Source organism: Neovison vison, chromosome 12 (assembly GCF_020171115.1).
Source record: "Neovison vison isolate M4711 chromosome 12, ASM_NN_V1, whole genome shotgun sequence".
Classification (NCBI taxonomy): Eukaryota; Metazoa; Chordata; class Mammalia; order Carnivora; family Mustelidae; genus Neogale; species Neogale vison.
The window spans coordinates 135,748,322-135,992,114 of NC_058102.1; the positions used below are offsets into that span (position 1 = coordinate 135,748,322).

General features: G+C 38.1%; 1 protein-coding gene across 2 annotated transcripts; it reads right to left on the minus strand.

Moving 5' to 3' along the window:
* Positions 1–57,422: 57,422 nt before the first annotated feature.
* ODAD2 (outer dynein arm docking complex subunit 2) lies at positions 57,423–241,054 on the minus strand. Of its 2 annotated transcripts, XM_044227950.1 has the most exons (20): positions 241,011–241,054; positions 237,085–237,347; positions 230,803–230,960; positions 228,254–228,446; positions 227,290–227,396; positions 226,965–227,101; positions 224,531–224,647; positions 211,662–211,864; positions 210,213–210,311; positions 207,151–207,298; positions 190,141–190,287; positions 189,532–189,741; positions 185,894–186,136; positions 185,235–185,345; positions 183,085–183,239; positions 181,302–181,544; positions 147,468–147,582; positions 113,200–113,388; positions 109,440–109,661; positions 57,423–57,914 (listed from the first exon to the last, which is right to left on the minus strand). In XM_044227950.1, exons 2-20 carry the CDS (start codon positions 237,306–237,308, stop codon positions 57,801–57,803), a joined length of 3,135 nt encoding a protein of 1,044 aa, XP_044083885.1. In that variant the 5' UTR covers positions 237,309–237,347; positions 241,011–241,054; the 3' UTR covers positions 57,423–57,800. The 2 variants fall into 2 exon arrangements, with proteins under 2 accessions (XP_044083885.1, XP_044083884.1); XM_044227949.1 differs by lacking the exons at positions 57,423–57,914; positions 109,440–109,661 and adding an exon at positions 112,835–112,870.
* Positions 241,055–243,793: the final 2,739 nt, after the last annotated feature.

The following is a 243,793-nucleotide window of genomic DNA, read 5'->3' on the forward strand; positions in this document are numbered from 1 at the left end:
CCAGATTTGAATGCAGTCAGACAGGGGCCAGAGCCTGTTTGCTGAATCACCTAACTATAACTAGCTGCCTCTTTGCTGGTACATGGGGAGGAGAGAGAGAAAGCACTTTCAGTACTTGACTGCATAATTGTAGGCACAACTAAACACGTGGTTGCACACTTGGCTCCAGCAGGAAATTGGATGCCAATGTGTTTGCTTTTCTTTCTGTGTGTGACTTTCTTCCTAGGTGGGGAGCAGGTGGGATCTCAATGTCACCTAGGCTGTGATGACTTTGCATGGCTCTGACATCATGGTAAAAGGCTATACTTCCTATTCGTCTTCATGTGTGGGTTCACACTCAAAAGCTGTAAGTGCTGACTCTTCTGTTGGTTCTCTAAATCTGGAGAACATCCTTCCTACCAGGCAGGAAAGTGATTCAGCAATGAAAAATAAAATGCTTTGGAATAGCCCCAGCAATTTGGAAAAGTTGCTTTGTTACAGAAGTAGACACAGCACAATTATAAGTAGTGTATCTCAAATGGGGTCAAAACCAGTAGCTTTGACTGCAAAGCCTACAGAGATGATAGTGGCTCCAACAACGTCATGAGCTTCTTGTTGTTTTGTCTCTGTTTTGTTTTGTTTTGTCTTGTTTTCATTTGTGACAGTTTTTAGGCCTGCCTCTAACGTTTGTGTAGTCCAAGGCAAGAGTACAAATGAACGCCTACACACCATATGTCTAAATATTTAGAAGTTACAAATCAAGCTAAACCACTGTTAAATAAAATACATCACATCCCTCTGCCTTGACAACTATACTATCATAAGGAAAAATCGGAAACTATGTAAAGTTATGATTTTTGTTGGGAAAATACCAAAGACAAGTTGGTATAATTGTTACTGCACTTGACTGGATGTTTTGTTGTTGAACTGGCAATGTTGGATGAGTAATAAAATGAAAGAGACATAATTTGTAATTTGTTGTGTATTTATTTAATCAAATTTATTTTTCAAGTCTTCATTTCAATCAAAATCACTGTGTTATTGTAATCAATATTCTCTCAAAATTTGTGCCCTGAAAGAATTCAAATAAAATGTAATTTTATGAAAAGTGTCCAAAATATATCGAATATATGAAACATAGGAATATATTTTCATCAAGAATGTACATTAAAACAAATATAGACAATTTTAAGTTTATTTTAATATATATCATTATGAAGTGCTATTTTTATTCTAAACTACCTTGTATGTAACATCCAAATAGAAAAGAAAAATTCATAATTAATATAGGATTTTAAATAAAGCTGAAATTTTATTTAACATTTTGAAAAATTAAGAACATTTTATATAAATAAATTATTTGTTAATGCTAGTGTTCAAGGCATAGCTGGCTATCATTGTAAAGCACTGGTATCCGATTTTGTGAATGGTTTGTGTAGATCTACACACTTACCAATCTTTGAGTGATATGAATTGTTTAATATTGCAAAATGTCCTTTCACTGCCAGGTTGCAATCATTGAAGAGATTGGCTAAACATTGAATACCTATGGAAGCATGTATTGGAGAAGCAAGAAAATGATGGCCAGCCTTCCTGGAAAACAAGTATGGCGTGAGGTAAGTCTAGATTGCACTCGTGGGATTTGCTGCGGTGATCAATTTGTCTTTTTTCCTTGCTCTTGGAAGCAATGCTCACCTCCAGTATTCTTAGCAGGATAACCCAAACCTTTACCATTTTTGGATGGGATCACTTTTTCTTTGAGGACACACAGCAAAGAGGGTGTAGAAGCATTTCTATGGGCCCCAAAGGGTGTTGGTCACGATGGCAGATTTTTGGGTTTCAAGTTACACTTTTCAGTTTTTACATATTTGTTTAGTTACGTACTTACTTATTTATTGATCTTATTCTACTTTATTAAACTTGGGCCCTCTGATGAATTCAAAAGAAATCACACTTACCAAAACCTTTCCATCAGTGTATCCTCCGATGATCCTACAATGATTAACCCATAGTGCAACACCTGAAATGACATTTTTAGGATCGTAAATGGATGCCAGCGAAACACATTTTTTAACGGGCAATTATTACCGAGCTATCCTTTCAGACATAATGTCATCCCCGAGGATCGGAGGATTATACACTTGAGCGAAGTCAGCTTTGCAAAGTATTCCCCTTAAGAGGAACGAGGAGACAGCTGATTATGGGCACTGCATCTGGCTATCACTTACTTGCCTTATTCATAGGCAATCATGAGCTCCACAAAATGCTTTTTATTTCCTTCAACACCATGTTTTTCAACATGTAGACTATGAACTGCCTTCAGGAAGGGTACTGGTTAAAAATGCACATTCCAGATCCCAACTATACATGATGAAAGTCAGGTTTTCTGGGCTTAGGCTCAATGGTGATACTGACAACGGTGTTTCTCAAACCATGCTTTGAGAAAAAAAATTGATCTAAGACAACGGCACTCAGCTTTTTAAATTATATACACTGATTAGTAAAAATAATGTGGGCTGGTATCTCTAATATATAATCATTTATTTGTAAATGTGTATGTGCACTATTGTGCTATTATATCATGTAAACTGTAAAACACACACAGAAACTTTTTTAAAAGGCAAAGTAAACAATATTTTAAAATAACTGTTTTATCTCTCATTGATACAAAAATATTTTTTTGTTTCTAGCAACATATAATTGTTAGTGAAAAATATATATTAATGTGATCACCAGGCTATTTTTAGTGAAACGAATATAATTTGAATTGCTTCATACTTTAAAAAATCTTGGCTTGGGGCACTTGGGTGGCTCAGTTGAGCATTTGCCTTCCACTCAGGTCATGATCCCAGGGTCCTGGGATTGAGCCCCGCATCGGGCTCCCTGCTCAAAAGGAGCCTGTTTCTTCCTCTCCCACTCCTTTTGCTTGTGTTCCCTCTCTCACTGTGTCTCCCTCTGTCAAATAAATAAATAAAATCTTAAAAAAAAAACTAAAAACTAAAAAATCTTGGTTTGATAATAATTTAAAGGTTGGGACTCAAGTTTGGGTTAATCGGAGCCTTGTTTTTCATGTCATCTCTAAAAAAGATACTTCAAGACAAGACAGGTTCACACAGGACAGGTTGATTTCTGGCTATATTTACCATTTGTCTTCAGACCATCCACAAATTACAGAAGGTGTTTGCTTAAAATTATGCTTACAGGTCTTCCCTGATATCAACCAGTTCTTGTAAATTAATCACAACACGTTACATTTTAATTTTAAAAAACTTTTAATAATTCACTGAAACTCTGAGAGATTTTAAAATAGATATGAAAATTCTGTTTCCAACTTTTTGAAGTATGATAGGAGTTTCAGTAGGCAATACAAGTCGCTTTTAGGAACAAAAATCACACACTGATGGGTACATTTCTAAATCACGAGTGTCTTTTGGAAAGCAGTTACTTTCTCAATTATTGTTAAATGTCATCTTTACCTGAAGGGGGCAGATGAAGAGTGTTTTATGTTTTTAAATAACAGTAGGGTAGATTCCCACTGAAAGTCACATCCTAAGAAAATAAACAAATGACCATGGCTTAAAGCTAAAGTTTTGGAAGTGTAAAGGAAATCGTGAAAATCACGAGCCTGCCAAGAAGTGGGCGGAGGCTAGATATTGGAAGGCCTGTATTTTATGCCCACTGCTTTCATTTGTATTCCCTAAAAATGAAGCAGTCATAAATGCTAATTGTGGACGTGGCCAATTTCCTGTGGGAGGGGCAGGGAGGCCTCTGGGATGAACCTCAGCCTTGAGTAACTAGGGGCGTAGTGGAACCCTTCACTGAGAAAAAGAATAGTAACAAGAGTTGAGAATTATGGAAATTTGGGTGTCAGGTACTGTGCAGGGTGAACTACTTTCTTACTACACAATGTTATGGGCACAGTCCTAGTAATCGGGCTTTTATGGATGAGGAATCTGCATTCAAGGTCATATAGCTACTAAATAATGGAGCCAAGAATCTGGCAAGTTTAGGGACTTTGTTTGCAGACCTGAGGAGTTGAAATGCAGGTCTGGCCCCGGACCTACGATTATGACTCAACTCTGGCTTCCCAGTAAGATGGAAGAGATACTAGAGGGGGTCTGGGGACTCATACCACACACCCAGGAAGCAGACCTCCCTCCCGCCACAGGTGCCATCTGCAATCTTAAGTCTGCAAACAGAGCAGAGGCTACAATATCTGAAATCATCTGCTGATCCCGTGGAACACTGATTTCCTGACGTCTTCAGCCTTCTTGGCAGGAATTCTCTCTCTCTGGTTGTTTTGGATATCATCAACTTCGAATGTGTTTCTTTAATTTCTGTGATGTATAGAGATGTAGTAGTAGTGGCTATAGAGCACTTTCTAATATTATAAGTATTAGTTTGTGTTTTCTTGGAGCATTTCTTCTGAATGAGTTGACATACACGCATCCATTCTATTCCAGGGGTTGTGCTAGATTCTTGAGTTTCAGTGGTTTCAAAAACCAGCCCTTACTCTCAGTCTAGGGAGAAAGAGGTGAGTGGGTAGGTAATTGAAATTGTTTATAGGGCTAAAACAGCTCAGACCTGAGAAGACAGAAGTTACCAGGTAGAGGGGTAGGGACTGCTGATGAGGCTCTATTCATGGGTGTATCATAGTACTTGAAAACAGATACCATGTGTTTCCTCTTTCATTTCTCACGTCTGTCCTTCTCCATTCCCTTCTTCACAAATTTCCTTTCATTACCTTTCTGTTTTTTTGTGTTTTTTTTTTTTAAGATTTTATTTATTTATTTGAGAGAGAGAGAGCATGAGAGGAGAGAGGTCAGCAGGAGAAGCAGATTCCCTGCCGAGCAGGGAGCCTGATGTGGGACTCAATCCCGGGACTCCAGGATCATGACCTGAGCCGAAGGCAGTCGCTTAACCAACTGAGCCACCCAGGCGCCCTGCCTTTCTGTTTTTTTCTTAATTCTTTCCTTCCTTTAAAACAGAATCACTGTCTTATGTTTAGAAGAGGTATTATTAGCAATAAACAAAAGGAGGATGCCATTATTATCTCTAATAATCCTTACCAGGGATTAAAAGTGTTGCAGTAATCACTGCTAGGTACTAGAACGGTCTAAAACTCTAAGGACTTTGAATCATGACAATCCCACTCACTGTGTAATTCTTACAGTTTTTTTTTAATAAAGAAATGTCTTTTTTTTTTCATTGCTCAAATGTCCCTTCAAAAAAAAAAAAAAAAGAAATGTCTTATTGTTCCAAATACTGTATAAGCACCTTGAGAAAGCTAGAAAATGAGATAAGCAAAAATTAAGAGAAGAAAAGCTCTATATTCCTACTAGTGGAGATTATCTTTACTATCCTTTTGATTTGCTTTCAGATACTTTATACTTATGGATGTATTTTTGTTAAAATGAGATAATACTTTGCAAGTTGTTTTGTATCTTGGGTTTCTAATGGTCTTTCCCTTTATGAGTCAAAATTTTAATCTTATGTAATAGCCTATCCCCAATCAGATTTCTCAGTTATCCTCATAATACCCTTTAGAACTAATGAGTCCTACGTATTGAATCTAGTTTTTATGGTTCTCAGATTTCTTTTACTCTAGCATCATCCTTAATTTTTTTCCCATTATACACTGACTTGTTGAATAGACCAGACCAAGGATCTTAACAGAATGATTCATCTTAATTTTGTTTGGTTTTTTTTTTTTTTTTTTTGTCTGGCTGCCTTCTGGTGCTATCACTGAACTTCCTCCATTCACACTATTTTCTTATGCTGAAAGTTAGGTCTAAACTTTGGCTGGACTCTTGTTAAGCATTTTGGCTAGGAGATGCCATAGGTGACGGTTTGTAGTTCATTGTGTCACATCAAGAGATTTGATGGCTCTGCCATTCATGGGGCTAAATTTGCACACTGGATTCGGGTGATGAAAATCCGTACACTTATGTTTTTCTCCTGTGACTAGAAAGAAATCTTTGTGGTATTACTTTGGCGCTCTGCGAAAGTCAGATTCCCCATAAATCATGCACTTAATGCTTTTAACACTACTTGACAGTCCTTGCCTGGGTCAATAATTTCATTAAGGATCAACAATGATTAAAATCTAATTCAGTCCTTCCTTTTCTCTTAGTCGATGACATTCTTCTATGAGATAAAGCTTTTCCTCATGAAGTGGGGTTGTTTTGGATACTCTGTAATAGAGTCTAACTGGAGTGGCGGAATAAATATTTAATATTCCCTCTTAGATACATGTATTCAAAGGAAAAAGCTTACTTAGTAACTGCCTCAAATGATGGCATCTGATTGCTGGGGCCAGGGGAAGAGGGCTTTTTCTTATTTAAGTATCATTCTCGATTCATGGATTTTCATTGATTCAATCAATGTTTCTATGCCCTCGAAACTTTTTTTGGTCTAAACATTTTAAGTTGAGTAATTCAGCATCAGTTGCTTTACACTGCCATGCTATTGAAGAAACAGATACAGCCAATTCTACCATTTTATGAATATTTTAAAAAAATGAGATTGACAAGATGGTGAAAATCCCTTTCATTACACATGACGAGCCACCTGGCTCAGAGTATGCCCTCCACCCATTGCAGTGTGTGAATTTCTGTCTGTCAGCCTTGCAAGATGAAATGAATTCACTTTTGGAAAAATGGATTTACCAAGGCCAAAAGGGAAGCACCATTTCAATAACTGTTCACTTGTACCAGAGTCAAGATAAGATGTCTCTATTTGGGGGATCTTTCTTTCTTTCTTTCTTTTTTTCAATACTGATATTGATCGTCAGATTTTTTTTCTTATCCTTTAAAAAAATAAGTTGATAAACAGCTAACTACCAGCTTAATGGCACAGTTCATTCCATAGCCCGTACCTTGAAAAGAGACATGTACTTACTTGCTTGTTATTCTGTATTCTAAAGTGAAGTTAAATCTAGAAGAACATGAAAATAATGTGTATGAGCAGGCACAGGTGAGTGTGCACCCAAGAGCGCGCGCACACACACACACACACACACACACACAGAAAGATGTATTATTAAATTATAGAGTTACCCATAGTCTTGACTTCAGCACTGAAAAGTCTCTCCAGTCCCAGGAAAACGGGAGGGTTGGTCACCGCAGTTGCTGTGTAGAGATCACATGGGATTCAGCAAAAGGTGAACCTAATGAATCTTCCTGTTCTTGACATTTAATAAGGCTTTTAATTCAGGCAGGAAAAGAACTTATTACATACATTAGAATATGAATTCAAAGAAGTATCAGAAATGCACTCAAAGTCTTTAAAACTGCCAGTATGAAAGGGATCAAGAATCTTATACTTATTTCTTCTTCAGAAGGAGTAATATAGCTGCCAGTATTTCTGAGTACTTCAGCCAAAGCTTAGAAAATGGAATTGTGGAAGGTACAGGGGCTTGAGTTGATTTTCACTATGGAATTTTATTTATGCAGAGACTATTCAATGGATGTTAAGTTGAAAAAGACCTTGAGGGGCGCCTGGGTGGCTCAGTGGGTTAAGCTGCTGCCTTCGGCTCAGGTCATGATCTCGGGGTCCTGGGATGGAGTCCCACATCGGGCTCTCTGCTCAGCAGGGAGTCTGCTTCCCTCTCTCTCTCTGCCTGCCTCTCCATCTACTTGTGATTTCTGTCGAAAAAATAAATAAAATCTTTAAAAAAAAAAAAGAAAAAGACCTTGAGGAGTCATAGAATCTATCTTTCCCCTTCTAGTCAAGGCCACAATTAGATCAAGATGAGATTCTACCCAATATATTTTTAAATACCATTAAAGAAAGAGGTATTCCATTATTAATTTTATGCCTTACCTGAAACTCTCATCCTTCATATGCAACTAATTTTTTTTTCCCCCCTGGTTGGTGCTGGAGATTGCGAACAGCCAGAAACCATTCTTTGACAGAGGTTAGATTATTTTTCAATTTCCTTTAGGTATTCTAATTCTAGAAGCTTTTAACTTTTCTTCAGAGTTTGCACTTTTAAACCTTGGGTTACATCTGTACTCTCCTCCAAATCCCCAAAGCATACATTTGGGTGTGTTAACCATCATAAAAAAAGACATGAGTTTTTATATTCTTTCACTTATAGTACCATGAAACTGAAATATTTGTAGTGAGAATAGTATAATATAATAGCCTATGTATCAGGCTCTTAATAAGTTGATGTTTCAGGAACATCAGTTCTTGAAACCACCGGTTTTATTTATCACAGTTTAATAGACTCTGTAGGATCTCCAAGTAGCTTTACCAATATGGCATCTTATCATTAAGGATTTATGACTAAAATCTCGTTCTTCATCCTCAAGACCTGAAATAATAAGCCTTTTATCTTTCCTACTAAAAAGAAGTGCTTTGAGATCACAAAAGGGAAAGAATCTGATGCTATGAGACATATATGCTAATTTTATTCTTTTTCTGGCTTCCTGATATTTGACTTTGGTTATTGTGTTTAGTGGGTAGTTTAGGAATACAGAAGTATTTCTTTTCTTTCTTTCTTTTTTTTTTTAATACAGAAGTATTTCACTTAGGTTGTTGGGTTTTTCTGAGATTGAAAGAGCTAACAAAGTTAAAGGATATTTGCTACTGAATATCAGTACAGAATAATTAAAAAGCAGTATTTCAATCTTGAGCATGCATACAAAGTCACTTGTGTGATCTTATTAAAAATCAGCTTACGATGCAGTGTGGCCCAAGATTCTGCATTCCTAACCAGCTCCTAGGTGGTGCCAGTTGTCCAAGGATCATACTCTTGCTTGCTTAAATTGAAGTATAGTTGATACATAATGTTACCTTACTTTCAGGTGTACAGCATAGTGATTCTGCAACTTGATATGTTACCCCTCCTCACCATAAGAGTAGCTACCATCTGTCACCATACAGCACTATTACAATACCACTGACTATATTCTTTATGCTGTAACTCTCATCCCTGTGATTTATTCATTCTGTAACTGGAAGCCTAGACCTCCCACTCCCCTTCATCCATTTTGCCCATCTCTCGCTGCCCTCCCTTCTGGCAACTACCAGCTTGTTTTCCATACTTACAGGTCTACTTTTGCCCTTTTGTTTGTTTGCTTTTTTTTTTTTTTTTAAAGGACCATACATTGAAAAGCAAGGTTGTAAAGAGTTTAGCTAGAGCTTACTTCCGAGTTTTTTTTCTTAACCTAGAAAGACAAATAGTACCCAATGAGATACTCCCTTTGTAGGGAGTGTTGGGGAGATGGATAGAGATGGGAAAACTATTTTAATGGTATTACTGGTATAGAGAAGCATTTGTAAAAACTAAGAAAGCTATTTCTGTAGCACAGTGACTAAACTGTGATATAAATACGAATACTATATATAATGGAGGCTTATCCTGTAACTGGTGATTATTTTAGTTATGAACTTTTAATTCTCACTATATAACTAGATTTAGACTTGTTTTATTTCCTTTTGATGTAATTAATTTTTCTCTATTTCATATCATGAATAAATGAAATTACTTTCTACAAGAAAGTTCATATACAGAAATGTGGTATTGCAAATACCAGAAACCAAGTACATTTTTATATTTTGTAATTAAAATTAACATTTAGATCGGGGCGCCTGGGTGGCTCAGTCGGTTGAGCACCCGACTCTTGATTTTGGCTCAGGTCATGATCTTTGGGTTGTGGCTGAGCCCCTTGTTGGTCTCCACCCTGAGCATGGAGTCTGCTTGGATTCTCTCTCTCCCTCCAGCCAGCCCCCCTTCCCCCATTCCTACCCTATGTGCCTGAGCTCAGTCTCTTTCTCAAAAAAAAAGGGGGGGGTTGACATTTAGATCGTTTGCACCAACCCCTGATGACCTCATTTCATGTAGTGCTGATTTCAATTCATGGCCGTTTAGTATTTCAGTAAAAATCATTTATTGAGCAGCTCCTTATTTACTTCCTGTGCTTTTTGAATTCTTGCTTGATCTGTTAGGATTGATTGTGATTAACAGAAAAAAAAAAACCAAGTGGTTTAAACTAGATAATACTTTACTTCTTTCTTATATATTCAAGCGTCTGCCTGACATTCCCAGATGTCAAGGATCTAATCACTTTCTGTCTTGTTACTCCTCTAAGGGACGTCTTTCTGTCCTGAGTTACTACCTCATCCAAGATGGCTGCTGGAGTTTTCAGCACTGTGACCACATTCCAGCGGGCAGAAAGGGAGAAAAGGAGACAGAAATGCATGCTTCTTCTGCCCCCAAACTACTTTTTGTAGGCCTTACATCACATTTAATCACATGACCACACTTAGCTGCAAGCAGGGCTGGGAAGCGCAGTCTTCATTCCAAGTGCCCATGGTGCCCATCTATAAAATTTAGGATATTATTACTGTGGAAGAAGGATTGGCAAACTAGGACCTGCCAGCCAAATCTGGCCACTGCCTATTTTTGTAAATAAAGTTTTATTAGGCCATAACCATACCCATTCATTTACATAACGTCTGTTGTTGCTTTTACACCACAACGGCAGAGCTGAGTAGTTGTGAAAGAGAGCATATGGGCCACAAAACCAAAAATATTTTCTGTCTGGTCACTTGCAAAAAATGTTTGTTGATCCCTGCTATGAAAAAAACAAAAAAAAGAAGGATAACCTGCAGCTTCTGTTACCTTTTTTAGGACCCTTATTCAATATTTAGCTCATTTATTTATTTAAGATTTTATCTGAGAGAAGGACAGAGAGAGAGCAAGAGCGGAGGGGGAGAGGCAGAGGAGGAGGTGAAGAGGTGAGGGGGAAGGGGAGAGGCAAGGGGGCGAAGCAGAGGGGGAAAGGCAGAGGGAGATGCAGGGGGTGCGGGGGGGGGTGATGAAAGGGAGGGAGAGGTAGAGGAAGAGAGACAGAGGTGGAAAGGCAGAGGGAGAAGCAGACTCCCTGCAGAGCTAGGAGCCCTACATGGGCCTTGAACCAGGACTTAGAGATCACGACGTGAGCCAAAGTCAGATGCTTAACCATCTGAGCCACCCAGGTGCCCCAATTTTTAGCTCATTTATAAAAACCAGTAGTGCCTAAAAAATGCGAAGAAAATAGGGTTTGAGTAAGAATTGTACATATCCTAGTACAGAACATTGGGGAGACCATTTGAGTAAGTTTCTAAAAATGTCCCCACATGGTACGGTCTTTTTCTTTATTTCATCAAGACAAGATTTATAACTGTTCCACATTTGGGTCTTGTATCAGTCAGGACCTAATTGATGTAAACCAATCGACTCTAGCTGGTTTAATCAGGAAGGAATTAAATGACACAGAAAATCATTAAGAGCTTAAGAGTGGGCAGGTGAGGGGCTCAGTAAGTAAATTCTGGGTTGAGTTTTAAGAAAACAGCTCTCTAAGTTCCCTGCAAAGCAGGACCACCAAAAGAGCTTCCATCTCGTCCCTGTTCAGGAAGCTACTAGCTCCAGACCACCACCAGCCCTGTGTTGTAGTCAGGAATTGCCGTAATTAAAAAGCCACCATGCCTCTAGCTCCAGAACTGTGATTCACTCAACAGCATCTGTGTCCTTCACTGTGCCTCAGGACACAGTAGACCCATGGAACTTGTGTGTGGATGCTTGGAACATCTGCTGAGAAAGGCATGATAAACTTCAACTGTCTCTGGGAGGAGGTCTATAGAAGACATGGCACCACTGCCGAGGCAAGGCCTCCATCTTACTTCCAAATGCCCAATCCCACGCAGAGTGCCTGTGATTTGTCAAATCTAGATCACATTCAGAATCCAAGCTGCAAGCTACGTCTGGAGAACGTGGGTCTTACGTGTCTAGTCTCGGTAGCCTGAGAAGGCCAACTAGGAAAAGGATGGAATGAATGGCGGGCACCAAAGCTCTATACCCTGTTCTGGAACTACTGTTCTAGAATGGAAGCTCAGCATCTATAGGGGATGATGTCCTTGTTTATTGATTCTGACAAGTCAGTATATCAGTCTGTCCACTGTCTTCCTGAACTTGGTCAAACCATAAAAATTTTCTGTTCTCAGCATACCAGAATGAGGCAATCTTAGATTTGAAATAAGCATTTTTATTTTTTGGATCGGTGTCTGCATGTATTTTTTTTTAGCCAGAAAACGTTTTCTTCCAGTAAAATATCCCCTGGAAACATTATGCATGAGTAAATAGATAAACTGCTTCTCTCATCAAAGCAGTGGTAGGGCCAGAAAGAGTTTGCGCTCCTTGTCTATTTCAGGCGCTTGCTTCAGTCTTCCAGATTCCCTCGAAGTTAGGTTGCCAACCACGTGACGGCATTCCTGCCGAGGATACATGTCACTTAGCTGGCCCTAAAAGCCCCGTGGACCCTCATTTCTTTCTTTCCATTGAGGCAGCAGTGGAGTCCAAAGATAGATACAGTAGCATCACGCCGTGATGATGGCTGGACCACAGACTTACCAGATGGAAGAGAAGGCCTGCAGTGGTGTTTGTGGGGAGAGAAATAAACCTTTGTGGCATGCTGCCACTGAGATCACAGGCCGTCATAGCATAGCCTGTCTCTCTTGACCGAGATGGGCCTGAAGTCCTGCTGCCACCACCTCTCATTCCTTCAATGCCAGCCTCTATGCCTCTCCTTTTCTCTCCACTTTCTACCCACCTCCCCAGGCAACTCCACATAGCGATTTCTGGGGGTACAGTTTATAAACTGTTACTCTGGGCTTTTCCAGTATCCTCTCCTCTGGTTTTGGAGTGTAAATAACTGTATAAAAAATGAGTATATTGCTTTACAGGTAAATGGGAGTCGGGAAGGCAGGTGTTGATCTCTCATTGCCCTTCACTGAGAACAACCCTGAGTTTATGTTTTACACGTACAACTTGTACTACTCAGAAAGAGGGTGAAAATCACCGTTTTCAGGTTTTGAAATTATTATATATGGAATCCAGCCTTTTCTGGAAATGGCATTGTTTGTCCAAGTGATACAATTTGGTATCACTTGAATCTGACTTTTCAATAGAAATGATGTTAAAATAGGCACAATGGACCTGATTGAAAGCCCAGTTTCTGATGGGGCACCTGGGTGGCTCAGTCATTAGGCGTCTGTGTTCAGCTCGGTCATGATCTCAGGGTCCTGAGATGGAGCCCCAGGTCTGGCTCTCTGCTCAATGGGGAGCCTGCTTCTCCCTCTCCCACTCCCCCTGCTCATGTTCCCTTTCTCTCTGTCAAATAAATAAAATAAAATAAAATAAAGCCCAATTCCTGAAATAAAAATTACTACAGACACTGTATTTAACCAGCCTGGAAATAGTATATTTGATTAGCAATAGAAATAAAATTATATTATTTAAATAAATGGGAGCTGTATTAACCAATCTCAGAACATTTCATTTAATAAAGAGCATTATGATAGTACACTGTAACTAGTTAATCAGCCCATGAAAAGCAATCTCAACAAACAGTTCTCAAAATTCAGAGGGTTTTCTCTGAAAGATTGACAGGTTTTTGGGGGAAGAGACCTATGGCATGCTTCATCCAGGAATTTAATGACTTTCTTTTTTCCTCATCAAACTTTTCCCTGTAATAATCTTAGGCATCAGAGATCAAGCAGTTGACCTTACAGATACATTGAGGGTCAGACTGTTTCTGTCAGCTTCTCTCTGGGACCTTTGGTGTCCATGCATGTCTAGAAAGTCAGGAAGAAAAATGCGAGTGGACTGAATATGGATCCCTCTGTTTTTACAGAGCGAGGTTCTAGGCCCTGTAGTCCTCAGCTCAGATGCTTCCTCTTCTGGGAGATCTTCCCTGACCGCCGTATCTGAAGTAGCAATTACCTTCCTCTCCCATTACTTTCCAGGCCTTGCTTTACCTTATTTTCCTCATACCACTTATCACTATTTGAATTATGTTGCTTATTGTCCTTTGTCTTCACTAGCATATAAGCTCTGTGAAGGGAGAGGTGCCTGGGTGGCTCGGTCGGCTGAGCTTCCACTTTTTTTTTTTTTTTTTTTGGCAAAGGGTTACCATTTATTATAGCAGATGTGAAGAGTAAACTACAGAGTTGGTTATTCCTTCAAAGAGTTGGATCAACTATCCAATAAGGCTAATTTCAACATTGATTCATGGTTTTCTAGTATGATTTCTTTTTCTTTTTTATTAACATATAATGTATTATTTGCCCTAGGGGTACAGGTCTATGAATCATCAGGCTTATGCATTTCACAACACTCACCACGGCACATACCCTCCCCAATGTCCATCACCCAGCCACCCCACTCCGCCCCCCCCAACCTCCCAGCAACCCTCGGTTTGTTTCCTGAGATTAAGAGTCTCTTATGGTTTGTCTCCTTCCCAATCCCATCTTGTTTTATTTTCCTCCTCCATCCGCATGACTCCCCCACCCTGTCTCTGAAATTCTTCATATCAGAGAGATCATATGAGAATTATCTTTCTCTGATTAACTTATTTCGCTCAGCATAATACCCTCTAGTTCCATCCACATTATTGCAAATGGCGAGATTTCATTTCGCTTGGTGGCTGCATAGTATTCCATTGTATGAACTTCCACTCTTGGTTTCAGCCCCTGCAACGGGCTCCACACTCAGCACAGAATTTGCTTGAGATTCTCTCCCTCTCCCTCCCCATCAGCCCCTCCTCTTGCTTGCTTGTGCACTCTCTCTCTCTTTCAAATAAATACATTAAAAAAAAAGTCCCCCAAAGGGAGAGCTTTTGTTTAATACCACTGTAACTCCAACAAATACATTGCCTGGTACATTACATAGTAAGTGTTCAATATTTTTTCGGTTTCTCTGCCAGACACAAGAGGGCAATTTTCTCTGATATTTGCTGTGAGAACCTGGTAGGGCTCTTGGAGGTAAAGCTCATAAAAGTGCCTCCCACCTTTCCAAGGCCAGATCCTACTCTGGAGATTTAATTCTCAAACTTGTCAACCCAGAACCTCCAGGGATTTGTCAATTACAACTTAGGTTTCCTACCCTATTGCTAGGTTCCCAGGAAGTTTTTCTTGGTGGGATTCACCTGTCTCTATAATTTCAGGGACAGAGGTTTGCCCTATGACCTCAGTTCTTGGATGGATCCCAGAATTTTTGTTGATTTCAGCTCATTTAGCTTTTTGGGGGGGTGGATAGGAGAGATGATTCCCAAGCTCCTTATGAGCTTGACTTGGAACTGGAAACTATTCAATGTTTTTAATAAATAAGTGAATAAACGCTGTAAGAATTTATAGCTATCAGCAGGCTCACTACAATTGTTTACTCTAGTTTTGTAAAACTGAACTTTATTTTAATCAATTACAACATAATTGTACGGGAATTCATACCAGTGAATGGCACTCCTCTGATGATTGAACTTTTTTACGACATGGGATTGTTTGCATACAGAATGGTATATAAAAGTTACAGTACAAAAAAGAAAGTTACAGTACATTAACCAATAATTCCTTAACCTGAAAGCAACGTATTCTAAATGTATTGATTATGGTATAGGCCAAGCTTCAATAACAGATTCTATAAATCATTGGTTCAACCATAATAGAAGTATATTTCTCTCTCACACAGACTGGAAGGAGGTGGTGGCCTGGGTTTTGGGGGCAAAAGATCAGGTACAGACCCAGACTGAGTTTAAAGAGAAGATGTAATCTGGATGCTGGCTGTTTAGTTAGGAAGGATTGCGTATGATCCAAATATAAAGTGTGTATATGTGTGTATATGTGGGGTTCAGATGAATCAACTTAAGCATAACATTTCATTTGAAGAAATATATCTCCAGCAGCCCAACATAAATAAAATGACATTTTAATATTTTATGTGCATTTCTCAAGAACTGTTAAGGAGATCTGTGCCATAGCCCACAACAATACTTTTAAAAATATCATCTCTCCTCCATGCTTCTTTCGTACTCCGTATTTGTTCCAGAGTCTCCTTACAATCCCCCATTTCCCCTGACACCCACCTTTTATGGCTTTTTCTGTCTTCTTCCTCCTGCCTCCACCTCAAGCTCTTTCTTATTTAGTTCAATTCAATTTAGAATTGCACTTCTTTTTATGGTTTCATTTCTGCTTTGCTCATTACCTGGATTCTCCACAAGAAAGAACTCAGGGCTGACCCAGAAAGCAAATATCCTTTCCCTTTTCTTCATGCAGCTCTGGCCCAATTGCTCTCCCTGTCTTCTAGTTCTGCATTACAAAAACACCAAGACCGAGACTGGCAAAGAAAGACCTGCTTAAGGTGGTGGGGGAACAGTAGAATCTGCAGAGACAGGAATGGGGAGGCAATGAATACTTACACGTTAAAACGTCTTGTTTCCATCACACATATATCATTAAGAGCTCAAGTGAGGATAATGTGGACTGCTATAACTCTGAAACAGATGGAAAATCTCTCAGTTTAAAAATATTCACAAAGCTGGATTTATGCAGATGTTCCACCTGAAGGCAGAGCTGAACAAATTAAGGCTCACAGCGGACTACGAAAGTCTAATCTATAAAGTGAAAAGGGAAGGGAAGGAAACTGAAAATTACTGAGCACTTACTCAGTATTGTGTTAAGCTCTTTAAACAATGTCGAGTCATTTAAAACCCCCCGTAACCCTTCAGATCAGTGTTCTCGGCTTGGGGATCTGCAGGCCATATTCTCAGTAGTATGTGAGTGCTGAGATTGAAAAATGCTTGTGTTTTTCTACCAAAAATAACATGAAAATGTTTAACACGATATCCTGACATTAAGCTTTTTTGATTGTTTTGTAAGTGCCTGACATTAAGCTTTTTGATTGCTGGGGGATTCATTTCAAATATATCCATCTCGAATAAACATATTGCCAGCTGTATGACACAGCTACTAGCTAAACAACTAAGGTAAGGAGTGATGTTGCCCCCACCTGCGAAGGTCCCTTTTCAGAAAGCCCTGAAACTGACTGCTTGAGTCACCCTGCTTTTTCATTCCTACTCCTCAGTCACGTCCTTATGTTCTAAATTCACCAATAAAGAGCAAACCCCAGACACTAGGGACCCACACTCGAACACCAATAAAGTCAAATCCCCAGGTCCACATTCCCTCCCTCTCTACCTATGACCTCACTATGTGTGGCCTTGGATATGCTGTGTACTCTCCAGGAACCCCAAAGTCCCCTTACGTTTGTTACTTAGGTGCGTCTTTCAATTGTAAAAACACAATGGCTGGTACAGCCGCAAACGTTGGCTCTGGCCAGGGAAAACGTCTCCGGGAGCTTACAGTAAGTAGTATGGGCCCAGGTAATTGGCCTTGGGCATTTCCAACCCAACTCATTATTAGCGATTGGCTGAAGCTGGCAGAAACACAGGAGCATGTTCTAGATCATCAGAAGGATCATCTTATAACCAAATAATTATAACCAGAGTGTCACACCGTATCTCATTGCTACCCTAATTGAGGTAGTCTAATGAGAAAGGCACAAAGTCAGACTTGCTATGTAAATGACATGTGTCTACCAAGTAGAGGCCAAAAGACCTCATACTGTATGACATGAGTGATGACTTTGCAAAACTTCAAATTCAGAATGGGTCTAAGAGATTTGAATCATCATTTGGCATATGGATGTAAAGTCATATTCTAAAGAACATGTATCAGAGCAGTATTAACATTTGAGCTGTGATTTGGTATAAACAAGAAAATGTTATCACAGTTCATGCTGCTTCCTTGAGTTTTGTTGTTTTTATGAGTATTTGAGCAAATTTACAAATATGTGTTGATTTATATCAGTGTGGTAAATTGATTTATTCTTCCCAATTTTTCACTCTTTTACTATTCTACCATCATATAGCCAAGATTGTGTCCTGTGACTCTGAAGCACTTCTTGCTAGAAAAGGCAAAATGTCATAGGAGGCTGGAAAAAAGGCGGCCTGTTTATGTGGCAGCAAAACATTTGGTGAGACGGTTGCTTTCAATAGCACAAAGGCAAAAAAAAAAAAAAAGTACCCAGCAAACCTGTGGCATTGAACAGGCTACAGTTTGCAGCATAAGAAAATATATAACAGGAAAGTTATGAGCTCAGGAAAATTGGCCAGTTTATAGACAAAATTGAGAGAGTGTAGGAACCTAGAAATTCCAGAAGCTGTAGGGTTGATAAAGAAAATTGTTTCTCATTTCCTTTCAGTGAAAGATAATATTGAAAAATACCTTGTGTTTGAAAGATCTACTAAAATAGCCTCATGGAAATGACAGAATCCAGGCACAACCTTGTTAAGACAAACCTTAAGGCCATGTCTGGCAGTAGATACTTTCACCTGTACAAAATGACTTTGAGAAAAATGGTTATGAACCCAAAGTACTTGTAATTGAGTCTAGAGAGAGAGACAAGCCTCACAAAAATTACTGTGTGGATTTTGGCACATGGATTGGCTGTCATTAACTGTATCAAAAATCCAACAGGTTTTTAGAGCTGTGTTTGCAAACATACCACTGTGCTGGATTAAGAGACTGACTTTGAGACGGATGAAAGACTCTGGGCTGCCAACTTTCTACAGGTAGCAAGTAGATGAGAGAGCTGCTCATATTCTGTGATATGATTTTAGATGTGGCCCAGAAGGGTGGAAAAGAAAGGTCATGCTTGAGGCAGAGCATGGCCATGGAGAACAATGGACGGGGCATTTTTCCCAGGGAGCAGAGCCAGGACCTAATAAAGGACTTTACCTACCCTAGTGGAGAAAGTGGCTAATACCTTCCTGCTTCAGAGTGTCAAAGGACCAGCTGACCCCTATATGCCTCCCAATCTTCCTCTTTTCAAATAGGACCAAACTTGGGACCATCCACTAATAAGGCTGATACCAACATCAACGTGTGCTGCCTGAAAAAAAGAGCATCCTGCAGAATTAGACGAGGGATGAGAGGCCACTGGGGAATAAGAATGCAGATTACAAAAGATTCTACAAAAGTAGAATCTTCTAGTGTTCGGAAGAGATTTTCTTGTTGAAGTTTTCCTTACTAGACCGTAAATTGAGTAGCTTCAGACCTTAGTCACATCATGGAGGGGTGACACCACTCCCACCATCCCAGAGATTTATGTTTTTACGTGGCTCATTATTAACAAGCCTTTTTATACATGGAAGAAATGTGAAAGCTCCTTGGGGGTTTGAACAAACTGGCCCATCGCAGAGACCCACAGCAGCTCCAGTGTCCCCCTATCTGTCTAGACTGCTACGTGGGTGCTGTCACACAGGCAAGCAGATCCCAAGAATGTGTTGTTTATGAGGATTACTTCCTCAAGGAGTGCTGTGGAGATACTAAAGCGGTATAAAGAAGAAAAGGAAAAACTAATAAGGAAAGGAGATTAAATCTTCTACCTCCAGCCACCAATAGTCAATTTTCTCACTTTAGAAAACTTCATTTCTGAAAGCCCTCAAAACATGCCGACTTCTGAATTCATTGGCCATCTCTTGGCAAAAGAACTCACCTCCTTCATATGATATGCTGGGACACAGTTGCTTCGGGAGCAGTTTGGAATCAGAGAAGGATGGTTATTCCATAAATGCAGGGTCTCTTTCAGGAAATAACACAGAGTGGTTCAGGTTCAACAGGGGACACTTCTTAGAAAGGTCTCTCTTACAAACTCATGGTCCTGGGAAGGTCACTCTGGTCTGGAGGTTCTCAGCACGTGCTGAGAATCCTGTGTCCAGGATTCTTTGTCATTGATGGCCTTGGGGACAAAGAGAGCAGCTGTTTAGCAAGGTCAAACTCTGGTCTGTAACACTGTGAGGAAAATAATACTTCAGACAAATTAAATTTGCATCAAAAAAAATCACAGATTTTTTATCAAACGTAGGCTTGCACGGTTATCTTTATTGCCTCTTTCCATGATCATAGGTAAGACCAGTTTATTTCCACCTTTTCCTTTTCTACACTCCCCCCAGCTCCTTTTTTTTTGGGGGGGGGTTGCTAATCCAATTCTTTGTGTTATGGGGTGGACATGGAAAAGGAAAGTGGTTACAATTTTGGAAGGAGTGAGGGTATGGATCTTACTCTCGATGCAGTTTTTGTAGTAGTTTTTCTTAAAAAATCACGTTGAGCTAAGATGTTCAAGACAAATTGATGTGAGCAAGATGGCTATAAACACTGATTTTGCCAATTTTTAAAAATATTTGAATTTATCAGTTATATGAAATATCAAAATACTCTCAAAGGCCTGACATGTCTAATTTTTAAATTGAATTAGACTTTTTGTTCTCTCTAATCCTAAAGTTAAATGTGAATTGATTATAGTGACTGTTAGATATCTGACAAGATGTGACAAATTACTAATAAATAAATCTGAAATTAGATATAGTTATGTCTTATATAGACTACTGTACAGATCCTTAATCTTTAGTAATTCTTTTTATTTTAAAATTCTTTTTAAATCAGGAAAATGAATCTGTTTTAATAAATTTATTTTTCAAAAAATAAAACTTTCTAAATAAAACATAGGCAGTAATTTATTTGTCATTGGCCATAGATACAATTTTCTAGATGAAACAAAAGCAAAAATAAACTAATGGGACTACATCAAAATAAAAACTTTGGCACAGTGAAGGAAACCATCAACAAAACAAGGCAATACTGAATACGAGAAGAAACTCGCAAATGATATGTCCAATAAAGGGTTAATATACAAAAAATACAAAGAAGTTATACAGTTTATCACCAAAAAACCCACAAATAATCTCATTAAAATGGGCAAAATACCTGAATAGACACTTTTCCAAGGAAGTCATACAAATTGCCAAAAGACACATGACAAGAAACTCTAAATCACTAATCATCAGGGAAATGCAAATCAAAATTACAAAGAGATTTCACCTTAAAACTCGTCAGAATGGCAAAAATCAAAAAGACAAATAGTAAGTGTTGGCAAAGATATGGAGACAAAGGAACCCTCTTACACTGTTGGTAGGAATGCAACTTGGGCAGTCACTGTGGAAAACAGTGTGGAGGTTCCTCAAAAAATTAAGAAGGGAAGTACCGTATGATCTAGTAATTCCACTACTGGGTTTTTCCCAAAGAAAATGAAAGCATTCATTTGAAAAGGTATACGTATCCCTATGTTTATTGAAGCATTATCTATAATAGCCAAGATATGGATATAACCTACATGTATATCCATAGATGAATGGATAAAGAAGATATATATATATGGAATATTACTCAACCACAAAAAATGAATCTTGCCATTTGCAACAACATGGAAGGACCTAGAGGGTATTACGCTAAGTGCAATAAGTCAGACAGAGAAAAACAAATACCATATGACTTCACTCATATGTAGAATTTAAGAAATAAATGAATAAAGAAAGAAAACAGAATTAAAAAAAAAAAAACCCAGACTCTTAAATATAAAGAACAAATTGGAGGTTGCCAGAGTGGAAGTGGGTGAGGGAAAGGAGATTAAGAATATAGACATATCGTGATGGGCACTGAGAAATGTATAAAACTGGTGAATCAATATATTGTATACCTGAAACCAATATGATATTATATGTTAATATACTTCAATAAAATTTTTAAATAAAACTTTTTAATTGAAATATTTTAAATTATTTAATGATACATTAAAAATATCCAGTATCTCTCATGACAGTTTAAATCTTTGATGTATGTTCTCCCAGACATTACACACACCTCCAAATATAAATGGACTTTTTTTAAAGACTTGGTTTATTTGAGATATATATATTTATATGTGTGTTTGTGTATATATATATATATATATATATAGAGAGAGAGAGAGAGAGAGAGAGAGAAAGAGAGTGCACATGCATGTTCCTGAACAGGGGGAGAGGCAGAACGAGAGGGAGAAGCAGACTCTCCACAGAGCTTCTGGATTCAGGGTTTGATCCCAGGACTCTGGGATCAAAACCTGAGCCAAAAACAGATGCACCCCCATAACTGACTGAGTCATCCAGGCACCCCCATAAATGGACTTTTAACAAGTTATCTCCCCCTACTTTTCCTTGACATTGTTTCCAAAACAGTTTATGAAATTCAATTCATTATTCTAAAAATTATATAGTATTATATATACTAGAATTTATTTAACCATTCCTCTGTCAGTTGGGCTCTTGCAGAAAGCAGTATCAAAAAAGTTGTGGACATATTTCAAAACCATCACAATTACCATCAGAGAAGAGTGAATAAAGGTGGCAGTTCTTTAAGGAGGGAAGAAATGAGGGTGACATATGGGGAGACAAATTATTTTTTCTACCTTCCACTCTTGCTTTGCTTTGTTCTTAAAAATGATGTACACTTGAATTTCATCAAATATCATTTCAATTATAGAAACAAATGTAACTTTTTTCTCCTTCAATGAGTTGAATTACATTCCTAGGTTTTTCTAATTCTGACACACATTGTTATTAGTAGGATACATCTTTACTATCATTCTAGATTATTATTTTTTTATACATTGCTTATTTGATTTTATACCTGTGTTCAGAGGTGAGATGGATTTCTTCCTTATTCTTCTATTGTCTTGCCTAGCTCTGATATTAAAGGTGCTAACCTCATAAAATGATTTGGGTAGCCTTTCCTCTTTTTCTGTTTTCCGAAAAGTAAGCTATGTCTAGCTGTCTCTCTTGCTCTTCTTTTTGCTCTCTTTGCTCAGCCCTTTCTGGGCCAGGATGTCTCTTCATCTGAAAATTTGTGTTTCTTAAGTGTGTGGTGTGTTCTACCCCTGCTTCCCCGCCCCCAACCAATAGTCATATTTAGCCTCTGGCTCTGCAAGGAGCCCACAGTTACATGTCCCTCTGCTTTATTTAGGGAATGGTTTTCCAGGCTTTATTCTGCTGAAAATGCTGCATTTTCTGTGGAGCACTAGCCTAGTACATCCTCAAAGTTTTAAGTAGGCATTCGTCTACCAATGCATGATGCTTTTTGGCTCCTGGGTTTACTGCCTCTACCCTAGGTGGCTGAGAGGGTTCTTGATGGAAAGATAGTGATGTGATTCTCTGGCAGTCTTCTTCCATATGTGCTTGGACTTAAGGGCCACTCGCTTGGTGCTGGTTTCTTCATAAATTCGACCTCATTTACTTTTGTACTATAAAACCTCATCACAATATCGGCTTTACTGGTGATATCAGTCCTTGGTTTCCAGCACTTAATGGATTTATTTTATTTATTTTTTTTTATTATTATGTTCAATTAGCCAACATATAGTACATCATTAGTTTTTGATATAGTGTTCAAGGATTCATTAGTTGCATATAACACCCAGTGCTCATCAGAGCGCGTGGGATTTATTTCTTTAACTCTTTGTCTCTTTGGAAATTTCAATGAGACTTTGGGAGGAAGAGTTATAAAACTTCCTTCAGTCTGTTCAGCCTACCATTTTAGTCTGTTGCTACTATGCATTGTGTGCATAGAACTTGACCCCTGCACAAGCACATCCACAACTACGGAATTCAGAAACTATTACCTTTTAAGATATACATTATAAAAATATCAGATTCATACTATAGAAACCCTGGAAAATGCAAAAACATGAAAAGAAGGGAAAAAGAGCCATTGCCCAAACACCTTGAAACAATTAGCTTTATCAGACCTGGGTATTTTCTTGTAATTCTATTAAGTATTTGTAATCATGTATATATTTTTGTATCATTTTTGGGTTTTTTGTTTGTTTGTTTGTTTGTGTGTTTGTTTGTTTTTTGAGAGAGAGAGAGAGGAAGACAGAGCATGGGGTGGGGGGCAGTGCAGGAGCAGAGGGAAAGGGACAAGCAGGCTCCCCAATGAGTGCAGAGCCCAACTTGAGGCTCGCTCCCACGACCCTGACATCATGATCTGAGCCGAAATCAAGAGTCAGAGGCTTAACAGACTGACCCACCCAGGTGACCCTGTATATCATTTTTATTTAGCATTATACCAGAATTCTTTTTGTGTGTTATTGCTTGCTTTGTAATAATGGTAGTGTCATTTTCTAAGTCATAATTTTCATGATTCTAAAATCTAATTTTTTTAGTCTGATATGAACTTCAGTGTTGTTTATAGCATACCATTTTTCTGTTTTTATGGGGTTTTCTAGTAGTCCTTGGGTTGGGCTTGCTTTATTTGGCGAGGGGAGTTGTGCTTTCCATAAACAACGATTGCTCACCTTTTATCTTTGCACGATCTTTTCCACTATGTTCTTTGCTGCAGTGTGATTATTTATCCTTGCTATGTTATCTTTTTACTGTAGGCAGCTCTACCAAGGTGTTCTCTCTCATCTGGATGTGAGTGAATCATCTTTTTTTTAAGATTTTATTTATTTATTTGACAGGTAGAGATTACAAGTAGGCAGAGAGGCAGGCAGAGAGAGAGGAGGAAGCAGGCTCCCTGCTGAGCGGAGAGCCCGATGCGGGGCTTGATCCCAGGACCCTGGGATCATGAACTGAGCCGAAGGCAGAGGCTTTAACCCACTGAGCCACCCAGGCGCCCCAATGAGTGAATCATCTTGATTTCCTTCTCATTTATCTGAAACTTCAGAATTCGAGGGCAGGGTACTGGTGTTCCAAATGCTTTTGGAAGCCTGGTTCTCATCTTTAGTGAATGAGTCCTGATCTTTCTTCTATAATTTCAAGCCCTGTGATGGGATTCATTATATCTAGGCATGGCATTTCTTACTCCCTTAGGTAATTTCTTTAAGCTTCACATTGTTCCCTCAATTCAAGCTGTAACACTTTATCAAAGAGTCGCTTGTTTCACTTCCCTCAGTTCTTCCCAGCAGTAATTTACATTCTTCTCTGGCTTCTTTTTTTAAATAATAGTTTTTTTTTTTTTTTAAAGATAAAATTTACATATATGAAATTATTTGCTTGAAAGCTTACAATTCGGTGTTTTTGGTATATTCACGGTGCTGTGGAACCATCAGCACTATCTAATTTTAGCACATTTTCATTACCCCAAAAAAGAAACCCCCTACCCATTAGCAGTCCTTCCTCATTGCTGTCTTCCTCCCCAGTCCCCTTAGTTTCCTGGGAAGTGCCAGTCTACTTTCTATGGATTTGCCTATTCCGGACATTGACTATACATGGCATCATAGTGTATGTGACCTCTTGTCTTTTAGTACGGTATTTTCAAGGTTCATCAATGTAGTATATGAGAGAGAGAGAGTTGAGAAGGAGCAGAAGGAAAGGGGGAGACAGAGGCTTGAGTCAGGGCTACCCTCAATGTGGAGCCCACCTGGGGTTTGATCTCATGACCCCGAGATCCTGACCTGAGCCAAAATCAAGAGTTGGACACTTAACTGTCTGAGCCACCCATCCGGGTGCTCCTATCCATATACTTTTTAAAAAATCATGATAACAATACTTACTATGAGAGCTACAGCCTTAACAAAATTCTAGGTGTACAATAGGCTTTGTTGTCGATAGGCATGACGCTGTACAGCAGATCTCTAGAACTCATTCTTCTTCCACAATTGAAAATTTATACACATTGATTAGCAACTTCCCATTTCCCCCTCCCCCAGCCCCTGGCACCCACCATTCTATTCCTCATTTCTATGAATTCCATTATGGTAGATTCTTCATAGAAAGGGGGTCATGCAACATTTGTCCTTCTGGGACTGGCTTATTGAACTTAGCATAATGTCCTTAAGGTTCATCCATTTTATCACGTATTACAGGATTCTTCTCTTTGCTAAGGCAGAATAATACTTCATTGTATTTATATGCCACATTTTCTGTATTCAAGTTGTTTCTTTATTCTGTTGTATGGGTAGGCCACATTTTGCATGATCAGTTAATAAACATTTGGATTATTTCTACTTTTTGGCTATTACGTCTCAGGGGTTTTAAGAGGGGGAACATCTCACAGATTTTGATGCAGGCAGTCTTGGTTTGGGGTATGGGAGGGAAGGGTTGTGGGACTTTCCTTAGACCTCCGTGCCCCGTGTCTCACTCAAACAATGGATTTGCCTTCTTTCTCCTTTGATTTCTTTCTTTCTTTCCCTCCCTCACTCCCTTCCTTCTTCCTCCTTCCTTCCTTCCATTCCTCCCTTTTCCTCTCTTCTTTTTTTTTTTTTTTAAGAGAGCACTAGAGAGAGAGAGAGAGAGAAAACACAAAGTGGGGGTAGGGGCTGAGGGAGAGGGAGAGAGAGACTCTTAAGCAGGCTCCATGCCCTGCACAGAGCCTGATGTGGGGCTCGATCTCACAACCCTGAGATCATGACCTGAGCTGAAATCAAGAATCAGAGCTTAACCAACTGAGCCACCTAGGTGCCACTCTCCTTTGCTTTCTGTTCCAGAAAGTCTTTGTTTATCACTGGGCTATTTGTCTGTGCCTCACAAGGGACTGCTCTGCAGACCCCTCTATGCTTCTAGTCAAAAAGAACAGGAATGGTGAGTCACCATTTTTGTTATGGGCGAGACACAGGCTTGGGCAAAAGTGTTCTCCCTTCTACAAGAATCTGCTGCTTTTCTTCTTCCATACTGCTTCCCTCTGTCCCAAATAAGCCTCTCCCCAAACTGCGTAGGAGTCACAGGAATATTTAGGATTTCATGTACTCACCTTCTTCCTCCCTCTCACTTCCCACTGTTCTAGAATGGAAAGTTAGGAGCTCATCCAAATGACATAATTTACTGGTCTCTTTCTTGCCCTGACTGCCACTTTTCAAGCATTATTATATGAAGTTGGCTTTCTCTCTGAGCATTGCTTTTTTCCTTCTATTTGTAGCCTATTTTTGCTCATTTTATTAGTTTTAAGGGGAGGGACATTTTGTGATTTGGCTTTGTTTTTTCAGAAACTCTTCAGGTGATTCTCCAAAAACTGTTACAAACTATTTCCTTAATTGCTATTTAATAGTCCATGGAGTGAATGGAACATGATTTGTTCCAAAATTCCCTTATATTTGGACATTAAGTTTGTTTCCCTTTTTGGCTATTATAAATAATGCTCAGAAGAGAAATTTTTGCATAAATCTTTTTGTTTTGAGATCATTTCCTTAAGTTAAACTGCCAGATAGTAGTTATCTGACCAAAGAATACGTTGTTTTTTAAGGTCCTTGAAACATCTATGCCAAATTTTGTCCCCAGAAGATTATTCTCACTTTCGCTCCCAGCAGCATGGATTAAGTATGCCTCTCGGATTAGATTTTTGCTCTTACTTAAGCAAAACAAACAACAAAACACATAACTAACTTCTTCTTGTTAGAATTTATAGCACTGTGAGTTAGAAACAGCATAAAATTAATTGCAATGGCCTTGAAAGGCCTAAAGGTGTGACAAAGCTATTGTTACTTTATTTTGTATATCTGTGTACTTTTTGATGATTACTGTTTACATTTCACTGAAAAGAATAGAAAGATACATGTTGGATCAGTGTGATCTAGCAAGTTTGGGTATACTTCAGTAGATTTTTCAGAATCTTTTCAGCTCGGTCTCTTTTGTTCTCAACAGTTTTATCGAGGTAGACATACATACTGAAACATAGAGTATACTGCATTTTTTAAAGTGCACAATTTGCTAAATTTGACGTATGTATTTACCCATAAAACCATCAGCACAATGAAGATAAAGAATATTTCCATTACTTCTAAGCATCTTGTTGGCCTTTGTATTCTTTCCAGATCCTTCCGGCACTCCCACCCCCATCTGGTTTTTTTGTCACTGAAGATTATTTTGAATTCTGTAGAGTTATGAAATTAAATCATAAATCACATACTTTTTTTTTGTTTGGCTCTTTCAGTCAGTGTAACTATTTTGAAAGTCATCTATATTGTTGTGTTTCCAGTTTGAGGTCATTACCAGAGGGTTGCTATGAACATTCATGAACAAGACTTTGCATGGACACAGGCTTTCTCTTCTTTAGGGTAAATACCTAGAAGTGAAAAGTCAAATGCTTAACTTCCAAAAAAATGGCCAAACTGTTATCTCAAGTGTCTGTACCATGTCCCATCCTACCATCAGGGTATGAGAGCTCCATTTCCTACACACCATCACCAGCACTTGGTATGGTCAGGTTTTTTGAGTTCAGACATTGTGATTCTAATGGATATGTAGTGGCATCCCACTGTGGTTTTAACTTGCATTTCTAACAGTGCTACTTTGGTGTTCTAAGAATGCACAGTGATATAGTAGAATTGTTGTGTCCCTTTATATAGTTTTGTGATGCTGGATAAATTATTTAATCTCTCTGTGCCTTGGTTAACTCATCAAAAAAAAATAAAGATGAAAACGACACTATACACTTCAATAAAATTGTTATTAAAATTCATGGACATCGTGAATGTAAAATGCTTTGTAAACTACGTAAGTAATAGTTATTATCATGATGATGGTTAAATTGCTGCATGATTTTGGGCAAATCACTTCAACTTATTTGAGGATTACTTTCCAGTTCTGTAAATTGAGGCTAAATAAGCTGCCCTCTAAATTTCCTTCAAGTACAAAAATGTTTTTGTCTAAAATATATACTGGTGTTCCAATACCATATATGTATATACACATACATATATATTTAAAACACATTTATAGAAAAGTACACCTTAATGTGGGAAAATGATAGCTAAACATTAAAAAACCATACACACTTTATAATTTCTTATTATCTTAGCTATGCCAAATTTTAAAATTTTAGCACAGATTTCTATTTTTCAGTGTCTTATGTGGAGGTGGTTACTACTAATTCCCTCCTTTGTTTCTGTGATTGCTCTGATCCAAAGAGAAAGAGGTTTAAGCATTTATATGTAAGTTCATCTTCTGTATTCTAAATCTTCAAAATAATATGATCATTTCACCAAATATCATTCAGTCAGTTAAGGCATTTTTGTAAAGTTTAAAAAACTCTGCTTATTCAGATCAAGAGCCAGGCCAAATTTGGGGATCATAAAAGGTCTAAGAACCACTTCTGTTTGGATTTGTATATAAATGAAATCATTTAAAGGAACACCTAATTGGAATTGAGAAAATCAAGGGAACTGTGGTTTGAAGGTGTTGGAAGATTCCAGACTCCCTGTTTTAATAATGTTTTGCCAAACATCTGTTTTATTGCTTAAAATCAGGTAAACAAATAATAAGAAATTTGATAGGAAAGCATCTCAAAATTGATTTTCAAGTTATTAAGAGATTTAAGGTTATGGCTTGTTGTACCTAATTAATGTATTTCTTAGCAGTTGACTCAAACATAGTTATTCCCTGATAATTTCAGTGACTTCATTGATATATTTTGATGCAGTTTAAGTGCTTGGTTTGAAATACACTCAGAGTGACTTTTTTTTTTCAAGTTTTCTTAAATACATTATAATTTGTCCATATTCCATAGAGTCTAATAGCCATCTCTTAGTTTGGAGAGAAACAGTAGCAAGCAGGAGTCAGTTCCTTTCTTCATATTCTCTGGTATTTAGCAGATTGCAAGCTGACAAGGTTACACAACTGGTCTCCCATTTCTACTTAAAAATTCTGTTTTTCCAATATTTTATTGCATCATTTCACCATCTTTCTTTAGTTCCAGTACTCAGTTTCAGGGCTTGATCTCATTGGAATCTGTTATTTCCAACAGTTGTGGAATTACAGTGATGGCCCTAGTTCTGTCCCCCTGCCTATCTTCACACCCTTGGCCATCCCACTGCAAGTGAGTGGAGTGACTGCTCCCATGCCTCAGTGTCCCGGGCTCAGCCAGCTGACTTGCTTTGGCTAATGGGATGTCAGCTGACCTGACACAAGCCAAGTGTTGAAAAGGGTGTCTGTGGCTTGTTCTTTGACACCTTGGACATCACCATGAAAATATCTTTGAGTTATCCTGCTGGAGGATATGAGAAATGTGGGCAGAGCCAGAGTCACCCTGGTCATGTCCAGTCATCTGGATCAGGCACTGGACAGCTGACCCCCAGTTTTCTGAACTGGGCCAGCGAAGATCAGCACAACTGCTAAGCCCGTCCTCAAGTCACCCACAGATGCATGAGCAGTGAACACAACATTCTCTGTCAGTGACAGTCGGTGACTGTTTGTTGTGCAAGTTATTGCCACAATAGATAAGGACACACTAAGTAAGTCCTGTTTCTGAGCAACTTCCCTTCATGTACACAACTTTTTTTTTTTTTAAACTAAACAGACTATAAAGTTAGAATGGTCTAGAACAAAAAGATACGGACATCATTAGCCAAATTTTGCAAGTATGACAGGAATCTCCTGTGCTGTTGATAGTGAATAAGAAAAAGTTTGATACTTAAATTGTTTGACAAGATGGATTGAATAATACCACTGGAACTTTTTTTTAGGGTAAAAAGGTTAAAAGCCAGAGACAGGGGGTGGTGCTTTTCTGACTTGAATCAATTCAGGTAGGCGTCTTTAAGAAACGTGGAGTTTCATTGTTAGTTTGCAGTGCAGTTCGACGATACAGTTACAAGGCAGTGGTTCTCAGCCCTGGCTGCATCAGAAGCGTGGGGTAGAGAGAGTTCCAAACATGCCCATGCTCAGGCTGATCCCAGACCAACTGCATTGCCATTTCTGGGAATGAGGCCCAGGTTTATATGTTGTTTAACAGCTCTCTGGGTTTTCTAACGTGTAGCCCAGGCTGGCAGATATTAGCCTAAGAGGAATGATTACATTATATGGGAGATAATGTTAAACATCTCAGTCTGACCTCAAAAAGTGGGCTCCTTAAAAAAAGGTAGTGCTCGGCCAATCCTATGGTGACGAGGTGCAGAGCAAAATGGGTGTAAAACATGAAACATATGGACACTGACTGGAAGGCCTCTGCTTCCAGCATAGGAGCAAGCTCACTATCTTGTGAACATTGTTGGCATGTAAGGTTTTTAAAAAAAAATTCCAGGTAGTTACCATACAGTGTAATACTAGAGTCAGGTAGAGAATATAGTGATTCCACAATTCCACACATCACCTGGTGCGCATCTCAAGTGCCCTCCTTAATGCCCATTACCTGTTTCACTCACCCCCCCATCCCCAATCCATCAGTGTGTTCTCTGTAGTGAAGAGTCTGTTTCTTGCTTGACCTCTCTCTCTCTCTCTCATTTTTTCCACCAAGGAGTGAAATCATATGGCGTATGTCTTTCTCTGACTGACTTATTTCACTTAGCATAATACTCTCTAGCTCCACTAATATCACTAAGAAAGGGAAAGGTTTCATTATTTTTTAAGGCTGAGTAATATTCCATTTTGGGGGATGTTCAGTTTTATAACTTCTTTATATATTTTGGATACTAAACCTTTGTCAGATAGGTCATTTGCAAATATTTTCTCCCATTCTCTAGGCTGCCTTTTAGTTTGGTTGATTATTTCCTTCAGTGTGTAGAAGATTTTTATTTTGATGATGTCCCAATAGTTTATTTTTGCTTTTGTTTCTCTTGCCTCAGGAGACATAACTAGAAATAAGTTGTTATGGCCGCTGTGAAAGATGTTACCACCTGTGTTCTCCACTAGGATTTTTGATGATTTCCTATCTCATGCTTAGGTCTTTAATCCATTTTGAATTTATTTTTGTGTGTGGCGTAAGAAGGTTCATTCTTCTGCATATTGCTGTCCAGTTTTCCCAACACTGTTTGTTGAAAAGACTTTTTCCCACTGGATATTTTTTTCCTGCTTTGTCAAGGATTAACTGACCATAGAGTTGTGGGTTCATTTCTGAGTTTTCTGTTTTGTTCCATTGACCGATGTGTCTGTTTTTGTGCCAGTCACATTCTGGCTTGATCACTACGGCTTTGTAATATAACTTGAGGCTTGGAATTGTCAAGCTTTGCTTTTCTTTTTCAAGGTTTTGTTTTGTTTTGTTTTTGTATTCAAGGGTCCTTTAGGGTTCCATACACATTTTAGGACTGTTTATTCTAGCTCCGTGAAAAATGCTGTTGGTATTTGATAGAGATTACTTTAAATGTATAGATTGCTATGGCTAGGATATTTGTTCTTCCAACCCATGAATGTGGAATGTCTTTCAATTTCTTTGCATTATCTTAAATTTCTTTCATCAGTGTTTTATAGTTTTCAGGGTAAAGGTCTTTCTCTCACCTCTGTTAGGTTTATTCCTAGGTATCTTATGGTTTTTGGTGCAACTATGAATGGGATCGATTCCTTAATGTCTTTTTCTGCTGTCAGCATGTGTTTTGATTGAACAATTTCTGCCTGTCTTATTCAGTAGAGCACACAGTTCAAGAATCTCTTAACTTTCCAAAGCCTTTCATTAACAATTGCTCCTTGAGCCCTTAGTCTACTTCCCCTAAGAAGTTACTAACCAGAGCTGGAAAAGGAAAGTATAGTGTCTCTAGAAATGAAGAACTTCAACAAAGATTTTAGGCTTGGAAAATGGCAATTCTGGTTTCTGCCCCCATAGCAGGTTGAGCTGCTGTTTGAATAATTTTAATGGTGGCATTGCTTGCTAGAATAAGAATAAATTCAGATAGGCCTGGACTCAATATCTGGTTTTATCACTTAGTAATTTTAGTTTCATCATTTAAAAAATGGGGATGGTAATGGTCACTTGCTCAAGAAGTTTTTGGGTGCATTAAATAACATGATGCAGAAAAGTGTCCCTTACAGTTCTTGGCACATGGCAGTACTCAATAAACATTGCCTATAATAATGATAATAATGATAATAGTTGTTTTAATTACTATTATAAGGTAGTTAATTCTATTTTATACTGTTGGGCAGCTCTGTATGATATTTAAGCCATTATATATTTTCTCAGAACTTCCAATGACTACAGTCATATTCTGAAATATTGGGGGTTAGGACTTCAACCTATGAATTTGGGGGCAGGGGCACAATTAAGCCTATAACAAAAAGCTTCAGAATCTTGTCCCACAGTTTGAATCCAGAGCACAGTGACCAAGGCCAGAACATGGCACGAGCTGGCTCACTATGACAGGGTGTGTTGGAGGGTCTTTCCATTAAGACCCAGGGCTGCCCTGACCTGACTTCTGTCCTTCATGAGACCCTATCCTTTGCTTTCTCTTCTTTTCTATGAGCAACTCCCATTTCATTGTGATACATTCCTTTTTCTTCCCTTGAAGCCAGCCAGAGTCAGTTTCTATTGTTTGCAATACAAAAAAACAAAAACCAAAAGCCAAAAAACCCTCTAACTGACACATATCTCTATGTCTATTCCCCAAGTGTGGACTCTAGACAATTTGTGCTGAAAGCCAGCATCATCCTTTTTGAAGTCTTTGCTACCAGAACCAATGAATACCCAATTTGAGTTGGACTGAAAGAAAACTCCCTAATTGTATATGTGTGCCTGCAGATAGTTTGCTATACAAGTAAATTAAATTACTTACATGCTTAATAGTAATCTGTTTAAAGAATATGTGCTGTGACAACCTCTTCGACCTCAGCCACAGCAACTTCTTCCTAGAAACATCCCCAAAGACAAGTGAAGCAAGGGAAAAAAAATGAACTATTGGGACTTCATCAAGATCAAAAGCTTTTGCACAACAAAGGAAATAGTCAACACAACCAAAAGACAACTGACAGAATGAGAGAAGATATTTACCAATGACCTATCAGATAAAGGGCTAATATTCAAAATCTGTAAAGAACTTATCAAGGTCAATACCCAAAGAACAAATAACCCAATCAGGGAATGGGCAGAAGACTTGAACGGACTTCCTGCAAAGAAGACATCCAGATGGCCAACAGACACATGACAAAGTGCTCAACATCACTTGGCATCAGGGAAATACAAATCAAAACCACAGTGAGATACCACCTCACACTAGTCAGAATGGCTAAAATTAAGAAGTCAGGAAATGAAGGTCTTGGCAAGGATGCGGAGAAAGGGGAACCTTGCTACGCAGTTGGAGGGAATGCAAGCTGGTGCAGCCACTCTGGAAAACAGTATGGAGGTTCCTCAAAAAGTTGAAATAGAGCTAACCTAGGGCCCAGGATATTTACCACAAAGATAAAAATGTCGTGATCTGAAGGGGCCCATGTACCCCAATGTTTATAGCAACAATATCCACAATAGTCAAACTATGGAAAGAACCTAGATGTCCATAACAGATGAATGGATAAAGACGTTTTGGCACTTATATACAATGGAATATTAAGCAGCCATCAAAAAAAACCACAAAATCTTGCCACTTGCAACAATGTGGATGGAACTAGAGGGTATTATGCTAAGCAAAATAATAATTAGAGAAAGATAATTATCATATTATCTCACTGATATGAGAAATTTGAGAAACAAGACAGGATCATAGGGGAAAGGAGGGAAAAATGAAATAAGATGAAACCAGAGAAGGAGACAAACTATAAGAGACTCTTAATCTCAGGAAACAAACTGAGGGTTGCTGGAGTGGAAGGGGGTGGGAGGAATGGGATGGCTGTGTGATGGACATTGGAGAGGGTATGCTATGGTGAGCTCTGTGAATTGTGTTAAGACTGCTGAATCACAGACCTGTACCCCTGAAACAAATAATATATTATACATTAATTTAAAAAATTAAAAGGAAAAAAGGAATATGTGCCATGAAAGGATTAGGAGAAAGTATTCATTTTTTTTGAAGAAATTCCATTTATCATTGAAAACCCTTAATTTTTTTTTTTTTTTAAGTTTAGTTAACAATTGTGAAAGCTCCCATCATGAAGACCAGGAAAAAAGTTGGGTTATGGAAAAGTTGAGTTAATCTGATGGAGTTCAATTTCTGTAAGTAAGAAAAGTGGTTCATGAGAATAAAAGATTTCAACTGAAAGTCAAATCCATAATGCTTGATTCACCAGGTAGTGACTCTTGACAGAGATTACAATTTATACTCAATGTCCATCCCCTCTCCCCTTTATATGGTATTGGATTATTTTAGCTGTACACATGGCCACCCAGGATAAAGGCAACATTTTCTGGCCTATCTTGCCGCCAAGTGTGGCCATAGACTACAAGCAATTGGGTATGATACATGTAGAGTGATATGGGCAGCTTTTAAGGTTTGTACCCTGCCCTTCCCTTTTATTCCTTGCCATTGCTAATTATGGATCTAGTGAGCTCTCTTAGATTGTGTAGACAGGGGCAACACTCCAGAATAGCACTATGCCAAAAGAGAAGGAACATAGCCAATCGCTAATTTTATGGGACAGACCCTTGGTATCCTTGTGTGATGGAGAAAAATAAGCTTCTCTTTTGTTCTAAACTCTGTATTTGATTTAACCTACAGCAGTACCTATGTCCTATCTGACATAGTGGCCATGAAAATGTTTTCTATTCTTGATTAAGTATGGGGGTAATAGTGGAAAATTGAAATATAACCAGATTAGAACCGCTGTTAATGAGTTGTGCTCAGTGTGCTCAGTGAACAATGAATGTGTATGATACTCAGTTTTGTCACACATTGAAAGTGAGAGGAAGGCCGTCAACTTCAGTAAAAAATATTATATATTTCAAGTTTTCTTTAAAAATGCCAATAAAGAATGTTTCCATGATTTTAAGAGGTTTGCCAAAGTAGCTTATATTGCAGTCGAGTGAGTTTTGTTAATGGCTGGATCCTATTGCTTCAGAGCCAAAAACAACTTAATTTTTTAATGTTCAAGAGAAGAAAAGAGAATTTCTTAAGAAAATCAAACTCTGGTGCAAACAGCTCTATCATGGTGTATATAACTCTTTTCAAACATCAAATACTCAATTTTTTTCCATCTTCAGAGGAAAAAAAATAATGACATCATATTGGGCGCATTATAAAACCACATACATATGCTGTAACAGAAGTGGGAATGCTTTCCAGAGTCAAATGGAACCAAAGAATGGAAACCATTTGCCTCTAACTTCCAACTCGAAGCATACAACTGTCCAGCTCTTGAGTGTGGTATGTTCCTTGATTTAGTCTTTGACAGAATGCTGAAAGTTGTCCTCAATTGGAAGTTTCTCCATATTTTCAATCCAAATACCCAGGACTATTTGTCAGAGCCATAAAATACTTTCTGCCAGTTCTGATGACCTATAAATCGTGAGTTAGAATTTTCTTATCTGGTATAATAAAGAATGAAAAATAAAACCATTTGAACTTGGAACCTAATCTAACACTTTAGCTATCCATTTTTGAGGTTGATGAAGATTTTTGGTGAAAAGATGGCAAATGTTAAAATCTTTCCAACAATTACATATTTTCTCTTTAATAGTCTCATGAATGCTTAAAAAAAATTACCTAAAATGGATGGTCCCTATGTCTATCCAGTGTCCAATAAGAAGAACTTGTGTTCTAAAAGCTAAAGAAAAATGACTTCTTTTCTCCAGAGCCTACATTTCCAGATTCCTTAGGGTTAAGATTCTTAACTGGGGTCCATGAATGAATTTATGAGTCTATGAGTTCACTCGCTGAAATGAAGTTCAAAATTTTGGAGGATTCAGATCCGTAGTTTTCATCAGGTGCACACAAGCATCCCAACCCCAAAATAGATTAAGAGCCTATAAGGTATTGGATAATAGATGCTAAATAAGAGTTTAACACAACCTGGCTCTATACTACTAAAAGATTAAAACAGCTTAATTCTTTTGGAATGACAAAAGCGGAGTATCTGTTGCAACAGCCCATGTTTTCAAAACCTTGTTATTTTTTGCCTCAGTCGTACAAAGTCGTGCTTGCTCTCTGTGATACTGAAGCCAGAGCCTTGCAGCGGCTGCTTAATGGAGAGTAAAACACAAGACTGGAATAAGAGTTTGATGTTTACTGCATCAGTTTCGAAGTCCAGCTGTAAATATACTATAGTTGAGAAACGGAGCAATATAATCTTTTCAGGTTTGAAAAAACAGTCATGCAAAGCCAAAGGCTTTGAACTGTTTGCTTGTTTAAGAAGAAATCTATTTCAAGATTTGATTACCACTAACTCAGACAACTTTTTCATCACTAAGTCCTTTCAATTCCATATCATGTGTTTCAAATTTTGTCTGCATAACTTATTTTTGTTCTACTTCTCTGTCAAAAACAATGTGGAAATTCCAGGTTATATAATTGAGGACTTGGAGAGGCAATATACATCTAGCCAACCAAAATAAAATGAAAGCTATTATCATGAAACATGCTTAAGGAAGTCTATCCTTTGTTCGGGTAAGAGTGCCAACACTGGTGATCTTAGACTGAAGTTAAAGGAAACTAAAATGGGTTTTCCTTAATGCAGCCATGTGCAAAATCACTCTTTACCATACAGATGTTCCGTAAAAATATTTGTGCATTTTTAGATTCCCATGAGAACAAGTCCATTTTAAGTAAAATAGTAATGTATTATTTTTATAATATACCTGGAAGCTGAAATCATTCTATTCATCTTCCTTATTTGGGTTTATTATCATACCCATTTGACAAGTCAAGTGAAACCGTCTTTGCACACTCTCTCTGTGTAGAATGCACATACAGAAGTGCTGATTTCTTTCTCCCTCCTTCCTGGTATCAGCTTGATCATGTAATTCTTTTGAGTTACTGTTAGAAGGGAAAATGTTGCATGGCTTTGAACTAATGTCTCTCCTGTCTATAGTGTTTTAAATTCATGTTCAGGGGTTCTAGGAAGAGGAGGTTACCAATGTGCAGAGTCCACAAAGAGATAAGACAATTTCAATTTCTTTGTGAAGGGGACAAGAGAGGAGTAGGACACTCTTTTGATAGCCGCTGGATAGAATTAGGAAAACATTTTTCTGTGGGGTGGCAGTGCAGAAAGGCTGGCCATTACTGGATTGGCCATTGTATAAAATTGCCACAAAAATGCTTAATAAAGAGAAAATGAACAGCATATGGACTCCGGTTGAGGCTTCATGAAAACACTCAGGGAAGAAAAGAACAAAGGGAAGTCTTTCCAATGTATATGGAAGAAGTAAGATGTTTTTCTAAATTTTTCTATCACTGTCAGCATTTTGGATGGAAATATGCTGTAGGAAAAAGATTAGCTCCAGTTTGCTCAGAAAGAATTTTCCCTGAAAATAATCCTGTGTGTTTTTAATATGCCGGGTTACATTGCCAATCAGTTCTATTTGGTAATTTTCAATATGATTTCTTTTTAACCCATGAACTATTTAGAAGTGGGTTTTAAAATTTCTGGGTTTATCGATGTCTTGGCTCTCTTTAGCTATTGATTGCATCTGTAATTTGAGTGCATTGTTTTTTGTTGAGTTGTGCTTTGTGGTCAAGGGTTGATACATTTTTGAAAATGTTCAATGTGTGCTTGAAATTTATATGTATATACCATATTTATTTGCAGGACTACATACATATGCAATGTATATACACATGTATGTATCAGTTATGCCAAGCTTAATAATTCCATTGTCAGATTTTCTGGATTTCTACTTAATTTTTATCTACTCAATCTGTCTCTGAGAAAGGCGTGTTAACCCTTTTCCGCTAGATCTATATGACTTTCCACTATGATCCATTCATCTCATTGCCTGCTTCGCCTTGTTTTTCTGCTTGTTTTTTTGCTGCATATATATTGAGGTTATGTTTTCAGGTGGATACTGAATCAGAATAATTGTGTCTTCCTGGTAAATTTATCACTCTGTAGCTCTTGATCCTTAATAATGCTGTTTTGTGCATAAATCTCTTCAGTCCGTATGAGCTTTTCTTTGGTTCATATTTATCTGGTGTCGTGATCATCACCGGTTGCTCAGCCAGCATCTCTTTACTGGGGGCGTCCATCTTGTTCAGGTACACCTCTTTCTCACACAGCTGAGTGTCTCGGGTGAAGGTCTGACTGGCTTAAGGGTGAGTCCATTGTGTTTTCCAGTTGATTGATTATTGGGCATGAGATCCAACGCTGGCCAAAATGAAGCGTGTGGGTAGGCAGGGAGCCTTTGGGAAAGTGTCTTTCTTCTGAACAAGAGCCATGGTCTCTTATTTCCACCTGGATGTAGCTGTTTCTGGTATGACACCCAGAAATGCTGCGATCATATAGTTACAAGCCTATAAACCAACACGGGGATGTCAGACCTGAGAGGCAGAAAGCACCCAGGTCCTTCTTGCAGTCATTTGCCTAATTTCTTTTTGTATATCCTTTTAATTTTTTCAAAAGATTTTATTTATTGGGGCACCTGGGTGGCTCAGTGGGTTACAGCCTCTGTTTTCAGCTCAGGTCACGATCTCAGGGTCCTGGAATCAAGCCCCGCATCGGGCTTTCTGTTCAGCAGGGAGCCTGCTTTCCTCTCTCTGCCTACTTGTGATCTCTGTCTGTCAAATAAATAAATAAAATCTAAAAAGATTATTTGACAGAGAGAGAGAAAGAGAGAGCACAAGCAAGGGGAATGGGAGAGGGAGAAGCAGGCTTCCTGCTGAGCAGGGAGCCCAGTGCAGGGCTCGATTCCAGGACTCTAGGATCATGACCTGAGCCAAAGACAGATGCTTAACTGACTGAGCCTCCCAGGTGCTCTTATCCTTTTAATTTTTATGTGTAACTTTCTATGTTGTTTTCAATTTCTTTGCAATTTCTTTTGCTTTTTAATCTTTTGTCGTATGTATTAGGTTTTATTTACTTTTTTCTTGATAATTTTTGAAAACTACAATTAGTTTTTCATTCTGCAAGCAGGGGTCTTTAAAAATAAGGAAAATTCTTGTGTTCAACACTAGTTTTGTAAAAGCAAAAATTGATACATTTAAATGGTAGAAAGAATGAAATAAATCATTATGTATACACATAATAAGATGTTTATAAGTAATTGAAGTGGTAATATTGATATTCACCTGAAAAAAATGTTACATTCCTGGTATGTAAATGCCATATATATATAGATAGATATATATATCTCATTCCATATATATATATATATATATATATATATATATATATGGCATTCCTAGTTTCCACAACTAGTTCAGGCTTTCTTCTATTTTTATATTCCTTTGGTTCTATCATTTGCCTGAGTGGTGGTGTAAGAATTAGCATTTCTACATTTACTATAAGTTTTTTTTTCTTTAGTGTTGTGTTTCATTCATTCCTTCCTTCAATAAATATTAGTGACTACTTACTAAATGTCAGGTTTTTGAGTCTAATTGTAAGGTTAAATATTTAAGCTTAACTGTAAGATTATATAATCTATATACTAAAAACAAAAGAGGCTGGAAAACAGGGGCTCCTGGATGACTCAGTTGTTAAGCAACTGCCTTCAGCTGGGGTTATGATCCCAGGGTCCTGGGATCGAGCCCCACGTAAGGCTCCCTGCTCCACACGAAGCCTGCTTCTCTTTCTCCCACTCCCCCTGCTTGTGTTCCTGCTCTCGCGCTCTCTCTCTCTGCCAAATAAATAAATAAAATCTTTTTAAAAAAGAGGCTGGAAGATAGAAGAGTTAGAAAATAAAAGCCCTATAGGGTAGCTTTGCCCATAAATGACTAGGAGAGAGAATCTCTCATTCATATATTTGCTATGTTTCAACCGAATAAGTAGGGTAGAAAAAGAGAATTCAAGGAAAATAAAAGAGTAGTAAATCTGAAGTTTTTTTTCAAGATTTCTTTGAGAGAGAGAGAGAGAGAAACAATAGTGAGTGGGGGAAGGGCAGAGGGAGAGAATCCGGAGCAGAATCCCTGCTGAGCCCAGAAGTCCAACGCAGGGCTCAATCTCATGACCCATAAGATCATGACCTTAGTTGCGATCACCAGCCCAATGCTTGACTGACTGAGCCACCCAAGTGTTCCAGTCTGAAATTATTTTTAAGGTGTGAATCTTACTCTATAACTTACCAGGAAAATCCTGCCATGTCAATACCTCAGAAAACCAATAGCCCTATTTATTATCTATGCCTCAGTTTCCTCTGTAAAATGGGCTAAAAAAATAATACTGATCCTTCTAGGTCTAGACTATGGACGGAGTAAAGACTTGAGTAAACATAGGTAAAATGGGGTAATAATGACTGTACTATTGTATATTATAATGACATTGTGTATTACTAAATGATATTAATAAATTATATTATACAATGATATTACATTAATATGCCAGGCACTGTTGTACTTACTTCTCATATGTCAGCTCCTTAATCCTCATGTTATCCTACAACTTCAGTGTGATCATTCTTATTTGCCGATGATCTTTAGAGGCGTACTCTAAACATTTTCCTTTTTTTTTTTTTTAAAGATTTTATTTATTTATTTGACAGACAGAGATCACAAGTAGACAGAGAGGCATAGAGAGAAGGGGGAAGCAGGGTCCCTGCTGAGCTGAGAGCCCGACATGGGGCTCAATCCCAGGACCCTGGGATCATGACCTGAGCCAAAGGCAGAGGCTTTAACCCACTGAGCCACCCAGGCGCCCCTAAAAATTTTCCTTAAGAAATAAATTTTTTTCCCTAGTAATCTCAAAGATATCAAGACTAGTAATTATAGGAAAAAACTGAAGTTATGTTTTTTATAGAACCAAAGTTACTGTTAATATAAGAAAAAATGCACCACACATTTATTCTCACCAATTACATTTCACTGAAATGAAAATAGAATTTAGTGAGATAATAACTGCCTACAAGACAACTATTTGCATTGAAATGTTTTCAGTTTTATTTTTAACTGAGCTGGAAGCACAAGAACATTTGACCCTCCCAAAGACCCATTGTGAGGTGGGTGTTCACACACCTCCACGTTTAGTGGTACAATAACTGAGAAGAGTAGAAGACTGTGTAATACCTATTATACTTTCTAATATACGGAACTGTTGCTCTTCTTTAAGGCAGAAGTGGGAAAGATCCAGGCTGAAGTTTACCCCCTGTGTTCTCTAACTTGCCATGGTTGTTACATTATAGCCTTGTTTCTTACTATTTATCTACTTAGTCACCCAAACTAGAACAGCCCAGTAAAGGACAATCTATCCTGGCTACCCTCCTGTCACCTGCACTACCCGAGGGCAGGTCTTACTGGCTCCTTCCACTGCACTCTTCCCCACTACGTGGGGTTGGTGCAATGGAGCCTCCATGTTGTAGTCTCCATAGGACCCGAGGAAATCAGCATAAAACCATCTCCTTACATAGCTCCTCAGGGACGGATACAGCTGGGTCTAAGGCAATCTCTGTTGTCATTACCTGAGCCAGTTCCATCAGCGGGAAGCCCAGACAGTCTACTCAGTGGGTGAGGAAGTGAAACTCTTCTGAATGGAGTGGTATGAGGATATGACCTTCAGAACGGCTGCAGCTGTTTTGTAGCCATGAGGGAAACCTGATGACAATAAAGCCAACATACAGGAGAGGGACAGCCAACATAATTTCAGACAATAAAATTCAAACCCAGATGAAAGTTTACGTGAAGATCATTCTACCTTTAGACTTTTGGTTACATGGCCCAATAAATTCCCTTTATTTTAAATGCCATTTTGAGTTAGGGTTTCTGCTCCACAACTTAATGCACCTTAGTCAGTGCTGACTGTGGTGCCAGGCAACAGGCTTGCAGAGAAATATATGAAATCCAGAACTGGTTATTTAGCCACATGGTAACATAGTCAATAATAACTTGGTTTTTATTATTGCAGCTGATTAACTGCTTCCTGATGTCTTTTGTGTCTACCCTACATTGTATTATCTTTCTCACTTTTGATGTGGTCCCCTACCCATTTGTGCTCCTTCTTTTTGTTCATCCTTGGTGATCTGGCTGGACATCTTTCCTTGGTTCTCTAAATTGCCTTTCAGAACTTTGTACAGTTCTGCTTCGCCAATTTGGCAAGCTGTTCGCTGTCCTGCACTTCCCATATAGTTTGTTCACCTGCCAAAAGTGTTTGTTTAAAGACCATCCAGCTCTTCTGGACTCCTTTCTTCTCATCTTTCTTCTCATCAGGTCTTTTTTTTTTTTTTTTCTCTCATCTGTGCCCTACACTTGTTGAAATTTGCTTTCCCAGAACTGATTATTTTTCCCTCATCAGCTTCTTTCCTTTTCCTTAGGAAAGAAATTTTTTTTTTATTACTTTCACAGAGGTTTCAATTCTCTTAGGTCTTTATTAACCCTGCCATTATTGAAAATTGAATTAAAAAGGATTTGCCTTATGATTCATTTTTTAACAAGTATTTATCTCTAGTGTATTTTAAATCTATTTTGCAATTTGTGGTTGATCCATTTTCTACAGCAAATATCAGGGAAGTTAGAAACCTGTCTGATCACCATACTGGGATATTAGGATTCCTGTCCTCATATCTTGTGACGGATAAAATAGAGCAGTTGTAAATAAATGTTTATATTGTTTGCTTATCTTAAATTCACTCTAGCAACACATTTTGAAAAATAAAAATTAATTACCATAATCCCAAGAGCCAAAGCAATGACTTCTATTTTATATACATCTTCCTCCTACCCCCCACCCATACACACACACTCACACACTGACATTATTTCTCTGTGTTCCTGGGGAGGGGGGGAAACCCAGCTGTTTAAGCAGAATTCTCCTGAGGGGAGAGAAATATCGTTTTACTAAAAACAATTTAAGGATCACATTGATTGTAGAAAGATAGTCCTTAGGATTTGTACTGATGGGTTCAGACTGAGGCACAGAGAATTAAATGGCTCTATATAAGAGAAACAAGGAATTATAAATTATCTGCTAAAATAGCTGTAATTAATCCCTACTCCATCCCTTGCCCACCATATGCTTACCTCTTTGCAATGTGACTTTGTTGCTCACTCTGTGAAGTGAAGACTTGCTTTGCAGCAGAAGAGATGGTGTACTAGTTATTCTAGGGTTCAAGGAGCCTTGTGTACGTGTGCTTGTGCTCTTAGAACTCAGCCCAACCTCCATGTGCACAAACACTAGCTAGCTTACTGGAGGATGAGAGACTGCATGACAGATTCAAATCAGCCCATTTGTCCCACTGAGGCCCTACACATGAGAGAGCCCAACTACTAAAAAGCAGAGCTAACCTCCTTTTGACAGTAGAGGCATGAGGGTACCCAGCCGAGTCCAGCCCAAATTGCTGACCAGGAGAATCACTAGCTAAATAAATGATTGTTCAGAATGGTTTGTTAAACAACAAAAGCTAATCGATATGGAAATACCTAAATCTCTGAGGATAGCATCATGCGAGGAGGTTCTGGGAATGGGGAGAAGCTATGAGAAAGGAAAATCGGTGGGGAGGAAGAAAGAGCCCAACAGGGCAGGCGATGTCAGTGAGAAGTTGACAGTGAGAATGTCTGGGAAGCAGAGCTGAGGTTGGTATTACAGAGTAAGCTTTCTTTAGTCCTGCCTTAACCCCAGAATCTTCCGCAAATGACTCCTACTCATGTTTGTCTTGGATGAGTAGTATTTTTCAGAATCAAAGAAAACGGGTTGTATTTCATATCTGTGATCACAAGCGTATGAAGGGAGGAAGGAAAGGGGTGTAGTTGTCAGAAGCGAGACTTGGGTGAGCTGAACATCCAGAGGAACCAAGCAGTGACGAGAATCATGCAGTAATTTGGAAAGATATGTCGCACCCAAGAATTCTTGGAAATATTGAATGGGTTTTGTCTTTGTTTTTGTTTTTGCTCTATGTCAGATCAAGTCAATTTCATCTAATTAGTGCATAGGATCATCCCCACGAACCAGAGAACTTTCAGCCACCAAGAGCCATGAGGTTATACATAGTTTGTGTCTACCATACATAATGTTGCATCATTTGTTTCAAAAGTGTCAAGTAGCTGCCAAAAAATTGTATGGCACACTAATGCAGCTCTGGCATGGATATAAAGTCATTTTCATTGGTTCATTGCTAATTTTTCTTTTAATACATCTGGAATCAAAAGAGAAATCTGCTCATCAACCAGGTGACAACAAAAAATCTGCTCATCAACCAAAAGCCAGGTGACAACAAAACAAGTGTGAAGTTAAAACTGAATTCCTGGATGTATTTGAGGTAAAGGGAACAATGCAGGCAAGAGGCAGAGGCAGGACAGTCCCGCATATTGGGGGAAGAAAAGCAGTTTAGTTTGGCTGACTACAGTGGCCAGTTGTTTGAAATACCATATGATGTGTTTTTCCTCCCTATTATTTCCAGAGTTGGGTTTTTTTTTTTTTAATTTGTTTGTTTGGTCAGTTGGTTGTTTTGAAAACCCTGAAGCCTTCCCTCCATTAAATGAAGAAGCTGAAGATAATTTTTTACAGGGAAAGGGATACTGAACATTATCCAGAACAAAGTCTTTGCTTAGCTTTGGGTTTCAGACTAGATTTTCAAAATAAAGTCTGTAGATAAATAATAGTCTCAAAAAAAATTAGACTTTCAAATACTCTGCAGTGCTAGAAAGTCAAAAGAGTAGTGGCTTTTGTGCAGTGACTGAGACGAGGTCTGAAAGGGGCTTCTGAGGTGCTGGTGATGCCCATTCATTGATCTGTGTGGTCTTGATCTTATATGAATGTGTTTGCTATGAGAACATTCATTGAGCTATGCAGTTTTATTTGTATAAATAAATAACCGAATGAATAATCAAGAGAAAAAAAAATAGACTTTCAAGCAGTAGAAGCATGTCTTCTCAAACTTCTTGGAGCAGAGTTTTTATCTAAAGAAAAAATGTTTGGAGAGGTGGCCTCAGAAAAAGATGAAGAATATCATTAGAAAAAGGGCCCGCCCTACTATGGAGAATAAAGCCCCTCTACTTTGGGAGGAGATGCTTGAAAATGCAAGGAAGAGAAGGAGAAGAGGTTGTCTGTGAACTCTTGGCCCACTTGGGATTTTGAAGGAAACAAAAAATATTAGAGATAGCCTGTCTTAGAGAATTTCCAGTGTCAGCAAAGCACATTAGGAAGATGCCCCAGCACATCTGTCTGTGGGGGGCGGGGGGATGTTAGGGCAGCCTCGCAAGAATCCCTTCCCAGCTCTGTGGTGCTGGTAAAGTCTCCAGCACATCCCAGGCCTCTGGGAAGGTCTAGCAGTGGAGTAACAGGGATGCCACAAGAGACCAGGCGTCCTCAAGAGAAGCTCTGAGATCCAGGCATTAGCACAGTTGTCAGCACAGCACCCCAAATCCCAGCCACATGTCAGCGGCCACCAAAACAAGATGCACAGTGACTGTGATGGCCCCAGCTCCCTGCAGTGTGCAGGGAGGCAGTCTGGTGATGAGACAAATAGAGCAACATACATTACCTCAAGGCTCCTGACCTGCTGCCTCCCAGAAGTCCCCTGCCTACAAGGTACCAATGAGGGAGGGAGAAAGTCAGGGAGCACAAGGGGGCAAAGCCTGAAAGATGGAGCAGCTATTCTAAATCAGGAGAGGCTGGACCCTTTCAACTGGCAGAGTTAAGTTTTTCAACCATCAGTAGAAAAATATGTAAAAATCAAAGGAAGTTACATAAATTTTTGCACATCTGAATCAACATATGTGAATTTTTTTTGGACCAGAGTACATATAGAATATATTTGAAAGAGAATAGTGGGAGAGAAGACTGGGGAGATGAGTTGAAATTAGAATACTAAAGTATTCTTTAAGGGAAGGGAAGGGAAATCAAAGACATTTATGTCAGTTTCCCTAATATCTGAGCAGAAGGACCAGGACTACCTTGGATAATCTAAGAATATTTATTTAGAAGGTTATTATTAAGAAAGTTTTTTTTCCCGGAGGACATTATGCTAAGTGAAATAAGCCAGGCATAGAAGGACACAGTGACGTTTTTCCATGACTATTCTAAAACAGTCAAACTCACCGAAGCAGAAGAACCAATAGTAGTTGCCAGGTGATGGGGCTGGGAGGAAATGGGGAGATAGTCAGTGGTATAAAATTTCAGTTATACTACATGAATAAAATCTAGAAACTGCTATACAAGTCACTTATAGTTAACAATAGTGTAATACATAATTCAAATTTGTTAAGAGGGTAGGTCTCATGTTAAGAGTTCTAATCACACACACACACCCAAACATGACACAAGGAAACTTTGGAAGGTGTCGGGTATGTTTTATTACCTTGACCGTGGTGCCGGTATCATGAGCGTTTGCATATGTCCAAACTCATCAAATTGTACACATTTGCATATTAATTAAAACTCAAGTTGTTTTTTAAAAAAAAGAATAAAGTGAGGGCTTTCCAATGTTCATAGGGGATTTCTCATTCCTTCTTTGGAACATCAGTCCTCTGCCTAAAGGGCATAAAGAGAAATATTCTTCTTCAGGAAATTATTCACAGTATTTTCCAAAAATGAAAATCTCACACAGCTACAGTCCAGGGCAAGCCTGTTTGAGCTCCGTTGGGCCCACAAGCAGAATCTGCCCAGCTCTGAGAAGATGGACCGCAAATCTTGGCAGGACCACATCTGTCTTGCACATTTGTCTAATGCATTCATTGGCAGAGAAGAAAAGAGTCTCCTTTACACCTTCAAGTTTATTGTTTTAGCTCATAATTAGTTCAGATTAAGAGAACAACCCAAATAAATTGACCTCAGAGATTACATTGGCTTGTCTTCTGTTTTAAATCAGCGTTCACTGCTTCAACAAGACGGTAAAACTGAGATGATCCCTTTATGTTTTGCACCGTGCAAGTGAAGGTTGTAAACAGCCACCAAAGCTTTAAAAAGCGACCCATTTCCTTCAAGGGAAAACCTGAGGCTAGCTGTGAAATCCTCCTGATGTGTGCGCGACAGGCCAGCAAAACAAGGTTTGGCTGGTGCTGCCGTTGCCCTGCAGCAGAGGGGCATAAAGCGGGAGGGAAGCGGGAGCAGATGCAGATAGCGGATTTTGCAAGCAGTCAGGAAACCGGTCTCACCGTCTTTACAGGCCTATTTGTTTCTAAATTTGGATTGCGTCCACAATGCAAATTGCACCAATTCTCATGGCAGCACCCACTGAAGAAAGCGTTCTGAGAGCTCCAGCATTACGTTTTCAGAGACCTTCAGCCTCTTTTTCTCTCTACAAGTGCACTATTGTACACGGTGGTTGCAGAAAAGACACATTTGCCTTTTAGCACAATCTAAACATCACACAGTGGAACTTATGAGAGTTATGTTCATATTTTTAAGGCCATTTTGATACTATTAGTGGCACAGTTGCAAGGCCTTACTATTTTTCCAAAAGTATGACTATACCTTCTTAAATGCCTAATTTGCACTCACTGAATCACACACTGGGAGAACTTGGCTCATTCAGAATTTAAAATATACTAAACCTACTGAAGCAGCTTGAGGGGATTCTTTGTCTATGAGTCAGTGACCGTGAAGCTGTTGGAATGTTTAGGGAACAGAGGTCCTTCTAGAGAGAGGCCTGAGTGTACCTCAAGTCCACTGACTCTGCTGGTAAGGATGCCGCAAGTCACCATTTCTCACTATAGATTTGAAGAGTTAGGTCTTCCAAATCACTGTATCCAATTCAGCAATTCCACTCTTGTGTCTAAACCCAAAAGGACCCAAAGCAAGGACTTGAACAGATATTTGTACACCTATGTTCAGAGCAGTAGCCAAACGATGGGGACCACCCAAATGCCCATCAGTGGGTGAATATTGCATTGTATACTCCTACAATGGAATAGTATCCATCCATGAAATGGAAGGAAATTCTGACACGTGCCACAACATGGATTAAACTTAAAAGACAGGCTGAGTGTGATAAACCAAACACAGTAGACCAAATACTGCCTGGTTCCACTTCTGTGACGTTCGTAGAGCTGTCAGATTCATAGAGACAGAGAGTAGAATGGCGATTCTCAGGGGCTGGGGGAGGGAGGAGGAGGAGTTACTGTGTAATGGGGGTAGCATTTCAGTTTGGGTTTCTGGAGATGGATAATGGTGATGGTCACACAACAGTGTGAATGAACTTAATGCCAGGGGACTGTACGTTGAAAATGGCTACACTGGTACATTTTATGTCATGTATATTTTATCACAATAAAAAAAAACACTTAAAAATAACTGTACCTGTGACATCTGTGTGGTTCAGTGGGTTTAGCATCTGCCTTCGGTCAGGTCCTGATGCCAGGGTCCTGGGATCGAGTCCCACATCGGGCTCCCTGATCAGTAGAGAGTCTTCTCCCTCTCCCTCTGCCCCTCTGTTCCCCCTGCAAGCTCTCTCTCAAAGAAAATCTTCTAAAAAGATAATGTACCCCAAAGATAATGCTGACTATAGCCTTCTAGATGAATTGCACTGAAATTCATACAAACTAGAATTTTAAAAGTCATCATGCCAGTAGAAAGTGCATGACTCTGAGAAATCTGTCAAGAGGGAAAGAAGCATTCAGACAAGACAACCAATGATCTGACATAAACCAAAGAAATAATGAAAACTCATATAAATGAACACCAGTATTGATGAAAGAAACCCTTTAGCCTAACCAAGTGAATAGGCTAAGACTTATCCAACATGGTACTCCCTTGACTGTATAGGACTAGTGAGCCCTTGAATTGTAGCTGGTCTGAATTGAACTGTGCTGCAAGTGTAAAATACACATCGACTTCAAAGATTTAGTGAAAAAGAAAAGGTGATGTATCTCAATTTTTATATTGATTAAATGTTTAAAGGAGAATATTTTGGATGCATTGGGTTAAACAGATTAAAATTAATTTCACCTGTTTTAACATTTTTAAATACGGCTACTGGAAATTTTATTTTATTCATGTATTTATGTTTTCATTACTTTTATTTAAAAGTTTACTTATTTGTCTATTTAAGTAAATAAATTCTACACCTTATGTGGGACACAAACTCATCACCCCAATATCAAGAGTCACATGCTCTTCCTACTGAGCCAGCCAGGCATCTGTCTTTGTTACTTTCTAATTGAGCTATAATTAACATACATTCATTAGTCTCGGAGGTACAACATAATGATCCAGTATTTGTATATATTGTGAAATGACCACCTCAATAAGTCTAGTTAACATCTGTCACCATACATGGTTACAGAAGAGTTTTTCTTGTTGTGAAAACTTTTACAATCTTCTCTCTTGGCAGCATTCAAATATACAATACAGTATTTTTTTTCATAAATACTTTTTTTATTTTTTTATTTTTTAAATTATATTTATTTTTTAAAATTTTTTTCAGTGTTCCAGAAATATAGTACTTTTAACTATAGTCACTATGTTGTACATCACATCCTCATGACTCATTTTTATAACCGAAAGTTTGTGCTTTCTGAATCTCTTCATCCATTTCACCCACACCCATTCTCCGCTTCTGGAAATCGCCAGTCTGTTTTCTATCTATGAGCTTGGGCTTTTGTTTTGTTGTTTAGAGTCCCCATAGAAGTGAGAGCATATGGTATTTGTCTTTCTCCATCTGTCTTGCTTTACTTAGCATAATGCCCTCAAGGTCCATCCATATTGCCACAAATGGCAAGATTTCACTGGTTTTTATTTTTTATGGCTGAATAGTATTCTATTACACACACACACACACACACACACACACCCCATTTTCTTTATCCATTCATCCATCAATGGACAACTTAGCTTGGTTCCATATCTCAGCTATTATAAATAATGCTGAAATGAACATGGGGGTGTGTTTATATTTTTGAATTAGTGTTTTTGCTTTCTTCAGATAAATACTCAGAAGTGGGATTGCTGATTCTAATTTTTTGAGAAAACCCCATATACTTTCCCAGTTTTTATTTCCACCAAAGAGCACGGGAGGGTTCCCTTCACATTCTCACCAATATGTGTTATCTTTTTGAAACTATCTATTCTGATAGGTGTGAGCTGATATCTCATTGTGGTTTTGACTTGCATTTGCCTGATGGTTAGTGACGTTGAGCAGAAAAGTTTAAAATACAGGGTGGCTTGTCTTTTATTTCTGTGGAACAGCACTGCTGTAGAAGTATACCAGGACTCTTCCTAGTATAACAGAATAGAGATAGAGTTCATTTCATGATCGTGGATTCATTCTCTAATGTATAAGAGACTGTTATTTGTAACTTTTAAGATTTTGTCAGTTCTGCCAATGTTTTCTTAACATTTTTTCTCATATTTGTTCCTTTCTATTCCTTTTTTTTCTTGTTTTTCTTAAATTCAAATTCAGTTAATTAACATATAATGTACTATTAGTTTCAGAGGTAGAGATCAGTGATTCATCAATCTTGTATAATACCCAACACTAATTCCATCACATGCCCTCCTTAATGTCCATCACCCATGTACACCATCCTCCTACCCGCCTTCCCCTCCAGCAGCCCTCAGTTTACTTTCTATATTTAAGAGTCTCTTATGGTTTGTCTCCCTCTCTGATTTTGTCTTGTTTTATTTTTTCCTGTCTATTCCTATTCCCCAGTCTTGGTCCTCTGCAGCTTTAAACTGGATCTTATATAACAAATGTTTATTGGTTTGATTTCCTATCCTATAATCTATCTGCTATACCCCTACCAGATTAATTTTTAGGAAATCCTTGTGTAGCTATTTTTTTCTCTGCTCAAAACCCAGTGACTACAATCTGGGGAGTTTACAGATTCTGGATTTCCCAAAGATTCTGCATCAGTCGGTTGGGGTGGGACCCAGACTTTGCATTGTAACAGGTACCCCAGACTGTTGTAAGCAGGGGGTCTGAGGAACAATGGCCTGTAGGATTAAGCTCAGATTCCTCAAAGCAAGTTTCAAGACTCTTTTTACCTTCATAAAAGGTACTCTTTTTACTCTTTTTACCTTTTTACCTCAATCTGTCTGAGGGAGAATGGAAAGAATCTATACCTAGAAAAACCACTGGAAGAAAATAGGCTTCTGTTCTGAGTAGCTTTGATACTTGCCTAATTAAGGCAAGTGATTTGGCCCTGAAGACGTCTCCAGCACTGCTATCCTATGACCTGACACTTGCCGTTATGATAATCTACCTCTCCAGCATAATTTTTCCAGGTTTCTATATGAATTTGAAGAAGTCAGCCTCTTCAGTACTGCATTTTGTAGTACTGCTATCATAATATAAATCTACACAGACCAAGATATTTTGACATGTGCCCTTTTGCACAAATTATTTTCTTTGGTTTTCTAGTGATTCATTCTAGGCATCTTTAGACAATTTTGCGATTGTCAGGATTTAATCAAATACGCTCCCATTCTAATAGATAAAGATTATGATGTTGCAGATTTGTAAACCATATCCCATTCACAGAATCATTTTGGTTCTTCTGTGTGTTTGCTGTTACAGACTGTCTCATAAAAATTCACATGTTGAAGCCCTTAACCTTTAATCTCAAAATATGGACATAGCCTTTTAAGGAGGTAATTGAGGTTGAATGAGGTTAGGGGGCAAGGCCCAAACCTACTGGACTAGGGTCCTTGTAAGAAGAGAAAGAGGCACCAGAGCCTGGTCTCTCTCTGCATGCACACAGAGGAAAGGCCATATGAGGACATAGCAAGAAGGCATCTGTGTGCAAGCCAGAAAGAAAGGCCTCATCAGAAACCAACCTGCTGGCAGCCTGATCTTGCACTTCTAGCCCCTAGAACTGTGAGAAAATAAATGTCTGGTGTTTAAGCCACTGTGGTATTCTGTTATGGCAGCCTTAGCAGACTGATACCATAGCCAATATTTAAAGTTTGGGAGGGTGCCTGTAAAAATCTGAATTTCTCTTGAGAAGTTGTAAGATTTAGCAACAACTGGCTAGAGATGAGCAGTAATTCGTCTGAGAGAACTTTCTAGTTCTCTAGTTTCCACCAGTCCCTTTGTCTCCTCGATGTGTAGGCTGAAGGTCAGTTGCCAGTTGTGTTTCTCTTACTTATTATTGTTTTAATTGTACTTCCAGTGTAGTTAGCACACAGTGTTATGTTAGTTTCAGGTGTACAATATAGTGATTCAACACTTCTACACATCACCTGGTGCCCATCACGACAGGTGCCTTCCTTAATCCCCATCACCTATGTCCCCATCCCCCCAACCCACTTCATGTCTATATTTCAAAAACAACATATCTAGCTCTTTCTACTCATTTATGTTACTTGTCTAGCTCTTGTGAACACGTTGGTTTATAATTCCTAATGTAATATACCTACTGAGGAAGGTCAGTTTTCTTTCCAGTAGTGAAAAGGGATTTGTGTTTAACTATGCACATATCTGAACTCCATTTTTTGATCTATAGTCACTCTCTGTGAGCAAGCCAACCAGCTATAGATTAAGCCTGTATGAACCATATGACATACACTAATATACCTTTCAATCGTTAAAAATAAATTGGGGCATAAATCTAAACTAATGACAAATCTTAACTCTGAACATCATGAGCCAATTATGTAATTTGCAAAGGATGTCTTTTTATCAACTAATCAGGGTGGCATGAACTGAAGAAAGAAAATCTCCCTTTGGTCTTGACAGATGCAAATAAAGAATAAATTATTTTTACTTGAAAATTTGAAAATAATGGAGTTATAAGGATTCCATCTGTTACACGATTTCAAGTCAGCCATGACAGTTGTGCATGGAAAACATATTGCAATGCTAACTTTGTATCTTGCATTTATAGAAATTAAAGCATAAAACTTTTTTAAGAGGCAGAAAATGTAATAACCATTTGTTAGAGAAATGGGAACGGAAGCTGAAGACGTAGAGATCTGAATGCAGAGAAAAAAGGAAAACAATCGCTAGAGGGCAAGGAAATTAATCGAACAATTAGAGCATAAAAGAAGAGCACACAAAAGGGGAAAGGAGAAGTCTTTCATAGTCTACTATGACTATACTGGTGGGCATAATTTTGTTGGGAGTGTATTTCTATTAGGTTTATACAGGAGAAATATATTAGTAAATTACAGTATTGTTTGTCTTTGGTATCTATAATGGAGTAAACAAAATAATGTTTTATGAAGCAATCTATCAATGACCTCTTGAGTTATTTCAGTTATCTGCTTCCTACATGCTTGGGAAATAGGATTCGTCTGCTTAATTTACAAAAACCAAGTAAGAAAATGTTCAAAATTTACTATGGGCCACCCCAGTATGTTTCAATTATACCATACTGTTAATTAGCTGTAGTTGAAAGCTATTGCAAATATGCATTTTGCAGAGGAAAAATATTTTGATAGTGGTTTAGATGTTGAAGCTATAATTCTTATTTCATTAAAAAAAAATAAAAACAACCCTGCTCATTTATTTTATCTATGGGTTGTGTATCCCATTTGTTAACTGAGGATTTCTTTTTTAAAATTAGTATTAGGAAGAACGCCTGCCTTAGAAATATCCAAATAATAAAAAAGTAAAATTTACTGGGAGTGTTTTTAATGAAAAAAAGTAATTCATGTTCATTGTGAACAGATTAGAAAACAGATGAGCAGAGAGAAAACAAAAACTATTCTTATTGCACCATTCAGATATAATCATTTGTTTAATCACAGTTTGGTATATTGAAATTGCATCTTCTTTCATTGTGACTAGCTACATGTGTATAATTTTCTAAAAATGTGCCCCCACTGTGTATATACTGCTTCAGAACCTGCTATCCAATTTAACAATATTTTACGAAAGGCCTTCTATGTCATTAGCTAGTATTCTACAACATAGTTTCATTATGTGGTTGGACCATAATTGAATTAACCAAAATTTCCCCTAACATTTGTACCATTATAAACAATGATGTGATAAGTAGTCCTGTAGCGTAACTGGGCACCATCCAAAAGGCCCACAAAATTATAAAGCTTTTGGTGTGCATTGTCAAATTGCTCTTGCAGAATGATTGTACTTATTTAGATAGACCCTAGAATGATATGAGAGCCTCTATTTTGCCAATTCTTCTGTATTTTAAATAAGATCATAAGTGGGAAGTACATAATACAGTGCCTGCATGTAATAGCATTATGTACAATTGGGTTCTTTTTCTACTCCAGTCTCCTTAAGAGACAGAATTCTACCTTCTACATTTGGGTACATGAGAAAGTATTCTTTGGGTGGGCATTTAGTGCATTTGAGTCACTGAGATTCTTAAATTAGTGGGTTTCCCTATTGTTTTTGCTGAATTGTAGGTATAAACATAGCCTATTCCATTCCCAAGTCTTCCATGGAATGAAATTAAACATCTTGAATTATTTGGACTGTGAAATTACCTTTTAAACCTAACCCCATTAGGTCAAAGAAAAAAAAGATTTACTCAACGATCTCGGTTGTCTGTTTATCAACAACTGAGATTTTCATTTTCCTACATGGAAAAATAATGGAGTGTTTTGGATCATAGTCTCTTAATTCCATGTAAAGGCTTAGAGAGGCATAATGATAATACCAAAGTCTATCAAAATAACAGGATTTGCAATGCCATCCCCTAAGGAAACCAACATTCTGTTAACTGTCAGAACCTAGGAAAGTCTTAAAAAGAAATGAGCATAAGGAATAACACAGAGAACATTGGGTGAAGGAGAGGAGAAATGAGTTAGGGGAAGTCGGAGGGGGAGATGAACCATGAGAAACAAACTGTGGGTTTTGGAGGGAAGGGAGGTGGGGGTTTGAGAGAGCCTGGTGTAGGTATTAAGGAGGTCACATATTGCATGGAGCACTGGGTGTGGTGCATAAACAATGAATCTTGGGACAATGAAAAACTATTAAAAAAAAAAGAAACAAGTTATTTTTAGTGCAAGTCATCTTGATAGTAGCAAAAGAACATCCACTATGAATAGCAAAATAGTCATGGCAAGGAATTCTAAAAGGAAGCCCTGCAAACCAAAGACAGTGGAAGATCAAAGAATATCTACTTAAAATTCCTTCCTCCTTAAACCCCTTTCAAACTGAAAACCCGGCTATCACCCAAGAGTATATTGGATTCCTAGGATGTCCTGGGGAAGAATAAAACCTAAAAAAGAACTGTTGCTGAAAACTTATAAGGAATTAAGTTTGCCAGCTTTAAATAGCAGAAAATAAGTTATAACACACAAAATCTTACGAAAAACCAATTAAAAAAAAAAAAGAAAGAAAAGACAAGTTCTATCACAGCATGTAGTAACAAAGAGATGGTGTGTCTCTTCCCATGCTTGTTCTCGGGTAGCTCTGGGTGTTTTCACTATCTTTTCTTTTCTTTCTTTTTTTTTTCCAGATTCAGTTAGCCAACATATAGAACATCATTAGTTTCAGATGTAGGGTTCAATAATTCATCAGTTGCGTGTAACACCCAGTGCTGATCATATCACGTGCCCTCTTTAATACTTTTACTGTCTTTGACATTTTTCTAGTGAGATCAGAGTTTTCTGTGTTGTTGTTTCTGACACACACACACACCACACACACACACACACACACACACACACACAAACAGAGCCAAAAATTGCCCTTAACCTCAGGTTCTCCTTTGTGGTACCTAAAAATACTACCTTTCTGGTAGTATTTTTCTGGAGTTTAAAATTTAGAATTTAAAAAATTCTTAGGAACATACAAGATTATTTTCATGTTAATTTCCTTAATCTGTTTCCAAATACCTAGTTTCCTTTCAAATGACACGTTGCTTTCCTTTTATGCATTTATTAATCATAAAAAACCATAAACCCCAGCTTCTTTCTGTGAAGCATATTATAAAGGAACAGTCATTCACTTGCAATTCTTTCTATGCTGCTGTTTTCTACCTGCTACTTCCTGTGGATCCTAGGACCCCATAATTCCAAGAAGATCTTGAAATCTTAAGACAGTGATAAAAGCTTCCTTTAATAAAAATATAACAATAATGTTTGTTCATTTTCTATGGCTGTCATAATTTGTGATTTCTGAGATGTACCTTTAATGTTCATGAACCATGGCAAAACAGTTACTTTAACATTAGAAATATGTTGAAAGTTAAAGGATTTACACTATTATTTAGAAATATGTTGAAAGTTAAAGGATTTACACTATTATTTAAACTCAGTTCTTTTTGTTTTGTTTTGTTTTTTAAACTCCGTTCTTAATTAGAATTAATTACCTTGTTCCTATCATCTTCTATAACCTCTTCTGAAAAGCAGAGAAGATGAACTGGTGTTTTACAAAACCTTAAAATGCTCAGAAACGTCTAATCTTTTTATCAGAGAATCTATCAGTACTATAATTTTCATCCTGTACAGGCTTTTCATTTCATACAAATTATTTACATTTAATTCAATTAAGTTTATGATCCTCTGCAAATTATGACAAACATAGACAGTACTTAGTAATTTTTTAATAAAACCGCGTAGCCTTGCTCTTCAAAGAATTAACCGAAATTGTCAGTTTATGGAACTGATGCATGCAAAGCTATTTTCCTGGCTAGTACTGGATACTTGGGACAGTCAGTTCCCAAACATTTTAGCACACCGAGGTTACATAGGCGATTCTTTTAAGTGGCCTCTAATGTTTCCATAACCTGATAAAATGCTATTAATCTTTTGTGGCCACTTAAAAAAAAAAGGTACTTGGTGTGCTAAAAGCAAGTTCAAAAATTCAGAGCAATTTTATGTGAAGTAATATTATCCTTAGAGCAGCATAAATTAATTCTTCAATAAAAGTGTTGGTCAGTCCTGTGAGGGAAATAAAACATAATTGTTTACTCTTTGTCAGTCTAAAAGTAAAAATCCCACTCGTTGCTTATGTTTTTGTGATTTGCATTTTCTGGTACAGTGACAGTCACACATTATCTTCTCTAATGTTTGATAGGATGACCTCAGGATGATCTCTCTAGGTCCCGCTGCTTGACTCTAAATTCTATTTAATAACAGTTCGTGAAATCAGCACGTCTCCTTAGCGCTCTCCCGTGGGTTGCAAGTGATCAAACAGACAAAACTGTAATGACAGAGCAGTCAGATAGGTTTAACAGAAGGGGAATTCTTAAGACATTCTCGAATGACTGTTGAACTGCACACTGGGAAAGCCATATCTTTTATTAAAATCATCACAAATACAAAAGTATCCCCCCAAATCAGTATATGTATTGTATACATATGTTCTCAAATTCTTGGAAAATTATCACAAATTTATTGGTTTTACATTTCTTTATATGGCATATCCCTAAAATATTAAACAGCACACAAATACCTATGCAATTTGTGGGTGAATAGCACCCTTTGACTTTTTAGTTCCTGTGTTTTCATCCAGACGTTTATCTGTTTGTAAAAAGCCTTTGCTAGTCAATGCTTCCTGGTCTAGACTCCCTGGCCGTGGGACTGCCTGGTTCTCTGTCACGTAAAATTTGGTAGCTGTTAACATCTCTTCACATTTCAAGTGTATCTTGCCTTTTCTGTAGCAAGAGCCAGTCTGCGTATGTTGGATATACAACCGGCAGCGGCTTCCTGGAGGTCCTGGTCTGGCGACCCAACCATATCCAGCAGAAGCTGTGACATGTAAAAGAGGATAAAAAGGGAAACAAGTATAAATTAATTAAATTAACCTCAAGGCATAAATTTAGGCTTCGAAAACAATTTTCAATATTAAATGTCTTTTAAAAGTTACCAAAAGAGAAAAAGTACAAGAAATTCCATTTAGGCAAATGCAAATATAAATGTACTTAACCAGGTGCAGGGATTTCTCTTGAAACACTTACCTTTTTATTTTTTTGGAGCCGAGCTAGACCTGTTTCTCCCTCTTTTTTTTTTTTTTTTTAAGATTTTATTTATTTATTTGACAGAGATCACAAGTAGGCAGAGAGAGAGGCAGGCAGAGAGAGAGAGAGGGAAGCAGGCTCCCCGCACTGCGGGAAGAGAGTCCGATGCAGGGCTTGATCCCAGGACCCTGGGATTATGACCGGAGCCAAAGGCAGAGGCTTAACCCACTGAGCCACCCAGGTGCCCCAGCACTTTTTTTTTTTTGGCGGGGGGGAGGGGGGTCACCTAACTGCTCTGGATCCTGCTTTGAAATTTCTCTTGCATTCATTCTTTCTGGCTTTTCTGCCTCCAGGCCAAGCCAACAGCATACCATGCCTAGACTATTAGGGTTCGCCCTTAGATTTAATTTCTCTGTATTTCAACCCACTTGATCATGTCACAACCTAATTATGTCAGTCCCCTAAATGCACTGACTCCCAGTGCTAAATAACTACAGCCCAGTCTGTTAACTTGTCCTTTAAAGGATATTTGTGCTCTGGCCTCAGTTTACCTTTCTAGCCATGCATCTTTCTCTTGCTGTATCTTGTACTCCAAGATCACATTTCTTTTGCCTTTGTTGATGCCATCCCTCTTCCTAAAAGTCTCTATCAGCCTCTTGTCTGACTTTCTAAATTTTATCCATCTTTCACAACCTAGTTAACTTTTCGACAAAGCCTCAATTGATTTCCCTCAAATAAGATTACTATTTCTCCCTCATCAGAACTCTCCCAGCAGTTTACTCAAATGCCTGTTACTATCCTTGTATCTTCCCTTTTTTTTTTTTTTAATTTTTGTTCTTTCTTTATTTAAGTAATCTCTACACCCAACGAGGGACTCAAACTCATGACTCTGAGATCAAGAGTTGCATACTCTGCCACCTGAGCCAGCCGGGGCACCCCTATATCTTCCCTTTTAAACAGATATTTGGATTAATGATTTCTGTCCTTTTGATTGTAAACTCTGAAATGTATAATACCATACTGTGCCTGATACACAGTGGATGCTAAATGTCATAAAAATGAATTAGAACTTTAAAAAATCTACCACTTATGATTCTGATGAGTAGTTCTGACAAAGGATTTGAAAATTTGAGTTGTATATTTTCTACACAGTACCATTTGGGTACAAATGTTGATAGTGAAAGAAAAGAAGGATGACTTGACAAGCAAAGAGATACTGTAAAGAGAAATGTTGTGAAACCTCTCAAATATGGTGGGATTAGGGGTTGGACTTTCATTCTGTGGGAAAGAAAAAGAAGTTATTTAAGCATTTTAATCAGGAGAGTAGCATGGTCATGTTTGTATTTTAGAAAGATAACTTTCACAGCACCATGCAGAGTATGGAATGTAGAGAAAAGAACTGAAGGATCCTGCAGTCCTTCAGGTCAGAGGTGATGAGGACTGTATACAGGAGGACCCAGGCATAGTGCAGCCAGAACGAATTTGAAGGACATTTGGGGGTTAAACCATTCAACAAATGGCCCAAGGATACCTGGTTATCCAAATAGAAGAAAATAAAGATGGCAATCTCCCATCATACACTTACATCATGTCCAGGTGGATTAATGGTTGAAACAAGGAAGGAAAAATATAAAACATTTGGAAGGTTGTAGATAAGAAATCCCTGATAAAATTGAGTTACTGAAGGATGTCTGGTTTCTCAGGTCCTCGACCTCCTCATTGTCCATGATCTTCACCACCCATCAGCACCCCACTTCCAGGGTCACAGCCTGGTCCTTATTTTTCATCACTCTACCATTCCCATCTCCAAACTCTCTGACCACTGTTTCTTCTGTGATTTAGCCATTGAATAGCTCCTACTTGTCTTCTTCATGATCTCCAGTCCACTGGCCTGTATATTTTTTTCTCTAAGCATCTCCTTTCTTCTCTTCCTCAAGAACCAGTTTAGATTCCACCGACCATCTTTTCACTGGCATTCTCTTACCAGTGTCTTAAACCTCCTCATGACATCCATCTGGCAAAACTGTAACTGTAACTGTGCATAAATCCAGCTCTGTCTTCCTCCCATTCCCCCACCAATAACTGAGCCCTCCTGGAGGCAGGCAGATGAATACAATATAAATCCAACCTCTACTGGATTTTCATCACCGCTCGACAATTTAAATATATCTCTCTCTAAATACGTCACTTTCTTACCCTTGTCAAGGCCTATTTCAAGTCTTCTTCATTCTTCTCCAATCTCCAACTCTTCCTTAAAGCTCCCATTCTCAACAGATAATGTGGAAGGGTTCCTTCATAAACTTGATAGAAGTCATCAGATAGGAATTACTCCAACCAAATCTGCAACACTACCTGCATCTTACCACACTTTTTTCTTCTTTCTTCCAGTCATAATGGATCTCTCTCTCCTACTACCCGAGGTTCACCACACCACTTGTGTTCTCTATCCAGTCTCCTTCTCTTTAGGACATTTTACAACCATGTACTGGTTCCTTCTTACTTTATCTATAACCTCTCTCTTCTACTGATTCCTTCCTGTCATCACTTAAACCATGTCTTTGTATCTTAACCTCCCCACTCCCCTGTTCCCACCATCACTGTGATTCCTTTTCCTTTCTTCATAGCAGGATTTCTTTATTTTTTAAAAATTGTTATTGAGAGAGAAAGAGGGGGGGAAGGGCAGTGGGAGGAGGAGACAGAATCTTAAGCAGGCTGCATGCTCAGTGTGGAGTCCCATGCCGACCTCCATCTCACCATCCTGAGAGAGTGACCTGAGCAAAAATCAAAAGTGGATGCTTAACCAATTGAGCCACCTAACCAGACTTCTTTAAAGTGTTTTCTGGACTCTCTCTCCAGTCATAAGTTCTATTCAGCTCACTCCAGGTTGGCTTTTGACTTCATCTCTTCACTGAAACAGCCCTCTCGAGATCATCAAAAACTTTCATCTTGCCAAGAACAGTAGACATTTTTTACTCATCTTATTTGACTCCTTAACAATGTTTGATATAACTGATCATTTTCTCCTTTTTGAAATGGTCTATGCCATTGGTTTCTTATATCACACTGTCCTTATACCCATTTGTCCTCATCTTTTGACTCTTCAGGGATGGTTCTTTCTCCTCCTCCCCTCCATAAATTGTTAAGCTCCTTAGAACAAATTCCTCTTCTGTCTTCATTCTGATTTCTCTCCCTAAAGGGTTTCTTTCACTACCTGCCTTCAAGTATCATTTATATGGAGCCATCTTCTCAATTTATGTCTTCACCTTAGAACCTTCTTCTGGAGAGCACACCTCATATCCAGTGCTTCTTAGACATCTCCACTAGACAGCCTCAGAACTGTCTTGAATTTAATATGTTACAGGTGAAATTTCTTTTTTTTTTTTCTATCTAAACCTGGGATCCCCCCCCCAATATTCTCCTGTATCAGTGAAGATATCACCACTTAGTTCCTCAAGCCAGAAATATCCTCACCTCACACTCACTCCCACCTCATCTCCCCCTGCATTCCATCCAACAATTACCATATCTTTGCAATTCAATTGTCTACACTTACTCATTGTCACCACCCCTATAAAGCCTACAGCAGTCTCCCCACTGTCCTTGCACCCTCTCTTGCCTGGTCCCCAATCAATCATTCGTACTGCATCCAGAGTAGTATCCTAAATTGTGAAGTTCACCAACAAGGGGTGAAATTCTAAAGAAGCAAAGGGAATAAGACATGATCAGTTTTCTGAGATTCAAGAAAGGAAATACTCTTTTCTGAGTAAGGGAATGAGGGCTATTTGGGGGAGCTCCTGCCTTGGGAGTTTTGCATTGTTAAAGTAATTTAAAAAGGAGGCCATTAGACAAGGTGGCTCTAAAGCTTTGATGGTTGATGTAAGCAAACCAAAATCTAACCCAGAGTCAACACACTTAAATCTAAGAAAATGAAACCTGAGGCCAACGAATTACAAATAGTCAACGAGCCTCTCCTATATACAGCGACTGCTTACCTTACCTGCCAATCAAATAATTTCCTTGCTTTCCTTCTGTATGTTCTTTATTAAAAACCTTCCCCTAGCTCCTGGAGGTGGAGCACTCCTCACCACTTTCAGTTTGGTACTGCCTGGTTTGAAGCATGCCTCAGTTTACCTTTTAATAGCATTACTGAGTGTTTTGCTCAGTAACCAAAGTATAAGATGGAGGAAATAGGTTGTAGGATTGTCGTTATTTGAATAGCTTTGTAGTCTGAGCTGGGCTAGAAGGGAAGTACAAACAGAAGGCTACTGATAATCTGGGAGATCGTCTGGAAAAATTAGAAAAGGAGATCTCCGTGAAGTGAGAAAACAATGTTAGCAGAATTGAAGCTCAAGAAGAAGTTGAAAAACAGGGCATTAAAGTCCACAAATGGATTATCTGGAGTTTAAGATACAGATTTTATCTACAGATAAAGTTGTCTTGGTTATTGACAAGGTCCAGGATGTGACCATGGGAACATAGTCAATATAAGATTCCTAGGCAATTTTATGCACACAAACATGCAGACACATACAACCCTATGAACACATTTATTTAACTTATATTCTCATTCTCTCTCTTTTTGCAGAAAGAGCAAAAGTGGAAAAATAATGAGAAGGAAGAACAGAGTGGCCAGCTCTCCTTGCTCTCTCCTTGGTTAGTGTAACACGTGGCTTAGATGTCTCGGTATTGTAACTCACCCTTAAGTCTCTTTTCTAGCTTGCAACTTTTAACTCTTGATCTATAATTCCATATTTTTATCAACTTATTTGCTTATGCCTCATTGTACTGTCCTAGCTGCTAAAGCAGGTACGAAGCTTAGACTATTTCTTCTAAATATATACTTAACATGGACTTCCACCCACCACTCTTTTTTCACACGTACACATTTTAGTTGTCTACCTCCCTCCTTATAACCTTCTGTCACTCTTGAGTATTGAGTATGAGCTATCAATGTGGAGATTTTGCTCCTTTGCATCATTACAAAATCGATAAAAAAGAGCAGTCCTACTCTTGATGCCAAGGGAGCCTGATATTAATACTTCTCCATTCTCAGATGGACCTCTTTTTTTTCTTTCAATTCTGCTTTCCAAGCTTTAAATTGGTTCTTTAATCAAAACAAAACATTCCAATTTTTTGAGTAAATTACATAATCCCTTGAGGATCTTAAAAGAAATTATTAATAATTTCCCTTTACATAATGTATTTTCTTCTCCCTTCCCTCAAGTATATGATGATCCAAAAGAATTCATCAGTTCCCTCATTGATTCTATTGTTTTATAAATAGAGCATTAAACTCTTCCAACAGCCTGAGTCACTTTAATAGACAATATTTACCACTATATTAATTTTTTATTACAGACATGTCATTATAATGAGTAATGTGTGGTTACCTGTATGCTTTTCTGGGCCCTGGATGAGGGAAGGCCTGAGGCTACATTAAAAGCTTGATTTCCACAAGCAATTGGGATGAATTGGTTTTCTATTGTCTGTGTTCTCTGTATATGTTGTTCAGCAAGTTGGAGGAACATAGATTGCCAGTTCCAACAACCCCAGCTAATGTCTATCCCACAAGTCCAACCTGCCTTGCTTTGGCCCTGGTCCTTGGTCTCTCCTCCAGTAGATTCTGTTGTTGGTATTTTTTAAATCTAGCAAGAGGTGAAATAGAATTCTAGCTGTGAACCCAGGCTATCTGAGCAGGGAACTAGACCCTTGCCTTATGCCGTTCAGCTGCTTTCTAGTAAAGGCAAACAGTAGTCAAGGAGCTGGGTTTTGAGGTCATAGCTCCTTGGATTTGTATCCTGACACCTCCACTCACTGGTTGGGTTACTGAACCTCTAAACCCGATCTTCTTCTAAGTTTAAGAGGATTACCTGCCTCTGAGGCTTCTTACGAAGATGAGTGAGATTATAATAGAGACCGTGAAAAAATGTGTGAACACCTGTATTCATTGCTTCTTCCTGTCTTTACATCCTTTGAGCTTCCCCTGCTCTCCGCTTCCCATTTTGTCTGACTGTTCCCAGAGCCTTGTTTGGATCTGACCATGCAGGGTGAGAGAGGAAAAACTGCAGAAGCACAGGCGGGGAGAATTCACACAGAAAGGTGGAGGATTCCTTGTGGAAGAGAAAGAAACAACACGTAGGGAAGGAAAGGAGGAAGGTGGAGAGAGGGAAGAGCTTCCACCCTGTTTTGAATAAAGTTTGGAAAAGTTGGAATGGGGGGGGCTTATTTTAGGAGCAAGTTTAGGGTGAGACAGATGTACTGAGTATAAAAAAAGATAAGAGGATTTTAAAAGAAGTTTAACAGTGCACGATTGTGCTGTTTTCAAGAAAGAGTGCAACTAGGATTAAAATTGCTTTCAACTGCTCTTTGGTTGCCAGGCTTTTGTGTCTGACTGCATTTCCATGTCAGGACTAGACCACGAGGCCGCTTGGCTTCATATGGGTTATGCAGTTGAATCACAAAAACCCATGCTCCATACAAAGTGAGAGCTCCATAAATGGTATTCATTATCATGGTGATTATTTCACCAGTTCTAAAGTCTGGTTCTGGCTTCTATTCCCTGGAGCCTAGCCCTGGTTAGTTTGGGAGGAATGAGGAAGCAGGAATTTGGGCCCTAAGGTCAGGCTAGCCCTGTCAGCATTTACTGCAGTCCCCATCTCCGGTAGACCCTGATGGGCACCAGTGGCCCAGGCCTCACTTGTCATCAGCCATTGCCACCACGCCTCACATGGTTGCCTTGGAAAGCAGCCCTTTGGCCTGATACCTGCCCAAACCAGACCTGCATTTTGCCCAGTATCCCTCAGATCTTGTTTTTGCTCTGTGGTTCCCCCTCCTCTGGCTTTCCAAGTCAGTTGCCTTTATCCCCAAACCGTTGATGCCAGTTATATAATTTCATATTACATAAACTAATGAACTGTGAGTGTGAAATGTACTAGTCATAACGTTTGGCAGGCTGTTGGCATCTCGGTGTTTCACAGCGAGCCTGTAGCATGTTGGCTATGCCGGGAGTCAGCAAGATAAAAGTTGCAGAGGACAGGATCTCTTTTTCATTCACATGCTTTACATTAGAACAGAATGTTAAATCCATGCAGGACCCTTTTTATGACTCTACTCTGTAAATGACTTTTTCTAGGACCTGAGAAACTTCTACCCCTGAACACAAGAAGAGGACTACCAAACTTTGGGGAATTAATTTAGCCTCCAGTTTCTTACATGAACCACAAGGTTTCATTCTGTATCATGTGTAGTGGTTAGTAAATGTTTAATCTAAAAGCTCAACTAGTAGAACCCAGCAGTCCAGTATCTTAAAGGCCTAAAGTAGAGGCAAGGGTGAAATTAAAAATAAATAAAAGGAGAAAAGGATGTCTTAGAACAGTACTTGTGGTAGGCCGTGAGAGTTGCTTCCCTTAATGTACCTGGAGTGACTCTCTGGCATCAGGCCTGTGAGTTACCTAACACACTCATACCATGTGAAATGATTTTCTTAGCTACCAAGCCCACTAGGTGCCAAGCACTGTGATTTATTCATCACTAGTTAATTTATCCTGCTCTACCCATTTTCCTTAGCCAGGAACATTCTCAATCAAGGGTATAGTGTTGGAAGTGTAGAATATTCTGTGTGCTCAGGGTATGAATGGCTTGATATTTGAGAAGCGCTCCTGAGACTCTCTTTTGGTGATGTTGCTTTCTGAATTTATTGGTTTTCCTGCTTTTTATTTATAGCTGTCAGTGAATGTTACTCATTGCTTTGTTAATACACCCAGAGGCTGTGTTGATAATGCTGCTTTACAAATTGAAAAAGGATGTGCTACTTGGCCAAACCACTATCTGAACAATGTGTACTATATATGTGTCTTGGTTTTGAATCGGACTCAGGATTATATGCTTTTGTTTTTCTTAAGAGCATAGTAAGCAAACCAAGGCACTCAGAGGAGTGTTTTAAAATGAATAGAAACATTCACATAATAGACACTTGGTGCAAAATTCTGCATTTGAGGGGCAGCTAACAAAGTAAAGAGCAGCATGTGTTTTCCAATCACTAACACACGGGGCAAGGTGAGGGCAGTTTTTAATACTTGGCGATAATTACAGAAAAGGCACTTTTCTTGGGAAGGTGACATGCAAATTGGGTAGAAATGATCTGTAGACATTTTCCAACTATAAAAACATTTTTCATATTACAAGGGGGAAAAACACCTCAGGTTTACCTTTTTGAAGTGTTTGTTCCTTTCAAAAGCTTTCCTCTTTAATCTTTCCCTCCCCCAAACATACCCAAAGACCTTAAATTTATTGGGAGTTTCATACATACACTGAAGGAGAACTAGCCCCCTTGCTTTCCAAGTTAATTGCATAGAGCACTTTAAAACATCATTCAAACACATTACTTTTTATAATGTTGGCGTGAACGAGGACAAGGGGAGGGGCACAAAGCGTGGTTTGTGGATCAGGCTAACACGAATACTTCCTCCAGAGACAAAGGCTTTGATCTCGAGGCGCATGCCCTGACGATGCAGCTGTGACCTACGTTTCACATCCCTGGGAAGGTGAGATAAAGGTAGCATGGGGATTGCTGTCTGCATTCAATTTTTACTTTTACATCTAACAGTTCATGATTTTATATAATATTTCAGTTGTATGAAAAATATGTACCCATTTGAGTGATAACAGATTTTCTTGTGGTTTGACTCAACATTGTTTGGGTGAACACAGACTGGAAATATGAATTTTAATTAGAGCCGGATGAGTTCGGAAATACCTGCATGCAGACCAAGCTTAGCAGGTTTTCCAGAAAGATCTTGAGTTCCCAGAGCTCATTTGAACTGTCGACTGTTTTGCTGTTTTCCAGTTCACGAGGCACTGTGGTGTGGTTGTAGCACTGACGTGCAGCCCGGCAACAATTCGCACCGAGGCTGCCCTGCACAGTGGCTTCCCCGCTCTCCAGGTTGGCTGAGGCTCCACCGTGGTTTCTCTCACAGCCCGCCTTTGAGCCCTGGTAATTCATTTCATATGACAGCTCACCAGAGCCGTGGGCCTCAAAACACATTTTACATTTGCTGGTTGGGGCAAAACCTTTGATTCTGTTTGGTCGGTGAAGTGAATCAAGGGGCTTGCCTTTTAGTGGTGTCTGTCTGCCTCCCGTTGACAGGGACGTGTGCCCTATTTACACCATCTGAGGTTCATGTCCGCAAAGCTTGAAAGCACGGCCTACTGGTTTGATCTGGTGGTGCCTTCTGTGCAGATGTACGTTTACACTTGAGTGGGTTTGCCCTCGGGTTTTTCTTCCACGCTGTTTTTCCATGAGCCTTCCAGTAAAGAGCTCTTGTGCCCGGACGTACGCACGCACGCGCCCACGTACGCACCCACGCACGCACCCACGCACGCGCATGCGCAGGTACGAGTGCCGGACCTACAGTACTGGGAAGTAGTAAGGGGATGTATAATAAAGAGAACGCTAACCACCGTCTAAAGAATGCTAGAAATTCTAGAAATGGATAATGCCTTGATGACTGGCAGCGTCAGGACATTGCGGGACCCTGCGCTCTTCGTTGGAGGAAAAGGAAACGGTAAATCTTCACGCGCCCTCCGTGGAAGTTCGTGGTGTCCTTTGGAATGGCTTCAAGTTGCCCTTCGATTTTTTTCCCCTATCAATTATAAAGAATATTTGTGTATATGGGAGTTTCGTGGCTAAGAATGCTATAGAAATGGTAGGCTAGGAGTGAATAAAAAGATTTGTGAGGATAGGGTTGTTTAGGATTGCATTTTGCTATTGGGTAGTTCAAAGTGATAATTCTCTGGAAGTAAAAAAAACAAATCGTATGTTCTTATGGATTATGGAGTGTAGTGACTGTGAGTGCATGCTTTGAGTTCATAGTCTGGGTCTGAATCCTGGCTTCTTCTAACCGTGTATGACGTGTGGTGACTCTGTCCCTGATCCTCAGTTTTATCAGTAAATTTAGGATTGCCCATAGTACCTTTCTTAACAGGATAGATGTGGGGATTAAATAAAATAGTAAATGTAAAATGATTGTTCCACATGCTTATGCACGATGATCGTTGTAGTTACCACCGTTGGTTTTATCTGGTATTGGAGGTTGTTGTAGGGTAGGGAGAATAAAATAAAATTATTATTATTATTTTTCTGTCAGCTCACTTTGTCAGCTTGAGTTCCAATCAGATTGACTCAAATAAGCAATGTTGGTCTAGTTATATTGAGAATATTTTAAGAGAGGCTTGTCACATCCTGTGAAGTGAAAAAAACATAAGGGAAGAAAGTGCCACTAACACAACTCTGTATTCATGGTCATAGATTGATCAGTTCCTCAAATTACAGTTCCCTCCTGCTTCAGTCTCTAGTCCAGAAGGACATCAGCCCTGATGGGTAAATAAAGGCATGAAGTAGATATTAATAAAGTTGAGATAAAAGCATTAGATATGGAATATGTTTGCAAAGGGGAAGATGTTGGATGAATAGGGAAGTGGTTAGAATTCTAAATATTCACAAAAAGGTAAGGCTAAACTATATTATTTACTAATTTATATTATAGAGAACCAGAGTTCACTCACACCTACTTTGCTATTAGACTAATTGAATAAAACTACTCTACTTCCCTCTTGGAAAAGATTATCCTATAAACTCATTTATGAGTCTGATCAGAATGCGGATGCTTTTTTGGTCAGGTTTTCTGCTAGTTCCTGTTGGGCTGGAAAATGTTGAAGTTAGAAAATTCAGTCTAAGCAAAGGAACATGGAGAAGACCATACAGAAATGAAATACACTGATAATATTTTAAATGACTAATATTAATCTCTTCCCCTGCCTGACTTTTCCAAGACCTGATAAGAAAAATATTTGCACCCAGGTTGTGCCTGCTCTCAGAGGAAGACAGTAAGTTGGGAAAAGATGGAGTATATGATAAGGGCCAAGGGGAATGTAATGGGGAAGCCACCTATGATAATCCCATGTTTATTATTATCTATAATATTGTATATAAAGGAGGTAAAATTATATCTGTAAGAATCTCAGATCAAGGGTTGGCTCACAATAACTGCTGTTTGTTCGCCATTATTATTCCAATAGAACACATACTACAAGCACCGTCCACTTGTCTTGATGCCCATAGCAAGTGGCACGTGACAAAACGTGTCCAGCACTGTATTGGCTGGCATGATGTCCTCTCATGAAGAGGTCAGGTTGTTGCTACCCGTGGAGGCTGAGAGTCATGTGGGTGGCACCTCTATAAGGAATGGCAAGAGGCCCACAGGGGAAGGTCAGCAGGGCAGTCTCTCTGAGTCCCTATGAAATTCTGCTTCATTGGTAGGTTCTAAGAGTCCCTTCTGGATAAATGAGAGACAGGGCTCACAGCAGTTGGGACCCCTGGCAGGTTGTAATATGGACAGCTTACTATAGGTCCCACGGAAACATAGTAGAAGGAATAGACACTGTATTTTCTGCCTTGGGTTTCACTGTGGCTTTCTTCTGGTTATTGTAGTAGGTCAAAGAACTTTTGTGTGGTAAAATGATCTAGGAAATAAAGCAGTCAGGAACTTCCTCAATATGTGGTCAAAATAAAATCAAGTATGAGTTAGAATAACTCAACATTCTCTTTGAAGATTTAGTGATATTGGCATAGTCACAACCCCCGTAGCTTCATGAAATATGTGCAAAAAAGGTAAACTTAAGATTCACATTTCTTTTCTCTTACTGGATTAAGAGTTAGTCTAAATACAGAATTCTAGGTTAGAAGTAATATTTGAAGAATTAAGGAGAGGTTTTTTTTTTAATTTTTAATTTTTTAAAAAATTTAATTTTATTTATTTATATTTTTTATTTTTTAAATTTTATTTATTTATTTGACAGAGAGAGATCACAAGTAGGCAGAAAGGCAGGCAGAGAGAGAGAGGAGGAAGCAGGCTCCCTGCTGAGCAGAGACCCCCCGACGCGGGACTCAATCCCAGGACCTTGAGATCATGACCCGAGCCGAAGGCAGCGGCTTAACCCACTGAGCCACCCAGGCGCCCCTAATTTTTTATTTTTTATAAACATATATTTTTATCCCCAGGGGTACAGGTCTGTGAATTGCCAGGTTTACACACTTCACAGCACTCACCATAGCACATACCCTCCCCAATGTTCATAACCCTAGCCCACTTCTTCTCCCAACCCTCCTCCCCCCAACAACCCTGTTTGTTTTGTGAGATTAAGAGTCACTTATGGTTTGTCTCCCTCCCAATCCCATCTTGTTTCATTTATTCTTCTCCTACCCCCTTAAGCCCCCATGTTGCATCACCACTTCCTCATATCCGGGAGATCATATGATAGTTGTCTTTCTCTGCTTGACTTACTTCGCTAAGCATGATACCCTCTAGTTCCATCCGAGTTGTCGCAAATGGCAAGATTTCATTTCTTTTGATGGCTGCATAGTATTCCATTGTGTATATATACCACATCTTCTTGATCCATTCATCTGTTGATGGACATCTAGGTTCTTTCCATAGTTTGGCTATTGTGGACATTGCTGCTATAAACATTCGGGTTCACGTGCCCCTTCAGATCACTACGTTTGTGTCTTTAGGGTAAATACCCAGTAGTGCGATTGCTGGGTCATAGGGTAGTCCTATTTTCAACATTTTGAGGAACCTCCATGCTGTTTTCCAGAGTGGTTGCACCAGCTTGCATTCCCACCAACAGTGTAGGAGGGTTCCCCTTTCTCCGCATCCTCACCAGCATCTGTCATTTCCTGACTTGTTGATTTTAGCCATTCTGACTGGTGTGAGGTGATATCTCATTGTGGTTCTGATTTGTATTTCCCTGATGCCGAGTGATATGGAGCACTTTTTCATGTGTCTGTTGGCCATCTGGATGTCTTCTTTGCAGAAATGTCTGTTCATGTCTTCTGCCCATTTCTTGATTGGATTATTTGTTCTTTGGGTGTCGAGTTTGCTAAGTTCTTTATAGATTTTGGACACTAGTCCTTTATCTGATATGTCGTTTGCAAATATCTTCTCCCATTCTGTCAGTTGTCTTTTGGTTTTGTTCATTGTTTCCTTTGCTGTGCAAAATCTATTGATCTTGATAAAATCCCAATAGTTCATTTTTGCCCTTGCTTCCCTTGCCTTTAAATACAAACAACTATAAGAACATACTACGAGCAACTCTATGCCAACAAATTTGACAATCTGGAAGAATTAGAAGAGTTTTGAAGGAATTGCTCCATTTTCTTCTTGCTTCCAGTGTTACTGTTGAGGAGGCCAAAGTATTCCCGAGTTTTGGCTTCTCTTGCTCACTTTATCTTCTTTTTCTCTCTCTCTTTGGAAGATTATAGAATCTTTTTATGATTATTATACTTAATGTCCTAAAATTTTACAGTGCTATATCTTGTGATAGGTCTGCTTTTATCCATTGTATACAGGACACCTGATGCATGGTTTCAGTCTGGTAATTCATGCACTTCAATTCTGGGAAATTCTCTCAAATTATTTCATTTCCTCGTCTCCATTTTCTCAGTTACTCTTTGTGGAACTAATATTCTGAAGTTAGATCTCTTACACTGGTTCTCTCATTTTTATCTTTCCTTTCCTATTTTAATCTCTTTACCTTTTTTCTCAACCTTCTGAAAAATTTCTTTTTTGTCTTTTTAATTTTTATTTAAATTCTACTTAGTTAACATGCAGTGCAATATTGGTTTCTGGAGTAGAATTCAGCAATTCATCACTTACATACAACACCCAGTGCTCATCATAACAAGTACCCTCCTTAATCCCCATCACCCATCTAACCCATTCCCCACCCGCTTCTCTCCATCAATCCTCAGTTTGTTCTCTATGGTTGAGTTTATTATAGTTTGTTTCCTTCTCTCTTTTCCCATATATTCATATATTCATCTGTTTTGTTTCTTAAATTCACATATGAGTGAAGTCATATGGTATTTGTCTTTCTCTGACTGACTTATTTCACTTAGTATAACATACTAGCTCTATCCACATCATTACAGATGGCAAGATTTCATTCTTTTTGATGGCTGAGTAATATTCCATTGTATATATATACCATCTCTTCTTTATCCATTCATCAGTTGATGGACATTTGGGCTCTTCCATAGTTTGACTATTGTTGAAAATGTTGTTATAAACATTGGGGTGCACACACCCCTTTGAATCTGTATTTTTTATATCCTTCAGTCAAATACCTAGTAGTGCAATTGCTGGGTCATAGGGTAGTTCTATTTTTAACTTCTTGAGGAACATCCATACTATTTTCCAGAGTGGCTGCACCAGTTCATATTCCCACCAACAGTGTAAGAGGGTTCCCCTTTCTTCAACCTTGTTGTTCCCTTGTTGTTAATTGTTAATTAAAATGAGGAGGCATCTCATCATGGTTTTGATTTGTATTTCCCTGATGATGAGTGATGTTGAGCATCTTTTCATGTGTGTGTTAGCCTTCTGAATGTCTTTGGAAAATGTCTATTTATATCTTCTGCCTATTTCTTAACTGGATTATTTGTTTTTTTGGGTGTTGAGTTTGGTAAGTTCTTTATAGATTTTGGATAATAACCCTTTATCCAATATGTCATTTGCAAATATCTTCTCCCATTCTGTAGGCTGCCTTTTAGTTTTGTTGATTGTTTCCTTCACTGTGCAGAAGCTTCTTATCTTGATGAAGTCCCAAGAGTTCATTTTTTCTTTTGTTTCCCTTGTCTCTGGTGACATGTCTAGTAAGAACTTGCTATGGCCAGTGGCAGAGAGGTTGCTGCCTGTGTTCTCCTCTAGGATTTTGATGGTTTCGGGTTTCACATTTGGGTCTTCTTTCCATTTTGAATCTATTTTTGTGTGTGGTGTAAGAAAGTGGTTCAGTTTAATTCTTCTGTATGTTGCTTCTGAGTTTCCCAACACCACGTGTTGAAGAAACTGTCTTTTTTCCATTGCATATTCTTTCCTGCTTTATTGAAAATTAGTTGACCATAGAGTTGTGGGTCCATTTCTGGGTTTTCTATTCTGTTCCATTGATCTATGTGTTTGTTTTTGTGCCAGTACCATACTGTCTTGATGACTACAGCTTTGTAATATAGCTTAAAGTCCAGAATTGTGATGCATCCAGCTTTGCTTTGCTTTTTCAGGATTGCTTTGGGTATTCAGGGTCTTTTGTAGTTCCCTTAAAATTTTAAGATGGTTTGTTTTAGCTCTGTGAAAAATGCTGATGGTACTCTGAAAGGGATTGCATTAGATGTGTAGATTGCTTTTAACAATGTTTGTTCTTCCAATCCATGAGCATGGAATGTTTTTCCATTTCTTTGGTCTTCTTCAAATTCTTTCATTCATTTCATCATTCTTTCAAGTGTTCTATAGTTTTCAGAGTACAGATCTTTTACCTCTTTGGTTCGGTTCATTCCTGGTTAACTTACGGCTTTTGGTATAATTATCAATGGGATCAATTCCTTGATTTCTTTTTCTGCTGCTTCATTACTGGTGTATAGAAATGCAACAGATTTCTGTATGTTGATTTTTATATCCTGGGACTTTGCTGAATTAATATATTAGTTCTAGCAATTTTTTGATGGGGTCTTTCAGGGTTTTTACATAGAGAATCATGTCATCTGCAAAGTGAAGTTTGACTTCTTTCTTGCCAAGTTGGATGCCTTTTATTTCTTTTTGTTGTCTGATTGCTGAGGCTAAGACTGCCAGCACTATGTTAAATAGTAATGATGAGAGTGGTTATCTGTCTTGTTCCTCAGTGTAGGGGAAAAGCTCTCAGTTTTTCCCCACTGAAGATAATATTAGTTGTAGGTCTTTCCTATATGGCTTTTATGATGTTAAGGTATGTTCCATTCATAACTAATTTGTTGAGGGTTTTTATCAAAATTGGATGTTGTATTTTGTTAAATACTTTTTTCCATCTATTGAGAGGATCATATGGTTCTTATCCTTTCTTTTATTAATGTGATGTATCAGGTTGATTGATTTGTGAATATTGAACCAACCCTGCAGCCCAGGAATAAATCCCACTTGATTGTGGTGAATAATTCTTTTAATGTGCTGTTGGATTTGATTTGCTAGTATCTTGCTGAGAATTTCTGCATCCATGTTCATCAGGGATATTGACCTGTAATTCTTTTTAATGGGGTTTTATCTGGATTTGGAATCAAGGTAACTCTAGCTTCATAGAATGTGTTCCATTTCTGTTTTTTGGGAACAATTTGAGAAGAACAGGTATTAGCTCTCCTTTAAAAGTCTGGTAGAATTTGCCTATGGAGCCATCTGGTCCTGGACTTCTGTTGGTTGGGAAATTTTTGATTACTGATTCAGTTTCTTTACTGGCTATGGATCTGTTCAAATTTTCTATTTCTTTCTCTTTCAGTTTTTGTAGTTTGTATATTCCTAGGAATTTATCATTTCTTCCAGTTTTCCCAGTTTATTTGCATATAATTTTGCATAATATTCTCTTATAATTGTATTTCTGTGGTGTTGTGATCTCTCCTCTTTCATTCATTATTTTATTTATTTGGGTCCTTTCTCTCTTCTTATTAATTCTTTCAAAGAACCAGCTCTTAGTTCCATTAATCTGTTCTACTGGTTTTTAAAAAAAAATTTCTATATTGTTTATTTCTGCTCTAGTCTTTATTACTTTCCTTCTTCTCCTGGCTTTAGGCTTAGTTTGCTGTTCCTTTTCTAGCTCCTTAAGGTATAAGGTTAGGATGTGTATTTGAGACTGTTCTTGTTTCTTGAGGTAGGTGTGTATTGTAATATACTTCCCTCTTAGGATTACCTTTGCTATACCCCAAAGGTTTTGGACTGTCATGTTTTCATTTTCATTTGCTTCCATGTACTGTTTTATTTCTTCTCTAATTTCATTGTTAACTCATTCATTCTTTAGTAGGATGTTCTTTGCTTCATATATTTATGGTCTTTCCAAATTTTTTCTTGTGGTTGACTTCAAGTTTCATAGTATTGTGGTCTGAAAATATGGGTGGTATGTTCTCAATCTTTTGTACTTGCTGAGGGCTGACTTGTGACCCAGTATGTGATAAATTCTGGAGAATGTTCCATGTGTGCCTGAAAATAATGTGTATTCATTCTGCTGCTTTAGGATGAAGTGTTCTGAATATATCTATTAAGTCTATCTGGTCCAGTGTGTCATTCAAAGCCATTGTTTCCTTGTTTATTTTGTGCTTAGATGATTTGTCCATTGCTTTTAGTGGAGTGTTAAAGTGCCCTACTATTATTGTATTATTATCAGTGAGTTTGTTATTAATTGACTTATATGTTTGGGTACTCTCATGTTGGGAGCATAATATTTTAAGATTTATTTATTTTAGAGAGAAAGCGAGAACAAGGGATTAAGGGGAGGAGCAGAGGGAGAGAATTCTCAAGCAGACTCCCTATTGCGCATGGAGTTTGATGCAGGACTTGATCCCATGACCCATGAAATCACAACCTAAGCCAAAACCAAGAGTTGGAGGCCTAACTAACTGTGCCACTCAGGCGCCCATATAATTGTTATATCTTCTTAAGGGATTGATGTCTCTTTAGAAATTTCTTTATCTTCCAGCTCTTCTATTCAATTTGTGCTCCCTGAATGTTCTTTTTCTTATAGAACCCTGTTTGGTTTCATAGATGCAATAATGAACATTATTGTTCATTTTTGAACATAGAAGTAAACATCGTTTATGTTCACTTCTATGTTCACTTCTTTTCCTTCTCTCTGCTACACTCTGTTTCTTCTGAGGACTGATTTGTTTCTATTTTTTTCAGTTTCTGTCTTCTTTGTTCAAAACTTCCTTCATATATGACTTACTTGTTGGATGATGGAAAGTTTGAGCACATAGACAGGGCTTGTGGACTGTATATTTTACTGCAGGGTAATCTGTGTGGTCTCAGGGCTGCTCAGAGTTGTGCTCTCCATGAAGACAACAAATTAAAGGGGACCAAAATGTAGATCTCACTTGCTCACCAATTCATGAATGCTTTTCAGGAGCTACATCTTCCTAGAAGAAGGGTGGCTTTTTCTTCCCACAAAAGTGGGAAATGTTATCTCCTTTTTAAGTCTAACACCAGAAAAGCTACATCTGTCCAGAAAGAACATCATTTTCTAATTCACACACAAAAGTTTCCCACAGGCCATCAAAGACCCTGGAAAGGCTGGCTGGAGTTCTCCCCAGGTCAATATCTTGAAATCTTTTGTGTTGAGCTAGTCAACTTCTCCAAGGAAGAGCTTTTCAAACATAGATTAAGGGACTGGTTTATAGGAGTTTGGGACTGAGTAAAGCCGATAGTCCATTCAGCTTTCAGTGGTCACTTAATCTCCCATCTTCAGTAGAATATCTTTAACTCACAGTGGCTGTTGTCCTGCAGTCCAGAGACCATGTTTTATCTTCTCTGGGCATCTGCTGAGTTGGGAAGAGCAGTGACTCATGTGGAATTGGGAAGGGGCCCTTTTACTCAGTCTTCCTCATTATAGCCTCCTTCCTGAACCCTACCAACCAATTCCAGAGGCACTTAGGGCTACCAGGTCCTAATATTTTGAGACTTCCACGTTGCACACTGGGTTTGTTCTCAGTTTCTCCCACTATTGGCTTTGCATTCCGATTCTTGAAGTCTGCTAGGCATTTGTCACTCTTCCACTGAATTTCAATTTATAAAATTTTGTTATTTTCTCCTCTCCATTTCTCCCTGTCTTTGTTGGTCCTTTTTTTTTTTTTTTCTTTTTAAGTCCCTTGAGCGTAATGTTAGATTTCAGAAGGAAGTAAAATTAGATTCAGGAGTTTAATCTGCTACTGTACTTGGGACCATCTTTAGGTTTTCTCCAGACTCTAGGAAAAATGCCCTGGCTACCAACTCTGGACAAAATGCCTGCATTTAACATGGGTTATCTCCCATGAGAAGAGTCTGAAAGTCTATGTGGTTGTCTATGTTCTATTGGTAGATCAGGATCAGGTTTGTTTATTTAAAAATAGATTTTATTTATTTATTTGACAGGCAGAGATCTCAAGTTGGGGGAGAGGCAGGCAGAGAGAGAGAGGAGGAAGCACGCTCCCCGCTGAGCAGAGAGCCCAATGCAGGGCTCAATCCCAGGACCCTAAGATCATGACCAAAGGCAGAGGCTTTAACCCACTGAGCCACCCAGGCACCCCTGTTAAACAGTTTTGTGAAAGAATATTTAGAAATAAATTTTCTGGAGGGAGGTTGTGTGTACACATATACATACATATATGAGTCTCCAGCTCAGACCATTCAGCTGCCTGCTTGATATATGCATTTGGGTATATACTAGGTTTCATATGAACAGAGCTCAACTCTTGATCCTTTCTTCCAAAACTTGTTTTCCCATGGCCTCCCCACCTCAGTCCATGTCAGCTCATCTCTACAGTTGGTTGGGCCAGAAACCTTTGAGTATCCCTGATTTCTCTCTTTCTCTTACTGCCTTTGTCCAATCCATAAACAGATCTGACCTCTTCTCTTTACCTCCACTGCTATGACCTGAGCCACCATTGTCTGCTTGGATTTAAGGATGAGGCCAAGTTTTTGATATGCAAGAAAACCTGGACCTGACTTTGAAAGGTCCAACTTAGAGATATCTAAATCACTCAGATTCTCAATTTGGGAGAATCTTTCTTTTTTAAGAAGAAAAGGCAGAGAAGAGAAGAGACAATAAAGAGATCCTGGGATAATGAATGCCTAGTTCAGAAATGGCCACAGGACTTTTTATGAACTACCAAATGTAATTCTTGAATTGGAAGTTGTTGGCATTGCTGCAATATATATTCCCTTCAATTGCTACAAATTTTTTTTTTAGTTAAGTAATTTTTTTTGTTTTGCATACAATGACCTTATAAGAATGTACTTGTTTTGTTTGTTGTTTTCATCAAGGTAGAAGTTAGTGGGGAGGACAAGATAAAAGGGTGGAATTCCAAGTCTATGCCAGCTCTTTATAATGTAGGAACAAAATGCTTACAAGAGTGAAACAATCTATAATCTGCATCAAATCATCAGATGCTGGGTGATACATAGAATTCCCTCTAAATTAGACATTGTCCAGGGTATGGAAAGCAGAGGGACCTTTGTGCCAGTATTTCCTACATGGTCATGGGAATGGCAGTCTTAGCTAACATCTGAGCTACTGAATATGGTATTGTTTTGGTTTTTGTAACATGAATAAACTGTATCTAAAGATGATATCTCACCTCAAAATTTAAAAAATTAAGTGTGATCCAAACAATAATGTCACCTGTAGTCTCAGAAATTGACCTCCTCAGTTCTATTGACCTTTATTCCTACGCCGTATCAACTAGTCACCTATTCTTGTGGTCATACCTGGGCCTTCCTAATACCAGCGGCTGTTTCATCTCTGCCTCTGATTGCCCTCTAGCAGAAGCTCCAGGTTCTGGAAGAGACGGGCTGGGACTGAGAACACAGGAGACACTTGTATATGCAGTCTCCCTCCTGTTGTCTACCTTCTGTGATCCACCGTGTCAGCTGCTTTTCTGTCACTTGGTTTAGCTCTTTTTTCTCTACTGTTCTATCATGCCAATACTACAGATTGAAATCCCAGATCTCAACCAGGATTCTGGGTAATACACAAATGTTCATGATCTCTCATCTCAACTGGTTCTCCATTCTGGCAATCCATGTAGGTATCTTTCTCATCAGCTTGCTTTCTCTGCAGCAGCTATTTAAAACTTTTCTCTACTCTCCTCAAATTACCTAACTTACCACCTTCAGTTCCTTGCTCTCAGCCTGTGCCTTTGCCTCCTACTTGATGGGGAAAATAGAAATCACAAAAAGGGAAATTGCCCAACTCCCTGCCATCTCATGTACAGATTCCCACTGCAAGTGTATCCATCTTTTCCCCCTTGCCATCTGTCATATACAAGGTGTGTCTCTCCTCCAGGCTAAACTCATCTCCATGCCCTCAAGCTCTGTGTTCCCCCACCTCTCTTGTCCTTTGGAAGCTTACTCCACCATCATTCCCACTCTGATATTTTCATTGTCTCCCCTCTCTTCCTGCTCTTGCCAATTAACACATAAGCACACTCATGTCCCGCTGTCTCTGAACTTAAAACAAACCCAATTGCCTTTACTTCCCCTTTCAGCTATCATTCTTGCTCCCTTTTATTCTCCACCAAACTTCTCAGAGTGGCCTCTCTTGCTCTTTTCATTTCCTCACCTCTTTTTCAGAGATTATTAGGAATTGCTTTGCTCTGAATCCAGTAAACACTTTTTTTTTTTTACTATCTTTCTTCACTTTTCAGTTGATCATGTCCTTGCACTCAAAGTAATCTTTCTTCTTGACTTCCTTAAAATAGCACTTTCCTGATTTGTTTTGATTGTTTTCTCTTTAATACTCTAATTGCTTGTTTGGTTTTTTTTGTTTTTGTTTTGTTTTGTTTTGTTTCTTTTTTTGTGGAATCTTTCTCTGCCCATTGTGCTGTGACTTAGGATATCATATCAGCTCTCTCATTTTTTCTTTTCTGTATTTACTCTCCAAGGGAAATGTCACCTACTCTCATTATTTTATTATTTTAAAAACCATAACAAGTGGATTAGCAAGAAAGAAGTGAGACAAGCAAAGGAGAAGAAGAGCCAACAAAGAGAAAGGAGGAGGACCAGGAGACTGTGGAATCAAAGGAACTAAGGAAGGGTGGCACTTTATGAAGATGGTAGGCTCAATATTATAATGAGACTTGGGGAGAGCAAGTAATTTGAAAAGACTGCCTTGGATTTGGACACTTGGAAATCCTAGAGATTAGCGTAATCTCTGAATTTTTGAAGGTAAAAGCCAATGACAATCATCTGAAGAGTTGGGGACAGTGGGAGAAATGAGGATCTCCAGAGAATGATACTCCTCTGAAAGGTTGGGTTCCATAGTGGATGTGATCAGTTGATGGGGCATTATGAAATGAGTAAGTAGGCAAGAAGACATTAAGATTGAATATGCAGAAGTTGGAAGGAATAGTCAATGTCAGAATTTCCAGTTTTGGGAGATAAAATGAGATAATGAGTACAGTGGGTGAGAATAGCTAGGAGAAGAAACACTCAAAGACCAGAGAGATGTGTAGACTGAATGTAGCTACAGTTAAGTTGTAGGTGTAGGACAGAAGTCAAAGTATTTTCTGCCAATAACCTCAATTTTCTTTTTAATCTTGAAGACAAGATCATGTGAGTAATATCCCTATTTAATAGATAGGTCTGTAATTGACACAAGATCATTGAGTAATATCCCTATTTAATAGATAGGTCTGTAATTGATAATTTCACATAGAGATATTTTAAAACATTAAGGATATGCACTATTTATAAGAAGATATTTACCTTAATTACCTAAAGAAATCTTCATTAGAAAGATTTTGTTTTGGTTTACAACTTTGCTCTAGGAAATGCTAAGAATTTATAAAAATCTGACATCAAACTATAAAATTAAATCTTGCCAAGCTAGGAAAAAATTTAATTGCTTAAAATAAAAACAAGGCCAAGCATTATCTCAAAATGGATAAATTAAAATAGTTAATAATTTCCACAATATTCCTCAATACGAGAATTGGCCTGAATTATTACTGTTATATTGTTTGCATTTATATTTATCTCCAAAAACTGGCACATTAGTAGAAGGAATTCAAAACCAAAGACATGTTAATATATAAAATACTTGACTGGATATAGAATTCATCCCCTCTGGGAGCAAAAATGGAAAGATATCCAGAAGAGATGAAACTAAAGAAGCGAGAAGGGAGAAAAAAAAAAGGAAAAAGAAAAAAAACTAAAAACCTTTAGTGAAACCACTTTCCCAAATTTTATTTTGATTTCTTTTCAGCTTCAAGAGCAGCTTAATTTGGAAAAAATAAAGCAAAAGGCTGGAGAGAAGAGCCACAATTTTTCTTCTTCAATGTCAAAGAAATAGCTTTCCCTGCTCCTACTAAATTGGAACTAAGCTCTTAAGGATGAAAATAAAGGACTAATTTCTTGGGAAATAACCTTAAATGAAAGATTCTTTTGGCCCAATGGTTGCTTTTCTTAAACTCCAGTTGACTTAACCTCATTCTCAAGGCCCCTTCTGCTCTTCCTTTCATTGCACCCGCCTGGTATCAAGTGTGCCTTAAAAGTCTGTTTCGTCACTTGCTACACCCTTGGGAAGTGTTTTCCTTTTCTGATACAATTTGTGGGAAGGAATAAGTCAAATGTGATTGTGCTTTATTACTTAATTTCTCTTTTAAAATCTTGTTTCTAATGCTTAAAATTTTTAAAAATGCAAACTAAAAAATAGGACCATAAAATTTGCAAAGTAATGTTTCCACCAACTCTGACAAAAGCCTTCATAATCCTTTAAAAGTTTTTAATATATATCTAAATATTAATTTTAGTCTTCTCTTTTTAGCTAAAATTATATGAAATGATGCTTCTTAGTGTCATCTGTGTAAGAACTTCCAACTCCAGTGAAAGAAACAGAACTAATTTTATAACAAAATAAGCCTTCTTCCTCTCTGGCAAAGATTGTGTACAAAATCATGCCCATCTCACATGATTTTTTGCCAGGTTAGCTATTTAGAACTTTAGGGCTGGTCCTAAGCATAGTATGTAGGCCAGTGATTAAAATTTTTTTTCAGCAGCGGAAATCTTTTCTTCCCCTGCCCTCAAACAAAACCTTAGCTATCAAATGAAATTCACATATACATGAATATATGTATATAAAATAAAATGGAACATCTGAAGAGAGAGTAAAGCATGCGTTCCTAGAACTCTGCCTATTTCTTTTTCTTCATATAGACTCTCAAGGTACCTTCTTTGATTCTATGATACACACAAAAACCCCTCATCTTCACAATAGGAAGAGGGCCAATCTTTGGTCTCCATGGCTCTCTATTTCCTAGAATTTCTCTCTCACCACAAAACACCTCAGTTGAGGAGTAACCTCAACTGGTGACATAAGCCAGCTCACAGTGTGTTCATTCCACACAGATCTGCCCAATCTACACTTACTCTTCCAAACACTGCCCCAAACCACCACCTGCACCACAATCCCAAAAACTCAGTCCCTCCATTCCAATAGTCACGGCTAGACATTTGGGAGAACACAGTTCGAACACGTAGCTACTGAGTTTTACATGATGGATAGCCTTGCTTACTCTTCCCAGATTCATAAATTTGTGTTTACAAATTTTAGAGAAATAATTTTTAAGCCAAATACTTAGTTTACAGGACTTCAAATTATTTGCCAAAGCAATACATTTAGGCAGCACAAATAAAAGTGTTCCCTTTAGGAAAGTCTTCTGGGCCCTCCTGAAGTGGTACATGTAGAAAATGATTTATATGTTACACTGGCCTGTCTCAGTATCCTGAGAGAACTGGAATGGGTCACATCCTGAAGCCGGTTCCAGGACCTGCCCAGAGATCCTGATCAAATATTTTCATGAAGTCATTCCTTCAATCTTACTTTAAAATCTACTTGGACTGTGTTACTAAAGTAGCTCATTTGTATCAATACTTACTTTATGTTAACCTAGACTCTTAAATATATATCTTACACTTCTGGAAAGATTTTACTTTTAAATCAATTTTTTCTCTATTACATCTCTTTGGATGTGATAAGCAGGTTGAGCAGGTCTTTGTCAATCAGGCAGAGGTGTTGGTGATCACCTGTAATGTGATGTGAAAGACACTATAAGGAAGGCACAGTCTAGCCCTCGAGGAGTGTACAGGGTGAGGAGCAAGGTACGATGCAGCTTGTGGCCCAGGGGAGCAGCTCCTTCTCTGCCTTGTGGTGGAGGCCCCAGGAGACAGAGACAGATGACTGCCCAACTTTGTGGTGGTTGTTCCCAGTGACTCTGGATGGGTGTGGGGGAAGATCTCTGTCTTTACACACCAAAGCCCAGGCTGGACATAAGCGAGAGCTCAGGCAGGCTTTCTAAGATGATTATTACCTAGTCTCCACCAAAAATGACATTCCCTCACCCATTCCACCATTACAGACCCAGGGGAGGCTGGGAGGATGGGTATCACTTGAGAAGGATGGGGTTAATAATAGCAGCTAACATTTCAACAAAGATTAGTGTTTACCAGGTATGGGGTATTATTCAGAGTGCCTTCTATATGCCAATTCATTTAATGCTCTCAGCAAACCCAATGATAAATACTATCATTAATATTGTAGTGTTACAGATTAGGAAACTAATGCATAGAGAGATTAATTAAGTCACTTGCCCAAAGTTACCATGTTTGAGAAAGCCAGGATTTGAACACAAGCTCCAGATCCCGTGCTCTTACCTATCACACACTGCATCCTCTGGTATAAGTGCCCGTGGAGAGGAATGGGGAGGGAGCTGCTCTGGCCTGGTCCCTGAACTCCTGGTGCTAGCATTTCTGGAGGTACATCTAGTATTCCCTGGTCCTTGGGCCATTGTGCCCGCACCCGATCTTGAAATCTGTAGTCACAGTCAATTGCCTCCATCTATAATTCTTCCACTCAGTGGGGCCTCTTCGCTTGTGCAAACTTTCCCTGTGGGTCCCATGGGAGCTTGTGGCTTCCCTGTATGCTATGAGCGATCTGTGGGGACCAGGACCTACCTGTGACTGACTTTTTAGATGCCCATCTCCACCTGTGGTGGACCATTGCTCCTGCAACATACTGGGTTTGCAAGCAAACACACTCAGGGCTTCTCTTGAAGCCTGAACCCCTTACTTTCATCTGTGTATCCTCAGGGGCTAACTCAATCAACATTATTTTGAGGTTAAGATGCTCTGCATATTGTGGGAGGGGGATGGGGTAACTGGGTGATAGGCTTTAAGGAGGGCACATGAAGTAACAAGCACATTATGTGTTACATGCAACTGGTGAATCGCTAAATTCTACCTCGAACTAACAATACGCTGTGTGTTAATTAAATCGAATTTAAATTTAGAAAAAGATGCTCTGCATATCTCAACTCCAGCAACAAACGCAAACTGAAATTTCAGAATTGCTCTTCTGATCCTTTTATGCATTTCAACTCCTATTCCTTTTCAAAAGCACTTGAATTTTGGTGAAGAACTTTGCCACAGACATCCTAGAAACTTACAAGATTACTGGTCCACCTTCTGGGGCACTAGAGGAGCCCGAAGCTCCTTTGGTGAATTACCAGAATACGTGTAACTAGCAAAGCTAATTTTTCCTCCTTGAGCTTTATGTCTTCACACAGGGTTACAGGACTTACTTAATACATTCCAAGTGGGGACACTCATAATGCGAATCTTACTCTCTCCATGATCAAAAAAGCTCTCATGCATCTCTTTTCAGTCTATCAGTTTCCTCTGACATAAGCCATTACTGTGAAAATTATCTTAATGAGCACTAAAGTTATAATTGTAACTAACTAATAGTTTAAAAATTATTTCAGTAAAGTCAAGCGTATATGAAAAAAGTCTCATTGCAAAATGGTTTTCCTAACTTGGCAATGGCAGGTAAAATCTGTGATGAAATTTTTACCTCAGTGCAACAGACAAGCTTTCTCTCTTGCCCAGCAGTGCTTTTTGAAGTTTTTCATGTACCACAAAATACATAATAAGGGATAGTTAAATTCACTCTGAACCCCAGCTACATGACCATGACATATTTGGAGGTGACTTTGAGGTGCATTCCCAAATATGGTGCAACGCTTTCTAAATTTCCAGTCTGATTTCCTGCTGCCAGTTGCTTCTGCCAAATGCTTCTGACAGTGCGGCCAGTTTGTGGTGTCCCTAAAAATCATCAGCAATTTGAAAACATTAGCGCCCGGCAATAGTCATACTTTGCAATGATTGCCTGTATTTATCACCTTACTTTTCCAGGGTACGAATGGAAAAAAAAAATCACAGAGAAAAATTAAACTTCTCTAGCAGTGGGGAAAATACAGAGTTGAAAAATCATATGCCTGATAGGATCCCAGCCCCTTTCTGTATTGTTTAAAAAAAGAAAAAAGAAAAAAAACTGAGGCACTGGGCTGATGTGGCTACGGAGAAGAAAAATAGCATAAATATGTATCCCTCATCAAATGCTACTTAGTTTGTCTGCACATTGGCAGAGTATTTTGATATTAGGATATTATGGTTATGTGGTAGTACTAAAAATGGGCAGACGTTCATTGTTTCATTCAACAAATAGTCACTATGTTCCGGTTGGTGGCGGGAACTGGGCTGGAAGTGCATAAGTACATGAGACAGGCCTGGCATCTGCCTTCAGGAATTCTATAGTCTCCTGAACAAACAGTGATGTCCATACAGTAGAGAGGAGGCAGTCTTAGGGGAGCACAGATGGATGCAGGGGTACCTGCAGACTTCCCCGAGGAGCAAGAGTGAATCTGAAGCCAAAGGATGGATGTGAGCAACACAAAGCGTTGTATGGGCCTTGGGAGAGCATTCCAGACACAGGAAGAAGAGGGGCGCCACCTACTAAGGATCCGTGGTTTGTACAGAGCGCAGAGGTGCCAACAGAAGAGATGAGTAGCATTCAGCCCCCCCCCCCTTCCCTCAACTTGTGTATCGTGACACTGTCTCCCAGTGTCTGCCACCCAAGACCGTGTTTCTCTCCACACGAGTAGCATGCTTAGCCAGCCAGCTCCTAGGAGTATGTTAACTTGAGTCCGGGATAAACTATTTTCACATAGAGACGCCCAAACATAGTGGTTTAAACAACCTAGAAATTTCTTTCTGTTTATGCAGCACTGTAAGTGGCCCAGGATTAGTAACATGGCTCTGCCACCTTCAGTGGGTCGGCTAATCTCTGAGTCCAGAGCTGCCCCGTGGTCTCTGTCCTTCAGCCTTCAGGAATAGGGATGGGGCCTGAGGATATACATGCATCTCTTTATGTAGGGTGAGAAACACAAGTAGTGTGCATCACTTCTCACTTCTCCTTCATGACAACTTAGTCACACGGTCACACCAAGATTCAGGGGAGGCTGAGAGATGTATTCTGTGGCCGGAAGGCAGGTGGTGTGCTAAAGCTGGCTTCAAAGAGTGGAGGATGGCTGTTGGTGGGCGTGCAGCCGTCCATGCCACTACGGCAGTGGGGAAAGGGGGAGGGGCACAATGGCAGAGAGGCAGGCAGGAGTCCGATCCCATGAGGCCTTGTTCAGAGCAAAGGAGACCACATTAGTGTCTTTAAAAAGGGCTGCAGCAGATTTATGAGTACAGTATTTGTTCATAGAAAAGACTTTGCAAAAAAAGCCTTTATTGATCAGGGCAGACACATGCCAAGGTTTTCCACAGCTTCTCCCACTTAATTATCCCATGTCCTTGTTTACCAATAACCCAAATACACGTCCAAGGGACACATATCTGAGTCATATGGTCTCTGAAGAAATGGACTGTGAGCTTTTAACAGGTAGTTGTGTGTAGACAGGGACAGAAACCTGAAGTATCCTGTGCTACTCAGCTTTACACAGTCAGTGACAGTAGAACGTGCTCTAAGTTTACATATAGTCAGCAGCTCCCAGCAGAACACACAAGCCACGATGCAGAGGTGGCCACATCAGCACATTCGTATCTGCAGATACAAGTGTGGCCTCTGCACTGTGGTCAAGCCACAGGAGAGATGAACCACCTCGAGGGGGCACGGCCCTGCCTACAGCCTCTCTGGGGAGCATCAGATCCCACCACAGATACAGGGCCATCCCCATGGCATTCAGGCCAACACCCCAAATTCTGTCTACACTGGAAACATGGGGGCCAAAGACTTAGCTGCTGTCTGAGTTGGTTCAGGATACAGGAACTGGACTTGAATCCAGGAAGGAGCATGTTAGAAAGCCTCCTGTCCCATACCCACAGCCTCGACTTGGCAGAGTTCCACTCTTGTGAGGACAGCAGCATTCTGACATACCCACTGTGAGGGAGGGTCTCTCTCCCTCTATATAAATGTAAATGTGAATATAAATATATATATGTGTGTGTGTGTGTGTGTCTGTGTATATATGTATGTATGTGTATATTCTTGTCATTTTTATCCTCTTGGTTAACTATTTGAGTTACATATTATCATCCTTATAGAACCACAGAGCCTGGGGAAGCTGGGTGAGTTGGCAGCTTCACCCATAGCCAGGATTCAAACCCAGTTATGACTGCCACCAAACACATGCTCATTTCCCTGCCTCTTGTGTTGGTTATGTAATTAGTAGCTTTCTTCCTCAGTTTTAATCCATTTTCTAAATTGGATCAATGGGCTCATTTTGGGACATCTGTCTAAATTAATGTATTATATATGTCTATAGTCTAAAATGATTTTTTCAAAACCTCCCTAAATTAACATGCAAATCACTGGCTATATCCTATTAAAAGTACATTGGAAAATTCTGATGTTCTTCTTAAAAAAATGGCTTGTGGCAAGCTTTAGTGCCTATAGCCTGTCTGGACCCTTGTCTTAAAGCTTCATTATCAAATCATTCTATTTATGATAGGACATCATTTCTTTTAGGATTTCAATCAATGAGTATGAAAAATACAGGTAAGTCGTGGTGGTGGTGGTGATTTAATTATTAATGTTATCAACTGATTAATACATAATTTCTGGTTAATAATCAATCATTAATTGAATTGGCAGAGCTAAAAGTTCAAATGGAGCTAAAACACAGAGGACTGATTTAATAAAAGTCAAACCTAACCAGGAGAGTTAAGTGATCACAGCTAAGCCTCAAAAGTAGGAAATGGGTCTTCTCTCCCTTTAGCCAACAGTTTTTGAGATTCGTCTGTATTGTTGCATGTGCCCACGGCTTTTTCTTTCTCATTGCTGGGTAGTGTTCCATCGTATGAATGTACCTGTCTTTGTTCAGCCGTTCACCTGTGGAGGGACATGTGGATTTTCTCTGTATTTTGGTGATTAGGAAGAAAGTGGCTGTAAGTATTCACAGAGAGGTTTTTGTGGTACACATATGTTTTCATTTCTCTTGAATAGATACCTGGGAGCGGAGGGTTTGGGCCATATGGTAGGTGCATGTTTAATTTTGCAAGAAGCCAGCGAGCTGTTTTCCAAGGTGGCTGGATCATGTTATATCCTTAGTGTAGGAGCACTGTGTGGGTTCTGGTTCCTCCACATGCTTGTCAGCACTTAGTACTGTCAGGCTTTGGAATTTTCGCCATTCCGAAAGACATGTGCCAGTGTCTCAAGAGGTTTTGGTTTGCATTTCCCTGATGATTAGTGGTTTTGAGCATCTTTGCTCAAAACATTTTTGGTTTTGGTCTATCTTTGCTGAATTGTCTATTCAGACATTTTGCAAATTTTTCATTGAGTTGTGTATCTTGGTATTGAGTTGTAATAATTCTTTTTTTTTTTTTTAAAGATTTTATCTATTTGACAGAGATCACAAGTAGGCAGAGAGGCAGATGGAGAGCGAGCAGGGGAAGCAGGCTCCCCAATGAGCAAAGCCCGATGTGGGGCTCTATCCCCTGGGATCATGACCTGAGCCGAAGGCAGGGTTGTAATAACTCTTTATGTAACTTGAATACAAGTCCACTGACAGATATGTAAAAGCACATATACATGTATGTAAAATCAGAGACTTTGTGTTCTATTTTGGAAAAAGAGCTGGCTGAACCCAGTGTTACACAAGTCAGGATCTTGAGTACCCCACTTCCAGACCCAAACTCCTCCACTGTGAGGATTTCTGGGACTTGTACCAGCAAAACTGAGAGGACATTTTGGTGCAAGAAAAGTATATTCATCCAGATAGATATCCAGACCTACAATCATTGGTTGTCAGCATGCCCTTTCACCATAAAGGAAAGCAGCGTCTTTGCTGCCTCTCCTGGTCTCAGTAAGCACGCTGCATGTCCACCATGCGGCACCCCAGACCTGGCCCTGGATGATTGTGCAACACAACTTAGATGTGTTTCTACTTTTCTTTGGCAAAGATGTCAATTTTCAAAGAGATTTTCCTTTTTACTTCTCTCTATGCTAAATGGGGGTAAAAATGATTCAGTCAACAAGTAGTTGTACTGTCAAGTGATCATCTGAGAAAAAAAAAATACCTTTAGGAATTTATTTTCGCAGAAATTTGATCAGATTTCCCCCAAGTCACAAAAGTATCAACATTTGTAGTAGTCAGTGTGCATATTTTAAGTTACTTCTTACCATAAGCAGAGGTAAAAATACTAAGTCCCATGTCATAAAGAGACCGCCTCAGACTGCATGTCAGTTTTCATTGCCGTACATGGAAAATTAGGGGTGCTTTTCTGATTTTTTTCCTCCTTGGGGATTCAAACTTTAAACTTGGGCTATAAAGAATAATAGCTTCAACGTTAAAAATATTTTTCTTACTTTTACTTATGGGTAACTAAAGACCTAGAGAATGAAGTGCTTTTTCCCAAAAGCATATTGCAAACTAGGACATTATAAACAAGTCTTGACTTGTTAACCATAAGGATAAGCCATTATGTTTGATCACTCCTGAACCACAGACATAGCTGCTCTGATTTTGATCTGAGCTATAATTAATTTGATTTTTAAAATGTAACTTTTGTTTAGCACCTGTACTTTTAAATTTGTGTCCAAAGATATTTCAAAAAGACATCTTACACCATGGCAATGAGTTGGAAAATACAGAGAACACAGCTCCTAAGAACCTAAGAGTTTTGTATTTTTTCTTTGAATAACAAAAACTGATTGATCCAGAAGGAAGTGAAAAAAAGGGAGCCTCAGAAGGGAATGTTAATGCATGCATATTTCTGGTACATTAAAGACTCTGACGTGCTAATTCAAACACTGTTTACTTTTTGTAAATAACAGGATTGCTGTTTTCAAGTGAAAAACAGAAGATATTTTCTGAGTGCCAAAAACTACTCATTCATGCAGTCTGAAATACCATTATTATTATTATTAATTCTTACGTCTAGCATCTGTGAATAGCTTCTTATACGAGAAAACCATTTTGGGTCAGCCGAAGGCCAAAAATAATGAGCTGGCCTCCTGCCTCTGTGTATTGAGTCAAGTAGCTGCCAATGAATAAAACTGATTTTTTTGTTGTTGTTCCTGGGATAAATTTCAGAAAATGAAAACAAACAGTTGTTGGTGCTTTTCATATATTTCCAGTGGAAAGAATATATTTTTCACAGGTTTAAAGACTGACTCCACTATAAGTAACCAAACAATTACGAGAAGCCACCCGGTGTATTTCTGTGGTTTAGCAAAAGGGCCAAGTCGGAAGGAAAAGACATTCCCGGCATTTTCTGAAGCTAGATAAATACAGAGAAGAAATATAGATGAAAGATGGAACTGCTCTTTACAGTCCCTGCCAGATTCCTCGACTTTTTGGCATACTGATTGAATTTGGCAAATGTAACCAGTAACAATCTTTTCCATTAAAAAGAGTAGCATATACTTTATTTTATCATACTGTTTGTGCATTTTTGACCCTCCAGAACTGTCTCTCTTTTTTAGAGAGTGATTCCTTCTGCAGAGTTGGCTGCAACTTCGTTTATTTGAAACGGATCATTTATCACCAAAAAAAAAAAGCTGCAGGGCACAGCTACTGTTGAACAGCTCCAACCTACAGCTCGGCAGGAAAAGTGGCTTTTTCTGGGACCGAAAGATGCTTTACCATGTGCCAACAGCATCTCATGCCAACCTAATGCCTTGATATCCAAACCTGTGTAAATGTGAGGAATCCTGAACTGTACCATTTAGACAACATAAGCTGCCCAGTCCTGTCATTTTCTTGTATTTGTGATCAGAAAAGCTCTAATGTGGCCTGATGTTCCTAATTTTGGTAACATGATTATGTTAAGAAAAAGAGTACCTCTCTAGCCCCAAATCTACATTTCATGGACTCCAACACTTCTTAACCCTAAAAGTTTTTTTTTTTTTCTCATCTGGCAGTGATACGGTATTAAATTTATTCGGATAGGTAAGTAGCAATCTCTGAAAATCTGATGCCGGGGAGCAAGGACCAAGGCCATGGTTTCCAGCTTTGCACAATTCAGGGAAGAAAGGCTCCCACCTGGTAAGCCCCTTATTCAAACTCCGATGGAAATGACTTTGTCTTACCTTTCATTGGTTTCATCTACATTAAACAAAAATACAAGATTAAGGTGTCTACCTGTTGCTGTGAATTTCTGAATGCAATACAAAAGACATGTTTTGTTTTTTAAACAGCCAAAAATTCAAGCAGCCTTTTTATAGTTGGCAGTGATGTGTGTACATTATTGCTCTAATGTTATTTGCCATCTCATACACCCTTTCTTAATCAGTAAGTAGCAGCTAATTTAAAGCAAGGGAAAAGCATTAGCTGGTGAGAGTGCCAGGTAAACCCTGTGGTTTCAATTTAAAGTTTGGAACCAATAGTGACAGATATAAAAATGAGAATCTGTAATTTGCCAAGTTTAAAGTCCCAAAACCAACATGCGCATGCTTCACAGGTTTATACATCCATAAAATGAAGACTATTTTGCATAGATTCAAAATGCTGAGGGAGTGTTATTTCTTAAACTTAAGATGACAGTATAATAATAGACCTCATTTAATCACAAAGTATTTGACTAAATAAATAAATAAATAAATGCCAAAGTCACTGTTTAAATTTCAGAATGTGAAATCCATACCAGCAGTTGGCAATAGGTAGTTCTGAAATATTTTCAACAAAAATTATAAATAATTACCTTTCACTTTTTATATTTACATCTATTTATCTTACAAAGTTTGCTTTATGAACGGGTTCTTTAATAATAATAATAATAATAATAAAAAAATAGAGATAGCTAAAAGCAGTTAGCAAGAATTTATAATTTTAACAAATAAGGCACAACACTTTATGTGCTGCCGAAGCGAGCACAAGGTACAACACTTTAGAAATACTGGGCAGAATGACTTCTGTAGATCTTTAAAGGATTTGCAATAATAACCTCTCAACTAAAGTACATATAGCTCTAAAAAACACTCTCAAAAACAGCATGATAATAAAAGACAGTGAATGTCAACTGACCTAACAGTTTCTCATGTTAGTTGGTCCAGAAATCAAAATCCTGGCTTGTCACATTAGTGCACACCCTTTACCTTGTCTTCCCAGCCCATCAGGGATGCACCGGCCTATCCCTGTCCCTCACCCCCAGGGCAATCCTTGAAAGCCATTCTGTAAACAGCAGAATGTACTTTTCCTGAATGGGGCCAATCAGATTCCTTTCCCTGAAGTTTCTGAATTGAAAGTGGGAATAGTATGTGACCTCACTGGGGTGAAGCTGGGGGACACAGTGGAGAAAACCATGGAGAAGCAGGGAAAGACAACTGACAGAGAAAGAATAAATTGAAATGGAGACGGAGGACAGATGAAAAAAGAAGGAATGTGCTATAAAACCTGGAAACTCTGTCCTAGCACTTCTTCTGGGCTCTGCTGCCTGCTTTCTTCCCTTTTTGCCTCCTTCCTCCTTTCTCTCCCTCAATCCTCCCTTTCCTCCCTCCCTCCCTTCCTTCCTTCCTTTTCTCTCTCTTTCTTTTTTTAATCTCTCTCCCTTTTCCTTCCTTCCTTTTTCTTCCTTCCTCCCTCCCTCCCTTCCTTCCTCTTTCTTTTTCTATTTCTCTCTCCTTTTTCTTTCTTTTTTTTTCCTTTCCTTTCTTCCTCCCTCCCTCTCCCTCCCTTCCTCTCTCTCTGTCTGTCTCTCCCTTTTTCTTTCCTTCCCCAAGACAAAGCTAAGAGTCAGGTGCTCAGCTGACTGTGCCACCCAGGTGCTCCCATGGCTCTGCTGATTTCTTGCTCATGAGATCTGTCAAACATCTATGTATTCTCTTTGGTGCCCAAGCTTATTTGAGTTATGTTGCTTGCAATTTATTGTATTCTTATTGGTCCTGTACTCTATCTATGGACTTTGGACACATCACTTAGATTATTGAACTAAAACTTTCCAATCTTTAATATGGGTACAGTAATGCCTGTATCACAGGGTTATTGCAAAGACTAAACAAAATAAGAAATAAAGCACTTAGCCCAGCAGTGACCACTCAGCAGTCGGCTGCTATTTTAAAAAGAGATTATCCTGTAATTTACAGTTTAGAAAATACATACAGCTGTCTATAGTACATACTTGTTAGTCAAGGGAAAGCTCTGCAATCTCTTATTACTAAGCCTAATATTCTAATATTTGTTCATTATTCATTTAATGGGTGATTCAAAATATTTGGTGAAATTTAAAATGAAAAGGGCTTGCTGACAACTATTATCACTATGGTTATTTCCCTCTTCACAGTAGAAACCTTGGGGGGGGGGAAGATTTGTGAATAAATCCATACTTCTTCCTGTTCCCTTATTCTCTCATCTAATCTATAATGAAGTCCTATTTAGGCTGCCATGTTGTCCTGCACTGACAGCTCATCACCTTCCTAGGGAGCTTTTTGCTAACACAATTTCTGACCTGCTCCCTGTGCACCTCCAAGAGTGATCTTCAAAAACAAGCACTGTTATCATTAAAAATTTTTAATGGCTTCTCAGTACAGTAGAACAAAATCTCAATTCTTTATTGTGGTCTGGCACTGCCCCTGTAATCCAGGCCCCCACCTCGCCAGCTCTCCAGACAATTCTTTTTTTTTTTTTTAAGATTTTATTTATTTATTTGATAGAGAGAGATCACAAGTAGATGGAGAGGCAGGCAGAGAGAGAGAGAGCGCGAGAGATGGAAGCAGGCTCCCTGCTGAGCAGCCCAATGCGGGACTCGATCCCAGGACCCTGAGATCATGCCCTGAGCCGAAGGCAGCGGCTTAACCCACTGAGCCACCCAGGTGCCCTCTCCAGACAATTCTTGAGTCACTCTCCCATTCTGCCACTCAGCCTACACTAACTTGATCTTCTTGCAGGTCCTTGGAAACCCTAAGCACATTCCCACCTTACGACCGTAGCACATGCTTTCGGTAAATTCTTCTCCTGTCTTCATTCTTTGTATCTTAGTGTAGATGCACCTGCTCCAAGATGCTTTCTCTGACCTCCTGGTATAAAGGATGTTAGCCCTCTGTTATTTTTCATCCAACCTCATTTGTATCCTTCATAGCATTCAGTACACTTAGTAATTATTTTGTCCATTTATTTGTTTTTGGCCTGTCCCTTCTTATGGTGCTCCTCTTTCTTCCTGAATTCTGGGAGTGATGACTAGGTCAAGTCCTGTATGGAGAATCTATATGCTGTGTTTTTATTCTACCCCTTTGCAAAGGGATACCTTTGTGAAGAAGGAGTCATTTCCTGGATCAGCACTAATCATATGTGGTCATTCTTGGCTATATCTTCAAGAGGTCTTGTGCCCGTTAGCTGCATATTTTCCTCTGATTTCATTAAGTGAATAACCAGTATACGGCATATGGAAATGAAGTAGGGTGGAATCACCTCTTTTCGCAAAGAGTTATCAATATGCAAGCATTTGAAGGATTAATTTGTTAAAAGGGAAATTGAGAAGCATATAAAATTATCTTTAAATGGATTCTATAAAGCCATAGGCTATCTCCAGATAGATTAACTTAAAGTAAATTAAAAGATAATTTCCTGTGGCTAAGTCTTTAAATAAATTTAGATGGTAAACTGAAAGGGAAAGCCAAGTCAGTTAGTGATTAAAATTCTTAAAAAAAAAAAAAAGTTTTATTTATTTATTTGAGAGAGAAAGCAAGGGGAGGGGCAAACAAAAGGGGAAGAGAGAGAATCCCAAGTACGCTCCATGGTGAGGGACAAGCCCCGCAGGGCTCAGTCTCAGAAACCTGAGATCAGGACCGGAGCTGAAATCAAGAGTTGGATGCTTAATCAACTGAGCCACCCCTGCGCCAACTGATTAAAATTCTAAACAAAAAATATTTATCCAACTTGTATATTTGAACTCTCATCTGACATAAAATCAGTATGGTAAAAATAATCATTTAGTAATAATTATTAAAACCAATTATTGGTCAGTGCATAAGTCCTCCAAAAATCATGTCAAGAGTGCTCCTTGCAACACTATTTTAATAGACCTAATTTATTCTCGCTTTAATATATAGAAGATTATTTAGAAAGAGTCTTGTTCAAGTTATCCATTTTTAAGTTTCTCAGAATGTTGAAGATGTACTATATAATTTATAAACAATCTGCAATTACATGTAACATATTGTATATTCTCTAGAACAGATAAGAAACTAGTATCTAAAATAAATTATAAAACAGTATCTAGAATAAATTAGAAAGTGGTGTCATAGTTTAAATAATAAAAGGTTGAAGCTACTTATGGAATATTAAGTCTTAGCAGGAACAAACCTGCCTGCACACAAATCAGTGCACAGATATCCCAAAGGTTAGGAAAGATAGAGCTGAATCAATAATAATTTACAAGTCACTCCAGTAATCTGTGTAAATATACAAAATTTGAATACAATTATGGTGGATGTTGTGGTGGCCGCCCAGCATAACTGAATAGAAAAACAATTGGCTGATGAAGAATGTCCCTACGTACCATAATTACCGGGGAGATAACTATAAAACTTAGCATCTAAACTTAATAAACTAATTTTAAAAATAGGCTAAATATAGACTAATTCATCAGAATCCAGGATATTAGAAGAATGTCCCCTTGAAATATGAGGTAAGCAATGTAAGGACAGATAAAAAGTTGCTTTACACTCAAAGTAGAAGACATATGGATTTTCTTTTCTAACTGGTGGTTTGGGATTATACTATGAAATAAATAAGGGTTAGAAAAGTTATAGTGACCACATGTTCCAATCCCAAATCAAGAATTTTAGCAATTTATATAAAAGGTTTTATGAGGGTATAAAAATTAAATTACATTTATACATTTAACATACATTTAGGATCCATCTAAATAAACTTTATAGAAAATGTTAAAACCATATCAAATTTGAATCGTTAATAAAGGCAGTCACAGAAGGAATATTTTAGCAGTATTCAATTCCTTTTTCTAAGTTTAAGTGTATTCCTTATCCAGAGCTTCTCAAACTTTACTATGAATATGAACTATCTGGGAATCTTCTTAAAATGCAGATTCTGATCCAGTGGGTCTGGGGTGGAGTCTGAGATTCCGAAATTCTAACAAAGCACCTTGGTGCTCCTGTTGCTGTCTGTCTGGAACCACACTTTGAATACCAAGTCCTGAGCCCTTGGGCTGTTGGGAGAGACCAAGAACAAAAGGCCCCAGAGCAGTTGCCTCCAAGCCACAAGCAACTTTGTTCATTTTTTCCAGTGTGCCATACAAATATTCCATGTTTTCCTGCTGACGGAAAAGATTGGGAAGCAGCATTGCAGAGACAATCATGTAACATAGATTTTGATACACTTTCACAGGTAACAGTTGTATTGGGTCTGGCATACTGGGTCAGGTCTTCCTATTTTCAAAGTTTACAGCTTTGAGGATAGTATTATAAACAAGTTACCATGTCAATTGTCTTCTTTCAGGTATAGGAACTTATATTTTTTATAACATTAGCAGAAAGTTCTTGTTTTCTTTGATGAGGAGCAACGAAAGTGCTCTAGGGACATTGTCTTCACACTCGCAGGGGTGCCGCAAAGCACAATTCTACAACTTTTGCCTATCACAATTCCACATGGGCCCAAGCCACACTCTGCTGTTCAGCATGACATCATACACTGGAACATTCTACACACAGAGTTGTATTTGTTAGGTGGATTAGTTTTCAATGCAATGGCTTAATAATCCTCTGGTGTTCTTTCATCTTTTCCTTTGAGAAGGTTGATTTTTGTTTCCCTTATATTCAATATCATGGGCAAACTAATGTAAATGGCTGTCTTGCTACTGAAACTCCTGGGGATCAGTGGCTCTTAAACTTTTTTGTGCGACTCAGTTACCTTAGGAGCTTGGTTGAAATAATCTCTTGGTCTTAGTCATAGAGACTCTGAGCCAGTCAATTTAGGGTATGGCCCAGCCACGTTTATTTATCTTTTTTCAAGCTCTGTATTGCTTTTGACAGGTGAATTGTAGACCACACCCTTTGAGAAACATGGCTGCATCGGACCAGAGTACATGAGCATGGCCAAGGAGTAACTATTGGGAATGTTCCATAATAAAGAGTGTTGTGTAATGAGAGATGAAAGCTCTGACTCATAAGAAGTTACAAGGCCTTAGCTTAGCATGAGCTTTTTGTCCCAGGTATCCAGTTTGAACTTGGGTTTTTAATTTAATTTCTTTAGCTGGAGGTTTTTCTTTTCACTGTATAATAATTAATGGCATTTATAGTACCTAGAAGTCTGTCCCTTGGTGATGGGGGGTGTTTTTTGTCTAAAAATAAGATACATGAAAGCTGGGTAGTTACAAAGATCTTAGACTTTTAGAATAGAGCTCATGTAAGTGGTAGTTATAGAAAATTGACATAGATTAGTGTAAAAGGCTTAAATTAAGCCAAAGCTCTTGTATTCAGGTTTTCTACTTTCAATTTTCTTAATTCCAAAAATGCAAATATATACATATATGTGTATATACATACACATACAAACATATACAACATAAATTGCCATTAAGATTAACTAACATATCACTACCTTTGGAAAATATAGCTACTCTTCTTAAAGTCCATGTAATAATAGAAATAATTGTTCTGAAAAAAAATCACAAAATCATCTGGTTTTAACTTCATATACTATAACTCTTACTAGTAATGTTTAACGGGCATAAATCAAGAATACACAGAAGCTACAAACACAGCAAGCAAGGCTAGAAAATCCTGAAAACTAAGGAGAGAAAGAGAGCATTTGGGCTGCAGAAGGACCGCAGCATTCCACCATAAAACAAGTACGATCTCTGCCAAGTCCTCTTCCCCTTTGTGCTTTCCCAGACAGCTGCTCTGTCTCCTCCAGCAGTTTCTCAACCAGGCTCAGTCTTCCAAACACAGCCTTACACACCAGCACCCACACCCACGTGCCATCAAGGCCCTCCTGCTTTACCGTGCAGTGGGCGTTAAGAGAACAGACTATGGAACCAGATTTCTTGGGTTCTTTCCTTATGAGGGGTGATTCAGGGCAAATCACTTAATCTCTATGTAACTCAGTTTCTTTATCTGCAAAATGGAGATGATTCCCATCACACTGGAAAATGGAAAAGACTAAATAAAAGGATATGTGTGAATGTAGCTTTTGGAATGGTGGCTAGGCACCGAGGAAGCTGAATAAAATGAAAATAGTATTACTTTCATTATTATCTCTTTTGCTGTACTTACATGCAGCTCTGTTTTTCATCTTTTCTCGCCTTTAGCTTTCAAGAAGGGGAGGGAAATGTATTTTGCTGGAAAACACCAAATTTTAATGTGTCAAGTGCTAGATAGTTTCTGTAAATATTCTTGAGATTTTTCCTATTTGCTGGGATGTGGCAGTGGTGACATAGCCAAAGCATGAGATGGATTCATTATAGTGAAACAGAGACAAGTATTCTATTAGCCCAGACCGTCCTAGACACATCTGATTTTTCCAAAGACTCCTTGGATATTTGAGAAGACTGAATCACCTCAAGGGCAAAAGCATTGCCTAGAGCTCTCCAAGGAAAACTTAAAAAGAAAAAAAGTGGCTTTAAAGAATCATTCTTGTATCAGATTTTTAGATGCACTACACTTATAAGATGCAAAGAATTAAGATTAAAATTCTTAATTCCTCCTGAAAAGATTCTTATCTTGTAAGCCTTTCTGTCAAAGCCAAGTGCTAAATAAATATAAAAAAGATGGCTCCTACTGTGTTCCATAAACAACTATTAAAGGGCAGCACGGCACTAGTACAGTAATTTTCAGTTCTTTCTAAAGCAGCAAAAAGCTGTTTTGAAACAAGATCCCATGCATAATTTAAATATATAAAATGGAAAAACTAGCTGGTCTAAGTAAAGTAAGTGACTGCCCCCCACACCAAGCATTGGCTTCTCCCTTGCCTTGAGTACTGGGCCCTGATGTCTCCCAGGGGAACCCTAACAGTCCACAAGACATGGTTTGAAATTTGCTCATCTAGTGGAAACAGCCCTAAACTAGACATAGAATCATTTATGATGTTATACCATGTGTTGATTGTGTGGTTTTTGGTACCTCACTGATCTCTGGGACTTACATTCCTTGTCTGCAAAATGTGTGTTTAAAATGGATAACTCACCTCTATCAGCTCTCACTTTCCATGAATTTATTGTATAAAGAAAGTATGAAAAGAAAGTTAAGAATTTTCTTCATGCCAAGATAGGGTAACAGGGAATGGATTTATCTTCCCATCTAAAACAACTTAAAAATGCTAAAATCTATAAAGCAATGGGTTTTAAGACATTGGACATCAGGCAACTGTGATCCCCAAGAGAAGGAAAACTCCAGAGGTGAGTCTTATGATTGTCCCAGCCTACTGCCTGGAGCAAGTTGTAGCACAGAGAGAGGAAAGCCCAATGAAGTGCAGCAGCTCCCTGAGCTGGGAGGCCAATCTTGGGGATCTGTGATGACTGGAGTCTTCAAACAAGATTACTGGAGGGGAGAGATCTCTCTGAGCACCAAACTCTGGAGATTTGTTGTCAGTACCCCTGAAACTTCATTGTGGATCTGATGAGCACTTGTGTGTGTGGAAACCATGGACCCAAGGACAGATCATCTGGAACAATCTCCGAAGCTCATACAGGTCCACTAATGCCTAATCTCACCACCCAGTCTGAAGGGCTTCCTAATTCATGGGTTTCAGGCAGAGTAACTGTGAGTCTCTTACCTCAGTAGTGGGTAAGAATTAGCTGTACTCTAGTGTTGCTAACAAAACATGGAACTGAAAGGAGCAAACTGTTTGTGAGTAACATAATGGCATCCTAGGAAAAATCTCAAGAATATTTACAGAAACTATCTAGCACTTGACACATTAAAATTTGGTGTTTTCCAAGAAACAGACTCTTAACTATAGAGAACACACTGATGGTTAGCAGAAAGGAGATGGGAGGGTGGAGAGATGGGGGAGACAGGTGATGGGGATGGAGGAAGACACTTGCCCCGATGAGCACCAGGTGTATGGAAGTGTTGAATCACTGCATTGTACACCTGAAACTAATACAACACTGTATGTTAACTACACTGGAATGAAAATAAAAAATAAAAAATCTTCCTCCGCCCCAAGGTCAGTGTCTGACATGACTCATGATGAGAAAAATCAACCAACTGAAAGCAAACCAGAAACGACACTAGTTACTAGAACTGGATTTCATGAGCTACAGGAAAGACTCAGCATGTTACAGAGAGACATGAAAGGTATAGAAAGACCCAAGTTTAATTTTGAGAGACGCAATTCTGCTGAGACATAAAATAAAGGTAAATTGAACATGGAAAAAAATAAGATTTTCTGAACTTAAAGGCATAGGAATAAAAACATTCCAAATTGAAACACAGAGAGGAAAGAAAGATTGAAAAAATGAAGAGAGCCATAAGGAGCTGTAGGAAAACATGAAGTAGCCAAATATAGGTGAAAACAGAGTTTCTAAAGGACAGTAGAAAGAGAAGACAGAGCAAATGGTTTTCTATTTGAAAAAAAAATGGCTCCACATTTTCCAAATTTGCTAAAAACTATAGCTTATCTAAGAAGTTCAATAAGCCCAAGCATAAGAAATATAAAGAAAATAATATGAAGACACATCATAATCAAATTGCTCAAAATCAGGGAAAGTGATAAAATTTCAAAAGCAGTAGTACAAAAAAATGACATACATGTTAACAAGCAGAAGAATGACAGCAGATTTCTTCTCAGAAACAACAGAAGTGTGAATACAATGAAGCAACATGTTTTACTGAAGGAAAAAATGTCATAAAATTCTCTCTACCAAAAATATTTTTCAAACACAAAGCCTTTTCTAGACATACGAAAGATGAAAGAATTTGTCAATAGAGCTATACTACAAGAAATTTTAAAAGTTCTTTGGGCAGAAAGAAAATGAGACCAGATGGAAATCTGCATCTACAGAAGGGAATAAATAGCACTTTTTCCTACTTATTTAAAGCTCTTTAATTGATAATTGATTATTTACAGCCAAAAACAAGAACAATATGGAATTTATAATACATTTGAGTCAAATACTTGACAAAAGCCAGGAAGACAAAAATGGAAGCCTAGTGCTGTATGATTCTTAAACTGGATGTTTCTGTGTGTAATAGAACTTGAAGATACACTGTGCTGAATTTTATATAGATATATACAATATACTGTAAACTCTAAAGTAAGCACTAAAGGAACAACAAAGAATCATAACTAACAAAAACTAAACAATAAATAATAAAAACAAAAAGGATAAAATAGAATGTTAAAAAATTTTAATTAAGCCAAGGTGACAAAAAGAATAGATGGGAAAAAGAGGGAACAAATAAAATCACATTTAAAGCCAATCATGTCAGTAGCACATTAAATGTAAATAGTGTAGATACCCCATAACCTCCTCCCAAAAGGCAGAATTTGTGATTTGGATTAAAAAAAAAAAAAAAAAGCAAGTCCCTACTAAGTGCTGCCGATAGTTAATAAATAAAAATACGCAAATGAGGTAAAAGTTTAGGAAGAGCTATAGGATTTAGTATGCAATTTTAACCAAAAGAAAGGAGAAAATTTGGCAGATTTCAAAGCAAAGAATATGACAAGGGATGAAGGTGATTTCATACATATAAAGGTGTTGTGAAGAGGACATACTATTCCTAAATACTTATGCACTTAACAAAAGAGTTTCAAAATCCATGAAGATAAACTGATGAGATGGAACGGTGAGAAAAGTGGGTAAATCCACAGTAACTGGGGTATTTCTGTAGTATAGTGGTTAACACATTTGCCTCACAAAATAATAGAACAAGTAGTTACAAAATCAACAAAGATGTAAAATATTACTGAACAATATAAACCAACTTGGCCTTATTAAGCTTTATAGAACACTTTATTCAACTACATCAGAAACTCATTTTTTTCCCCAAGTGCATGTAGAACATCAATGAGTTAAACCATATTCTGGGTCACAGAACAAATGTCACATTAAAAAAGTAGTCAAGGATGGGGCACCTGGGTGGCTCAGTGGGTTAAGCCTCTGCCTTTGGCTCAGGTCATGATCTCAGGGTCTTGGGATCGAGCCCTGCATCAGGCTCTCTGCTCAGTGGGGAGCTTGCTTCCCCCTCTCTCTCTGCCTGCATGTGATCTCTCTCTGTCAAATAAATAAAACCTTTTAAAAAAGAAAAATATTTTAAAAAGTAGTCAAGGAGGGGGCCTGGGTGGCTTAGTTAGTTGTGCATCTGCCTTTGGCTCAGGTCATGATCCCCAGGTCCTGGGGTTGAGCCCCACATCAGGCTCCTTGCCCAGTAGGGAGTCTGCTTCTCCCTCTGCGCCTCAAGTCATTTGTTCTCTTGTGCTCTCTCCCTCGCAAATAAATAAATAAAATTAAAAAGAAATAGTCAAGTATATAATGTATGCTCTCTGACTACTGTGGAAGTAAATTAAAAATCAGTAACATAAAAGCCAACGAAAAATCCTCAAATACTTAAAAGCCAAATATAACACTTCTAAATAATGCACTTCTAAAGTATTTTTAACCAAATGAAAATAAAAATGTAACTTACCAAAATTTCTGAGATGTAGCTAAAACAGTATTAGAAGGAAATTTATACAACTAAGAATCATTTTTAGAAAAGATTAAGGTATCAAATCATGTTAGTTTCCACTTTAAGAAAGTAGACATAGAAGAGCAAATGAAACCCCAAAGTAATCAAAAGAAAGGAAATAAGAAAGATCACAGTAGAAATCAGTGAAATAGAAAAAGAGAAAAATAAGGAAACAAAATCTAGTTCTTTAAGAAGATCGATAACATGGATAGATATCTAGCCACACTGATCAGGAGGAAACGAGAAGACAAAACTTACCAATAACAAGAGTGAAAAAAATGTCATAACTACAGATTATAAATATATATTAAGAGAATAAGGGAATGTTATGAACAACTTTATGCCAATACATTTGACAATATAACTTAGATGAAATGAACTAACTCCTTGAAAGACACTACCAAAGCTCAGTCAAGAAGATAAAAACCTGAACAGCCCTATCTTGAGTAAAGAAATTGAATTTGAAGTTTAAAACCTCCTGAAAACAAAAACTTTAGGTTCAGGGGGCTTCACTGTGAATTTTACCAAACATTTAAGGGAGAAATAATACTGACACTATAAAGTTCTCCCAGAAAACTGAAGAGGAAGGAACACTTTCCAACTCATTTACTAAAGCATTACTGTGATAGCAAAACAAGAGACATTACAAGAAAAAAAAATACTACAAATCAACATCCTTCAGGAACACAGGTGTAAAACTCCAAGCAACATTTTGGTACATTAGGGTCAACAATGTATAGAAAGGATAACACATTGTAATAAAGTGGGCTCATCCTAAGAATGCTGGGTTGGTTTCATTTAAAAACCAAATCAGTGTGATTCTCCATAATAACAAATTCTAGAAGAAAAATCATAATATAATCTCAATAGAGAGTGTAAAAAGCATTCAATAGAATGCAGTATCCATTCCTGATTTAAAAAAAAAAAAATCTAATCAAAGTAGTAGAAGGGAACTTACCCAGCCTGATAAAAGTCACCTAACAGGGGTGCCTGGGTGGCTCAGCTGCTTAAATGTCCCACTCTTGATTTCAGCCCAGGTCTTAATCTCAGGGTGTTGTGAGTTCATACCCCATGCTGGGAGCCTAAAGTATGGAGCTTAAAAACAAAAAGTTACCTAACAAAAACCTATAGCTAACAGTGAACTGATTGGTAAAAGACCAAATGTATTACCTACAAGATAAGGAATAAGACTGGGACATCTGCTCTTAATTGCTTTTTTCTCAGTATTGCATAGGAGTTTTTGGCCCATGCAATCAAGCAAGAAGAGTAAATAAAAGACATCCAGGTTAGAAAGGAAGGAAGACAAGTCTTACTTCATAGATTACACGATTGTTTATGTAAGACACTGGCAATCAACAATCTATTTTTGTATGGCTCAAAAAATGAATAATGGTTTTTACATTTTTGTACAGTTGTAAATAATAACAACAACAATAGAAGAAGAATCTGCAACAGAGACTTTATGTGGTTCATGAAGCCTAAAATATTTATTATCTGGCCCTTTAGAGAAAATGTTTGCTGACCCTGGCCTATGTAGGAAATCTGCTGGAATCTCCAAAAGTCTACTAGATCAAATAAATGAATTTAGCAAGGTTGTAGGATATAAGATTAATACACAAAATCAATTAAGTTTCTATATATCAGTGAACAATCAGGAAATGGAAATTTTAAAATTAAATCTAGAGTAGCATCAAAAATATTTACATAGGAGTAAATGATAAAAGATGTACAAAAAAAAAACCCTATGTGACAAAAATCACATAATATTGCTGAAAAATTAACACATAAAAATAATGAATATTCCTTCTTTGTGATTCAGATGACAATAATATTAAGATGGCAATTTTCTCCCGTGATGTGATTTAATGCTCATCCCAATCAAAATCTCAGAAAGTATTTCTTGTAGAAATTAACAAATTGATTTAAAAATTCATATGGAAATGTAAAAAACTAGAAGAGCCAAAATAACTTTTTAAAAATATTTACTTATTCATGAGAAACAGAGAGAGAGAGAGAGAGAAAGGCAGAAGCAGAGGGAGAAACAGGCTCCCTGCAGAGCAGAAAGCCCAGAGACTAGATCCCAGGACCCTGGGATCATGACCTGAGCTGAAGACAGATGCATAACCAACTAAGCCACCCAGGCACCCCCAAAATAACTTTAAAGAAAAAGATAGGAACCCTGATACCACCTATCTTTATGGCTTATTATAAAGCTACAGTAATTAAGATAACGTGGTATTGGTGTAAATACAGACAAATGGAACAATGGAACAAAACAGATATATTCAACTATTTTTTTTTCAAGATTGCAAAAGAAATTCAGCAGGGAAAGGGCATTATTTCAACAAAGGATACTCATATGTTCCCCAAATGAACTGTAATTCATTCCTAGGATCATAAACAAAAATTAATTCAAAATGGTTCATAGGCTTAAATGTAAAACCAAAAGTTACAGAACTTCCAGAAGAAAACAAAGATCCTTGTGACCATGTGTTACGCAAATCTTTCTTAGACATAAACACCAAAAGCATGGTCCATTTAAAAAAAAACCCACAATATTAATTGGACTTTATCTACTTTGGAGATGAAATCATTATCCTGATCTGATCATGGCTTTGTGGGTATGCATATATATGGCACGATTTATCACATCAACACTCTAGATATGTGCATGTGTATGTCAATTATAAAACTATTACATATTTTAAGTTAGAAACGAAATAAGGAAAACATTTGATGTGTATATAATATTAGAGTTAAAAATCTATCTCACTGGAATCCTTAAAAATCTTTCTCACTTTGAAGGATAAATGCAAAAAAACAAAAAAGTCAATCAGAAACATGTTTATATATGACTCTATATTTGGTATCAGAGTATAGTTACTGATACCTAATAGTGCTAAGTAATTTAATGGCATATCACCAAGAGACTATCTCCAGCACTACAGGGAATATCTGGAATGCAAGAAAAGTACACAAGACCATAAAGATGCAGAAAGAGTATTAATTAACAAAATACTATAGTTTGATCAAACAGCAAGCATGTGGACTGCAGATAGACCCTGAAGGTTCTTCGGTGATCTCAGCCTCTGAAGTCCACTTACTTGGCTCAAAAGTGTTAGTGATATTTTTCTTTTTGGTGCCAGGCTTCAAAGAGTATGGGGTGTGTATACTCCTTGGGTTCATCTTCCCCACTCTCCCGAATGCCATTTCTTTTTTTTTTTCAATTTATTTATTTTCAGAAAAACAGTATTCATTATTTTTGCACCACACCCAGTGCTCCATGCAATCCATGCCCTCTTATAATACCCACCACCTGGTACCCCAACCTCCCACCCCCCCGCCACTTCAAACCCCTCAGATTGTTTTTCAGAGTCCATAGTCTCTCGTGGTTCACCTCCCTATCCAATTTACCCCAACTCCCTTCTCCTCTCTAACACCCCTTGTCCTCCATGCTATTTGTTATGCTCCACAAATAAGTGAAACCATATGATAATTGATGTGCTCAGTCTGGGAGGCTGCCAAGACAGTCTTTGCCATTCCACCCAATGTGAACTGTTCCTCTCTCTCTCCGTTGGACCCACTTCTGGTTGTATTTTCTGCAATCTCTTCAATTTCCTGCCTTCCAGAAAGTTATAGGCCCTAATGTAGTTTTCACCTGCCTGGTATAGACATTTGCAAAACAAATCCATTGTCACCATGGGGAAGGGAACGTAATGCCTTTCATAGGTGCTCATCATCTTTCTATCTGATCACTTTTTCTGTCTTAGGAAAGGGCTTGTCTTGCTCAGTTTTTCCTGCAACTTCCTTCCCTCCTTATATTACTTTCTTATGTTATGGCTTTGTTATAATTAGCAATAACTTTGGTATATCTCCTAGAGTCATCGTGCTTTCAACAGAGTTGCAAACAGATCTGCATCCATGTTCACAAGTCTGATCTGTGTAAAATCATAAAGAGGAAAAAGATTGCATTATTCCTCTCATGTCACATTTACTAGGGCAGGGGATTTATTAGTTCATATAGAAGAGAGCCCTACCTGGAAAGGCTCTAACACCAGGATTATTTTTCAACATAACTGAATCAGGAAATCCTTGTTGACTGCTTAGCAGCATTTAAACACAAACCCTTTGGAAACTCCTTCTTCCTCTGGATTCTAGAACCCCTGGGTAACCTGTTAACTTCCTAAAGTTACTCTGACAGCTCTTCCTCCTAGCCTACATGCTCTGCAAATGCAAAGGCAGACATTTCCTAGGCTTCTCTAAACTTTCTGCCAAAAAACAACTTGTCCACCCTTGTTCACGATTTATTAGCTCTCACTGAAACTTCCCAATCTTCCCTTCTCCTGCCTCTAGACTTGTGATGTCCAATAAGAAAGCCACTAGCCACTGGTGAGAACGTGAAATGTGGCCAGTCCAAATGGAGATGTACCATCTGTATAAAACGCAAATACTAGATAGATAGATAGATAATAGTTTATACAATATATATACACTGATAATAGTATATATAATAGTATTGATTATATATGTAACAGTATTGATTATATATCTAATAGTATTGATTATATGTATGTATATATAATATTCATTATATGTATAATATATATAATAGTATTGATTAAATGTTGAAGTAAAAATATTTTGGATATATAGGGTTAAATAAAATATATCACAGAAATTAATTTCACCTGTTTCTTTTTATCTTTTTTGAAATTCTAGCTCCTAGAAAACTTAATATTAGATATGTGGGTTACATTACATTTGCACTGGACAGCCCTTCTCTAGACCTAAAATTCAAACTGACCATTTAAATCGAACACAGTAGAAAGTGAAACCAATCTATTCCAGACCCTCACGCCTGCTTACTATTATTATGGAATAAACATCAACTGGCACAAGACAGGTTGTGTAACATCAGCTGCTGCTGTCAAGGAAATTGTATGATGAAGGAACTAACTCTAGAATGAATTACTTATGACCTGGGTGACAGGATGACTCTGGTAATTGTCAGTGTTGCTTGTGGGTAGCTGCAGCGGGCTTGTACGTAGGACTGGATATAACACTGTAAGCTTTCTACTAGGAAAGCACAGTAGCAATTAGGAATGAAAACAGGGATCTGCCAAAATAGTGGATAGTTTGTATGCATTTGGAGTCAGAAATGTTAGCAGTTACACGTTGTGACATACTCAGAACAGGTATTGTAACCACCCAAAGGTGCCAGATGTTCTCTTGCATGATCTTGGCTTCTGGAATCTTCTTCTTCACCCAGTCCCAAACCTGGAGTCATTTTTGATTCAACCCTTTCCTTACTCCCCATAGCCAAGCACTACACCAAACCCTGTTTAATCCACTGACACCCACTTGCCACATCCACATTTCTTTCCTCCTTAAAGAAACCCAGAGGGGGTGTCTGGATGGCTTAGTTGGTTAGTGTCTGACTCTTGATTTTGGCTCCAGTCATGATCTCAGGGTCCTAAGATCAAGCCCCATATCGGGGCTGGAGCCTGCTTAAGATTCTCTCCCTGCCTCTGCCTTCCTTCCTCTCCTGCTTGCATGCACTCTCTCCCTCTTAAAAAATAAATAAATAAATAAATAAATAAAGGAAAGGAAAGAAAAGAAAAAAAAAAAAGAAAAGAAGGAAAAAAGAAATGAAAAATCCAGAGAAAGGACACACAGGTCCATTTGCTGCCCCCACGATCCCAAGAGGGAGAGCTCAGGATTAGGCTTGTCTTTATATTATGACAGAGTCATTTACAAAAAACAACATCCTGTTCTTTATAGTTATTCTTCAGTAGAAATAGCAGGCAGTTAGAAGGCAAACAGGGGAGATGGAGAGGCCCTAAAGAGACCTTAAGATGTTGGGGGAAAGGGCCTAGGGCCGAACAAACCGTTTTCTTTCTTTGCTTTTCCTTTTCCTGTTCCCTCCCCCTGTCCATTTTTGTTGCCTTCTTTTTTTAGTACATATAAGATGTGTGGGTGGGTGAACAGAGTTTCATCACTTTACATAGTATCCTACAATTCCTAAGTGATTTTGGATTATCCATTGACTTGCCTTAGAAGAAATGATTCAGAATTACATGTGCAGCTGAGCTTTATGTCAATTAAACCATAAACCTTTTAAACTTTAAAACTTTGAGTAGCCTAGAAATTCTGTTCTTAAACTGGCAATTGTCTAAGCATATGTTATATATCAGACGCTGTATCAGGCTGCTTCATTTTTTTACAGTTTCATTTTTTTAAAGGCCCTACTGATGGAATGTTAGATTGGGCAAGTCCTGTTCAGGAACAGAATGCATAGATATATTAAATTCTTTGTGCTTCTAGAAGCTCTCCTACCTGTGTGTTGATTAAAGGCAAAGAAAATCCTGATGCACAATTTTTTTGAAAAAAAAAAAAGTGTCTTTGAATTGGTCCTTTGCTATTACAGTTAAGACCATCAAGTTGCCATCTAGCTGTTTCAGTCAGCTCCTTTGCTGTAGTTTGTGCCTTTGTTATTTAAGTCCTAAGTAAATAATAAATTAAATAGACTTGTGAATGCCCCTGATTATTCATGTACTGTACATTTTTTTCAATCAAATTCAAATTATGGAGCAATTATTCAACTAAGTGTGTCTTATACTCTTCAGTTTAGAAAAAAATCGATCTCCAACTTTCCTGCTGCATAAACCATGCTAACACATGGTTCAACAGCCGCCATGACCCAACAAAAAGGCAGTCTTGCCCCATCGGTGAAATCTTATTGCTACATAAGTTTCATTCCAACCACCATATACCTCATTTGGACTGAACCCCAAAGTCGATCAATCAACAGTACCTTTACTGCCCCATTCTCGTGCATGGTGATGCAGTTATCCGCATCTTCCGAGAGCTGGTACAAGGCTTGAGCTGTCGCTCGATGTACATTGGGGTCATTTGATTTCAGGTAACGCACTAATGGAGCCACTGCTTTGTACTCGCCGAAGGCCACTCTGTTTCTCCCCCACATACAGCAGCGTGAAATAGCTTCTGCTAGATGGCGCCTCAATTTATCATTATTCTGCACAAAGGAAATGGATAGTGGTACATGCATTGCAATGAACGTGTGAGGTCATGTTTCTGTGCGAGATGTTTATTACCCAATAAAAGGCCAAGGAGTCAAGGGAGAGCAGCTAGAGGCTATTCAGGTGGTGTCTTGAAAGAAATGAGTATTTTGGCGGTTCCTAATTGGGCCAAGGTTCAATCCCGAGTTTTCTTTTTATGACTTCAAATATTTTTTATTTCTTTTTATTGACTACTGAATGTAGTCAATACACTCAAACATGATAAATTGTCAAGCATTTGTTATTTGCTCAAGGCTTGATTTCCTTTGGAGAAGGTGCTGTAGGGAAAAAAATAGGTAAAAAATATTGGACATTCTTAAGGGAGCATTTCATCTGACTGGGATACGTGGATTAATTCTACACCTTCACCCGAGGAATACTTCAACATCAGTAATACACCTTGGTTCCCAACAGGGAGAAGGCAGTGCAGCAAACAATGACATGTTTGAGTCTCCCATTTCCCTTTCTGTAGCCTTTGTCCAGACTATATCCTTTCTTTTTGTATGTAATTAACTTCTATGGGTAGAATATAACTAAATACGATACAGTTTTCTATTTGTTAATTGTATTGTTCTCTTGATTGAGGCAACAACTTGATGTCCTTAACTGAATCTGGCAGTTATTCTTAGGAACTCAGTGTCAGACTGGCCCTAAAAAGTCTTCTAAACCAAGCATCCTTCCAGTGACTTAATTTCTGCTCTATGATTTTCCTGCCAAGAGGTAGCCCAAGCTATGCTCAAATACTTCTGGTCATGGTGAAGTCATTATCTCTCAACGCTACTTATTCTATCTGGCACAGCTTTGGATAAATAATACACTGGTTACCCAAGTCTCCCAGCCCAAGAATGCCTTCAGTCCAAGCTTGCTAAGCCTGGGGAGGAGTTTTTAACTTCTATAGTTGGCATGAACAGTTATCTTAAGGATAATGATAACGATGGTGGTGATGGAAGAGGATAGTTAACACTTCTATAGTAACATTTATATTTGCCACCACTTTACGACTTGCCAGTAACAAATAAACAGCCTCTGTTTTCTAAGGATCTTGCATATTAAATTGTAACGTTAGAATACACTTTCACATTGATTGGTGTCAGAGAAATTAAATGAGGTGACCAAAATCTCATACCTCGTAGGTCATGGATATTAAGCTTGAATCCAGGTCTCTGGACGCTAAGCTTATTGTTTTTGTTTTTGTTTTTTTTTTCCAATTTATTTATTTTCAGAAAAACAGTATTCATTATTTTTGCACCACACCCAGTGCTCCATGCAAGCCGTGCCCTCTATAATACCCACCACCTGGTACCCCAACCTCCCACCCCCCCGCCACTTCAAACCCTTCAGACTGTTTTTCAGAGTCCATAGTCTCTCATGGTTCACCTCCCCTTCCAATTTACCCAAATTCCCTACTCCTCTCTAACGCCCCTTGTCCTCCATGCTATTTGTTATGCTCCACAAATAAGTGAAACCATATGATAATTGACTCTCTCTGCTTGACTTATTTCACTCAGCATAATCTCTTCCAGTCCCGTCCATGTTGCTACAAAAGTTGGGTATTCATCCTTTCTGATGGAGGCATAATACTCCATAGTGTATATGGACCACATCTTCCTTATGCATTCATCCGTTGAAGGGCATCTTGGTTCTTTCCATAGTTTGGCGACTGTGGCCATTGCTGCTATAAACATTGGGGTACAGATGGCCCTTCTTTTCATGACATCTGTATCTTTGGGGTAAATACCCAGGAGTGCAATTGCAGGGTCGTAGGGAAGCTCTATTTTTAATTTCTTGAGGAATCTCCACACTGTTCTCCAAAGAGGCTGCACCAACTTGCATTCCCACCAACAGTGTAAGAGGGTTCCCCTTTCTCCACATCCTCTCCAACACATGTTGTTTCCTGTTTTGTTAATTTTGGCCATTCTAACTGGTGTAAGGTGATATCTCAATGTGGTTTTAATTTGAATCTCCCTGAGGGCTAATGATGATGAGCATTTTTTCATGTGTCTGATAGCCATTTGTATTTCTTGATTGGAGAAGTGTCTGTTCATATCTTCTGCCCATTTTTTGATGTGTTTGTCTGTTTCGTGTGGGTTGAGTTTGAGGAGTTCATTATAGATCCTGGATATCAACCTTTTGTCTGTACTGTCATTTGCAAATATCTTCTCCCATTCCGTGGGTTGCCTCTTTGTTTTTTTGACTGTTTCCTTTGCTGTGCAGAAGCTTTTGATTTTGATGAAGTCCCAGAAGTTTATTTTCACTTTTGTTTCCTTTGCCTTTGGAGACGTATCTTGAAAGAAGTTGCTGTGGCTGATATCAAAGAGATTACTGCCTATGTTCTCCTCTAAGATTCTGATGGATTCCTGTCTCACGTTGAGGTCTTTTATCCATTTTGAGTTGATCTTTGTGTACGGTGTAAGAGAATGGTCGAGTTTCATTCTTCTACATATAGCTGTCCAGTTTTCCCAGCACCATTTATTGAAGAGACTGTCTTTTTTCCACTGTATATTTTTTCCTGTATTGTCAAAGATTAATTGACCATAGAGTTGAGGGTCCATATCAGGGCTCTCTACTCTGTTCCACTGGTCTATGTGTCTGTTTTTATGCCAGTACCATGCTGTCTTGGTGATCACAGCTTTGTAATAAAGCTTGAAATCAGGTAACGTGATGCCGCCAGCTTTATTTTTGTTTTTCAACATTTCCTTAGCGATTCGGGGTCTCTTCTGATTCCATACAAATTTTAGGATTATTTGCTCTAGCTCTTTGAAGAATGCCCGTGGAATTTTGATCGGAATGGCATTAAAAGTGTAGATTGCTCTAGGCAGTATAGACATTTTAACAATGTTTATTCTTCCGATCCCAGAGCATGGAATGGTCTTCCATCTTTTTGTGTCTTCTTCAATTTCTTTCATGAGTGTTCTATAGTTCCTCAAGTACAGATCCTTTACCTCTTTAGTTAGGTTTATTCCAAGGTATCTTATGGTTCTTGGTGCTATAGTAAATGGAATCGATTCTCTAATTTCCCTTTCTGTATTTTCATTGTTAGTGTATAAGAAAGCCACTGATTTCTGCACATTGACTTTGTATCCTGCCACGTTGCTGAATTGCTGTATGAGTTCTAGTAGTTTGGGGGTGGAGTCTTTTGGGTTTTCCATATAAAGAATCATGTCATCTGCGAAGAGAGAGAGTTGGACTTCTTCATTACCAATTTGGATACCTTTTATTTCTCTCTGTTGTCTGATTGCTGTTGCTAGGACTTCTAATACTATGTTGAACAAGAGTGGTGAAAGTGGGCATCCTTGTCTTGTTCCTGATCTCAATGGGAAGGCTGCAAGCTTTTTCCCATTGAGGATGATATTTGCTGTGGGTCTTTCATAGATAGATTTGATGAGGTTCAGGAATGTTCCCTCTATCCCTATACTTTGAAAGCTATTGTTTTTACCACTACACCATGATATCTTATGATAAAACACATTTAAAATGAAAGGGTGTGTTACTTACTGTATTTGCTAGTTTGGACAATAAAGGGACAACTCCGTGATCTGTAATTACAGCTAAATTTTCTTGATCTTTTGCTATATTGGTAATAGCAGCACATACACTTGCCAAGACTTCTTTATTATCTGATTTCAGTAAATTGACAACAAGTTCCAAACCACCAACAAAGGAACGAACCATTTCTCCAGCATCCTAGAGAAAATTAAAAACAAAAGATGTCATCAAAATAATTTTATGATCAGCGTTTTTTTTTTAAGCAAAAAGTAATAATAAGGCTGTGAGGTACACCCTTGGCATAAAAAAACAAATTTAGTTTATTTATTATATGTGATTTCTATGCATGTATGTAGGTATATGTATACATGCACAATTCAGTTTCAACAGATATTTATTGAACAACTATTATGTGAGAGTTACTGTGCTAACTGCTGAGGATATAGAAATTAGTAAAATACAGTTGTCTTATTATTTGTTGTAGTTCTGTTTTATAAAGTCATCACAAAAACTGAATTAGTAAATACTAAACCACTATTTCTAGGGGAAATGCAGCATTATGTTCCTGTGAGCCTCTGGTCACAAATTTGTCAACTGATCAATATATAAGCTTGTTTTTTGTGTGTTTTTGCTTAAAGATGTCTTGTCTCAAATAATGTTAATTCATTAACATTGAACTCATAGACACCATACTATAAGTCATGCCTAAAGGGGGTTTATCTAACACACGAACTTAGGAACACTATAGAGCACTTGGGTACTACATGCGGGTTCCATGTCAAATAGTGAAATCACCAACAAAACCCACAAAGATATTAAAAATTGGTTTTAAGTAGACTACAGAGTGGATGCTTATTAATAATATGAGAGCTAAAATGATAGAGTGTCATCTTTTTCAGCCCCAGCTGAGAACATGCATTTTGGATGACTCAAATTTTTCATCTCTGTGTTCATGTTCAAGAATGACCACAGAGGTGCTGTGAATATTGATTTGGGAATGACAAAGATTTTAGCAAGTAGGCAAAAATTCCCAAACCAAATACATGAAGAATATGGATTGATTGTGTATACTCTTTGGCGATTATGTTGCTTGCAGTCCAGTGGGCAGTGGGGGCATTAAGAAATACATATAATGGGGACACCTGGGAGGCCCAGTCTGTTAAGTGACAGACTTAGATTTGGCCCGGGTCATGATCTCAGGGTCATGAGATAGAGCCCTGCATTGTACTCCACACTCAGCCAGTAGTCTTCTCGAAGTTTCTCTCCCTATGCCCCTCCTCCCATTCTCTCTCTGAAATAAATAAATAAATCTTTAAAAAGAAAGAAATACATATAATGAACAGCACTAAGAGGAAAGATTCAAGGATGGCCCCCCAAGAGGATGTTTGTAAATGAAGTCTAAAAGGTGAGGAGTTACCAGTGTGAAGGGGGTTCAGGGTGGAGAAATCATCATGAAACAGACCTGAGAATGAGAGGAGGGAACTTTTTTTTTCTTTCTTAGCGCAGAGTAGCATAAATAAGAAAGGGAGAATAGGAGAAAATGAGACTTACTGAGATCTTGATGGGTCTTCACTGCATGCCTTGGTAGAAAGTATGGGGCACAAGAAAGCCACTGGAAAGGTTTAAGTGTGTGTGTAGTGGGGGGGGAGGGGATTTTATCAATTTTGTATCACCATAGATCTCTTAGAATTGGATTTGAGTTTGGGGCAAAGCCTGGTGCTTTGAGGCTGTTTCATGAAGTTCAAATAAGAGGTGGTAGAAGTTTGGAAGGAGGTTACGGTCTAGACCTGCAGGAAAGGGTGTGGATTTGTGTGTGCTGACTGGAGAAGATAAGGACCAGTGACTCAATGATGAGTCCCCTGTTTCTAGTTTGACTAATGGCGCTAATGTTGGAAAGAGAGGGTGTTGTTTTGTTTTCTTGGGGTGAGAAAGGATGGTACTTGATATCAGGGGCCCAAATTGGATGAATTGCTTGCAAAACCTTTATGCGGAGACAGCCAGAAGGAAGTCAGCTGGATATATGTGTTTGGAGCTCAGGAAAGGAAACCAGGATGGAGTCATAGATTTGGAAGTCGTCAGCATAAAGACTGTAACTGAAGTAATGCATGTGAGAGGTGGGGAGTGAGGGAAAAGCGGGCTCTCTGTGCCAGGGCTGCAAGTGTGGGCAGGAAAGGAATTTGTCAGAGGAACCTGAAAACAGATTGTTGCTCGGAAATGCTCACCTCCCCTAATGTATGATGGTGGCTGGTGATGTCCAATTATTTGGCTCCATACCTTTCTCAAGTAACAAAATTTAATATCTTTTGAATGCTAATTATATCTTGGGTACTTCTCATAAATTGTTAGATATTATTTCCATTTTATATTAAAAAAACTGAGGTTTCAAAGATGTTGAACCACATAGACTGTATCCCTCAAGGGGCCATGTTATAGTAAAACTTAGTGAACTTTATAATCATAAATCTTAACATCTCATCCCCATAACCTCCAAATTCTTCCACTGCTCTTCCCTGCCCTTAGGATAAAATCCAAACTCCACATGATGTTTGTGCCCCTGGCTTCCTTGTCTCACCTTCTATGCCTTGATCCCCCTTCTCTAACCACACACACAAGCCCTAAGACAGGGTCTCCCCACCCCCAACCCTGGAGTTAATAATCAGAATTCCAACACTCATTTTCTGAGAATATGGTTCATTAAGTCTGGGGTAGGGCCTATAATTTTTTTTTTTTAATTTAAAAAACCTCTCCTGTGATTCTAAACTTTAGCCAGTATTGGGAACATTGCTTATACATCAGTCCTTCAAGTTCATGTCCTCAAACATGCCACTTGCAGATCTCCATGTCTTTGCATATGGCTTTTTGGTCTATTCTCCCACTAGTTTGGGACTTTCCATGTGGTCTCAGCTACTGACTAAGGTACGATTCCCTTTAAGGAGCTTCCTTGAACTTCGAGTGTGGGTTGAGCTGTTCTATATTATAGTACTTCCTACTGTCTGCCATAGTGGCTTGTTTATTTGCCTTTGACCTAGAACATACATTCCAGGAGGGCAGGGACACTTTTCTGTCTTGTTTATTGTTGTATGCCCAGTTTCTTTGAAAGTTTCTATGCCAGTTTCTAGAAACGACACTGACTTAAGTTGTAAACTCACAGCTACAAAAGGAAGCTTTTGCCAAGGACATAACAAGCCAAACCAAACCAAAGTTCTGGTGTATGGTGAATGATAGACTCCAGGCAGGCTCATCCCAAATATAAGTAGAAAGCATCTTCTCCACAACACGCTTCCTCTCCTGATTGCTATGAGACATGTGTAAGCAATATTACTGGCCCTTGCTCTCAGTATCACATTTAAATACAATCTCTGCTAAGACAAACTTTTATATTCTGATGTATTAATAAAATTATTTTGAAAATATTTGCCATTTTCTCTAAAATTCTACAATAAAGCTTTTTATATAAAACAAAAGGAATGATACTTTCAATTGTCTTCTACACTGCCACCTTACTACACTTCTGTACACTAGGATGCAACCAAATCAAAAGATTGAAAGAGTTAATCTATTAACCTTCAGTCAAATAGCCCACATAATTTAGTCCAAACGGCCCTTTTGAAGCACTTAGTGCTTAGCTGCTTAGCAGTAGTTGTTGTAGTACTCTTTCCATGTTGTAGATGAGGAAAATCGTAGAGAAATAAATTAATATGTGACAAGTGAAATGAAAAATGGTGGAGAAGAATCTGAATCCATGTCTGTCTGACCCCAAAGCCACTCCACAATACTGCAATTATGTGAATCCCGACCACACACTCGGCCCAGGTGAAATAAAATTCATAATCCTAACCATATCCTTGGTCCAGATGCACATGGAAACTCAAAGGGAAAAAAATGGCTTTTAGAATTTCAGGTAACTTCAAAATGTAGCCCCTGAACTCCACTTTTCAGATGATGTTATTTGTGTCAGTAAGCTGTCAGTTAAGGAATTACAAAACAAATTCTTTTTCTCAAGAAAGACTGGAGAAATTTCTGGAAGACGATGGTGGCATATTCTTTGAATCTCCCTAAGAAAACAGAGAAATTAGTGGCAGCAAAATAAAAACACAGAAATGCTAGGGGAGAAGTTATCTTTATGGACCCTCAAGCACAAACAGATTGGGACAAACTACCAAAGCTACATGGTCTAAGAAATCAGCAGACTTCAGAGAGAAGGCAAAATGACTTGTGAAGGCTGTACAACCAGGGAGCTCAGTCTGCCATTAGGTCTCCCTGGAAAGTTCTGGAAAGCTCAGGAATAGCACAGTGGACTTACCAGGCTCTGATAAATGGGTAAGACCAAAATGCCCCCAGGTTTGACAGTGCTGGAGCATTCTATGGTCTGAGTTCTCTGCATTCGCAGTACTACCAACTGAAGGCTCCTTCTGGGTTGAAGCCCCATACCGAAGAGGAACTCCTGGGAGTTGCATCCAAACAGAACAAGGCAAGGACAATGGGATGAAGGAATGATAGAGTTCAGGTAAAAAGAGAGGAGAGGAGCAAAGGAGTCTGAGTCTACTCTCCATCCTTGGGAAAATAACAGAAGTGGGATCTTGAGAAGCATGAAATTAGAAATGAAACTCTGGCCCACATCTCCCTCCTAAAACAACATGAGAACTTTTTTCACTTAAAAATGAGCAAAACAAAAAGACCATGGTCAATTTCCATATAGAATTATTATAAGAAAAAGTATTAGCTGAAAGAAGATCACAGAAGCAATGGAAAGAAAATATCAATTAGAATTATCAAAGCTCATAAGTTAAGTGATTAATCAAGAAAAAAAAAACCAGTTTTTAAAGGCAGGTGAAACCCATCCACAAAGAATTAGAAATGGAAGAAAAATTCATTTTGAAAATGAAAAGCAAATTAGAAGAAGTACAAAAATGAGCATACATAATGGGTAATATCTTTAAATAAATAGGATATGTGAAGAATCTGAAATGATGGGGAGAAAGATAACAAAAAATTCAAAGACTAGGCAGAGAAAATAGCATGCATATAGTGAGTTCTTAAGAAGGAAACAAAGCAATATAATAGAGCAAAATTTTAAAGCTATGATTCAAAACTCTCTCTTGAAATAAATAAAACCTGAGAGTATATTTAAAATTCACCCTCTATACCTGGGGAAATAGGCCCAAGAATGTGCTAACATAGAGAAATATTCTAGTACAACTGCTGGACATTAATAAAAAAGAAAAAAACATTTGCTCATCTAGGCAAAAAGACCAAGTTGCTTGTCAGGGAAAGGATAAGATAATATCTTAAGCCTTTTCAGCAGCAGTGTTTTTATGCAGAGGGAAAGGGAGTAATGTATGTAAGCAACCTCTAGAGAAAATGTGAATCAATGTTCTAGTATCCAGCCCAAATGACCTCCAACTATTAAACTGTTATAAACATGGAAGACTCCAGGGGATGTGTTAACACAGGCCCTTCTGAGAAATCAACTCAAAATTGACTATCAGCTCTACTAAGAGATTAGAAAGACATCAACAAAAGGATGGCAGGTTTCCTAAAATGCCCTTCTGGCTTCATTTCCTTCTGGATGAGGTTCAAATCATTAGCATGATTGAAGTATTTTCCCAGTTTGGCTCAACCTCACCCTCTGGTCATGTTGCACATTGTACCCCCCCCCCCTTTGTAAAAGATTTTATTTATTTATTTGAAAGAGAGAGAATGAGAGAGAGAGAGAGAGCATGAGAAGAGGGAGGGTCAGAGGGAGAAGCAGGCTCCCTGCCAACCAGGGAGCCCGATGTGGGACTGGATCCTGGGACTCCAGGATCATGAGCTAAGCTGAAGGCAGTGGCTTAACCAACTGAGCCACCCAGACACCCCCATTGTATCATTTTATATAAACTATATTGCAGTCCCTAGGATTACTGGTATTCCCTAAAGTGCCATGTTTTTGTACATCTTTGACTACATCATTTTCTTTACCTGGGTGCTCTTCTAAACTCCTAGAAATTCCTACTCAGTCCTGAACTGACTCCTTTTAATAGTAGCTTAAATAACATTTCCTCCAAAAAATCCACTCCCCTCCCCTTCTCAGTATGGTTCACTCCCTCCCCTGCACATTCCTATAGATGTTTTTCTCTAAAATTCATTCCCTCATTCTCTCATATTTGCCAAGGCTTGATTTTGTTTGGGTGTCTAACTCTTACACAGAAGCACCTGCAAAAAGTGCTTCCATACCCTGGAGGTAAAACTCAACTGGCTTAAGCCTATCTCAGAAGTCTCATTCCCTCTACCATTGTTTGTTTAGTGGAGGGCTAGATACGGCCCAATGGTGGCCAGAGAGTTCTGAGATGATGTCTCCTAGAAACTTTCTAGAAGTTTTAAGGACTAATCACAGGACACACTGATAATGGCAGAGAAGAAAGAAGAAAATAGCCTGGGGTCTTTGATGACATTGTTGAGCTGTTGAATCAACCAGGCCCAAAATCTGCTTTGTCCATTTAAAACCAAAGGCAACCTGTAGCCACATTTTTCATTGTATTGTAATTGTTTTCTACTGGGTCCTTTCCCTATGAATTTGTAAGCTCTTCAAGAACAGAGCCTCCTGGTCTTGTTCTTTGACTCTCATTTGGAATATAGTCTGGTGTGTGTTACACAGTAGACTCCAATAAATGTTTGCTGAATTGTGAAAAAGTAAAAGTAATGAGGGGACTATGACTTTAAGACCCTTGGCCACAGTCCCAAGTGCTAAAAAAAAAAAAAAATTAATTATGTATTAATAATGTAACTATGTAAAAGAAATATAAATGGGTAAGGCCAATTCAACCCCATAGTCCAGTGACTTCCTGGTTGTCTCACTGCTTTATCAGTAGAGACAGTGAGTCACAGCACTGGGGACGTACTGGGAGAAGTAACAAAAGTGATCACATCTGCTTCTGCTCCAAGAACTTCCTAAGGTGCATGGTATGAGATAGAGGAAGCCAAAGTCGCAATGAGATCATGGGCATGGCTCACCGAGGTGTTGTAATGTTTACAATCTGGGACAGTGAAATGTTAGACTCAAACCCACGGGTCCTGTCAAAGTTTGTTTATTTGTTTGGAAGGTGAGACATCTCTCTTTCTCTCTCCCCTCTTTTAACTTTTTAGATTTAAAGATTCTAAACACATGACATCTTGCCTCACATAGTTTCTATGGAAAGGGAGACAGTATATTTGAGGATGGAAAAAGTAATTATTCTGCCAAAACTGTCTTTCACTAATGCTAAACGACTGGGCATATTCAACACATTTTCCACCTTCTCACATATCTTAAAAACTAGTCTTTGCCAATTCGCCACTGGTGCGATACTTGTTGTGCACAATTCAAATTTTCATCTTTAGTGCAAACCCCCCCAGATAGAATAATAATAGTAATAATAATGACAACAGTCCAGCGTTTTACAATTTACAAAGGCCTTCCATATAGGTATCTCTTCAGATCCTCACACCTCTGCCTTCGGGAGGCATGAAATCCCCATTTTACAGATGGGAAGGGTCAAGGTTTATGAATAATTAGTAACAAAACTAAAAATTAACCTTATGTTGCCCAATTTCTCATTTTCGCTCTATACTGTGTGCTTAGACTTGGAAGTGCCAAGAATTTGATTTACCGGATTAGACCTAGTTTATAAACAGAAGACTCTTCACAATTTAGAGGGCTAATATTTCCAAAGAGATGAAGCTATTTTGCCAATGACAGTTCATGAGACAAACAAAAACAGTAACTGAAAGAGAGAATATGAAGCACCTTTATACTGTTATTCAAGTAAAGCTGGAATGGGTGAATAAATAGGAAAATGTGTCACATTCAAATTAACCAAAATCAAGTCAAATACACAAAATAGGACCAAAAATGTAAAGTAACAAAATACTTTTGGTTAAAATTCAACTAATAGGAAAATATTAAGGCCTTATTTACAGGATGATGAATAAAACAGAAAATTGGATGTTTTGGCATAGAGCAATTAAACTAATGGGTATGAAATTCCTTCTTTTGCCTCCAGCGAAAAGAACTGGCAGTTTTCTGATGAGGTGAGATATACATAATGCAACTTTAAAGCACATACAAGGCAAGCGTAACATGACTTAAGAACAAAAATTTTTAACCAGAAGGGCTATAAAAACACTGTTTTGTGCCATACAGAGACCATACAATGCATAATACAGTATTTGAAAAAGATTTAAATTTAGCACATTGCATATAAAAAATTCCAAAAATGCTACATTCACATTGGAACAGCATGTCAGAGAAACCAAAACTGAACTGGCAAATCTTGTCCTAAAAATATATTCGTTCTATCAAATACTTTTAAAATTCTAAATACAACATATATACAGAAGAATAGACCGTTTGTCTAGCTCTATTACAGTAAGATCCTTGTTCTGTTTCTAGGAGTTAACAAGTCCCACAGCTTAAAACAAATTACTGATTTAGAACTATCTTACATTTTCAAATGTAGTTCTTCAAAAATCAGAGTTAGGATATCATTTATTACCTTTTTCATTCTGAACTGAAGGAAAAGTAAATTAATTTCAGGTAAAATAAATGAATCAATACTCAGAGTGTAGACTTACATAGGTGAAAATGCATTGTACTCCGAGGGTAGCTTTATCAAATAAAATCGCAAAAAAATAAAGAGAATAAATGTAATGGTTCTGATTTTCTTTACTTCTCTAGCCTAATTTAAGATAATTTTCTTAGGCATCATAGAGAACTGTGATTTTTTCCATTTTACTATGTCCTGTGTTGATACCGTTTTAGATACAATATTCTGTTAATGAGGAGGTCTACATAGTGAGAAATATTGTGTTCACAGAGGTTTAGAGAGTTAATTAAATGACATTCTTAACCAATGATGTCTTTTTTTTTTTTTTAAGATTTTATTTATTTATTTGACAGAACAGCGAGGGGAGGAGCACAAGCAGGGTGAGTGGAAGAGGGAGAAGAATGCTGCCCACCAAGCAGGGAGCCCGATGTGGGGCTCTATCCCAGGACCCTGGGATCATGACCTGAGGAAGAAAGCAGATGCTTAATGACAGAGCCACCCAGTTGCCCCACCAATGCTGTCTTTGAAAAAAGTGTATAAATAGTACAAGGAGCTGATCAAATGTAAGTCATTTTATTATGAAATAGCTATTACATAGATCTGCGTGTGCCTATATCTATGCATATATGTATATATATTGAATTTTTTTTTTTGATTTGTTGGTCTACTCTTTTCATTTCATGGGTATAGGTCTGTGATTCATCAGTCTTACACAATTCACAGCGCTCACTACAGCACATACCTTCCCAATCAATGTCCATGATCCAGCCACCCTATCCCTCTTGCCCACCTCCACTCCAGCAACCCTCATTTTGTTTCCTGATATTAAAAGTTTCCTATGATTTGTCTCAATCTCTGGTTTTGTCTTATTTCATTTTTCCCTCCCTTCCCCTATGATCCTCTGTCTTGTCTCTCCAATTCCTCATACAGTGAGGTTATACTCTAGTTGTCTTTTTCTGATTGACTTATTTCATTCAGTGTAAAACCCTCTAGTTCCATACACATCATTGCAAATGACAAAATTTCATTTTTTGATGATGGCATAATACTGATTGGCTATTGTGGACATTGCCTTTATAAACATTGGATGCATAAAGCCCTTCGGTTCACTACATTTGCAATTGCTGGGTCATAGGTAGTAATATTTTCGACTTTTTGAGGAATTTCCATACTGTTTTTCAGAGTGTCTGCACCACCTTGCATTCCCAACAACAGTGTAGGAGGGTTGCCATTTCTCCACAACCTGGAAAACAGCTGTCATTTCCACAATTGTTAATTTTAGATCTTCTGACTGGTGTGAGTTGGTATCTCATTGTGGTTTTGATTTGTATTTCCCTGATGCCGAGTGATGTTGAGCACTTTGTTACCTATTTGCCATTTGGATGACTTCTTTGCAGAAACGTCTGTTCATGTCTTCTGCCCATTTCCTGATTGGATTATTTTTTCTTTGAGTGTTGAGATTAATAAGTTCTTTATAGATTTTGGATATTAGCCCTTTATCTGATATGTCATTTGCAAATATCTTCTCCCATTCTGTCAATTGTCTTTTGGTTTTGTTGACTGTTTCCTTTGCTGTGCAAAATCTTTTAATCTTGATGAAGTCACAGTAGTTCGTTTTTGCCCTTGTTCCCCTTGCCTTTAGCGATATTTCTAGGAAGAAGTTACTGAGGCTGAGGTTGAAGAGTTTGCTTCCTATGTTGTCCTCAAGGATTCTGACAAATTCCTGTCTCACATTGAGGTCTTTCACCCATTTTGAGTCTATTTTTGTGTGTGGTGTAAGGAAATGATCCAGTTTCATTCTTCTGCATGAGGCTGTCCAATTTTTCCAACATCATTTGTTGAAGAGACTTTTTTTCTATTGCATATTCTTCCCTGCTTTGTTGAAGATTAGTTGACCGCAGAGTTGAGGGTCCATTTCCAGGCTCTCTATTCTGTTCCATTGATCTGCATATCCGTTTTTGTGCCAGTAACCATACTGTCTTGATGATTACAGCTTTGTAGTAGAGCTTGGAGTCCGGAACAGCGATGCCACAAGCTTTGGTTTTCTTTTTCAACATTCTTCTAGGCATTCAGGGTCTTTTCTGGTTCCAAACAAATTTTAGGATTATGTGTTCCATTCCTTTGAAAAAAGTTGATGGTGTTTTGATAGAGATTGCATTAAATGTATAGATTGCTCTATGTAGCATAAACATTTTCACAATATTGGTTCTTCCAATGGAATGTTTTTCCATTTCTTTGTATCTTCCTCAATTTCCTTCATGAGTATTCTACAGTTTTCTGAGTACAGATTCTTTGCCTCTTTGGTTAGGCTTATTGCTAGGTACCTTATCATTTGGGGTGCAATTTAAATGGGATCAACTCCTTAATTTCTCTTTCTTCTCTCTTGCTGTTGGTGTATAGAAATGCAACTGCTTTCTGTGCATTGATTTTATATCCTGACATTTTAATGAATTCCTGTATGAGTTCTAGCAGTTTTGGAATGGAGTCTTTTGGGTTTTCCGCAAAAAGTATCATATCATCTGCAAAGAGTGAGAGTTTGTCTTCTTTGCTGATTCAGATGCCTTTTATTTCTTTTTGTTGTCTGATTGCTGAGGCTAGGACTTCTAGTACTGTGTTGAATAGCAGTGGTGAGAGTGGCCATCCCTGCCTTAAGGGAAAAGCTATCAGTTTTTCTGCAGTGAGAATGATATTTGCTGTGGGTTTTTCATAGATGACTTTTAAGATATTGAGGTATGTACACTCTATCCCTACACTCTGAAGAGTTTTGATCAAGAAAGGATGCTGTACTTTGTCAGATGGTTTTTCTGCATCTATACAGAGTATCATATGGTTCTTGTTCTTTCTTTTATTAATATATTGTATCATATTGACTGATTTGTGGATATTGAACCAGTAAAGAATCCCACTTGGTCATGGTGAATAATTCTTTTAATATACTGTTGGATCCTATTGGCTAGTATTTTGGTGAAAATTTTTGCATCCATGTTCATCAGGGATATTGGTATAGAAGTCTTCTTTTTGATGGCATCTTTGTCTGGTTTGGGGATCAAGGTAATGCTGGCCTCATAAAATGAGTTTGGAAGTTTTGCATTTCTATTTTTTGAAACAGTTTCACAAGAATAGATATTAATTCTTCTTTAAATGTTTGGTAGAATTACCCTGGGAAGCCATCTGGCTCTGGGTTCTTGTTTGTTGGGAGATTTTTTGATGACTGCTTCGATCTCCTTACTAGTTATGGGTCTGTTCAGGTTTTCTGTTTCTTCCTGGTTCAGTTTTGGTAATTTATATATCTCTGGGAATGTATCTATTTCTTCCAGATTGTCAAATTTGCTGGTGTATAGATGTTCATAATATGTTCTTATAATTGTTTGTATTTCTTTGGTATTGGTTGTGATCTCTCCTCTTTCATTCATGATTTTATTAATTTGGGTCCTTTCTCTTTTCTTTTGGTAACTCTGGCCAAGACTTTATCAATCTTATTAAGTATTTCAAAGAAGCTGCTCCTGGTGTCTTTGATCTGTTCTACTGTTCTTTTGGTTTCTATTTCATTGGTTTCTGCTCTGATCTTTATTATTTCTCTTCTCCTGCTGGGTTTCGGCTTTCTTTGCTGTCCTTTCTCCAGCTCCTGTAGGTGTAGGGTTAGGTTGTATACTTGAGATCTTTTTTGTTTCTTGAGAAAGGCTTGTATTGCTATATACTTTCCTCTCAGGACCACCTTTGCTGCATCCCAAAGATTTTGAACAATTGTATCTTCATTTTCATATGTTTCCATGATTTTTAAAAATTCTTTAATTTCCTAGTTGACCTACTCATTCTTTAGTAGGATGCTTTTTAACCTCCATGTATTTGAGTTCTAATTTTCCTCTTGTGACTGAGTTCTAGTTTCAAGGTATTGTGGTCTGAAAACATAAGGGGATGATCGCAATCTTTTGGTGCCAGTTGAGATATGATTTGTGACCCAGGATGTGATTTGTTCTGGTGAATGTTCCATGTGCACTAGAGAAGAATGTGTATTCTGTTGCTTTGGGATGGAATGTTCTGAATATATCTGTGAAGTTCATCTGGTCCAGTGTGTCATTTAAAGCCTTTATTTCCTTGTTGATCTTTTGCTTAAATGATCTGTCCATGTCAGTAAAGGGTTTGTTAAAGTCCCCTACTATTAGTTTATTGTTGATGTGATTCTTTGATTTTGTTATTAATTGGTTTATATAGTTGACTGCTCCCATATTGGGGCATAGATATTTACAATTGTTAGATCTTCTTGTACAGACACTTTAAGTGTGTTATAGTGTCCTTCCACATCTCTTATTATAGTCTTTGGTTTAAAATCTAATTTGTCTGATATAGGGATTGCCACCCCAGATTTCCTTTGATGTCCATTAGCATGGTAAATTGTTTTCCACCCCCTTACTCTAAATCTGGAGGTGTCTTTGGGTCTAAAATGAGTTTCTTGTAGACAGCATATTGGTGGGTCTTGTTTTTTCAACCATTCTGATACCGTGTGTCTTTTGATTGGAATTTTGCTCATTTACACTCAGGGTAACTTTTGAAAGATATGAATTTAGTGCCATTGTATTGCCTATATAAGGTGACTGTTACTGTATCTTGTCTCTCTTCCTTTCCAGTCTGTGTTACTTTTAGGTTCTCTCTTTGCTTAGAGGACCCCTTTCAATATTTCTTGTGGGGTTGGTTTGGTGTTTGCAAGTTCTTTTAGTTTTTATTTGTCCTGGAAGTTTTGTTTTGTGTTGTTTTGTTTTGATCTCTCCTTCTATTTTTCATGGCAGCCTAGCTGGATATAGTATTCTTGGCTCCATATTTTTCTTGTGTAGTGTTCTGAATATATCATGCCAGTTATTTCTGGCCTGCCAGGTCTCTGTGGAGGTCTGCTGCCAGTCTAATGTTTCTACTGTTATAGGTTACAGATCTTTTGTCTCAGGCTGCTTTCAGGATTTTCTCCTTGTCTCTGAGATTTGTAAGTTTTACTATTAGATGTTGTGGTTGCCATATTTTTATTGATATTGAGGGGGATTCTCTGTGCCTCCTGGATTTTTATGCCTATTTCCTTCCCCAAATTAGGGAAGTTCTCTGGTATAATTTGCTTCAATATACCTTCTGCCCCCCCCCTTCTTTTTCTTCTGGGTTCCCAATTATTCCAATACTGCTTTGTCTTATGGTGTCACTTATGTCTCGAATTCTCCCCCTCATAATCTAGTAGTTGTTTATTTCTCTTTTTCTTAACTTCTTTATTCTCCATCATTTGGTCTTCTGTATCACAAATTCTGTCTTCTGTCTCATTTATCCTAACAGTCAGAGCCTCCATTTTTTATTGCACCTCATTAATAGCTTTTATCATTTTGACTTGGTTGTATTTTAGTTCTTTTATTACTCCAGAAAGGGATTCTTTAGTTTCTTCCTTGCTTTTTTTCACACCCAGCAATATCTTTATAATCATCATTCTGAACTCTAGTTCTGACATTTTATTAATATCCATATTAATTAGGTCCCTGGCAGTCAGTACTGCCTCTTGTTCTTTTTCTTTAGGTGGGTTCCTCCATTTTGTTATTTTGTCCAGAAAAGAATAGAAGAATTAGAGAACAAAATACTAAAAGGGTAACAATGACCCCAGAAAAAAATACACTACACAAATCAGAAAAGACCTGAAACTGGGGAGGGTGGTTGTGGGAGAAAGGAAAAAAAGAAAGGAAGAAAGATGATCAGGATGGCGAAGATAACAGAGCCACACACTAGAGTTTGGGTGTATTTTGGTCTTTTAGAAGAAACTGCCTCCCAAAAACTGAAAGAAAAACTTATATAAATATACAAAAATAAGGATAAATATGACAAAGGGATGGAATATGACTGTAATGATGAAAATTTAAAAGTATTTTAAAGAAGGAATTGGTAAATTGGTTGATAAAATAAAGAAAGAAAAAAGAAAGGGAGAATGTGATCTGGCAGGAGTCTAGAAAAAGTCATTCACTAGATTTAGGATATTTTGGTCTGTTAGAAAAAACTGTATTCCAAAATTTTGAGAGAAAGAAAGAAAGAAAGATAGATATGTGTGTGTGTGTGTGTGTGTGTGTATCTATATCTATCTATATATATATCTATATATATAAGGTTAAATACAATGGAGGGATAGAATATGACTGTAAAAATGAAAACTAAAAAAGATTTTAGGAAAGGAATTTATAAGATGTTGGCTAAAATAGGAAAGAAAAATTCAAGAAAAAATTAGAAAAATTAAAAATTAAAAATTATTTAAAAATTAATTTAATTAAAAAATTAAAAATTAAAAGAATTAATTTTGAAAGACTAAAGAATCATGGGGGAAACATGAATTTTGTGTGCTGTATTCCCATAGTACTGACGTTTTGCAGTTCTCATTCTCACACTTGGCCACTAGAGCAACATCCATCCATGAAGCAGACTTCTACAAGTTCCAATTTTGTGCTCCGCTGCTCTGTCACTTGCTGGTAGCTTGCTGACAGAGGCTCCCCCCACACCATGGTCTGTCTTCCCAAATGTCACCCCTGATTCACTTCTCCACATGTCCTATGTTCCAGAAAGTGGTTGCTTTTCTGTTCATAGAATTGCTGCTCTTCTTTTCTTTGATCTCCTGTTGAGTTTGTAGGTGTCCAGAATGGTTTGATAACTCTAGCTAAATTCCTGGGACTGACAAAATTTAGGTCTCTAGCTAAATTCCTGGGACTAGACAAAATTTAGGTCTCCTACTCCTCTGCCATCTTGCTCCTCCCCTTACTTAATTTTTAAATTTTAAATATATTGGGAACTTTTTCCCACTTGTACTCAATAACACACAGATTAAAATGAGTAAAGCAGTTTCAGGTCAAGATCCAGTCAGATGCCTCCAAAGAGCAAATTGTGTGGACCAGCCTAAGAACAACACTTGAGACCATAATATTGACAGAAAAAAAGTCTAACTATATGAAATACTGTACTCTAAAAGACCCAATAGTCTTCCATTTATGGAGAGCCTGTTTTCTAAAAGTTTACTTGTTGGGTCTATTACATCACATTTTTTCTGTAAATATATGGTTAATATCTCAGTTTGACAAATAACAATCCATTTAACTCATAATGAACCTAAAATATAACATACTAACTATAACCAATCCTCATTTTCACGCATGTTCTAATATTTGAAGCCAGATATCTTGTCTCCCTCATCTTCTGTGATGTGTATTTTTAACCAATTTTCATGTGAAATGATTTTCTTAGGTCTCCCCTCTCTGTTATCAAAGTTTCTCTTAAAACACACCCAGAGTTTAACACAATTCCAGATGTGGTCTGACTAGAGCAGAGCACATTGGAATTCTTATCTTTCATGAATTAGACACATTACTTCTGCTAGTGTGGCCAACCACATGCACTATTGCAGGAATTACATTACCCTATTTGTTCACATTAAGCTTTGAAGTCAGTCCAAATACCTATATCTTTTCTAAGTGAATTATTATGCAGCCAGTACTCCCACATCCTGCATTTATGGGATTTTCAACTTCCTTTTATTGCATAAATTGGATTGAACAATTTTCATATAAAATAGATAAGATTTTAGATGTAAATTTCACTTTGTAAAAGAAAATTTCTTTTTTTTATTTTTAAAGATTTTATTTATTTATTTGACAGAGAGAGAGCTCACAAGTAGGCAGAGAGGCAGGCAGAGAGAAAGGAGGAAGCAGGCTCCCTGCTGAGCAGAGAGCCCGATGCGGGGCTCGATCCCAGGACCCTGGGATCATGACCTGAGCCGAAGGCAGAGGCTTTTAACCCACTGAGCCACTAGGCGCCCCTATAAAAGAAAATTTCTATGTAAAACTTAGAGAAACTAAGCAAGCCACCTGGCTATTTTGAGGTAACTAGTTTATCTACTAGTTAAGCATTCTTACATTTTAAAAAATTCCTTAGGGAGATATAAAATATAGTTTTTGAGGCAGTAGTTCTCACACTGTGTTGTACATTAGGATTCCAAAGGAAATTTTTAACTTTCTCTAAGCTCAGGTTGGACCTCATACCAATTAAATCAAAATTATCGTGGTGGGGATCCAGCATCCATACATAGCTCTAGGTGGCCCCAATATATACCAAAGTTTGAAAACCACTGGTTTAAAAGTTTAAGTCATATGGTGAGAATACCTGGGGGCACATTCCAGTTTCATCATTATTAGCTATAAGACTTTGAGCAAGCTATGTAACTTTGCTAAGCTTCTCTTTTATCATCTCTGAAATGGAGCTAATATTATTTCTCTCTTGAGGGTTGTTAAAAGGATACATATAAAACATATAACAAGGTGCTTGGCATATTATAATGGCTATTCCTACTGTTATATTTTCTAATATTTTGATAGTTTGCATAACAAAATATCAAATTAAGGAATAACCACTTGGAATTTATTTGATTTCACAAGTCATTTACCCTTATGAATATATTCAATATACATAGCTCAGCAACACATTTAGTACATGTTCAGTCCTGTTTAAAACCCAAACAATGAGTTGGGTTTTACAGTACATTCTTGATTATTATTAGATAATAAATCTATGTTTATTTATATCATTAAAACCACTTTCATTCATGCATTCATTCATTTGGCAAATTAGGACCCTCAGAAATATTAAGATATTATTTTATGTTGTAGGATTCAAAATAAATAATTTAGTTTCACATTATAATCACGTGGAGTAATTTTTTAAAAGATTTATGTATTTATTTTAGAGACAGAGAGCAAAAGAAAGAGGGTGCACATGTGGGGTGGGGCATTGGGGAGAGGGAGAGGGAGAGAGAGAATCTCAAGCAGATTCCCTACTGAGGACAGAGCCCCGTCCTAGGATTTTGTGATCATGACCTGAGATGAACTCAAGAGTCAGACGCTTAACTGACTGACTTACCTAGGCGCCCCACCTGGAGAGGTTTCTTTTTTTTTTTAGCAGTATGAATGCCTAGACCTCAATTTCAATATATAGAATATATATAGAATGGGGATGGGGCTCTTACATAAGAATATATTTTTTAAAACTCTTGAAGGTAAGGTGTATCTAGAATAGAGAATAATTGATGTGCACAAATCAGATTGTGTTGTTATTACTTACAGGGTCAGAGCATTGGTGGTGATCTCAAGTGCCCACATTTAGTTTAAAACTAGAAGAGAGAGGACACTTCTGGAATCTTCTCTAACAAGAATTAGAACACAAGCAAAAATCAGCAAAGGTAATTTTTCAGAACTCTAGAATTTAACGAAAAGCTTATAACTCATCGTGTTTATGCAAGAAAAATGGCTGAATCTCAGTAAGAACAGTGAGTTTCTGGCATTTAAAAACTTTCCCTATTCTCACCTCTCTCACTCCAGGTTAGCAGTAGCCTTGAAACCATGCTTCTGGGAAAACCTTCAGCCTAGCAGCCATAGGAGGGTAAGAATGGGTTTGGAGCTCCTCCCCCAAACCCCCATTCCAACAGAATGGTTGCAATTTGCCTTGAAAGACAACTTCTAAGAAAAGCTCCTAAGGCTCGTCTTTACTTCAGGTCTCACTCACTAAGGAAAGTCTTATTCTCAGGGCATGTCATTAAAAAGATCAGTGACGATTGTTTAACATAAAAGTTGTTTGAGATGGTAATATTAGTTGGGACAAATAAGAGGTTGGCTAAAACATAGTTAAAAGGAAAATCTTAAAAATAGGATATCCACAGAGGATTTTGAAAAATTCCAACCTATTTGTAGGGATCTGAAATACCATAAATAAGTGCAGGGCTATGGGCATGGGCAGAAAAGAACTGAGATAGCCCTAAATGCTCACCCCCAGCTGACCTTGAGGCTCTACACAAGCAGAAATGAAGGGTAAAGCTGTAAATTATTGGAGTGTTTGATGTGTGCCATAAAACACACACAGAACAACTCACCAAAGGATGAGAAACCTAATGGTGCAGGGAATTTAAGAAAATCTCTGTCAACTCATTAGCTGACCAATGAGGTAACTGAGCAGAAATCTCAGTGGCCACAATGACAAGAGATTATAGAATTAGTCCAGGAAAATCACTAACAAACAAACAACAGCAAAAACAGCAACAAACAGCAAACATATACCTCTAAGCTGGGGACATCAGAGTTCAGAGATTCTATATTATATTATATTATTTAAAATACTAAGTTTCTTTCCCAAAGAAGTTATGAGACAACAAAGAAAGAGGAACATATACCACAAAATATAACCAAGGAAAGAAAACAGTCAATAAAATTGGACCCTAAGGAAGTCTGTACCAGCTTGGACTTAATAAATAAAGACTTTAAATAAGCTATTAAAAATACATTCCAGGAACCAAAGGAAAACATACCTAAACAATTGAAGTTTGAGACCATATCCTGGGAAGTAGGGAATATTAATAAAGAGATTGATGTAGTGAAAAGAAGGGCCATCTGTACCCCAATGTTTATAGCAGCAATGGCCACAGTCGCCAAACCATGGAAAGAACCAAGATGCCCTTCAACGGACGAATGGATAAGGAAGATGTGGTCCATATACACTATGGAGTATTATGCCTCCATCAGAAAGGATGAATACCCAACTTTTGTAGCAACATGGACGGGACAGGAAGAGATTATGCTGAGTGAAATAAGTTAAGCAGGGAGAGTCAATTATCATATGGTTTCACTTATTTTTTTGAGCATAACAAATAGCATAGAGGACATGGGGAGTTAGAGAGGAGAAGGGAGTTGGGGGAAATTGGAAGGGGAGGTGAATCATGAGAGACTGTGGACTCTGAAAAACAATCTGGGGGGTTTGAAGCGGCGGGGGGTGGGAGGTTGGGGGAACCAGGTGGTGGGTATTGGAGATGGCACATATTGCATGGAGCACTGGGTGTGGTGCAAAAATAATGAATACTGTTATGCTGAAAATAAAAAAATAAATAAAAATAAATAAAGAGATTGAAATTACATATAAAAAAAGAATTGTTAGAAATTCTGGAGTTGAAAAGTATAATAATTGAAATGGAAAATTCACTTCAGGGGACCAACAGCAGATTTGAGCATGCAGAAGACACTCAGTGAATTGCAGGTGGGCCAGATTATCCAATCTGAGGAAACAAAAGAAATGAATGAAGAAAAATGAACACATCCTCAGAGATCTGAGACACCAGCAAGCATACCATCCTACACATATGAAAGTTTTGGAAAAAGAGGAGAGAGAGAAAGGGCAGAAAGAATATTTGAAGAAATAATGACAAACACTTCTCAAATTCGATGTAAAACTTTAACCTATATATTTATGTATCTTAATGAATTTCAAGTAGGATAAACTCAGATATACATACCTAGATACATCATAATCAAATGATGAAGGAATATGAATATTTTATTTATTTTACTTGTCAGAGAGAGAGAGTGAGAGAATACAAGCAGGGGGAGTGGCTGGCAGAGGGAGAAGCAAGCTCCCTGCTGAGCAGGGAGCCCAAAGTGGGACTCAGTCCAAGGACCCTGGGATCATGCGTGACCTGAGCTGGAGGCAGATGCTTAACTGACTGAGCCACCCAGGTGTCCCACCCTTATATGATTTTTTTTTAAAAATCAACAAACCCAGACTAGAAGGAAACTATTTCAACATAATGAAAGCCACACAGAAAAAACTCATAGCTCATATCATAATCAATAATGAACGACTGAAAATTTTTCTTCCAAGATCAGGAGCAACACAAGTATGCCTGTTTTCACCACTTCTATTTGAAATAATACTGGAAGTCCCAGCCAATTGGACTACCTAAGTCCAATTAGAAAAGAAAAAGAAATTTTATTTTTAAAAAATATTTACTTGAGAGAGAGAGAGAGAGAGAGAGAGAGAACACAAGAGTGTGTGTTCAAATGGGGGAAGCAGAGGGAAAGGGAGAAAATCTCAAACTCCATGCTGAGCCCCACAAGGGGCTTGATCTCACAATCCTGAGATCGAGACCTGAGCCAAAACCAAGAGTTGGACTTTTAAGCAACTTGCCACACAGGCACCCCAAGAAAAAGAAATTTTAAAATCCAAATTGGAAAGGAAGAAAAAAATTATCTCTGTTCACAAAAGACATGATCCTCTATGTAGAAAGCCCTAAATTCTACAATAAACTAGTAGAATAATTGAATTCAGCAACATTCAACAAAATCAATATGTAAAAATCAGTTGTTTTTTTTAATCAGTTGTTTTTATATACTAATAATGAACAATATGAAATGGAAATTAAGAAAACAGTGCCAATTACAATAGCACCTAAAAGAATAAATACTCAGGAATGAACTTTTAGCCAAAGATTTGTACACTGAAAACTGTAAAACATTGCTAAAGAAATTAGATACAAATAAATGAAAAGATATCCATGTTCATATATTGGAAGATGTAATACTGTTTAGATGTCAATACCACCCACAGTGATCTATAGATTCAATGCAAGCGCTACCAAAAGCCCATTCTTTTGCATAAATAGATTCATCCTAAAATTTATATGGAATTTTAAGGGACCCTGAACTGCCAATACAATCTTGAAAAACAAAGACAAAGTTGGACTCCTCAGATGTCCTGATTTCAAAACTTACTACAAAGCTATGATAATTAAAGGAGTGAGGTACTGACATATAAACAGACCAAGAGAATAAAATAGAGACCCAGATACAAATCCTTGGGTATTTATTTTGTCAAATGGTTTTTGACAAGGTTGTCAAGACCACTCAATGGGGGAAAGAACAGTTTTTCAACAAATAGTATTGTGAAAATTGGATATCTACATGCAAAAAGAATAAAGCTGGACCTTAACCTTTTACCATATTAAAAAAAAAATTAACTCAGAATGGGTAAAGGACCTGATATAAGGACCTGTTAAAAGACCTGAACGATAAAAATTCTAGGAGAAAAGAATCGAAAGGACAGTGAAGCTAAAGTTATGAGCATGTTGAGTTCAGTTCTAGAAGCAGGATAATATAAGTACTCTGGGCACGGAACTCAAATCTATTTCACTTCTTAAAAATAGGGGTACACAAGGGCTTCCACATTCATGAAAGGAGGCAGGAAAACATTATACTAACTACTGCCTATGGCTACTTCTTTTTTAAAGATTTTATTTATTTGACAGAGAGAGATCACAGGTAGGCAGAGAGGAAAGCTGAGAGAGAGAGAGGAGGAAGCAGTCTCCCTGCAGAGCAGAGAGCCCGATGCGGGACTCGATCCCAGGACCCCGAAATCACGACCCAAGCTGAAGGCAGAGGCTTAACCCACTGTGCCACCCAGGTGCCCCTGTGGCTACTTCTTATATGATGATGTGTGTCTAGAGAAATGGAGGGATTTAAACTTGTGACTAGAAACTTGGGTCTCAGATGTCTGAGTCAGTGAATTTTGAGATGGTACAATATCTGATGGCAACAAAGTACAACGTGATCCTGGGAGTTTCTGGCTGAAGTGGACATAATGATATGATCAATTTAATGGATGAGATCATTAATTTAATTAATAATTTAATAATATTTAATAAAATAATTTAATGAATTAATTTAATTTCATAGTTAATAACTATACTTTCAAAATAAGATGGTTAAATGGTTTCACAAATAGCTAACTGTTGGCAGGATTTTGTACATGCCTGTTTAGAATAGGCTATACCTCAGCATTATCAACAATAGCCAAACTACAGAGAGAGACCAAATGTCCATTGACTGATGAATGGATAGAGGATGGAATATTATTCAGCCATCAAAGAGAATGAAATCTTGCCATTTACAATGATGTGGATAGAGCTAGAGTGTATTATGCTAAGTGAAATAAGTCAGTCAGAGAAAGACAAATACCATATGATCTCACTTATATGTGGAATTTAAGAAAGAAAATAGATGAACATAGGGGGATGGGGAGAAAAAAGAGAGAGGGAAACAAGCCCCAAGAGAGTCTTAATGATAGAGAACAAATTGACAGGGCTGGGGGATGGGCTAGATGGGTGATGGGCATAAGGAGGGCACTCTTGATGAGCACTGGGTGTGTATGTAAGTGATGAATCACTGAATTCTACTCCAGAAACCCATATTGCCCTGTATGTTAATTAAAATTTAAATTAAAAAAAAGGGGGGGCGCCTGGGTGGCTCAGTGGGTTAAAGCCTCTGCCTTCGGCTCAGGTCATGATCCCAGGGTCCTGGGATCGAGCCCCGCATTGGGCTCTCTGCTCAGCAGGGAGCCTGCTTCCTCCTCCCTCTCTCTCTGCCTGCCTCTCTGACTACTTGTGATCTCTATCTGTCAAATAAAAAATAAATAAAATCTTAAAAAAAAAAGAAAAAGGTTATAGCTTTGGTTGTAACTTTCCATTTGTTGTATTAATACCTCTGTCAGTTCCATCCCTTCCGGGACTAGCAACCTGCATTGCATCCCTTTTTGGAATAGGGTCTGAGAAGCACATGGAATGAGAGAGCAATAGTAGAGCAAGAGTAGAATCCAGGTGTAAGCAACAGATTTGACTTTAGATGGTGGTTCTTCCAGCTGTAGTCTGAAAATAAGCTGTTTAACACCCTCACTATTGTTTTGGTCCTTCATGTCCTCACTTGAAAATTTGGCATACAGAAAAGATATTTGTAATACGGTTCACTTTAATCTTTTAGGATTTTAAGAACTGGGGGCCAGATAAGTATATTTTGAATGATTTGGTGACTTAAAAATGATAGCAGACCCCAACGAGGCAGGCAGAACACAAACACAGATAACTTTTAAAGAGATTTTAAATTTAAAAAAACAAAACAAAACAAAACAAAACAGTGTAGCCTGTTTGGCACATTGTTGGACAGCTCTACGTTCTAGGGCCCAAACCTGATCAAATCAAAGCTCACAAACTGTGTTTATGGCAGTATTCTTAAGTATGAAACTATACGCCTACACATGCCTTCTCCAGCTTCTCTTTGGCTTCCTGATTGGGCATGGGTCATTGGACGGCTGAAGTTAAACAAAGAGTGATGTCAGATTTCTGTCCTGTTTGATCAGCTGTGTTCTGTCACACCTGGAGTTAGGAAGCTGGCCTCAACCACACTCACGACTCAACATTCCTGGTTAAAATTACCTAAGCATGTATTCCAATCTCACAGAAATTATCTTTTTCTCTTCTCTTTTGGGGAATCATTCTCAAATGGCTCTGATTAGCTGCTCTGCTTGGAGGAGATCCTTAGGCCACTGGTTTTGAAATTACTAGCAATTATTTTCCTCCAAGATCAAAATTCAGAAACAGACATTATTTTCTAAACAAGTAGCAAAATTAAGTTTAGGAAAGTTACAAAGTCAAATGATCTCATGGATATATTACTGATTTGAAGACAGATTGAGTTTTCTTCTTAATTCTACAACTGGCTTACTATACATGCAGGGTATTTATTCTAAAATGAGAATACCCGTTTTCTATTTAATTTGTAAGTGGTGGTTATAACATTTTAATATAATTTGCCTTAAAAAAAGGCAAACAAACAACATAAAATGCAATGATATTTTAAGAAAGAAAATGATTCTTACAAACGTCGGTAGAAGACAAGAAAGTAATTAGAAGTGATGTATCAATTATACATTCTTCATATGAGTTTCTATATTTTTCAATACCTTATTGTTCACAGAGCACAAATTTGAGCTGACTTTCTGCAGCAGAGTTTTGCTTCTTAAGAACAAAGAATTTAATGCATGGATTTTTGCCAGACTCAGCTGTTGCATTCTTTACATCACAAGTTCGTAATACTGAACACCTGTTCAACCAGTTTTTCCCCAAAAATGTGTTTGATCATTCAGCTTGAAAGGAACAGCTTTTCACTTCCATTTACAAATCTTTCACACTTTTCACAAAGTACTTAATTGTCTGCAACCATACTTGCGACTCATGAAATTTACATTACTGTAGAGGTCATTAGGCTCTCTATCCTTTGTAGCAAGCTTAATTGGAAAACAAAACAAAACAAAAAAAACAACAACCAGCAACAAACTTTCCCCAAGCCTGACACAAAAAACTCCCCTTAAAATGGTACATGGTTAAATAAAATGATTTAGAAAAATATGCAGTGAATTTTTTGTGGTTAGTTCACTTTAGTTCAGCCTTCTATTCCTCAGTTCTCGATAGATTGAAGAACACTAGGTAATTTTCTGGCACGAGATGCTTATTTTCTGTCTTAGTGTTTCAAGTTTTATATATGACCATAAAACTGATTCATATTTCACATTCTGATTTCCCAGTCATATAAAGAATGGGCAAATAATTATTAAGCTTACCAAACGTACCTTTTTCACCCAGCACATTTTCTTTACCATTGGGAAGCTATCAGAAACTATTTTATACTAACCTTCTGAAAAATGAAGAAAAATTTTATGCTTTCAAATTAAGACACTGGTCTAGTGGTGAAAGTGTCCAAACTCCTTACCATGAAGATCTCACATTCCATTTGCTTTATGTATCTAACAACCATAAGGCAGCAGCAATGCAAAATTACATTATGAATCTTTGTCTCAATGATCCCACAATTCGCTCTCATTCCCTGATCAGTAACTTTAAATATTCCTTTGTGAGAAAAGATGCAATACATTCACTAGAACTGATTTTCACGTCTCATTTTCTTAACAGATAGATCTGAAAATGTGTTCTAATACACTTGCTGTTAAAATATATAAAAATATGGGTAACATCTGTTTTGAACAGTTGACATTTCACCATATCCATTCCACATGGACTCAAACCTAGTGTGCTTAGGTTTCATGATGCCTGACAGACGTGGCAGGGACCCCGAAATAGCCATAATTTGTCTGAAGGCTTGGCTTGTGCTCTCTTCCCATTTGTGGTGCTCTTAGCCAAACTGACAATGGCTGATTTCTGCTGCATTTCTGTCAGTGCTGTTAATCCAGAAAGGAGGTTCTTTATATCAGAATGGTGCCAAATCCTAACATTTATAAAAGTTAATCAGCCTAAATGACTTGCAAAATATCTTCTGTGAAAAAAAATGTAGAAATCCTTTCTTAAAAATAAAAGGCAATCTTTCCTTGAAAGTTGAGTCATTAACTTACCGTAAAGGGGAGGGGTGGGGAGGAGGAGGGAAGAATGGACCAAAATATCTGGCAAGATCTCTTCTGGTTCCTTTATTTTACTGCAAGCTGGATGCCCAGCATATTAATAAAAATGTGTCCTGCCTCTATTCTCCTTCAGAACTTAACAATCTCATTAGACGACTGGGTGGCTCAGTGGGTTAGGCCGCTGCCTTCGGCTCAGGTCATGATCTCAGGGTCCTGGGATCGAGTCCCGCATCGGGCTCTCTGCTCAGCAGGGAGCCTGCTTCCTCCTCTCTCTCTCTCTCTCTCTCTGCCTGCCTCTCTGCCTACTTGTGATCTCTCTCTGTCAAATAAATAAATAAAATCTTAAAAAAAATTAAAATTAAAAAAAAAAGAAAACAACTTTAATTCACCTAAAAACAACTGCGTATCCAAACTGCTACTTGAAAATGCTAAATTGAATATAATTGAGTGGGATAAGTTTTGGATGGTGTTATAAAATAAGACACATGACACTCCAAGAGTTCCAAGTACACATAACCTCCCATACAGGCATTGACAAGTATCTTTATCCATATTATTTCAGCTAACCCCAAAGGCCGTTGATTATAAAATGTACAATTATTTTACATACCACTATGGAAAACAGTGCCCTTTAACTTATGACACGATGTCAATTATAAAACACTCCCTGACCTACTCGTTTGAATTTCTACCATTAGGTCAGAGGTAACTTTACTTTCTCCCTGTATGTGAAAGAACACTCTAGAAAGGCTCAATTGTTTAAACTTAATTGCTTAATGCTATGCATTCATGTTAAGATGATTTTAAAAAGGCATACAAAATGTTATGTGTACCTACATAGGGTTTGGTGAACAATGCTAAATAATATTGTTGACTTAATGAAGTTATTTGATATGCTGGAGATTAAGTGAAATCACTAACTTTTAATATTATATTAATTATATTACATTGATCTTAACTTTTAATTTTATTCTATTCATGTATTGTCACAAAATTCTTCCAAGCAAAAAACTCAAATGTAAGTGATTGAGAAGTATAAATCCAGTCCACTTGCTAATTATTAATAACTACAACATATTCTACTCGGGCATTATTTTTATTTTATAGTTTTCAGAGAACAGGTCTTCCACTTCTTTGATTGAGTTTATTCCTAAATATTTTATTATTTTTGGTACAATTGTGAATGGGTTTGTTTTCTGCTGCTTCATCACTGGTATATAGGAATACAACAGATTTCTGTACATTCATTTTATATACTGTGACTTTACTGAATTCATTTATCAGTTCTAGTAATTTTTTTTTGTGGAATCTTTAGGGTCTTCTATATAGTATCATATCATCTGCAAATAGAGTTTTGCTTCTTTCTTTTTTTTTTTCCCTTTTTTTTTTCCAATTTATTTATTTTCAGAAAAACAGTATTCATTATTTTTTCACCACACCCAGTGCTCCATGCAAGCTGTGCCCTCTATAATACCCACCACCTGGTACCCCAACCTCCCACCCCCCCGCCACTTCAAACCCCTCAGACTGTTTTTCAGAGTCCATAGTCTCTCATGATTCACCTCCCCTTCCAATTTACCCAAATTCCCTACTCCTCTCTAACGCCCCTTGTCCTCCATGCTATTTGTTATGCTCCACAAATAAGTGAAACCATATGATAATTGACTCTCTCTGCTTGACTTATTTCACTCAGCATAATCTCTTCCAGTCCCGTCCATGTTGCTACAAAAGTTGGGTATTCATCCTTTCTGATGGAGGCATAATACTCCATAGTGTATATGGACCACATCTTCCTTATCCATTCATCCGTTGAAGGGCATCTTGGTTCTTTCCATAGTTTGGCGACTGTGGCCATTGCTGCTATAAACATTGGGGTACAGATGGCCCTCCTTTTCACGACATCTGTATCTTTGGGGTAAATAGCCAGGAGTGCAATTGCAGGGTCGTAGGGAAGCTCTATTTTTAATTTCTTTTTTTTTTTTTTTAAAGATTTTATTTATTTATTTGTCAGAGAGAGAGGGAGAGAGAGCGAGCACAGGCAGACAGAGAAGCAGGCAGAGGCAGAGGGAGAAGCAGGCTCCCTGCCGAGCAAGGAGCCCGATGTGGGACTCGATCCCAGGACGCTGGGATCATGACCCGAGCCGAAGGCAGCTGCTTAACCAACTGAGCCACCCAGGCGTCCCGCTCTATTTTTAATTTCTTGAGGAATCTCCACACTGTTCTCCAAAGAGGCTGCACCAACTTGCATTCCCACCAACAGTGGAAGAGGGTTCCCCTTTCTCCACATCCTCTCCAACACATGTTGTTTCCTGTTTTGTTAATTTTGGCCATTCTAACTGGTGTAAGGTGATATCTCAATGTGGTTTTAATTTGAATCTCCCTGAGGGCTAATGATGATGAGCATTTTTTCATGTGTCTGATAGCCATTTGTATGTCTTAAAATTTGAATGCCTTTTATTTCTTTATATTGTCTAACTGCTGTGGCTAAGACTTCCAGTACCATGTTGAATAAAAGACATCCTTGTCTTGTTCCTGACCTTAGTGGAAGAGTGCTTAGTGTTTCACCAATAAGCATGATGTTGGCTGTGGGCTTTTAATTTAAGGCCTTTATTATGTTGAAATATGTTCCCTCTAGACCTGCTTTGCAGAGAACTTATATCATGAATGGATGTTGTACTTTGTTGAATGTGAAAAAACATCTTTTAAAATGATATGATTTTTATCCTTTCTCTTATTTATGTGACATATCACATTGATTATTTTGTGAATATTAGCGACCCTTGCATCCTAGGAATAAATCCCACTAGATCATGGTGTATGATTTTTAAAAATACATTGTTGGATTTGGTTTGTTAGTATTTTGTTGTATATTTTTGTATCTATTCTCATGAGAGATATCGGCCTGTTGTTCTTTTTGTGGTATCTTCTTTTTTGTGGGGCCATACTTTTTAACTATTTAATGGAAACCATGGATTAAACCCTGGGAAACTGTGATTTACCAGTGGATCAGAGGTAACTTAATTTTCTCTCTCTATGTGAAAAGAATATTTTAGAAAAGCTTAAGTTAAAATTTTTGTTTCACTAACCTCATTCTTCCTTAACACTGGAAATCTGATTGCATAAAACATTATGATATGGACATACAACAAAATACTATAGAGCCAAGGAAACTAGACAGGGATATGGAAAGACATATGCAGAGAATAAGAGAGATGTTCACAATTCATTGTTAAGGAAAAAATCCCTGTCTAACTCTTAATGATGGTTAGCCCCAAGTACTGAAATTACGGGTATTTTTTTCCCCTTGCTTTTAATTATAAAACATTTTTAAATTATGAGAATAAACTCATAAAGCTCCTTGTTTTTATTTACTTTTTAAATTTTACATAGTGAACATGTAACCATATGTAACCATGTAAATCTTGAGGTTTACAGCTCTTTGTAGGGGTTGCCCTAAAGAAAACAACCCTCCATTATTTGTGTATCTTAGATTTGGGCCTTCTAAAACAACAGCCACTAGCTACATGTGGCTATTTAAGTTCGTTAAAGTTAATTTGAATAATTTAATTAAGTTAAAGCTTAATATAATTAAAAATTCAGTTCCTTAGTCATACTAGTTACATTTCAAGTGCTCAGTAGCCACAGGGGGCTAATGGTTGCCATTCTGAAGAGCACATTTCCATCATCACAGAAAGTTCTATTAGATAGAGCTATCTTAAATCATAAATTGGGACATGTATACATAATGAGATGCTGTTTTTCAATATTATAAATGTGCATTCTTCCTTTTGCCTTTCTGAGAACATGACCTTTTCTATACTCTACCCCTGAGATATCCTTCTACCTTGGGAAGATGAGTTTTGTTCTATAAAGATGCAAGGAGAGAGACCAATATAATATTCATTTACCCTGATCCTAGAAAATAGGATTTTTCAAAAAGACAAAAGAGCCTTGCAAATCAGGCTATTTTCTTGAGGAAAGATGTTCTAAATTTCCTTCTGTCTCATTTCACAGGCCATACCTGATATATGAGACAAACAATCTTCAAAATTTTTGCTCACAGGGGTACCTGGGGGGCTCAGTTGGTTAAGCATCTGCCTCTGGCTGAGGTCCCAAGACCCTGGGATGGAACCCCATATCAGGCTCCCTGCTCAGTGGGGAGTCTGCTTCTCCCTCTCCCTCTGCCTGCTGCTACCTGCTTGTACTCTCTCTCACTCAAACTCTCTCTTGTAAATAAAGTCTTCAAAAAAAATTTTTTTTCTCACATATCCCAATGTACTTTTGAAAAGATATGTATCTCTCTATTGCAAATTGACATCTAAAAGTGTTCACCATAAATTCAGTCCTAGAAGATATATTTTCTGACATATAGGTCATCAAAATGTTTACTTTGAATATTTAGTTAATTCAATTTATGAATATGTCTTCTATATTACCTAATCAGAAATACCAGTCCTCATTGAAATAATCATCCAAATTATACTTACTGTCACCTAGGAAAAGTCTGACTTAAATTTTTAAAATTTAGATAAAGATATTAATCCAGATCTTTTTGACAAATTTCTAACTTTTAAATTCAGTGAGGACAGACAGACAGACTGGAGGTTGTTTATGTATATGTCACCTGAATGAAATAACACATTGCCCTTTTCAGTATTTATCGGAGTTCTCCTGGTTTGCTCTCAGTGGACTTACTCGTAGGAATTATGCATTCTAGAACTGTCCTTTTGGTTGGCACTCCACAAGTTTTTTTACACTACTCAGAGCAATGTACTTGTAAAATTAAGGAATATTTAGAGCTCTTCCTTCCTTCATCCCTCCCTCCTTCTCTTTCCTCCCTCCCTTCCTATATCTGCTACACAAATACCCTCTCCCTCTCTCTCATACCTTTCCCATATTAATCATTCCCTTAAACCTGAGGTATCTTCTGGACTTCATACAGTCTCCTTTTAACAGCTGGTAAGAACTTCTGGTAAGAACTACTAACCTTCTTTATATCTATTTCTGGTAAGAACTTCTAACTTTCTGGTAAGAACTACGAACTTCTGGTAAGAACTACTAACTTCTGGTAAGAACTTCTGGTAAGAACTACTAACTTCCTTTATATCTATTTCTGCCCTTAATTAATTTCTCACCCCACTGCCATCTGACTTAAATCCTTTCTTCTCAATTAAAATGTCTATGAACGATGACCCCGTTTCTCATATTTAATGTACTTGTTTCAATTTTCAAAGGTAGATGACCTCCGGGGCAAATCATATTTTTGAATATTACTCTCCCCCCCCCATTCTTGAATTTGTTTCCTTTCTTGGCTTTCTTGTCACCCTCCGTGATAGCTATCTCTCTTACCACTCTTTAGTCTTCTATGACTTCTCTTTGCCCTTCTCTCCTCACTCCCCACCCTCTGCCTGTCCTTTATTCTTCAGACTTCAGCTACTTCTGACATGCTGATAATTCTCACATAGCCATCTCTTGTCCTGAGTTCCTTCCAGATACCCAGGTTCGTATACTCAAATGACTGGATATCTCTACCTGGATGAAAACAAGTCCACCATCTTTGCCTGACATCATGTTCTACTCATGTTTTGTAAAGTTATTATTTCTTAGTTGTCAAAGTTAAAATACAACAAAAACAAAATTTCAAACTCTCTCTTGACCTCCTTCTCACAGCCAACAACCAATCACTCACCGATATCTGAATCTACTTTACAAGAGCATTTCTTTTTTTCTTTCCTTTTTATTTTTAGAGAAACAGAGTGGGGAAAGGGCAGAAGGGGAGAGAGAAAGAGAGAGAGAGAGAGAGAGAGAGAGAGAGAATATCTCCAGCAGGCTCCATGCCCAGTGTGGTTGATCTCCCAACCCGGAGATCATGACCTGAGCTGAAATCAAGAGCCAAAGCTTAACCAGTTGAACCACCCTGCCCCCCTGCAATTATTTCTTATACTGATTCTTCCTCTTTGCCCACACTGCTGCTGTGTTAGGTCAGATTCTAATTATTTACACCTGGCCACTGCACAAGCCTAATTAATCACCCGCTCATATCTTCTAACTAATTAATCTGCTCACATCATTTCTCGTTTTAAAATTGTTCAAATGTTTGTGTTACCTAAATGATAATGCATAGAGTAGAGGAGTGTAGTTCTTGGTAAAAGTAGTGAGCAAGCAGATATCATGTCCCTGTATGGAGACTTGGACCAGTGGAGGCCTTGGGGCCAAGGGCTAAACAACACATATTGGGTTGTGTTTAGTTTGAGTGTGGTTCAGTTTAAGTTGCTGGCATTGTCAGATATTCAGGATAGAAATCCTGGGCAGGGATAATGAAAATGACAGTATTGGAATGTCTCTTACAGAATGTATTATAACAGGTAGTAATAGGTAAATAGGCATATTTGTAGTTAAAATCCATAAGAATAAAGGACATAATTTACATATAATAACAGCATTGTGTAGAAATGTTCTCTATACACAAAATAGTATCTCACTGATGAAACAAAATTAAGTTCTGTATTTAAATTTAAATTTTCACGATGATTGAGAATGAACCAGTTTCTATAACATCCTTCTCGAGGAAAAGAAAAGAACTTTAGTATGTATTTACCCAATACTTTACACTAATACATTTTTGGACTCATCTGGCAGTTTAGATTCAGATTGTTATTGTGATAATACTATCTGCTTTATTTTGATTTTATGCCATTACTTTAAAATTCTTTCTTAAAAATTTTATAAAATTTGAGAGCCATATTAGCAACACAAATTTATATTTAACTATTAATTCCAGTGAGTTATTTGCTTCTTACTGTTTCTACAACAAATGTTATTCTCTTTTTTAAATCTTTTGTTTTGGTGGAAAATAGTCTAAATTTTTTTTTCCAGAAAAGTTTTATGGGGAATAAGCTTCCTGAGTCTTGACATTTCTGAAAGAAAAATGTCTTTATTCTGTCCTTACTCCACACTCATTTGAATGCTAGTTTTTATAGGATATAGAATTCCAGGATAAAAATACTTTCCTCTGAAGACAGTAAAGGATTTGTTCCATTTTCTTTTACAATTTATTGTGAATGATGTTAAATCTAATACCGGTATGATCATAGTTCTTATGTAACTTTTTCCTTTCCTTTAATTTTCTGGAAATGTCAAATTTGAATTTATATCAAGGTATAGATAACTTTCTTTGTTTTTCGTGCTTGACACTAAGTAGATCTTCTCAATCTGAAGACTAGGATCTTTCTTCAACTCTTTAATTTACAGAAACTTTCCACATTTTTTTTTAAAACTATTTTTCTTCCTTTCAATTGCTCTCTTTCCTTTCATGTATTTTCTTGTCCTGTTTTTTTTTTTTACTTTTACTTTGCATTCTCAGTTATTTACTAGACTTTATCTTTGAGATAATTAGTCAGACCTACTATTAGTCTCTTCTATTAAATTTATTGTATATTATTGATTCATTTATTGGTGTGGAGGTGTGAAGGGGGAGAGAGAGATGTGCATTTTATGATATTATTTGACCATAGAATCATCCTGTTGTCCATCTTCCTGTAGGTTGACATTTGAAGTGTTTTTATTTTTACATTATAAAATATTGTTATGTTATATTTTATATTTATTTTGCTATTATAAAAATATTGTTCTATTGACTAGTTTGTAATAGGTCTCCTCTATTATTAGTACACATAACAATTCACTTTTTACAAAAGATTATTTCAGTCACAAATACTTAGGATGATATTTAGAGTCATGTTAAATTGATTATAGGAGTAAAATCCTTTTAGATAAAAATATTCAACAGAGAAAAATATCTCTAGCAACAAGGATCTGAAAAGGCAATTTCTAAATCAACAGAAAAAAATTTTAAAGAAAATAGAAAGAGGTTGAAAAGAGATCTTTACAGAAAATAATAAAATTTACAAATGAAGAGCTAAAATTCTTCCAGTTCAATCTCTTTTTTGTCATGTAAAAATTTTATTTATGGATTTTATATCTAGTCTTTACTGATAAAGAAAAGTGGGATTCATGAAATTATTTTCCTTTTTCAAGGTAACAAAGAACTTAGTTATCTTTCACTGTCAAATTTCAGGCTATATAAATAAGATAGAAGCAATTTTATGCTTCTTAAAGTAGCAGGTAAATACAATTTTCTGATCAGCCAAGAGATAAGAACAGTCAACTTCTCTTCCTCTTGACCGGCATGCCTGTTTCAGTTGCACCAGCCAGGTACAACTTGTTAAGCACTGCCACCTGAGCCCAGTTTCATTTGGCATTTAAAAACTAACCAGGGGACGCCTGGGTGGCTCAGTGGGTTAGGTCGCTGCCTTCGGCTCAGGTCATGATCTCAGGGTCCTGGGATCGAGTCCCGCTCGATCGGGCTCTCTGCTCGGCGGGGAGCCTGCTTCCCTCTTTCTCTCTCTCTGCCTACCTCTCTGTCTACTTGTGATCTCTCTCTGTCAAATAAATAAATAAAATATTTTTAAAAAATAAAAAATAAATAAAAACTAACCAGGAAAAGGAATTGCTCAAAAATTATTTTGGCACAAACATTCAACACTCTTTTCTACCATGTAGGTCAGACCAAAAGTAAGTCAAAAGCAAGTAGTGACTTGTGGTGACATTATTCAATATAGTATTAGAGATTCTAGAAGGGATTGATTTATAGTCTGTTCTTACCTTAGCATTTTGGATGCAGGGACAGAGGGCCCAAGCTGCACTGGCCTTCACATCTGGGTGAGGATTTTTCAGCAGAGACCACAACAAACGAACTCCATCTAAGCGATCAATTATCCTGTTGTGAGACCAAAAAAGAAGTAAAAACTGTAATTAGTACGTAGAAATGAAAACTTAAATGGCCTATCTAGCCATACAATTCTAATTATTCTCCTTTTGACATTTTGACTTTAGACCTTCTTAAAAGATTTTATTTATTCATTTGAGACAGAAAGATACAGAGAGAAAGCATGAGTAGCAGACTCCTGGCTGGGCTGGGAGCCCAACACGGGGCTCCATCCCAGGACCTGGAGATCATGATCTGAGCCAAAGGCAGATGCTTAGCCATCTCAGTGTCACCTCAGTGCCCCTTAGATTTTCTTTAAAAACTTCAACAACAGCAGGTGAGCCTGGGTGTCTCTGTCAGTTAAGTGGCTGACTCTTGGTTTCAGCTCAGTTCCTGATCTCAGGGTCTGAGTTCAGGCCCCATGTTGGGTTCCATGCTGGGTGTGGAGCCAACTTAAAACAAAACAAAATAAAACAAAACAAAAAAACTCTAACAACAGCAGGAACAGAAAGTGCTACTGAACTGTCAGCTCTCTGATTTCAGTTTTAATTTCATGACACAGAAAGCAAGCTCCATGATAATTACGATTCACATAAACTTAAAATCAAGTCATGTAATTTTTTAATTAGCTGTACACAGACTGTTACCTAAATGTCAAAATACTGGTTTCTTTCATATAGTAACATCTATATACTTTCCAAAACAAATATTTATGCCTCTAAATGTGAAGTTACATTTTTTATTTGGTCTATGTTTAATTGACTTACCTTACTGTATGACATATTTTAAACTCTTCCAGTCCTAATCTAGCATTAGGAATTAAAATCATTACACCACAGTGCACCCTTTGTTAGGCATGGATAACACGTAACTTGTTTTCCATGTGCTCCCTTCTCAGCAAGACTAACATTGCAGACTGTGTTATAATTACTTAAACACACTGTAATCAAAATATCTTCATGACTAGCTGAAAAATGAATTATCATCAGAGTCATCTCTACACCATCTGTCTTCTGTTTATATATCAATCAGTCCAGGGAGCATAACCTTGCATTAAGGTCCATTGAGTACGCTTGCAGTTGAGAAGGTGGCCAAACAAAACTTAATATCCTTTACAAACATGGCTTTGTTCAGAAAGATATGTTAAACTGAAAGCAGATGAAAAATGATAAAGAGCATCAAAACTCCTTTGACGTTTAATCTCAGGTTGAGTTAAACACATGTAGTATTTAGCCACAGATAGAATAAATACTACTAGCTTAGAATGCCATTCAAATTCTTTCTTAAAAATTGACATAAAGACAACTACATTTCTTGATTATCTGAGATGAGTTTGCCAGGGGGGAAAATACGCTATTTCAAAGAGTCCAAGTATGAAATCAGCTTTGCATAACCTTATAAATTAGTTGGTAATGCAAATAACTTGTAGTAAGGTACAGATTGTCTCTTTAGAAAATGACTTTTAGTAAGAAAAAAACACATTGAGAAAGTATTTTAACTTGAAGTTTAACTAAATAACTTTCCAAATATGAAGATGTCAATATCAAGCTGAGAGAGAAAGTTTTATTTCTGAACTCATGGAAACTGTAAAGAATGATACTGAGCACTTCGTAATGAAGGATTTACTTTACAAAGGTCAACCACCTTACTGCTTTACATATAGTGCTGAAAGCATAATTGCTGATCCTTGGATCTCTGTATTTTTTCACATGCAATTTCTCAATGAACAATAGGTCTGTCCTCCCTTCTTGCAAATGTAGCAGTAAAATTTGCATTAGTAATATTTAACTGTACAGAGTTGGACATAACTTCACAGTACAGCAGAAGTCATTTGCATGGCACACCTTTCCAGATTTTTTTTGAAGGGATAATTCAGTGTGGATCTGCCTCCCCCCAGGCAAAATTTCACAATTAACTTTAAAAATTCACTGTTGATTGTAAAACTACATCTACTGTTCCCAGTCATCACCCCAAACCCTAGGCAACTAACTCATTGGATGCTTAGTTGTAACAGAGGAGGATTGTGACCCCATCAAAGATGCCTTAATAGACTCAGCACAGCACAGAGTAATAAACTCAGATGAGGGAAACATGATTGGAAGACATTTGCTTACACAGGAGCTAACAAAATCGGGGGTAGCAAACTACGGGATTTAACTCTGTCCCTTCCATCTCCTTCATTCTCTATATCAAGTTATTTACTGATGACTTCATAATAAGCCAAGTATTGAGACACCTGGGTGGCTCAGTTGGTTGAGTGGACAACTCTTGCTTTCGGCTCAGGTCATGATCTTAGGGAGATGAGATCAAGATCTACAGTGGGGCCACACTCAGCACAGAGGCTGCTTGAGATCCTCTCTCCCTCTGTCCTCCCCCTGCTCACATGTGTGTACTCTCTCTCAAATAAACAAACAAAATCTTTAAAGAAAAGAAAAGAAAACCAGATATTCTCCCCTTACTTCCCCCTTCCTCTTGCCAGCACCCTAGTTCTGGTCTTTATCACATCATGTCAGGATGGTGGTGGTAGAAGTATCCTTGGATTTGCGTCTTCAGTTTCTCTCAATTCTACCCATTCTATGATTTCCTGTGAAATCAATCTTCCTAAAGGACCTTTGGAGCTTCTGTAGTAGCTCTTTGAGAGCAGGTCCCCAGGTATATTATATTCTCTCCATCACACCATCTGGCACATTCAATCAATGCTTGCAGTCCCAGGAGAAAATTTCCAATGGCTTCCCATTACCTGTGTGGTATTAAAACCCTGATTCCTGTGGGGGCATCTGGGTGGCTCAGTGGGTTAAGCTTCTACCTTCAGCTCAGGTCATGATCTCAGAGTCCTGGGACTGAGCCCTGCATCAGGCTCTCTGTTTGGCAAGGAACCTTGTCCCCACCCCCACCTGCCTCTCTGCCTACTTGTGATCTCTGTCTGTCAAATAAATAAATAAAATCTTTAAAAAACAAACAAACAAAACAACAACAACAACGATTCCTGAACTCAGTATTTTAACATTTTCAATGAGCTGGTTTTTCCTCCTCATTTCCATTATTCAGGCGTTTGCTCATAAATGCTAAGCATACAGAAATACTGGATAATCCGAAGGGACACATGCACCTGAATGTTTATAGCAGCAATGTCCACAATAGCCAAACTATGGAAAGAACCTAGATGTCCATCAACAGAAGAATAGATAAAGAAGACGTGTTATGTATATATATACAGTGGAATGCTATGCAGCCATCAAAAAAAATGAAATCTTGCCATTTGCGACGACATGGATGGAACTAGAGGGTATTATGCTGAGCGAAGTAAGTCAATCAGAGAAAGACATTAATCATATGATCTCTCTGATATGAGGAAGTTGAGAGGCAACATGGAGGGTTTGAGGGGTAGGAAAAGAATAAATGAAACAAGATGGAATTGGGAGAGAGACAAATCATAAGAGACTCAATCTCACAAAACAAACTGCGGGTTTCCAGGGGTAGGGAAAGGGTGGTGGAGTTATGGACATTGGGGAGGATATGTGCTATGAAGTGTGTAAACCTGGCGATTCCTAGACCTGTACCCTGGGGCTAATAATAAAAATACTAATAAATAAATAAATAAATAAAAATATTTTTTAAATTAAAATTTAAAAAAAATTAAAAATTAAAAATTAAAAAATTTTAAAATAGCAGCTTAAAAAAAGAAAGGAAGGAAGGAAGAAATACCAGATACAGTCAATTCTTGTTACACAGGGCAGTTGTGTTCTATAAAGTCACTGCACACACGGAATTAGTAAATACTGAACCGTTGCCTCTTGGGAAAATAAAAAATTTTGTTCCCTAGAGCCTCTGTTCAAAACATTTTTGTCAACTGATCAATCTATAACCATCAGTCTATAACTATAATCAATCTATAGCCATGTGTGTTTCTGTTTAAAGCACCTTATTTACTATATTGTATTGACATGGAACCAACGCATGGCCAGCAGCACTGCAGTTCATTCTGAGCAAAGCTTCTCTAACACGTATTTGCTCCATAAAGCACATCACAACCTTCTTGCACTTGAGAACATTAGACCAGATCACTCTTCAGCACTTTGCTTAGGAATCATTTTAAATAGCAAAACCACCAACTCAAAACACAAACATGTGAAGCATATGGCACTTCACAGGCTGTAAAAAGACACTTGTTTGCAGTAGGAGAGCTGAAACAAGAGAGAGTCTAGTCTTGTTCACCGTCAGCTGGACAGGTGCATGAGAAGACTCAGATTTTTCCCTGCTCTGCACAGGTCTGTGAATAACAGCCAAAGTGCTCTATGTATCTATGTATTGATTTGGAGGCTACCGATAAATTTTTGCTGGGATATGAATTCACAAATACAGAATCTTCAAATACAGAGGATTTTAAGTATTTCAGGAAAGTACAGTCTAGTGAGAGATAAAGAAACCATTATATTCCATTATGATAAATGCTAAAATAGATGGGTGCACGGGGTTCCATCAGAACACAAAGGGGAGACACTACTCATGGACTACAGAAATTCTCTCAAAATATAAGCCTTTCCTTATGCTGTTGCCCTCTTGCTGTAATAGCCCATCTTGTAAGGTCTGTAACAAAACGTCTCCCATAGATCCTCTGCTTTCTCCCACCTTGAGCCTCTTTTGAGTTTTGTTGTCCCCCTTTCTGATATTCATGACACAGTGCTTTGCCTTGTAGTCATGTGTGTATGCTTACCTCCCCCTTAATTATTATTTTTTAAATTTTAAATTTTTAAAATTAAAAAAATTTTTGATTTAAATGTAATTGGCCAACATATAGAACATCATTAGTTTCAGATGTAGTGTTCAGTAATTCATCAGTTGTATATAACACCCAGAACTTATCACATCCTGTGCCCTCCTTAATGCCTGTCACCTCCCCCATTATTGTTATAATTATTGTGTCATTTCCTTGACTGCAGAACTCATGTACCACCTACTATACTTCCAGCATGCTACCACAGCCAGTGAATATTGGTTAAATGGACATGAAACAAGATAGACTTTGCTCCATGAATCAAAAATCTCTCCCACCACAAATACATTCATTTCTAACCTCATTTTTGCAAAGTACCTATTCAAGTTCTAAATCTAACCATTAGAGTAAGTCTTCACTTGAAGTTGTCTTTAGTTGAAAGTGCATTTTCATAGAATTTCTTTATAATTCTATTGCTTTTTCATATACAACAATGGGCTTATCAGTGGCATTAATTTACACCCACTTTCCATTGCAACAGGTTTATCTCCTTTTGTATAGTTTTAAAAATCTGATTGGCATCTTGCTCTGAATTCACTTCCAGTAGTAGGTAAGCTCTTCCCATTTTTTTATCAGTTGAATTTTACATTAATTCTTTGACATTATAAACAAAACTGAATTGTTTTCAAAACTTTCAATTTTATCATAGAAGTCAAACTGTGTGGCTGGCAGAATAATAGTTCTAGAAGGATGAATACATATTCATACTCTGGCTATTAAACAAACCCAAACAAACCAAAAATGATGTAGCTGCTTGTTATCTTTCTCAGTTTTGTTGTTGTTGTTGTTATAATAACATTTGCTAAGATTGTTAAGAAGTTTGGCTGGCTTGCCTGCTCCTTGAGGACATATATATGAAGAAAAGTGAAGAGTTTGTGCCCACACAATGGGCACAGCCACAGTAGAGTTTCTTTTTGGCAATGTCAATGCAACTATTTTGAAACTATAATTTTATATCATTTCTAAAAATTTCACAATTTTCATTGAGAAGTTCACTGATAAATATTATTATCTGACAGTGGTTCCCACTAAATGTGGTTAGCCTGGGAAAACATGATATTCTTACACCACATTAAAGGATGCAACTGAAATCTATACATTTTGAAGCCACGTTGGCAACTCAGTAAAAATGGAAACATAAAAAGGATGTCAGAATGAAATAATCATCTCCATGAAAAGCTATAATTAGAAAATAATTTTACTTTTTTATAATGATTCTCTAAGTTTTTATGATTACCTCTCTAGGTATTATGTTAAAGACTCTATGGGAGACCAAATCTGAAGGAAAGAAATAAGTGTGACAGGCTCTGGAAAGTTATGTCCCAGAATTTCTTGGCCCTCAAAGCACCGAATGATAATCTATCCTTTCATAGCTGTGTAAACAATATGATTAGAAAAGTCCCAGAAACATTTTCTCAGAAAAAAAAATCACTCTTACAGTAAATATTAAAAGTGTGCCTATCAGGTACCGGCTAATTTTTGAGGCACTGGGGATTTTCCCACCTTGAAAGCAAACAGAAAATCCCTGCTTTCTTGGAGCTAATATTCTTTTGGGAAAAGACATAGAATAAAAGTGAAATCTGCACATTATATGAAATGTTGAAAGGTGACTGGAGAAAAATGAACCAGAAAAGTGTGGTGGGATGGAGCTAGGAGGGTGCAAGGAGACTGTCCATGCAACAGTGCCATGTGGCAGTCACCCTGAAGGGGTGAGGAAAGCTAGCGTGGAGCTAAGAAGGGTGCTCCGGTCCTTGGGGGTAGTCCCTGGCATGAGGAACCATCTTTTTCAATCAACACTAAATGAAAGTTATGCAGTCATCATTGTATTCATCCAGTATTAGTATTGGATCCTAGAGAACATCTACTGTTGTAGATGAGAAAACGGAAGTAGAGTGCCTAACCAAGCCTGTATGATGTGTTGGTTATATGAGCAAATAAAACATAATTTATCTTTTCTTTCTTCTCTGAAAAAAAAAATGCATGATTTAGATGAGTTCATTAAAGGCAGCTGAGGTATGGTTTACCCAAAACAGAAAGCAAAATGCACCAATGCAAATATTAGTATTTATGGTCACCACAATGATGGGACACCCATTCCACTCACTATAACTTGTTTTATAATGTCTTTTTAATTCAATATATGTAACAGAAATCCTATGTCAATGAATATGACATAGAATATGGATTTATAATAATCATTTTTTAAAATAAACATATAATGTATTTTTATCCCCAGGGGTACAGGTCTGTGAATCTCCAGATTTACACATTTCACAGCACTCACCATAGCACATACCCTCCCCAATGTCCATATCCCCACCACCCTCTCCCATCCCCCCTACCCCGAGCAACCCTCAGTCTGTTTTTTGAGATTGAGTCTTTTATGGTTTGTCTCCCTCCTGATCCCATCTTCTTTCATTTTTTCTTTTATAATAATCATTTTTAATGACAAAATAGTATTGCTGTACTATAATATATTTGAACAATCCTTTATTAATTGAAATTAGGTTCCTTCTGGTTTTGCATAATAATGGAATAAAAATAACATTGCAAAGGCCATCCTTGCATCATTTTGCAATGCACTGATTATCTTCTGAGGACAAATACTGAGGAATGGAATTGCTCAGAAAAGATTCTATATATGTTAATTTTAATACAAAACAGACTGTTCTCCATAAAATTTATGGCAGTTTGATTCCACATCCACAGATAATAAGAAAACTAGTCACCAGCATCAGCAGCTAGCTATTAAGAGCAAAAACTTCAATTTTTTGTCAATTTTTTGTCTTAATTTCTCTTCTCCTTGTCATTATGGAAAATCCCAAACATACTTAAGTTTTTAATGGTAAAATAAACACCAATAGACACAACATCCAAAACCTAATAAGTCTGTATCATCTATCAGTAGGTGTGTATTCATTTTTTCTAAACCATTTGCAAGTAAGTTAGAACTAGAACAATTCACAACTCGAATTTTCATCTTTTAAAATAAGTACGACCTTTTATGCTATCATTGTACCACTGTTATGTTTGAGAAACTTAAAAAGTTCTGTAATTTAATCAAGTATCCAGTTCAGAGTCATTTCCAGTTGCTCCCAGAACATCCTTTAGAGCTTTATAAACAAATAAAACCTGGTTTCAAACAAGGATTGTGCCCTATATTTTTGATGTCTTCTTAGTCTCTCTTATTATAGAACATCTTTATGACATTGACTTTTTAAATACATCAAGTGCTACAGAGTTTGTTTGCCTTCTCAAGGTATCATTAAATTTTTCCTTCTATTCTCTGTGTTTTCTCTGAATAGGAAATTAGAACTAAATCTGACTTTGATTCAAATTACATATTTTGGGCACAATACATCACAGTTGATGCTATGTACCTCACATCACACAACACGTTCAGAGGTTCATAATATCAGTTGTCCCACTCAGTGATGCCAAGTTTGGTCATTTAATTACCCTGATAACCACTATGTATTTTCCTTATAAAGATATATCTTTCTATTTTCACTGAATAACAATCTGTGTGGTGACACTTTGTCATTCTAAGAAGATCCTGTCCCAATAACATTTTCCCTACTTTAAAGTTTTAGCATCTATTAATTATCCTTGCCTAAAATAAGTACTTTATTGGGAATTATAGTGATTTTTGAATTTTGTATACTCTATTAACTGGCATTCTTTTATAAAGAAGAGCTTCCTCTCATCAACTGGGGGCTTAGTTATCCTATAGAAAGGCAGAATAAATGTTTAATTCTTTCTTTCCCTTTAGTTACTAATTTATTCAGTAAGGAGTTACTATAATGGTCATTTCCAGTGGAAGCAAAGGAGACTTTTCTTTTCTCTCTTTCGTTCTTCTTCAGTATTTAAAATCCTATACAACTGAATCTATCAATTCTTTCTTTAATGATTTTGATCTTTTACTTATGCAGTCCACATCCCAAGATAATAAAACTGGAATATTTCTTTTGTTCTCTTATAACATTTTGTTTATATTTAAATCTGTTAATTACCTGAAATTTCTGTAAGAAGGAAGTAGGTGTCCAGCTTTTTTTTTTTCAATCACTCTGATAATATCCCAAAATTTAAAAAATTTAAGTATAGTGGATCTGTCTCCTCAGGCAAAGTAAACAAAACCAAAAATGAATATTAAGACATTAAAAAGCTTTTGTACAACAAAGGAAACTATCAACAAAAGAAAAAGGCAACCTACTAAATGGGAGAAAATGTGTCAGATAGGATTAATATAAAAAATATTTAAAGAAATTTAAATCAACACCAAAAAGCCACAAATAATCTGATAAAAAAAATAGGCACAGTACCTGAATAGGCATTTCTCCAAAGGAGACAGCCAGATGGCCAAGAGACACATGAGATGATGCTCAACATCACTCATCATCAGAGAGATGCAAACCAAAAACACAATGACATATAACCTCATACCAGTCAAAGTATCCTAAGTTTTCATATATATCTATGTAGATATATATTGAGTGTATCTACTGTGTTCCATTAATCTGTCCATACCTTCACAATTAGTTGTTTTCTTTTATTTTGGGGGGAGGAGAGGGACAGAAGGAGAAGGAGAAAAAGAATCTCAAGCAGACTCTATGCCCAGCATGGAGCTCCATGCAGGTTATTAAGACAACCCTGAGATTATGACCTGAGCCTAAATCAAGAGTCAGGTGCCTCTATTCATTTGTTTTTAGTAGTACAAATATGAGCTCTAATGACTGAAAAATAATCTACCAAATGGATACCCCTTCATTGTATAAAATAAGTTGTTTCCTGATTAAGAGGCACTTACATAATTTGTTTAAGATTATGTGTTTTTTTAAATGTTTATAATGAATTCAAAAGAAAGAAAAGTCTGCAACCAGAGACAGGAAAACTATTTTAAAAAAGACTAAGTGGAAATGCTAGACTTGAAAACTCCAGTGAGAAATGAAGAATTTATTAGATGAGCTTAAGAACAAACTGAAAATAGCAGAGAAAGGAATCTTTGAACTTTAAGGTATCCAAACTGAAAAATAAGGAGAAAAAGTAAAAAAAAAAAAAAAAAAAAATGAGTCCAATGTCTGTGGAATATTAAATGAAAAGATATCTGTACAATTAGAGTTTTAGGAAGAGAAGAGAGAGCAAGAATGAGACCAAAGAATCTTTGTGAATGACTGAGATCTAAAACTGATGGAAGACATGAGTCCACAGGTCTGAGAAGCTCAGTGAACACTAAACAGAAAAAATACAAAGAAAACCACACCTTCAGCATGTCAAAATCAAACTATTGAAATCCAAAGCTAAGAAGCGGATCTCAAAACCAGCTAAAGAGGGGTGCCTGGGTGGCTCAGTGGGTTAAAACCTCTCCCTTCGGCTTAGGTCATGATCTCAGGGTCCTGGGATCGAGCCCCACATCGGGCTCTCTGCTCAGCGGGGAACCTGCTTTCCCCTCTCTCTCTGCCTGCCTCTCTGCCTACTTGTGATCTCTGTCTGTCAATAAATAAAATAAAATAAATAAATAAAGTCTTTAAAAGAAAAAACAGCTAGGGGCGCCTAGGTGGCTCAGTGGGTTAAAGCCTCTGCCTTCGGCTCAGGTAATGATCCCAGGGTCCTGGGATCGAGCCCCGCATCGGGCTTTCTGCTCAGCAGGGAGCCTGCTTCCTCCTTTCTCTCTCTCTGCATGCCTCTCAGCCTTCTTGTAATCTCTGCCTGTCAAATAAATAAATAAAATCTTTAAATAAATAAATAAATAAATAAATAAAAGAAAAAACAGCTAAAGAAAAAAAGATATATCAGGTATAGGGAATTTAAACAAAAACAAAACCTGACTTCTCACGGAAACAATGAAAGCAAAAATACCAGAATAGCATTTATATTATGGTAGAAGAAAAACAGCTGTTCATCTAGACTTCTAAACTTAATAAAAATATCTTTCAAAAATAATGGTAAAGTCCCTTCCTGTGCCTCCGGAATAATTCAGCCCCCAAATCATTATGTGTGGGAGAACAATGGAAAAAGGTAAAAGTGTTTTAGTGGCTGCACATGAGGTGTTAGAGCCAAAGAAGATGAAGAGGGAATCTCTAAGGATAGGGTAAAACAGGCATAGGTTATCTGAGCAGCCTTTAGGTGTGCAACTCAATATGGGAAGATAGAACCCTAGCAGAAGGATAACTCCCCTGAGCATCAGCCTGTTGTGTAATGATGAGCCTGAACAGGGTGAGGATGGTAACAACACAGAGGAGCAGGCTGGCATGGGAATTGAGCAGGTTGAGAAGTGAAGACATACAAGGGGAAGGTGACCTGGCATGAGGTACTAGTGCCTGAATAGGATAAAGAGAATATGCAGGAGTCTGGGCCATCCAGCATGTTGAACTGGAGTTAAAGCAGGGTGAGGATAGCAACTGCAAAGGGGACAAGAGAGGGTTGAACATGAAGGGCTGGTTACATACAGGGAGGCAAGTCTAATAAGTACAGGTGAGAGTCAGTTTCTTACTGCCAATGGAGGGAATTACAAATACATAGAAAAAAACTAGAAATAAATGGATAACCATGGTGGACAATTTGAACATCTCTTTCTCAAGAGTTGATAGAACAGGAAAAAACTGTGTAGAGATACAGAAGACTGAACAACACACTTAACCAATCTGACCTAAGCAACATTTTAAAAACACTACACCAAAAAAACTGTAGAATACACATTTTTTTCTCCCATGCAAACAGAATATTTACAAAAATGGACCATGTGGCCAGGTCATAAAACTAAATGTGAAAAAGTTAAAATCTCAGAGAATGTAATCTCTGACATGGTTTTAAAATAGAAATCAATAGGGAATTTGGGTAAATTGGAAGGGGAGGTGAACCATGAGAGACTATGGACTCTGAAAAACAGTCTGAGGGGTTTGAAGTGGCGGGGGGGGGTGGGAGGTAGGGGTACCAGGTGGTGGGTATTATAGAGGGCACGGCTTGCATGGAGCACTGGGTGTGGTGAAAAAAATAATGAATAATGTTTTTCTGAAAATAAATAAATTGGGGAAAAAAAAAGAAATCAATAGTGATATAGCCTCTGGAAAATACCCAAATTTTTAGAAATTAAGCAACATTTGTAGGTAACCCCTGGGCCAAGAGAATTCAGAAAGAAATTCAGGAAATATTTTGAATCAAATAAAAAGAAAACATCTGTGCAATGTGCTAAAATAGTCTGAGAGGGAAATATATAGCTTTAAATACATTGGCAAAAGAATGGACCTATAGTATCAATTATCACAGCTTCTACATCAAGAGAGTAGAAAAAGCAGCAAAAACTTAAACCCAAGAAGAGTAAAATAAATAAAATAATAAAAATGAAATGAATAATACTAATAAAACACTAGAGCAATTAATCTTTACTTTTTATGTAAGGAGTGCATATTTTAGACTGTGTAGGCAACATATGATCTCTGTTGCATATTCTTGTTTTGTAAATATTTAAAAATGTAAAAACCATTTTTACCTCACATGTTGTTAAAAAAATGAACCATGAGCTGCTTCAGAGAGACTGACCAAAAAAGAAACACAGAGAGAGAATGCAAATTACTATTATTACAGACTTGTAAGTGATAAAATAATAGAAATAATAATACAAGGACGTTATAAATTAGTATGCCAATTAACTAAACTTAAATGAAAACAAATATATCATTGAAAAAAACAAATTATCAAAATTGACCCAAGAAGACATGGAAAACCTAAAAATACCATATGTATTGAAAACATATAATTTACCTTTAACACTCAAAACAAATAAATCACCATCAACAAAAATCCTTTCCACAAAGAACTCCCAAGTCTACATGGTTTTGCTGGTGAATTCTAGCAAACATTTAAGAAAGAAATAATCCTACACAAACTCTATTTGAAAATAGAAGGGAAAGATGATCTTTCAACTTGTTTTATAAGGCCAGCATAACCCATATACTAAAACTTGGAAAAAATATTACAAGAAGTTTATAAATCAAAATACCTTATCAACATAAACACAGAATACAAAACACCAACTAGTAAAATCCAAGGGGTAATACAACATGATCAGAGTGATTTTACCCAAAAAATGGAAGGTTGACCTTCAAAAATCAATTCATATAATTCACCTGTTAAAGAACAAAGAAAATTTATCTGATACTCTTAAAAGCTGCAGAAAAAGCATTTTACAAAATTCAAAACCCACTTATGGTTTAAAAAAACAAACAAACTTCAAAGTAAACTAGGAATAAACGGGACTTCCTCAATCTGATAAAGAGCATCTATGAAAACGTCTATGAAAACCAAATGGGGGCGCCTGGGTGCCTCAGTGGGTTGAGCCTCTGCCTTCGGCTCAGGTCATGATCCCAGGGTCCTGGGATCGAGCCTCGTGTCAGTCGGACTCTCTGCTCAGTGGGGACCCTGCTTTCCCTTCTCTCTCTGCCTGCCTCTGTGCCTGCTTGTGACCTCTCTCTGTCAAATGAATAAATAAAATCTTTAAAAAAAAAAAAAGAAAGAAAGAAAACCAAATGTATGCTACAAATAGCATACATAATGGTATGAAATTGAGTATTTTCTCCCCAAGATCAGGACAGCACACAGATGTCTAACCACTCACTTCACAGAGGTCCTGGCCTATGCAACAAAGATAAAGAAATAAAAGACATAAAGACTGGGGAGGGGAAGAGTAAACTGTCACTATTTGTAGATAACATAATTCTATATGTAAAATACTTACAAAATCTATAAAAATTGTTAGAAAGAATGAAGTTAGCAAGGTTGTAAGAATACCCAAAGATACACTTGAATATATACAAGTGTATCAAACAATCACTTACATTTCCATTGTTTATAACAAATAGCTGGAAAATGAATTAAAAAGAATTAGCAATCACAGAAGCATAAATAAGCAGAAACCTAGAAAAAGATGTCATGAAAAATATCTAAGACTTCTATCTTGATAGCTACAAAATATTGCTGAAATTAAAGAAGACCCAAGTAAATGGAGATGCATGCCATGTTAGTGGATTGGCAGTCTCAATGTTGCTAAGATTTCCATTCTTTCTAAATTGGTCTAGATAGTTTCCTAACAACATTTATTAAGTGTTACAAAAACCTATAATTTTGCATTTCTTTGTGTCTTCCTCAATTTCTTTCATGAGTACTTTATAGTTTTCTGAGTATAGATTCTTAGCCTCTTTGGTTAGGTTTATTCCTAGGTATCTTATGGTTTGGGGTGCAATTGTAAATGGGATTGACTCCTTAATTTCTCTTTCTTCTGTCTTGTTGTTGGTGTAGAGAAATGCAACTGATTTCTGTGCATTGATCTTATATCCTGACACTTTACTGAATTCCTGTATAAGTTCTAGCAGTTTGGGAGTGGAGTCTTTTGGGTTTTCCACATAGAGTATCATATCATCTGCGAAGAGTGATAATTTGACTTCTTCTTTGCCGATTTGGATGCCTTTAATTTCCTTTTGTTGTCTGATTGCTGAGGCTAGGACTTCTAGTACTATGTTGAATAGCAGTGGTGATAATGGACATCCCTGCTGTGTTCCTGACCTTAGTGGAAAAGCTTTCAGTTTTTCTCCATTGAGAATGATATTTGCAGAGTTCCATGCTCCTGGATTGGAAGAATAAATATTGTGAAAATGTCTATGCTACCTAAAGCAATCTACACATTTAATGCAATTCCTATCAAAGTACCATCCATCTTTTTCAAAGAAATGGAACAAATAATTTTAAAATTTATATGGAACCAGAAAAGACCTCGAATAGCCAAAGGGATATTGAAAAACAAAGCCAAAGTTGGTGGCATCACAATTCCAGACTTCAAGCTTTATTACAAAGCTGTCATCATCAAGACAGCATGGTACTGGCACAAAAACAGACACATAGACCAATGGAACAGAATAGAGAGCCCAGAAATAGACCCTCAACTCTATGGTCAACTAATCTTCGACAAAGCAGGAAAGAATGTCCAATGGAAAAAAGACAGCCTCTTCAATAAATGGTGTTGGGAAAATTGGACAGCCACGTGCAGAAAAATGAAATTGGACCATTTCCTTACACCACACACAAAAATAGATTCAAAATGGATTAAGGACCTCAATGTGAGAAAGGAATCCATCAAAATCCTTGAGGAGAACACAGGCAGCAACCTCTTCGACCTCAGCCGCAGCAACATCTTCCTAGGAACATCGCCAAAGGCAAGGGAAGCAAAGGCAAAAATGAACTTTTGGGATTTCATCAAAATCAAAAGCTTTTGCACAGCAAAGGAAACAGTTAACAAAACCAAAAGACAACTGACAGAATGGGAGAAGATATTTGCAAACGACATATCAGATAAAGGACTAGTGTCCAAAATCTATAAAGAACTTAACAAACTCAACACCCAAAGAACAAATAATCCAATCAAGAAATGGGCAGAGGACATGAACAGACGTTTCTGCAAAGAAGACATCCAGACGGCCAACAGACACATGAAAAAGTGCTCCATATCACTCGGCATCAGGGAAATACAAATCAAAACCACAATGAGATATCACCTCACACCAGTCAGAATGGCTAAAATCAACAAGTCAGGAAATGACAGATGCTGGCGAGGATGCGGAGAAAGGGGAACCCTCCTACACTGTTGGTGGGAATGCAAGCTGGTGCAACCACTCTGGAAAACAGCATGGAGGTTCCTTAAAATGTTGAAAATAGAACTGCCCTATGACCCAGCAATTGCACTACTGGGAATTTACCCTAAAGATACAAACGTAGTGATCCAAAGGGGCATGTGCACCCGAATGTTTATAGCAGCAATGTCCACAATAGCCAAACTATGGAAAGAACCTAGATGTCCATCAACAGATGAATGGATCAAGAAGACGTGGTATATATACACAATGGAATACTATGCAGCCATCAAAAGAAACAAAATCTTGCCATTTGCGACAACATGGATGGAACTAGAGCGTATCATGCTTAGCGAAATAAGTCAAGCGGAGAAAGACAAATATCATATGATCTCCCTGATATGAGGAAGTGGTGATGCAACATGGGGGCTTAAGTGGGTAGGAGAAGAATCCATGAAACAAGATGGGATAGGGAGGGAGACAAACCATAAGTGACTCTTAATCTCACGAAACAAACTGTGGGTTGCTGGGGGGAGGGGGGTTGGGAGAAGGGGGGTAGGGTTATGGACATTGGGGAGGGTATGTGCTTTTGGGTAAATTGGAAGGGGAGATGAACCATGAGAGACTATGGACTCTGAAAAACAATCTGAGGGGTTTGCAGTGCCGGGGGGGTGGGAGGTTGGGGTACCAGGTGGTGGGTATTATAGAGGGCACAGCTTGCATGGAGCACTGGGTGTGGTGAAAAAAAAATAATGAATACTGTTTTTCTGAAAATAAATAAATTGGAAAAAAAAACCTATAATTTTGAACAAAAAAAAATGTCAGACAAAACACACACATACTATAGGCTTCCATTTGTTTCCAAATAGAGACAGCACAAAACTATACTCTAAATGGAGGCATTCTCAAGAATAAAATTATGAAAACAAGGCAAGATAGGAATTGCCTTAAAAGGCAAGAGAAGGACGCTCTCCAGAGAGAAGAGAGGTCGCAGTGTGTACCCTGCAGTAAGGAAGAATAGCCGGGAGTTTTTAGGGTAATGACAAAATTCTACTTCTTGGCTTGGGTTGCAGTTACATGAGTCTTCCCTTTTGAATAATTTACAAATATGTACATCTGCTTCATGTGCTTTCCTTTATAAATATTACATTTCACAAAATAAATGTTTAAAAATGTGTTTTAATTTCCATACACGTATATATTCTCTCTCTCACAGGAAATGGTACTGCACAACTCATTTAATTCAGCTATAAACTAAGCACACATCACAGCTGGCTGGATGAAAGACATAATGTGGGTAAATAAAATCCACATCATCCTCAAATTAAAAGCCCCTAGCGCTTGTTTTAAAATCAGAAAATGAAGACCTAGAAGATGAAATTATTCACATAATTACTTTGTATTTGGCATTTTGGTATCACAGGTAAATCCACATGCTTTTAAAAGTATGTAGATGAGAAACAACAAAAAGAATGTGAAAGGAAGGAAAAATGTTCTTAGTGATACAAATAGATAAAACATATGCTATTTTATGTCTTACATAAACCCTAAAAGGTCACAAAGACTGGTTCTGTGGTAAAAGAAATATCTGGGCAGCCACAAAGAGATTAAGTCTCTTTTGTATACAAACAAGCATAGCTTTACTTTCCCCCTCTTTTAAAAAGAACAAATAAACCCAATGTAAAAATAAAAAAAACTATGTGAATGCAACATAATTATGTTGAAACCACAGAATACAGGAAATTTAGAGTTACAGATTCCATGGTAGGTTTTAATTCTATCCTTGTGTACATGTTTTATAAAAGAGTCTTTCATTACATGATCACATAACACTATACCATGTAACAATCAGTTCAGCAAATGTTTATTTTACAATGTGTGGAAGGAAAATATTTTATAGGATAAACTGTAGGCAATTAGTACATTATTGAAGTAGATTGTTATGCAAAATTTCTGAAAATCCTGGGCATTTACAAAATATTAATAGAAATACTTTTTTTTCTTATCTTCTAAAGAACATGAAATTCAACCTTTTTTTAGACAGGCACTTATATTTGAAAGCTGGCCTTCAGATTTTAAGGTTATTTTGAAGTAATGAAAAGCTTAGGGCATTAGGATTTTAGCATGTTTTGAATTACATATGCCAGGCATTTTACATAAAAGAACAGTAGAGACTGAAGTAAATCACAATAAATTCCTAGAGCAGCCCTTATTGTCACTACTGGAGTTTGCTAGGGCTTCTAACAATTCATATATCTGAAATTTGATTTTTTTCAAAAGGAAGGAAAGGCATTTATCCTGCTGCCTTTCCTGTATTAACTATATTTCAGTTTTTTATTTTTTTAACAAATTTATTTATTTATTAGACAGAGAGAGAAAGAGAGCATAAGCAGAGGGAGTGACAGAGGGAGAGGGAGAAGCATGCTTCCCGCTGAGCAGGGAGCCAGGGAGGAGGTGGGGCTCAATCCCAGGATCCTGGGATCATGACCTGAGCCAAAGGCAGATGCTTAATGACTGAGCCACCCAGGGCCCCTATATTTCAGTTTAACCAGATAGTTAGCAATCAACTCTGGAATAAACCTAATAAAAATATTATTTTATAAAGACTACCCCCCAAAATCTTAAGACCTCCAGAAAAAAAGGTCAAGTAACTTACAAAAACAAAAGAATTAGACTAGCATCAAACTTCAAAAAAAAAAAAGTTATGAAGCAGCACTTTTTTTTACTTCAATGAAAAAAGTGGTAATATAGATTTTATATCTAGCAAAGCTGTCTTTTGAGTATTTATAGGAAAATAGCTTCACTGGATATTCACATGTGCTTCTGCACAGCAAGGAAAAAATTAAGTGAGGAGGCAAGCTATGGAATGGGAGAAAGTATTTGCAAACCATAAATCTGATAAGGAGTTAAAATTCAGAATATATAAGGAGTTCATATAATTCAGTAGCAAACAAACACCTTGATTAAAAAATTGGCAAAGGAACGGAACAGATATCTCTTCAGAGAAGACCTACAAATGGACAACAGGTATAGGAAAACATGTTCAGCATCACTAATCATCAAGGAAATGCAGACCAAAGCCACAATGAACTATTGCCTCATTCCTTATAGAATGGTTATTCTGCAAAAGATAAGAGATAAAAAATTGTTGGCAAGGATATGAAGAAAAGGGAAACCCTTGCACAATGTTGGTGGGAATGTAGATTGGTACAGTAATTATGGAAAACTGTATAAAGGTTCCTCAGAAATGAAAAATAGAATTGTTGTATGATCCAATAATCCCACTTCTGGGTATATATGCAGAAGAAATAAATTCAATCTCAAGAGATACCTGCACTGTCGTGTTCGTTGCAGCATTATTCACAACAGCCAGGATATAGAAACAACCTAAGAGTCCCCTGACAGATGAACGGAAAGAAATTGTGAGTGTGTATACATACACACACACACACACACACACACACAAACATAATGGAATATTATTTGGCCTTAAAACAGAAAGAAATACTGTAGTTTGTGATGTGGAAATTTGGAAGACATTATGCTTAGTGAAATAAGCCTGACACAGAAGGACAAATATTGCATGATATCACTTGTATATGGAATCTAAATAAGTTGAAGTTAGATGTCCATTGATAGATGAATGGATAAAGAGATGTAGTATATATGTACAATGGAGCATTATTCAGCCATAAAAAGAATGAAATCTTGCTATCTGCAACAACGTGGATGGAGTTAGACAGTATAACGCTAAGCAAGATAAAAGACAAGTAGCATCTGATTTCAGTCATATGTGGAATTTTAAGATACAAATGAACAAAGGGGGGAAAAAGAGAGAGAGAGAGACAAACCAAGAAACAGACTCTTAGCTATGGAGAACAAACAGATGGTTACCAGAGGGGAGGTGGGGGGGGATGGGTGAATTAGGTGATGGGGATTAAAGAGTACACTCATTGTGATGGGCACTGAATAATGTATAGAACTGTTGAATCACTATATTGTAAACCTGAAACCAATATAACACCCAAGGTCAACTACACTGGAATTAAAATAAAAAACTTAAAAAAAAAAAAGTTGAACTTAGAGGAACAGAGTAGAATGGTGGTTACCAGGGGTTGGGTGGAGGAAATGGGTCAAATGTACAATGTTTCAGTTATAAAGTGGATAAGTTCTAGAGATATAGTGTATAACATGATAAATATACTATTAATAATGTATATTTGAAATTTTCTAAGAGAATATATCTTGAATGTTCTCACCACATACCCCAAAACACTAGTAACAGTGAGGTAATACACTAGTTAGCTTGATTGTGGAATTTTTACACAAGATATATTGTATCAAAACACCATGTTGTATATCTTAAATATACACAACTTAAAAAACTGTCAATTCTATCTCTAAAAACTTGAAAGAAGTGAAAATACTCAAACATTTAAGAACTTAGAGAATTCTGACTGCACCCATGAGCCCTTTATGAAGATTCTACTACGGGATGAGTTCTCAACTAAAATATGACTAAAACTTCAGCAAAAAACTGGTGTATGTTTGTGTGTGTGTGCACATATGTGTGTGTGTATATATATATATACACACATACATAAATGATTAAACAAGGGGGGCAAGGGGAAGGGCAGAATAATGTTCAAATGTTATATGTAATGATAAAGTAGAAATAATGCACTTAAAAACGGGATGAAAGGGTGTGCCTGGATGGCTTAGTCAGTTAAGCATCTGACTCTTGATCTCAGGGTTGTGAGTCTACTTTAAAAAAGGGGGATGGGGGGCACCTGGGTGGCTCAGTGGGTTAAAGCCTCTGCCTTTGGCTCAGGTCATGATCCCAGAGTCCTGGGATCAAATCCCCGCGTCGGGCTCTCTGCTCCAAAGGGAGCCTGCTTCCTCCCCTCTCTCACTCTGCCTGCCTCTCTGCCTACTTGTGATTTCTCTCTCTGTCAAATTAATTAATTAATTAATTTTAAAAAGGGAGGGATGGGAAGGAAAAGAGGGAAAGAGAAAAAACAGAATACGACCATTGACTACTATATAGATAATAGGTGGGAGTTAAAAAATAACCAATAAAAACTGAGAAACTTAATAGCAAATAACTATATAACAGAAAGTTAAAGGAGGGCAGTAGAAAAATGTATAGGTGGAAGACAATAACTAGAATAAAACAAAAATGAAAAGCTTAAGTAACAAAAATTAGAGAGCAAAGACCACAAATCTTATAAAGCAAAAGCAAATATAACAAAATATAAATGATTATAAAATATTATTACATTGTTGAGACAAACATATCAGTCATATCAGTAAGTGTGACTACATTTAACTCATTAAAAGGACAAGTATTCTGGGGCCCCTGGGTGGCTCAGTCCATTGAGTGTTGGACACTGGAGCACCTGGGTGGCTCAGTCCATTGAGTGTTGGACACTGGGGTACCTGGGTGGCTCAGTCCATTGAGTGTCCAACACGATGTCAGGGTTGTGAGACTAAGCCCCATGTCAGACTCCCCACTGGGCATGGAGCCTGCTAAACCCCATTTGCAGGCTCTCTCTCACTAAGAAACCAAACCAACCAACCAACCAAACAACAACAACAACAAAAACAAGTATTCTTAATTTGGCATGTGAAGCAAGGTCTATCCATATACTGTTTAAAAGGGAATATCTAAAAGAAAATGGGTCAAGAAAGACTAAAAACAAAGGGTTGACCAAGATATCCCAGGAAAATGCAAAAAGTAGACAGCAGGACTAAAGATCCTGATATCAGACAAAGTCAAAATCAAGCCCAAATTCATTGAGACCTTGGAATATTAAAAGCCAAAATTCACAACTATTAAAAACACCTGTGTACCCAGTAATATAGCACCTACCCTTAAGAAGTAAAAACTTTATGAGATGTGAGAAAATAAGATAGAAGCACACTATTGGCAAGAGGTTTTAAGACTCCATTTTTAATATAAGATCATATGCACAAAAAATGGCAAGTAGAGATAGAAGAGCTCAGTAACATAATAAAATAGATCTTTAGAATATACATCAAACTCTATTCTCTGTAAACAGGGAATATATTTTCATTACAAGTATCTACTTTGTGAAAATTTTACTTTGTATTAACTCATAAAACATAAGTAACCTTTGTAAAAAGTAGAAATTGGGTGAAAAAATCAACACATTCTGACCAAAACATGGTAGAAGTTTCTCCTGTTATCCAAAATTAGAGAGTTCCTATGAAACCATTCATTAGCCAAAAAGGTGTAGAGCAAAGAATTACTATTAATTTATATGAAAAAGTTTCTGAGTATTCTCAGATCCCAAAGTAACTTCTCTTAGGCTTTTGTGATTCCTTAGGACACATCTTGCTAACAGATGCCCAAAATTAATTGAGATGTGACAGAGATGTTCGTAAGACACAGTTCAAAGATAGGATGGCTTGATGCTGAGATGCTGAGTGTGGTTCCTAGGGAAGAACCTTGACGCTGCCATTCTTATTGCTTGTGTAAGGGCTCACCAGGAAACAAATGCTGAATGCTATTTTTGTTTTCTACCTTTTCCCATAAAAGCAAAAATCTTCAGATTCCTTTTGATTAGTGAAAACAGGTACTAATGTAGGTCTTTCATAAAAGTGAAGTGGCATCATGTTACCTTTCAAATAGTGGGTGATACCTATATAATGAGAAATAGCTAACCAAAACAAAAAATAAAAATGTTCTTCTTTGTGGAATTACAAAAAAAAAAAAAACCCACAAAAAACAAAACCAAAACAAAACTATTAATAAGTTTTGGGCTAAAATTAGGAAAATATAAACTGAAATAAAAGAATTTCTAAAAAAAAAAGATAATGAAACCACTTTATATCAGCAATACAAGGAATATTTAAAGCATATCAAAGAAAATTCATGCACAAATTACTTTTATTATTTAAATAAAGAATGAAAATAAATCCTATAACTTCCCAGCTCAAAACATTAGGAAAAAACTACAAAATAAACCAAAAGAAAGCAACAAGGAATTAATAAAGATAAGAGATAAAAGAAATTTATGAGGCATAGAATGGTACATCTAGTTAATAAACTATTTTAAAAAATAGAAACACTATACTAGACATCTAGATCAGGAAAATACTAGAAGGAAGATTATATATACAAAAGCAAAGAAATAAGTGGTGAATAACCATTGAAAAAAGTCAAAATTTAAAAATCATAAGGTATTACTTCATAGACCACTAACTCAAATAAATTTGATAGCACCATGAAATTCATCATTTTATAAGGAAATACAGATTGCCATAAATGACCATTAGAGTAGGGAACATAAATAGAATAGATTCTGTAGAAGAACTCGAGAAAGATAATAAGGAACTAAACACATACACGCGCACACACACACACACAGAGTAGGGTCATATAATTGCATAGTAGACTTCCATTGAACCTTTAAAACTTAGGTGGTCCCATTGCTTAATAAATTATTCCACAGTATTGAAATGAAAGAAAACTTCCTAACACAAAGGAAAAAAAAGAAAAAGAAAAAAAAAACACATACACACACACAAAAAACAAAAAACAAACCCAAAGACCAATATCAGTCATGTCTTAAAATATTAAGAAACAAAAGCATATATCATACAAAGAAAACAGAACACTATAACCAAATGAAACTTGTTTCTGGAATGCAAGTTTGGTTCAGTGTTTGGAAACCCATTTAACAGCATTTACCATATTAGTAGATAAAAGGGAAAAATCATAATGAAGCATATAGAGCATAATCTCCATAAGTGTTTAAATAGCCTTTGACAAAATTCAATACTTTTCTGATTTAAAAAAAAAACATGAGTACTGTGAATTGTGTAAGACTAGTGATTCACAGACCTATACCCCTGAAACAAATAATACGTTATCTGTTAATTTTAAAAAGTAATAAAATAAAAATTGATTTTAATTTAAACTTAATATGATAAAATATATATACTTTAGTCCTCAAGACATTATTTTACTTACTAGAAAAATACTGGAGGCATTGCCACTAAAATCAGGAATAAATAGGGCAAAGAAGACCACTATCTATATCACTATCCAACATTATGCTAGGAAATTAGTTAACAAGAGAAATAAATTTAAAGAATAAGAATTTATAAAGAAGAGGTAAAGTTTTCTCTGGAATGCTCTAGAGCAAAGGTCAGCAGATTTCTTGGTAAAGGGCTAGATAGTATTTTAGTTTGTGTGGGTCATTCGGTCTCTGTCACAACTACTCAACACTGCCATTGTAGCATAAAAGCAGCTGAAAACAGTAATAAATGAATGAGCATGACTGAGTTCTGGTAAAACTTTATTAAAAGATAGGATTTGGCCCAAGGGCTATATTGTGTCAACCACTGCACTTAGACAATTAACAATAAAATGAACTCAAATGAGAGAATTCTGTAAGGTAACAGCATATAGAATTAATATATAAACTTCAGTAGTGTTCATAGAGACAATAAATTGAGGGACAAAATGGCAGAATAAAAAACATGTATGCGATCAACAAAGACAATGACATACGTAGGAATGACCCACACAAAAATTAACAAAATCCACATGAAGGAAACTTTACTCTTCACAGTGAAAAGAACGAGAGTTCAACAAATGAAGAGTTCCTATAATTTCACTATGGCTATGGAGAATGACAAGGAAAGCTGGATGAAGGGTAAATGGGAAATCTCTGTACTCTGTATCCTCTGTTTTTGCAACTCGTCCTTAAGTCTGGTGCTACTACAAAATAAAAGTTAAAAAGAACTGTTTTTAAAAAGTGAAGTTCCTGACATGTAGAAAATAAATCATATATATATATATATATATGAGACTTTATTTATTTGACAGAGCGAGAGGGCACAGGCAGACAGAGCAGCAGAGGGAGAGGAAGAAGCAGGCTCCCCACTGAGCAGGGAGCCCGATACGGGGCTTGATCCCAGGACCCTGGGATCATGACCTGAGCCGAAGGCAGAGGCTTAACCAACTGAGCTACCCAGGCGCCCCTAAATCATATATATTTCTTAAGTTTTTAGCTTCCATATTTTTTAGTTTGGAATTTTATAGTATTTTAATAGAAAATTACTTTCCCCAAAACTCAAGTGTTTTTTGTAATGTTGGTGTCATTTCATATACCTGAAGGCCAGATTACCTCCAGAAGAATTCTATATATTTAAAATAGATATTAAAAGTCAAGAAGAGAAAATTCAGCACAAATAAATCTACTTTTTCATGAACTTAGTGTGTCAGAATACCAGTTGTTCCATTTTAGATCCTAGGGAAGGGCATAATCAATATGAAATTATTTATTTTTAAGATTTTTATCTTCTTAGTTGACACAGAGAGAGAGAGTGCACAAGTAGGGGGAATAGCAGAGGGAGAGGAACAAGCAGGCTCCCCAACCAAGCAAGGAGCCTGATGCGGGGCTCGATCCCAGGACCCTAGGATCATAACCTGAGTCTAAGGCAGACACACTTAAGCACTGAGCCACTTGGGCACTCCCAATATGAAATGATTTATATTGAGTTTCTAGAAGCAATGAATTGAAGTATTGAAAAAAGTCAATAGAGCTTTAGGAAATCATTGGTTTCTTAAAAACCAGTTTTGATTCAGTAGCTAAACTGTTATTATTAAGATCTTTCTGATTCTTATTAAAAATATATATAAGGGAGGAGAACTGGGTATGCATTCTATTGTACAAAGTTAATAAAACTGTGAGTACATGTTTATCCCGCTATGTGACCTGAGTCTTAGCCACAGCCACAGACAAATCACTAAAACATAAAACTGCTAGTCATTAAAACAAGTTCCTAACCTATGAATTATATAAGACTTAACGGGGGAGAGGTATTTGTTTGTCATTTCCTTACGCTTTAATGGAAAGCTCAAAGATGCAATAAATCCTGCAAATCTAATAAGAACAGCCATGTCTGAAATATGATGCCAAGAGCAATGCTGTTTGGATTCTTACCAAACTCAAAATACTGTTTTCTGAAACTGCCTTAGTGAATTTCTAAAAACATTTGTGGGAAAACCATATTTACAAGTACAAACAGATCCATCGGCAACCTTGTTGCAGAAGGAAGGACAATTTTGTCTTTCTCTTAGGAGGCCTTCTCAGAGAATTTGTCAATCTTGAACACTTTTTCTCTTTTAAACAGTTTCTTTGTTTTTTTCAATAACTGGTTTAATTTTCTTCACAACTCTGACTGATCCTTCTCAGTTTCTTTATAGGTACTTTGGTATGTTCCTTCTTCCTGAAAGACTGGATTCAATACTTCTGTTCACTCTGCTTTCCCTTCCTCACAATCTTTCATATACAGCCAGACTCCAGTTACCAAATATTATAACACTATGTCTGATCTGCATCTCTGTCCCGAGCTTTAGACACGAATATCCAACTGACTGGTTACCGTCACCATGTGAACGTGTCATGGGAACCTCCATGTCCTCCCAAACATACCTGAATTCACCATCCATCATTATGTAATAAATGTTGGTTGGGTGCTTATCTTGAGCCTAGGACTGCAGCCGGCACTATAATGATGAGCAAATTGATTTCATTTCTCTCCTAGTGAAGTTCATTCTTCCTTCACTTGCCCTGCACGCATATTCTCTATGTTGGTAAGTGATACCGTTATCCATCTAGTTGCCAAAGTCAGAAACCTTTATGCATATGATCTCAAAGTAACATACTGTACATCTTATACTTACACAATGTGACACATCAGATTTATTCAATTTAAAAAAAAAAAAAAGAGGGTGCCTGGGTGGCTCAGTGGGTTAAGCATCTGCCTTTGGCTCAGGTCAGGATCTCAGGGTCCTGGGATTTTGTTCCATATCGGGCTCCTGCTTCCTCCTCTCTCTGCCTGCCTTGCTGCCTACCTGTGATCTCTGTCTGTCAAATAAGTAAATAAAAATCTTAAAAAAAAAAAAAAAAGAAACCTAAATATCATCCTGCACTTCTTCTTTATAACTCATGTTCAGTCATTGCCCCAGTTTTACTCATTCTTTCCCTTTATTTCTCTTTAATCTGTTGCTTTCTTTATTCTCTATTCTATTATATTCCACTGGCTTAGTTTAAGCCACCTTCACCTCTGGCCTGCAATGATCCCTTAACATGTTCCTTTGTCTCAGGTTATACTTAAATCCCTTCATTAAACTTCAATCAACTTTAAAATAAAAAACATATGTATTAGCATGATACAAAAGCCTGAGTTATAACTGCCTATGTAAACATGTAAAATGTCAATGTCACACCCTCCAAGCTCCTAACTGCGGGTTGGAATTTAGAGTGAATTATTCACCATGTAGAGGTCACTCTTCTCAATTTATAGCCAATTAAATAACAGGATAAATTTGATGCAAAAAAACCCACAAAAACAAGCAACTCCTCTATAGATGAGTACAGACACTAGACAGTCTGACTTTAATTGTCTATTTACATATTATCATTTTAAACTGCTATTAATCAAAGCTACTGCTACATGACAAACACTGGCCAACATTTACCCAGCACTTACTATGCATCAGGTACTTTACACACACTGATTCCTATAATCATTACAACACCCCAATGAGACAGGTGTCCTTACCATTCCCAATTTTATCTATGCGGTAACCAAGGCACCAAGTAGTTTAATAATTTGCCAAAGGAAACATTTGGTAAGTGGTAAGACCGGCATCTCAGCAATGGCTCCAGAACCAATGTTCTTTTTTATTAAGATTTTTTTATTTGGGGGGAGGGAAGAGGGAGAGGTAGAGAAAGAATCTCAAGCAGACCCGGTGCTTAGCATGGGAGGTCTACTCAGGGCTCGATCTCGGGACCCTGAGATCATGACCTGAGCCGAAACCAAAGACTGGACGCTTCACTGACTGAGCCACCCAGGCTCCCCTGGAATCTGTCTTGTTAATCAGTATACTATACAGAACAAAAGGGGATTGTGCAGGGTATTAAACAAGAACTGAGATTTTGTAAAGATGATACATATTTGCCATATGGATTATATAGAAAAATATAAAGAAAAAAAAAGAAATGATCACAAATCCTGCCATTCAGAAATAATAATCATTGATAACTGATGTAAATGATTCTGGATCCTTCTTTATGTCTGAAGCTGGAGAACAGGATGGATGGGTAGATAAGAGAGGTAGAAAATGGATGGATAGATGATAAACAAATAGATAAAAGGATGTTGTATATAGTACCTCCTGATTCATTTATATGAAAGATGATAAAATTTGCACACTGATTTACCCAACTTGAATTTGTTTTTATTGTTGTCAGTTGTATTATTAAATTATTAGTAGTAATATCTATAAAATGTAGATGATTCCCCTAATGATAACTCCTCCATTGTTTCTTAGTCTAATATTTAATTAAATTTCAGTGGTTTCCACTGATACTGTTTATCCATATTTTGCTGTTCTGAAATACTGAGTAATTTCTTTTTTTTTTTTAAAGATTTTATTTATTCATTTGACAGACAGAGATCACAAGTAGGCAGAGAGGCAGGCAGAGAGAGAGAGGAAGAGAAGCAGGCCTCCTGCTGAGCAGAGAGCCCGATGCGGGGCTCGATCCCAGGACCCTGGGATCATGACCTGAGCCGAAAGCAGTGGCTTTCACCCACTGAGCCACCCAGGCGCCCCGACATTGAGTAATTTCTTGATTGACTTTCTGTAATTCGCAGTTTTTTCAAGAAGGGCTAGTATGGTACTCACTAATTCCTTGTGTGATTGAGAATGTGCTACTACCTTCATATTTGAAGAACAACTTGGATGTAACATTCTTGAGTAATATTTCTTCTATGTCAGAATGTTAATCTGAGGCATTTGATCCTCCCTTCAATGTCTTTTGACCTTTAAAGAAGTTGTGGAGAAGGGTGAAGACCTTCTGTCCTCATGGTTTGTTCTTTTGCCTAGATATACTCACTTTCCCTTTCCTTTTGAAACACAAGCAGATTTATCAGGATGCATTACTATTGGCCATTCTGTATCAATATTGCTGGGGTCTTTTTGGGTCTTCTGACCTACAGATTCACACAAAAATTTTTCTTCCATTGTTAGCTTTAATTAAGATCATCGTCCATTGGTTCCAAACTCTTCTTAAAGAATACCCATTATGTTTAAGTTGGGTCTCCTTGAGTTCTGTATTGATCAACTCCTTTATTGTAATTTTAATATATTCTTCATTTTATGTTTCCTATATGCCACATGCCTGTGCTTGCGATTGTTTATCATACTTCTTTTACATATATTCAGGCTTTAAGTTCAATAATTTTTTATTTCTCTTTTGAGCTCTGGCTACTAGCTTGTCACAACAATTTAAGTTATTTTATAAAGTCTTTTTGTAAAATTTGATGTGATTTCTTTTGGCTCTTTATTAAGAGGTAGTATACTGCCTTAATAGCCTTGTGATTGTGGGAAAATTATTTGCCTGAGTCTATCTGTTTCCTTTTATGATGGAATTACCTCAAAAACAATCCTACAAAAATCTGCAATTCTCTTTACCTTGTGAACAAATCTCTTCCATTCAGTTTTGAGCATTCAAACAGTCAATCTGGCTTACTCCAGACCTCTAAAAATGTATAGCTTCATTGTGTTGCAATCCGGCAATCATCATCTCTAGTATCCTTTTCACTCCAAAGGGTCTCCAGCAGTCTCCTTGGGCCAGAAGACTGTTGTAGACAGTATAAAATGACATGTCCACGTGACTTTTCCTTAGGCTCCACTTCTGGTGTTTTATAATGCAAAACTAGCTCTCTGATGGGAAATTCCTCACTTCTACCAAGGCCTATTCACTCCCTTAGTCTCTGCCATGAAGACAAAAGAAAAACGTTGGCTATGCATTTCATAGCCATGACACTTATTTGGGGGGAAATCTCAAGATACAAAGAGGCATGTGTTCGCTGTCAGCATATTACATGCAGATCAGTAATTTACCTACATTCTGAAAGTGTGTTTTCACACATAAGATTTGGAACTGTGGAGATTTCCTTGTTGTTGTTTTTTTCCCCATTTTTCTTCTTTTTTGTAGTTTTCATATTAAGCAGAAATCAAATGTTTTATAAAATTATTCAAACTACTACCATATATTTATAAATAAATGCTGATTTACTGCCATTTCATCATCTACTCTAGCATTCGAAAACTGTCTGTCTCCCCAAGTCAGTCAAAAGGTCCTTGAGGCCTACTGTTTATTACTGAGTTGTTCTTTCATTACATTTTGTTGCTTCAAAACCTACATTAAGATTCGGAATAAGAAAAGCACGTAGCTGTTTTCTCTGGATTTTTCTTGAATGGGGTCAAGTGAAAAATCAATAAATATAATAATTTATAGTTATATTAAAAAGGGTTTGAAAGCTTGTTGTGAGGGGCGCATGGGTGGCTCAGTGGGTTAAAGCCTCTGCCTTCGGCTCAGGTCATGATCTCCAGGTCCTGGGATCGAGCCCCGCATCAGGCTCTCTGCTCAGCAGGGAGCCTGCTTCCCTTCCTCTCTCTCTCAGCCTGCTTCTCTGCCTACTTGTGATCTCTGTCTGTCAAATAAATAAATAAAATCTTAAAAAAAAAAAAGAACGCTTGTTGTGAAAGTAATGTAATGATGAGATTTAGAAATAATTTTTGGGTTTCAACTAGATAACCTAGTAATGACTTATGTGGAAATCATTAAATCTGAGATATAGAAGAGAGGAAGGGGCTTTTTTTTTTTGCAAGAATGAATTCTAATCTATATATATGAAATGTGATATGTTTACTATTTATAATAGGAACAGAATAGAAAACCCAGAAATAAACCCACAGTTTTGTGTTCAGTTAGTCTTTGACAAAGGAGGAAAGAATATGCAATGGGAAAAACACAGTCTCTTCACCAAATGGTGTTGGGAGAACTGGATAGTTACATGCAAATGAATGAAACTGGACCACTTTCTTATACTATATACAAAAGTAAACTCAAAATGGATGAAAAAACCTAAATGTGAGACCTGAAGCCATAAAAATCCTTGAAGAGAGTGCAAGCAGTGATTTCTGACATCAGCCATAGCAACATTTCCTAGATATGTCTCCTGAGGCAAGGGAAATAAAAGCAAAAATAAACTATTGGGACCTCATCAAAATAAAATCTTTTGCACAGCAAAGGAAACAATAAAACTAAAAGGCACCCTACTGAAAGAGAAGATGTTTGCAAATGACATATCCAATAAACAGTAAAGATGATGTGGTTCATATATACACTGGAATATTACTCAGCCATCAGAAAGGATGAACACCCACCATTCACACCAACATGGATGGAATTGGAGGGGATTATGTTAAGTGAAATAAGTCAAGCAGAGAAAGACAATTATCATATGGTCTCACTCATATGTGAAACATAAGGAATAGCGTAGAGTACCACAAGGGAAGGAAGGAAAAACTGAATGGGAAGAAATCAAAGGGAGACAAACCATGAGAGACTCTAGACTCTGGGAACCAAAGTGAAGGTTCCAGAAGAGAGGGGAGTGGGAGGATGGGGTAACCTGGTGATGGGTATTAAGGAGAGCAGGTGTTGTGATGAGCACTGGGTGTTATACACAACTAATGAATTGTTGAGCACTACATCAAAAACTAATGATGTACTACATGCCTTCTAATTGAATACAATTTTATACACACACACACACACACACACCCCTACACACACACAGAAATGGGATGAAATGAAGAAAGGTTGTCAGACTCAGTCTATAGGACAGGCCAGTAGAGCTATCCAGCTGCCCAATAATGTGGTGTTATTTCTTACATAGCCAGGATTCCTGGGGGTCCAGGAATCAAGGGATGGAAACGAGAGTGGGACCTACTACTTACTAGTACCACTGGCGACCCACTAGCAAATGTTTTTTCTTCTTGTTCCTGTGACCTTACACTTTGCTGGTTTAGAGGTCTTGGTTCCAAAGCAGGGAATGCTTCCACCAGGAGACCCAACAACGATTCCAGTGAACTGCAAGTTAAACCTGCCTCCCAGCCATTTTGGCCTCCCCATGCCTCCAAACCAATAAGCAACAGAGAGAGTTACTGTGTTGGTTGGAGGGACTGATCCCAATTATCAAAGGGAAACTGGACTGCCACTGCACAATAGGGGTAAACAGGAGATCCCTTAAGGCGTCTCTTAAGTATTACCATGCCCTGTGATTACAGTTGATGGAAAACTACAACAACCCCATCTAGGCAGGACTACTTATGGCCCAGACCCTCAGGAATGAAGGTTTGGGTTACCCCACCACGTAAAGAACCACAATAAACTAAAGTGCTTGCTGAGAGCAAAGGGAATATTGAATGGGCAATGAAAGAAGGTAGTTGTAAATACCAGCTATGACTCCATGGCCAGTTACAGAATGAGTATTGTACTTGTCATGAATATTCCTTCCTTATTTTGTTATGAATATTTCTGTGTGTATCTTTTTCCCCTCCTTTATCCTTTTATCATGTAACACAAGATATATTAACTTTATGTCATAGTTTTTAAGGATGCTCAATTTTATATCAGAGTATTTAAGTAACAGGACATCAAGGAGAAGAGTAAACATCATCTAAGAAGCTTGCTTCCTCAACTGGGAAAAGGATTAGTGAGTTTTCAGTGGCACACTGGATAGTTATATAGTGTTAGGCAGGGATATGGCCTGGTTATTATCTCTCTATAGAGATTAAGCATGGTTTAAGGAGATGCATGAATGGGGACCAAGTTGACAAAGGGTGGATATGTGATGGTTAACGTTTATCTGTCAACTTCGACTGGTTTAAGGGCTGCCCAGACATTTGGTTACACTTTTGTTTGAGAGAAAGAAAGCACATACCAGCAGGGCAGGGAGGGCCAGAGGGAGAGGGAGAGAGAGAATCCTACTCCATGCTGAGGAGAGGTCTCGTGACCCTGAGATTAAGACCTAAGCCAAGATCAAGAATCGGATACTCAACTCTCAGAGCCACTCAGATACCTGTAGTCAAAGGTTAATTTGTATATTTCTGTGAAGGTGCCTTTGGGATGAGATTGATATTTAAAGTGGTGTACTTTGAAGCAGAGAGAGTCAATTATCATATGGTTTCACTTATTTGTGGAGCATAACAAATAGCATGGAGGACAAGGGGTGTTAGAGAGGAGTAGGGAATTTGGGTAAATTGGAAGGGGAGGTGAACCATGAGAGACTATGGACTCTGAAAAACAGTCTGAGGGGTTTGAAGTGGCGGGGGGGTGGGAGGTTGGGGTACCAGGTGGTGGGTATTATAGAGGGCACGGCTTGCATGGAGCACTGGGTGTGGTGAAAAAATAATGAACAATGTTTTTCTGAAAATAAATAAATTGGAAAAAAAAATAAATAAAGTGGTGCACTTTGAATATAGCAGATTATCCTCCATAATGTTGGTGGGCCTCATCCAATCAGTTGAAGGCCTTAATAGAAAAAGGCTGACTGCCTCTAAACAAGAAGGAATTCTTCCAGCAGACTGCCTTTGACCTCAAAATGAAGCTCTTTCCTGAGTCTCCAGCCTGTCAGACTCCCCCATCAGAAGGGGGAACTTGTCAAGCCTCCACAATCATGTGAGCCAGTTCCTTAAATCTGTCCCCCCTACGCCTCCTACCTTTGTCATCCTGTTGATTCTGCTTCTCTGGAGAACCCTCATGCAATAGCTTTGGCCCATATGGTTCCTCCCTTTCTGGACTTCATATATATATGAAGTATTAGTATATACTTCACACACACATATTTCATATAAATATATGTAATCTATACACAAATACACGTTTGTGTGTATGTGTGTGTGTATAAAATCTTGCTATTATTCTTAAGTTGTATAATATTTAAGTCTTTTCTTCCTAATTAGAGAGGAATTTGCTCAAGGACCAAGATCACAGCTTAAAATCCTTTGTCTTTCTCCCTCATTGGTTCGCAGCTCTTGTTAGGTGCTCAAAATATGTTTGCTGAATTGAATTGAAAAACAAAAAAAGATACTAGGGGAATGCTACCTAGAACTACCTAGGGTCTCAGTTAGAGAGAGAGAGAATTCTTCCTTAGGAAGCAGAGAAAAATTTTGTTGATTGTATGAAGGTTTCTGGGTGGGATATTAATTACTGGGAATGTTAAATTCCTCCCAATAAGCCCAGTCTCAGCCCTCTAGCTCATCCAAGGGAACAATCTGGCTCTGTTAACTCATGACTGGTCAACTTGTGGTTATTTATATGGAAATCCACTTTACTTTCTCACCATTTGTGCATGCCAATTCTAAGTGATGACACTGTTCTATGACAACCTGAGTATTTCCCTAAAACTCTCAAATAAAATCTTTCTGTGGCTAGGCTACTTACGCCATACTTTCGGGTTCTGCTGCACAAGCACCAACTGCTTTTGTGACGTTGACAAGAAGAGTTTGGTTTATTCCAACGAGGAGGTTCACAAGTGGTTGAATGCCACCACATTTCCGGACAAGGACTCGGTTTTCATATTCCTGACAACATTCCCCCAGTGCACCAACCACGTTCACAAGTACTTCTTCAGGCTGGTCAGTTAAAAGTCCCACCAAGGTCTCAATGGCTTTGTATTCCCGAAACCTGTGTTCATCACAAGAAAAAGAGGTGGGGGGAGGAAAAGAGGAGAACAATATTACTTTTGGTATAAAATTAGCTAATATTAATAGCACAAAATTGCTGAATGACAACTATATGCTCATTCAGTCCTTACAAAAACCCTATGATGCAGGTACTACCACAATCCCCACTATCAGAAAGCTAATTTGAAGCTTTGTAAATAGTGAAGCTGACATCGACATCCGGCCATCTGCACCTTTAATCTCTACACTGTACAGACCCTAAGACAACTACAACTTCATCCACATCAGTGTCAGTGATTCTACTATGCTATGGGTGTTTTCCTCATGTCACAGAGACTATTTAACAGGAACAAAACAACATAAGCCTACTTTGTGTTAAGTAAGACAATTTCTTGTTAGAATCATCACACTAAGGGGCTCATGGAGGGCTCAGTCAATTGAGTGTCCCAACTCTTCTTTTCAGGTCAGGTCCTAATCTCAGCGTGGTGAGATTGAGCCCCAAACTGGGTTCTGTTCTCAGAGGGGAGTCTGCTTGAGATTTTCTCTCTCTCTCTCTCTCTCCCGCTTTGCCCCTCCTTCCACTCATGTGTACTCTTTCTTTCTCTCAAATAAACGAATAAATCTTTGAAAAAAAAAATCATCGCACTGAGACAAAGAGTTGCCTCAGAATATCCATCATAGAGTATGAGAACTCTAAAAGTACACAGGGATAAATTTGAATATTAAATAAATCTGGGGGCGCCTGGGTGGCTCAGTGGTTTAAGCCTCTGCCTTTGGCTCAGGTCATGATCTCAGGATCCTGGGATCAAGACCCTCATCGGGCTCTCTGCCTGGCAGGGAGACTGCTTCCTCCTCTCTCTCTCTGCCTTCCTCTCTGCCTACTTGTGATCTCTGTCAAATAAATAAATAAAATCTTTTAAAAAAATAAATCTGATGATCATAAAGTTTACAAATACTTTAAAAGTTAATGAAATCATTTGAAAATGGCTGTTCTTTAACAGATTAGTTAGCATTTTGCTGATTTATCTTGTTTATCTTTTAAAAAGGAATAAAGAGTGGAACCACTTCCATCTATAAAGATTCAGTGGGAAATACATCCCTCATCTTCTTCAATTAGAGTTGCTTGTCATTTATATGGCTGCCCGTAAGTAAAAGAGCCCATTTACACAGATAGATTACATCAGCAAGTCCCTTAGTACTTAGTACTAAGTGAGGCACAAGAAACCATTGCCAGGTGGTGGGATGGGAAGTAGAAGTCTTTCATTTAAAAAAAATACCTTAATCCTGCCAAATTAGTCTAGAATGTATGTGTATGAAAGCTAGAGGTGTAACATTAGGATTGACTCTATTAAAATAACATTACAGGAATGTGTTTCAGTGGCCATATTTTTTATGCATTTACACTTTATTTAGAAACATTTATATCTTAATGAGAGAAGACGTTAGTTGAAGGATACACAGTGTAGCTTCTGTGAGCTAAGAATACAGCTCTTCCTCAATGGCCATATTTTTCTCACAGACTATTGAATGGCTTCTCTTACTTGGTCACATTCTCTTTGCTGATGGAACATTTCCATATTGCCCCCGTGACCGCAGCCAACCGTTCTTTATTGTCAGTGTTATTGAGCAGACTGGCCAGGGGTTTAAGTCCTCCATGCAGCCTCACCAGGTCACGGGTTTCCTTATCTTCGGCACACTACACAAAAAGTCAGGGCAGAGGCTGTCAGTGATGAAGGCATATCAAGCTTTCAGTGATTGCTAACGAGGCTGTCATTCTAGTGGCTATGAAACTTCTTTTCAGAAGTATCATTTTCTGAAGGGGCCTCCAAGTAAAATATCATTCTTCTCTGTACTGGCAGCTCTCTGACATTGTCTCTCTTCCCTTACATGATTTTGGCAATGTCTAGAAGTTTCTACATACTTAGAAATTCTGCCAAGCCATTCTGAGGTAGTGTGTGCTTTCACCAACAGAGAGAGAGGTTGGTAAGAGACCGAGAATGCCACATGCGTGGATGGAGGATTTCTGCAGTCATGCAACCCACAGTCTTAGGAAAATATAGTGAAGATTCATGAGTGATAAAGCTTTCGTCTGATCTTCAATGACCCCCAAAAGCTGAGAGATGAGTATTTCCCTAATAGAGTTTCTATGCTCAGAGCAGTGAGTATATCAATAGCAAATGATATTATATTCACATATGTTTATCCATACTTGTGTCATCCTTTGAAATAAATATGTACTGCAGAGACATTCCCAGCTGACCACACTTCCCAGGTTACAGAGCAAAAAGATGATAAATTTAGCGCAGATATATTATCATCCAAGGCATTCAGTGGTCTCTGAGGCCACATGATACAGGTACATGTGATGCATCATCCCTGAGGGCCACCAAAAGAAATCCTCACCGGAATGCACCACAAGGCATCTGCTATGTTTATCTTCTATTTATGACTTTTGGTTTTGGTTCAGTTGCAACTTTTAAAAAATTAATCCCTATTTCCAACCAATCCTTTATAGTTACTCATACGAAGCATATATGCAAGTCAAGGCTATATATCCTCGTTATGAACTGAGTTACGTTCCCTTAAAACTGATATATGTCAAAGCATATAACCCCCATACCTCAGAGTGTAACCATGTTTGAAGATAAGGTCTTTAAAGAGGTATTAAGGTTAAACAAGATCACGGAGGTAGGCTCTAATCCAATATGACTGGTGTCCTTAGAAGAAGAAAATACTAGGATACAGAGGAAGGAACATGTGGAGACAGAGGGAGAACAACATGTGAACGTGAAGATGGCCATCCATAAGCCAAGTCCTTAGAAGGAACCAATGCTGTTAACAGCTTGATCGCAAACTTGTAACCTCCAGAACTATAAGGAAATGAACTTCTGTTATTTAAGCCAGCCAATGTGTGGTATTTTGTTATGACAGCCCAAGAAAACAATACTCGACTGACATGAACCCTTTTCTCTGACTCTGTCTTTTTGGCATACCCTCACTGTGCATGTTTTAAAATGCATTCCTCTAGGAAACTTTCTCTGATAGGTAGAATCTAGAAATTTCCTCTGATGACCAATAGCCAGCCATCTAATTTGTCAAGGCCATCTTTTCTCCTGTTTTCTCATATACTATGAAATGCATAACTCACAGAAAGTTAATGAAGATTAAAATACATTAATAAAAAGATAAAACAGGAATACACATAAACACCCACACAAAAGCACACACTCAAGGGCACGGATTGCATGGAGCACTGTGTGTGGTGCAAAAATAATGAATACTATTATGCTGAAAATAAATAAAAAATAAATTTAAAAAAAAAAAAAGCACACACTCATTCGTCCATCCATCTTGTTTTGGCAGAAGGTAAAGTTCCCAAGTCCAGCATGTTTGAATAGGGTAACTAAACAGCAATGTAAAGGCACCATGTATATATTTAGTTATTTTACACTAAGTAACTTGTTTGAGGAAACAAAGATATAGAAGTGGCTTCCAGAAATGTGATAATCAAGACATGTTGGAGCAGGTTTCTCTTTTACATATACAGGCATCTGCAATTAGCACAGGACAGTGGTTCTCAGACCTGTATGTGTGGGAAAAATCCCTTGGGGGGTTCTTGTTAAAAATGAAGATTCCTATTCCAATCCCCAGAGAATGAGACCTCACGTTAACTATCTAAAGTCCGCCGTACCTGATAGATGGCCATGGCACAGTGTTCCTGCAATTGTTCATTCTCACTATTTAGGTTCTTTACCAGATTTTCAATTATCCTTTCTGCTTTGATTGCAGCTCGGTAGTTTTCCTAGGAATACAAATTTAAATATTGACATGCATAATGTATGAATAGAAGTATCTATTTATATGTAATAATAATTATGCCAAGCAAACTTTCTTTTTTTTTTTTTTTAAGATTTTATTTATTTATTTGACAGAGAGAGATCACAAGCAGACAGAGAGGCAGGCAGAGAGGGAGATAGAGGGAAGCAGGCTCCCTGCTGGGCAGAGAGTCCGATGCGGGACTCTATCCCAGGACCCCGAGATCATGACCTGAGCCGAAGGCAGCGGCTTAACCCACTGAGCCACCCAGGCGCCCCCAAGCAAACTTTCTTAAACGCTAAAGTCCAAGATTAACACAACTATATAGTAAGAGAATTTAGTCAGCATTTTCAGAAATACATCACACAGGTACCAATTTAATGTTCTATTAGTTTCATCTTCTCTTTCTAAAAGACTACTGACTCTCAAAAAAAAAAAAAAATCCTTAGCAGTCACGATAACCTTAAAAATTGTTTTTCAGCTAAAGAAAGTTAAGGTAAATGAAAGCAAGGGAAGCAGAGCTGGCTTGAGTACCTCTGATGCACATTCTTGTAATGTCCCCACCACTGGAATTAGCATGTTCTCATGCGAAGTCTTCAGTAAGCCAGCCAACAAAGGAATGCCGCCAGCTTTACGAATGGCTTCTTTATTCACGTGACTCTTACTGCAGCTCCATAATGCCAGCGCCCCACAGCGAGCTACTTCCACGTCTCTGGCATCATACAGACTTGACTGAGCCGGTTCTTGTGAATTGTGTGCACAGTCGAGTAGAGCGACCTACAAGAACAGATAAATACGATGTACATGGGAATCTTTAAAACAAAACAATGTACCCTGCAAACAGCTCCATGGCTGCTATCTGGCTAACCTCCATCAAACATAAGAATACTTTTATGGATAAGGTTTCATACTACTCAGTAGTCAGTGAAAGCAAAGAAACAAACCCTTCAAAATACCTTCCTCCAGATTTGGGAGGCTTTATAGTTCCTTCCCACAAGAAATTTAATCTTACCAAGATTGTACTAATATAGCTGTAACATTTACATTAGGAAGAGTTGTATACTACATCCTCAGCCCTGGTATCTCACAAAATGAGGCTCCCTAAAGCCATTAGGACTTTCTAATGAGAACTGAATGGCCTGTATATTCTCAAAACCATGAGACCTCTTCTGAGGTTATGGCTCTCTACCGGTACTACTGAAACCAACCGATCCACATGGCATAGCACCACGATCTTTTCTTTTCTTTCCAATAACCAAAGCCACCAGAGACCTTAAAGTAAAGGCAATTTATATAGAAACAGCAGGATGTTAGGGCGCTCCCCAGAGGACGTGAAGTCGGGGCTCCCAGGGCTGTTTTTATCCTATGCGTGTCTACTCCATTCTTCTACCTCTGCAGGCCAGATTCCATGGATATGTCCACATAATCGTGACCACCAATCCTCAGTTTAGAAAAGAGTAGTCCAGACTGAGTAGAACCTCTGATTCCTAATTCCAAATTCCTGGGAGAGAAATCTGGTGGGACTGGCTTGAGTCAGGTGGACACTCCCCTGTACATTCATCATAACAGGGACATATGTTTATTTATATTGATGTTCCTGCCATCTGTGTTTCTATACTTGACATTTCAATAAACGTTTGAAGTGGTTTTCAGTGAAAGGGTCAAGTACACCATACATCCAGAGGTATGTGGAAATGGCCACAGGAGTAACAACGCTGAATCTTAAAATCTTTTCCTACCTGGATGTGTTCTCCACGCTTGCTCAAACACCCAAGTTTCTATTGGGTGTGTCTCTTCAGAGACTCAACCCCATCTAAGTGTCCAAACACTATGGCCACTATACCCCTTCCTGCCTGCTCTGATCTGACCTCCATTCCCTTGCTCTGATGTCATAACCAGCTCACTGCTCTGTACTGAGTGATCTCCCTCACTTCCAGTTTTGGCTGGGGACTCGTGTGTGTATGTCACCTACCCTCACTTAGTTAGCAAACCAAAAAAGGATCCCTAATCCTGGTCTTTCTCAGATGTGTTCTCAACCTAGCAATTATGAGTCTATTAATGCCTGATCCATTACCATGCTTCCTGTTTCCAATTTAGCTATCATTTAAGATTATATTAAAACATGTGGCATTATCTAATGGACTAAGTAAGTGCAGTTGTCCAATTCTAGTTCCTTGAATGTGATATATAAGACTCCCATAAAAATAAATTTTAGTTTTAAGTTACATTATTCATTCTTATAATTTAATGTGAGAACTTCCATTAGACAGCCACATCAGTCAACCGTATGACTTCATTATTTAAGCAGAATACTGATAATCACTGTAATAATTACCTTTCCCCCAACATTTTATTATGAAAAAATTTCAAACATACACAAAGGCTAAAAGAACTATATGGTAATTATGCAGCAAATCATGTATTATACCACCTAGATTCTATAATTAACATAGTCATATCTGTTTTATCACATAGCTAACCAGCTACTTACCCACCCACCTGGCCATAAGTCTTATTTTTGAAGCAAATAATTATACTCTATAGTACTCTATAGATTACATGTGGATTCAGAGGTCCCCAATTTACAATGGTTCAACTTATTTTTCAACTTCACCATGGTGTGAAAGTGGCATGCATTCGGTAGGAATCCTACTTGGAATTTCGAACTTTCGAGCTAGCGATATGCAGGTTACACTCTTGTGATGCTGGGCAGCGGCAGTGAGCCTCAGCTCTGTCAGCCCCACCATCCCAAGGGTAAACACTGGTGCCCTTACAGCCATCCTGCACCCATACAGCCATTCTGTTTTCACTTTCAGTACAGTTTTCCATAAGTCACAGGAGACATCAATACTTCATTATAAAATCAGCTTTGTGTTAGATGACTTTGCCCACGTTTAAGGCAAATACAAGTATTCTGAGCACGTTTAAGGCAGGCAAGGTAATCTAGGATGTTCAGTAGATTAGCTGTATTAAATACATTTCTATTTATGATATTTTCAACTTCTAATGGGTTTATCGGGACATATAACTCCATTGTGAGTCAAGGAAGAGCTGTACACAGAATCTCTTAATTTCGGAAGACATGTCACTACGGATGAATTCACCTCAAATGCATATTGATTCAATACATATTTATTAACCCTTCATATGTGTAAGGTACTGGGCTACGTGTTGTGAATGACACTGAGATGAATAAGACATGTCTCTCGTCTTAAGGAGCTTTGAGCACAGAAGTGGAGACCGTCCAGAATGGTAAAAGCTGTAGGAGGAACATGGGGTCTACCGATCCTTCCAAAGGCGGATGAAAAGGCACTTCCATACTGCCCTGTATCTCCTTGACGTGAGTGTTGAGCAGAATGCTCACTTCTTTCTTTCAGGGATAGTTATTGATAGAACCATTTTTTTAATGATAAAGGTAACACTTATACAACATATTGGCAAATGTGGGAAATTATGAGGAAAAATTGATAGTTATTTCAGAGGAAAGTGAAAAACTGTGAGCTGTGAACAGTTTTGTGTATTTATTTCACGTTTTTATAAAAAAGCTGTTACAGACTTGTGAGGTAGGTCTCTGAAAATTTTGATCATAGGTGTCAGTCAGTTTTTGATCCTGTCGGAGTTTTATATAATATTATTTATACATTTATTCCTTGCCACTAAATATACTTTGAAAATGCAATACTGATCGCTGACTACACGTTTCCTGGAGGCATTGTTCCTGGGACTTTACCGCTCTCATATTGTAAACACACTGTTTTCAGTAACAATGAGATGACTAAGCATCTGCAGGTCTGATGGTCTCCTTGGGGGGCAGACCTCATAGTGAGGTCACCACAGCAGAGAAAATGGATGACCAGAGCCCTTTCTAACAGGGTCTCCACCCCCTCACCCACTTTGCACGTGCCACACACAAATGTATTCCCACCAATGCGGTAGGTGCAAATTACATCTCTTTTTTAAACATATGTTTCTTTGAAAAAGAAGGTCAGACATGTTTTCTGGCCAGTTGCTAACGTCAATATACAACAATAATTTTCAAGGACATTACACAAAAAGAAGGTTCCCAGAACACACATATTTAACATCCGGAAGAGGCCAGGAAGGACAGCAAGGAGGTGACGTTTTGGTGGCAGGGGGGGGGGTGTGCTGGTGGTGGTACCAGCAGTACTCACCAGTTTGGTGATGCCCCCGTGGCGTCTCACTGCCCGTCGGGCTCTTCTAAACTTGGCCACATTTGCGATTGTCTCAGCTGCCAGGCATTTCAGACTCTTATGTGGAGAATCAAGTATATTAACCATAATTGGTAAGCCCCCAAGGTCAACAATATTACGTCTGATTTGCGGATTATGACTGATTTCCTTTAGGATTTTTAATGAACCAATCTAATGAGAAAATAGAAGTTAGAGGTGAAAATAAGGGCTTAATACATAACCAGTGCTAGAGTTTTAAAAATTCCAAGTCGGCCTCAAATCCTTCCCCAGTGACGTTTCTTTAAGGAAAGACTTTCGATTCCCAGGTCTTACCCATAGCCTCCTTACTTTTCTCCAATCATGCAGACAAACATTCATCACTTAAGAAGCACATACTAGTGGAAAAGAACCAAAAGATAAACAAGAACAGCCAAGAAGAGAAGAGTGGTGAACAGCCAAAGGAGCAAGTTTTCAGTGAGACTAGCAGGCAAAGTCAAGAACGAGGCAGAAGTGACAGACACATATCAGTAAAAAGAGAAGCGCGAGGAGGTATGGACGAGGGTCATCAGCCGCGTCACGTAAGCCACTCACCTTACACTTGACTTCGTCTGTATCAAGTAAATTTATCAAAACTTCAAGGCCTCCGACATCCCTGATCGCCAGCTGGCAGGTCTCCTGCGCTAAGTTGAAATCCTTCATTGAACACAACGCAATCACGGTAGCTGTCTGATTTCCTCCCTACAAAGACGCCAAGCCACAGAAGGGTTAAATAAGATCACGCATCCATTGAAATTTACTTAATGGCTATGAATCCACGAACTGGGAAATGTGTCTCCCCGTACATGGTACGTTAAATTTTTTTTAAGTTCTCTGAGTGGCTTATAATTTGTTAAATGAATCATGTAGAGTTGAAGCATGAAAAAGCTTTACAGAGTATCATAAAACATTATTCCAATTAAGAGTCAGTATTTAAAGCTGGTCTGTCTGCTTTACTCAGCGAGGGCATTAGGCGGTATTAGTACGTTAAAGAGAGTCGAGGGGCAAGCCTTGAGAGACCCACAGAGGAATGTAAGTTTTATGTCGAGGTAACAGGCAGTCCCTGTAGTTCTTGAACAGAGTACTGTGCAGTCCAAACCATGCCTGGAAATGATTCTCACAGATGTATGTGGAACAGTCTGGAACAGGGAAAACCTGGAGAAAGGGAAACCATGTGGGAAGTGGTACAGTGATCCCTCCTGGGACTGGGGAGTAAGTGGGAGAAGGGCCATGGGACTGGGGAGGAGGAGGTGAGTCCATTAAGAACAGCAGATGACTCAGTGTGCGGATAAAGGGGAAAGCAGAAAAAGAAGCAGCAGCAGCCTTCAGTATCAAGAGCGCAATGCTGGCCCAATGTAGAGAATCACACAATCAACGTCTGCTTAGCTAATCACCAGATGTCAAGGGTAGTGGGGAATGGCTCCTTTAAGGTAAAACAATCTGGGAGGTTTTTAAAAAATGAGTGATTAATCAGTGAAACAGACCCGCCAGGAAATTATAATCAGAATTCACTTTAGGAGTTCCTGAGTGACGTCCACCCATCATTAATGTTTTGAAAATCTTCTGAAGGACACTGCATAGTACTTATTACTTCTCCTGCTTTTAAGACTGAATGGTAACTAAGAGTTCCAGTGTAAGTGCTGAAATAGTTCATAAGACACAAGAGCAGGGGGTGCCTGGGTGGCTCAGTGGGTTAAGCCACTGCCTTTGACTCGGGTCATGATCTAAGGGTCCTGGGATTGAGCCCCACGTCAGGCTCTCAGCTCAGCGGGGAGCCTGCCCCTCCCCGCCACCGCTTCTCTGCCTACTTGTGATCTCTCTGTCAAATAAATAAATAAAATCTAAAAAAAAAAAAAAAAAAAGGACACAAGAGCAGTATTTCTAATGGAGCTAAGAGTAAACTGTTTCTGTAAAAGGTGCTTATGAAAGATGGCCTTGGATCTTGACCTCAAAACATAGTATGAATGGCCTCAACTATCTCTCTCTCTCCTTTGGGAGGAAAAGACGCCTACAAATTATGTTTATTCTCGTTTGCTAATTATCACTTGATATTGTTATATCTATCATATACACATGTTCATAGCTATAATATATACACTTAAGACAAAAATGGAAATTATATTCAAGCAGCCCAAACCCCTCCTACATATCACACATGCACACATGCAAATCCTCTTGTGAATTCAACACAATGTGTTACTTTTAAAACAAGAAACTGAAATGGGATTATAAGAGGGCAGGTATCAAAAAGATGAAAAAATACAGACTTCAGCCTTTCCTCTTAACCCTTCCAGAAAAGTCCCTCTACATCTCTAAAAATGTGCAGACAACACACTAATTTTCTTTCTGGGTAATCCAGGCTGTCCTCTACATTCAAGATTAAGTTGAGAATGGCAAAAGTCTTCATTTTCTTATTTACATTGAAAATAATGAGTTTTGTTCTTGTGGCTTTTAATGACTTTTTCTCAATACTGAAAGAAATTTTTAACACCGCCAATTGTCCTACAGTTGGTTTTGAAACAAAAATTAGAAGTCTTTCACTTATTACTTTCAATTTTATAATCTCCCTTGTTTGGGAGTACAGGACCCTCCCATAAACACACACAGTAGCACTTCTGGTGTCTTACTTTTAGAAACACAGAAGACAGGTATTTCATAAACCATAGAGAAGAATCTAAATGCTAACCGTAATTCAAGAAAATAACATAGAAAAAAGCAAAAAAAAAAAAAAAAGAGAGAGGGAGAGAGCGAGCCAGAAGAGACAATTATTTAACAAGGCCCTTTTGCTGAATTTAAATGGGTTAGAAGGAACCCGGAAATTCCCCTGGGGTACCCAAAGGAGCAGAGCTGGGCTCCCACATTAAAAGTTTAAAAATGCAAACGCGGAGCTTCAGACAGAGTTCTTGAGGCAGTGGCTTCAGATTCAAGTGTGACTTGAAAGCGAGAAGACGTCAAAACATGTCATGCCTCACTCAAGCCAAGAGAGTCCACCCACGCATGTCAAACCCTGAAGGAGAATGTGCTGTCCCGACATTCTTAGTTCCACGTGATGGAGGACCTTCTTGACTGCTGTTCTTGCGTTGTATTTTCTTTGGTAGCATTTTTCTACTTACACATTCGGCACAGTCATTGTTTCCTATTTCATTTTGAGGTCTCTTAAATTTTTCTTTTCTAGATTATTTCTATCTTTCGTACTTTATTTCATCATACGCATCATAACCAATGATACGACATTTTTAAAGAGTCTTGTGATTGTGGTAGATGCCCAAAAGGTAAGAGGTTATATTTTCCTGAGTTATCTCTAAGCCAATTTTGAAGCCAAAGGATGGAAATTTACATTTATCATTAAGAAGTTAGATCCTTATAGAAAAAAAATTCTCTAAATCATCAGCTTTTTCTGAAAATCTGGAAACATATTCATAGGCTTGAGAGATTTTTTTTTAGAACAGTTTTATATTAGGGAAAGTTAGTTTTTCCACATTTCAGGATTTAGTTCAACTCTTGTCACTGACCACACTCCCCAAAGGATTATAAATCTTTCAGAATGAATACCAGGAGGATGGGAGCCAAAATATTCAACATACAGAGCCACAAATGTTAGCCAATTGCTATTCTTTAAATACCAGCTATGTCAAAGGATTTTCAAATGTTTGTTCTGCTTTGACCAGATGCCATAAACATCTTACTAAGGAGAAGCAGTGCAAATATGCTCATTTTTCAATTAAATCTCCCCTGAGAATGTAATTAGTTGCCAATACTTATTTTCACATTTTATCACGTATTTGCATTTGTGAACTTTAAAGAGCTGGAGAAAACATAGTAAAATATTATTTTATAGCTTCTGAAGAGTTTTGAAGAATGCTTCCAAAAAGCTTTTCCACTTCTTAAATTAATATAAGTCTTCTGCTCGTTGTCTTCCGCCCCTGCTTCTCCTCAGACATCTCCAGGCTCTGTCAGCCTCCGGACACTTCGCAGTTTGCATTCCTTTCTAGGACCAGGAGGCTTTTGTTCATTGTCAAAATCACATTTCCAACATGCAAAAGTTGAATGAATGTTGCTTTCCTTCATTTTCCTCAAAATTTCTTTTAGAAAGAGAAGTTCAGTAGAGGACACTTTTCTAAATAATGTTTCTCATTGTTTTAAGTAAATCTTTGAAATAAAAAAGTATTACCATATCTGGTATATAGATTTAAACCTACCTCCAGTTCCCTTACTGCTGACAACAGAGAAATAAACATTTACAAAGATGAGATGAAGAATGTATTTGAGACTAAATCAGGGAGCCAGCTGCCTCCAACCACTTCTTAATTCTTTCATTCAACAAATTTGCCCACTTATTATTCACCGAGTCTGATTCCAGCAACCAGACACATCCTGGAGGATAAAAACAGACCTGGTCTTTGCCTTGTGGAGCTCATCAAGTTTTGTGGAGAAGAAAGATTTTAATTTTTGAAGCCCATCCAAATAAATGAAAAACTCTAAGCAGTGCTATCCGGAGAGCAGCACAGGGCTATGGAAGCTTGCAGTAGGGGACTTTGGGCCTGGACCTCAGGAAAGGTTTCCCTGAGGAAAGCATGTCTGGACCGAGGTGTGGACAGAGTGGGAGCATTCCCTGGAGGAGGAGGAGGAGGGATGTGATGAAAGGCATGCCAGTCAGAGGAAACAGTATGTGTAAAGCCCTGCGGAGGCGTGGAACGTGGCCTGTTTAAGACCTCACGAAGGCCAGTGTGGCTGAGACCCAGAGCGTGGCAAATGGTCCAAGACCAGCTGAAAAACTAGGTGGGCAAAGGAATCTGCTGGGCCCATAGGTCAGGTTGAGGATTTTAAAAACTTTATTCAAGATTGATAGGAAATATTCAAGGATGTTGTTTTGGGGAAGAGGGGGAGGACTCACATGAGTTGAGCACATTTTTAAAAGATCATTCCAGCGGAAGAGCCTAGAGGGGGCAAGGAGGGGACAAATGGGACATGTGGGGACCATGCAGGTTACTGCAGCTCTCCCGACAAGAGGTAACTGGGATTAAGAGGTCAAGGTGACTCATTATGTGTCACAAAGACTTCAAGTAATGTGCTTTAGAAAAGGATACTATAAAGCTAGCAGACAAAGCTCTGGTGGGCTACCTGCTCACAGGGCCATGATTCGGAGCTTCCCGTCAGAGTCCCATATGGTAACAGTGAGATAAGGAGGCAGGCAGAGGCACAATCTGGAGTGGAGACCCCTCTGTGCTCCCCGCTGTCTGCAATCAAGGGGCAGCAGGTGAGACCCGGTGAGGTGACACAGCCATCACACAGCCATCCGGCTGGCTTTCGGTGTTCTCAGCATTTTTTCCTCCAAACATGCCACTCTGAGAGCAAGAGAAGTGAAGGCCCGCCAGTGACTATTTATTGATGATGACAGAGGGCCTGGCACCCAGCACAGAGGTTGGCTTACAGATACTCTTCATCTCCCAGGATCAGAGACAGTAAAAAGTCAATGCTCAAAGTGAGTGGCATATGACCACGTAAGTCAAGGTAGTAAAATGCATTGCTTTGCCTTCTGTTTATTTGCAAACCGACTTTATACTGATGATTCAGCACTCATAAACCTCAGACTCAAGCGATGAGACTCAAGAGGACTCCAGGAAAGAAAATGAGAAAATGCTGTGCCAGAAGAAAAAAGAAATTAGACTCAGACTGTTGCATTACAAGCTTGCTGAGAATTTTTATTGGGAATGGGTACGGAACAATGCAAGCATTCCCTACACATTCCTTTTAAATAGACATGGAACATTTACCGAAATAGATAATCTGCTGGAATGTCCTAGTCACTGCAATGAGGAAAAAGTTGTAGCAAATATGACTGCCTTCCTAAAAAATTCAGAAGAGTACACTGAATAATTATGATAATTAATAGAAGTAGCTCAATAAAGTGACTGGATGTAAGGAAGACATTAAAAAATGAGTAATTCCCCCAATATACTAAGAATAATAAATCAAAAGATGTAATTTGGAAAATATTCTTATGCCACTATTGGTAAAATAATAACAAAAATATCAAGGAATAAATCTCACAAGAAATTTGTTGAAAATATATGGAAAAGAAGCTATAAAGTTTTACTAAAATACATCAAAATTTAAAAATAAATGAATGGTCATACCATATTGCTGAATAGGATAACTGATGTTATTAAAATTTGCAGACCCACAACTATATGGTCAATTAATTTTTGACAACGCAGGAAAAAATCTATAAAGAACTTATAAAACTCAACACCCAAAAACAAATAACCCAATTTAAAAATGGGCAGAAGATACAGACAGGCATTTCTCCAAGAAGACATCCAGATGGCCAATAGACACATGAAAAGGTGCTCAACATCACTCATCATCAGGAAATACAAATCAAAACTACAATGAAATACCACCTCACACCTGTCAGAATGGGTAAAATTAACAACACAGGAAACAACAGATGTTGGTGAAGATGTGAAGAAAGGAGAACCCTCTTACACTGTTGGTGAGAATGCAAGTTGGTGCAGCCACTCTGGAAAACAGTATGGGAGGTCCTCAAAAAGTTATAAATAGAACTACCCTATGATCCAGCAACTGCCCTACTAGATACTTACCCAAAGGATACAAAAATATGATCCAAAGGGGTACATACTCTCCATTATCAACAATAGGCAAATTATGGAAAGAGCCCAGATGTCCATTGATTAATGAATAAAGAAGACGTGGTGTGTGTGTGTGTATGTGTGTACATATACATATATATGTATATAAATGTGTATATATGTATATATATTTTGGAATATTACTTAAACATCAAAGAGTGAAATCTTGCCATTTGCAAAAACATGGATGGAGCCAGAGAGTACAATACTAAGTGAAATAAGACAGAGAAAGATAAATACCATATGATTTCACTCATATAAGCAATTTGAGAACAAAACAAATGAACATAGGGGAGGGAAAAGAAAGGGAAAACATAGAACAGAGCCTTAACTAAGAGAATAAACTTACGGTTACCAGGAGGGAAGGGGGAGGGAGATAAGGGTTAAGTAGGGGATGGGCATTAAGGAGGGCATTTGTTGTGATGAGCTACTGGTGTTGTATGTAAGTGTTGATTCACTTAAGTAGTACACCTGAAACTAATATTACACCATGGTTAACTAACTAGAATTTAAATAAAAACTTGAAAAATATTACAATTTACCTAAAAGTAATTTATAAATTCATATAGACCGACCAAAATCCTCAACAGCATTTTTGAGGTTTTTTTTTTTTAATTTGATTTTCAACTTTTCTAAAAATGACCTTGAATGAAAAATATGCAAAAAGTAGTTTTAAAAATTTGAGAAAGCTCTCTGGATGATCAAATATAAAATACACCAAAGTTACAGTAATTAAAAGAGCATGGAACTGGCAGGGGAGCATCCAAATAACTCAATGTAATAAAGATCCAGAAACAAACTCTCACATACGAGATGACAATACTTGATAAGGGTAATATCTCAGATCACTGAAAAAGTGGAGGAATGAATAATCTGTGTTGAAACAATGGACTCCCCATTAAAAGAAGAAGGAGAAGGAGAAGGAGAAGAAGAAGAAGAAGAAGAAGAAGAAGAAGTAGTAGTAGTAGTAAAGTTCGATCCCAACCTCACACTGTCCCTGTGAAATGACATCAAGATGGATTCAGGATCTGAATTTTTTTTTTTTAAGCTATAAACCTACCAGGAAGAAATAGAAAATTTTTTGTTCTTTTGGAATGACTTCAGAAAAACCTTCCTAGCTCCTAAGACACAAAACTTTATAATATAGCCATGAAGGAAAGTCAGTATAGTACAATGTACAGTTGTACAATGTACAATTTAAAAGTTTTCGAAGAGTAGACAAAAAGACATGACAAACTAAGAGAAAATATTTGAAAATAATATAACAAAGGATTAATTTGCATTAAGAATCAAAAGACAACCACAGAAAAATAGGCAAGGTATACAATACAATGGCTATTAGAAACATAAAAATATTTACCAACCTCACAAGTAATCAGGAATATGCAAATTCACACAAGATACACCCCCCCCAGTTGAAATTGGCCAAAATAAAAAATAAAAAAAGACTGTAGGTTAGTGAGAATTTGTAACAGTGAATCTTATTTCTGGACAAACAATTTTAATACTCTGGAAAGATTTTAAAGACCATCGATGCCTAGACCTCATTTCAGACCGATTCGTTTAAAACGTCCATGAATGTTACCTGGGCATCAGGTTCCTTGTTTTGTTTTGTTTTTAGGAGCCTGACTGATTTCACTCTGCATTCAAGGTTGACAATCTTTGATATTTATTAATTAAGTATAAATCAACATTTGCTTTGTGTAAGGAGCCATCAAAAATTTTTTATACAAACCAAGTTGGTTGGTTGATTACTTTTCATTATTTCCCTTTCAATTTAGAAGATTTTGGTGGAGTACTCAAACTTCAGTGTGTGTATATTTTTTTGTTTAAAATCCCTTTACTAAGGTGGAATTGATACACAAAAAATTTACATATTTATGTAACCAACTTAATGAGCTTGAGCATCTGCGTACACCTGTGAAACCATCCCCACAATCAAGGTAACAGACGCATCCATTACCTCCAAAAGTTTTCTTATGCTTCCTCCTTTTTGCGGTATTTATACTTACCATGAGATCAATACCCTCTTACATATTTCAAACATACAATTCAATATTGTTAACTATGCTGTGCAGCTTTCCAGAGCTTGTGAAACTAAAACTTTGCACCTATTTAACAACACCTCCCCATTAGAACTATCAAAATTTGAATGCCCATACTCTTTGACCCAGGCAATTCCACTTCAGAGAATCTCTCGTACAGAAATAGGCTACATATCCAAAGAATATGTAAAAAAAAAAAAAAATCTGCTGCAGCCATGTTGTAATAATAAAAGTCGATTTGGGGGACAAGGCAAAATATTACCAGTAAGGGAACTGTTACAAGAATTATTGACAGATACATATAGTAGCCTACTACGTGGTAATTAAAAGGACTGAGGCGGACATGGAAGATCACTGAGAAGACACGTATATACAATACAATAAGACATACAGAAATCAAAATGTCGCATAAGTAGTAGGACTTCATTTTGTGTATAAAAATTATATATGTGTATGTATATACACAGAAACACCGGGAAGGGGGCTTTCCCTGTTATTCTTCGTCACGGCTTAAATTTTACCAAGGGCATATGTTAATGTATTATTTTTATAAGATTTTACTGATTTAAATACGGGAAGGACTAGAAGAGGAACACATGCTTCTGCTAAGCCCTGCATGTCGCAGAAATATCAGGAGGCCACAGCCAGCCACATCCACCCAGAGGGCAGGAGCTGGGAAAGGAACTGCAGCCGTTGCTTGTGTGGAGTAGCAAAGGACCAGAAAGGAGCCTGGAGCTTAATACGTGTCCTACAAATACACAACTTCTAATCATGAGTACAACAGAAGTATATGCAGGAAGTATATAAAACGAAAAGATCACTTATACCAAATCTGGTACCTTTTACTCCTGAACTCTTATATTTATAAATTCTTCAGTGTGCTTAGGCTTCTAGAAGAGGACATGAATGTGTGTTTTTAAAATAAAAAGTAGCAGACTAGAGCATTATGTAAACTGGGACTAGGCAACGCTACTTTCCTACAATTTATTTAGCCTCTCAAATAAATTTGGGGGAAAGCATACTTTGAGGAACAAACTATAGTGTAGCTGCCAACACATCAGGGAACAAATTCCCCCAAAAGATTGCATACATTTTCAGATTACATAAAACTGAACAGAATGCTACATAAAACTTAGATAGCAAAATTCTTTGTAACCAAAAATCATAGGAGTATGGATAGACAATGCGTGATATCATATCATTATACTCTAGCTGGACAATATGCATTTATGAACGAATGAATGAATGAATGAGTTAAAGCTTCAGAAACCTCCCTTGAGATTTTTAATGTCATTTTTCTGTAGGTAAGTTGATGTGGTTGTACAGTGCTAGCTAACAGTAGTATAAGCTGTTACGATTCAGCAGTGTTACTTTATCATACTTAGCCAATTCTCTCTGCCTTTCTCCACTCTTGTTTATGAGAGCCACGGCACAAAAATAGTTTATATCTCAAAGACTAAAAAGCTTCTTAGTTTATCTGTAGAGTATAGATTCCTCTGTGGAGATGAGGAGCCTCTCCATCACTTCCATTACCTCCTTCGTCATAAAAAAAGGGATAATTTTCTTTGGGGTCATATATAAACATACAAGTTACACACATCTCAAGTAATCCAAATACTTAAAACGTGTTCATGACATACACTGCAGTATTTAAGAGTACGTTTGCATAAATGCAAACTCTACTAAGAAATTTTTTAGATGATGCAATTTAAAATATCTTGTGATTTCTGACAGGCAGTGGTTTTTTGGGTCTTTTTTTTTTTTTCTTTTTAATACAAAACTCTTTTTTGTCATGGAGACATTTTCTTTTAAAGTTAACCCACATCAGTGCAACGCCATATGTATTAACTTAGAGATTGTTTCTCACGAAGGTGGGAGTAATTTTCCTTTCTAACTACTGGTGTTTATTTGAATATATAAACAGTGACCACTATTTTCCATTTTTGAAAGAGTCTGCTGAACACGACTAACACAGTCCTATCACCGTCTTCTCCAACTCTTTCATTTAGCAAAAGAGCAGATTCTCATACTGCCTTCCAGAAATGAACACTGAAGTCCTTTGTCAAGAAATGCTCCCTTTTGGGACGCCTGGGTGGCTCAGTTGGTTAAGCCTCTGCCTTCAGCTCAGGTCATGATCCCAGGGTCCTTGGATCGAGTCCCATATCGGGCTCCTTGCTCAGCGGGGAGCCTACTTCTCTCTCTGCCTCTGCCTGCACTCTGCCTCCTTGTGTGCTCTCTCTGACAAATAAACAAAATCTTAAAATAAAAAAAAAAAAAAAGAAAAGAAAGAAAGAAAGAAATGCTCCCTGTATAATTAGTCTCTCACTCAAATGAAGAAAACCAAGTGAGAGAGAAAATAGGAGCACACAACAGCCAAGCCTGCAGGCCCTCTGGGCCCTGAGTTTCTTGACAGAGGGACAGAATAACCAGGCAACAGGCAGTAAAGATAGAAGCCTGGACACCAGCCTGGCCCGCAGCCGCCTCGCCTTCTGTGTGGCCCAGAGTGAACTATTTCTCAGCTTTTCCACCAATGAAACAAGGATCACACTACCTGCTCCTCCATATCCAAAACCTGAGTAATGGGAAAGGAATTTAATTAACTGTAATTGATTGCAAAGTACATCAAATTCCTGCAGTGAAAAATCCTATAACTCCCAGTTACCACTTAGAAGAACTCCTTAACCAATTAAGATGGTTGTGTGTGTGTGTGTGTGCTTGTGTGTGTGTGTTTTTAATCAGTTCCTGAAAGATCATTAAGGAACTGAACACCACAAAAGTAGTCAAAGGTTTTAAAGTTTCAAAATGTCTCTGTGGTGAATCCCTTTCCAGAGGGGACATCCAAAACATGCCAAGGACAGAGCCCACAGTGTCTCTTGGGAAGTCTTGTGGAATTTCTGATGTGCGTCTTTGAGATGTCATGAAGTAGATGTCACAGCTAAGCTGGGGGTGGGAGAGGTTTCTGGGGAAGCCATCAAGTACCTGTACTTTTCATGGCCTGAGAAATCTGAATTTGTAGATCCCTAACAGAAGAATAACTAGCAAGACCCCTGGCACACATGCAAGGTGAAATCAACACCAGTGTTTCATGAGTTTGATCAAATATGATAACACAATTAGGCACTGCCCCTCACCACGTCAACGTGTGTCGACGCCCAGCTGCGATCACCCGCCGCCACTCGGGAGCCTACATTAGCGATTCTCCACTGAGTGACACGTGTCCGGACTACATCACCATCCCCCGGGGCTCGGGGATGAAAATCGCACAGATCACAGACTCAGGAACGAAATCACATTTGGGAATTGGCATTAAGAAGCGCATCGTTTCCCGATCTCGTGGCTAGATCCTTATGGTCTTAGTGTGTAGGAGCTTTCAGCTGGAAGGAAACTTTAAAAATGAACATTTTTTTTTTCAAACTTTCCAGCTTAATTTTTTTTAATTAATCTTTTTTATCTACTGGCTAGTTGCATAAAATTACCAAATAAAATGTTACTTTCGCTAAGATTTTTTTTTAAGGCTGATGAAGCAGTCTGTAAGATAGCAAACGAATACTTGAGGAAAGACTGCCTTTGGGATAACACTGGAATTCTGATCTAAAAATACTACTTTGGTTGCACTAACTCGAATGGGAGACAGCCACTGTCCCAAGTGGTATAAAGAGGTCATATTCGGTCATGAATAAAAAGACAAAAACAAGCCCATAGGCTCCACCCCCTCATTCATTCATTTCCCTGCTTCTGAAGCAGTCCTTCGGTTTCTAATGAAGACCCTGCTCCTATTCTTCATTATGCATAATTCATGGCTCATATACTCAGTCTTTGATTTCTAACTACAGCACGGGCGTTTCTCTTTGGGTATTTCACTCTCTTCAAAGTTAATCTGCCCCAAACCAAAGCCTCCTCATAAACTGGCCTGTTTTCTTTCCTAGCCATTTCTTTGCTGCTTCCAAGGACATCATCCTATTCCAGGCCCCCAGTGCAACCCCCCCGCCCCCACCACCCCCGTAGCTGGCTTTCTGTCTCTTCCCACTCTGACTCTTTCTGCATACCACCTGCTGCTGGACTCTGCTTTCATCATCCTGACCCCTGGCTGAGGTCTGATGAAAATCCCAGGTGTAGAAATAGGCCTCCTGCAGGGAGGAGACACACCTGGGAACACAGCCCTGGGGATTAACCCTAGATTCTTCCATTATTGCAGCAAGGAGTCAGGTATAAGAGCAGCTGAATGAAGCACTTCAGGGCCAGCCATCTACAAGCTGCTGGCTAGTAATCTCCCATCTGAGCCTGGAGCTGATGTCAGGATAGGACTGACACCTTACCCTCAAGTGACAAGGAAATGCCTACAAGGGAGATAAGGCATGATTCTAGACCCACGCTCTGCCATCCCTCCAAACTACCTAAAATCTTGACCAACTGCATTCTGGGCATCCCTCTATAATCTCCTCAATTTTCTCTCGGATTTATTTATCCTACAGTATTAAGTTCCATCCCCAACCCTCCTTTAACCTCCATAGAAATGGATTTCAGTAGGCTTGCAACCTTGTGTCCGGAAATTCATTCTTCAGTTTAATGACATGTACACTGTGTGCGCGGTGTGATTGAAAGGCAGATCTACTGAGAGTTACAGCCTCTCAACTTTTTCTCTCACTCTACTGAACAGAACCTATTTGTACCAATTTAGAATACTATAATACTTGTGACTAATCTACATTTCCAAACAAAATAAAATTCTGCAACTCTCTGATTTCACAAAGGCATTCTCCACATAATTGGTTGAGTAATGAGTAAAATTTCTGCGTTTTTACAAAAACTCACAGAATTAGTGTAGGGCACACATCTTAACAATCTATCTTCCCCGATCACTGGAATCTATCCAGAGCAAAACATTTTTAATTGCGAGAATTTAAAGCAGCCCTGGCCAGGGGGAGAAAATATTCACAGAAAGCTAGCAAATATAGCAACTAAATGGCATATCTACAAGGAGAAAGGGAACAGGAGAAGGAGGAGAAAGAGTAAGAGAAAGCGGGGAAGACATCAACAGCAGAAGGAATGACTCTGGCTCAGAGGGAGGAAAAACAGTTCTCCAGGAGCTGAGCATGAAGAACAGCTCAGCCTCACCCCTTGGGAACCCACTCTCTCCCCCTCACACCTTCTGAGCAGAGGATGGAGAGGTAGGCCTGTGCTCACTGGCTAGACACCCCGCAAGACACAGAAATGAGTTTAATATGGTCCTTCTATTCACATAGCTGACAGGACAGACAAGCTGAACCATAAAGATAGCAGAAGGCAGAATGTAAGTGTTTCTCGCTAAGGAAGCTGAAAAGGTGGTTTATTGCTTCATTTAGAATTAGGGCACAGTGTCACCAGTCATTTGGGGGAACAGAAGTTGGAAGGTTGGTGAGTAAAAATGCAAGGTCTTCATTAGTTTAAAAATTAAACTGTGTTCTAAAAATCCAGATTAAAAGAATATATATGTATATAAAACTTGTAAGTTGAAATGAATGTATGTCAAAGCCAAATAATTAAATACAAACTCCCTTTACTTATATGCCAAGATCTGAGCTCATAGCTTTGGATAAATAACAAGCTATAGTTCGTTGACCTGTTTGGGTATTAATGAGCTCATCAAAAAAAATTTTTTTTAAACAATCAGACATTGCTGTACTTGGAAAATGGTAAGTAGAAAGTCAGGTCAACATTAACATTTCTCTGCTAGTGTAAGCCTACATTTAAGGCATAAGTTTGCAAATTAAAATGTCAGGTGTATTTATTTTGAGATTACCTGGAGACATTGAATTTTGCATTTCATAGACTTTTAATATCCTTTCGTGTCCCCATATAAAACATTTATCTGTGTCAAAAAGCTTGAAATCATTTGTAGATATACTTTTTCTTTTATTGGCTATGTTAAGAATATCTACCTGTGGGAACTATAATAATTCCAAGCAATTTACTGTCTGGCCAAAAGTATCACATTCGCACATGATTTATTGATGACTAACTTGTGCAAGCTTAAGTAGCACTTCATCAATAAATGTTTTCCTTAGCTGTTCTGGGACAGAAATAGTGCATCCCTTTTTGGCTTCATATTAAATGGACTTATCCTAAATAGTTGAAAAACTCAAGACAGTTATTCAATAGTTAGGCTATTATGAGAAACTCTCATTGCCATGTTCACTGGGAGGATATTATTAAGGATGTCATTCACTACCACACTCACTGTCTGCTTCATTAAGTCCTCAGGGAGAAAATTCTTTCTGCTCTTAGTCCCAGGATCAGTTACATGCATTGGCAACTGGGCTATTTTTACCTTATGAGGGTAAGAGCCTTTCCCTCACTGTATTAACTCACTACATTTCCCTCCTTTTATTGGTTACTAGAAAATTTAAAGCAAAAATTGAGGGCCAGATGTGCAAGTCAAGAAGAGTCCACGCCATATATTGTCTACAGTAATAATTTGTAATAGAAGTCGTAGTTATTGCTAACAAGTCTTGAGTACTTTCTGCAAAGCACTTAACATGTGTTGGATTTTATTTGAAATTCATAATAATCCTAAAACATGAGAACTTTTATTTTTGCCACCTTGACCAGTGAGAAGACTGAAGCTTTGAGAGGTCAGTGAACTGCCTCAAGGCTGCTGAGCCAGTAAGAGGCCAGACCACGGACTCAAGCAGAGTGTTTCCAGCATGGAAGGTCATGCTTCTAACTGCTCTGTTAGTCTGCCGCCTGGCCCATCCCTGCTTCTGCCCCATTGACTATTTCCTTTGACTAATGGAATAGAGTTAAGAGACCAGAATTCTTTGGATAAACACCAGGGTTCTTAACAATCTTCTTCCAAAAGGTTATGTCTGAGCTGCAGCACCCATCTGGCTCAAGGTGTTCCAAGCCTGGGTGGCGAAGTTTTCTAGTGCCATTTCTTGCCAGAGTGACATGTGCTTTATGAGAAGAGAGAGAATGGGAAGATCCACTGTTCAGTGAAGGAGCAGGGGTACCACTGGGAAGGTCTCCTGAGTCTGGACATTGGTGATAGGAGTGGTGAGTTCGGCTAGTGTTTTGACTGCATGGTTTGTAGGAGAAGATGCCTACCAGGGGACTGTGTCTGACCATGGGGCCCGAACTGCAGCTTGTGCTCCTGCTAGAATTTCCAAATTCCCGATAGGTATGAATATTCAAGCTCCTGGAATAAGAAATCAAAATTCCCCCAAATTCTCAGGAATTCTTGAAATAATTAATTCCATGCCTTTTCTCAAATTTTATTTGTATGCTTTTAGGTAATAGTGATGACCATAATAGTGAACATTTTCCATAATAATAACAAATAAATCATTTTTTTGTGATCAAGATGCTAAAAATTTCAGAGATTTTCTATTAAAAATTAAAAAAAACCCTTAAATGTATCAATTGCAATAACATGTAAAAATGAACTCTACCTGATATCTGATAATACTAAAACAGGGCAAGATGACCACAAAATCCCAAGTCAAAGCCATTTTAAAATTGAAAGATGATCTAAAAATATTTACGATTTATAAGATATTATTATTATAAGATGAAATTTTAAAACAAAACATTAACTATCCCAATGGTCTTGATTTTTGTTTCACGACAAATATTCCAAACACACACAAAAAATTTCTTTTATTTTGCACTGACATTGGTCAAATTGTTAAGAAGCTTTCAAAACTATGGCCAAGGGGGGCATTAGGATTTGCTTCATAGAAGCTCCTGTCCTTTTTTAACAATGTAAATATTTTATTTGTTGCCCAGATTCTGGTTTGGCCATTGAAATCTATGTCACCATGGAGAATTAGAATACCTTTTCCCAATTTCCCAATTTCTTGACTAATTTTTCTTGGATTCAAGATTCAGGAAAACAGAATTTTTTTCTGAGAAATGCAGGGAATTGCAGCTGGGGTCATGCTAAGAAAGGGGGAATATTTTTCTTGCAAAAGGAACTTTTCTCAGCTATTAGGCTGTGTCCATGCAGAGGGTGTTTGTTGAATTCACAAAAATGTGCATATAAACTATTTTACCTGTCAGCTTTGAAGGACCTCAAAGACATCAGAAAAGTACCCTTAGGTAATTTAAGAGCCACATAATATCTTTACATATGCAAAGCCACTGACAAATGCCCTTGGTTCATTTGATCAAAGACATAGAAAAGCTGGAGGAATTATGAGGTAACTAAAAATGTTGTCTTTACAAGTACTTCTCAACTACAGCTTTAGACTTGGCCTACCTTAGACACCACCAGTATCAGTTATCCATTAATATTAATCTGGGTTTCGGCAAATCATTTCCCTTGCCCTGCTCATATTCAAGTCTTAAATACATTATATAGGCCATTATTATGTAACATGTTTTCATACATGTTACATTGAGAGAAATGAAATGGAACTGATACATATCTTAAGCACATACAATGTACCAAACATTATGCCACATCTTTCAAATATGTGTTTCCAACCCTAAAGAATTCCTATAGGGCAGGTATTAACTTTATTCCATAGGTTAAGAAAAATAAGGCTCAAAACCACAACCAATAGCCATACTGCTAGTAAGTGACACAGCCTAGAATTTAGTTGTAGTCCAGCTTCAAAAAAATCCAAGCTCTTGCCGCCACACTATACTACAAGTTGTAAAATGGTGGGTAAGTCAGTATCTGCTCACTACTGTGGCCCAGGGGAGAAGGCTGGTACCAGGCAGCCTGACTGCAACACGAGAACTAACCTTGCTATCTTCAGGGTAATTAGACCTTCCCCCATGCACCTTACTTGAAAGAAACATAACAAAATTGGAAGCAGAATATACATTTTTGGCAGAAGAATTAAAATAATCATTGTAAACACAATACGAAAGGTCTGTCTTACCTTTAAATATTTCACCAGCTTCTGAATTTGCCAGTATTCCGATGGCAAATCTGCATTTGCTTCCTGACGATGATCAGGTGGTTCTTCATCTTCCTCACTCTCTGAGGAACTCTCACTGATAATCTCCTCAATCTTCTCAGCACTCTTACTAAGAACAATAACAACCACCACATGTAATAAATATATTTATGCTACAACATGGATGTAGTTATAATCATTAATATTTCAGCAATATGAACATAAGCAATGAAAAAGATACCAACATCTGAGTTCTAGAAGATCTTTGGTAAGATCTAAGTGAGGAGATGAATGAACCCCTGTCTCTATACCAGGTACAGGTCATTATTATCGCTTTGCATGCAATAACAACAAGGAAAATAGTAAGAAATGTACAAGGGCATCAAGTGTATGTCCAATGGCTGTGCTGTACAAAAGGGCAGCACCAGACATAGTGGCTAAATAACCTGGGTTATTTGTGTTTGTATTTACTTAAATTTAGTTATTGAATTGTATTTGTATTTATTGAAGTTTACTTACTGAATTGAAACAATACAAATTAAATATTGAGTTTCACCAGTTTTTAACATTCTCTGATTTTTAAAAAATTTCTCAAAGGTGCTGTGGCAGAGAGAGTCAGGCAGAATGGCACTGTTGTGTCATCTGGGCTACAGCGGAGAGAAACTGCAGAGAAACCTTAAGACTCCGGAACTGAAGTGCCTGTTCAATTCAGCAAGCCATGTGATGGGTGTCGGGGTAATGTATTCTCTGGTTCAACAAATGGCAGGAAACCTGGGTCGGTTACAAGGCAAAATCTGGTAGATAAGGCTGACTTAAGAATCAGTGTAACGTAATTCAAAGGTATGAGATAGAAATATATTCTAAATTAACCTGTATTCCCTGGAGAATCTATAAATATACATTCCCTTAGACTAAAAAGCTTCTGGAGGTAAGAGCAGAGTGCACTGAGTCTACCTCCATTACCACCACATCACATTAAAAAAATCAGTACCCCAGAGGGAAGCTGTTCTCTTTTTCCATTGATGAATCTGTTGACCTATTACTTTAAATGGCTTTCCCTATTTTATAAGGTTCCCATCCTGTCCTGCCCCACAGCAACCATATATTCAGGAGGTAAAAAGAAGCAAACCTCAATATTTCTTTGAGTTAGGGACTCCACCTTAAGAGATACTTCTCTACCACATAATTATATCCCCTTAAGCAAGAAGAAACATGGAGAAGTTCTAATTTTTGTCAGAGTCATGGTTGTTGCTTGGATATACTACCCCTTTACCCTTATCTATCACTCTAGGCTTCTCTGACTCACTAAAATTTGATTTAAAATTGAAACACTTATGGCCAAACATTTATTTCAGAAAAGATGAAGTAGATATACTTTTCCTTAATCCTCCCACTAAGTACATAAAAATCCTGGATATTGTATATAAAACAAACATGAGAGGCCTCTAACAGGTAGAAAGAAGAAGAAAGACTATATCGAGATCTGCAGACTGGAGGAGCAACACAATGGTGAGTTACTTGGATTTTCTTTTTGTCTCATGTATCCCAGATTGGGTACTGGAGAAGAGGGTGATGCAGAAACACCAGTGGGCACAGGAAAAAAAACGACCTAAGAAAAGCCTGCTCTTTCTTCTCAGAGGACCAGAAAAAGAGCAACTTAATAAGACAGAAAACTTTTAGGCAACAAATGATCTATTCTAGTCAACACCACAGAAAACACGGTGGCCTAACCCCACTTCTGCGAGCAATGGCCAAGCAGAGAGCTTGGTGTTCTAACTTTGTCAGACTACAGCAAAGCTCTCTAATCCCCATGTTGGGTGGTATCAGAGGAGGCCTAATGCCGAGTCAGGACTTTCACCAACCCCAACCCCCACTGACAAATTAACAGGGTGTTCCTCCCTCTCACAGACAGGGTGGTAACAACAGAGCTTGAACTTCCATTACCACTAAGAAATAATAAGGAGCCCCTCACCCACCTCCCCAAGTGTCAATGAAGGCCTGCTTGAAAACTTGTAATTCCTTGTCTCACCTGAGGAGGCAGCACACATCTTATCCCACCAATGTGGTATCCCAGAAGGCCTGCTAAAACCTAAGATTTCAATAAGATCTAGAAGAACTAAGAGAATCATAGAATCTCAAAAATTGTTAAAAATTACCCATTCTCTTACCATGCTCCAAAATGGAATATATTGAAAAGGACTTTCATGGAAGAGGGGGTTAGAGAGAATGGAGGGAGAGAAAAAGAAAATCACAGAATGAAAAACAGAAAGAATGAACAGAAAAATATATATATAATGACAAATTCAAGCCCTAACGTAATAATGACATTGAAGGTAAATGATCTAAATACACCAATTGATAAGAGTTTAGCTTAATAAACCAAAAAGAAAAAGGAAAGGGAACCAACCAAATGCTACCTACAGGGAACTCATTTCAAATATAATGATACAATATTATTAGTTTGTAAGAAAAGGAGGGGGAAAAAAAGACCATGCAAGCAATCAAAGAAAGCAGAAGTGGCTATATAATATTGGATTAAGTCAACATCAATAAAAAGAAAAACGACAAGGGACATAGAGGGAAATTACATAATCATGGAGACATATCAATCCCAAACATGTACACACCAAACAACAGAGCTACAAAATGCATGAAGCAAAAATAGAACTAAAAGGAGAAACAGAAAAATTGCCGTTATAGTTGGAGACTTCAGTACTTGCCTCTCATTAATTTATGGAACAATTAGTCTGAAAATAAGCTAGGAGATAGAAGAAACCAACACCACCAAGCAATGTGATCTAATTCACACTTCTAGAACACTCCAACAGCACCGGGTTATATCCATAGCTCCCTCTCTTTCAAAGTACTCTTCACTAAGAGGTTATCTTATAAGTGCATTTAAAGATTTTCAACATTATCATTTTTATAACCAGTAGCTGTCAGTACAGGTGTCAGAGGACCCTGCTCTAATGGAAAGAACACTAGTCCTGTGCATGGGAACTAGGCCAGGCTTTAAAGAAGGGCTCATGTTAACAGACACTTACCGGACTAACTGTGCTCTTCCTGGGGAAACAATTGGTCCAGACCTTTCAAGTTTTCCCCCGTGTCTTTCCTCTTGGGTGTCTCTCAGTACGTTTTTGTGACTGCAAATATATTAACTTTTTAAAATTAATTTATGTGGAGTAATAGAAAATTAAACATAGAAATATATACAAAGATCCCACTGTTTTCATGCACCCCAGGGATGTGTTTTCCTAATACAGAAAACTACACAAGTTCCAGCCCCATCTGACACCTGTGAGGCCCCTTCTGTCTTTCCAGCACAGCCATGTACTTTCTATAGTGGAGGAACTTTTCGCCCCCCATTTCTTTTATGAGGAACAGGCGGCTGTCACTGTGCAGATCCGCCACTCTGAGCCTTCTACTTCCAGTGCTTCCTGCCCTGGGAGAGAACTGCCTGGTCTCTTCCCGTCTCCAACCAACTCCGCGGCAGCGCCTGGATCTGGTTGTCCAGCTGTTCCCAGGTTTAGCACAGGCCTTGGCACATCACCATTAGGTAAATTCATAATTGAAAAATGTCAGCACCCGGGAAAGGGTATTTTAAAAATTCACCTCCCAGGTAACAGAGCAGCCCATTTATGTGTCATTTTCCCACTCCTTCAAATAGAGTCACAAAGATCAAACAGTTCAAGACTGATGAGAATTAGAGGAGCGAGAGCATCTCCTCTTTCCTCGGGACTTCTTCAAGCCTGCTCTCTGGGTTTGCTTGCAAAACATGATCAGCCTGCTGTTCCCAATCCCTGCAGGTGAGGGTCCCCTGTGACCAGCTGGAAGGCGGTTCTTTCTTAACCCAATCAGGTGACTGCATGGAACATTAAAAATGGACTGAAACTTGTAAGCCTCTCTGCTAATTTAAAAAGTGCTCAAGTCACTGGCCTTGATGTCACAGCGGGCGTTAATCTGTGCATTGGCACCTATTTATAGAGGGCCTAAATGGACCTAGTCTTGTATCTGTCAGACATTCATCAAATCAGTGTCCACTTCTCTTAGGCCTGTTAATTTTTAGGAGGCTCTAGCTTTTCCATGGTATTTACTTAAAAGTTCTGTTAAAAGACACTGTCTCTCTCAAGACTTCCCTGATTAACTTCACATAATTTTAATCATTCTAAATTCTCCTAGAACTTACTTAACAGGTCCCTACTGCTGTGTTTACATGGCCTGTGAGATTTCTCCATGTCTTTTATCATCTTTTTCACGTGACATTTGCCCTGACTGAGTGAACTGGGTTCTGGTGCCCACATGTGACCCTCTTCATGCCAAGCCCTACTACCTGGAATATGAAGAGAAGCAGGGAGGGATCAGCCTGTATTTTGGAGGAAGATGTCAGTATCTCCTCTCTACGCCATTGCTCTGACATAAATCTAAGCTAAAAGTTAGGCAAACATGGTTACTGAGGATGTATCCGAAAAGCCCTCGTGCAAATTTCTACATACTCTTTGAAATCGACAGTGGCCTTCCAGTTTAAACTTGGCTCTAATCTTTTGGTCATTTGACTCTTCCCAAAATTAATTTGGTTCTTCTCCAGCACACTCTTGCCTGAAGCAGGAAGAGCTTTCTGAAGGGTGGGTTCTTCTTCCTTTTTAGGTGCCTCATTAAGCTCCTTTTCTTTGTCCCATTCTTCACTGAATCTAACATCCTTTATGTACAAAAAACAAAAATAATTTTTACAGTGATATCGCTTCTGAATTATCTGGTACTATCTGAAAATTAACACTGGTGATAACTTCAGAAAAGGAAGTCATTGACGCATCTAACTTGTGCTGTTTAAGACATACACTGGGGAACGGCCACCTTAGGATACTGGTTCCTGTTGGAGCTAGTCTGACAGAAATGTGATGTTCCTAAGCTTGCCTCTCCCTCCCCCTGCTGCAGCACATAAGGGTACAACAGCAGGGCTGGACCTATTCCTGCTCACCACCACCAGAAAAATCTAAACTCAGTGTATCGAAGGGGACACACCACGTACAAATGGCTGAAACCAAGGATAAAGAGAATATCTTGCCAGAGACAGAAAACACAGAGGGAGAACCAAAACAAAAGAGACTTATCCAAAACAATGCAAGTCAAAAGAAAAGAGAATAAGACCTTTAAAGTATTAAAACAAAAGACCTGTCAACTCAAAATTCTAAACAGAGACAAAAAAAAAAAAAGCTTTCAAAAATAAAGACAAAATAAGACTTTCATTGATGAACAAAAGCAGAGAATTCACTGCCAGAAGGCCCATGCTAGAGAAATATCCATGAAGTTCTTCATTCAGAAGGAATATCTCACATCTACAGAGAGAAATGAATATCTGTAGAAATTCTTTGAGCTGTTTTTGATCATTCTAAAATACAATTGACTCTCTAATGCAAAAATAGTAAGGAGGACATGTGTTGTGATGAGCACTGGGTCTTATATGCAACTAATGAATCGTCGAACACTACATCAAAAACTAACGATGTGCTTTATGTTGGCTAATTGAACATAATTATAAAAAAGTCGTATCAATGTGTTGAGGAGTTAATACCATGCAAGAGTAAAATGCACGACAATAATGGCAAGGGAAGGGAGAGGCATTGAAGGTGCACCATGTAAGGTTCTTAAACTAGTCATGAAATGGTAAGATAGCATTTAAAGTTGGACAGGATAAACTAGAGATATACATTAAATAACTGAGGGCAGCAACCATGAAACTTTTAAGAAGTATAACTAACAAAAAACATAAATAAAATAGAATCATTTCTAAAAGCTCAATTAATACAAAAAGGGCAGAAAAAGAGGAAAAAAAAAACAAAGAACAAATGGGACAAATAAGAAACAAGAAGACAGTAAATTTAAATTCAACTCTATCGGGGCACCTGGGCGGCTCAGTGGGTTAAAGTCTCTGCCTTCGGCTCAGGTCATGATCTTGGGGTCCTGGGATTGAGCCCCGCATCGGGCTCTCTGCTCGCAGGGAGCCTGCTTCCTCCTCTCTCTCTGCCTGCCTCTCTGCCTACTGGTGATCTCTGTCTGTCAAATAAATAAAATCTTTAATAAAAAATAAATAAAAATAAAACAAATTCAACTATCACTATTTACATTAAATAAAAATGATTTTAAAACTTCAGTTAAATCATCAGACTGGACAGAAAAGGAAAACCAAGTATTTGTGGTATTAAAAAACCCACTTTCCATGCAACCAACAATCAAAAAATGCAGGAGTGACTACATTAAAAATCAAACAAAATGGACTTCAAAACAAACACTATCAGACCTGAAGAGGGAGATACATAACAACAGAGTCAACACAACTTTGTGTATTCACCAAACAACAGAACTTCAAAATACATAAAGCAAAAGTAAATCCAGAATTATGAGACTTCAAAACTCCTTGCTCAGTAATCAACAAAATAAGTACATAAAAATTAATAATATAGAATACCTGAGTAATACTATCAACCAAATTAACAAAACAGTTATACGATGTACTACACAACAGCAGCAGAACTTCCATTCTTCTCAAATGCACACAAAAAAAGAATCACCCAAAATGACCACATTCTGGATATAAAACAAACATTCACAAAGCTAAAACGACTAAAATCATACAAAACATCTTCTCTTAATACAATGGAATTAAACTAGAAATCAGTAAAAGAAAGGTAACTGGAAAATCTTCAGATATATTAATTTGCATGAAAACATATCAAAATCTGTGGGATGTAGTTTAGGTAGTATTTATAAGGAAATATACAGAATAAAACTTTATATAAGAAAAAATAAAGGTCTCAAGTCAATGGCTAATTAAGAGCTTAAAAATTAAGCAGTTAAATAAGAAGAGGAAATTAAACCTAAAAAAATCAGAAGGAAAAAATCATAAAGACCAGAAATAAAAAGGAAAGCAGCCAAACATAAAGGCAATCAATGAAACAAATAGCTGTTCTTTTAATAAAATTGATCACTTCAGGTGTTTGGGTGGCTCAGTTGTTAGGCTTCTGCCTCTGACTCAGATTATGATCTCAGGGTCCTGGGATCAGCTCCCCATCGGGCTCCCTGCTCAGCAGGGAACTTGTTTCTCTCTCTCCCACTCCCCCTGCTTGTGTTCCCTGTCTCTCTGCCTCTGTCAAATACATAAATAAAATCTTTAAAAAAAGATCAATCACTCCTTTGCAGACTAATCAAAAATAAAAAGAGAGAAAACTCAAATGACCCATACTAGAAATGAAAGAGGGGTCATCACAAAAGATCTTCCAGACATTAAAGGATAATAATTGAATGTTGTATTTGAGGCCAATAAATTAGATAACTTAGGTAAAATGTATGAATTCATCAAAAAACACAAACTACCAAAGCTTAACAAAAAAAAGGAAATCTGAATAGTTATATATCAAAGAAATCAAATTCTCAGTATAAAAATACTCCAACAAGGAAAGCTCCAGGTACAGATGGGTTCACTGGCAAATTCTATCAAACATTTAAGAAAAATAATACCCAATCTACACAAGGAATTCCAAAAAGAAGAAATACAAATGAATTATTTCCCAGTTCATTTTCTGAGGCCACATTGCCCAGATACCAAAACCAGACAAAGGTATTAGAAGATTACTACTAACCCATATCCTTCATGATTATAGATGCAAATATCCTCAGTAAAATATTACCAAATTTCATCCAGCAATACCAAGCAGGGTAAGCCATAAAGATCAAGTGGGATATTGATTGAATATCCCAGGGTTGAATGTTAGTTCAATACACAAAAATCAATGTAAATGGTCATCAACAGACAAAAAGATAATCATGTGATCATCTCAAGAGATGCAATAAAGTCATCACCTCCAAGTAGCAATGGGTTCATCTCCCATGGGTTAAGTGGAAACCCCATGGAAAAAATGTAAGAAGGCACTCGCTCCCTCCCAGCCAGGGTAGAGTCAGAGTAGGCTTCATGGAAACTGAATTTCCACCCCTCTCCAATGGTGATGAGGCACCCTACACCACCAGAGTTGTCAATGGAAAATAAGTGAAGAACTCAGACTTCACAGAACCTCCAGACTCCGCCAGTGAAGTGCCTAAGAAGGCCTGTTAAAACAAAAGATTTAAATAAAAACCAGAATTTCACAACATAAGGCCCCAAATGTCCAAGATAATAAAAGATCACTCATCCTACTAAGAACCAGGAAGATCACAACTTGAAGGGGAAAGGATGATGCACAGGTTAAAGCTTATACCAAGATGAAATAGATGTTGGAAAAATCTGATAAGAATTTAAAGCAGCCATCATATTTCATATGCTTCAGTGAACAATTATGAAGACTTGAAACAAATAAAAAACTAGAAAGCATCAACAATTAAACAGAAGATATGAAAAACAACCAAAAAGAAATTTCTGAAATGTATAAGTTAAAATAAAACTCACTGGGATAGGCCTAGCAATATGATGGAGAGGACAGAGGGGAAGAATCCATGAGCTTTCATGAAATTACCCAGTATGAATAAAAAGGGGGAAATTCATTGGAAAAAAAATGAACAGAGCCTCAAGATCTGTGAGACTATAACAAAAATTCCAAAATTCATGTCATCAGAGTAACAGAAAGAAAGGAGGGAAAGAGTCAGACTAAAAATGTATTCTAACAAGATTTGAAATTTTCTCAAACTTGGTAAAAGACATAAATCTAAGATGCAAGAAGCTGAGGAAATCCTAAACAAATGAACTCAAAGAAATCCATGCCAAGACACATGATGATAAAAGAAAAATTACAACAGCAGAAAGGAACAATGGAAAAGAATAAAAGTGTGGCTAAATACTTTCGCTCTGCTCTTGAGTTTTCTAAGTTTGATGGTTGAAGCAAAACAATGTCTCATACAGTTATCAATGTATATAGAAGAAATAAAGACAATTATAAGTAAGAGAGGGTAAGAGGATTTAAAGATTTTTATTTATTTATTTGACAGAGAGAGAAATCACAAGTAGGCAGAGAGGCAGGCAGAGAGAGAGGGGGAAGCAGGCTCCCCATTGAGCAGAGAGCCCAACATGAGGCTCGATCCCAGGACCCTGGGACCATGACCCGAGCCGAAGGCAGAGGCTTAACCCACTGAGCCACCCAGGCGCCCCGGGTAAGAGGATTTAAAAGGAGATAGGATTTCCTTTTATTGGTACTAAAATTGTGTTTTTTTTTCAGTCTCATCAGTGTCATAGTATTAGAGCTTTTGCAACAAGTTTATGTTGAAAGAGAAATGACAAATTCTCACGTAGTATATTTGCAAAGGAAGAGTATGTTGACATTTTTTCTTTTTGTGACATATCAGGAGTTGCAAGGGATTGAGTCATATGCAATTACTATTTGAAGGAGACATGGTTTCTATGCTTCACTCAAACTGGTATAATGTCAAACAACAGATTATAATTAATTATGTATGCATGATATGATACAATACCCACAATAAACAAAGGCACAAAATCTATATAGAGAGGTACACCAAGACACTATGGAAAAATTAAAGTAGAATTCTAAAAAATGTTCAAGTAATCTACTGAAATGCAGGGAAAAACAAAACAAAACAAAAACAAAAACTAAATGGAACAGAAACTAAACTAGCAAGTGTAAACCCTAACATATCAATAATTAAATATAAATGATCTAAATACACCAGTAGATACATAAATAGAATTCACAAATTTATTTTATTTTTAAGATTTTATTTATTGATTTGACAGACAGAGATCACAAGTAGGCAGAGAGGCAGGCAGAGAGAAAGAGGGGGAAGCTGAGCAGAGAGCCCGATGCAGGACTCAATCTCAGGACCCTGAGATCATGACCTGAGCTGAAGGCAGAAGCTTAACCCCCTGAGCCACCCAGGCACCCCACAAATTTATTTTATAAACAACTGAACTGAATGTGGTCTACCAGAAACTCACTTCAAGTATAACAATATTGGTAGCTTGAAAGTAATAGGAGGAGAAAGATATAACATGCAAACAGTAGTTAAAAGCAAGGTGGAGTGGCTATAAAAATATCCAATAAAAGTAGACTTCAGATAAAGAAAAATTACCAAGGAGAGAAAAGGATATCACATAATGATAAAGTGATCCATCTATCAAGAAGATATAGCAATCTTAAATGCATATACAGAGCTGGAAAAACAAAAACAGAACTAAAAGAAAAATCCTACAAATCCACAATTACAGTTGAAACATTTCAAAACCTCTCTCCAACAGCTGCTAGAAAATCAGCAAAAATGTGGGAGACCTTAACATCAAAAACCACGTTTTAATCTACAAAGTAAAAATAAGAAAAGAAATAATAAATATCAAAGGGAAGTGGGGAGGGACGAGAAAAATCAATGAAACTAAAAGCTAAGTCTCTTGAGGATATTGAGAAAGTCAAGACACCTCTATCCAGATGGATCAAGAAAAAACAAAACACCAATGACCAGTATCACAAATGAGAGAGGTAATAATAGCTACCAAAGATGAAAGGATAACCACGAATAAGGTTATGGCCATAAATTTGACAACTTAGATGAAATGGAGAATTTCCTTTAAAGAAGACCAGGGTGCCTGGCTGGCTCAGATGGTAGAGCACATTGCTCTTAATCTTGGAGTTTTATGTCTGAGTCCCACACTGGGGGTAGAGATTACTTAAATTAAAAAACAGAATGGTTAACATAGCAAAGGTTATGGGTATTTTATCCCAGTACAAAAAAATAAATAACAACAATCTACCAAAACTCCCTCGAGAAGAAACAGATAACAGCATGGCTCTCACTATTAAAGACATTGAAATCTGTTGCTTAAAAACTTACCTACAAAGGACACTCCAGGCCCTGATGGCTTCACTACCAAACATGTAAGAAAGAAACAATATCAATTCTGCACAAACTCTACCAGAAATTGCAGAGGAAAAAAAACTACCCAACTCATTCTAGAAGGCCAGTATCACTCTGATAAGCAAAACAAAAGATATTAAGGAAAATTACACACTAATAACCTTACGTAGATGTGAAACTTAAAATTTTAGCAAGTTAGATCCCATAATATATAAAAAGGATACTACATCCTGAACAAATAAGATTTATTCTGGGAAGATAAGATTAGTTTATGTTTGAAAACTCATCAATGTAATTTACTACATAAACTAAAAAAGAAAAAAAAACCACTATTATCTCAATAGGTAATCACTCAATAAAATCCAATATTTGTTACTCTTTTGGGGCTTTATTTAAATTCAAGTTAGTTAACATATAGTGTCTTACTGATTTCAGGGTAGAAATAAGTGATTCATCAGTTGCATATAACACCCAGTACTCATTTCCTCCAGTGTGCTCCTTAATGCCATCGCCCAGTTACCCCATTCCCACACCCATCTCCCCTCCAGCAACCCTCAGTTTGTTTTCTGTAGTTAAGAGACTCTTAGGATTTGTCTCCTCCTCTGTTTTTATCCAATATATATTCCTAATAAAAGTTCTCAACAATATCAAATATCAAATAGATCAAATAATAATTTCGTCTGTGAGAAAGCTATAGCTAACATCATGCTTAATAGTAAGAAACTGAAAGTTTTCCCTTTACCACTGGGAACAAGAGACTACTTCTATATAATTCTGTACTGGAGGTTCCAGCTAGTGCATTAAGGAAAGAAAAAAAAAAAAAAAGGAACTGAGTTTGGAAAGGAAGAGGCAAAATGATCTTTATACACAGACAATATGATCATCTACATAGGAAACCCTCTGGGATCCACAAAGCAGACACTAGAATTAATAAGTGTTTCAGAATATGAAAGCAATATATAAAAATCAAGTGTATTTTTATTTAATACAAACATACCACAAATTGAAATTTTAAAACTACCATTACTCATAGCCCTTGTTAAATAAACATTCAACAGAGTAAGTTTGAAGATTTAACGGGTTTTATGAATTGATTCATGAACCCAGCAGCATCCTGTCTAGCAAGCAGAGAAATGCTTCACAGAACTAAACAAAAGAAAGGTTTTTAAAGGCAGAGAGCATTAAACAAAAGGAATTTATTAGCAAGGAATGTATTGTTTAGGCAAAGGTACACTCCTACAAGGAGCAGAAGGGGTAAATCAGTAAATTTCTTGGTATTGACCAGGCAGCTGCAGTTGGCTATGGTTATGGGTTATACTCCTGGGTGGCTGAAACTGCAGTTATTTAGGTATAAATAATATAATAATATATACATTATAAAATATAATTCTTGGATGTTGACTTGGCCTAAGTGATGCCATTTTGAGTCTGTAGTTTTCTTTTTAACGCCTCTAAAATATGAAATACTTACAGGTAGGTTTCATAAGGGATGTGCAAGAGCTGTGCAGTGCAAGTTACAAAATATTGCTGAGAAAATTAAAGACCTAAACAGATGGAAAGACATACTCTGTTCATAGATTGGAAACCTCCAAATTTCCAAATGTCCAATGTTGTCAAGACATTAGCTCTTTCCAATTTAAACTATAGACGAATCATAGTCTCAACCATAATTCTTTCAGGCTTTTCATGAAGAAATTGACAAAGTGACCCTAACATTCTAATGGAGTTGCAAAAGATGTAAAATACCCAAACAAGTTTGAAAAAGGAGAACATTGGAGAATTTATACTACCTGACTTCAAGATTTATTATAAAGCTACAGTAATCAGACATTGTGGTACTGGCATAAATATAGACAAATCACTGGAACAGAAATACACCCACACAAATAGACAACTGATTTTTGAGAAAGGTATAAAGGTAATTCAATGGAGAAAGGATTTTTTTTCAACAAATGGCATTGGAACAACTTGATATTAATATGTAAAAGAAAAGAACTTTGACCCATGCCTTATATCATGTACAAAAAATAAATTTTAAAAAGCCTAAATGTAAAACCTAACATTTGAAAATGTCTAGAAAAAGAAGTGGAGAAAACCTTTGTGACTCTGAGTTTGGCAAAGCTTTATCAGGTACAATGTTACAAAGAAAAAATTAGTAAGTTGGACTTCATCAAAATTAAGGACACTTGCTTTTTGGAAGACATGGGTTAGAGAATGAAATGACAAGCCACAGATTGGAAGAAAATACTTACAAGTCATACATCTGACAGAATACATAAGCCAAGAGTATATATAGAGATTTTCCACAACTATCAAAAAACCTAATAAAAAACGGGGCAAAAAATTGTAATAGACACATTATCACATATAATATAAGAGTGGCAAAATAAGCATATGAAAGAATGCATTAAGAAATACAAATTAAAACCCAGTGGAATACCAGTACACACATCTATTAGAATGTCTAAATCGGAGGACTGACCATACCAATTATTGACAAATATGCAGAACTGGAATTCTCATACATTGCCAGTATGTACGTAAAATAAACAACCACTTTGGAAAACCGTTTATGAATTGCTTAAGAAGTTAAAGATACAGCTACCCTATGACCTTGCTGTTTTACTCCTAAGTTTTACCCAAGAGAAAGGAAAACATAGGATAGGTAGAGAAAAACACCCAAAAACAAAATGTTGAAAATATGAGAGCATAAATTTTAAAGATACATACAATGTTTTGAAGATAAAGTAAAAGAATATTTACAAAATGTGGGCAACAGAAAAGAAAATCAGAGAATGAGTCTCAGAGGCCCAACATTCAATTAGTAAGTTTCAAAAAGAGAGCAAAGAGAACAGAAAGGAAAGAATAATTAAAAATGTGATACCAAAAAAAGTATTTTTCTAGTTCTGAAGGACATATGTTGTCATTAATGAAAAACAAACAAAATCAGCACCAACCATATCATCATGAAAAGTACAGAACATCCTGAATAAGATCCTAAAGACTTTTAGATGAGAAAAGTCAAAACAGACAAGCCACATGGGAAAAAAATGCCTTTAAAATTCTAAGTAAAAATTATTTTTGAACTATCATTATAGAAACAATAACTGAGAGAGAAAAATAAAGATATTTCACCTGTTAACCTTCAATTTTTTCCCTGTTATTTGCCTCCTTCACTCAGGAAGCTCCACCAAAAATTATGGGGTACACCAACAAAAGGAAAACTAAATGAAAGGGAACCTCCTCAAAATAATAAAGTCCATATATGAAAAGCCCACAGATAACATCACATTTAGTGGCAATAGCCTGAAAGATTTTCCCCCTAATATCAGGAATAAGACAAGGAGCTAGCTTTCACTGCTTCTATTCAACACAGGCCTAAAAGTTCGAGCCATAGTAATTAGGCAAGAAAAATTCTAAAAACATCCAAATTGAAAAAGAAGAAGTAAAACTATCTCTGTTTGCAGATGACATGCTTATACATAGAAAGAACTGAAGACTGGGGTACATGGGTGGTTCAGTCAAGTGTCTGACTCCTGATCTGAGTTATAAGTTCAAGCCCTGGGTTGGGCTCCGTGTGGAGTCCACGTTAAAAAAAATATTATTTTAAAGATCATATTTATTTATTTGAGAGAGAGATTGAGAGAGAGAGAGTGCATGAGAGGGAGGGGGTGAAGCAAAATCTGCACTGAGCAGAGAGCCCAATGTGGGATTTGATCCCAGGACTCTGAGATCATGACCTGAGCCAAAGACAGATGCTTAACCAACTGAGCCGGCCAGGAACCCCAAAAAAGAAAAAGAGTAAAGAAAAAGAAAGACTTAAAGATTTAAAAAAATGAGTTAATCAATGATTAACTTGCAAGATTTGATTTTGAATTTCACTTTCAAAAAAGCCAGATCTGATTTAAACACTCAAAAATCATTTCTCTTTCTCCACACTAGCTGTGAACAATTAGAACAGAAATTAAGGAAACAATTCTATTTATAATAGCATCAAAAAGAATAAAATGTTTAGAAATAAATTTAACCAAGGAGGCAAAAGGCTTGACACAAAACTATAAAATACTGCTGAAAAAAAATTAAAGGAGACAAAAACAAATGGAAAGACACTCCATGTTCATGAACTGGAAAAATTAATATTAAGATGACAATGCTATACAAAGCATTCTACAAATTCAATATAATCTCTATCAAAATCCCAATGCTGTTTTGTGAAGAAATGGTAAAACCAAACCTAAGATTTATATAGGAAGTAAAGGGAGCCCAAGTAGCTAAAACAGTCTTGAAAAACACCAACAAAGTCTGAGGACTTATACTTATCAATTTCAAAACTACCACAAAGATATAGTAGTCAAAATAGTATGGGACTTGTATAAGGATAGACAAGATAGAAGAGAACTGAGAGTCCACATATAATCCCCTACATCTGTGGTAAATTGATTTGCAACAAGGTTGCCAAGACCATTCAATGGAAAAAGAACAATCCCTTCAACAAATTATGCTAGGAAAACAGAATATCTATAAGCAAAAGAATGAAACTCTATCCTTACTATACTCATGCCATCTACAAAACTTAACTCAGAATAATTCAAAGACCTAAATTTAAGAGCTCTTTGTCCCTAAATTTAAGAGCAAAAACCATGAAATTAAAAAAAAAAAAAAAAAAAAAAACAGGGACAAATCTTCATGACCTTGGATTTGACAATGGTTTCCTAAGTACTGTACCAGAAATTCAGGCAACAAAAATATTTTCATTGGGCTTCATCAAACTTAAAAATGTTTGTGGGTCAAAGGACACTATCAAGATGAGTGAAAAGACAACCCACAGAACGGGAGAAAATATTTGCAAATATTCTATCTGATAAGGGATTGATATTCACAATACATAAAGAATTCCTACAACTCAACAATGAAAAGACAACCCATTTTTTTAAATGGGCAAAGGACTTGAATAGGCATTTCTTTAAAAAAAATGCTTAATAAGCACATGAAAATGTGCTTAACATCACTAATCATTAGGGAAACGCAAGTCGAAAGTACGATAGGATATCATACTTCATACTTACTAAGAGGTCTATAATAAACACACAAAGACACACACAGATAATAACAAGTATTGGTGAGAATGTGGAGAAACTGGAATCCTTGTACAATATAATATGGTCCTTGTATAATATAATATGGAATATAAAATGGTCCAGTCTAGGCAGAAACAGTTTGGCAGTTCCTCTAAGAGTTAAACACAGAATTACCATATGTCCCAGAAATTCCACCTCTAGGTATATACCCTCCAAAACTGAAACAGGGACTCAGATACTTGTACGCCAATATTTATAGCATTTTTCACTGTAATCAAAAAGTGGAACAAAGCAAGCGTCCATTGTAAATGAATAGATAAACAAAATGTGGTCATATCCCCAAGGAATGAAGTTCTGACACATTCTACATAGATGGACCTTGAAAACATTATGCTAAATGAAATAAGCAAAACACCAAAGGGCAAATATTGTATGATTCCACTTCTTGAGATACCTAGAAAAGGCAAATTTATAAAGACGGAGAGTAGATTAGAGGTTCCTAGGAGCTGGGGAAGGAGGAAGTTACTGCTTAATCAGAACAGAGTTTTAGTTTGAGATGATGAAAAAAATTTGGAAATAGACAGTAGTATTGGTTGCACATTATGAACATAATTAATGGCACTTGGTGATATACAAAGTGGTCAAAATGGCAAATTTTGTTTTGTATAGGTATTTTATAACAACAAAGAAAAACTGAAGTCCAGGAAATGTGTTCAAACATCAGAAATTTCAAAAAAAAAAAAAAAAGGTCACAGCACAATGACAAAGAGAAGTTTTAGTACAAGAGCAGCAGCAGTATAGTAAGAAAATAGAATGCTCTGGAAGTGGCAGGGTCAGAAGGAAAGCAATGGACCGGGTAGATTATCTCATGCGGGTTTTGTGGAACTGACACATCTTGACAACCAGCCTGGAGCTTAAGTGTATCACATTAGTATTTCTTGTATATCGATTCTTACCCACAGCACCTTCAATCAAAATTTTATTTCATAACTATATTAGCCAATTTCTTCATCCAACACGGTTTCAAAAACCATGAAAGATACAAAGGAAGCCCAGTTCTTATGTATATGCAGTTGACACACTTATTGAGACAATCCAATTAGGTAGTAATCATGGGATGCCCAGAAAGGGTAAAAAATAATCAAAACATCTAGGCTTCGTTAATAGGGCTGACTCCTTTGTTCTCAGTGTTATTAATTCAAAAGGGAAGATGAAAAGTGCTACTTAGGAAGCAATCTGAAATACTTTACACCTATTAACTAAAGAGAATCAGAAGCTTTCTGGAAGTACTCCACTTAAAGTATTTCTTATTTTGTAAACTACTGTGAAAACATTCTAAAAATTAGAAGCAGAGGCCAAAAGAAAAGCAGAATGACTCTAAACAGAAAGTTTAGTCAAGTAACACTATGCTATGAAATTTCAAAAGTCTATAAACTTACCTGTTTAGACATATTTTCCAAGAATTTTGCTGATTTTTCTTTTAAAAATGTGACGAGGTCTTTATAAATTTCACTTTTTCTTTCATAATTAATTCCCCCCTCATCATCTGTTTTGCCCTTTGGGAGAAAAATTTTGGTGCTATCATTAGTTATTTACTGAACCTGATCAATACATCACAACCCAAGCCCACATACTGTTTTCTTCTATCAACGATTCGTGTGGTAGTCTTTATACATCAAAAATACAGGCAAAACCCTTCCCTCTTAAAATTATCCATCTGTCTGTCCATCCATCCAGCCATCCATCCCTCCATCCAGCATGCCTTTACTGAGTACCTCCTATATGCATGTAGGGCACTTTGCTAGTTGGCAAAGAATCAAGAGCTTTCTTCCCTCTGTACTCCCCTCATGCAAAAAAAGCATTATGACTTCAAGAACCTCTGATGAAGTCATAAAAGACCCCAAGGTTAGAATGCCACCACAGAAAAGCCTCTGTTTGTCACACTCTGCTCTTGCTCTGTATATAATGCCATTGCTGTAGGTGTATTTTCTAGACTTAGAGGCTCCATGTAACCATCTGTAACCACCTCCACCCTTTGTGTCTGTACCTCTTTTTTTTTTTTGTCTCTTTCCTTTCCTCATTTTCATTTGCTTGCCCACCCTAACAGGGAAGGTTTGGTTTTGCCTTAATCAAATGCACATATAAAAAACTGTAGTCTACTCTCTGTATACATAACCACATATATACAAAACATCATACATACCCATGTAACTCTCACATGTTACACATTTTGTTGTAATTACTGAATAGTTTTGTGTTCATTTTTTGAAAATAAGAGGAACGCTTAGAGATTTCCGAAACAAAGTCATACGTAGGTCAATAGACTTTGATAGAAACAAAGTCTCCTTGCCCCACTCTAGAAACTCAAAGTCTCTGATTTTCTAAACTGAAATTTCACTTTCTTAGAGTATCAAACAAACCAGATGCAAAATCAGATTGAGGTTGTCTCCCTTCTCTGTGCAGACATAAGGCACAGTGTCCTTCTGAGAAGAAAAGCACAAGGCATGTCACAAGAGATGCCTGCTGGTCATCAAGAAAGTGGCACCAGTATTTTGACGACAGACCAAACCACGAGGTAGCCATGCTCCAAACAGTCCTCTGTGATAAAGGGTCCCCATTCAGGATTTGGGTTCTCCCTGCAGATGTTGCCTATGCGGCCCCAAATTACACTGAAGACACCAAGGGCAGGGTGTGGCCAAGGAGAAAGCCAGGCTCCTAGTTAAGTTCAGTGAGCAAGTATGAGCCTCAAAATTAAAATTTTTAATGTAGAAGGTTCAGAAGGCTCTCACTCTGCCTAGTGCTGCTCAGGGCTGGGAATCTGTCATGCTGTTTCTCCTTTGCCAGCTTAGGTCAGCAGGAAGTAAAAGGGAGACTGAAAACCTGGAGGAGGGAGAAAGGGACATGCTGCCTCCTCCTTGCCTACTGTTCCTGTTAGCCTCAACCCAGCAGCGGCTCTTCCCCCCTGGCAGTGGCAGCTGCTGCTTCCAGTAGCAACAGCTGGCTCAAGTTCCCAGGATTTTTTCCCTACACTCCCAGAACCTGCCTCATTAAGGTCCCTCAGAAATACCACTATAAGCTGACCAGGGCTCCATCTTCAAAGGTCTGGGTCTCAGCTCTGCCAGTTCTGCAAAGATCGTCCTGTGAGCCCCTGAGGTAGGAGCGCTAATTGGGCATTGCTCTCCTCAGAGGTCTGGGTGCCGGGTTCATGGAGACCTGCAGAGCTCCAAGGGGACCAGCACAGCCTGGAAGTGACCGTTCCTCACAGATATGGGTCCCAGTTCTGTGGGGGAGGGAGGGCCATCTCCCAAGGGACCATCACCAATGTAAGCAGGGTCCACGGCTCAGAGGTCAAAGTCCCAGCTCTGCAAGGTCCATCTTCTGAGATCCTAAGGTTCCAGCACAGCTCAGTGACGCCGCCTCACTAGACATCTGGGTCCCAGCTTCATAGGGCACTTTCTCCAAACTCCCACAATTTAATGCTTCCCCTTCCCTTTGTCCCTCCACTCTTAGGGTAAAAGCTATGGTTATTGCTCCTGTGTTACCTCGGGCCTCCTTTTCTTTCCCCTAATACTCATATAACTAATCAGTGAACTGACTGTTAAGGAGGTTTTCATTTTATAAAGTGGCATGGGTCCCTCTGAAAGGCATTTCTTAGAAGACCGATTTAATGACCTACAATGGAGAACACTGGCGCTAATTCTCAAACTATTTTGGATTTGCTCAGCAAACACATAGCAAAGGGATCTGCGTCAATCCCACAGAACAGTATCGCATTTTCTGTGGTCGTCAGGATTCCGTCCTGGAGACGGGCCTGCGTTTAACAGAGACGGAGCTAAGCACCAAAGTCAACACGGTTCTTAAAAAATTACTTACACCATTTAAAAATACTCCTTCGGCACTACAAGTAATGCAGAGAGTTTCAACATCATGTGGTTTCACCACCACATAACAAATTTCCCCGTGAATCTGTCTCCAAGGTGGGGCTCGGCATCCATTAGAAAATTCATAATCTGAAACCAATCATCGATGAGTTAAAAGGAGCTCCAAAAATAAAATACGTTGGCTTCAAAAAAATAAATATGATTATAGTCTTAAGTTTTCATTTTTCCAAATATCCAATCCTAATGTAGCCAGTGAAGCATTTGTAAATGATCATTACTGTACATAACACACAACAAATTATGAGAATAATATGAACCTGAGGTGTAGTCAATAGATTCCAAGACGGTTTGTTCTCCTTTCCCTGAGAGATGTTTCAGCCGTTCTATATCGTTCTTAACAATTGCTGGGTTTAAGCATATTTCTCTGAAATGAACAGTAAGAAATTCATTTTAATACTCTACAAGAGAATCCCCAGAAAACACATGAAAATATTCCATTTTGGGGAGGGGGTGTATTATTTTTTATAATTAAAACTGTAGTCAAATTATACAACTAAAAGATTGCAGTTAGCTTTAAGCCCTGTTATAATCTTACAACACTCTCAAAACGTCAAGAGATCAGTGATTCATATTTAACACAACATTAAATATACTCATTTAAATATTCACCTGATTTCTTAGTGGTAATACTAGAATACTAGGGGGAAAAACCTAGAAAAATGAACAAGTTTTAAAATTTACAAACTCTACGTGATAATTGCATCACTATTTAATCATTTATCTGGTAGTCTGAGCAGACTAAAAATACCAAGGCCATTTCATGTCCTCAAAATCAGGTAAACGCCCACAGAAAGCTTTAGCAATGCTAACTGCAAATGTTTAAGTTTTCGAATTAGAGATACCCATGCAATAAACTAAAATCTTATTCCAATAGTATTTAATGTTAAGGGGCACCTGGTGGCTCAGTTGGTGAAGTGTTTGACTTGATTTTGGCTCAAATCATGATCTCAGGGTCCTGAGATCCTGCCCTGCATCAGGCTCCAAGCTTAGCCGGGAGTTCACGTAAATTCTCTGTCTCCTTCTCATCCCCCGCCCCCCGCATGAACACGAGCATGCTCTTTCTCTCTCTCAAAGAAATCTTAAGAGAGATTAATGTTAAATCAGTCACAATAACCTCCATACTTTATTTTGTGTGTGTTTAAAAAAAAAAAAAAACAAACCAAGTCTGAAAGCATCCTTTGTAACTAGTTGTTAGAGGTTTCTTTTCTCTAAAAGACTCACAATGAAATATGTTTCAGAGAATGATTCAGTAGGTGCAGATCCAGGTGCTTGAGCAGCATGCCAAGCTTCATCTTAATCTCACTTTCGGGATCTCCATCTTTGGTGATTTTATCAAGGATATTCACTACGGATGTGTCATCTTTCATTGCATTATAATCCAAACCCAGGATTTTTGTTACGGGATCTCTGTTAGCTGATCAAACAAGTAAATAAATAAAAATGACCCTCTTTGTCTTCTGTTGCAAGAAACATAAAGACTACAACATCCTCGGAAGCCCACCCAAATGGGCATCTTTCATTAAGCCTTTCTCTGATGGGTCCACTTTGAATTCAACTCTACTTTTCAGATTCTGTTGTATTTAGGAGCTTTCTTGCAGTCCCGGAGAGGCCCTGCCTCCTACTGCAGTACCAACTATCATCTAACGAGACAGAGAACAAGACATCCTTTTTTTTAGTTGACTATGGAACATTGTCCAGAATGGGCATTCAATTAACATATTCAGGATTGATCTGAAGATAGAGAAATACTAGTCTTAGGAGAATCATCAGTAGAACTGTGTGTGTGAGTGTACATACGCGTGTGTGTGCGCGCGCACCAGTGCTCAGTGTTCACAAATGCTTTCTTTCCAAAACTGCGTGTTTCTTTCAGTCTACAGATCTACTGCCAGTTTTTCCCACCTGTTCAAACTGCTTATATTTTCAGTGCCTTTTGATGTTCGAGTTGGAAAAACAAGTCTGGCCAGTACTTACACACATACCAAAGTTACACTGAAAAACTTCAATCCTAACTCATGATCGAGGCTGACATAGGTGTGAAAGTCCACCCTAGAGAGGCTGAAAACAGAATTTGGTAAAAGCCAAAGAATCATGACGTTGCAAGTGAGGAAGAAGGGGGCAAAGCCTTATTTGGGAAGGGGGAATTCAGGTAAGATGAAGTATGTGTGCATTTGGACAGGGAGGGAGAAAGGGCCTATGGGACTAGTCCAGAAAACTCAATCTGATTGATATGAAAAGAAGTGCATTAGTCCTGCAACAGGAAGGGGACTGTGGCTCCAGGAAATAGCAGAAAAGACGTAGGGCCTCTTAGAAAAGCCCACAAGAGGGGAGGGACGGGGAAAGGAGATCTAGGAATCACCCACTTACTGAGCATCTCAACTTACCCTTATGGCAATCATTTCCTAAAGATTCATGAAAAAGTAAATGGAATTATTTGGAGGAAAGACAGAAACCTGACCTCCAAATTACCATGTACCATGGAATTTAGACCCAAAACTGAGTTGGACCTAGAACTTTTTTTTTTTTTTAAAGATTTTATTTATTTATTTGACAGAGAGAAATCACAAGTGGACTGAGAGGCAGGCAGAGAGAGAGAGAGAGAGAGGAAGCAGGCTCCTTGCTGAGCAGAGAGCCTGATGCGGGACTCGATCCCAGGACCCTGAGATCATGACCTGAGCCAAAGGCAGCGGCTTAACCCACTAAGCCACCCAGGCGCCCTGGACCTAGAACTCTTCAAGGACAAAACCAGCAATGAATGGATACACATTTAGCCAAACCAGATCTATAACAGCCAGTCTATGTATTAGGTTCATATTTAAAATTGACTTTGATGCTATTAACAATCCCTTTGAATTCAGCTTTACTCTTAAGATTTCATTCCTCCTCAGCAGAGTAGCTATGATGTATAGATAGCCTAATAAAGAAGAATAGGCAAGAGATAAGAAAAGGGTGCTGTCCTAAGGTTCACATCTTAATTTTTTTTTTTTTTAAAGAATCATCTTGCCTTGTCACAGCAATAGACACAGTGAAGAACGAGGGGCGGCGGGACCCAGGCACCTCATGTTTGGGACCTTCTAGTCACACGATTCCAAAGAAGCAAAACGTGTAGATGACATCATTATCTACTGTTAGGTATTTCTACTCATAAGAAAAATTGAGAGTCTCATTACAGCAGGCAATTGATCAATTCCTTTTTGCATGTTAGATGCTTAGACAATAATGAAATCTACATCCTTAATTAAGAGGAAAAACACTTCCCATTGAGTGAAAGAAACTATTCACAGAAGCCTATGCAGCCCACAGTAGAATGGGAGTGAGACCAATGAAAAGTGGGATTATTCTGCACTATCTCTGCTACATTCACTGGAGAGGAAACACAGCACCATCCCTCCCAGCAGAGCTGAGAGTAGAGGGGGTCCTCCGGGGGTGCCCTTGCTAATCTGCCTTCTTTCCCATGTGGACCTCAAAGGCTACGGGCTGCCGGTCCTTCACAGAAGCTAGGAAGCCTCTCTTTAAACCACATGCTAAAATTAGAGAAATCTAGAAGCTTGCTAGTGGCAAAGTATTAGCGCTTTTCGTTTTAAAGTAGAAACTGGATATGAGTAGGACCTTCGGCCAAGAAAAATGAATGACATGTTTATGAAGTCGAACATAGGACTTTTAACCTTTTAGGTCACGGAACTTTTTCTAAGAGGCTGTAACAAATGACTCCTCCCAAGATTGTGTTTCTAAAAGAAATAAAATCAAATCACAGACAGGAGTGTAGATATCACCTTCGATACAGGCCTGTGCTTCCTTCAGTTTTGTATCTTTGGCAGTAAGCAAGAAGCGGGACAGCTGCCCGAAGCTCCTGATCTTAATGTGGGGCACAGAGAGGAACAGCAAGGGCTGCCCATCTTTGTCAACTTCTTCTGATTTGACTGTTGTTTCACTAGGAAAATAAATTAAAAAAATACATGCATACATATATACATACATACACAAATTAATAAATAAATGTGTATTGAAAGCTTAAGATTACCTAGATGCTAGTGAAGTTAAATGCAAGACATTTTGACAGATTATTCCCAGGTCTCATTAAAAAACACAAAATATAAATACTTCTGGTGAGAAACCCATCTCTTTTCTTACCTTGGCCACACTCAGACCCTTAAGTTCTCAGCCTTACTGGTGACCACAGAGAGCCACACAAGATATCCAGGAAGGAAAACTTCAGCAAGTTTCTGGAATACTTACATGAACTCAATCACAGTTTTTGTTTTTTGTTTTTCTAACAATGTGTTGGAGATCTTGTAAAAAAAAAAATCACTGGTTCTACAGGACCATTCATGTTTTGGGGATTTCTAATGTTATATTATTTATAAAATTTACACCACAGTAATTAGTGGTTAGGAATTTTCTTGGCTACTCTGTGTTTATGAACAAAAAGCTATAAAAAAAAAAGAGGAAACAAACTAGATTCCCTCTGTGGACTGCTTTTCCCACTCTAAACCCTCTAATTTGGTTTACTTTAGGATAATAAGCAGTTTTTCTAAATGGACTTGTCCTGATCAGAAGTTACTGAGTCCCCTGGATTTGTCTCTGTCCATTTTAATTATTTTTTAGGTCAGCATTTAAAAGGTATTAAATGTTTGTGTTTTTTTTAAAGATTTTATTTGTTTATTTGACAGACATAGATCACAAGTAGACAGAGAGGCAGGCAGAGAGAGAGAGAGAGGGAAGCAGGCTCCCCGCTGAGCAGAGAGCCCGATGCGGGACTCGATCCCAGGACCCTGAGATCATGACCCGAGCCGAACATTAACTAAACTGCCCAAGTTTTTCTTATATGTGGATATCCCTGGCAAAACTGTTCTCATCTTAAGACCTGACCTAACATGCTTCACAGTGTAATGCAGATAAGCAGATGTGGAATTTTGCCGGTTCATCAGAAACAGTAAGCCTGACAGGCTTAGACTCAGATCTACTAAGAGCACTATTTCACTAGAAAAGGAGCAAGAGCATAGAGAATGTGGGAGGCAGAATGGTGGCTCCCGCTCCCCAAAGACGTCCATGTCCTAAACCCTGAAACCCATAAATATGTTGCCTCACATGGCAAAAGGGACTATGAAAACGGGTTAAGTTAAGGAGCTGGAGTTGGGAAGATTCTGAAATATGCAGGAGGGTCAAGTCAGAAGAGCCGACGTGACATGGAAGCAGAGGTCAGAGTAACACAGACCCAGGAGCCTGGGAACGCAGGTAGCCTCCAGAAGCTGGAAAAGGCAAGAATGGATTTTCCTCTAGCCCCCAGAAGGAACACAGCCCCATGGACACCTTGATATTAACCCTACAGATTCATTTTAGTCTTTTGCCTCCAGAACCATGAGTGATTAGATCTGCATTGTTTTAAGCCACTGAGTGGGTAATAATTTGTTACAGCAGCAAAAGGAGGCTGAGACAGGGACTTTTACCCACTGCTGTATGTGCAGTAACTTACACAGTAACTGCACATAGAAGGAGCTCAATAAAAAGAAGAGGAATAAATGAGTAAAAGATTTCTAGACTGACCAGTGCTGTGTGTTGGATACAGAATGTGTGTTTTTTCTAAAATGAAACTTTTGGGAAAATGTCTAGAGGATCGAGGCGATTTCTTAAAGGTTTGTACCGGGCTGGCCATGCATGCTAAGTGGATGATGACAAGACTAAGTTAAAAGCCGACGGAATGCCAACAATATCAAGCCACTGAACTCGAGAAGGTGAAACTCCTGGTGAGAAATGAGAGAAGTCAAGGGCACAGGACACATATTTCATTGCTCCCACGGCTTGAAACCTGTAGCTCACAGAGCACTAGGAACTGAATGCCAGCTATAAGGATACGGAAGAGCAGGTTTGTTTCTGGGCTCACAGTTTCTAATGCCAGAAGAAAGCGCTCTGGAAAGAAAAATACAGCACCCACCTTGTGAGGTCAAGATGAATGTGCTGTAAATGAAATCCACTGACCTGATCAATAGATGTTTAAACTAGAATTGGGGAAGGCAGCTGAAAATACTAGAGCTTATACTACAAAGTGAGAGAGGAGGAGAATGTCTCATTTATTTCATCCCCAGTGCCTACTTTAGTGTCTGGAATATGGTAATTACTCAATAAATGAGTCTAAATAGTAACAAGGGAAATGAGGCTATCATTGAGAAACTAGTTAGTAATTCTCAGGAACGAAAAACAAAGAGCTCAGCTAACAAAAGTTATGGCCATTGATCTTAACAGCATGACATAGAAGGATCACCACAATATGAGCATCTGGATGGCTCAGTTGCTTCTGTCTGACTCTTGGTTTTGGCTGAGGGCATGGTCTCAGGGTCATAAGACTGAGGCCTTGTCAGGCTCCGCGCTAAGTGCAGTCTGCCTGTCCTTCTCCCTCTGCTTTCTCCCCTGCTTGCTCATTCTCTTTCTCTCTCCAATAAATACATAAAATCTTTTAAAAAGAAGTTTTACCAAGACATAATAATTATAGTCTCATAAGATAATACAGTTTTAAGATCGGAGATCATGTAACTGAGCCTTCATGACATGGATAAGAGAACTAGAACAAAAAGGCCAAAAGATTAAACAATGCCCATTACCAAGGAGTATGGGAAGGAAAAGAAAAGAATTGAAACAGATGCCTGTGGAAATTTACAGAAGAATAAAGAAAGAAAACTAGAAACCAGAAAGGTACGAATTGAGAGGGAAGTGGGCAGGACCAGGGCCACTGCTCAGGGCCTGACTTCTCATCCACCCAGAAGTCCTACCAGAAGGGAACTTTATCCCAACTCAGACAATACTGAGGCAGCAGAGAGACATTTGCTGTGGTATTTCAGACAGCTGAAATTAAAGCCGATATGATTCAAAAATCATAGTTCTCCCAAAGAAGGAGAGAAGAAAACAGGTAGTAACATTTTCACTGAGTGATTCTGAATGAACACTTATGCGGTTTCTAAATTTCCCAAGGTCCAGTCTAATGAGTCAAAGCAACTCAGCTCTGTGTGCCACCAACAGATGGTGTCGATCATTGGAGAGTGTCATCTGTCCTTAGCTTAGAGGGGACTTAGGCTTCATTCTGAGGTATCTTAGAAAGATCAGTAATCTCATCCTGTCTGATCAGAACAAAAGCAATTGAAAATGGTAATACAAGGAGACCTAAGATTTCCATCAAAATGAAAGTGGAGCTATTTTCCCCAAAACACTGAATATGGAGAGACGACACAACGAAGAGCTGTACATTGGAAATGATTTTAAAGGAAAACATCGTGTCATCTAACGTGTAGAAAGTGACGTGCCTATCTACTCAACAATGACCCTCACAAAAGAAGATGGGCAATAAAATATAAAACCTTTCCAGTGCCGGATGAGCGGATCGGTTTTGACATCAGACGCCTGTTAGACTAATTCAGGAGAAGGCTGATCACACTTTTACTGACTGTTACAAAGAGTGCATCTGGAGATGCACAACATCAAATGAGAAATCAGGCCATACGTGTAAATAAAAAAGAGATCAACAGAAGGGCGTAGCTTGCTTATTTCAACAGAATTTCCAAGCAGATATAACCAACTTGTTTTAGAACAAGAAGCTGAGAGAATATATATTCCCAAGAAGAAGAATTGGCCTAAATATTCTAAAATACCCAAGAACATTCCGGCTTTGGGAGAAACATACCCAGGGACTCCAAACTCAAAGCTTTTATGATGACTAAGGTATCTGTATCTACGTGGACTTATAGACCTGAATCCTATTTGAAAAAATAGCAGTTTCCCTGCTTTAAATAAGTGAATATAAAGTGTTCTAAGGACCAACAGCTAAGCAAGAAGAGTGCTTGTGGGCAAAGAATGAAGCAGCTGGGGCTCTTTTAATAATACATTCTTGGGGCATCGGAAGAGGGTGCGGGGCTTATGGATATTGGGGAGGGTATGAGTTATGGTGAGTGCTGTGAAGTGTGTAAACCTGGCGATTCACAGACCTGTACCCCGGGGCTAATAATACATTATATGTTTATTAAAAAATAATAATCATATATTCTTCCAGCCATTGAAGGCATCTCTGGTCTATATCACTTGTTATATTGCTAGACATAACATACCAAGTGGCTATGGGTTGCTAACAGTTCTTTGATTTGGGGAGCAGAGCAAGGAGAATGGTCAAGACTTAGATGTGTAAACATTTGGTATTTTCTACTAGTATCGAAATTTCAAAAAAAAAAAATTTCAGCTGTATCCTTTGCCTTCTTCGGGACAATCAGTACCTACCTGTTTTCATCAAGCCACAAAGGGATGGTTTCCTTTAAATACAACAAGGGTTACTCTAAGATCCTTCTTTTCCCTTCTAACATCAGAGATATCAACCATAAAGGTCAGAAACAAGAACAATGGATAGAAAATGGATATATAGGCACAAGGAAAAGTTGCCCTGCCAATTTGACAGAAGGAAGATAATCAAGGGGCAGTTGGTTCAAAACACACATGGTGCCAAAATGTGGAGACATCCTGCTTAATAGGGACCACTGTGTGTGAAGATTGGATGCAGAATTATAAGAATGGAAATAGAGCAAAAAAGAAATCATACAAAGACAAAGAAAGAGAAATAGTGGTTTAACTGAGGTGTGTGTAATAGCCCACCTAAGTAGATATGGTCATACATGTACTTGCAATGCAAAATAAGGACAGAGGCAAGATACAATGACACTCATGATATTTTTCTGACATCTGCTTTAAATCCATCTTTGTGCTAAGTAGTTCCTACGTTTTTGAACTACAGGGTTTTGCAGATGAGTTCATCTTTCAAAGGTCAGGAAAAACGATGTGTGACACTAGACTGAACTGAAGTAGGAGCAATGAATAATGGCAAGCACTTTGGGAGGAAGTGACCGTAGGCACAGATAGATATAAAATACAATTAAAAAAAAAAAAAAGACACCAGGAAATTCAGAGAGAAGGTAATCGTTAGGGCAGAACCAAAGCGCTCTTGAAATGCAATTCAAGAATGGATTTTCAGTTCTAAGAATGAAATTCAGAGTTTATTCTCACAAATAACCCCAAAGGGAAAAAATGGAAAAGGCATTTCTAGGGAGCTGAGGCTGGTTAGTGACCTGTCTTGGATAAGGTCAGGCTTTAAAAGCTCACATGCGTGGGGGTGGGGGGGGCTTGGATGGCTCCTTGGGTTAAAGCCTCTGCCTTCAGCTTGGGTCATGATTCCAGGGTCCTGGGATACAGTCCCACATCGGGCTCTCTGCTCAGCAGGGGACCTGCTTCCTCTTCTCTCTCTGCCTGCCTCTCTGCCTACTTGTGATCTGTATTTGTCAAATAAATAAATAAAATCTTTTAAAAAAGTAAATAAAAGCTCACATGCAAAACCAGGGAGGAACGCGGTGACAGAAAAGAGGCTCCTAGTGTCTGAAAGTAGAAAATAAACGGAAGCTGACCAGAACAACAGAAAAGATTTACATATGCATATGCAAATTAATCTTTTATAATTATAATTACATTTACATAAATACATATATATTTTACCTATGTTCTTTGCAAGAGCTAAGTTGACAGCCCCCTGTTTGAGGTAGAGACAGGATCTTTTTTAAAATCTCAGAGTTGGAAGGTTCTCATTTGAGGACAATACTAATTGTCAAAAATTTGTAGTAGTGAGAATTTACCACTCTCTCTCCACCGCCCCAGGAATTAGTAGATTTAAATACCAGAGGGGATTTTGTCTCTATCCAAGATCACAAAACCAATGGCTACTTGCACCTGGAGGGTGGAATGGGTGAGCAGAAAGCCCAAACATGAAGCAACAGCAAATTCTGGGAGTGTGGTGACCTGGGGAAATGCATCCCATATCAAAAGAAATTCAGATAAAAATTTAAAAATTAGATGAATACTGTGTTGGCCAAACAAAATATCCTCAGATTCACCTGAGTGCCTCTCGTCCACCATCCCTGGGTCAGAATATTTCTGAGATTCACAGATGTTAAATAACTTGCCAGAAACCTACAAACCCATTAACAGAAATATGTACAATGACGATACTAGTTGCTAGAAGCGATTCACCCGCTTACCTGACTATATATCCCGATTCAAACGCTGAGGGGTCCAAGTTTGTTTTCCATTCAAGTGGTTCTACAAAAACATATTTTGCCTCTTGGGGATGTTTGTAGATAAAACTCTCCACGAACATCATAATTTCTTTCAGTATCGCCTCATTGAGAGGAGTGATTTCCAAGGTTCTGGTTCCGTAACCTGCAGCAGTCCACTGCGCGGATTTCCTCAGAGCCACACCCATGGGATCCGTCAAGGCTCCGATCTGAGCTTTGCACACACACTGCAGGGGAGTGGAAAGAGAAACAGAGGATCGCAAGCCCCTTTTCCCCAGAACGGTTTTCATTTTCAAGCCTTTAAACCATCCAACCCACATTCTGCTTATTAATTGTAGTGGCTGATTTTTTAATCTTCAAATTGCTCTTTAATGCAATAAAATAGTTCATTGTTACTGAGCCAGATCTAAGGAAAAGTGATGGGCGGGGCGCTTGGGTTTTCCAATATCTGTCTGCCCTGAAGTTAAGTTACTTTCTCATTTCCCTGGGGAAATCCAAGTCACTGGGCAGCAAACAACTAGAGAACTCCAAGGGTGGAAGGAAGAACTGGAGGGTGGTCGCCTGGAGGCCTTTGGTCCGCAGGTGTGCGGGAGCCGGAGGTGGTGAACAGCACTCCTCCCAGCCAGGGCGCCTCATCGTTGAGAACCATGCTGTTAAACTGAACTCTGTTATCCTGACTTTTTAAAAAAATTCATTTTTATTTAAATTCAATTAACATCTAATGTATTATTGCTTTCGGAGGTAGAGGTCAGTGATTCATCAGTCTTCTATAAAACCCAGGGCGCATTACATCACCTGCCCTCCTTAATCTTTATCCCCCAGTTACCCCATCCCCCCCACCCCTCCCACCTCCAGCACTGACTTCCCTTTAAAAAGAAAATAGTATCTGTAACATTAAATAAGAGCCAAGTTAGAAAGCAAGTTCTCACTGTGAACATTCAAGGCTTTGTTCCCTGATAGTCTATACTTTTTGCTCTTTAGGAATCATTAAAGCCCTCCTTCCAGAATATCAGACCACTTATAAAGTCAAATATAGAATAGAATTAGCCTCCCCCCTGTCACTATGACTAAAGCTTAGAAGTACCAAGACTCTACAGAAATGACTTTGGAGATTATGGGTTTTGTACCGTATTCAATCTTGATATCCAGTAACAGGACACCTAGATCAGTGGTTCCCAGGGAAGCAGTACTCATAATACAGAAGTATTATAAAAGACATTTCATTTTCAAAATGATAGGAAGGGGACATCATTGACATTAATGATGAGAACCAAGAATGTAAGACATCCAGTAATGTGCATGACAGGAAGGATTATTCCACAATCTCCAGGCATCAGGCAGGTGAAAAACTTCAGGTAAGTAATACTTGTGCTTAGAACCTAGCTCCACTTTACAGATAATCACAAAGTATTTTCCCCATAGTTTTGATATACACTGAATTTTCCAGGATTGCAACTATCATGTAAGTCAAAAGAAGGTTGTACATACTTTGTTTTATATGGAAGTCTACCAAGAGCTCAGTGTTTTGGAAAAGCATGCCATTGATGGCCGTGCTGATCACGCCATTTAAGTGTCAATGACATGTTTGTATCAGCCTACATCTGGAGCCACTGCATTCACAGTAGGTAATTCTATGTAAGGAGGGAGCCTCTGACTACTTCATTACATATTCTAGTATAGGGGTACCTGAGCATTTCCATGCTGATACTGTATTATGATGATTTACCTTTTAATTTTCCTTTATTTTACAGTCAGAACACTAACAACATTTAAAACTGTGCATGTATGTAGAATTATCATCTAGGATTTTGATTTTGGAGTAGCAAGGTAGGCATTACAAGACATTTGTTATAAAAAATGATACTCCTCAGGGCTGAGAATGGCTGATATATGTGTATATAAATATGTATATACTTTTATATCTGTATATATATATTTATGTCTGTATATATTGCTAGTAAAATAAGATGTATACAACTAGAATACAAACTTTTTGTGCATTTATTCTAGTATTCCAGTAGTTTGTTTCTACTGCTTGATTCAGAACACAAAAGCATATATTGCTCTTATATGTAACACTGTTGATTTGCCCAATATTATGAGAATGCAAGGTAAGTACAAATAAGTTTATTGTGTAAGAAAGTCCTAGGTGCACAGTTCTGTATTTAATCTTAATTATACCATTTGTTTCAATGGTCTTATAAAACTATGGCGTGTGTATCATTTTCTTCTTGTACTATCTTAAAGGAAAATGTGGACGTACACAGATTACACAAGAATGTAGCAGTCAACACCCCAGACAGCAACTTCCTGGGAGACACTTTAAAAAGAGCTAAGAAATGCAAAAAGGTCTTTTCATCATGATAAATTTTTATACAAAAGTAACTGTAAAAAAACTAACTGTAACACTTTTGAATCACTTCAAATTGTTTCTCTAAATCTGGTAAACCAGGAGCTGCAACAATGAACCAGCTTGATTTGAGAAGGCAGTTTAGCAGAAGGTCCAAGAAAATTTCACGGGGGCCTAGGACAATCCAGAAGGCATATAATATATTATCAGGGGGGAAAAAATAGAACAAAATCCCGAACAAGACAAGATAGGTTTAAAAAAGGCTTAAAAAAATACTTTGTAGGCTTAACTGAATAAATTTAAAAAAGAAAACAGGGTAATCTAATGTTTTTCATGCTAAGTCTAGGAAATTTCTAATGTCTTCATTTACCAAAAGAACCAGACCTACAACATTTATTCCACTAATTCCAGAAGTGTTAAAAAAATGGTCAGTATAACTCAGGTAAAAATACAAAACTAACACTTTTTATCAAAACGGATTGTTCCCCAGTTTCTCCCCACGGTCAACCCAGGTGTCCTTTTGGCCTAAGAACCATGGTTGCAACGAATACATGTGAATACATAGTACATATCTTTCAGGTGCGATTGTTAAAAGTTTAATGATTAACAGGAAAAAAAGTTTTTGTTTGTGTGTTTGCATAAATTGAAAATCACTTATATTCATTTTCTCTACGAATTCTCATTTTCTGTACTAATCAAATCGCTGTAAAGAATTTTTCTTTTTTAAGGGCTAGTGGCAAGCTTCCTGTTATCCTTAATAAAATGAAACCCGTCCGTGAATAATTTCTGTAACACTTGAGCAGAAGCAAACCCGAATTCTTTATGAAGCTCGGGGGAATGTGAGCCTCCGCTCTGAGATCTAGAAATGCGGCTGGTAACATGGGCCGGGCGTCAGGGCGCACTCTGGCCTTGCGAGATGATGAAGCTACAGAAAAAGTGACATTGCAGGAACTGGCATGAAGAGCGCCCTTAATCAAAGTACACTCAGCCTCTGTGGGGAAACCCGCGCTGATGGCACCCACCAGGCGGGTGACGAGCGTTAGAACTGAGACTCAGTGTCTAGGGATGAGGGGTGAGGAGGACGGGCAGGAAGGGGCAGGCGGTGAAGACGGGACAGCTAGAAAGAGGCACAGGCGCAAGGGCCGAGGAGAAAGGGGAAGAGAGGCAGGGAGTAGACCTGAGAAGCAGAGATAACGGGTAAGGAGGAGATGGGGTGCTGCGGGGGTATCGAGGGTGGGAGGGGGCTCGGGGGCGAAGGAGCAGGACGTGGCCGGGCAGGGGCCAGGTGTCGGCGGGGAGGCAGGGGCTCCGTGCGGGAGGGAAAGAGAAGGCGAGGGGACGGATCTCGGGCCCGAGGGGAGAAAAGGGAAGAGGCAGAGGAGGCAGAAGCGGGGGCCCGAGAGACGCCCCCATCTCTCGAACCACGCGTTAGGCTGCAAGGACCCCAGCGCTGGGCGAGCGCGAGCTGCGGGGCCCGGGGCCGCAGGAGCAGCGGCGAGTCCCCCCGGGCGGCAGCCCTGCGCCCACCGGCCGCACTCACCTGCAGCGCCCGGCTCCGCGCCCTCGCCGCGCGCGGCCCGTTGCTAGGACGCCAGGTAAACACCCGGCGGCGCCGCGCGTCGCCGCCCCGCGGAGGGAAGCTCCGAGCCCGCCCACCGCGCCGCGCGTGCGGCGCGGCTGCGCCCAGAGCCCGCCCCGCCCGCAGCCGCGTGCGCCCCGGCGGCCCCGCGCTCCCGCCCACCCCGCCGCCGCCCGGGGGACGCCCTGCCGCGCGGGGTTCCACCGACGCCCGCAGCCGCTGCTCCCCGCTGGCGCCCCCCTGGAAACCGTGCTTCCGACCTCCTCCTTCCAGGACGCGTCCTGACTCGCGCCACCAGGTGGGAAACGTTTACCTTCGCGAAGGCCCCCCCGGCGAGGGGCTTGAGCCGCACATTAACGCGACGGAAAGCAAAGAGCGTTCGGGAGAAACACCGTTTTATGTGCGCCCTCGCGTTTCTGGACAGGGGTTCTGCCGTGTTCCATACGGGGTTCTGTGTACCCTAAACCTTCACTGAGTTCGCAGAGTAGCGCAGGGGCTCTCGCCGGACCTCAGTGGGCCTCAGTGGGCTCCTCCGGAAAGCACCTGCGGTAGACAGACGGGGGGACTCCCTGCAGAAGCAGAAACTGATCTTCAGGGGTCTAGTTCGGGGAACTGACCTGAAAGGAGAACGGTTCCCCCTGTTTTTAAATGCCTTTTACCTTTTACCAAGATGGCCTTAGTCTCACCTGTAGACACTTCTCCCAACAAGAGTCCCAGCTCTGAAAAACCAGAAGGGGCTGAAGGAGTGGAAAAAAGAAACTATTTAGAGAAAAATAAAAATAAAAATAAAAGCGAGCAAGAACAGTATACTGTCTTCAGGGGTAGAGTGTTTAGAGACGGGTCCTGGATCGTTTAGGGTGCTGGCGTGTTTAGGAACTAGAACTAGATTCTTTTTCTAAAGTCAAAGACGCAGATACAAATGATTTTAAGTTATTACATGTTAGGGTATTGTCCTGGCTTAAAAGCAGAGCCTTTGCACAGACACACAGAGAAATGACATAGATTAGGCTTTTGTTTGGAGTTTTCTTTTTTCTTTTGTTTTCTTTCTTTCTTTTCTTTTTTCTTGTTTTCTTCTTCTTCTTCTTCTTTTTTGAGTGTAAAACTTGTTGGAAGTGGAATCATTTTGCCTAAAGTAGCCTCTGCCTCCAACAAAGCCTAGACTTGGAATGAATCAGAAGGGAAGATTGTATGCTAATAGGTATACAATCTGAAGAGAGCCCTTCCAGAAATGAACAGATGACACTCTGAGACAGCTGCAACACCGTATTTATAGAATGAGGCAGGTCACACATTGGTGAGGGTCAGAATCCACCCTTTAGAGGGTTGCTGAAACAGTCCTGGAGCAGGGAAATTTCTCTGGGTGTTTTCTGTCACTTGCATATTTTAACCAGCTGTATTATGTGAGAGAGCATTACTGAGCCCGAAGTAGAAACTAGTCAGAGATCTACAAATTCAGGACACCTGACCTTGATTTACAAAGCTGGAGAAAGCCAGAACCCACCAAGATCTGAGTAGCTGTGTCCTCATTTGTCAAATTCATGCCAGGTGTTATGATCTACCATTGCTTAATCTGATGGCAAAATTTTAACTTATTAATCCTGAGATTGTGCAAGAAGGAAAGATCATGTAATAATATCTGTAGAATTCCCAGCTGGCTTCTTCCAATTTTACCTTGCCTCGTTGGAGTTCTAAGTTGGCATGCTTTAGTCCTGGAGGCTGTGGACTGCCTAGACCCCAACCACCAACCATCCCCCTCCTCCATGCTCTGGGCTTAAATGACTACTTCTCAGAGAGTGCTGACCACCCAAACTAAAGAAGTCTCCCAGTAGGATTTGTCTTGACTAGTCTGTCTTACTGCCCGTTTGCTACCTCCACAGTAAGCTCCATGAAAGGGACCTTCCTGTCCCCACTCAAGTCTCCATCTCTAAGATCTAGAAGAGTGACACATGGAAAGAGTAAAATTGGTGAATCCCCTAGACAAAGATCCCTTGCTACCTGGAATTCTTTGTTGAGCCAGGCACGATAGGGTGAATCTCGCATTTCCTCAGGCATAGTTGATAGAACCCACGGGATGATTCTGAGTGGCTGTGTTCAGGAAAGAGCCTTCAACACCGAGAGCCCAGCTAGGGGTTTGCTGCAGCCGAGGACTTCCTGGCACTGCCTTCCTAAAGTTTGGACATGGGACCACAGTTCTGCCTGCTGGAGCTTTATTCCTTTGGACGGAAAGTCTGTCAAGGATTCTGGGAAAGACCGAAGAGTAGTTGGCCCTTCCCGGCAGCTTTATGTCAGCTACATATGCTCCCTGAGAAACCACCCACCCTGGCTCAGACCAGCTCAGCTCCTCTGTAGAGTTCAGGCACAGATTCCGTGTTATAATCTGCAGTGGCTGTCATAACAAGACAGCACACACTGGGTGGCTGAAGCCACAGAAATTTGTTCTCTCACAGTTTTGAAGGCTGGAAGTCCAAAATCAAGGTGTAAGCAGGGTTAGCTCCTTCTGAGGGCTGTAAGTGAGGGACCTATTCCAAGCTTCTCTCCTTGGCTTGTAGATGGCCATCTTCATGTCCATATGACATTCTCCCTGTACACCTGTCTCAGTGTGCAAACTTTGTAAATTTGCAAATTTTGCAAATCTATATTGGATTAGAGTACACTCTCATTATCTCATTCTAACCTAATTCACTCTGTAAAAAGCCTAGTTTCTGGAAGGAGATACTGGGAATTCAACCTATGCATTGTAGGAC

Bases quoted from the DNA above. Each gene is read 5' to 3' on its own strand.
- ODAD2 (XM_044227950.1), bottom strand. From the start codon at position 237,308: ATGGGTGTGGCTCTGAGGAAATCCGCGCAGTGGACTGCTGCAGGTTAC. The intron at 224,648-226,964 runs GTAAGTAATTTT...TTTCTCCCAAAG, and splicing joins AAGGAGTATTTTTAAATGGT to GGCAAAACAGATGATGAGGG. The intron at 210,312-211,661 runs GTATGTAGAAAT...ATATATTTGCAG, and splicing joins GCCACTGTCGATTTCAAAGA to TCACAAAAACGTACTGAGAG.